The sequence below is a fragment of the Parasteatoda tepidariorum genome, chromosome 4 (genome assembly GCF_043381705.1).
Source record: "Parasteatoda tepidariorum isolate YZ-2023 chromosome 4, CAS_Ptep_4.0, whole genome shotgun sequence".
Taxonomy (NCBI): Eukaryota; Metazoa; Arthropoda; class Arachnida; order Araneae; family Theridiidae; genus Parasteatoda; species Parasteatoda tepidariorum.
The window spans coordinates 63,774,190-64,062,547 of record NC_092207.1 but is presented as its reverse complement, the minus strand read 5'-3'; the positions used below and the strand labels follow the sequence as shown (position 1 = coordinate 64,062,547).

Sequence of the window (288,358 nt, the reverse complement as noted above, 5' to 3'; positions counted from 1 at the left end):
CATCTGAAACGAAATTCACTAAGAAAGTATATTTATGTTCTAAAAAAAAAGAAATGAAGCAAGAACGAAAAAAAATTAAGCTTAAAAATGCAGTGTATCTTGGATTTTTTTTAACTTTAATTCTGTCAGAGTTTATTTATAATCTGACGTTTCAACACAGTAGAAAATACGTTGAGAGATAAAAGTAACAAACAACCTGTGTTATGGATAAAAAAAAATAAAAAAAAGAGGAAGAAACCGAAATATTCACATTACTCTGGAAATCATTTCAATTGAACCTACGCGACATAAATTCTGCTACCTTAAAAATAAACTGAAGGCGAAGTGGTACCTCCGAACTTCAATAAAGGAGGGGAAATGCCTGCTTCTACTAGAATTCAACTCAACTCTACCTTGATATTATTCCCGCCATTTTTATTACCCTAACTTTGTCTTGGTCTTTTCATTTAATACGGCCGTTATTTAGCAGAGTTTCCGAATTTTAGGAAAACTGAGTAGAAAAATCGTCTAAGTCAGTATAATCTGTTGTTTCTTTTCACAAGTACCTATGACTATATAGTATTTCTAATAATGAGTTTCTATGTTTCAGAATTCTTTATAATTTAAATTGTTGGAAAGGATTATAAAATTCAATAAACGAAAGCTAAATTGGTTCAGTAATTGTATTAAAATGGAAGAAAAGCTTAAAAAAATGAATTAAGTTAATATAGAGTGAAGAAATATTCATTTAAAAAATAAGATGCTTTTTTTTTAAGTTTAGCTCGAAAGTGAGTAATTTCGAACATTGGATGATCCGATGTGATAATTATTTCATAAGAATTTCTTATTCATGCCAATGATAAGTTTTATTTATTCGAAGTCAAATTCAGAGAACTTTTATTTTATTTTATAACCAGCATTGAACAGCCGTCTCAATTCTGCGTTTCCGTCTATCGATGTTCAACTGTGTAGCCTTGCAATTGTGAACCCGACCCTGAAGACAAAGGAATTCCTGGACATACGAACTTCGTTGAGGACTTTTCAGAGGAAACTAACTCGCATGGAAAGGGAAACAGCGAAAACTTCCTACGGCTAGTCCGACGTCAAGGGGATTCTAACCTATGATCCATCTACCACAGAAGGTATTTTACGTCAGCACTGTCGTCGATGCGAATCGAGAGCAGAATTCGTATCAACCAGCCACCGCTAGGATTCGAACTGAGTTAACATCGTTGGAGGGCAAACGCTCTATCTCCTGAGCCATCGCGACTCCGTTACAGAGGATTAGAAATTAGTCTAGAATTTTCAAAGATATCAGAAGGATCTAAACTACACTAAACTCAGTGGCTCTATAGCACATGGAGGGCGAAAGCCATAAAAGGTACTTATCTCTGTTTTCTTGACTTAAGGCACTAGGGTGCGGAAGCAAATATTCCGGTGGTACTCATTTTACTACTCACTGAAGGGAAGAAAGACTGAGTCAGTTGAAGATGGAACCCCGGACCTGTAGCACGTGAGAGCGAAGAACATCCCCTTAGCCATCAGACCTCATAAGAAAGATGTAATCACTTATTAAAATTGCATATGAGTTCTCATATAAAAGGCATATTATAAAATTAGGTTACACATCCATATACAAAGAGGGACTTGTGGAAACTGTAAAATGGTCGTGAATTTTAGTCATTTGTTAAATTCTGTTTCAAGGGGAGCACAAAAAAAGAAGAAAAAACAATCGACGTAAAAAAGCTTATACGAATAGCTACATTTTACAATTTTTAAATATTTATCGCAACATGCGTTTTACAATTTCGTCTCTTTGTTTCGCGTAAAAAAATTCCTTTTAACATCTCTGAATATACTCAAGCCCCCTCAAAATTCTTTCCCTGAAAACGAGATAATAAGCTGATCTGGTGTCCAGTCTGGCTAGTAATACAACTTTCTCTGATGATTGAGTATGGTTTCGATTATTACTTTGAAAAATGATTCAAATGCATCTGAATAGTACCAAGACGTATTTCTCAATAATTATGTACCAAAACACTTTTAGTGCTAAGCAATATAGTATCTTGTGCGATTTCACAATAATTATGCACCAAAACATTTTTAGTACTATGCGATATTTTATATTGCGTGATTTCACAATAATTGTTTACCGAGCCGTGGTGGCTCAGAGGATAGAGAATTCGCTTTCCAATGAGGTGAACTGGGTTCGAATCCCAGCGATGGCTGGTCGATACGAATTCCGTACCCAGATCGCACCGAAAACAGTGCTCAAGTTAAATATCCTTAGTGGAAGACGAATCATGAGTTAGAGTCCTCCTGCTGTCCTCTTCATGTAACGCAAATACGGGTTAATTCAATCAGAAAGTTCTCCGAGTAGGCAAATTTCTCCCAATACTTAATTTAGGAGTTTCCTTGTTTTCTGGATTGAGTTCAAAATTACAAGGCTACGGAGTAGGACATAAGTAGTTGTAAACCCTGTTCAACAACGGTTATAAAAAATTAAAAAAAAAACTAACTAAACCCAGCGGTTCGACAGCCCGTAGAGGGCCAAGGCCTACTGTGAACATCTCAGTTTTTCTTGACCATGGGCTCTGGGGTGGTCAGCCAAACGCGAAACCCCCAGTCTTTAGTTCCCAAGCATGCTTGGTACTCATTTATCGACCCACTGAAGGAATGAAAGGGTGAGTCAACTTTGCCCGGTCCGAGGATCGAACCCAAAACCTGTGGCACGGGAGAGCGAAGCGCTACCACTTAGCCACCGGGCGTCGGTTATATAAAATAAGAAATAATTATGTACCAAAATAATTTTAGTACTATGTGGTATAGTATCATGTACGATTTTTTTCCCCACAGTTTTCTCATTATTTCTGATACTATTCCATGCATCCAAACAAAAATTGTTTCCTTTGATAACTCCAAGAAAAGCTCAAAAAGTACATTTTAATACATTTATTACATTGTATCAAGCAAAACATTGCATTTTGCTGGTAAATCAGGAATCTCATTAAATGCGAGTTCATCATAAATTGGTTCTATGGTATGGTAAAATAGAAATAGATCAAAAAGTTTTGATGTATACTAAAGTATAAATATTAAAAAAAATATATATAAAAACGATATGGAAACCTAAATAAAATTTCCTCATAGTTTCTTTTTTCGCTCTTTTAAATTATCAGGTGAGATACTTAAATGGTCAGTCACGAGGTCTTCATACTTTGTAAGACTATCAAAACTATTGTTATAGAGTGGTCATTAGAGAACACAAAACACTATTTAATTAATCGTTTTTTTCCGAATATTTGTGCCGATTTTGCATTATTATTTTGTGATGATTTTCTCGTATATGAACAAGTTTAATAATATCTACTAATAGTATTTACATAAATCTTACATATCATAAATCATAAATAAAAGTACAGCTTTTTCGCATTCTTTTCTATGCAATGAAAATCTTCAACAAATAAGTAAAAATAGTATAAGCCACTTTTCTTCTGAATTCTCAACCATATTCAACTCCTGCAACGGTATATCAAAGGGGTAGGCTGTTGCAACAGAAACTCATGGCTATAATTCCAGAGTCCATTGAATTTGTCAAAAGATCACTCATTAGAAACATATTGGGGAATAAGATGGCCGAATATTTTCTCGCATCTGGCTGTCTAGTTACTTTGCAGTTGCCAAAATATAACAGGAAAAAGAATAATAATTTTCCCTTTCACTTTTTTAATTTATGATCCAGGGCATTACGAGAATTTTCTCCGTTTCTTTTTAATATTTTATCATTGTACTTTACTATTTTTTTTTCTTTTTGCATTGGAATAAGAAGGAGCTCATTTCATTTTAGGCAATGAAATTTCGATTGAGGTTTGAATTATGACTGGAAGAAAGTGTCTCTTAAGATGGAGAACGTTTTACGGCTGATGGTTTTATTTTTATGGATATAATTTAGACTTAACTCGTATTATGAATTGATATTGTTTAAGATTTGTCCATAAATCAGAAAGGAAATTCTATGAAGATAATTGCTTGGTTTATTAAATTAAAATTTATAGTGTTTCTTTATAGTCAAAGATATTTATCTTTCTTAACTGTACTAATATGAGTTTTCAATTAAGTCATTTATTCTGTGCGAATTATAAAACTTTGCTTTTTTTTACTGCTGATTCGTTAATAGGCAGCAGTTTCTTCTTATTGATCTTAATTATTTTTTTTCAAAGAAAGCTATAAAATCATTTGATTAAATTTTGATTCTATATTTTTCTTCACAATTATTTAGCACATAAAAATTTTTAAAATTATATAATCTGTTATTTTTGAAATTTGAAACTTCCTTATAAGTGTTCCAACAGAAATTCTTCAGCACTGCAACAGGTACTGCAGATTATGACAACATCAGCAGATTTTTTTTTTTTTTTTTGCTTTTGAAATGAAAATTATTATTTTTTCAGTATTATCATTTAAAAGCTCATCCTTTTTATTAATTATCATTTTTTAATAGTCTTATTCAAGGTGCGTAGAATTTTTAAAAAGTGCTTAAAGATGCTTATTTTCGATTTTCGCTTTTTAAAAGCCCTTAAGAGTGCTTTTTTCATTGGGTGTTTTTAAAAAGTGCTTAATTGTCCCTTTTTCAAAATGAGACCTTTCCTTTAGTATGTTGATGTTCTCTTCGAATTATGCAAAAAGACACAGTTCACATTGTTCTATTCAACGTTTTCACAATTAAATCAACTCCAATCTATTGCGGTGTATTGTCAGTCCGTAGCGTATAAAAAAAGGCCATTCGTTTAACATGATTCAAAATTTCATGATTTTTGACAATTGTCAAAAACAATGCCAAGAGATGTTTTTTTTTTTTTACTTGACGGTTAAAATGACGGTCTTTTTTTTTCTTAAAAAAAGAAGTATCACGTAGTATTGATTATTTTATTGTATTTGAGGTGGTATTGCTGATCACTTTTTCGTAGGCATCATATAGGTGGATCATCGTTTCCCCAACAACACAAGAAGGACAGATAGTGCAGAAAAACAAATTACATCTTTGCCAGAAGCGGGATTCGAACAGGGGATCTTCTTGATATGTATTCAACTCCTTAAACCCTATACTGGCCCGTAGGCGTATTTTACTATTCTAGTTTCGTCATTCTTGTTAACAGGCTCCCACGATGCACTGCGATGAGTTTCCGAGTAGAAGAAATATTTTCATCACAGATTCGAGAGTTCGCGTTTCGTCACAAATAACGTGATTACGAGACGAAACGATTCTCAAAACTATCGAAATACAGCTCAAGAGTTGCTGAATCGTCAAAAGTGAGACTTTATTTATATTAAGTGTATGCCTAACAGAGATCTGAGAGTAATCTTAATACACCTATTCTTTCTGTTCCTGGAGCTGAGCTATGTAGTTTAAAACGCTACCCCTCTATTTAAAACATCTCAATACTTATTTCTTTTCGAATTTATAAAGCTGAACTAAGCTGAATTTATAAAGCATAGCTTAGTAAATTCTGCTACCCGGTCTATTACAGGATTTATTGAATAGAAACATAAAACTCAAATGTATTATTTTATACAAAATCTTTGTTGAAAAGTGGGCAAGAAAAAGATATCACCCTGAATAACTTTTGTTCTAATGATCGGATTTTCACGTACTAAGAGTCAATCTTAATGGTTCCTGGGGTTGACCTCAAATAAGCTAATTATTTAGTGCTAACTATTAATTAAGATACGAAATTAGACTCCAAAACGTACTTTCTCTGAACGTATTCAGGTGGCTGGGTGGCGCAGTTGGTTTGTCGTCGGCCTTCTGAGCCCAAGTCTGCGGGTTCGATCACCGGCCCAGTCACCGGATTTTCGGGATGCAGAAAATCCTCAGCGGCCATGTTGTATGATCATGCGGCATGTTANGAATGTTCCTCGATGATTCGACCCTTATGACATGGTGCATTATCCTGTTGGTAAACACCATTCCCCCCAGGAAAAACTGCTACCATGAATGGGTGAACCTGGTCTGCAACTACGTTCAAGTGGCTTACAGACGTCAGGGATTGTTCTATGAGGATTATGGGTCCTAATGTGCCCCATGAAAACATTGTTCCTGGGCGAGAAACCATGAAAACCTGGGCGAGCCCATTGTTATAGATGGAGGGTGGTCATAATGTAATGGCTCTTTGGTATATATATATAGCACAATAAAAAAACAAAAAGAAAAGAGAGAAAAACCAAGAAAATTAATAAGTTATAGTGTTATATAAGTTATTGCTATGTTATAGTGATCATATTAAATGCAGCTTTAGAGCTTGATATTATCTACTATTAACTTACTATCGTTTTCATTTTGTTTCCGTTTTTAATTCGGTTTTCTAATTTCGTGTGTTTAGGGCGTTGCTCTTTGAGCCTATTTTTTGGATTTCAGCAGTAATAATAATTTGGCGTCTGTTAAAAATCAATGCAAAACAAGAACATCCTGTTTTGTTTTTTTTTCGTTTTTTATTGAAATAATTGTTAATTTTCAAAAATTATTATAATTGTATAATTAATTATCAAACTTATTAATTATAAACTTTAAATGATCCAGTATAATATAACTACCTTGCGCACATCCATTTTCGGGCCCATCCAAGGTAACTAACAAATTAAACGCGCTTCAGTATTGCAGTAAGAACGTGCCATAAGAGTTCACTTTATTTATGCTTTGTTTTCATATTTTGTATTCTGTCAATCTTATTACGAAAATATCTTAAATCATTCTTGAAAGATTCCGGTAAGTGTAAGTTCATTTTAATTCGCTCCTCACTATATAGATTTCCTTTCGTGTGCTGCTCTATAATTTCGTTGCATTTTATTTTCTGTTTTTTGATTTTTATTTCGTATTTTTGCTTTTATTTTGTATATATTTTTTACTTAATGTGTACTATTTTCGTTTCAATTTCTTTAGTGCTCCTCACACTATTGTACTGATATTAGAAATCACTCCTTTTTTGTGGATATAATCGTGTGAGCTGATGAAGAAATTATATCCTTTCTCTGTTTTTTTCCGGATTTTTTATAATTTTTTTAGATAATTAAAAAATATTTCGTTAAATGCTTTTGAAAAATATTTTTAATAATTTTCTTCTCTTGTCATTATTTTTTAAAATTATTTTCCATATTTTCTCAATATTTTAACTTCCATGGTTCCCATAGTTTGGTCAGGAGAGCGATCGAACTCCTTAATGTTATTTTCCTTTTTTGCGTTTTTAGTCATATTTTTAAAACTAATTGGCAATTCCAAAAAAATTGCACAACTGCTCTCATTTAGTGGAATCTGAGAAAAATTAAAATTAATTATTTTTTAAAAAATAGTTTGGTGACAATGAAGAAATATTTAAATGGGGCAATTAATATTTAAATGTGGTTAACTTACAAGGAACTTGACTTACGCGAGAGTAGCATAAAATTTCATTCATATTTTTTTCGCTACTAACTGATTGCTAATCCTTTTTTCAAAATTATTTTTTAATTATAAAATACGATGTTTCCTTTTCGTCTAATAATTGATTCGTAATTTAGAAAAGAAATTTGAATAAAATATTTTATTGAATAATATCATAATATTGAATAATTATACATCAATCAGATTGTGATTATACTTAATGTGACTATATTTTATTTTTTAGTTTGTGTTTTTAGTAATTGATACAATTTCAATAATATGCATATACGTATACGTATACATAGATTTGGAATAATATATTTATCAAATTATTCAATATATATTTTATAATTTTTAATACGAATACGTAGTTAACATTTTTAAGCATCTTAAATTTTCTCAACATTTTATATATCGTCTTAATTCTTAAAATAAAATTTTTCAGTTACCCGTCCGCGCGTGCTTCGCATTACTATTTTACCAACTACTTATATAAATTTTAACATTTTTAAATATCTTATTCTTTACGCTACCACGCATATTAGTTTTCATTAATACACTTATAAATTTTTTAATACTCTAACTTCGGATTTCCTTTAAAGAAAAATTCCTTTTTAAGTTATTGTCAAGTTTTTGCTAAAAGCTGAGAATAAAATCTTGTTAAGAAATTATAAACATTCAGCTGTTTAAAAATATGCGATGCAAAACAGCTGACTATTTACTAAGCATACTATTTTTTTCAAAAAAGGAAGATAAATTTTTGATTGTCTTTTTTTATTGTTTCTTGCGACTTTAACATAGATTATCTAAAATAGTGTTGATGTTTTATAAGTCACTATAAGGAGTATAAAGATACTGAACATAAAGAGCTGACGAACATAAAGAGCTGACGAAAAGCCAAAATTTGTAAGCATCTTAAAATATCTCTGTATCTTAAATGTCCACCTAAAATCTTAATTGTAAAGTTAAATTTTTAATTCCCTTTCTACGTGTGATTCACAGAACTATTCAACTAATTACTTCATTATATTTTTTTCTCTTTCTTTATGATACCACGTAAATTTTTTTCCTCGATAATATACCGAACTGCTGTTCTTAATTTTTATTAGTACTTAAAGTGTTTCTTTAAATTAACAATCGTTTTAAATAATTGTTAAGTTTTTTTAAGTCTCAGAACTGTAACCAGTTAGCTGATAAGAATTTGAGAACATTTTCTATGTTAAAATTACTCAGTGCAAAACGGACTGAGCGTAATAAATAAGTGCACCCTTTTCTCTAAGATAGAGCAAGCAAATTATTTATTTATTTACTTTTTTGTTTCTTATTTGTTCGATTTGTGAAAAGTAAATACATATTAGTGTTACTCAGAAAACCACAACCATTTTCTTTGTTTTCAAAATAAACAATTTCAAACAATAATTTTATTTTGACATTTAAACTTATATATTAGGTACACCGTTAACTTAAGAAAGTTGTTCTTTTAAAAAAAGATGTTGAAAAAATTTACTTTTGCTAAAATTATTTTTCAACTTTAGCCCAATTCCCAAGATAAAAACATAATTTAAATATAATTTGTTATTAGGAAAATGATTCATTTTGTTAAACAAGAAATACAAAGAATTGACATTTGTAAAGAGATTCCGCAACCGGGGCAATTTCAGAATCATCAACTGATTTGAAAAGTGTAATAAAAAATACGCAATTTTCGAACTTATTTTAATAATAAAAAAAGATACGCAGCCAGAAGGTTAACATACTTTTTACAGAAACTGTGAATACCAATTTTTCCTATATTTCATCATAAGAGGATAAGAATGATGAATAAGAGGATTTAATGAAAAAAGCTGGTTTTAAAATAAAATAATAGCTAAACGATCGACTTAAAAAAAATTACAGTAAGCAATTTGGAGCATTTCAGCAAATTTATGAAATCTCAAGGTAGAAAAAAATTATCGATCATAATTTTCTTTCTTTTCATGTTTTTTCATGATCCTAGTTCTATCTCCGTTTCATACAAACACAAATAAGCTGACCAAATTTTGGGACAATTATAAAGAAAAATCAAAATCCTTTTTTGTGGAAAGATACCAGTGAAAAAATTATTATAAAACTCATGCTAATTATAATTGACTTCCCAAGTCGAAGAGTCATTACTCAAGAATTAAGAAACTTAGAACTGAAATTCGGACTGTTTCAGGAAATGAAGGCATTAAAAGGGATATTTCAATAGCGAAGACTGCCCAGCAGACATCCTACAGGTGTTCTTCTGTTTGACCAAGTACCATAGTCAACTACGCTTATAGTGGGCCAAGGAACATAGTTACAGGATAAGTAGAAAACAGTTATCTGCTCAGATGAATAAAGACTTCATGTCGATAGTCGTGTCAAGGTACGCCATCTTCCAACTGAACATTTGCTTCCCGCGTGTACAGTAGGTCAAATAAAGGTTGGTTGTTGTTATTGTTGTTATTAATTTACGTCGCACTAGAGCTGCACAATNCTTCCCGCGTGTACAGTAGGTCAAATAAAGGTTGGTGGTGATGGTATAATGCTTTGAGGAACGTTCTCATGGGTGGCTCTAGGGTCCATAGTTGTGATAGGACAGACCCTGAAAACTGCAGACCATTTGAACATAATGGTGAATCAGTTTCACGCATACATGAGATCTGTTTTCCCAACAGGAAATGGAATTTTCCGGTAGGACAACATGAATTGTGTTAGAGTGGTTAGAAGAGCATAATGAATTAAAACTAATGTCCAGGCCATTTAACTCGTCGAATCTTAATCTGATAGAGCACATTTGAGATGCTATAGAAAGGCAGCTCCGAAATCAAACACCAACAGGTCAAAGTATCCCAACTTTGCGTAACCGTTACTTGGCCATTTTGTACAACCTGTCTCTAGCTGTATTCCAAGAACTTGTAGCATATAGTCTAAGGAGAGTTGCAGTCGTTTTGAATGCCAAAGTGGTCACAACGCGTTACTAAAAAGGTGTTTATAATGTTTGGATTCTTGAGCATATTTCAGTAATACATTTATAAAAAATAAATAAATAAATTTAATAAACAAATAAAACCAAAAAATTCAAAATAAATGAGGAATAAAGGGAGTGAACAGAGGGTTTCAAAAAATAAAGAAGACGTGCTAAACTTAATAAAATGTTGTATTGACAAAAATAAGTAAATAAGCAACAATTTCCACTGGCATCCTTCTCGTGCCAGTTATTCCAACTATATGGTGTAAAAGTAAAGGAACAAAAGAACGTAGGTGTATTGTCCTTGGTATCATCACGTGATAGCTTGAATGCTTCGTAGATCGGATCTGTATTCCACATAAATATTTAGAAATTTGATCACAGGTGGTATACGAGTTTTTAAACCATTTACTTTGAAAACTTTAAATTTGTAATAACTATTCAAAATTTTATTATTTATTGGTAGAATATGATAGAAATTTTACATTTCTTCAATGCAAAATAGTACTTCAACTGCAATTTATTGAATTCAAACTTATAAATCTTCACTTTGCTTATAAGCAAACTATTCATATTCCAAATCTTGACTATGAAAAGCAGTAATAAAATATGACGTCTTTTCAAGAACTTCACAGAAGTAGTCCAATTAAACAGAAATAAATGAACCATTCCTGCAGTAAAAGCACAAAAGGCTAAGTACTTTGACGATGGCATCATTTTCCCTTTTGTCTTTGAATGGAGAGACCCTGTTTTCCCCTCTTTTCCATATATTTTAGGGACTTTTCCCTTTTCATATCTGAATGCTTGGATTAAAATCCAATCCACGGTAAATCAGAGAAAACGGATTAATCTCAAATTTCTGCACCAAAGGCATCAGAAAAGAGAGAAAAATGTTTTTGATCCGAACAGTACCCTAATCCGAACGATTTACGAGCAGTACTTATTGAAATAGCCTCTTTCTAGATGAATTTCTACCCTCACCCCTTTTCAGGCGAAGTATAACATTATGCAAATTTTTCCATGCCTTGTTCGCCATTTTTAGTGGTTAATGCCCATAAGTGACATTCACAATGCATTTTGCGCTTTTATAGTTTTCTCTGTCCCTTGGGGGGTGGGTAAGGGAGGGCCCATTTTATTATTAATGTTATTGCAATTAGATGGAAATGCTTCTATATTAAAGAAGAGAAGAAAGTGATTTATTTTAGTTCATGGTGCTGAAGAATTAATAAAATAGAAAAGAGAGACAGCGGGGTTGACGGAATTTATGGAATATTGCATTGAATTGTTATTGGTGATTAAAATAAAGTAATGATGAGCAATGCAAAACAGGATCAAAGAAATGGGCATTACTTTCTGACACTGCTGCTCGGTAGTATCTGTTACCGATTGGGTGTTATAAGCATCTCTATATTTTTAATTTTTTGTGTACTATATTATTGAAGAGTTAAATAATTATCATCATAAGAAAAAGAGCTCTGGTTATTTAAAAAAAAGTGATTTAAACGCTTCAGATTCAATATCCTTTCTTTAGAAGATGCATTTTAAAAAAAATATTTATTACAAAATTTTGTTAGCTTCTTAATGAAGATACTATAATTTTTTAAAAACCAGTTTAAGCTATAAAATATGAAAGTTATTCTGCTATTTAAACTCATTTTATTTCCCATCTACTAATTTCACAATTTATTCATAAGACAAATAATAATTTAGAAAAATGGAGTTTTTATTTGAGATATATCACACAATTAAAATGTCAATCTATTGTACAGTGTTAGGGTCGACAGCACAACTTATAAAAAAGTGCTAGAATAATAAATAACACAGCCGAAGAATAATATAAATGGGTGATTGTTTGAAAACATGACAATTCGGAAAAAAAATTTTTTTTTCAAATTTAAAGTCTTCAAAATAATCTAATTTTTTTTTCGTATATTTATTTCAATACATTTATTAATATCTTACAGAAAGCAGTATAGTTTATTGACATTTGCTCAAGAAAAAATAATAAAATAGAAATTCCTTAAATTTTGAATGCCAGGAAAATGACATATTAGCTTAGAAGTTAAGAAAGCAGTCATTTTAAGCAAATAGTAAGTAACTCAACTTAAGAAACTCAAAAAGACAAAGTTGAAAAGTTCATTTCAACTTTTTATGTAAATAAATTCCAAAAATAATTATTGTGAACAATTTGAACAAATTAGTTAAGTATAATAAAAGTGAGAGAGTGACACACACAATGAGATAGTTTTTAATTTTTTTACATTGCCGAGAAACAGTTTAAAAAAAATTGTAAAATTTCATTAATCTTGAAGCTTTCAGAAGGAGGAAAATGCTTGGAAGACATTGGGTGAGAAATTTTGAAATGATGATATTCTTAGAAATTTTAACACACTCTTTTTTCCCGGTCCACAAGTGATTAAAAGTCTGTTTTCCAGTCTGAATAATAAAGTTCACTTTAATATCTTTATGAACGACTTCAAAAACTTCTCCTACAATGAAAATGATAATATTAGAAATTTTTCTGATTTCAGCATTTAAAATGGGTTTTACTATAGGTTAGTTTAAAATCAGTTCAATTACCCACTAACCATTCATCTTCGAATTGAACAGTCTCCCAACTATTAACTTTAATTGTCTCAGAATCAGCTTTAATAGGTTCATGCTCAGTTGAATATGATTCAGTATCAAAATAAAGATTTGGTACTGTGGTACGAAAATTTGAGTAGTTGAGAGCTTTCTTTATATGTGCCCACATCAGTAATTTCTTAGAGATTCTGATAGAGCTGAAAATGAAGAACTTGTTTGATATAATACCCCTGCGCGTACTATAAATTGTGTTCCTCTAGCTCCAAAGTGTACTGCTTGTGGTTCTGGTGCATAATTGATATTATATTATAGTTTTCACTGAAATCAATGCAAATTAAAATTGATTGCGTGGAAAGATTTTATTTTAATTTACTGGTGAATTGAAATTGATTCTTTATTCTGGAAATATGATATATATGTTCTATCAGTATACTTTTCTTTCTTTCACTCAGCTTTGCGATTGGCTTTACAACTCCTTTCTTTTTCTGTTGAGCATACCTTAAATTTCTTTTAGGTTTTTATTTTTCAATGAGCTCTGTATCATTTTTAATTATCCTTACCGTTTCTTCTCGGCATCTCATTTTTTCCACTTAGTTTTTTTTTTTTACTGCTTTTAGGCCCCATGTTTCAAAATAACCTAGTAAAATTAATTTCATAATAATTTACATCGGAAATGTTTTTATTATATTGTTTAAATTTAAAGTATTTCAAATCAGTTTATTTTACAACTTTATTACATTCTTTAATTTATACACCCAAGCAGAGTTTAAAGACTATGACAGAATTAAATTGTACAGTGCTGTTCTTAGCTTATCCTTTATATTTTAACTATGTGTTCTGAAAAAAAATTAACCTTGAGCTTTTGCGTTAGATGGACCATGAATTGTTTAAATTAATTCTTTTGTACACTGTTGAAAGAATCAAAAATTTTTGTTGTTGTTGATATGCGCAGAATAAAATTGTGTATAATAATCAATAATTATTATTATACACAAATAAGTAACTTTAATTACAGACAAGCATATTACAATCTTACATAAACTGGACATTAGGTTAATATTTGCTTTCCTTCTTTACATTATACCGTTTAAAAAATTTCTGGTAACTGCGTCAATGTCCTGGCATTCATAAGCCAGGAAAATGACAGCTAGGATGATGACAATTTTCCATTTTAAAGCATTTTACTTTACTTTAATTTAACATTTCGGCCTAAGACGTTTACTTTCCGCAGAAAACAACAGGGTTTCTTGAAATAACTAAGGTAAATCAATGTAGTTTATGTTATTAATGATTTTAAGAAGGCATGAAAATGACAACATAAAAACCTACTCACCTTATAAAATTTTTTGAAATGCATTTTGAACCAGAAAGTTGGTTCTTTATTCCTGCGATAAGACATGTTCTGATAGGATGATATTCTAATCAATCTCTCAACCTAAGATATTGATTGCTGGAGCTATCTATTTTGGTTATAACTTACTAAAAAAAATGTGACCAGGAAAACGACTGATTTTCATGTGACAAACAAATTATTGGNATAGGATGGTATTCTAATCAATCTCTTAACCTAAGATATTGATTGCTGGAGCTATCTATTTTGGTTATAACTTACTAAAAAAATGTGGCCAGGAAAACGACTGATTTTCATGTGACAAACAAATTATTGGCAGAAAAATTATTTTCAACAATGTTATTTTAAATAACACTCTCTGCATACATTCTAGAAATGCTTACAACGGTTGAGATGAAAAAAATTAAGATATTGAAAATTTTATGGGAAGTTTTGAAGCTAGTTATTATTGGAAATATTTTTTGTGATATACCAGGAAAATTACATTTTGAAATTCAATTAAATTTTTTAAGTATACAAAACAATCAATGCTAATGCAGGGTCATTTTAAAATGCTAACAGCAATGCTATTATTATTATTATTTAAAAGTTCTTTTAGCAGTATAATATTAGGTCTTGGAGCAAAAGACAGTCAATTGTCGTATTTCGTGAGAATCACCGAAATATATATATAATAAAAAAATACGTAAAAGGTTTACATCGCGAGTTTCGAAGAAAAATTATAAAGTGTTACTTTCATTTGACAGTATTTTATTTTATTTTCGATTTAAGAATATGAAACTATTTTTCTGTTTTTTAAAAATGCAGATTTTTTACGAAAATGCAGAGAAACGATTTTTTTTTATTCGATTGATTTTAAAGCAAAATAAAATCTAAACCTAATATGAAGCGATTTTATTATTATTTTTTTTAATTTCATTTATTTTCAGAGTTTTTCTTATTTGTATTAGTAAGAGAATCTCTATGAAATTAAGTTATTTTGTTCTTATTAAATGAAGATAGTTTTAATGACTTTAGATAGGATTATTTTAATTTCTATACAAAAATGAAAAACAATACACTTTCTTTAATACCAAAACATAAGCATTACCTTAAAAATCATTTACACATAATGAGTCTTCTAATTATTTATTGGAACCGAAAGAAAAAGCGAATTCTAAATTTTATGGGAACATTTCACCATTAAAACCCAAAGAATGGAGGTATTTTCTTAGATTAAGAAAAAAAATAAATAAAAACCGTTATGGTTTGAATGAGAGCCCTACATTGTGTTTTTTCCTTCAAGTTTCTACACAGATTATGCAGGTTTCAAAGAATAACTTCTTTTTCTTTGGCGTATTTGGCGGTGTTAATGATGTCTTTTGTCTCACAGAATAACACATTTTTGGGCGGAACCTTTTCTATTGTGAAAGCGAAAAACATAAACGAGCTTGTCCTTTTCATTCACATATTCATCAATATCTTCAATAGAATGATCATTAAAAATTTTGTTCTTATGTTTATAGAGTTTCTTCCAAGTTGAGTTTTGGAGAATAATGTTTATTGAAAACTCCATTTCAAAGGGAGGGGGGAGAAGTAAAAAATAAAAAAGAAAAAATCAAATAAAGCTGCTGTTTCCGTTGTTATGCGGGTTTTGACAATTTATTAGGAGGAGAAGAGCGAAATTTTAAACATAAATTGGAAATTACACTTAGAAAAAAAAATAGAAGCCATAAGTAAAACCGAGAAGTGATAATTCCGCTTACTTTCCTGTGAGGACTTTTAACTCTTTTGTTGCTTTATTTTTATCCCATCAACTTTCATTAAATTAAAAAGTTGAAGGGAAAAAATGTCCATCGTGCAATTAGCAGTTACGCGACGGGGGGAAACTTTTATCAGAGTCAAAATTTCAATATAAATTATAATTCAAACTATGGTTGTTTACGCACATTTGGGGAGAGGGAAAAAAAAGGAAAGAAAATGAAGATGTGCGGGAGGAAAGAAGTCATAATCCCCATCCATTTCGACCAATCATGTAATTTAGAGTTAGGAGTGAGAATCGAACGGGAAGGGGGGAGGGGTGGAATGTAGAACATAACTTATTTTGAAAAGGTAAAGAAAGAAAAGGGAATTGTTCATTCGGATTTCCGAACGATTTTGAACTTAAATGGAATAAGTTGCTTTTATATTTTACATATTACACTTTATGGTTTGTTTATAAAATAATTAAAAAATATTTTTAAATATTTTTCTTATTTATAATTTAACATAAATAAAACTCTTTTTTAAACAAAATTCGAGTTGATCTTATTAAGTTTGTGATGTTATTTTCTGGAGATATTTACCACGCTTTAATAATTACTGTTTTCATTGTATATTACAAATTTTAAATAATTTAAAAGCTGGTGATGCGTCGCACCATCTCTTGGAATTTCAAAAGACGTGAAATAAAATGCATCAGAATCATTCATTTTATTCATTCGTTTTACGAAAATAAAGAATGCTCTTTGTCAAGGATTGGAACGTTTTCGCTTCGTGGAAATTTTTTTAAGAAGAAATAAACCTCATTTCGTAACAGTTGTTGTAGTTGTAGTTCATTTATGTCGCACTGGAGCTGCTTATTGGGCTATTGGCGACGGTCTGGGAAACATTAAAGAGGATGATCCGAAGACATGTCATCACATTTTTGATCCATTGCAGAGGACATGGCTTCCCTGCTTTGGTAGCCTGACAACCTGCGTGCGAAGTCGAGCACTTTACGGTAGAACAGTTTAATGAGGACCAATACCGCACACCCTCTGTCCCTACGCAGACTGATCCAAGTTGTCACCCACCCGCACACTGACCGTAGCCAGTGATGCTTGAAATCGGTTGGGAACCGCGTCTTAACGATCAGTCCACTGCGGGACTTTTCCTATTTATAACATAATAAAACTCTTTTTTTTTAAAAATTCGTGTTGATCTTATTAAGTTTGTGATGTTATTTTCTGTAGATATTTACCACGCTATAATAATTACAGTTTTTATTGAAATATTAAAAATTTTAAATTATTTAAAAGCTGGGGAATCGTCGCACTATCTCTTGGAATTTCAAAAGACGTGAAATAAAATGTATCAGAATCATTGATTTATTCATTCGTTTTAAAAAACAAAGAATGTTCTGGGGTAAGGATTGGAACGTTTTCGCCTTCGTGGAAATTTTTTTAAAGAGAAATAAACCTCACTTCATAACATGGAAAGGAAAACGCATTTTTTTCTCTTTAAAAGGCCTGATACAATGAATATGGTATCTAAATTCCGTGAATGTCCAGTTTTAATGCCATGTCTATCATGATTTCAGCTTAATTCCATGGAATAATGCCCTGACTATCATTTTTCATAGGGAGAATTCATGAAAAGTTTTCTGATATTTTTCAGAGTTGTAGAACTGATAGCGAGTAATTATAGAACACGATTACAGATGTATTCGTGGTTTTATGCAATTACAGTTTACGACTATAATTATGAACATAATTATAGGTAATAGTTAACTACGATGAAGAATAATAATGCATATAAGTAATCTTAAGTATAATAAATTTTAGTCCTGATTTTTGTTGTAGTTTTAAATACACGAATTTCTAATCATAATTGTAATTTGATTAAATGAACCTTAAATTTCATTTACATCCGATTAATAAGCTAATAATTATTATTATCCGATTAATAATCCAATAATTAAACTTGGTTAAACGCTAAAGCAGCATAAACCCAAAATTTGTCCTCAAATAAATTTTAAAAAATTGTACTTAAATTAAAAGTGAGGAGAGTCTAGAGGAACATTATAAATTTAATAAAATTTAAACCTAGTCATTTTTAACCGGTTATCATTGCAAATTCCTATACAATTTTGATTTATAAATTCGCATTAAATTTTTGGATACTTTTAAAATTCGTTTGTTTTTCGGCCAAGAGCTTATAATGTAAAAACTTAATTCCTAATAATGTGTTATTGTTTTATTAGTATTTATTATTTTCACTTTACATATTAGCTGGATACAGTTTTACATAAAGTTTTTTCAACAAAAGTTAGTCAGTTTAGCTATGTGCCATGTAGATATGTGCTTTATGCTATGTAGACAAAAGTAAAAAACATGCGAATGAAACACAAATAAAAGTACATAAATGAGCATAATGTAGCTTCAGTTCTCTAAATATGAACCTTCCTCAGTGTCTAAATATCAAATGATGGTTAATCATTTGGTGTTTAGACACTTAGGAAGGTTCTTGTGTATAGAACTGAAACTATAGTGCGTCCATTTATGTATTTTCATTTCTGCTTTATTCATGTAAAATCAACTTATTCACTGTTTGATTATTGTAAAGCGTTAATAAGTGAAATACTATTTTAAATATTCTTTTTATAAGACGTTGTATTAAGGCAATATCGTAAGATTACTTTATGATCAAAAACTACAGCTTTTAGTTTTAAGACTCCCATTTAAAAATAATAGTCAAATAAAAAACGTAATTATATCAGAGAGCACTAAAAAAGGATGATAAATAAGTATTACAGGTAAATAATGTTTAACAAAGAAAAAAAATACTTTGCAAGTAAAAAAACACCTTTATAAAATTTTATTAATTTTATGCAACTCACAAATAAAGAAATCTGAAACTTTTTTTTAATTAAAAAAAGACATTCAATGTGATTTTCTGTTCAATAAGAATAAACTGACAGCTATAAGAAACGATTTTATACCATTATGTCTTTATATTATGTATAAAAGTACACACAAAGTATATAGAAAGAAATCAATCTAATCATTTAAAGAGATGGAATTTAAGTAACTATATTTTAAAGGAGGTCTGTTTTGCTTAATCTAATATCTTCCTCAGTTTTGGTCATTATTAAATTAGTTGCCACCATATTTGAGAACATCAGGTAAATTCCTGGTCAAGTCTAGAGAAACATTAAATTGAAGATGGTGGTTGGTGTAATATAACCTATTATTATCGTAATTGACTCAGATAATTTAAGAACGAGTGAAAATTTATAATTATTTTAATAAGTTTAAGTTTCAAACTCGGGAATAAATTTAATAAACTTCAGTTTCGAAACGGTCGATATATTTTCTAATTTAAATCACACACCAATGGCGAAATAAGTAAGCAGAAAAATTCAAAATTTTAATTTATGGAGTAATCTTCAAATTATAAAGTTAAAGATAATAAATATGAACAGACATGTACCACTTTTTCTGAGATTTCTAAGAGCTTTGGCGGCAGGTACTTCAGATAAACGACCAGTTTGATGGGACAGACGCCAATTACACCGCCAAAAACACAATGTGCTGTTTTACCGGAAACACGGTGAAATTTCAGGAAACCCGAGCTACGTTATGACCGTTAGCTTATATTAATTACTCTAATAAAACACCCCCACTCACCCTTCGAATACAGACAATCCGTTCGCAAAACCCCTCACTTTCTCCGTCCACCCCATAACTCGCCATGCTGCCAACTAAGGTTTTCTAATAATCTTCAAATCTCCTGCCACTAAGTTCCATTATTTTAATTACCTAGACCATTAGAGCCATATATATGGATGCATACATATATATCCTGTAGCGGATCTGCTGGACATTAATATTTGGTGATTGGCAAAGCGTATTGCGTGGAGGTATTTTTTTCACCACTTATTAATTCCTGTTCTTGCAATCTGCGAAGCTCAATTAAAACGCAAAAGGTTTTGGCGAGGAAAAATTTTTATGAAAACTTCAGTTTTGGCGACTAGATGCCTTTTAACTGCTGGAGAATATTTTTAATTGTATTACCTTTTTAGAGAGGCACCATCGAAGAAGTGTGTATGGAACGTTGTGTTTAATTAAAGGAGAACCATCAGGTGTGTTTTGCTGCAAAATGAAAGTTTGCAGCATAAAAATTTTTGCAAACCGTATCTCTTCTCTCCTGTAATTGCTTGTAGCTGGTCTTCAGCCGTGGAAGTGCTCTTAGTTTTTATTACGTTGCATAATAATTGAGACTGCGCATTTCTTGTTAAAGTCGCTTCATATTTACGCAGAACAAAATGTGAAACTTTGATTTTTATCTTTTTTAATGCACGAAGAGGGAAAAAATTAAATGCTTTCCAATTTTTTAATCTTTTTTGTAAACTAATTGCTTGATAGTGAGATAACTAAATCATTCATTTATGAGATGGAAAAAAAAACTAAGATAAAAATGAATATTTTGCATATTAAATTTTAATAAATAAAGTGAAACGACTTCTGATTTTTTAATGTCTTTTATTCATGAATTGATTTAATTTCTAATATGCATCAATCGTGAGAAAGCTTTATGTATTAAACCGTTTACTTGAAATACAACAAATTTTAGAGGAAAGTTACTTATCGTAAGTTTGGAGTTCTAGAATTGAAAAACATTTAGAACAACATTTTAGAGTTGCCATGTGACAAAGAGCATTTATTCAAGCAGAGAAAAGAGGTATTGTAATAATCGCGTGCGAAGAAAATGGTTATAAAATAATCTAGAGCGGAGGTTCCCCATCTAGGGTCCGTGGCATACAAGTGGGCCAAGGGCAGTGTGGTACTGGTGGTGGTTTTAGAAAATTGATGGTCCACGCAACAAATAAGTTTGGGAACCGTTGATCTCTAGAGGATCCCAAAAAGACATCACTACTCTCATCTTCCGCTAGGAAGAATAGGAACAAAATAACTTTTATTACCGATAAATTGTTTATGATTCAATATTGATCTATTTAGAAGAAAGAATTAAAGGCTTATTTTAAAAATTATAGTTCGGGTTAAATACGATAAACTAAAGTTTGTCCCTTTCTCGCAGGTGAGCTTAAGACTCAATTTTAAATTAACTGAAGAAATGAGTGAATCGAAAGGGGGACACGTAAATACTCACTACAGTTCAAAAATCACTAGGGGTTTTAGCAAGTATGAAGTACAAAAAAGTACATTTTCTGATCAAATCTATTCACTTGTTTGAAACTTTATCTAAAAAAATACGATACTATAACCTATGTATTTTTTTACACTAAACTATATGAGTCTAAAACCAAATTGACATGTCTAATAGCTTAAAAGTTTTAGGGATTATAAAGGTTTCAAGTATAAAAGTTACAAATTTTGAAATGACGTAAGGAGTTGTTTGCAATGTACTTTTTAAGCTAAATTTAATAAAATCGAAAATAAATTAATAGAACAAATAGTGTAATATTATAAAGGCTTTAAGCGCTGAAATCTACAAGAAAATGTAAAATTTTAATTCTTGATATCGCATAACTTCAAAACTGTTAGTCCTATCAACACGATTTTGATGTCAACAGATTTCAGAATGAAAAAAGGTTTTAGGAAACAATACGGGGAAATAACGAAAACGTAAATGGTTACTGTGCAGACAAGTGAGGTATTATATTCCGTATTCAACTACATAGAAACTAGCTTACATATCTTAAATAAAAATTAGATTTTTTGGAGCAAGTGATATGACGTAAGAATGAAGATTCAAAATGACATTTTATTGACTATGAGTAACTTAATTTTAAATATTATACGTTGGCAAAATCTACAAATCTATAACACTAATTTAAACTGTTTATGCCATTGCGTTCGCATTTTTATTTGCTGCCAAAAGAGAGGCATTCGATGGTTACTCATTAAAATTAAAGTTACAATTACTTAATTAAAGCTACAAATGTCTGTTGACAAATGCAGTACTTATAGATTTCTTCCAGTTCCAAAATACTACTCTCTTTCATTATAACTCTATAAATTATAACTTAACTTTTTCATTCCAATGAAAAAAAAACTTTCCCCATAGATATTAGATAACTACCATTCCATCAAAGAGCATCGGGCCAAAATAGTATTCAGACAAATTATAATTCTTTTTTTTAATTTAATGAAAACATACTTTCCCCGTGAATATTGGATAACTACCATTCCATCAAAGAGCACCAGACCGAAATAGTATTCAAACAAATTACAATTCTTTTTCTTTTAATCCAATGAAAAAATTTTCTCATAAAGATTAGATAACTACCATTCCATCAAAGAGCATCAGACCAAAATAGTATTCAGACAAATTATAATTCTTTTTTCATCCAATGAAAAAAAAATCTTTCCCATCAATATTAGATAACTACCATTCTATCAACGAGCACAAGACCGAAAGAGTATTCAAACAAATTATAACTCTTTCGTTTATCCAATGAAAAAAGTCCCCCCCCCCCAGAAATACTAGATAACTATCATTCCATCAAAGAGCATCAAACCAAAATAGTATTCAGACAAATTATAATTCTTTTTTTAATCCAATAAAAAAAAAACTTTTCCCATAAATATTAGATAACTAACATTCCATCAAAGAGCATCAAAGTATTCAGACAAACGAGAATTTTTTTTTATCCAATAAAAAAAAAAACTTTTCCCATAAATATTAGATAACTACCATTCCATCAAAGAGCATCAGACCAAAATAGATTTATCTCAGTTCATTTCTGAATAAAATCTTTCAATACACCTAACTGTAGAAATAAGTGGGAACTAAAATCCGGGAAATGAGTTCCGGGAAAACGGGAATGGAAAAGGTGTATACATTTCTGCCATCTGTAGCTGCCTTTTGATGAGGTTTCCCTACGAATACAACAGCTGACACAAAAAGTGATCGGTCAGTTCCCAAGCGAATTCTTAGTGTCCAAGCGTTGGGGTCATTTTTACGACTCTCGCCTTATTATTTCGGGAGTTGCTTTCGTTTTCGCTGTCTGTAGCAATAACTTGTCCAAACTTGCAAAGAAGGGGTTATGTACAAACAGTGGGTCGGACACATATTTCTGATGGAAAACGCAGTGATAGTTTGAATTGAATCATTTTTCGGAAACAATTATCAGGCTTTCACAGTTCATAACATTGTTTATTTATTTATTGAAACAATAATGGTGAGATTAATGGAAAATAATGAATCGCCACAAAAACAGTATTCATAATTTTAAAAAAAATTTGAGTCATTCGCAATCACTAATTAGTTTTTAATGAGAATTAAAAAATAATGAAATTATCCGAGTTGTTTTTATGAATTATTTATAAACTCAAACGCAAGAATAGAATTTAAGTTTGAAGTTTCTTGAAATAAAGTTCTGAAATTGAAGTAGTAGCTAAAATGAGAAAATATTCACTACCCTTGAAAATAAATTCGCCATTACTTTCTCAATATTTTGATTCCGGGAAACGGGACTATATTAAGCCCATACTATATTAAGCCCATTAAGTGGTGCTATATTACTATATTAAGCCCATTAAGTGGTGCACAGAGTTTCAAATATTTCCCTATCTCAGAACACGACACTGAAACAACTCTAAATATTCTTATTGTAAAAGTATTTAAAGAATATTGATAAATTGTGTAATTAAATTGTACTCTGTTGCTTCGGTTGGCAACAATAATTTGATCATAACAATGTTTAAATTATTAACAATCATATTTAAAAAATCATTGTTATATCATCTAATATTTAATTTTGCGACACTTATTTAATTTTAAATAAGAATTCTTTAGATGATACTACACTAAAATATGTTAAAGGCTGAGTAATAATTTCTAACACTATATTGGAAATTTTATCGATCACTTTAAATAAAGTTTTTAAAAAGTTAATTCGAAAGCGATATTTAGTTGTTGCTTTTCAATTATGTTAAAGTGAAAAAAAAAGGACATTTTAGAATAAGATGTATTGTTGACAGAAAATTCAACCATTTTTAGTAAATTAAAAATAGTAGTTGTTTGAAGTAATATCATCTTTTTAAGTGTTACAAAGTTCATAATTGTGTTAAAAATAAAGCCAACACGAAATCAATAAAAAAAAGTATAAAAAAAGGCTGACAAAAGTAAAAAAAAGTTTTTGTTTATTTCCGAAAATAAATCTATAAATACATAGTAAGAGAATTTTAAGAATAAAAAATTTCTTTTATCTGAAATAAAAATAATAATAAATAAATGAAAAAAGATAAATTTCTTTTTGAATCACACAATTTTTTTAATTATTTTGCTTCTAAATACTAAGTAGTAATGGATGTTTACCGCTCAAAAACTGAAAACTATTCCGAAAAGTAGTGAGTTTTAGAATCGTTTTCTGAATAAATTACTTATCCTTTTTTTTAAAGTTTAAAATAACATTTTTAAATACAAAAAGGTATATTCAGAATTAATTTTAATATGCTCTTAATTAATAAATCATTTATTTATTTGAGTTAAACGAAGTATATGTGTTGAACTTTAGGGATACAAATTATTCTGCAGATTGTAAATTATATTAGAATATCGAAAGATTTATAGTAAAAAAAAAATTATTATTAATATTACATGAATTCTTTGAAAGTATGAATGCTGAATTTTACTGTATTTTTAATATCAAAAGACTATACCCTTAAAAGAGAAAAATAAATTTAACCACAACACAAGAAAATTCATCATACCTAAGAACCCCTTATATCAGATCGAGATTCTTTTTTTATTAAATCAAAATTCTTAATATAATTTTGTCTCCGAATGTATATTGAAGACCGAAATCTTTTCGAACTTTCATTACTATGACAACCCCTTTGAAATAGAGGTCGCAAAGAAAATATCGAAGGACGAGTGGGTGAAATCCGTAGTACCACAAACACGAACTTCATTACTTGGGGCAATAAACAGAGAACTGAGAACCCGATATTAGGATCACTCTTTTTATAACACCCAAGAAATCGGTACCCGGTTCGTATTTCGGTTCGGACCTCAGTAATTGTTTTGCCCCTTTTACGACACAAAAGACTTAAGGCGAGAATAGATTTCTTTGTACTCTTTTTTTCCCGCTGCTTTACTTTCCGAATCGTTTGGCACTTTTCCATTGGTTCTTTTGCAACCACCCGAGATTGGCGCCAGCCAGAATCGGCCGTAAAATATATCTCCAATCCTATTTCTTTTTACTCGATCGTGCAGCCAATACTATTTTAATTTCTTAAGCAAATACAGACAGACTAAACGCAAAATAGTGTGCAGATTATATTATTTACTGAAAAACTGTTCTTCTCTTTTAGAATTTGATTAAATTTTTCTGAAGCACGTAAAAATAATTTTTTTGTTCTATCAGTGCTTCTTTTTCCCCTCTTTTGATTAGCCCAAACACAAGAAGCTATTTTTTGGAGCTGAAGTTAAGACGGAATCTCGAATTCTGCATTTCTTATGTAAACAGTTTTTCGAATACACTTGGTTGAACGTGACTAATCCAAAATGCACTGAATTTAAGATGGGAATTCTAGTGGCCACATTGGGTTAAAAAATATTTATTCCATTGCATATTAATAATGGTAACACTGTACAAAAATTATTAAATATAGAAAAAAATTTAAAAGTGGGTAACAGTTTGAAAATTAGCAAAAAAATTTTTTTTCATACCCTCTTCCTGTTATGAAAGATGCCTAATGTTTAAATGCTTTCGTTAAAACTTGATAATTCATCACTATTAGTGTTTTTCCCGAATACTTTGATTCTTTTTCTGCATTGTTAAAAATATTCTTTTGAGTGTTCCTAATTCTGATAATAAAAAATGTGATATTCCAATATTTTAAATTTTACAAAAAAAGCAAAAATGCTAATTACATGAAATAAGTTTAATTTCTTTTTGAAAAAAATATACCGTTATAGACGTTTGCATAAAGAAAAACGACGAAAAATCATATTACTTAGAATAGTAATACAGCGTACATTATTAAAACAATAATTATGAAAATCTATCATATATATCACTGAACAACATTTAAAGATATTCTTAAGTATTCTTACTACTTCAGAAACTAAATGTTCAGTCCATCTTAAAAATTTTAACATTTAAACTGACCAAATAAACTCACAATTTAGGGGTGCTAAAAATAAAATTTTAAAGCATGTTACAGAATTTTATTCTTTAAAATTCTAAAGGATTCCTTTTTCTTCCAAAAAAAATATCCTGGTATTGAATTTAATAACAAATTTTTATTTTACCAAAATATTTGACAGTTGTGTTTCATCAACTTTTATTGAAGCTTGACACCTCTTTCACATAGTTTCACTGATTAATGTCTCGCCGACTTAAGAGGCCATTAAAAATGTGATTTTTATTAAGTGAATTGTGAAGCGATAGTTTTATTTTCCGTGAAAGCCACCACTGTTACGCTATCAACAATCTAATTACAACCTTTTCTCAAAACTTCTGCCGTCTAGTTTCGCGCTACAATTTTTTCTTCCTTTTTTCTACTCCCATCCCAGTTATAAACACATCGCTGATGGCATTTCAAAAGAAGAAATAAGAACCACTTTCGAAAATGCCATTAAACATTCATACTGCGTCTTTTGAATTCGGCAACCGTTCGAAATAGAATAGTGTTAAAAACATAATGACAGAAAACGATTTTTACCTCATTTCTTAAAATGTTGTTAAATGCAATTAAGTGTGAACACAGTTTTAAATGAAGTGAGCTATTTTTCCTATTTGACATGATGAATTTCGAAACTCATCCTTCATTCCACCAATTTTGACTCAAAAATGCTTGGCCATCAGGCTTTGTAATTGATATTAATAGATAATGATAATGTTTTTGCAAATATTTTTACTTAATGATGAAATGAAATATGCATGTAATATGACAGTGCTTGGGGAAGTTTTTTTTTTTCGTTGTTTGTTTTTCGAAACAAGTTTAAAAGATATTAACAACACGCTGAATTAATTTAATATTTAACTCTGGAATTTTTTATACAAGTATCATATAATTATTTTTATTTTATTGAACTGTAAGCCAGAGAGACTGTAAATTTTTATCCAGTAAAATGTACATTAGAAACTCATATTATAGACACTTATGCTACGCATTCGTTATTTAACATGGTTTTATGAATATCAAAAATAAAGTGCGTAGTCCTATTTAAAGTAAAACATTATCGAAAAATAATTTAACCGATTTCTTTCTTTTAAGAGAAACTCTGAGTTTGCCGAGTTTTCGTTTCTTCAAATACGAGTGTGTTCCAGGTTAAGTTAGGTAATTAATGAAAATATAAACATAGAGATTATAATTGCATTTTATTTGGAATGTTCCACTTTGCCTATATTTTTGAATGTCAAGTTTGTTGACTTAAAATGAATATAGCTCAATACAAAAAAATGACACAGTTCTAATAAGAATATCTCGTGTTGCTATTTACACCTACTCCTAGTTTCAGAAACTTTTAGAAATTTAAAACTTTTTAAAAAAGTTAAAAACTGTCTGTAGCGAAAGCAACATTGTGTATTTCGTCCGTAAAACACAGTTTTTAATTTTTAGAAAATTTTCAAACTTATGAAAGTTATTGAAAATCGGAGTAAATGTAAATGGTATCAAAAGTTACTTTAAAAACATTATCAGAACTTCCAACTGAATTACATGCTTTTAAACTCTGCCAACATAGCATTCATAAGTAGTTAAATTATCCTTTAATAGATTCTAAACGCAGTTCATTAAACACATTTAGAAAATCACGTAATTTCTACATTTCTTAAAGAAAATACTTTTTGGAAGAAAGGGTAAGAAAATTTAATCAGGGAGATTAGACAAAGAACAGTTTTTACAGTTTATATACGATTGTAAAGAGCAGTTTTTACAGTTTATATACAGTTCATACGGGTATATTATTGTCGAAAATAAGTGGAACAAGTCTTATTCCCCCGTCCTTGAAAGGGTGAACCAATTCTTTTGTTTACATGTACTAAAAACATTTAAAATCATAAAGCAAACTTTTTACCAATTGTGTTTGAAGAACTAACTAGAAGAATTGAACTGATTGTAGCATTTCACAATTACAGAAACAAATTGGTTTAGCGAAAAAAAATACCTGAATAACTTTCGATTTAATAAACAAATTTTTAGATATCATGAAATCTGTACAGTTCAAAGGACAGACTTGCATTATGCTAATTAATTAGTGCAAGAGACATTTTAATCACACATAGAAAATAAATCTTTTTCTGAACAAATAAGCAACTGTTTCCAAGTAGTCGGATTTTTCATATCGGGAGAATATGTAATCAACATGTAATTAACGTGTAATCTGTACTATTCAGAATACACGTTAATTACATTTTGATACATATGATCTGAACTTATTATACGAAATAATAAGTTCAGAAGAATTTTTAATCATATATAGAAATGCACTTTTTCTGAACAAATAAACCATTGTTTCCACGTATTCAGATTTTTCACCCCTAATTCGGGGAAATATGGCTCCCATTGTAAATAAAAATCAATACGGTTAGTTTTTTTTCTTTATGCGTATTTTATATTTTGCTTATATTTAGAATCTATTTAAGTTAACTCTAAAATTTTTTGCACGCAATTATAAAACTAGTTAATAGAAAAATAATTGAACGAAAAAAAAACTTTATCTGCAACTTCTTAATATTTTCATTATTTTATTAATAATAATTGAACCTTTTTTTGAATTACAAGCTTTAAAACTTTTACGTAAATTTAAACATTACGTAAATTAAAAATTTTACAAAACATAATCCAAAATTCTGAACAAAATCTACCAAATAATTTCTGATCATTAAAAATTCAAATTTTAAAAAATTTTTTTCTTAAATATTATTTAGCCAAATCCTTGATTTTTCCCAATTTCCCAAATTCCCAAAAATTTTTGATTTTTCCTTTAAAAATGCAGTTTAAAATAACGTAAAACTTTATCTACTTTGCATTTCAAACTTTTATTTCGAAAAATACGAGTGTTTTTAATTTTTCACATATGAATCAAACGATTAACGATGGATACGTGTTAACAACGATTAACACAGGTCTAAGTTTTATTTTTCCTCTTTAAAATATGATTTTAATTTTTAAAAAAGCTCTAGATCTTCATGCAACAAAAGAATATGAGTTTTGTAGTAAAACATCTAATTGAAGAAGATAACTATCGCACTTTCTATACTTAGATAATTTATCTGATTTATGCTTCTTAAAAAACGAAGACTACTAAAAAATATATAAGAACTTTAAATAAAAGTAAAATACGGCCTAAAAAGTGACGAAATCTGAAGAAAATTTTACATACTTTCAACTAAACTTCATACTTTATTTTAAAATATGTAAATATTTCTCTTTCAAAATGTGAAAAACTAAAAACTAGGAAAATTTTGTTTTTTTTTCTGAAGTATATATTTAGGAAACAAAGCTTAGAAATTGCTGGAATGAGAAAACTGAACATTACAGGACTTTATTTTCTGGAAATTTTTGAAAGAAAACTCCCCCCGCACATAAATCACAGCATAAATACGTTTTCCTCTTTTCCCTCTGGCAGAAACAATACAATTATTAGGCACTTCGTTTTTGCCCAAACCATCCTTCTTTCTGCCAATCCATTCTACAATGCCTATGCACGAATATCATCTCCCTCGCCAAGTGTGAGAAAAAAAGAGCCTATTTCTCTCCATTAGGATTACAGAGCTTCCGCTAAGGCACAAATCAGTACGAACAAAACGGAAAGAATTCCAGAAAATGGGATTTCTTGCAGAAGAATAATTTTACGAACGACGCCATAATTGAAGACATTTAACTTCGAAACAGAATACCTAAAAAAATATACTTTTCTGCAAGTTTCGGAGAGAAACATAAAGATGACCATCCGAAACGTCACAGACACACCCCCTCAAGAACCAAACTCCCTCCCACCCCAACTAGAACAAAGCCTAAAAGTGTAAAAGCAAAGAATTGCTAATAAATGATGAAAACTCGCCGAACTCGCCAGTTTTTTACACTTTAAGGGGGGGGGGGAGAATTGCTTTGGCGCCTTGCGATCTGATGAATAGAAGAAATGCTGATGATTCGTTTTACATAATTATACCCGTAACCGAGTTAAAACAAATGCTTTCGCTCTCAATTATAAAGTTGAAGAAGTAAAGGGTTGAACTCAAGTTGAAGGTTTTTGAAAATTCACAAATATTTTCTCAACCCCAAAAGGGTTAAAAGAGTTCTCCAATATTATTCATTTCGACATTCCCCTATCTTATTCCATCTAATTGGGAAGGGAAAAAGAATTTCCCTATTTTTGTTCAGAAGAGTGTTGAATAAGTTATACGAAAAGGATCCAGTTAATTATGTACTTTTTTTTTGTTCCTCTCTCTTAAGAATTTCGAATTCAAAATGATGATTACTATTCCAAAAAGAATATTTCCATTCATATTAATAAATTCAATTCTAAGAAACATTTGCAAATTATTAATTTCATATTCAACCAACAATATGAATATTGAAATGGAGCTCGAATTGAAAGATTGATTTCAGAGAAATAGTTTACAAAAATATTTTGTTTATGTGCTCACAGAAGTTTCATATAATCCTTAAGATTTCATAGTTTATTACTATTGTATTCCAACATACCAGTTAAATTCTTTTAATAACTTTAAAATTCTTTTATAATTATCTATTTAATTTTTAAAAATAAAACTAACCAGTTCAATAAGCTTTAGTTTTCTCTAATTTATCCTTAAGAGGACCCTTCATAGAAAACAATCTTTCAATTACACATTCGAAGTATAAAAAATATGAGTTCAGATAAGCTATGAAATTTTTTCTATGAACTATGCAAAAAATTTTTTGTTCTTAAAATATCTAATTTCGAACAAATCATGGCAAGATTAATTTTTGTTAGGGAGAGAGAAAATAATCCCGTCATAAATTGTTCTCAATTTGATATTTTATAAGGAAAATTTCGCATTTGTGACTTCATAGTTTGCATTGTTAGGAATTTCCCGGAAAAAAATGGTTAAATAACTATTTATTTAATTGTTATTTTACCATATGCAAGCAAAACTGTCGAATAACTATAAATAAGAAGGTAATCAAACTGTTATCTGTGAGAAAGACCGTTTATTAACTCCTTAGGTCAACCTAATAAAGTCACTTAGTTTCTAGCAGCTGGGTAGATATTATAGTCGAGAAGGCTAATCGGTCCATCTCGTGTCCGACAGAACGGGACTTCGAGTGTCAGCGTTGACACCACGATGCTTCTTCCATTCCATTCCCTTCAACAAATTAAATATCTCCAGTGTCCTGCACTGTCCAATTCGTGACCCTGGACAATTAGAATATTATAATCTCATTCACGTTTAGATGACAGCACAATAAAGCTGCAAAACACAAAATCTAGTATTTCCCATCTCTAACAACAGATGGCACCTTCAGATAAATTAATGTAACCACATTCTATTGTTCATTTGATCTAACACAATTCAACCACAACCTATGCCTTAAATTTAATTTTTACAGTTTTCAAACAATGTTAGTTTCAAATGGTTAAAAAATCATATGGTTTCGTATTCATGGTTTTTTAACCATTCTATTTGCAAACGGTTTCAAAACCGTAATTGTAAAAAATATTTCTTGCCTTAAACTTAATTAGTTGAATGGACAGATTGCTGCCAGTTATTTCACCGTAATTTTAGAATGAAAATTCTAACTGTATATTCTTGGCTTATCTGAATTCATCTTTCCTTTCTGTACTTCGAATTCTAAATTACTAATGTAGAAATGAAATTGAAATTGCAATGATGAGTTTCTCCTGCGGTGTAGACTCTTCTTAAGAATCTTGTGAAATTTCTCTAGATTTTAGTGATAAAACTTATTAAATTTTAATTTTAAATTCACGGAATTTAATTAAAATGTATCGAAAGAGTTACATTCGCGAAATATTTCCAAAAAAAATATTTGTATCGTATAATATTTAGATCATAGGATATGTAATATAGATTTTTATCTTTAATATAAATAGATAAAAATAATATCACGCTAAAATTACCAAAATCAATTAAATAAAACAGTAAATAACATGCATCAAAAAGTGGCTTTATCTAAATAGGAGTTCATTTAAAATGAATGAGTTATTATAATGAGTCATGTTTAATCCAAAAGTCCAAAATTCAGGGATGAGAGCAGTCAGAAAGTAAAAAAGAGGAAATCCAAGAAAAGAAAAGAAGAAATAAAAAAAAAAGAAAAAGGAAAAAAAATTGTAATTTGCTAAATGATCCCCCAATTCGCCATTTAAAACTTCCATGATATAATAGTAGCAGATCATTTTTATAACCAGATTGATGGAAACAATAGTTGTGAAATTTCGAAATTCAACCTGCATGATTTGTTGCTGGATTGGCTGAAAATAATAAATAAGNCCATCCCCTCCGCAGAGGATCAAAATTGTGATGGCATGTCTTCGGATCATCCTCCGGGATGTTTCCCAGACCGTCGCCAATAGCCCATTGTGCAGCTCTAGTGCGACGTAAATTAACAACAACAACAACAACAACAACAGCATCAAAAAGTGGCTTTATCTAAATAGTTCATTTAAAATGAATGAGTCATTATAATGAGTCATGTTTAATCCAAAAGTCCAAAATTATAATGAGTCATTATAATTTTGAAATACTTAAACTTTTAGAAACCGACATATTTTAAATTTTTACATGCAGTAACACTTTTAAAATCTTGATAAAGGTTTAACAAAAGCTGTGTAACATTAAATTACTATGTTCGACTCTATTTCCGAATCATGAATTATATGAAAGCCCACTCTCAGAATTGAAATCAAATGTTCGAATCTGATTCCGAATTTTTACTTTTCAGAGAGACTGGCTCTTATTCTAATTCCAACTTATAATCCATTAAAACTATTAAGCGAATCCTTACGAAAGAATTAATATTAATGTTTGCATAATCCGTTTAAATTAAATTTAGTATTTTTGCTATGAATTCGTAAAAATTATTTGAGTTGAAAAACTAATAGTTTTCAGAAAATATAAATAATGTTTCAGAAAATAAGATACATCTTATAAACAAGACCTAAATTCTAACTAAACTAAGTCGAAATTGAGCCTATTTTTCTGCAGCCCTGATATTAAAATAATAATCCATTAAAACTATTAAACGAATCCTACGAAAGAATTGATATCATTGTTTACATAATCAATTTAAATTAATTTTAGCATTTTTATTATGATTTTAACTTTGTAAAATTAGCCGACCGGCCTGTGTAGGGGTTAGGGAACTGCCCTTGCAACAGAAAGGTTCTGGGTTCGAATCCCGGGAAAGGCATGGATGTTCCTTTCTTTTCTGTACTATCTGTCCTTACTGTGGGAGCAACGTTGGCCCACCTAATATGGTGCCCCTGAAAGAGTGGCCAACAAATCTGCGCTTCAGATGCCTGCATGACGTAAGTCATTCCCCAGGGGGGCATTGGAGAAAAAAAAATACTTCGCAAAATTTTCTGCTATGAAAAACTAATAGTTTACAGAAAATAAAAATAATGTTTCAGAAAATAAGATACATTTTTTAAACTGTAAGACCTAAATTCTAATGAAACAAAGTCGAAATTGAGCCCATTTTCCACAGCTCTGATTTTATTTATAACATTAGATTTTTAATTTTAGCAAGAATTTCGCTTTTAATTTCACGGTAAAAGAAATGCATTAAAAATAGCCACCACGAGCTACATCAAATTACCTGGAATCGAGAAAAAGATCTCTATTAAGTTCCAAAATTAATTTTGAATTTTTTTTTCTATATTTACTTACACGTGGAATTTCCTTTTTTGAAAAAAAAAATTCACTGTCAGTCTATCTTAAGGCGTTGACAGATTGATGTAAACAAATTTGCACTAAATAAAAATGTTTAAAATAAAAAGAACGGGAAATCTGAAAAAATATTTTTTTTCTGGAAAAATTCTCTAGTTTGTGGAAGACTACGGAAGCGATCAAAAATCAAAATAGGAGAGGGGCGTCGTTGCTAAAAATTAACGATGGCGCGCAACGATAAAACAATAGCTTTTAATTTCGCTAAGACAATAGGTATTATACTTTTTCTCTATGCCATGCTTTTGCGGTTCTGAGACAAGGGATGGTGCAGTACGCCACAGGCAGACTCCTTTGTTTGAGTTCAAGCACTTTATTATTTCATAAAGATTTTTTTCTCTCAATCTGAAGGGGTTGGAGGGGGTTAATTGAGAAAGAAAGTGTAAAGGGAATAATTAAAGCCCTATACGAGATAAATAGAAACGACAAATTTTTTGTAAAAGAATTTTTTTTTAATTAAAAGGATTTTTTTGTCACAGCAAAAATAAAAAGAATGGTATTTTTAAAAAAAAAACAAAACATTTCTTTGAAGAGAATATAAAGATGATGGCAAACGGTTGCATCTGACATATTCAATTCTTCTAATCTTTTCATCTGATTAATTCGAAGTAATCTTCAAAAATACTTCCTGATACGAACTAAATTGGAAAATTTAAAATCTATTTATTAAAACAAACAATTTATTAAAAATTGTAGAAGATAGCACTGCTTTTAGGTACTCAATGGAAATACCTGGTCAAATTGGAAGTACAATTTTTTTTCGAAAATTTAATATTAAATTGCGAGCACATAAAAGAAGAGCCAGTGGTTAAGGCACTGGCACTTAAAAAATTTTATTTTATAAAAATTAATTAAAGCGTAATATGTTAATCTAAAGTTTAAATGACGCAAAGAATCATTTTAACAAAAATTATAAACTGACAAGGAAAGAAATTTTAATGTATTTTGTTTTTTTAGTTATGAAATAATTATACATCAATATTGTTCACTTCATTTTGGTAGCAGGAACATAAAATATGTAAGTTTAAACAGAACAGAATTGTAGGCAATTCTCAAAATGAGCGATAAATAATACAGATGAAAAAGTCCCGCTTAATTTATTTGTAAAAAATAATTTCAAACTATTTCTCGCTTGAGTTCCCATTTAACAAAAATTTTTTTAGTCATATAAATATTAATTAAATTCAAGAATTGGAATTTGTTATTATTCTACCCTAAGCAATGCAATATTTTTTTTAAAAAAAGTTTTAACTTTTTAGTTTAAGGTTTTTCATTAAGATTAAAAGTTTCAAATTATAGTAACCTTTTATAGCTAACAATGTTTTTTTTTGTTTTGAGGAATGAATAGAATTTAGGAAAGTATTCAAGATAAAAATTGTAAATATTAATAGAAATTAATAACACGGCTTCATGCCTGATTTGTGTTAAGTTTGTGTATGAGATATAGAGGTAGTAAAAGAATTGAAATCTTTGAGAAAGAATCTTTGTGAAAGAATTTAGAATGCGTCTCTGGACAGAATTTATACTTGAAGGGCTTAGTTTACTTGAAATAGAATGGAAAGAACAGTTGCCAAACAAATGCCAAGTTTTTACAACCAATCAGGATCCAGATACGTCACTTGCAGGTGTCCCATTGTGAAAAATTTGAAAAAGGGGAACACAAAGGTAAAAGGTTCATTGGTGCCATTTTTTATTTTATTTTTTAAAATTTATCATAAGTTATTTATTAATTTATCGAAACTCTTATTTTTCATCAAAAAAGTTAAAACTTGTAGCATTATTTTTTAATTTCATTAAATAATATTAACTACGAATTTAAATATTCGAAACATTTTTCTTTATTATTATTATCATTAATAGTAAAATATTAAAAGATTTTTTTAAGATTACATGAAACATGCAATTTACATTTTTGAATGAAATATCAGGAAAAAAAAAGAAAATATTTGAATGATCACTGCTGAAGAAATCATGAAAATCAAATCATCATGCAATGTTTTGCGTCTTACGTAACAGCTATACACATATTTAAGCATTTCACTACAATTTATTGTGATACAAATAAAAATTCAATGTATTCAACATATTTCGAGTCTCTATCAAATATTTATAATCCGCCACTTTTATCCCTTTTCAATCTAAATAAATTCAATAAATATGGAATTCAATCCCCCCCCCCTTTCGAAACATCGCATTTGCTGTTTTCTCTCCCATCTGTACCGTTTTCTAAGTAGCCATCTTTAAACATTACATTTAGAAAGAAAACACTATATTAGCACGCTTTTCGTTTCCTTCGTGTTTCAGGCGGGGAGATATGACAATCACGTGATAAATATAAAGAAAAGTTTACCTTTTTTTAAAAAAAAATCTTGCACTCTTTCTTCCATATTGAACCCATTGTCTCTGTGAAATTTGCGTAAATTTTACCGAGTTTACATCAGATTTCCAAACATATTGATTTTTCTGCTTCAGTTATATAAAACAGTTACAACTACAGTTAAGATTTATGCTCAAAAAAATTAAATAGCTTCTGAAAATGTGATTTTTATTTTTTATTTTTAGGTTTCTTTTGTTTTATAGGTACGAGTTGTTATTGGCAATTTGTTTGAACTTCGAAATTGGGAAGTCTTTCAATTTATTCTATGAATTAAAATATCGTTTGGTTTTAAAACACATGAAATGAATCAGAAACGTTTTATTCTTCAGCGATCGTTTGGTCTTTTGTAATAGCGAAAACTTCTTTCAAAGTTTAAATTGCAGTTTATCAACTAAATGTGAATTTTTCTTATCTATTTATCTATAGAAGATTGAAATATAATTGGATTATTCTCTAAATAGTTCGAAGCATATTTTAAAAGAAAATTACTTCCCTTTAAGTTTGTTAATTTATTCGCCTCGTATCACACATTCCTTGTTTGCTTTTGTAATTAAAACTTTTTATCGTTTGTGCATTGTAAAGGTGAATGTCTTTTAAGCTGAAGCAATTTGATCATTTTTTTCTTCAATTTTTACTAATTTTGATAAATTTTTGATTTCAAATTGACCGAGAAATTTTTATTTAATTCAATGGATTTTTTTTATTCGAGAACTCAATTTTAAGCAAATCAACTGTTTAATGTGAACCATAAATCGATGCTGGCAATTTCATATGACGTCTGCGGACTTCGAAGCCAATGGCTGTGGATTCGAATCCCGCTCAGAGCATGGATGTTTCTCTTTGTGTGTTGTTCTCTATTGTATGATGTGTGAATGTGGCCCACTCTATAAATGGATATATGTGGCAGTGTGGCTTGGGTAATGTTGCTCGTCTCCGTAGGTTGCATCTTCCGAGGTAAAGAACAAAAGTTCAGTGGGTGCCGTTTAAAAAAAAATATATCACGTCTGCAGGTCACCATCGAAGGGGAATTAATTATCTGTGATGTCAACCTTCGTCTATCAAAAGGTACCTGAAAATAAAATCGAGTTAACAAGTCTGAATACTACTATACTACTGAATTGGTATTTAATATTTACAGTGGTAGTTACGCCACAATCGAATAAAGAATACTGATCTGTTTATAAAAATTCGTTTTGACGTAATTTTAATTTCTTTCCAGTGGAAAAAATCATTCGGCGAAATACAATTTTATTCGCCAAATTAACGATTTTATCGCATTTGGCGAGATGGCGGATGCTTAGCGTGGGCCCTGCTATCGACCACAAAAAAATTATTAAAAATTATGAAAGTTATGATAAGAATATCAACTTATCTATAATTTCAATACATATAAGTACGAAATCTTATTAAAAAGTATCTGCTATTAAATTTAATTTAATTTTACGTTTCATTTTTTTTGCATAATTTATTTCAAATTCTACAAAATTTAAACTAAAAATTAATATATTTGCAGAGGCTTTGAACCTAAAATAAGGTAAAACTCTTTTCCATTAACAAGATATAAAACATAACCGAAATTGACTCGCAATCGCCTTACATACAATATCATTAAAAGCTTTTCATAAGTCCAAAGCTTCTCATTTTTAGTTTTTTATAAACTGATTATTTTATTTTCGCATCAATTCTATAAATAATGCTTCAAGAAATGACAAAAAGTTTGTTATATTTCTCGTTATTTAAAAGGTTTTAAAAGTAAAAAACATCAATTTTTTTTCTTTAGGAAAGAAAACGAAACTTATCCTTTATTTCATTTAAATTTGTATACCACCAACGAAATATTCAGTGATTAACAGATATTTTTGTTTATATTCAAACATAAAAATTCTGTAGTTTTCCTCGTTTCGTTTTCATTATTTACAGCTAGCATTTTTTTCTTTCAAATTTCATTTTTCCAAGATCTGAAAAGGAAACGATGAGCTAACATAATAAAATACGAATCTTTTATCAAAAGAATTCTTGTAAAAACTAATTATTCCCAAATAAAATAAAAATATTTTCCCGATTTTTCTTTTCGAATGGAGACACAGTTAAAAATAAAATTATTTCATTTCTAAAGTCATATTTTCTCATCCTCCTCCCATTATTGCTTTTGTAAGTTCGAGAATTTGTTATTTTCATTAAGACTTCCGAAAAATTAAATAAAATCTTTTCATTTCATGTTTTGTACTTTCTCTGGAGTTATTCTTTTGATGACTGCATTGCACCAGTTAAAAAAGTTGTATTTTACGATCCTGTTGGATTCGAATGAAAGAAGGGTTATTTATAAAACTGGAATAATCAAAGTTTCTTAATTTCTGTGCTTAGTATTATTTTTTTCTCGCAATAATTCATTTTTAATATAAAGAAAATGTCGTTTTCAATAGATTAAATTGAAACGCAGGAAAATTAATTTTATTTATTGTGAATAATAATTCTAAAAAAAACCTAGACAACTTCATTTAAATACAAGATGAAAAGGAAAGGTAAACCATCATAAAAACTCAAAATTAATTCAAAACATTACTTTCGGCAATTAAAACTGTAAATTAGTGCTGAATTAAGTCTTTAGCAAACAGTATTTTGTTTCCTCTAATTTTTTTTTTACTAAAAATGCAGTAACATAACTCTGCTAGAAGCTTTGCCGGCATTAATAAGATAGAATAAATTAAACATCTCTTTACTAACCCAAGAAAAAAAATAAAAAACAGGAAAGCAAAAATATGTCATATATTAACGGGTAAATCTTTACAACTGTGAATTCACGTTAATTTTTTTTTTCTGCTTCGTCATAACAGTCCAGAGTAATATATAAGAAGAACTAAGACTAAACCTTGAAAGTTGTTTTGTCCTAATGACTGTATTGTGTAAATTTGAAAAGGGAATTTTTACTTTATTTTTTTTTATCTCGTTTTCAACTTCATTTATTTTATTATTTTTTTGATGCGCTTTCGTTTCCCAGCTGCCATTGCTAGTACTTTTGTTGCGTCTTTTGCTGGCGAGCTTTACATTATGCAAATGTAAAGAAGTAATTGTATTTACATAAGGCTGTGATGAATAATTCCCTGCTTAAAATCTCAGTTTCTTCATACCTCAGCCCTTATCTAGATTTTATTTCGTTAATTTTATACTTTTTTTTCCTCAACTGTTTTGCTTTAGCAACATTTCCAGAAGATAGTTTCAACTCTTTAAATGTTTTAAACGTTTTTTTTTTCTTCTCTGGTATTTTTACTGAATTTCGTTCGTAAAGTTGAAGTTGAATCTTTCAGCAATTGAAATGTTAAACTGAGTGAGTAGAACAATTTGCCCGGGCAGTTCTCTTTTAATGGGGTTCTTCTCTAATAGCACTTATGAATGTTTTTCTCTGCATTTTTTCATAACTTGTTTTCGCTTTCACGAATATTGAGATTAAAAGTGAAATGTTTTGGAAACTTTATGCGAGGAATAACAACAAAAAAGCAGGAGAAAGTTTAAATCTTAATGAATTTTTAATGTTGTGTAATTTAATAATGACTGCATACTTGCATAGTTTTAAATGCAAACATTTTTCTTGTGTTTGTAGACTTACCGTTTCATGGAAAACGAGATTATTTTTAAGTTTAATTGATTGACTTATCGAATTAATAAGTTAATGTCAAACAACATTCTCAAATTTAAGTTTTGTTTTTAATTTTTTTTTTTAATCTGCAGCTGTTATTCGGGGCTCTGAAGCTACTCATCTATTTAAGAAATCCACCGATATAAGAGTATATTACTTAGAGATCAATTAATTATTATGAATTTTATGTCTACAGCCGCACTTTATGTTCGCCTGCTTGAAAGTTTTCTAAAACATGTATGTTAAAGAAATATTTATATCGATAATTTGATACTATTTTATAGTATCAAATTAGCGAGCTGATATTGCAGAAGATAACTCCACTTAGCAAGCTATGTTCACAGAAGTTGCGATACACTTGTAGGGTGAGATTGAAAGGCTCCGTCCAACTCTAATGTCAAGCATGTACCACACATACGTAATCGCTTTCACATCAGGTGAGAATTCTTTGCATTTCATGCGAATAATGTCTTCAGATTGAAAGCATTCATTTACTATGTTTGCTCGGTAAAGACATGCTTTGTCATCCATAAACGCAAATTCTTCGCCCTTGACACCCCTAAACAAGCGTACATATTGTTCCATAATGATGTCCCGATAAATTTGGTCTTCCATAATTCTTATTTCAACACGCATATCTGTTCTGGATCACAGTACAATTCCATTTCAAGCATGCAATTCTACACCACAGTATTGGTGTCGTTAAATGCCCTGATGGTTAGCGTGTACCTGGCGTTCTCCATATGAACGTCCGACATGAATCAGACTGCGAGCTAAACCTGGACTCGTCAGATAACATCACGTAAGACCACTGCGATCATCTCTATACAGCATGTTTTCCATTCCAAGCTAATCGCTGGTGAAAATGAGTTGACGTGAGTGGAACAGACAGGACTGTGCCCATATAGATCAATATTTCCAAAACGTCTGCGCACTTGCTTTGAATCTGTAGTACACGTAGCTGCAGACAGCTGATGGGATAGATAGGATGCTGTACTCCGTTAGCATCCTTTGGAAGTTGCTGTCCAATTCCGGTCATCATTTGGTCTTGTAAGTCGGGTACAATCTATACAGTAACGTCTACAGTTCCTGGGATATATCCATATGAGTACGCCCACATTCCCGATAGCTGATGTTACTACCATGTAAATAAATCATCCACAAGCATCTTCTGTGTCATCACTATTCGGTTATGGCACCGAGGGTTTTACAAAATACTTGTGAACAATTTTATTTCTTTGCCACCATTTTTAATACCCCCTGTAACACTCCTGCCTTTGTACCTTACTATGATTTCATCTGGTGGCTTTTTTTAGATCTGGTTTGCATATTATTCTTGAAGAAAAAATGCTACAGGTGAATTAGAGGTGTGATAATTGTACAGGTGAAAGTTTTATTTTAGAGTTCAATTTCTATAAGATTCTGAATTATACTTACTTTTCGGATAAGAGTATAGTTTTGTTTCTTCATCTTTAATTATTTTTCTTTTTTACTCTCAGCTACCGCGGTTTTTCTAGTTTTTTTCTTTGCCTTTATTTCCATATTTCGTCGTAACTTTACATTTTATGTATAAGATTTTTTTCCCCATTCACGCCAAATTTCCCTATTCAAATTTGTTTCCTCGTAATTTTTCCCTTGTTGTTTATTTTGAATAAAAATTTTGGTTCAAACCTTATCTCATTCAATTTGCTCTAAATCTTATTTTATTTCAATATTTATGTAGTTAATATATGTCTGCTTCTTTATACGTTTACACTCAGAAGAATCTGTTTAATACTGCGTCATAATGTCACGCAAGCGTTCTATAACCTTTAAAAGTTGAATTGTGTTTTCATTCAAATTCAATCATGATAGCACGTAATCAGGCTAAAAGGTAATCAGTTTTCATGATTACAATAAGTTTCCATTTAGAACCTTTTTATATAACGATATCTTAGTTTAAAATTTTTCAAAATTTCAAACAATATATTGTAATGTGTGAAACTGCAACAATATATATACGCTTTTAAATCAATAAATTTTCTATGATTATCTGATGGATTAAATGGTGATGGTTTAAACAATATAAGACTAAAAATGGTTGAAATGGTGAAATTTTAAGCAAATAGTTATCGACTTTTAAACAATGAATGCTAAAAATTTAAACAGATTAACACTAAATATGATTGAAATGAGGAAATTTTAAAATAAGCAATAGCAAAGTTTTATACAAACTTATTTCAAAAATGATTGCTTTGTTAGAATTCTAAACAAATTGATGCCCATAAAATGGTTAAATGTACTATAAACTAGGTTTAAAATAATTAAAATAGTATAACTTTAAACTCTGAATGCTTACATTTAAAATATACAAATTCTAAAAATGATTGAAATGGTGAAGATTGAAACAATATAACATTAAAAATGGTAGAAATGACAAAATTTTAAAACAACGAATGATAAAATTTTAAACAAACGAATTGTAAAACTGATCGTTAGGGAGAAGTTTTAAATAAACTAATGCAACAAATGATTAAAAAAGACATTTTAAACACCAAAATGTTGAAAACTTCATACTTACTCTAAAAGTGATTGAAGTTGTGAAGATTTAAATAATATAATACTAAAAATACCTAAAAAGGTGAAATTTTAACAAAGTATGATAGATTTTTTAACAATGAGTGCTAGAAATTTAAACAGACTAGAACGAACGATTCTACTGAAAACGATTGAAATGATACAATTTTAAAACAATCAATTTTTGAAACTTTAAACAAACTTATACTAAAAATAATTATGGTTAATTTTACAAGCTAATTATAAATATAATTAAAATGATATATGATTAAAATGAAGTATTATTAAACAAACTAATCATAAAAATAATCGTTTGAGAGAAGTTTTAAACAAACTAATGCTACAAATTACTAAAATAAAAACATTTTAAGCAACAAATGTTGAAAATTTCATACTTACGCTAAAAATGATTGAAGTCCTGAAAGTTTAAATAATATAATACTAAAAATAATTAAAAATATGAAATTTTAACAATGAATGGAAGAATTTTTAACAATGAGTTCTAGAAATTTAAACAGACTAATACTGAAAACGAATAAGAGGATAAAATTTTAAAACAATCAATTGTAAAATTTTTAACAAATTAATTTACTGTAAATCATTATTATTGTGAAACTTTCAACAAATTTACTAAAAACGATAATGGTTAATCTTACAACAAGCTAATTATAAATATGATTAAAATGATGAAGATTTCAAAACTAATCGTTGAAAATTTAAAAATACTAGTACTAAAAATGATTGAAATGGTGAAATTTTAAATTAAGAAAAATAACGATAACAATATAGTAAATAACTCAGGGCATCCATTAACTGAAATCAACAAATATTTGGGAAATTTTTTCTCACAAGTTAAAGTGCCCCGAAGCAATGAAGTTTCTCCAAAAAAGTTTTTCTTATCAATTAACATTTTAATAGCCTCATTATTTGAAAATTATTTTCATTTCTCGAAGTATTTTTGGAGTTATTAGAGTAGCTTCATTCGTAAATTTCAAGTTATTTTCTTTTTTCATTTTAATATAATGTTTTATATTTCATAGCCATGGAGAAAGGAAATTAACATTGCATTGATTAATTCTAAAAAATTGAATGTGATTTTTTAAGATCATTTATTTTTCTTCTTCAAAATAAGGTATATTTCAATTGAGAAAAAAACTACAGGACGAAAATGGGGGAAAGAAAAGTTTCCTCAACCAATCAAGTATAAAGAATGTTAAGAATCTTGTTTGATACAAAATATTTGATGTAACTGAAAATAAATTAATATACTAATGCAATTTGCATCAAAAAAAGTTAAAATTATAAAAAAATAATAATATTTTAGTGTATGGTATTGTTTCGGTGATAAATTATCCTTTGTTAAAAGTGAATTTCAAACATTTTGGTAAATTTTTTTTCTAAAATATTTCAAAAATCTATATGTTTAACTTTAAAAAGTATTCATACTTTTAATTTCGAAAGTACGACATCATTAAAAATGCTATTAAGAATAAAATCTAAATACTTCTTTATAAAATTCATTGATGATAAATTGAAAATTCATTGATGATAAATTGAAAATTCATTGATGATAAATTTTGCAATGGCAATATTCTGGAATCGTTATATTTAGAATGAGAATCTTATTTTTGATAATTTTTTGAGTTAGTGATGATGGATTTTATTAACCCTTTCTGGCTCACTGTCTCTAGTTCGGTAATACTTCCCAAACTGTTTACAAACCATTAAAATTAAATGTACTAAATTTTAAGAATTACTAATTATAAATACTTTTTACTAATTATAAATGAAACTAAATTTGTGAAATTTTTTTCCATTCCAAATACTGGCTGTTCGATACGAATTCCGCACCCAGTTCCGACGAAGTTGTATATCCTCAGTAGTAGATGAATTATGCGTTAGAGCAGTGGTTCTAAACCTTTTATTTGTGGCGGCACACTTTTTACGATTTCGAAATTTGAAGGCACACAATGAAAAAAATTAGTTTACAAAATTTCTACAAAATTGATGGATTAATTATTTCTTCCGACTAGTAACAGTTATTTTTTTTTTGCTAGCTATTAATTGTTAGCTTGTTTTCTATAGTTATTAACTGTTAATTTTTTTACATTAATTGTTATTTTTTTGTGATTTCTTGTTAACTAGTTTTTTTGCTAATCATTAATTGTTAACTTATTTTTTTTTTGTTAGTTATCCATTGTTAATTTGTTTTTATAACTGTTAATTGCATAGCTTACTTTAATGATTAGTTTTTATTTCTGTTTGAAAGTTAATATTTAGCTTGCTTTCCTTTGTTAATTATTAATTTTAATACTCATTAAATTTCCTACTTATTTCAAATTTTTTTTAAAATAGTGTGACAAAGACAATTTAAACACTTCCTTCTTATTTTAACTTATTTTAAGATTGTCAGAGACAAGACAATCGCCGACAAAGATGTTAGCGTGGTTAAAGCGTGGAAAAAATATACACTTTTCTTCAATTTAAACTTTACTCGTTTTATTGTATCATTTCTAATATTTGGCGGCACACGAAAGTGCCGCGTCACAGTGGTTGAGAATCACTGCGTTAGAGTGTCCTTGCCGTTAGCTTAACTTGGGAGGTAGTCGGACGTTTCCTCTCCATGTTACGCAAATGCGGTTTAGTTCCATCAAAAAGTCGTCCATGAAGGCAAATTTCTCCTAATACTTGATCCAGAAGTTCCCCTGTCTTCTGGATTGGGTTCGAAATTACAATGGCATTGAACATTGTAGTCATGAACCTAAAATTTGGTCATCTGTTTAACTTCGGTTACAAAAGAAACTTCCCGAACTTATTAAAGATTAAATACAGCTCCATTAATAACGTATGAAGGACGTCTAAAATAAGCAAAATTTAATTATTACCAATAAAAAAAATTGACGAACATCTTAATATATTCAATTACTATGCTATAGATATAGTCACTTCATTAGGAAGTCATATTAATAAATACTTTTCTAAAAAAATTAAGTAAAAAAATTGCAATTAGAAAAATCTATTCTGTCTTTACATTTCCAGTTTCCGTATGCATGATCTCGCATTCTGACATTCGAACTTCAAGAAGGGAGTTTATGCAATATATTTGCGGAAACAAAAACCTGAGGAGAAATCTAATAAGACGGTCTCAAAGTAATAATTACCAATGTTATTCTCAGTTTTTCTAATAACCTTAGCAAGCGTATTCATTAAAAAATTCAACGTCAAAGCTGCAGAAGTAAAAGAGAGAAAGAAAAAAAAAAGGTATAAGATTCGGAGACAGAGGGCGACGCAACCTTATTACCTTAATGTTTCCATAGATTTCTCATTTGCGGTCGTGCTTAATTAAGAAACATTTTTTTCATTATTTAATTTTTATTTTTGTGTTTATTATTATTGCGACTTCTTTTACTAGGAGATTGCAGGAAAGAAAAGGTTTTTAAATAGTGAAAGTTTTGACGGGTTGTGGTGTTGCCAAAAAACTCATGCATAATTCATGTCATTTGTCTCAGATATTAGCTATCGTCTGCTGCCTTTCCCATTCCAAGTGCGAAGAGAGGGGAGAGCGGGAGGGAAAAAGAGCAAGTTTCGGTTTCAAAACCTGGCAACAGATACGGCTTTAATTACTCTTCTGTAATCCAAGCATGTTTGACCGTCCAAAAAAAGAGGAAAAAAATTGGAACAAGAGTAAAAAGTTTGATGGGAGAACTGAAATATTTTTCAGGTATACTGCTTTAAGCAATAAAGTAACATATTCATCAGGAAAAATGAACGTCGAGCCTTAATGACACTTGGTTTTAGCTATGGATAGGCTATTAAAAAGGACTCTTTTTTTTTAAGATAAAAAACTGGAAGATGCCAAAGCAGGAAAACTGGCATACATTTAAAATGCTTTTAATAAACTTCTGCATTTCTTTTATAAAATTACTCTAATAAGTGTCGGGAAATCTATTTATAGAAAAGTTTGATTTAAAATGTATGGTATAGATATACTTAAAATTAAGATAAATTAATTTTGCTTAAAATAAAGTACATTAATTAATATTCAAATCAAAAATTTCGATAGATATCCTGTTAGACACATAAACTGTAATATCAAATTTCATTATAAAAAAAAATCATAATCCAAAATTATGTTTAAAAAAAAAGCAGAAACATTATTTCTATATATAGACTGTAATTTTTCCAGAATTTTGTTCTCAGTTTTTCTATTTCAATTTAAGACATTTGGAAATCTATGTCAATATTACATTTAACACAATTTCACGCAAAATTGTTAATTATATATGATCTATGCTAATTGCAAGCATTTTGTCCCATAATCAGCGTAAAATATTTAAGTTTGTGTTTACTTCGATTCCAGTTTGAAACGAAAATCCATAATTTACGAATTAGTTAAATTTATCCTTGTTTTAGTTATGTTTCGTCATTGTAAAATCGAAACTTTTATTAATTTAGGAGTTATTTTTTTGTTTTTCTTTCCTTTAATACTGATTATTATAACATAAATTATAGCATAACTATCCGAGATGATAATGAAATAACTAGTTTGCATTTTGTAATTTCTCTTCAAAATAAATGTTTTTAAATTTTAATTCTTTTCAGCATGAAAAATATTTATTACGTCCTTTTCTAACAAAAACAAAATTTTTCTGAGTCTACTCTGCTCCTAAATTGTATAATAATTTATTTCCAGACTTTAAAATCATCTTAAAATTTCAAATAAAAATTCTTAATATCGAGAAGATTGATGAATTTAGTTTACTTTAAAGGAGAAATTAGTGGTTTTTCACCACAATTCCGCTAAGGAAGTGTTTTTTTATATTTATAGAAGGAAATATTTTTAAATAATATACACCGAAGAGCCATTACATTATGACCACCCTGCTAATAACATGTAGGACCACCTTTAGCCCTCAAAATTGCTAGCACCTGCGGTGGCATTGATTCCACAAGGTGCTGATAGGTAGTCTGAGGTATCTGGTACCAAGCGCTCACCAACTGGTTCTGCAATTCCCTCACATTGCGAGGGGGTAGCGTGGCAGCACGAATTTGGTTTTCCAAGTAGGACCACAAATGTTCTATTGGATTAAGGTCAGGTGAATTTGGGAGCCAAGACATGACTTGAAAGTCACTGGAATGCTCCTCGACGATTCGACCCTTATGACATGGTGCATTATCCTGTTGGTAAACACCGTCCTCCGCAGGAAAAACTGTTGCCATGAATTGGTGAACCTGGTCTGCAACTGTGTTCAAGTAGCTTTCAGACGTCAGGGATTGTTCGATGAGGATTATGGGTCCTAATGTAATGTGCCCCATGAAAACATTGATCCTGGGCGAGAAACCATGAAAACCTGGGCGAGCCCACTGTTATAGATGGAGGGTGGTCATAATGTAATGGCTCTTCGGTGTATTTTTCCTACTATTAATTGAAATTGCCATGAATACCATTTCACTTTCTGCTTTTTTGTGTGTATTTTGTATTTATGCTTTTGTGCTTTACGTGTAATTCTAAGACAAATTTTCTTTTTAAATTTTATTCGCTGGAATTTTATTATTTATTTACTTTTATAATATATTTTTTTATGATTACTGCTCAAGATGATTTTATTTTATAACCGTCGTTGATCATCCAACCCAACTTCCGGGTTAAATTACTGCAAATGTTCAACCCCGTAGGCTTGTAATTTTGACCCCAATCCAGAAGACAAGGGAACTCCTGGATCAAGTAATGGGAGAAATTTGCCTCCGTGGAGGACTTTTTTGATGAAACTAACTCGCATTTTCGTTGCATGTTTTGGAAAACCAGCGTAACGGCAAGGGGACTCTAACCCATGATCCGTCAGCCATTGAGGATATTTTACGTCAGCACTGAAGTCAGTGTGAGCAGGGTGTGGAATTCTGATCAACCAGCCATCACAGGGATTCGATCCCGGTTTAGCTCATTGTAAGACGAACGCTCTATCCATTACGGCTAAGATAATTTTATTGTATATCTTTCCTTCGGAGAGGGTTACATCTTGAAAAAAATGAAGAAAAATCCTGCATTGGAAGAAAACGCGCACGATTTAAAAAAATATTAGTTGAATGATTTAAAATGGAAAAAAAATGAATGATAAAAAAATGGTAGTTCTTAAAAATTGTTATTTTTTTGAAAACTATTTTTTGATTTCTTTTAAATCTGAGTCTTGGCAAAAACAGTTAGTGTAAATAAAATTATAACAAATTACAAGTTATAATTTTGATAATTAAGTAAAAATAACAAACTCAAATTTTTAATAAGGATTAACTATTAATCTAAATTATAAATTTTTTTCAATCTCAATTATTTTATTTTTTCATGATTCGACGTTACAACAGTGTGTGCATTGTTAAGAGAGTTTTACTCTTAAGTTGTATACATAAATAAAGACGATACAGAACGTTTCGTATTAGCAGGCAAATGGAATGAAATAAAGTTTCTCAATGATGCCCATTCGAAACAAAGTTCGGCAAGCTCTCAAACTCAATAACTTCTTTAATTTTTAAGTAATTTTATAACTATTTTTCCCAGAATATTTTAATGATGTAATTTTTTTCAAACTTAGAAGTTTTTTTTATTGTGTTAATAAGTTTTATAAATTGAAGGAGAAAATTTAGGTGCGAATGACTTAAAAGTTTACTTCTTCTTAATTTACTAAACTTTGATATTACTGGGACTTTTGAAAAGGATGTATATATCCATTGCTGTTTTATAATCAGAAATAGTTTCCCCTGGAAGTAGACTAAGCAATTGCTTAGGATCGAGTTGGCATTTCATACAGCGAGCCAAAACTTAATAAATTATATTTATTCGAAACTAAATAATATACTCGTAACAGTTAACTAACGTAGTAAGTAGTTTAATTCTGGTTGTAGAAAAGACAGATGCACTATCTTCTTATAAACTTGAGTAGCAACTTAAAAAAAATTATGACGTGCAAAAATTTAATTTTCAGAGACATTTACACTAAAAAACTTATTTATTGAATTTTTTTTTCGAGTTTTCATTATTTTTAAACTGAAGAATATTTCATCTTATATAAAGAAGAATCGAAGATCATAATATAACTTTCATCATAATATAACTGCTGCTGTCAATGTGAATACCAGTAATGGCTGGTCGATACGAATTCCGCATGCAGCTCACGCCGACCACAGTGCTGACGTAAAATATCCTCGATGGTAGACGGATCGTGGGTTAGAGTCATCTTGTCGTGAGGCTAATCGTGAGAGGTTTTCGTGGTTTTCTTCTCCGTGTAACGCAAATGCGGGTTCCTCCACGAAAGCAAATTTCTCCCAATACTTGATTCAGGAGTTTCCTTGTCTTCTGTATTGGGTTCAAAATTACAAGGCTACGGAGTTGAACATTTGGAACCGTAAACTCAAAATTGGGTCAGCTGTTCAACGACGGTTATGAAAGAAACAGTTCTGCTAAACAGTCGTGGCTGGTATATAGTCTGAAATTTGCCACAGCCTCTTTTCAGCGTCAAAGGCTATTCAATTTACAGTAACTAAGCCGTGCCCATTCTTCTACCATTATTTTTGCTTTTTGTGTCGTTTTTTGCTTAATTTTTAAAATATTACGTAACTGTTCTAAGGAACAAATAAGGAAAACCTTCAAACATTCTATACAATGGCTAGTTAAAGTACACCATAATATTCATACTTCAGGCTTCTCCTAAAAACGCCAGTCATGTGATGAAAAGAATGACGGCATTTCTTACAATGGCAGAAATAAATAATTTTTAGGATACATCGAAGAAGCCTAAAAAAATCTTTAGCATAAACATCAAAATAACACAAAGAATATTTATTTAAAAATTTTAATATTTATTAAAAATTTCTTCTTTAAGAAAGAATAGGATCAGTAGAGCTGAAAATGTATAGTTATTAAAACAGAAAATGGTTGTTTTTTTCTTGATCTCCTGCCAACATTTTTTTAAAAAAACTTTTTCATGAGCGAACATCGATGGATGAAGTTCGCAGCAAAGAAAGGAACTGTTCATGTACTTGCTACTTCATATAAATTTTTTAAAAATATTCAAAATTTTGTGATTTATATTTAAAACGTCATACAAACAGCTAGCAACTACGTATCTTATTCTTATAGCATGGAAGCAAGCAAATCAAAATCCCCATAGCATCTATCTTTACACTCCCCTACCCTATGCAAGACGGATGGGGATTTAAGCGATTTGCAAATATCCAGGGAAGGACTGACAGTTCCCGGATGATTAATGAGAATCCGGGAGGTCCCTGTTGCTCCTTCTCTCACTTTTCTACTTTCTTTCACTCCTCATCGCTCTGTAGTCGTCTTTTGAGTAGTGAACAGAGCTGTTCGCTCTACTGAAAGATTTTAAGGTCTTAATAAACAGCAGGAAGTATTGTCTGTCGCTCAAACGGAGTATTCTTTCAGAAATTGTAATTGAGCGAAAATCTTAATGTTGCCATTAATCGGGCGTAATAGATTAAAAATTTTAAATGAAAATTAATGCATTAACTATAGATAAAGTTACATTGTGTATATTTCGTAACCTTTTCATATAGTGTATTATTACGCCTTTCAAAACGTAAGAGTTTTAAGAGGATTCTTGTTGTTTTAAATTTTAAACCTTTTCAAAAATTTCTATCACTCAATGTGGTTTGTCTTATCTCAACATATATCTGCAACTCATTACTAACAAAAACGTGTGAGAAAAAGCTACAGCAATCCTTCTTCTGATAAATTGCCAGATACAATACCAACAAGAACAATATTAGGAAAGTTTACCCTGAGTAAAACTTTGAAGCTTGTTGAAACATAAAACTGTTCTAATTTGAAGCAACCTAAATAATTAAAGTTGTACCTAATTAGCATGTCTCTTGAATTTGATGAAATTACACTATGGTTCAACTTAAACGTAAACATAGCTCAATTTAATATTTTTGTAAGGTTTATGAAAATTTGTGATATTCATTTATTTATTTTATCAAAAGTAATTCTTCAGAATACTAGTTGGTAGCATGAAAGAGACAGTTGGATAAAACTTTTATAAGTTCTTGGGATTTAAGAGTATAGAATGCAATATTTATTGATCACATGCTATCCAAGGAAATAAGTGGCTACTATTGCTCCGATCTTTGGTAAAAAAAACCTCCACCGCTATTCTGCCGACTTTTAAAAACGGCGCTGTTTTCCAGGAATTAATCCGAACACTTAATGTTAAAACATTAGTGATTGGTATGCCGGGTAGTGACACTTAACTTTAAAAATGCATCAAGGCAGGGTAAACCAACCAAAGGTAGTAATCTTAGGTACCAGGTAGTAATCTTAAAACATCAGTTTAGGGTGTACCATTCAAATGTAATCCAGTTAATAGCACTCACATCCCCGGATCAGTCCGATTGTTTAATATAATAAACGGTGATAATTAATAATAAATGGAGATAATTAATAACAATCATTTTCCCTACACAATTATTTTCCTTAATCTTTCATAAGAAAAAACTTCCAAGTACTTAAATTTCCTATAAGAAGATAAGAAATAAGAAGGAAAACGTGATCCTACAGCATTCATGGCCACCTGAATTATCGAAACTAAAAAGTGGTATAAACGGAACCTACTCTGTGATTGGTTGAAATTTGTTTCTGTGCAATAGCAAAATGAATTTTATTGAACTGACAATGTAAAAGACAAGGAAAATTTTAAATATTCTAGTTTTTGTAACAGAACAATATGAACCAGAATGCGAAATGAAACTTTTAACAGGTTCTTGAGCCTGCACAGCTCGTGTATTGCACATTGCTTTTAATACACTATTAAAGCAATTCACTGTTTTGCTGCGAGAACAAAATAAGCCCACGCAAGTTGCGAACAAGCAAGTTGCGAACGATTTTTTAAATGAAATTTAAAATAGAAATTTTAAATGAAATTTTAAAAAGAACAGTTTTTTCCCACTATTTACCACACAGAACCCCAGCTTCTGATTTGAGGGTACTAACTTGTCTAGGAGGTAAAAGCGATAAGTGCGATTTCATGGATTTTAATCGATCGCTCTGTTCAAGAAATAATTTTGAAATTGTTTTTTAACCAGTCAATCTGAACCAGAAAGAAAGATAAACCTTCTCCATGCTCTTGAATTTTACAATTCAGTGATCCTTACGGATAATTTTATTCAATACCGTCTTGGTCAAATAGTACGAGCCATAGAGTTTTCATAGGTTCTAAAGATTTAAATTAATTAAAGCAGTTTAAGAGAATTCATTTAATATGAGCAAGGGAACAGACTTTTATAGGTTCTTAAATTTAAATTACTGTTATTTGATAACTCTCCAAGTGATTTTTTGGAAATTCGGGATTTTAACCAAAAACATTACTCTGAAAACGCATAAAAACAGAATAACACTAATTTCGCACCTTTTACTTCAATTAGATTAAAATACAATATATGATGACTCTAAAAATATTCAAAAGCTTATTACAGTTCTTTTACATCGTTTTCGGTAAAAAAATGCAATTACACACTTAAAGTAAAATCGGAATGGACTTCTTCTTGGACTGGATTAAATTCCGTATGAAAAATGAAAATGTTTTCAAAACAAATGGTTTTAAATCTTTTAATGTAAAAAGTTCAGAGAGTAGATGAATTAACTTAAATTCCCAGAACATTTTTTATTTTTTAATGGCGGGCTAATATGGAACTATTGTCCATTGGCCACAGTGCCAGAACTGTTAACTCTCTTTTCGTTACCCAGTGAGCCCCTGTGGCGAAGCCACGGCGGTGGAGCAGCGTCGCCCACGTCACACTACCACAACCCGTTTATAGGGCGGGTCACATTCACACAAAAAGGAGAAAGGACATAGAACACAGATAGAGAGAAAGAAACATCCATGCCTTGCCCGGGATTCGAACCCTGAACCTTTCTGATGCAAGGACAGTTCCCTGCCCCCTANTATATATATATATATATATATATATATATATATATATATATATATATATATATATATATATAGACCAGCCTTTCAATTCCAAGATTATCGTATTCTTGCGGAGGGAAAAATATCAGTGAAGGGAACACTGGACGAGTATTTCCAGGAAATCGCTCTTAAATCATACAAAAAAAAATCAATTTAGGGAAAAACGCGCAAGCATATATCGTGCAATGGACGTTAATATTAAAAATTTTTAATTTAGAGAACACTGAGCAATGTGATTAATATGCATTTTTCATCGCACTCACCAAAATCGTGAGTATTCTGAATAATAACCGAATTAGTCAGGCTAATAAACTGTCAGAAATATGTGGGCCATTGCTCATTATATACTTGCTGCGTATTCCCCAACCTTCTGATTCTTAAGATAAAGGGTTATTGCCAAACATACACTTTCTCGGTATTCCCTCTGTTAATGTACTTAAAGGTAAAGAGCCATCTCCCGGTATTCCCTACACTGACGTTTCCCTAATCCAGTGTTTCCCAAAGTGTGGTACGCGTACCCCCAGGGGTACGAGAACAGTTTAGCGGGGGTACGCATTCGTATGCGAAATATCTTGCAACAAATGAAATTTTCAAAAAAACTTGTTTGAAAACAAATCTAACCGTGAAAATTTACGATTTCGTATTTTTCTATTGGCCATTTTTTTTACAGTTAACAGTTAATAATTAGTGGTGTCAATAGCCAGTTGTGATTTTTAACTTTTGTGCAATTTTTTTTTTATAATAAAAAATACATTCATTTTTTTATTAGTGGTACACAGCTCTGCGAAAAGTTTAGAAAGGGTACACAAAAGTCATAAGTTTGGGAAACACTGCTAATCGATCTTAGAAATGAAATTTGAAGGAAATTCTCTAACGCCAGAAGGATTTGGAATGAAAAGTTAGAATAAAAACGGTGCTGATTTCTGAATAATGAGTTAAGATCTGCAGAATAGAACTACTGCAGAGTATGTTTTTTTTCAATGTTAAAATAAAACAACTCCGATACTAATAATAGCGGCAAAAACGAAAGTTAGGTTCGAGATCGAATAAAAATAATAGATTTAAAAGCAAAATGTCTAGCGTATTAAACCAGTTTCGCACTTTTAATTTCCGTACCTGGTGTCATCGTTTTCATGGAATATTTCTAGAAATTTAATTCTTGGTTATTTTTAAATAAAGTGTAATTTCAAGAACTTTCATAAAAATGCCAATATAAATGTAATACGGTATTGAGAAATATGAACAAAATAAAATTTTACTGGAACATAATAAAATGTACAATTCACGTTTTGCTAAAATTAGTAAAATTTAAATAACACTTTACATATTACTTCGATATGTTTAGAAATTAAAAAAGATTCGTTCTAGAAGAAACATTAAGCAAATCTGAATAGTAATAAGCATTTTCGTTTAAGCCATTAAATAATTTAAATTGTTGAATCAACGATGGAGCGTTTGTAAGTGTCGAACTTTAGCAAACTTAAAAAAAAAAGTTGATCCGATTACATGACTGAGATAGATCTCTTATTCCTGAGTTTTTCTGCAAGTACAAAAAAACAGATTGCTTTTTTTTCTAAATAGATTTGCTACTTAACTAAAAAAAATTGTAATGATTTTTTTATTGCGTGTATTTTTTCACCTACCAATTCACACTAGCAAATGAAGTTTTTTTTATGACAAAAATTACTCCAAAGATGTGTTACGATTTTTAAGCCTCAATATAAAAAAAAAGAGTATAAAAAAATTCTTTTTCTGAATTGCATGTAATGTAAGAACATCAATGGATTAATAGCAATTATCCTATTAAAATAAAATTTTCAGTTAGGACGTAAGGCGATTAAGTCAATGAAATAAAAAATTCAACTGTAATCATAGAGATCGCAAATAAATAAAAAAAAACTGTCTCATAAATTTCTTACTCACTTTTTATTCTACGAAAAAAAAATCGGAAGATTAAACAGAAAAAAAAAATTGCAAATCACTCTGAAGAAATTCTCAAACTTTTCCTGTCAGATTAATGCGTTTAGAACAAATAAACTATCCGTAGAAATCGCAAACGATATTTCAAAAATTCCTCCCTTGAGAATTTAATTTCTCGTAGCCATTTCTGGCTCAAGGAAGGGGATCATCAGTAATAAACGATCGAAATATACATATATAGACAAAAATTCTCTCAACTCATTTGCAGGGGGGTGCCCGGGTGATTTCTCTCAACCAGCTTTGCAACAACTACTTCTACTTCCACCTAATGGCCGCCGGTGGTGTAGGTGGTGGGCAAAAAGATATGAATAATGAATGAAAAAAAAATTCCGAGTGGTAAAAATCAAGATGGAAAATTATTTCGGCTTTGAAAGTTCTCTGTCGTTGAATTAGAGGGCATAAGAATAATTATAAATATACAGATAGACGTGCTTTACATTTTTTTCGCTTATTTTCTGGAAGAAAATGTACTGCACATGCGCCATTTCTAAAGCGAGATATATCAAATACTTTTCATTTGTTATGTTCGCATTAGGGATAAGAGGGACTCATTAAGCATTTTTTCCCCAAGAAAATGAAAAAAGAGACGTGAGGGAAGATTGGGAACGAAAAAAAAAAGAGATGCATAGGGGTGGAAAATTTCTTTAATTAAAAGAAGTTGGGTGACTTTCGGCTTAATATTGTTGGCGCTTGGCCCGTGACGATATCGTTTGGTTGTTGAAGATTATACATATTTTGCAGCTTTTACTCACCCCCTCCCTCCCTCAACGGCTGATGTATCACAGGTAATGACTCCATCAAAAGCGCTTGATGAAATGAAAATGAATCATTTGTTCTAAAAAGAAAAAGAAAAACAGGATTACTAATGAATGGATATGAAATAGAACTACGCACAAATGCATTTCAATTTCACTGATTGATCTGTCTAACAGCAAACGAGTAGTAGTTCGATAAAAAAAAGCCTGCTTGAGTGTGGATTAATTAAACTGAAGATTCTCAGGGAAGATTTCGCATTTGCTGCTGGAAACCTCTTCATAATTAAACACAAGAAAAGTTCCCCTAAAATATTTTCGTTTCTTATTGTATTAATTAATTAAAATTTGTTCTTGTTAATCAGTCACATTGTGTTACCATCCAGTTTTCGCGTCAACTGAGAATTCTATGTAGTTTCGTTTAACTGGGTCCATCAATGCAAATAATAAAAGGAAAAGTTGTTTCTTTTTTAAACATTTGTTATGATACATTTTTATTCATATTGTTATATATATTGTTATTTTATTGAAATTTTTTACTGGCCAATGAATTTATATAAAATTTTAACTTTTATTAAACGAATTTTTTATGTCCTGACGTAAAAATTAATGGTGTTTGCTAAGAAATATCACCTTTGAATTTAAATTAAACAATCAACTAAATATTATAGTTTATAAATTATCTCAACAAAACATAATGATAAGGTTGTTTCTTAAGTAAGGGTCGTTTTGTTGTGTGACGCGTGCGTCGCAACGAGTGCTTGCGTCGTGTCCCGGTATGCATTGGGAACAATAGTGTGGGTAAACTGTGTGGTCAGTTATGTGTCTTTAAAATGTTTAAATGTAACAAATCACCCGGCACGCACGAGATGTGTTTCAATGCGTTTTCAATCGGCAAAAAACTTATCGGCTGAATACATTTACTGGCAGTTTTGTGAAGTAGCAAAATTCACTGTCATAGAGTAGCAAAATTCTCTGCCATGCTGACAGGGAATTTCGTTACTCTATGACAATGACTCTCATCTCAGCTTTATTGGACTCTATGGTTTGGGAAATTTTGGACCACCCCCTCTCCAGCAGCCCAAACCTTGAGTGATTTTCATCTTTTCCGATATTTCAAACATCATTTTGATAGCAATCACTACAACGAAGACGTGAAAACGGCCGTGCCCTCTTGGTTAACGGAGCAGGCAGCTAGTTTGTATAAAGAGGGTATTCTAAATCTAGTTATAAGGTATGATAAGTGCTTAAACAAACTTGGCAACTATGCTGAGAAAGAAATAAAAAAGAAATGTATGTAGAATCAGAAAAAAAATTTGCTTCTTGAAAATTTTCTTTTGTTTAGTTTTTTTTTTCAAACGGCCCTAACTTAAAAAACAACCCTCGTATATAAACTAATTGTGGGAAATTAAAACTTTAAAAGAATGCGAAGAAAGTTTAAATACCTATCTCTTCCCAAACTAAATGAATTAAATTCAAGAATATAACAGCTGTTTAGATGAATTTGTACCCATGTTTATATGGAAGTCGAATAGAAATAATTTTAATTTCATAAGAATTTCATGATCCTTCAACATAATGTGAATATTACCGAATTCTTATTATAAAATATTAAGTTACGGAATTTAAAATCTAATTGCGTATGCTATATCTTGCAAAAAAATTGAGTCATTATAGAGTCATTCATCATTTCTTCGTTATATTATATTCATGATAAAGGAAAAAATGTCGAAATAATTTGTTAAAAATTAGAAGAACAAAAATAGTTTGAACTTGAAAAAAAAATCATTGTACATTATAGTGTTAAAATATTCCAGAGTAAAACATCAAGCAAATTGTTGTCTTCACTATACTTCAATTAATTAGCAATGCTTTTCCTAATAAAGTGATAAATTAATAATTGCTTTAATAACTTTTAATGACTTTTAATAACTTTTAACGTAGACAGTATTAAATATGTATTAGTTTTAGAATACAAAACAAACGAAATAGATAATTTTAATGTGCACTTGATATTTAAAATCATTTTATTCTGTAGTGGGTAATACAAACTCTCCAGAAAGTCCCAACGCCCAATAAGGGTGGTAGTATTCACATTGGAAACCTAAGACCTTCACGATATGGACGTGATGCACTCAGTCTTTATTCATTCACTGGAAATATGAGTACAGACTACAGAGATTTTTCTTTTTCACGTTACCAGAGCAGTCCTAAGACTTCGCGAGGCCTTGTACAAAACATCTTGCTATATGTTAGAATACTTAATTTCTTCAATTCTTTATAATTTCCCCCTCATTTATTGAAATCGATTATATTATCGAACTCACGACCACTTGGGCTCATGTTTAAGGAGTCGTGAGTTCGATTCCCACCGACCGAAGACTCATCGTGTAGAAAATGGTGACTGGTGTACGTTAAATCTGTCTGGTCATCCATGTTCCTATAACAACTCATACCTCAGGGGATACTGAATAGGAGATAGATCGTTCTCTGGTTCAGGTCAAAAATACGATCTGTGAATGGATGTATGAATGAGTCCACCTTATAAACGGGCAGTGACGTGTGTGTGTGACTGAAGTCTTATTCTTGGTCATAGATTACGCCACTAAAAAACAAGAAACGCACTCTCTGTCGTAAATTCGCTTGGTTTCACCACTCAGCCTTGCTTGTATTGCCTACTGGTATTAGAAACAACAACACAACATATTATTCCACTCATTCAGTTACTCATGTTCTGAAGATTCTTTGCATGCGCATTTAGTGTCATGGGCATAGTCAGTTAGTTGAGAACATATGTACGTAGGAGATGGTGCGTAAAAAAAAAATCAAAAACACACCAGATTTGACATTATCGTCAGCTGAGCCTGACTCATTTAGATGTTGAAAATTTGGATCTACCATGATTTTTCCAACTTTCTAAATTTTATGCCTTATCTGTCATATAACACATGTAATAGGTTGAAATCTAAAATTCTACTAAAAAAAAAAAAAAAACTAATCAGAAGTACTTCTGCAAATATTTTAGAAACACTTTTGTATCTTACACAATTTCCGCAGTTGGAATACTTTATAAATATGCACTGATTTATTTTGATTGATAGTAATTCATTCGATTGAATGCCTTCGTATTCATTTAAAGTTAATGTTAAAAAATGAAAAGTTTAACCATAGTTTTAAAAGCGATACATAACTTACTTAGTTTGCCAGTAATGATGTATTTTAATGAAGAAATTCAAATTTTTAGGAATAAAAATGGAAGACACTTTAAACCCAATTAGGTGTTAACGTTCAAATTGAACCATGATACCATTTGCGCAATAATATGGTTCAATTTGACTTCTTATTGAGGTTGTAGTAAATTCAAACAGTAAATCTCAATACATTCTTAGAAATAAAGCCTTCACTTTTGACGATTCAGCAATGCTTGAGCTGTATTTCATTAATTTTGATAATCATTTCGTCACAAAATCACGTGATTTGTGACCAAACACGAACTCTCAAATAGATGACGAAAATGTTTCCTCAACTAAGAATCTCATCGCAGTGCATTGTGGGAGATTATTAATTAGAATGACGAAGCCATAATGGAAGGGGGATGATAAGATGATTGAAAATAAAATGGCGCATCAAATGATTCGAACTCTATGGTGGTTAAAGAGTTAGTCTCCTACCAGGAAGATCCTGGGTTTGAACCAAGCTTCGGTCATATGTGTAATTTATCTATCTGTTCCTCTTGTGTTATTTGGCGACATTGATTTACCTATATGGTCCCCACGATAAAGTGATTTTCAGAGAAGTGATTATTATTAAAAGCTACAAGTTTTTTTTTTTTTTTTTTTGAAAGAAAAATGACGAAATATTTTTTTAATTTTGACGAAATTCATTTCCTTGCAATAAGTGACGATAGTTATTTCGTCATTTTGAAGAAAGTTTTGCTTGGAGCATATACCAGGAAACGGTTTCGTCATAACGAAGAAAGTTTCGTGAAATTTGAACATCCATTTTTCACAGTGTTTGTTCAAAATTTCTAACGATGTAAATGGTAATGTTTGTTACTTTTTAAAAAATTTATTAAAATAACTTCTTTAAATTATTAAAAACTTTTTGGATAGTTACGAATTAAAAAAAAATAATTATCAAATTAATAAACAATTTTATTAATAAATTAATTAATTATAGTCTTTATTAAGTGTAGAAATTTTAAATTTTTTAACGTGCTGTTTTTAAAATCATTTTAACGAAGTTAAATTCGTTGAGAGAAATTGTTCCGAATAAGTCAACATAGAGGAACCTTATTATGCCACTTAATTAAACCACTCTCCTTCCCATAATGTAAAAATTAATCTAAAGAGGATGAAGATAAAAATAATTCTTTCCTCTTTCTCCAACTGAATCAATTAAAATGCATGGAGCAAATGGTAGTTTCGAATTTCTCGTGCTTTTACAATTCCCTTGCATACAGAAGCAGAGACAAAGGATACTAAAATGGGGAAAGAACACACAAAACGAAAAGAAATTCGATATCGAATCTACCCCAACCACTCACTTAATTCGATGAAACCGAGATCTCAACAAATAACGTGAACATTAAAACAGTTTTTTTTTTCTTCTTCTCTTCCCTTCCCTTCAATCACAATTCGCTTAGCTGCTTATTGTAACCTAATACCGTCTCCCACGATGACAATTTCAGCAAAGCAAATGACACATTTACATATCCACAGTGGAAGACAATTCTCGCTGGAAGAGGCTCATTTAAATAAACGCTCTCTTTTTCTTTTACACTCGTAATTCTCCGCGTAATAAAATTTTCGCCAAGTTCCAGATATTACCACAAGTAGAAGAGCTGGATCGAATTTTCATCAAAACATACAAAACACAAAACATTTTATTTAATTACAGATACTTAAGGCTCGGTAACACGTGTCATTAGAACCAAGCATCGGACCCAGAGTTTCTGGGCTTGGGTTCCGTGTTCTTTTCAGTTTATTTCTAATATCTTACACAAATATCGAACAAGACTTTTGCCTTTATTAAAAGCAACATTTCTTATTAACGAAATGTACACAATATCGGGGAGAGAAGTTTGTGGAAGTTATTTTCATTTTACTTTGCCTAATTATTGCCGCTCTGCCTTTTGCTTCTCATCCCGTCAGTTAATATGCAAATATTCGGAAGGCGGACAAGAGCAAACACAACTTTGTTCGAATTTCCCTTAGGAAGATGAAAACATAGTCCCGCTATTTTTACGATCTTTCTCTCTTGTTGCCAGATCCGGATGACGAGATCGTCTGCTGGATCATCTTTTGTTTGGACAATGTTGGAATGCCTCTGTTGCCTCTGATGAAGATAGTTTCAAAGTCTATCCAGAGAGTCAGGTAGAATTTCTGAATAAAAGGGCATTCATAATTAGTTACGGTCGTATAACTTGTCCCTTTAACTGTAACAGTGACTTTACCGGCAAGAAAGTAATGTTTTGTTGAATTAAGCGAACAGCTTCTAAGTAGTTAATCAAACTAATTTCTATTCTGAATATTTTTAAAAGTTTTCTTGGCTTCAATGATGTGCATTGATTTTTATGGAGGTGTTATACTTTCTATATGTTCAAACAAAACTTTTTCCATCTTCCTAAATCCTAATTTCGAGACATTTACTAATAAATTATATTTATCAAAAGCGTAATATCGATATCTTACTTTTACTTTTATAAGCATAGATATATTTGATATATTATTGGTCAGCATTAACCAAGAGCACAGTTATTCATACATGGCATATGATAAGAACTTCTGATTAAATTTCAATTGGGAATGTAGGTCTTAAGATGTAAGACTAAGAAGTGGTATAGAAAGAAACAGTTAAAAAAAAAATTTTTTTTTTTTTTGCTTTTGTCAACCTTTGAGTTTTGAGGGTTTACTTTAGTCTAAAAACATTGTTAATTTTNGTTTTTTTACACATCGCTCTTAAATTTTCATCAAAAAATTGCTATTCAGAAACTTTTGTTTAAATATTAGCAACAGAAATTTTTGTGCAATGCTAGCTAATTATAGTTCTATCTTTAGAACAAACATCAAACAATACCTGGAAAAAATTTCAGAGCAATAGAGCAAAAATTGATGCGCAAGGAACTTTTCGAAGATAGAAAATCGTCCAAAAATCTTATTCTGAGAAAAATCAATATTTTTCAATGCAAATGATTCACAACATTCAAATTGAAACTCTTATAACTCGTTAATAAAAGCTGCAATTTGAATTCTGTTTGCTGTATATTATTCAGAAAGGAGTGAATTTTTTTAATATCACAAAAAACAAAAACTCAAAATATTAAGGATTTTTCGTATTTTGAACGTCCATTGTCCCCTTAAGATATAAGACTAAGAAGTGGTATAGAAAGAAACAGTTTAAAAAAATTTTTTTTTTTTTTTGCTTTTGTCAACCTTTGAGTTTTGAGGGTTTACTTTAGTCTAAAAACATTGTTAATTTTTTTTACAACACAAACAAAAGACATATGGGTATTTTTCGGTTCATAAATTAGTGCATACCCTATTTAATGGTATTTAAATAGTTTTCAATAATTTAAAATTTTTACCAACAACACTGGAGGTTTTTCATACTTCATATGAGTAAATTGTTGACTTCAAAGCTTTCTATTGCTGGAGAATCCAGCTACGTGATAAAAACAAGGTTAATGTCAAAACATTCCTCTAAGTAACAATTGTTTTTGCATACTTTTTGACGGAACATTGTAAAGTTTTGATAAACATTACCTATAAAGAAAAACTCGATAGAAAGGAAATTTTTGCTTTCTATCGAGTGGGCTGAGAACAAGAAAAAAAAATCAATTCTCCCAAGATAATGAAACAATGATACTTCAATGTTCCTGAGATGGTTGATTAAAATGTTAGATTATAGTAAAATATATAGCATTAAAAAGTCATAAAAACAAAAATAAAGCTTTTCACATGTTTTTTCAAATCTACAAATTTGCTTTGCATGTGTCGTCTTGTCTTTGCTAGTAAGGCTTTTCAATTAGGTTACAAATTAAAACGACGCAGAGTTAAAATTAATCTTACTTTTTCCCTTTATAAGTGCTACTCTGAATCGAAAATTTTCTGTTCTCTGTTTAAAACACTTTTGAACATTTTAATCATTTCATTGCAAATTTCCGTTTTTAAAAAAATAGTAAAAAATGTTTTAAGTTTTTAAGTGTTCAACTGTAACTAACAATCAATCATGGGATATATTTAATATGATAGATCATGATGAATCACATGATTCTTAAGAGGCTATTGGTGGCTTCATTGATTTTTCTCACCATATAAACTGGTTATTTTCTTCAAAAAGTCCAGTACGAAAACAAGTTTACACCCTTGCTTGATCCAAAATTTCTCTTGATTTCTAGGGTTGGGTTCAATATTACAAATTAAACGATTTCAGTATGCCGAGAGAGAGTTAAAAATCAGATTTGAAAAGATGTTCAAGGCCCATAATAAGTTTAAATTTTAATGCCATTGTCATATGAGCCTAGTTTAAAGTTGAGAAGATATGTCGATGCATTATAATACCACGTAAATAACAAGTGTTAATTATATGTACTAAATAAATAATATACTCAACACTAAATTTCGATCTAAGAACTACGATTTAAAAACTTTCGATCAAACTTTTCGATCTAAAAAAATTTGATTATAACAAAATATGTCATGTCGTTAAATTACATGAAAACGTTTTTATTTGTTATTATATTTGAACGCAATGAACATGACAGTTGAGTGCTTGAATTTTTAGAACATTTTGGGTGAAAATAGCTCAATATTTTAGATTATTTTAACGACAAATATATCCTACACAATACGCCAATGATTTAAAACTATTGCTGGGCATCAATTATTAATTTGATCAGTGTCTGAAGTACTTAAAATGAAAATAATTTACACTCAGTTCCCCAAATGTAAATCAGAATTGGAGGATGGAAAATCCGATTAAACTTTATTGATGTGCACGAAAGTCGATTACTTAGTTATAATCCCAAAGCGAAGGCCATTCTTAGAATCCAGAATTTCATATGCAATTAAATTTTAATCAATGAGTTCAGTTTCATTTACTTTCAGTTTACTGTAAAATTACCATAACTTACGTCGGATTGAGATGATTAACGAAACAATGTTTTGTGAAAAGGAATATAAAATTCAGAGGGATCGCCTAAATATCCGGACCATTAGCTGTTTAATACAAGTATTGCTTTTGTGATATTAAATTGATCTCTGTCAAATATTTATATTATCCTGGTTTTGAGAAATTATTAATTGTTCAATTATATTGGTTGCATTAAAATGTTGGATAATTTAATTTTTGAAAATAAACACTTATACTATCTTTTTGTGGTGTATATGTCACGGCGAAAGACCGAAATCGGTGGTTGCTGACTTTCACCGGTGAATGTCGACAAACACCAAATACGTCGGTGAAAGATCGAATATTTCATTACATTCTTGTACATTCGGACCCTCACCGGTGTATGTCGACAATCACAGATGTCACGGCGAAAGACCGAAATCGGTGGTTGTTGACTTTCACCGGTGAATGTCGACAAACACCAAATACGTCGGTGAAAGATCGAATATTTCATTACATTCTTGTACATTCGGACCCTCACCGGTGTATGTCGACAATGACAGATAAGCTTTGGTGAATGTCCGAAATATTTATTACATTCGATTTGATATGAATTTATTCGTGGATATAATTACATTTATTCGATATTTTAACCCTACACTGATGCTTTTTTAAGATTAAGCGCCACTGCCCGGTATACATTTGCCCGGTATACCCTACATTGATGTTTTTTTTAAGGTCAAGAGCCATTGCCCGGTATATATTTGCCCGATACTCCAAACACTGATGTTTCTTCTAATCTATCGTCGGTAAGTATTAAAATATAGAATAAATATAAATATATCAAATAAATATTATAATATTAACGAATAAATTAATATAAAATTGGATATAACAAATATTTCGCACATTCACCAAAGTGACGTCGTGATTGTTGACATTCACCGGTCAATGTCGACATTCTCCAGATTTCGGTGTTTCACCGTAACATATATATGTTACTATTAATTACCAGAATTGGTGGTTGTTGACTTCCACTGGGGAATGTTGACAATTGCAGTCGCTTTGGTAAATGTCCGAAATATATACTAGGTCTAGTTAAGTACCACTGCCCGGTATACCATACACTGATGTTTCTTATACTCTTCCCTCATCAGATGTTAAAATATCGAATAAATATAATAATATCAATGGTTAAATCAATATCCAATCGGATATAATAAATATTTCGGACATTCACCAAAGCGACTATATGATTGTTGACATTCGCCGGTGAAAGTCGACATTCGCTTGATTTCGGTCATTCACGGTAACGTATACTTGTATATTGTCATTTTTTAAAATTCCATTTATGAAATTGTTACAAATATTTGAAAATTTACTGTGTCATTTATTATTCGCCGTTATAATTTGACGACCGTTACTTTTTGGAATTAGATAAGTTATGTTGGAAATAAATTAAAATAAAGAAACTTGAAAGGAATCAGGAGATAATGGGCTTGCTTCTCATTGAGGTGACCCAGGTTCGAGTCCAGGCGATATCTATTCGATTCGAATACTGCCCTGCCTCTCACCGACCACAATATTGAAGTGAAATATCCCCAGTGGAAAGAATCATGGCTTACAATTCCATTGGGCCAGACAGGTTTTTATATTTTTCCTATATTTTTAACGCAAATGCAGGTTATTTTCTTCGACGTTGATTTGACCCAAGAGTTCATTCGTTTTTTGGGTTGGGTTCATAACTACAAGGACACAGAATTAAACACTGAAAGGCACAAATCTGACATGCGCAGTCTGTTTAAACTTTGGGGCCGGAGAACTTTGGGACCCAAGAAACTGCTTCCACGATTTGACTAATATTTTATCATAAAAATTAATTTTCCGATTTCATTGGGATAAAATAGTATTTACCTAAACCAATTTCTGCTGACACCTTTTTCCCCCCTCGAAAAATGAGTTTTAAAATTGTTTCAGTTTTGTTGCATAACAATTTTTCAGAATTTAGTCGGGGTTTAATGATTTCATTTATCCGTTTACCAAACAAGAGTATCATATGAATTGCAGTTTCCAATCACATATCATTCCGTTAAATTTGAAAATTATAAATTTCACTTGAGTTTATATCATAATTCAGATGAATTAAATTAAGTTTTCTTATTTATTTATTGCAACACAAGGAATTTTAATGTTTGATTGCCAAAAGAATTTCTTAAGATTAGAACTTAAAGTTAATCTTCAATATTGCTTTGCAATTTTAAATACAGTAAATGTCCGTTAAGACAACTAATCACAATAACAGATGAAACTGTTGTTGTAGCGAGATTATCGTTTTAACGAATATACATAATTTAATAGTGAGATTTTCCAAATTTAAGTCAACTTCCGTAAGCTCCCGGAAGGAAGATTTCAAGTAATTGCGCATACGCACTCTAGTGCACATGCGTCAGTTCTGGTGAAATGCATGGGCTCATTTATAAATATAATATAATATAATATAATATAATATAATATAATATAATATTTAGAAGTAATAAACAGGTAACAACTTTTATATGTTCAATCTGATGAAAGTTCAAGAAATCTGCATCTCCTTAGCTTATTGAGGATTATGCTGTGTTTAGGTGTTCAATGATGGATATTTGACCAAAGAATTACTTTAATAAAGAGCCTGTCATTTATTATGATTGCATAAAAGTTGTGATTCTAATTACCGAATATCAACTTTCTCATAGGAGATGAGATAGTATTTCTCCATTTATTTTCCGACATAAAGGAGTATAAGTGTTCAAAAGAATTCACTAAAAAGGTTACGTAAAAATAAAATGTTTGATTTCTAATACATCTTAGTGACTGTTATTACAACTATTTTAGTTTATTTTTAATGTTAATTTGGTTACAGACGCTCAACACAGTTTTAATTTTCTTCACTATTTCCTTAATGCGATTAGAAAATAAAGGGAAATCTTAGGGAACTAAACAAATTAAGCACTTTTTTTCACGTTGTAAGGAAATAATATATCTGCTCTTAACTAACACTTGAACATAGAACATTGGTAGTTCGAAATCCAAAATTGGGGTCGACTGTTGAACGACAGTAATAAAATAAAATTATTCTGATAATAATCAGTGATTTTACAAACCGTCGGGCACTGCATTAATGTTTTCTTTATAGCTTACCTTTCTATGATATTATTAATGTTTCGGTTCTAGCTTTGAAAAGTTTTAAAAATAATATTTAGTAACTAGGTTCCATAGAACAAATTTCAATTAATAAATCAAACAAAAGCTAATTGATCCAAAATATTGACTTGTTACTTAATATATATAAAAAATGAGTTCATGTAGTTCTTCACTGGTTAACATGAAGTAAGAAAAATCCATTTTCTGTTAAAAAGGAAGCCTTATGTAATGTAATTCCCATTAAGTTTTATTCTACTTCTTTGCTCCACTAATAGATGGCAGCAGTAAAAAACTTTCTAAACTACCATTAGTATTCACCTTCGTGCATGTAAGAAGGAGAAAGTCCCACTAAAAGCAATACGGATATTTTTTCCTCCACACTTGTCCCGATTCTTCACAATTTTATAAAATAAAAAAGCAACATATAAAGTTAAAAAAGAAGAAAAGATGTTAAAAAGGGGACATTTTGCTCCTGCAATCTATAATTTTTTTTCAAAATAAATTAAACATTTTAATTCTGAATCCTGAAATTTTTTATGAAATTTAATAAACAATATTCATTTCTTCTGTAAACTATTAAAATCCTAAATTTTTTTTACCACCAAAATTAATGTTAAGGAACATTAATTCTTATTATTATTAATTAATATTCTGAAAAATAATTTTTGCAATATGATATTTTTACAATATTTTACGTGTTTTGTCTTAATCGAGTCGGCTTAAAATATATACATAGGTAATAATGTCTCACTTGCTTGTCTAGAAGAAATTCAATTCTTCCCCTAAAATTATCTCCATTTTTCTTAAAAAAGGGAAGAATTTAATGAGGGGACTTTTCAGGTATCATTTATAAGAACGTAACGAAGCTTTTAATAAAAAGAATTCCTAGGTACTAATATTTTGGAAGAAAAGTTCTACTTTTTACTAGACTATTAAAGTTGTAAGTTTCACGATTAAATTCCACTTGTTTTTGAATACTTTTTTCTAAATATTTTAAGCATACTGTGAAAATATAGAAATATAAATTCAGTTATTTGTTGCTTGAGCATGTAATGTAGAAAAACAACTTTTATACTTTAAATGGGAAAAAGTTTTTCACCCGATTCCTCTAATGTAAATAGAACTCACGATTTTCGTAATAAACCAGTTAAAATGAAATTATTTTTCAATTTAAATTTCAAATATTTATTGGGCTTCATAAAAAATAGTCTGCTTTTTAAAAAGTATCTCAATTCTCAATTTTAAAAAGAAAAAAGTATTAATTAAAGAAATAATTGGAAGAAGAAAAAAAAGAAAAATATAAGAACACAATTCCTTGAGCCGAATATTTTATTATACAAATGGTTCGTGTTTTCAATTGTTTTCAAATTTTTATGCTTAAACACTTTTTTAATAATAATATCACGTCCTAATAAGAAATTTTTTGATTGGAGACAGTTATTGAAATATCAGGTTTCCTCATACCTGATTTCGATCAGCAATTTTAAACGATTTATTGTTGATGGTACAATCGATTGGGTGCGATTTTAAGTATATTTTTATTATCATTTTTTTTTTTGTTTTTGTTTTCTATGGTCTACCGTCGAAAATATTGCAAAAAATAATATTTTATGGTTAATCACGTTTTGATTCGATCTTTTGCTCTAAATCTTTCTATCCTTTTGGTGGATTTAATTATTATTATTATTTAATCATTTTTCTCTTACGAACATTTTTGATTTCTTTTCCATGAATTTTTCTCAATAATCTTAATTTATTTCTATAAATTTTTGATCTTAGAGTGATATTGATCTGAAAACCGAATCCTCTTGTTTACAATAATTGTTATCAAACACATGTTTATAATTGCACATGGGGCTAATGTATTCTCGTATAGTTGCCCTTCAAAATGCTCATTGATCTGCCAACTTCTAATATCTTAACATGGATATTGATCATGATATTACTTTTTTTGTAGTTAGTTTTAACTTTGCAATCCGTGAGAAGAGTTTAAATTGTGAGTCCTTGATGAACTATAACTAAACATTCTTTGAATGAATGCGGAGCAATGAGTTCTCCCTTCATCGATTTGCTCTAATTTTCTTTCAAATGAAATGAATGCTAAAATGAATGAAAGAGAATTGAGTACTCAAATCAAATTGAGTACTCAAGGAGAATTGATTACAAGGAATACGTGAAAGTAGTCAAAAGGAAGCAAGTGATAAATTTCTGATTGGCACAGCGAAGAAGTAATTTCAAAATCCTTAATTTATTTAATCTGTCTATACTCAACCGGGATTATTCAGACAATAGAGCCTCCAATTGAGAGTTCGAATCTTAGCCACATATCTGAATACTGTTTCTGGCTCGAACCGATTACATCGCTGTTTAAAATATCGCCCTTGTTGCACGGATAGCCCTTGTCGTCGGAGTAACCAGGGTAAGTTTTTACTCTTCATCTAACACAAAAGAGGGTGAATTTCAAAAAGAAAGTCCTCCACATGTTCTAGGTATTCCTGATATTTGGTCCAGGAGTCTCCTTGTCTTCAATGTCTCGTTCAGAATTAGAAGGTTATTGGAATTGAATATTGACTAAGCTAACCAATCACATTGCTAGCAGTGGCTACATTTTATTTTATTTTATAACAATCACCACACAGACCCGATTGCTGGGTTTACGACTTCTAATGTTCAACTACACAGTCTTGTAATTTTGAGCCCAATCCAGAAGACAAGGGATCTCCTGGATCAAGTATTGGGAAAAATTTGCCCTCATGGAGGACTTTTAGATGGAACTAACCCACGTTTGCGTTACATGTAGAGGACGACCACGAGAACCTCCCACGGTTAGCCTGACGGTAATGGGTACTCTAACCCATGATCTGTCTTCCACTGAGAATATTTCACGTCCGTTCTGCGGTCGGTGCGAGCTGGATACGGAATTCGTATCGACCAGCCATCACTGGTATTCGAACCCGATTCACCTCATTGGAATGCTAACTATCTATCCATGGAGCCATCGCGGCTGTAACAGCTGCTATAAAATAAAATTTATCTATTTCATAGCATTTTTAGACTTAAGGGTTGCATTCTATTTTGCTCGAAGATTGAAAGGTGTAAAAACACCGCCGACTGTGTGATGAATAATACTGGTAAACAAAAATTCTTTTCGTCTCCCCCCCCCCCTGAAATATAATAAACCTATCTGGTTGAAATTAGTCCTATAAATATCCCGGTTAACTAATATTTCACTTAATTTCTATCACATTTTTAAGGCTATATATTTTTAAGAAAGAACCAGAAAAGCCACTAAGTTTCAAACTCTCTATAAACCACTAAATAATATTTGATTTTTGCGGTTTTTCTCTCTCAATGCGGTTTTTTTTTTTTTTTTTTTTTTAAATGGTATATACACAGGTGTGAGATATAAATGGTGATACATTTGTTCCAGTTACGTAATGCAACCTACCATTTTCTATTTATGTTTCCAAAACAGTGGCGTAGTTTTGGGGGACAAAACCCCCTCCGAAATTATAAATTATTTTATTAATGAGCTATTGTTCGGAAAGTAAGATGTAGTTTTAAAAATATTTTCACTATTGATTTCGTGTAGTTTACAGTTATACTTTTGGAGAAAATAGAATTTTTATATATTTTTTTCTTACTTCAATATGTTATGAATGTTAGTATATTTTTATTTTAACGTTTTAAATGAAAGGAATGCTTAGATTAATTTCAGTAAATATTTCTCTAAAAATATTTCATTTTAGATTTTTGCTTCTTTAATCACTTTTAACTATAGATATAATGTTATGATTTAATCATTAATGCTGTGAAACTTTCAAAATATTTTAAGTTCTGGGTGAGTTAAAAAATTAGCAACACATTTTACAAAGTATTGTTTAAATAAATTTCGTAATTGTGGTAAATTAACTTAGTTTTCGTTCGTGTTCGTTTTCTTTTCAACGGTTACTTTTCAATCCACTTTTGCCACAATTTCTGCTGACTAGGATTGCTGCTAGAAATAAAGTAAGAAAATAATACACATTACAAGTCATAAAATTAAACAAAATGTGGGCCTCTAACTTACAGATTGAATTCTTTTTATAAATTTGGTAGGTGATTCTTCTGAAATGAAAGAAATTATGTAAAACATCCAAGAAGAGCTTTAACACTGCTGACAGACAACTTTATTAAAATGTTTTTTAAAAGTAAAAATTTTCTAATTGAATTCTTTTTTGTGCGCTGATAAAAATTTATTGTGTTAAAACAAGAAAAATTCTGAAATGTTTTTTTTTAAACGTAAATTAGCAGTTTTATTCTATAAGAAGAAAATAATTCCAATCACTGTACTGCATGGTACTAGCATTTCTGTTTTTTTTTTTTTTTAAATAAGTTCGGTTAATAAAACCAAAATATTTGGTATTTAAACTCTTCGTTTGGTATTTTTTCCGTTCATACGGTAGCGATTTACCGAAAATTCTGATTTTTAGAATTATAGTTCTTATCACCACACATCTAGTAAAAAAAATTTTAAGTAAATTTAACTGATTAAATGGTTTTTATACCAAGCTCCAAGGTATCAGGAAAAATTACCAAATTTTACAGCAGTTTTAAAATTTTATCACATATTATAAAACCATCTTTTATTGCTAATTTTGCACAAAATCATTACCAAGATGCTTTGGTAAAAATTATGAACTTTTCGGTGTTCCTAATGAGCTAGAAATGAGGTAAATTTTATCATATTCTCGTAGTTTTGACCATGCATTTTTCTCTATGTATATTGAAACAAGAAACACATTTCTTATTATGCGTTTTTAAATTTTGAAAATTTTTTTTCCTTCTTTTCAAAAACTTTTTTTCTGCATCGAAAAATGAAATTCAAAATATTGGTATTATTCCTAATTTTGAAAGTTTCACTTTTAATGTAAGTTCGAAAAGTTACGAGACGCCAAATAACTTAATATTTGTTCAGAATATTGTGCGATATTTTTTTAGTTAATAAACGTTTTATAATAAAATAAAGGTCGATATAGTTATTCTAAAACTACAAGTATATTAGTAGCGCTTTCAAAGATTATTTTGTTTTGCGAAGTAGATATGTCGCCGAATAGATCTGAAATTCGGTAAACATAAAATTTTTTCGGTAATTTCCAACATTCAAATTGCCGCTTTTATGAATTTTTAAAATTCAAGGTACGTACAAGGTAAAATTCAAGGCGCTTACGTAATGATTACCTATTGATTACCGTAATGATTACGTAATGATTACCGTAATGATTACGAAATGATTACGTAATGATTACCGTAATGATTTACGTAATGATTATGAATGGTAGATGTAGAGATTCAGTGGAGAATTTCAAGAACAAGAATTCAATTCCGATTATTTTTTCTTTACAATTTTTTCATCGCTAAATATCTGCGTATTTCCACTGAAAGGGCGGAATAACGGTATTTAACAAAAACATTTATTTAACATTCTCCCTCGATGCACAATGAACGTCGACTTTCTTATGAACGTTGGTGATAAATAATCAAATTAAATGAGCCGTAAATTTAAAATTTAATTTCTCAGGAACTATTCAACCCCTCTATTCGAGAATATCCAAAATTCGATCACTTAAATTATGTATTTTATTATTTTGTCACGCAAACTTACACTTTTAAAATGATGCAAAAAATTATATTCTCTACAATTTATAATTTTTCCGGTTATTTTTAAGTAAAATAATAAAAAAATTAAAAATATTTACTAAAAGTCATATTTTGCACGGACTTATCTTTTGATAAATTTTTTAACTTTGTTCAAAAATTTTTCAACTCACGTAAAAAGTTCTCGAGACATGGCGAAATACGCAAAAGTTCAAAATATTGAAAAATATTAAGGTAACATACAGTGGTGGCCAAGAGTGTGGACATTTTTTGAAAGTTTCATGCTTTTTAACTTTGCGTGCTTATAGAATATATTAATTTTCACTTAAATACAAACGTTTAGATATCAAATTGAAGGTAAAATGTAGAATTTAATAATAAATACAGTATTACAATATCTGTATTACAAAAAAAGTTATGCAACTAATAGTAAGATCTATCTTAGATTTGCATTTTTTTAAAGTGATACTTACACAATCCACACTTAGTAGGATAACCCTTATTTTTTAAGACAGCTTCACAGCGTCTTTTTGAACGAGTGTTCATCTTTCGTAATCACATGGTGCCAAAAATCAATTATAGCTTCAATAAGTTGTCTTTTATTGGATGGACGTTTTTTTCGTACAAGAATTTTCAAACGTCGCCACAAATTTTCAATTGGATTGAGATCAGGGCTGTTTCCTGGTCATGGTAATATATCTATGCCTTTATTTTGAAACCATGCTTTGCATATTTTTGCTGTGTGGCATGGAGCTGAATCCTGCTGAAAAATAAATGGTGCGTTGTTGGGGAAGAGATCCCTGGTGGAAGTTTTTCTTCATAAGTTAAAATATTAATGAACGATAAGTTAATTCAATACAGAGCCATGTCGCACATCGAATTATACATATAATTCGTCGCACATATAATTTTTCCTTGTCTACTTTTTTTATTCAACTTAGATTTATTATTTGCTTAGGTATTTTATTGTAGCCGTGATACTTATTTTGTGTACCAGGCAACTTTAATACATAATTAGTTTGTTTATGTTCCACATGGCTTCGTACCTGTCTTTGTGTATATAGATAGTGAAAGAATTGAAATCTTTCAGGAAGAATCTTTTCGAAAAAATTTAGAATGTGTCACTTGAGAGAATTGATACTTGACGGGCTTGGCTTATTCGAAATAGAATGCCAGGTTTCAACAGATGCCACGTTTTAACAACAGTTCACTTGACATCCCATTAAGATTTCCGATATTTATTAAAATTCCTTATTTATTAAAATTACTTATTTATTAATTTACTTTTACTTCCTATTTTTAAAAGAAATATAAGATCATTCACAAATAAATTTCTATAAACATTTCTGATTCTTTTAACAAAAAATGTAAAATGTTACTATACTTTGGGAGATATTAAGAAATGGGGGGAAAAAAAATACTAGCTTTATATTGTCGGTGTGAAAACAATTTTTTTCTGTCGTGCCTAGTTTTATTCGAAAATTGCGCTTCTTTTGTGTTATTTGAGTAACAGAATCTTATTTGTTTTAATGACCATAAAATTTTATTACGCCGACGGTCCCCATAATTACAAGGTATCCAAAACAAACAGACTGATAACAAAAGAGCTTTTGTCAAACATTCGAAGTTAAACAAAGAAAAAAATGTTGTCGAACTTTGTCACAAAACAATTAAAATAATAGATTGACTAAAACAAACAATATTTTAGAAGAAGTCAGCAAACTGAAAGGAATACCGATTGAAAACAACAGAAAATAGAAACAAGCTCGAATCAGCGGAATTCTAACGGAAAAATAAATTGCCGTTGAAAACAAAAGATCAACGCATCATTTATGAGTTAAGACGGCGCGGTGTGAAAGTGCAGACGATAACTATGGAATTAGAAGAAGAACAGACGAGAAAAAAATAAAAGCAAAATGATAAATAAATAAAAGACGAAACGAAGTGAAGAGAAGAAACGACGATTCGCGTTTGTTCGGCGCCGACATTAACAATGATCATTACTGCTGTTAATGACTTAATTTTTGTACCCCATGCTGTAAAGGGAAGAATAAGGGGTTGCAGTTTTAAAAGATGGGTCCCGCTGCTGCTTAAAGAAAATTATTAATGCCTTTCTATTCTGCTTCAGAGAGCGCGTGAACGTATTTGCAAATTATAAATCGAAAGGGAAAAGTGAGAGTAATAATGAAGAGTATGAAAAGAACCCATTTTTTTTCGAATAACGAATGTTATTCTACGTTTGAGCTGAATGTGAATAGTCTTATGCCACATTGGTATTCAAGAAAACACAGATACAGAGGGCATTTATGGAAAAAGAACTAAGAAAGAACCATTTATTTATTTTAATTCAATAGAACCAAGAAATTATGTTAATACATTTCATAGAAATGTGTTGAGACCATAACTTAAACGTCATTTTTTTTTCATCCTCCTTTCTTTAAAGAACAAACCTAAATGTTTATTGACGTTTAATATTGTTCCTTATATGCTTGATAGCTCCTTTGCTGTTGCAAAATACAATAGAAACTGCTTTCATTTTCATGTTTTTACGTCATTTATTTCTTTGATTCATTCTTCTTTTTTACTTTTAAGAGCAATCGAAACGTAAAGTTTGTATCTTTAATGTTATTTCTTAAAAGCTAAGACATCAGTACACACTTTTTAGTAGATTGTCAAAGAAAATTTTTGTTTAAGCTGTTAGTTTTTTTTAAAAAAGTAAATCGTATGGAATATATTGCAAGTAATTATTATAAAAATTCTAAACTGTTATCTAAATTTTTAAAAAAAAATTGAATTTGTTTGGATGATATAAAAAAAATCTTTTTAGTAGATTGGCAAAGAAATTTATGTTTGATCATTATTTTTTTTTTTTTAAGAAAAGAAATTGTATGTAATATATTGCAAGTAATTATTATAAAAACTCTGAACTATCATCGAAATTTTAAAAAAAAAATTAATTTCGCTTAAATTATATAAAATTAGTTAAAAATAATATAAAAGTAGAATAAAATAAATACAGTAGGGAACCGATTATCCGGATAACTGATTTTTCCGGTTTTCTGAATCGCTACAAAAAGCCGTTTTTTTATAGTTAAACCCAACTAAAAAAAAAAAAATTAAAAATAATCTTAAAAAGAAGAAAAAACGATGAAGTAATACAATAATGATTATTTCCAAAATGATGGTAAGGTAAACATCTTTCAAAAAAGAACGAAAAATCCTAAAATCTTATGAGGAAAAAAAATTTTTTTTTTTGAAAATAGCGGGAAAACTAATCGAATTTCGCTCCGGTTTTTTGGTTTTCCGGTTTTCTGATTTCCGGATAACGGGTTCTGTACTGTAAAATAATAAACCAATTTAAAATGGAACAAAAATAAAATTTATTTTTGAAAACTGTATTTTACACTCAGTTTTAAAAGGAAAGAAAAATAATTTGGTTTTTTCATTTTTCGTAGAGGACTTTTTGATGAAACTAACCCGCATTTGCGTTACGTGGAGAGGAAAACCACAAAAACCTTCCACGGTTTGCCTGACGGCAAAGGGACTCTTAACCATGATCCATCTATCACTGAGGATATTTTTACGTTAGCACCGTGGTCGGTGAGAGCCGGGTGTGGAATTCTCATCTATCTGCCTTCGCTGGGATTCGAACCCGGTTCTCCTCATTGTAAGGTGAATGCTCTATCCCCTAAGCCGCCACGGCTCTATCAACTGATATATAGCTACTGAAGATAGTGCCCTTTTTTTCAGTACTACGTTTGATCCTAATATTCGTACTTAGAACAATATTACTATGAAATTCTGCTTCAATCTCAATAGGGAATTAAATTAACTCCCCATGTTTAAATTCCCATTGAACCATATTATTAAGGAATTATAATGGGGAAAAAATGTATTATCTTGCAAGTCAAAAAAGACTAATGTGGAAGATAATATGGCTACACTTGTTACCGTTTGAAGCATATGCGAATAGTTTAAAATTTTCTAACAAGGTAAATCAAAGAAATAATTGTTTAACGTATTATGAATTGTACGTTAATATGAGTTAATAATTTTACTGACAAATAATATATTAAGTATTTAGTTGAAAATTCAGCTATTTTTCGAAAGCAATTCGGATAAAGAATTTCGCTAATGCAAAATAATTCCAACAATACGCAGCTTTTATCATTCTAATTTCATTGGGAGATAAACAGAAATAGCCTCATATAGAAATAGAAATGGCGTGTTCCGAGGAAACAAAGCAAACAAATCTTTGAAAGTCTGTATTTCATCTGGACATATTATCATCATTCTTGTCCAACCCATGAGTATCTCAGGCGTGCGCGTCTTGAGGTTTAGCTATCTCTTCTCTTTTCAAAATTAACAATATAAAGGCAGAGAAGGGGAATAATACCATTCTTACACTTCCCTTCATGTTGTCCTTCTCAGATTAACTTAGAGTTTTCCGCCTTTTGGTGAGTATTATTAGAGAGGGGATATTACTGCTGATTTGCATATTATATGTCTCACTAACATATCTAACCCACTGGTATTATTATTGCTTTAATTAAACGCTATTTCTGAATGTCGGTCTAGAATCGATGTTGTGAACAATATTTCCCGATGAGATAATAAAAAATCCCTTAATGGTCTGCCTTGGAGAACATATGAGAAGAAAAAAGAAGATGAAAATTTATGTGGATCATTTGGCTGGAAAGGGGAGACAAAAGTTATTAAATGCATTAATGGGGAAGCTAGCCGACAGGGTTCAGGGAAGCTTACAAACCGTAAAATTATTATTTCCCTCTCTGTGTGACAGAGAATATTCTTTTGTATCCTTTTGGATTTTCATTTGGAAGATCCAAAGATTGAATTATAAATCAGCGTTATGCTCTTATATGAATGTTTTTCCTCTGTAATGAGTGTAAGATGTTAATAATAATGCTACACTGTTGGAAATTTCTTGGAAAAATGGTTAAATAACAATTTATTTAATTGTCATTTTAATATATTCACACAAAACGGTCAAATAACCGTAAATAAGATGGTATTCAAACTGTTAACTGTGAGAAAAACCGTTTATTAACGGCTTTCACCCAATACGGTTAAAGAATTTGTATCCCATTATCTAGGCCCTTCTAGTGAAACCACTTAGTTTCCTGTAACTGAATACATATTATAACCGAGAGGGCTAATCTGTTCACCTCATGACCGTCAGAACGGGGGCTCGAATCCAGTCTTGACACTACCTCTTTTCCTTTCAACACAAAAAGAGTTTTCCAGTGTCTACTCACCAATTTGTGAACCTGGGCTATTTGAATATGTTACTCTAATTCACGGATAGATGGTAGCACACTAGAGTTGCTAAACTGTCTCCAATTAAATTTCCTTACGGTTTTGAAATTCTTGTGAATTTCTTCACGGTTCTTTGCTAGTTGCAAACGATCTCAAAAGCGCAAAGATAAAAAAAATATTTTTTACAGTAAACTTTACGGTTAATTGGATAGACAGACTGCTGCCGGTTATTTTACCGTAATTTTAGAATGGAAATTCTAACAGTGTAGGAATCATAGTTTTTATCTAATGATAATTAAACAACAAAATCATAGATATACAATTTATTTAAATGGTTTTATATACCACCTATTTCATCTATTAATGGGAAATTTTTAAAATTTTTAAGGGTACTGAACTCTAATATCGTTCAAACTTATTGTACCTTATTCTTGCTGAAGAATCTTTCATTTTCAACTTGTTGACATGGCGCTATGATTTAACTTTCTCAAAAGCATGATACAGTTTAATACCTTATTATGGTTATAGCAAATTTTCACCGTATTATGGTATGTTTCAACTTGGCTCAAGGGATAGAGCACTTGCCTTCCTATGAGGTGAACTGGGTACGAATCCCAGTGATGACTGGTTGGTTCGAATTCCTCACGCTGCTCCCCCCCCCCAGCCACAGTCCTGACTTAAAATATTATCAGTGGCAGACGAATCATTGGTTAGCGTCCCCTTCAGGCTAACGGTGGGAGTTTTTCGTGGTTTTCCTCTCCATATAACGCAAACACGGGTCAGTTCCCGGTAAAAATCCTCCACGAAGGCAACTTTCTTCCAATACTTGATCCATGTCTTCTCTTGTCTTCTGGATTGGGTTCAAATTTACAAAGCTACGGAGTTGAGTATTGGTAGTCGTAAACCCGAAATTGGGTCGCCTGTTCAACTACTGTTACGTAAGGTAGTGATATTGCTGGTCATACTTAAACCGATTTTTTTTTGTTCTAGCAGTAAAATAATTGAACAAAATAAGGAAGGGATTGTTGGATGCACTAAACAAATAAATAGAAATTTAATAAATAAATACAAATAAATAAATTTTATGAAATAATTTGAGCTACTATTTACTTAGTTCCATCGAATTTCTTTCTGATTAAAGAGTGTGTAGTTATAACTGAAAAAGAACAAATGAATAAAATAACTATAAAAATTAATTTATGTCTTTTTATTGTGTGTGTTACCTATGTAAATATTTTTCATTTAATAAACATATATTCAAGTTGCCCATAAAATAGTAAAATATTGTAAAATAATAATAATAATTCGAAGTTAAACATTTATTTATAAAAATTTCCATTCTCTTAATAAACTTATATTGTTTAAAAAATTTAGCATTTAAATTTATTAAATATAAAAGTATAATCGAAAATTGTTAAAGGGTTCATTAATAATTCTAGTTGACCAATACCATTGTATTAATTACTTGTGTTGAGCTTGCGAGAAAATCTTAGTATATAAGTTTGGTGTGTCTAAAGCTTTTTTTTCTTAATGAAAAAAAAAGCTATTTTTACACCTTAATTAATTTTTGTAAACAACACTAAACTTTTTTTTAAAAAATGACTTCATTCTTTGATGTTTCTTGATACTGTATCATGTTTCATCATTTCGTTGTGTTTTATTCGATGCTAAAACGAATTGGTAAAATGTAGAAATATGCAGCTATAACCGGTTATCTTTTCCTGTGTAAGAAATGATGTAGTTTTAATACGTTTCTAGATGTTTAAATAGTTGGTTTAATAGCTATTTATAATCCAAATAAAAAAAACAGGAATAAAAAAATTATGATTCTGTTTTTCATATTCCGTATCTATCGTTATTGCACAATTGTAATTTAAAAATAGCATTAAGAAAATAAATTAATTTAAACGTTATATCGACTAAATGTTTAGGTAGGTTAGTTTTAAAGTAGATATTGTAATTGCGTAAGTGTTGTGCGTAAGTACTGTGCGTAAGTGTTCTCGCAATTGAAACTCTTAAATTCTATCCAAATTCTTTTTTTTAAGATGCATATTAATACTTGAATCGCTGCTCACAATTGAATTGACAAAATAAGTGGTTTATAGTGGTGGAAGTATATCCCATCGAAAATAAATACATGAAAACGATGAAAACGATAAATGAAAACGATGACAACGATACATGAAAACGATATATGAAAACTATAAAAACGATATAGATATTTTTTTCAAAACTTTTTCCACTCCATGAATTTTTATGTAAGCATTTAATAAAAAAAAGTCAACAATTAGCGTAAGCAGTACTCATAATAACAGAACTCTGAAATTTACATCGAATATTTCTCATTTAAAAGTGATAAACATAAACTTAATAGATAGATTGCATTAAGTAACTGCTTATCTTTCAAATCTTGGAGATTACAAATTAGTAAACAGAAGTTTTTTAACTGGACTTAGTGTATTTTTCCTCTAATACTCAATAAATTTAACTTTTTTTTACTACTCAGTGTGGGGTCTTACTTTTGTTTTGCTATGATTAATATTTATTAATAAAATTAATGCTATATTAAAATGAATGTAATATAAAAATCTATATAATTTTTTATTCTTACACAAAGGAAAAAAATATGGTCAAACCCACCAGAGTATGATAAAACTTATCGTGTTTCTGGCTCTATGGGGACACTGAAAAGTTCGGAGCTTTGGTGAAATTTACAATAAAATATGGTTTTATTACCATGCTGTAGGGTATAAAATTTCGAAAAAAATTTGGGGAATTTATCATGATACCTTAATGCATAGCATAAAAACCACTTGCTCAGTTGAATTTTGAAACTACAATAATGAAAAGCAGAACTTTTGATGAACCTTTACCATCTAAACGGAAAAATTATCAAATAAAAGGTTTAAATAGTGTATACTTTGACTTTATTACCAGAATTATTATTTTTTTTACTAGGAATGCCATTACCATACAAGCACTATAATTTTAACAAAATTGTTTTTCCGTGTATTGTGAACTTTTATAGGTAATGACTTGGCCCAAAATAATTTATAGCATCTTCAAATTACGAAATTCTAATTAATTTCAAAAATAAGAAATTGTTTTAATAAAATTTTACACTTTGTTTAAGAAAGCTGCTCATGGCAAATTAAATTATTACTCTTTGGTGCATAGGCAAAACATGATACTTAAAATATAAATAATAATAAAAATCTCTGTACTACTACAGAGTCTTTTAAGTTTAAGATTCTTATCATTTTATTTTGAAAATCGATGCAAAAAATTTATTAAAAATTCCTACTTTATAACTTTTAAATTGTTTTTTAATCAAGTTGATTTATTAGAAGTGACTACCAAAACGTTGTAAGAAAGAATAAGTAAATGAAAACAATTTAAGCAGATTTTAATTTTAAAATCAAGATCGTTGAGAAAACAATAATTTTTTTTTACTTGGTACCAACATCTCCTTTTAACTCCTCATCTCAAAAAAAAAAAGAAAAAGAAAAAAAAAGAAAAGGAAAAAAAAAGACTGCATATCTACGTAACGATGCACTCTAATCTACATAAAACTTTTCCTGTAAGAGAAAACATGAATATAAATTCTTTAAAGTATTAGACATACACAAAAAAACTAATAAAAACATTCTACCCATCAGACGATTCTAATAATGTTCCGAATATGTCGCCCCTAAGACTTGCCGCACTCCATTCATACCATCTTCAATCCTCCTCACTTTCACCCTTTTCTACCTTTACCTAATAATTCCGAGAGGCAAAGAAGCGCGTCAACCCCCCACCCCCCAAGTATTACATAATGACTTTCACGCTCTCTCGGACGTCCGAGCATGCCCTCTCTTTCCTCTTTTGCGCCCCGGTGCCTGCACCGCCCCTTGCCCCCTAAAACGTAATTTACGTCGAGGCTACATATATCTATGCTAATATGTCCGTCGTAGAAACTCGGGTTAATAAAGGCTTGAATAATGACGAATATATCATCTTCAGTGTGTATATACCTTTAAATTCGGACTGGCGCGCTTTTATGTTTATACTCCAATGCCTCTCCCACTACACGTGGGTTGTCTTTTCGGTACTGGGTTTGATTATACGGACTACACAGGACATTGGGCCCTGGTGTTATGACTATTATTATTATTATCATCATGAGACGATGGGTGTAGGATATTCTTTTGGGTTAAAGAGAAGACATGAAATTGCATTTGAGCCGAAGACACACTGGCAGTCTTTCTTTCCTCGTTACATTTTAGTGTACTTCATTTTACGTTAAACGCAGTTAACGCCCACAAGTTTTCGGAAGTTGGAAAAGTTGTATCTTTGATTCTTGAGGCATGTGAGAAAAATGATATGGAAATGAGATAAAAGTTTGTAATGAGAATTCCTCCCTCCCCCCTCTATTTTGGGGTTCACCATCCTAATACCTTTCTCATTTTTAAAGGAGTGTTTCTATTTATTGATTTTTATTCGAATATCCCTTTTCTCGCTCTGCAACGAAAAAAATAATACTCTCTATGTAAGAACTCTTATTTTTTTATAATGTTCGTTGTAAAGCATCTCCGTAACTAAACTGGAAACATCTCGTTTTTTTGCAATGATTTTATTATATTTTATTTTTAGTATACTTATAATTAATAAAGCTGTTCGAGAAGAGTTGTACATTACTCTCTCTCTCTCTCTCTCTCTCTNAAGATATCAGCCTGAATACTTTTTGTGGTCGGAAGTTTGAGTCCCTTAATTTCAATTTCTTTGTTTTTCGCAATATCTTGCGAATTTTCAATGCGAGAAATTTTTGCACACAATTATAAATTTAACTTGTTTAACACTAGATTGCCTAAACTACAACTGGCTTCAGTGGTACATGTTACTGCCCTCTACCGGCAACTGCTTAAATTAAAACTAGAATACTTTCGGAATAATTTCATACGTTCTTATTTGCCATATTCGTCTCCGTTTTTTTACTATAACGCTTCGAAACGCTGGAGGGAATTATGAATAACCCTGTATATAAAAAACAGAATTATATAAATTTAACTTTTAAGGAAATTTAATGATGCAAGGTAAAACATTATTATTTTAATATATTTAATATTGCTTAACAGCCTCCTGGAGACAGCTGTTGGTTGAGCAGACGATTTTCGTTGTTCTCAGTTGACGGGGTTTTTTGGACCTGGTGTAAGTTTTCTTACACCAGGGGGATGAGTAACAACAACATATGTTTAATCATTATTTTATTCAATAGAACTCATTGTTGCCCATATCAGGACATTGATTTGACACGTGATTAATTCAATATGTTATTTATAAAATCCGTATTTAAGATTGATATAGAGAGTTAGTTAAAGAGAAAATTCTTTGTTACCATTTAGATTTATTACCCTGATCAGAATATTGCTTAAACAAACCATCTCTACTACATTACCAAATAGCTTTAAAAAATATGTTAATACTACAAAAAATTCTAGTACAAAAATTTTGATTCCGTTATAAAATTACAAATTTCACCTTAATATGTACTACGTACGAAAACATTAAAAATTACTTACGATTTCAATTCGTGAAACGTTATTTGCTAGCAAATCTCATTACAAACTGCAAATTTGAAATTAGAGGAAAAAATGAAGTAATTAAAATAACTTGGCCAGCACTGCAGCGAATTTCGAAAGTAACGTAAAAATATTATATGAAATTTCTCAACCCACCTAACAAGTAAGAAAAAATGCAATTTCTGTTCATAATAAACTTCCCTTTATTAAGTTATATAATATTTTGAGCTGTTTTATAATTGTTAGGATGTGTGAGAAAATAAATAAAATAAAGTTAATTGCGCTGATCAATGATTTAGATTTATTGAAGTATTTGAAATATTTATGCAATGTTATACATATATTATTAAAATATAAGGCGTCTTGATAAAAATTTATGCCTACTCTGAAATTATAAATCTGAGAATAGCAATTAAAATAAAATCAATTATATATAAATTGATAATAAATTCTTAAATGACTATGTAATAACTTTTATATATTTTTTAAATCCTCCACTCCTCTAAAATATCAAAATCATTTGATAATCTTGAAAAATATATTAGTACACATTGCACAGAATGTTAAACAATCGCGCGACATTTAAAATTACTAAAAGTAATTAAGAATATTTGACTTTTGATAATTTTTGGAATATAGCTAATACCTGGCTTTCACATGTAATTTGTGTCTCGTAAATTACGCTTCAATTTAATTCTCTTTCTTTATAAAGTTGATATTAAAGAATATTAACTAAATTGTGATTTGTTATTCATTTCAATGTTTAATGAGCCATACACTTTGCTATTTTTGTTATCAATGTATCGCATTTTAATCATATATTTATTTTTTATTTTATGGATTTGTCACTAAGAAATAGCTATATATTTTTATGGCTTTTCATTTGTTAAAGAATGACAAAATTTTTCTCTCTCTTTCTCTCGGGGGTGGTGATGTGATCAGTTTATATATTATCCATTTTTACGAAATAGTTGACGAGAATTTAAGTAACAATTTATTTATTTCATTGATTCACTAAAAATTAAGTGTATAAAACACTTCAGAAAAAAAACCGAAAAAGAAAGCCAAAAGACTTTGTATTGTTTAATTGGAATATATTGCCATTTCGTTATATACTCAGCATTATCTTACTCGTTCGGCATTTTCTATGTTTATACTATTTTTATATTGTTTTCAATAGTATTATTTTGATTCAGATGGGAAAAAATAATACTACCGAAAAAAAAAACACTGAATGGAATTTTGATAATAATAGAAATTCAAAAGGCACAATGTTAGGAAAATATTACCATTATTATCATCTTTACTTATTTATATCTAAACCCAATCAATTCTAACTAAACGAACTTAACAAATTTTGATAAAAAAGTGTATCTTGTTTAAAAAACAAACAGTAAAATCAATTGTTTGGTAATAAAGATGCAATTATGTTTATTAAATACTTTCATCTCTTTTAAAAATGATAAACGGCAGCATGCGATTGCTTTAAATGAAAATAAGAACAAAAAAAAATTACAGAAATCATTCAAAAAATCAATATAATAACTTTCATCGTTTGAATTTTAAAAACTAGCTCTAAATTTTTAAAGCAACTCCTTTTTTATTTATATATGGTATTTTTTGAGAAAAAACTTGATAAGGATAATATTTTTATTAACTTGGACGTTTATTTATTCACAATATTTTCCCCTTCCGTTTGCTATGTTTAGCAGTTAAAGTTAAAAAATATTTTTATCTTCTATATTCATAAATAATTATAAAAATCTTTTGCGGTTACTCTCTTTTTATAACCCTTAGATACAATCGTTGTTATTTTTTTCTTTTTATTGTTAGATGGAAACAACGCAAATAAAGCAAACCTTTAATAGTTTCTCGAACAGAAAATTTTATTTAATCTTGGATATTTTAAATTAAAAAAAAGGTTGAATTATTTAAATCTAAAAATTTAAGTTTGCTATGAAATTTAGTAAAGTAATATTTGAATTTATTTTTACAAAATATTTCGTAATTTTTTTTTTCAAACTGTTAGAATAATTTGCATGATATTGAAATATCGTCTGCATTGAATTAAACTTTATTCGAGATTCGTTACCGGATAACATAATTATAAATGCTGGTTCTTCGTGTTTATTGGCAACATTCAGAAGATTCTGAATTGGAATAACTTTATTTTTGTTTCAAATTGGATATTATAAAATAGGTATAACTTTAAATGAAATCAGAATGCATTTAAATTAATGCAAATTCGATAAGTATTATGTGCAGGCTATATAATATTTAAAAATAAAACTTTATTGCTTAGAGACTAGTGAAACTTAAGTAGAATATTTAAAATTATATTTAGAGAAACGAATAATTTTAAATTTTATTAATATTAATCGATCGTTTTTACAGATTTCATGAAATAATTAGATTCTCGGAAATAGCAGTTGAAGTTATTTAGAAAATCTATGGAAACCTTCCAAAACATGAGTAAGGTAATCTTTTACACTCTATTTTTATTTAATTTACACTCTATTTTAATTTTAGACTCTATTTTAATTTTACTCTATCTAATTATAATTAAGAATTTTATTTCAGAAAGCATGCAGAAATATGAAACTTTTCAACACGTATTTATTTATCAAGTCGTGCTGCTTTATTGGATTTGATTTAAAAATAAATTAAAAGTAACTTCCAAAATCTACTGAGAAGTTTTAAAGAATATTATAAAGTACGAATATGCTGAATTATTCTAGATTTTCAGAATAGATATTGAAAATGATCCTTCCCCTCAAATTATAAAACACTATTTTATAAAATTAACAAGTAAATATCAGAAAAATTGCCGAAAACTTTATTTTTATTGTGACCTTAATTTCTGTAATATCTCCAACACTACTGATGGAAAATGCCCGATTTTGAATGCTATTTCATAAATACCCTAAAAAACTTAAAAGAATTTGAGAATGAATAAAAATTGTTCACAGAAAATTTACACCAATTAAAATATAATTTGAAAGTTGCTTACTTTTATGCAAGAACACTTAGAGGAAAAAGAACACTGTAGTGACGTGAATGGTTAGTTCAGTTTATTTAAATTCATTTTCAATTCAGAACCTATTTTCATGCACTTTTTAAAAATAAATTTTGCTTTACTTACTTACTAGCAATTGTTATAAAATTAAGCTAAAATGGCGCTATCTTAAATTTAGACTTATAAAGCGTGATTTTTTGCCTATGGTATTCTTGTACACGATAAAGAAATAGAATCTAATATATCTTCTTCATAATGTTTAGAATGTTTTGATAATGCCAGAATCTTAATAACATTACAATGAAGAATTTATTTAGAGATATTAATAAAATTAATGTTTTATATAAAATGGTATACTATATATATTTTTTCATTTGAAAGTATTTAGTCATATTCTTTGAGATTATTACCAGTGTTATAAAATGTTGAGAAAATTATAATGATACATTTTTAGAGCAATTTTTAAAAACGCAAAATATTTTATTTTATGGTTGCTGTATTACAAAACTGTATTGAGAGAAAAAGCTAAATTAAGGGAATTTCAATATATTATATTAAATAAAATTTATCTGAATTCCTTTTTCACATTTGTTTGTCAATTATATATGTGCATTGTATGTAATATGAAGTGGACTGTAATGTTTTGATTAAACATTTATTAAACAAATCTTAATCAAACAAATTAGCAACGGGTGTCGCAACTGCAGTAAACAATGAAAAGTAGCTCATGAGAAAGCTGGCAAGTAAACTTGTTCGAAGTTATTGAGTAAAAAAGATGCTTGATTCTCGGACAGCGATGCAAAGAGGGGTAGGGGGAGCGATATGGGTAAAACGCGTAGGCGTATATTTTTCATATCTAACATATGTAGTTTATTTCATGTTAACTTTGAATGTGTGGTTTAGCTTGATCTGAAATAAATTATGTAAGCACACAATATAGTTTTCTTTAACTGATTTTAATAACTATCGCGAAATGTTTTATTAAAGCTAACGTATAGTTGTACACGTTTATTTATGCATTTTCAATCTTTTTAAGGTTATGAATAAATAGAAGTGAGGTTAGCTGTAAATAAGTTCATTAAATTTCTTTATATGTGTGATTTAAAATTGTCGAAGCTGTAATGATATGTTATGTTACTCTTTTAGAAATCTTTGAGCATGTGAAACCATATTGCCGTTAAAATCTTGATCTGAATCTTGATCTGATTCAACGTGATCGAAAGCTTCGTCTGGACTGAAATAAGCTAAGTCTGCATTTCAACCACATATTAAGATTGCGACAAATTCGAGCCATATTCTGGCTTAAGTTAGTTATATTACGGTGCAACGTTGAACGGATTTTTCTAAGAGTGTTCTAGACAAAAATGTGAGGGTACAAAGTTTCTCAGAAATTGTATTTTCATCAATTTTGTTTCAGACTCAACTATTTTTTTTAAAATTATTATCTCAGAAATTATGTTACCTGAAAATAAAATTTAAAATATATAATATCGGGGCAACAATTCGAAAATTAATTAAAAAAAATATCGATTATTTCATCAAAAATGTATTTCCTAAAATTTAAAAAAATATGTTTATTATCCCTGTTTATAGCGGGCAAGAAAAGAAAACTTGGTGCAAAACAAATGTTTTCAAAAGTTTTTGTCTCCAAATCCACCCCATGAAACAATCGTCCGAGAAGGGAATCCAATAGTATTCTCCTATTCCTTACAAACATTCGAGATGACAACAAACACCCACTTCCCATCATTCTTCGGCATCCTTCCTCTATTTTCTATGATCTCGGAGGGGGAAAAAAATCCCTAAAAGGGAGAAGAGAGAGAAAAGAGGGTAGTAAAAAATCAGAATAAGATGGCAGAAAAGAGAGAACAAAAAACACCGACGGCTAACTGGAATTATAAGCTTGGTTCGCGTGTCGATGACGTCATCATCCAACAAGTCCGCCCCTCGCGACCTGCCATTGGCGGCAACTCCACTTCGGAGGTTGATCCTTCTCACTCTCACCCCAAACATCCCCGCTCCTCAGTCTAAACCACGCGAACAACGCATCCTTGCGGGCGTAGTTTTGTTTTGGGTGTGCAGAACAACGCTGACCACGCGGTTGTTGTTGTGAAGTCTCTTCTCTGGAACGTCTTCCCAAACCGCCACGTGCGCTTGCGGTGATTTTTAGGTGGTCAGTTAAAAAGGTATGGATGTGGGTCAGGGGATGTCATCCCCGACCACTGGCATGACATCGTCTCCAAGATCATTGCAGACACCACCAAACTTAGACAATATGACACTTGGAGGTGGAGACGGTAACCCTTCTTCTAACGGGGGGATGGTGAGCCCCAAGCAACACGTCACCGGACTTTCTCAAATGGGGTCACCAGGATCATCCTTAGGTCGTAGCTCTTCCGTAAGTCCACCAGGTCCGGCATTGTCCCTAGTGACCACCAAGCCCTACCAGGCTTCATCCTCCCAACCCAACGGTGGATTGCCACCTAGTTTACCTCGATCATGCGGACAAAATCTCATGCCACACCACCAGGTGAGCCATCCACAGATGGGGCACCCACCTTTGGGGTACCACCGGTCACTTCACCCCTCTTCATCCCCACCGGGTATCGCGGCCGACATGACAACGAACGATTGTCGTCTCATAGACTACCGGGGCGCAAAGGTGGCAGCCTTTTTAGTGCATGGTGACTATTTGTTATGCTTGCCCCAGGCTTTCGAACTTTTCTTGAAGCATCTGGTGGGTGGACTACATACTGTTTACACAAAACTCAAGCGACTCGACATAACTCCTATTGTTTGCAATGTAGAGCAGGTTCGGATCCTAAGGGGTCTAGGAGCCATTCAACCTGGCGTTAATCGATGCAAATTGTTGTCTTGCAAAGATTTCGATGCTCTTTACAAAGACTGCACAACTGCCAGGTAAGATATCTTTTATCTACACATTTAACATAAATGAAAACTGCAAAACGATATTATTAGCTTTATGTTATATACCTTAATTGCTAGCGATTAATTTAAAGGGTCATTTTTCTTTTACTACAATGGAAAGTGTTTCATTTTGTATCAAATAGAAATGGTAAAGAACTACTAAAGGTGTGACGATGAAGAAAGATATAAAGACATTTAATCTTTTTTTTTATTTTTTATTCTTGAAAGCTCTTTGCATCAGATAGATTTTTTGAAGATAAAAAGCAATGAAATTTAACTTAGAAAGAAAGTTAATACATTTGTAAAATGACAAATTATTTTTTTTTTGAATAATTACTAAGAGTATAGTGATTATTGAGCCATAATTTATAGCTAACATAAGTCGTTTACTTGATTACTAATTACAACTTTTGCTCTTATAAACTTTTAAAACTGCCTTAAAACCTTTTTTTATGCTTGTTTGTAGAAACTTAAATATTATACAACAAATGTAAATAAAGAATGTTCGAAATCAAAAGGAAAAAAAAAATGTATCCGACTTAGTTATACTGAGTCGTTAAATTTAAAACAAATATATCCTACATTTTACTTAACTAGTACTCGTTAAATTTTATCAAAAATGATGGAAGAATTATGATATTGATCTATTATTGAATGAAGGAAGGTATTTTAATTAATCGAGTATATTAATAATTTAAGGGTATATATTTAATTATGAAACTGAATCATATAAGATATTTTTAAAGTAAAGTGAATGCTAAAAATTAAATAATTTACTATCTTTAAAAGTGAATTGATTTATACTATTTATTGTTTATAAGTCGTTGAAAGAAATGTCTATCGTCGAAAATAATTTAAGGTTACAACACAATATGGGGCGGACATAGTTTGTCACGATTCGCAGCAAGTATTACTTCATGTGGTACCGCAAATATAATTTTCAATTTTTTGCTTCATAATAAAGTTCACATTTAGAAAATCAGGAAATACTGTTAGTTTATAGTAAGTTTAGATTTAGTAAGTTAGATAAAAGTAATTTGATAATTTAAAAAAAATTTGCTTTTTCCTTCACTTGTTCCTTCGGGAGCTTTCTTTGAATATTGGTAATGTCAACATAAAAGAACATTTTTCTCTAAACCTACTGTAACAATAAATCTGAATTTTCAAATATGTATTCTTTATATTATATATATTAATTAAATGTGAGCTTTAGTTTAAAAGTTACGTGAGATTTAGTCAAAAAAAAATTTATCAGTAAGAATTTTATGTTTTCACAACGTTTTTTGGAAGACTTTATTAGATGCAAAATAAGTATTTTTAAAAAATATTTTAATTAAATTTTTAAATAAGTTTTTTCTAAATTGAGGAAAAGTGCATACTTATAATTAGATACATTTCAAAGCTCACCTTTTAGTCAAGTTTTTGAAAAATTTTACAAAAAATTGAAATTTTTTACAGTATATGAATGGGGCTTTATGTGTTAAGAATCATGGAAAGATGAATCAAATAGGCTTAGATTTTAGAAAGAAGCACATCTATGGAAAAAAAGTTATTATAAAGTTATTTATTAAAGTTGTCGAAATCAGAGTATAGTGAAGATCAAAAATCGCTTTCAATAAAATGCGAGTTAATTATTTTAAAATTAGACAAAAAAAATTTTTATACATCCATTTAAAGAAGATATACGTTTTTGTTACTTTTATCAAAACGATAATAAACACTTTAATCTGTGTAAAAGTTAAAACACTTTTTATGTGTTACGTTAATACTACTTTTTGTTCCTCAGTTTCTTACAAGTGCATGCTTAATTTTCACTAGAAAATTATATAATTATAGTTAAGTTTCAAGGCACTTTAATTAAATAGCTTGTTTTTAAATTTGTTAGAAAAAATAGTTATCAAAAATAATTATTATTAATAAAAGGAATTTCTTAATTTTACAGACAGTCTTATGCAATTAATTTGCTAAAAAAATGTTACAAGCCATATTATTGTTTAATATCCATAGTTTTACTGAATGAAATTTGAAAAAAAAAGAACTGATTGTTGTTTTAAAATTTGTTGACTTTTTTTTTTTATATAGATATATAAAATAACGCAAGATTAAGAAATAGAAACTGCGGTTAACTGAAAAAAAAAAGGAAGTCGATGACGGTTCGATTTGGTCCCTTAAACGCTATGTAAATTATGATTAGAAGAAAAAATTACTTATAAAACAGATTACACAAATTAGATTAATTCATAGTTGAGTCTACTCATAGATGATAAATTTTTATTAAGACGAAAGTAATTGGAAGTTATTTATGATGAGAAACACCATCTGCCAATAAACAGAACAAGAAACATCTTGAACAAATAAATCATTTGAACATTTTGATGGGTCAAAAGTAAGGTTTTCCAGAGTTATAATTTGAAATGTTTCATTTTTATTAATATTCTATCATGTTATTTTTTTTTTCAAAATTGAATAGTTATACATTGCAAAAAACATATGTTTTATGGAAAGTTAATAAAAATACGAAAACAAAGTTTCTACATATTGGAAAAATATTATCTAACTTTTTACTAATACTTTTTAATGCTTTTTTGGAACTAATTAAAAATAAAAAAAAACTTTACCTTCGAGAACTGTGATGAAATTGCTCCTTTGAAAAAACACTTAACTGTACTTCACTGCAAAAAAAAAAATATTTTTTTACCACAAAACTGATTTGACGTAGATTACTTTATATAAGCATTATATCCCAAGTTAAAATTATTATTAAATAAACGCTTAGTGAGAAAATTTTGGAATAAGGTCTCTGTTCTCAATGAACTTTGTAATTACATACATATTTATAAATGATTCATAAAAATGACAAATTTCGGAATTATAAATTGTTTTCTAGCAGTATTTTGTAATCTATTTGAAAAAAGAAATTTTTTTTACGTATTTCTTATTTACTCTTTTCTTGCGTCTGATACAATAGGTGAACCAGAATAGCTTCAACATGCTAAGCGCCGTAAAGAAAGGGTTAAGAATGGATTTTAATACTTTGATATTATGGAAAAATGACTCAAATTTTTTGTTTAAAATGTCAACAAAAAAAAAGGCTTACTTTAAGGTAAAAATTCCTCCTATGTTTCAAAGCAGAATTAATTTGATACGGAATTTTAGGCTAATACAGAAAGGAATTAATTGATAAGAGTTATTTAATAAAGAATTTGATAAGAACGAAAGAAATTTGCCGAGAAATATGACGATTAAAAGTATTAAGATTAAAGATTGACGATTAAAAGTAGAGTATTTTAAAAGTAAAGCTTGAGAAAGATGGCGAGTAAAAAAATTACAAGCGTAAATCAGAAAAAGTAACTCTCTTTTATTTCTCAGACAAAAACCTAACATATTTAAGCATTTATCAGAATGAATAATTTGAAAATCAAATACATTCAACATTTGATTGCATAAATTGGTTAATCTCAAACAGCTGAAATTTTTTTCTAATACTATTAAAAAAATAGAAGTCGACAAGCCACTAATAATGACCAGATAAAGAGAAATATTGTCAAGTTCAATCAAACAGTTTGAGAATGCTCGATTTGTTAAAATTGGAACTGTAAGAAGACAGATGTGCTATAATTTTTTCCTTAAAATTGGATTCCATATACGTTTAAGAAATTTCAAAGTTCCGAAATTCATGGGAGGAAAAAGTAATCATGAAGTATAGTAAAATCAAGTTGTAACATTTTGTGATTGTTGGCATAAAAAAAGTCAGAAGAAAAGTTTAAAAAGAAAAAAAGTAGGAATTTCGTATGATATTTCCTTAGGAAGTTTTGGTACTTTCATATTAAAACTAATAAAGAAATTACAAATAAGAGTACAGAGCTTCAAAAGTAACGAAGTGCAAGTAAAAGTACGTACGCCATTACTTTTGGTTTGTACAGGTAATAAAAGCGAAAGAACTACGAAGTAACGCGTTAAAGTAGTTGAAACTCACAGTTTCGAAAACAAATTGCTTAAAAAAAATTTTAAAAAAATTAATTTTTTTTATGTGAAAATATTTGTATACAAACTATTATCCTGATAAGATTATCTCAGTTTTTTTTTTCCTTAATAACTCTCCCTATTAGCTAATTTTTAAATTTGCTTTTAGCTGATAATTTTGCTTCTTAGCTTTAGTTTTTAATCTAATTCGCTTTCAATCAAGTCATAAATAAATTTCCTTAATGCGACATTAATTTTAAAAGTATTAGACCTTTTTTTTATTTACCATAAAATATTAACACATAAAAGTTGTCAGAAAATTTTTGTTAAATGAGCATTGGCGTTTTTGTTTCTTTGGTTAATATAAGGATATTTGAAAGTTCGTTCAGAAAATGAACTATTTTTTTAATGCATTTTGTAAAATAAACAATATTTTACTTTAAAAGTTAAAGTAAAAGACAAAAGTTCTATTCTAAAGTTTAAAAATTAAATTTATTTTAAGAGATTTTTAGGATTTTGGTATTTGAATGAAAATAATATCAATTCAGTTACGATTTCAAAATATTCTCCCTTCCTTATTTTTTTACAATATTCTTTATTTTAGCTAAAACGCTATACCACTTTCATATTATCTTTTGCTTGTAAGTAAGCAAGAAAAGCTGATATTAAATTTATTACAGTATTTTAATGAATCACGTTCGGAATGTTTCGAATTCAAAACAGATTAATTCTAAAAAACATAGGACTTGATGTAACAATATTGATAATACAAAATTATAAATTAAGATACAAAATTTGTTTGAGCTCAAAAATGCTTTAAAATTCTTTTACAAAGCTCCAAAGCTCCTTCGTTTGCTCACTTTTTTGGGATTAAATAATGATGGTATAATTTTGCATTAAGCAAATTGACTTAGAAGGTGAATTAATTTATCCTTAGTTATCTTAATTTTTATTAAACAAAATGAATAAGTTTTGGTTATTAATTTCGATTAAACAGAATGAAACTAAAATTGGTTATGTGTAGAAGCGAAAAAGGATATAATTAAAATAAAACATTAGTTAAAAAAACAGTTGAGAACTATTTAATTTGTTAATAAGTTAACATTAGAAAGCGAAATGTTCATAGTACTTTGGACTATTTAATTTTAATAAAAACCCATTTTAATGTAATATAAGTTGAAAACTTTTAAAGAGTTGTTTCCATATGAAAATAGACTTGAGATGAACTAAGACATCACTTTTACTACGTTAAACACATTGAAATAACTAGTATTATCAAAGTAGCCTCTTATTTAGTCTACATTTTATGTCTGTGAATTTTATTTGAATAAATTTGGGCATCTGCTTTTATTTTTCTAAACTTCTGTTTCATTTTAAAATGAAGATTTATGTTATCCGCTTCGACGCTGTTTTATATCTGCTGGTCTGAAATCAGCTAACGTGACTGTTTTGTTTTTCTGATTGCTACTTGTTATCTCTAAATCAAAACTTTTTTTTTCTCTAATGAATTTCAAGGACGACGAGCTATCTCAGATTCATACTTTTGAGCTATACATTAATTAGAATTGACAGTGATAGAGGAAAAGTAGATTAGTGTTATAATTATAGGTTTCATTTTAATTCTTAGTGCATCGGTTTCCACTAGATATGCATTTCATTTTAATGAATATAGTAATACTTTCTGATGATATCTTTCTTATTTCAAGGTGTTCTAGAATTTTTGCTTTCATTTCAGCAAATATACTTGAATATTATTTCTTTGTCCCTAAATTAATTGATTGATATTAATCACATTTACTGAATAATTAATCCGTTAGAAGTAAGATTATTTATGATAAAATTTGCTGCAGTAAAACATTTTAATAAAATATTTTTTGCTTCATTTTTTATTAACTATTCCTTCAATTATATTAACTTAACTGGATATGTCGATTAAAATTGTTTTGAATTTTTAAATATTTATTAAATCTATCTTAAACTCCTATTTTTATATTAATATTATTATATGTTTAGTAATAATATTTTCAAAATGCAATTAACGATAAGTTTTAAGTTTTCTATAGCTTTTCATTAATTTTTATTTAACTTTAAAATCTTGCTTTCATTTGTAAGGAATAGTTTATTTTGGTAAATTAAATACATAAAATAAAACGAATTTGATAAAATATTATTTAGTGAACTAAAGTTATGTTATATATTTCATGATAGTTACTGTAAGTGTTAATTTTACTTTAGAAGTTTAGTATTATTATTATTATTAAAGCTTAAGTGATAATATTAAACGTTAAGTATTGTTTTGAACTTTCTTAATAAAGCATAAAAATTCCGCTTAAATTCTTATTTCCAAACATTATAGTTCAATAACAACATATAACATAAGTTCTCTTGTTGTAAGGACTTCAGTCACACTCATTCAATAACTAATTGTAATTTTTTTAAAAATAAAATGGAATCAGTGATAATTTGGTATTATTAGTTCTTATGAGAACTTATTAACTAAATTCTTTGTAAAATTAAAAATACTTTACAATTTAGGACTATGAAAACCATTGTATTTTGTTGAGTACTTAGAGGTGAAAGAAGCGGTCTTTGAGAAAACAAACTTACAAAGTCATCGGAGATTTAAAAATAAATAAATAAAAAAACTTTAAAAACACGTCAGCCTGAAAAATTCAGTCGTGTGAATGTGTTTCTTGAAATGTAATGCTTGTAATATAAATAGGTCTATAGTGTTGAATTATATCTTCTTTTTTTTAAAAAATTTTATCAATAGTTTTATTATATAAAACAATAATATGTGTTAAGATGCATGTATTCAAGTATTATTTTGAACAAGAAATCAAAAATAATTTAGTTAACTCCGATTCAACTGGCTTGATTCTTTCTATTAAAACGTTTTAAGATAAAGTCTAATTTAGCCAGTATTATCAAAATGCTAGATTAAGAATAATTTTGTCTTTTGCAAAATTGTGTTATACAAATTATCAAAAATTATTAGTTTTTCTTTGTTTAGTTATCTTGCTAAAATAAAAATAGAATATTATTGCTCCTATATATTTTCCCCTCCAGTCATGCTGGCTGCACATAATAATTTGTTTTATTTGTAGAGTAACATTCTACGAGATACTAAGTAACTTTTTATTTTATTTTAAAAACTGTAAAACTTGAACTCTTCTTCAAATCTTTATAGTTTATGAATTCAAAAAGCTTGAACTTTTTATCAAATGAAACTTACGATGCTACATTTTAAACATTTTATATCAGGTGATACATATTAAATAGTGATACACCTTAAATCATTTTCAATTCTTTTTAAATTTTTTAAAACCTTATTCAAGTAATTAAAAAAAAACATTTCTTAAAGAGCCCGATTTTAAGCATCCAGAGAGCGTTTATGAAGCAATATTTTTTATTTCAAATAAAACTTACTATGATACATTTTAAATCAGGCAACATCTTCCAAACTATAACTCCATAAAGCAATTCCGGCAGTAAAAAGTTAATCCGGAATGGAATCAGAATAGCGTAAGAATTACGTTTCCCAAAAGCTCCCATCCAAATTCGATTGTTCCAATTGCTGCAGATATCGAAAAGGGACAAAAGAACATAAAAAGTGAAAAAGAAAACACCCCTTTCATCTCATTCTCATCTAAATCAAATCCAACCCTTTCCCTGAGTCAAGGGATGAGGGAAGATAAGGTCTCCCTCCCTCTTCTTACGCACAGAATTGTTAAGAACTCTGGAATTGGTAAAATTGAAAGAACAGTGCAAATGAAAGAAAGGATTGACATTGGGCATTGCAGTGAAAATAGATAAAAGGATAAAACCAATGACTCATTGCGGTGAGTTTTGCCCCCTTTTTTTTATAACCCTGAGATATTATTATTATTTTTTTAAACGCAAAATGTTTGGGGAAGGGTTGCTTGAATTCGGGGTGAGCTGAAAATGAGGAGTAATCAGATAGCCAGAGTCGACAAATGGGTACGGTTGCACTGATGTCTCTTTTTTTTTTTTCGCTAGGGATAAATGGAAAATAAAACCCGTGAAATATTTTTTTGATAGAATGCGTTACTATTTTTTTGTATGATTAGTTGTTAAAATAATAAGTAAATTTTTGTAAATGACTGACTTGTCAGAAGATTAAGTAGAATCAAGTTTGAATATTATGTTACAAAACATCCTGTAGATAAAACCTAACTAAATTCGATGGTTATTGTTATGGTTAAAATGTTTTCAAAAAGATTAAAAGGTCTTTTCATTTGATTAAATGTTAGTTGTTTAGAGAATACGTGGTTTAAAAGTTATCACTATCATAAACATGCACTCGAAATTCAACCGGATCAAATTCCTCGGCGTTAATTTTAATAATAATAAAAATAAAAAAAACTTACATTATCTCAGAAGATTTTTGTAAAATCTTTTGCTTAATTGCATGGTACTCAGAGATTAAGTAAAGAATTATTAGAAGTTTAGTGAATATGTAAAAGTAGAGTGAAACACCATTATAAAAATACTCACAAACTATATCGAACTAAATTTAATGGTTACAACTGTTAAATCTTTCAACTAATATGTTATTGCAAAACATTTTTATGACCAGAAATAATTTCTTTCGTTTTTTATTGGATTGGATTCAATTTGTTTAGATATAGCTAAGGTCAGGATTAAATATTATTGGAGAAATATGTTAGATCAAAATTAGATTAAATTAAATTCTCCCGACCGAATTTTTTATTTTAATTCACATTTAAAACTTTTATTAAATTAAATTTTAAATAAAAGTGGAGAAACAACTTTCTATTGTATTAAAAAAGGAATTAATTAATAAGAGTTATTTAATAAGGGATTTGATAAGGATTTTTTTTTAAAAGTAAGAACTAAAAATATGACGATTAAAACTAAGTATTTATGTAAAGCTTGTGAAAAGTGACGAATAAAAAATAATTATAATCGTAAATCAGAAAAAGTAACTATCTTTTATTGCTCAGAGAGAAACCTAACGTATATAAGCATTCATAAAAAATAAAAAAAAGAATTTGAAAATTAATTACATTCAGCATCTTAATTCATAAATTGTTTGAACTCAAACAGCTTAATTTATTTTTACAATATAATTACAATAAGCAACTTATTATAATTTCAATTTAGAAGAGCAATTTTTTTTCGTAATACTCTTCACATTTTAATAATTCTAATTTTACAACTATCTATATAAAAACAATAAATTTAGTTTTTATAATTGCTCTTTTAAAACATTCAAAAAAATATTTAATATTAAGAAGTATTTTGTTTCTATTTTACATCATGATCAAAAACTTTTAGATTTATCGATAGTATACAAAATTTAGCTTTTGTTATCGATATTATTCTAAATTTAGAGAGCTATTTCAAAATAAGTAAATTTTATTTAACTTATTTATAATTATTATTATGTTTTTTTCTTTCAAATGAAAAATTAGCTCTGAATAAAGATAAATTGGTCTTAACGCTTTCGAATAACCTTATTTAAGTGAACAAGTGTGTATTTTAATTTACCAACGTTGATACAATAAATTATTACAATAGTTAAGTTTTTGAAATTGCGTGCATTTCATCAGTTATTAATCGGCGTTTTTAACTATACATTAAAAACTAATTCAATAAAAGATTTAAAAAACTGAGTAACTTTCAATACATATTAAAAACCTTTCAAGAAAATTATAAACGTTATGACATTTAACGTTTTTGATAATTTAATGCTAAGTATTTCCTTTTTCAATTTTGCAAAGATAAATTATGGAAATGTATATCAACAATATAAATGTAGATTGAAAGAAAAAGAAAAAGCTTTACGTGATTTTTTTTTTTTTTTCCAATGGGTGATTGAAAAATCTCAGTTGTTTGAATATTAAACATTGATTACTCTAAAATATACTGAATCAAATAATAAAAACTAATTAATATTAATACCTAATATTATTTAAACATTCACAATATACATGCGATTTTTCTGTTCTACTGCAGTGGGATTTAACTATCAGTTGAGTTTCAACCTTGAAATTACAGTTCTTCTTATATACGAGGTCCCATATTATCCCCCACTTTTTCACGCTAGGATTGAATGAAAAGATGTCGTAGGTGTGCGTCGGGGGAAAAGGGTTGAAAATATGATAGAGGGGGAATAAAGGAAGAACATACTAGACACAATAGAGCGAAGAAAAGGGTTTTAGACGGAGAGGGGTTTTCCACCTAATCGCCATGAAACAGACCAATCCCCCTTTTCGGAAACACAATTCCGATGGCTACTCCCGTGGCCTACCTTTGGGATGCGGTGGAGGACAAGTGGCTCAACGTTGGCAGATTAGTGAAAATATTTTAAACTTTCGTTTCAAGTGTTATATAATCATGTAACACTTGACTATGGTAGAAAAACTACATAATTTTTGTAGTTTATTATAACTATTTTATTATAAATGTAGTTAAATACAAAAAAAATTTTTTTTTTTTTAAATGTAGTGATTGCAAACTACTTTGAAATTTAGCAAGTGCTTCACTACTTTAAGGCGACTATCTTTGCTGAAGAACTTAACTTATATCCGAGTTCAAAATAGTTTTGAATAAGAAATTGGTTTACTTTAAATATAAGGGAATAAATTAAGAAATATTTGTTCATGTTTATATGAGCCGGCTTGTTATTTCAAAACACATATTTCTTTTTTTTGGCTTTGTTCATTTGGCTTTCAACTTTTTATGTCTTTTCCAACAGCGAATATTTAATTTAAGGATGCGAAATTATCATATACCAGTAAAATTTTTATTGTTTAATGCTCAATTATTCCTCGAAGAAATTAAGCACACCGAATATAAATAATATCAATGTTTTACGAGTGTGAGTTCATCCTTTAAATAACATCAATGTTTCAAGAGTGTGCATTCGCATATGAAAGTGTGACCAAAGTTATTAATTATATAATTTTCGTAATGGCAAGTTTAAAAAAGTTATACGTGGTTTCAAATACATGATTTCAGTTTAAGCTCACGGAGTCATTTTCATAGTATCTTTTGACGAACCCGCAAAGATTTCTACCCTTCATATTCGAAAAAATTAGTAAAGTTAGAATCATGTTTCTCTTCCAAATTAATGTCAAAAGTAGTTGCCAAGAATCACTACAAACTACTGCTTTTTTTTTTTCATTTTCTTTTATCGCACTCTCACTGCATTGCTTTTTTAAAAAAAGTAGCAGACTGCACTACGAACTGCGAAAAAAAGTGGTGACTGCAGTAGTTTCTCTACTTGTAGTTCGTTACTTCCGACCACTGCTCTTGACTCTTAAATAGCAAATTATAAAATAATTTTTGTTTCTTCTGTCGAAGTAAATTCTTAATTATCTGTTCTATTTCTACTTTAGACTATTTTAATTCTTTCCTTTAAATAATAGGATGTATCAGTGGTCGGGAGTAGTGCGCTGCAAGTAGCGAAACTACTGTAGTCGCTACTTTTTTTTTGAAGTTTGTAGTCTACTTTTTTAAAAAAAGTAGTGCAGTTTGAAGTGTGTTACTAAAAATAGTAGTTTGTAGCGATTTCTAGCTACTACTTTTAATGTTTAATAAAGGAATAAAGTTCAAACGCAAAATATTTTTTGAATTTGGTTGGTGCAAATCCCTCGCTGGTCCGTCAACGCACGCAATGAGATTACTTCTGTGGCAAAGCATTAATAAAATCTACGTCTGATGATCCAGAGCAGCNCTAAGAAATTAAGTACATCGAAAATACTTTCCCTTCTTTTTAAATAACATCAATGTTTCACGAGTGTGAGTTCATCCTTTAAGTAACATCAATGTTTTAAGAGCGTGCATTCGCATATGAAAGTGTGACCAAAGTAATTAATTATCGATTTTTCGTAATGGCAATTTTAAAAGAAGTTATACGTGATTTCAAATACAAGATTTCTGTTTAAGCTCGGCTACTGCCACAAGATCATTTTCATTATATCGGACTCGCGGCGATTTCTACCTTTCATATTCGAAGAATTAGTAAAGTGAGAACCATGTTTCTTTTCAAAGTTAATGTCAAAAGTTGTTGCCAAGAATCGCTACAAAATACTTTTTTTTCCCCCTTCAATTTTTTTATTACTCACCGCATTACTCACTTTTTTAAAAAGTAGCACACTACACTACAAACTACGAAAAGAAAGGTCGTGACTACTGTAGTTTCGCTACTTGTAGTTCGCTTCTTCCGACCTCTGCTCTTGACTCTTAAATAGCAAATTATAAAATAATTTTTTTNAAAACTAAAAAAAATTTTTTTTTTTTTTTTTTTTGTGGAAGTAAATTCTCAATTATCTGTTCTATTTCTACTTTAGACAATTTTAATTCTTTGCTTTAAATAATCGGATATATCAGTAGTCGGGAGTAGTGCGCTGCAAGTAGCGAGACTACTGTAGTTGCTACTTTTTTTCGAAGTTAGTAGTGTAGTGCCCTACTTTTTAAAAAAAGTAGTGCAGTTTGAAGTGTGTTTCTAAAAATAGTAGTTTGTAGCGATTTCCAGCCACTACTTTTAATGTTTAGTAAAGGAATAAAGTTCGAACTCAAAATATTTTTTGAATTTGATTGGTGCAAATCTTTCGCTGGTCCGTCAGCACGCAATGAGATTACTTCTGTGGCAAAGCGTTAATAAAATCTACGTCTGATGATCCAGAGCAGCACGTTTCTTACTTAATTTTTTTTGTATTTTGGTTAGCAGCAGTTATTTTTTTCATATTATTAAGTTATTTTATTCATTTCTTTCAATATCCTTACAAAACTTATAAACAAAGGAATCACTGAAAATCGAACCATTAAGATTGAGTCCTAGAACGTAAAGATCCGTTCATTAGATATAAAGTTTATTTTGCGCACTGTACTTTATTTCTTGGAGAATATAAAAAAGCATAGATCACTTAAATCTCAAATATTTGATAATTTCCTATTATTTCTTAAATATGATATTCATTGTCAAAAAGAGAGATAAATTTTGAAAGTTAAAAGAACAAATTCGTGAAAAGTGATTTAGAATAACAAACTATATCATGTAAACATGAGTTAACATTTTTTTTAACTTCTCTTACTTAACTAAGCCAACTTTTATTCAAAACCATTTTGAACATTATTGTAAATTATGTTTACCAGCAAAGTGTGTCTTCTAAAAGTAGCGAAGTAGTCACTACATTTCGAAAGTAGTTTGTGGTTGTAGTTAACTGCAATTGTAATAAAGTAGTGTTGTAGTTAACTACAGAGAAAATGTAGTTTTTCCAACCACTGGTATCCCTCGACCTGTAACCACTGGTATCCCTCGTTTCATTATGTTATTTATCAATATACATTTTACATAATTGTGACTATTGATTTGCATCCCCATTTTTCTATTAACTAAGCGAAATTAAACTTAAAGGAAGAAACATCTTTATGGGGCTGATGAATGTATTAGCAACATGCTGAATTAATTTGATATTTAATTCCGGAATTTTTCATACAAGTATCATACATTTGTTTTTATTTTATTGGATAGTAAGTCAGAGTCTGTAAATTTTTATTCAGTAAAATGTTCGTTAGAAACCCATATTATAAATACTTATGCTACGCATTCGTAGTTTAACCTGATTTTATGAATATCAAAAATAAAGTGCGTAATCCTATTTAAAGTAAAACATCATTAAAAAATAACTTAACTAATTTCTTTCCTTTAAGAGAAATTCTGAGTTTGCCGAGCTTTTGTTTCTTCAAATGCGAGTGTGTTCTAGGTTACGTTTGGTAATAAATGAAAATATAAACATATTCTTATTGCATTTTATTTGGAATGTTCCACTATTCTAACAATTATGAATATCAAGTTTGCAGACTTTAAATGAATATAACTCAATTCCTAAAAGAGTGAAAAACCAAATAGTTCTAATAAAAATATCTCTTGGTTCTATTTTCACTTACTCTAAATTTCAGAACTTTTCAGATATTTAAAACTTTTTAAACAGTTAAAAATTGCCTTTCACGAACGCAACATAATAATGTTACGTCCGTAAAACACAGTTTTTAATTTATAGAAAATTTTCAAACTTAATGAAAGACATGGTAAATCGAAGTAAATGTAAAGGGCATCAAAAATTACTTTTAAAAAATTATTAGAACTTCCAACTGAGTTACATGCTTTTAAACCCGGCCAACATAACATTCCTAAGTGGTTAAATTACCCTTTAATAACTTTTAAACACAGTTCATTAAAAGCATATAGAAAATCAAGTATTTTCTACATTTTTTAATGAAAATACTTTTTGGAAGAAAGGGCAAGAAAATTTAATCAGGGAGTTTAGCAAAGAACAGTTTTTTCGGTTTATATACGGTTGTAAAGGATAATTTTTACGTTTTTTGTACGGTTTATATGGGATACATATTATTGTCTAAAATAAGAGGCGCAATTTTTATTCCTCCGCCTTTGAAAGTTAAAACCAATTCCTTTTTTTCTATGTAGTGAAGATATTTAAAATCATGCTGCAAACTTTTTACTAATTGCGTATTTCAAAAATACAGAGACAAATTGGTTAAGCGGAAAAAAATATCTGAATAACTTTCGATTTAATAAACAGATTTTAATATATTAACATATAATCTGTATAGTTAAAAGGACAGTACTTTATTCTAATTAATTAGTGCAGGAGATGTTTTAATCACACGTAGAAATGCACTTTTTTTGAACAAATAGCAATTGTTTCTGAACAAACAAGCAATGAGGGATACGTCCATGCTAAGTTTTCTGAGACAATGTGCATTAATTACCAACACAGTAATTATTAGAACGTTTATCCATTCAATTACATTGATTTTTAAAAATAACTTATTTGCACGCATTATTTAAGAAACGTGATTTATGATTTTAACAATGAATAATTTTGAAGAAAAAACTTATGCTTTAATACGTTTTAAGTGCTCAAGATTTAAATTATAAAGAGCGGATGACTTATATCACTGTTCAGCATCTGAAATTCGAAAAGAAGTAGATATGGCATTCTTTCATTGGAATGTTCCAGTGACTCATTTCGAGAACAAAGAATAAATGGGGTGGGTGGGTGAAATTACCGTCTCTGAAAGAGTTTTATGTTTTTGTCTATGTCGGGAGCCGTGTAAAACCGAGTTAGAAGTTTCCTACTTCAGTACTTTATTCGGAGTGAGGGGTGTACCATCCCTTAATCTTAATGCAATTTTAAAACCATTCTTCCTTTGGTCTATAGGAGCTTCTGTATTCGTGTGAAATTCATAATAAAGGAGGTAGCTTTAGGGAATAGGTGTTTATTAGGCTTGAAACATTTCAAATCCGTGATTATTGAGTGTTAATAAATAAGCAATAAAAAGTAAGTCAAATTAAAAAGTAATATCAATAATTTGTTAATGAATTTAAAATTATTAACTATTTTCCATAATATAATTAAACGCGTCGGGGGAAAAAAACCATATAAAAATTTATTGTACATATAAAGAACTTTAAGCTATGCTTTTTGCAAGGGTTGCATTTTTACACTGTTTCTCAATATTTTTTTATAAGCACTTTAGAAATTACGGAACTAGCTCTAGATGACAGTTCAACGATTATCATCATTATCGATATGACAACTCGGAGTGGGACTTGGCCTTCTTTAGGTCACTTGTTCATATCCTTCACCATATAACACAATATAAAGGAATATTTTATTTCTTACTTGCTAATCATGGTGTTTTTTCCAAAAATATTGCTCTTTTGGAAAACTTTAAAAAAGAGTTTTATCGTAACATTGTCCCACGCATTTCATGTGTTAAAAATAACATATACTTTCAACCAATAATTTAGTTTTTTTTTAATTCACACGTTTATTTTTCATTTACATATTTTTTTTTTAAATTACCTTACTGGCCAAAAAAGTGATTTGTATTTGGCTGTTTACTCAATTTGATATATTTTTGCATTTTAGATTGGGTTTAACTTATAATCCTTTTATTATAACCTTTATTAGTTAAAAGTTATAAGCCTAACTTTTAATATTACATACTTCGCAGTAAAAAAAAAATTCTTCAAAAATAGGCTACTATCTTACATAATATTATTAAAAAACAGAAATATTTTTGATACTTGAAACGATTAATTAGCTTTCAATAACAATTTTTTAAGTTTTTAGGAGAAAATATTTCATTTTCTTCGACAGCCTAAACTCCCTTATTTAAAATATAACTTCACCTCTGATAAATACACTTCATTTGTATATCCTTTTTTTTATGCGTCGACTAGAGCTATAAATATGCATAGGGAAAAAGAGAAAAAGTTCCCCTACTCTTTTAACATTCGAATTATAATTTTCAGATGAGAGTACCAACTAATGCATACAAATCAAACATTTCACATTAATCGTGGAAAAATTTGTTTTCTGGCTATCTTTCCCCTCTTTAACCGAAAAGAAAAGAAAAAAAAGGAATAATGAAATTCCTTTTTTTCATTCTTTTTCAACTGAAATCAATCAAATGGATAATCAAACCTACAAAACCGAAAATAAAGTGGACTTAAAGAAAAAAACGAGAAAGACTCATCGCTCTTTCGAAAAAGAACTTTAAAAAAAAGCAACAATCTGAAGAACAAATGTAAATTCATTTGCGTATTTAGTGAACGATGCTTTTAAATGATAAGAAAAACTGGCGGAGGGTGGCGTGGGTGTGCATCTAAGCTGGAAAGGGGGGATGCTAAAATTCAGGCTTTTAGAATCGGAATAATAAAAAAAACACACAAATAGAGTTGGAAAAGATTAAAAAATGAAAAAAAATGGCGCAAGGTTGAACGTGTAAAGCGATATGGCGGTCATGACGAATGGGGGTGTGTGTAAATGTGTGTGTGTATTTTTTTTTGTCTTAAGTGTGCACATAGAAGAAGAAAAGTAAAGCGCTTGGCTGAGCGGTAAGAAAACAAAAGACGAACCTTAAGTAGAAAATTTCATTATTTTATAGAACTGTCAGAGGAGACTAAGCTTGAGCAAATACAGAAGATGTGCTTCGAATACAAACGAACGTAATTAATATTGATTAACGTATTTCTTGCACACTACGGTACCGCATTTTCAAGCTTCGCTAGAGTTTCGGGGGTGGACGAGGGGGATGAAAGAAGGTGTGGGGGAGATCAAGAAAATGAGTTAAGAAAAACAGAAATAATCAGATGACAAAAGCAGGGGTGAAGTGAGAAGTGCGATTCCAAAGTACTCGGAGAAATGGTGTAAAAGAAAGCTCTTAAATTTCAAGTTTTTCTTTAGATTTGTTGGCGAATGAAATAATAAATAAAAGGTGACAAAAAAAGAATAAATCCAAAATTTTTAAAATCATATTTTTTGTGGAAAAAATATTTAATCAAATTTTTTCTGCCAAGTAAAATCAAAATAACTGGATAATTTAGATTTTGACTTATATTAGAAGTAATTTAATGACGTAATGCAATTAATAATGTGCTGTTGATAAATCAAAAAAGTATGGTAAATGGTGTTGGATATGGAGGAAATGCATAAACAAACGATTTAACAAACGTAGAAGATTTCGTTCTTCCCCTCCTTTGTAATTCTAATTACGTTCGTTCCTTTGCACCATATATATATATATATANATATATATATGGTTATATTCGGTGTCCATTATAAGCCACATAAATGTGAATTAGCCGTTAATCAACAGTGGGAAATTAAAATAAGTAAATTATGTCCCCAAATTTTTCGAAAATCAAGTATAATTCTTTTAGAGTATTTTGAAACCAATATTTTTTTTAACGCACTTAGATTTTTTTAAAGGTAATATATTACTATTAAGAATTAGGATCCCTTTTTCCAGTGATCTAAATGAAACGAAAAATTATTTAAAATCAATTACCCAGAAAATTTCTGTATGTGGTATTCGGGTCCTGTTTCTTAAATATATATGGCTTTGTACACATTATTGAAAACTTAAACAAAATTTCAAACTCGTCTAGCATTTTTCTAATTTTTCTAATATGTTTTTTTCTACTAAGTGCAAAAATATTAATAGAACTATTGTTGTTTAATGCAAGTGTACGCCAACATTCATTATAAGCATGAAAAATATTATGTTGATTTATAAAAGCAATGATTAATGCAATGATACCACTATTTTGAAAGAATCGAGTTGTTTAATGGAATTTTGAAAACTCAATTTCTTTTCAGTTTTAATGAACAAGTATAAGAGGATAAGTTTAAAATTAAAATAAAAATTAAAGGTAGAACTATTATTTTTACGAATCACATTTAAATATAAAATCAGGACCAATTTAAGTTAGCTTTAACTCTTTTTATACCACTTTTCCATTGAAAGATAATTCGAAAACAACCCGGAATTTCATTCCCAGCGACCAATTAAACTGTAATAGAAAAGCATTACGATTTTCTTTCTTTTTTCCCCGCCAGCTTTACACCTGCTTTTTCTTTTAATTGTGGCTGATAGAATTAAAAATGGAATAAACAGATTACTGAAGTAAAAGAAAAATGTCTTGTTAAACATAATTGTAATCTGAGTTTGCGTAACTTTTTATAGTAATAGTTGAAGAAGTATTCCGAATTATTGAATAGATCTAGCAATCATTTGTTTTTTTTAATGAAGAATTAAATGTGTTTGAGAAAAATGTCAAAACTTGTTCTCATTTAATTCTAATTATTTTAAGATTTCATAGGAAAAGATTTTTACTGTAAAAAATGCAATTGTTTGCTTTTACTTTCAGCAAAAATGTAAGACAATTATTTATTATAGTTAGATTCAACTTATTTTGTTCCTTTTTTCTTCCTTTATTTTTTTTCTTACATTAAATTATATAGAAACATTACATTTTTCAATACATTTTCATTTTACTTACTTTTGTTTTCGTACAGTAATACAGAAATCCCCTAAATGAGCAACAATGATGAAATACTGATCATTTTTTTAAATAAATTATTATTAAAAATGAAAATATTGGGAATGTGATATTCTTTGAAAGTATTTTTAATTAAAAAAAAATTGCGAAATTATCTTTTTTCTCCGACTTGCATTCTTTTTTTTTTTTGTTTTTTTTCAAAAAAACTTTTTTGGTATAAATTTTTTTTTGGGAGTGCAGTTTTTTTTGTTCCTGAATGAATTTTAATTTTTTTTCAAAACCTGCTCTTAACTCCAATCGAATAGCTCTTTTAAATTTTCTAATAATCAATGCGAGCTTTACAACTTACCCAATCATGGCCAAGCACCTAGCCCCCTTTTTAGGGCTCTATCTTTCAACGGCTATTGTAAGAAAGCCGCGTAATTTTAACCCTAATCAAAGGACGTGTGCAGTGCCAGAGCTGGAAGAAAATGTAGACTATGGCGAAATTATGGGCTATGCATAAGGAAATTTTTTAACGACAACCTTTATGGTTTATAAATACTGGTTTCAACCTTTATGGTGTTTGGTAACTCATTTCAATTCCAGGGAATGCACCAAGTTGTAGAAGGATTTAATATCGAAATTTGACTATGAACATGGAAAATTTCTAAAGATAACCTTTCGAGCTTACCAATACTTCAATTTTTGGTAACTCATTACAATTTCAATTGCGTTCCTTTATTTCGTTTCCGCTGCCAGGAACTGGACTTCTGACCTCCTTTCACTTAGTACCCAAGACACAGCATTGATGGAACTTCGAGCATTTACTCCAAAAATCGCGATTAAAATTACCGAAGAGCAGGAAATAGTTTGTTTCCTGTAGCAGATGGGAAACATTTTTACGGTTAAATTATCTGTTTATGAAACAAAACTTTTCCTACAAACCAAACAGTGACTTGCAAACCTCACTCGTCAAGGATCGTGACGTCATTAATTAGTCTGGGATGCTGATTAGCCAAAAACAGCGGGAATATTTGAGTACAACTGTTTAATCGTTTGAGGAGGTCGCGGCGATGACAAATGGATTTATGAGAGGGTGTTCGAAGAGGGCATTCCGGAAGCTCTTTTCCCGATTTGGAATTCAAAAGTAAATATGGATTTTACTTCTCTTTTGTATTTAGAGAAGAACGATTTGTATTTTGAAGTACAGCTTCATAACGGAAATAAACTCCCGAATCTGAATTAAGATAAAGATTGCAATTAGTTGTATACAATTCATTGCAAGGTGTTTATTATTTTCATTTTGTGTTATTTTAATTTTGGCCTTGAAATTCGTGGTGTCATTCATTTTTCTTTGACAGTACTGTGGAAAACTTTAAAAATCTTTTTCTAAAATAGTTTAACTCATAAATATTAGTATATTTTAGAAGAATTAATATATAGCTCCGTATAGGATTCTTTTCTCTATTTTAGAGTTTAAAACTTAGTTAAAAATCTTGTAAGAATTTATTTTTTAATATTGTAACGCATATAAATTGTTCTAAAGAATCAAATTATATTTTTTTCATAACTTTTAAAAGATAAATTTTGAAAAAAATATTACATCACGTATTTCTCCAATTTTAAGTCTATAGAATTCAAAAGTAAAGATGGATTTTACTACCATAAACGAATCTGAAAGAAGAAAAATTAAGATAAAGATTACAATTAGTTGTATACAATTCACCGTAAGGTGTTTATCATTTTCATTTTCTGTTATTTTCATTTTGGCCTTGATGTAATTTTCTTTCTACATGTTTTTTTCATTTTGGCCTAGAATTTCATGGTGTCATTCATTTTTCATTTGAGAGTACTGTTGGAAGCTTGAAAAGTCTCTTTTTTTTCAATAAATAGTCTCACACATAAATATATTTATATATTTTAAAGGAATTAATATGGCTCCAATTTATCAACAAGCCAACGGATTACTATAGTATATAAAAAAATTTTTTTCTCTACATTAGAATCAAATTTTAGTTAAAAATCTTATGAGCACCTTTTTTTAATATTGAAACGTATAAAAATTTTTCCTAAAAATCAAATTAGTATTTTTTAAAAGTTAGATTTTGATAAAAATACTACATCACATATGACTCCTATTTTAAGTCCATATGATATTAAAGACGTAATTAATTTACAAGCTCATATCACTAATTTCTATACAAAAAATTTATTTAGCAAATTAACATTTGTTAATTTCTTATAACTCTTTGTCGACTAAATGTTTTTATTAATTTCTAAATATAAACTGTTAAGAAAACTTTCAAAAAAAAATTATAAAAAAAAGTTTCTTTTTTCATGAAAGGTCTTTTTTTTATGAAAAAAAAGTTATTAGTATAATAAATGATATTTTTGTTATTTGAAAATAATGAAGTGAATGCAGGTGTGACTTTTCTTTGTAGTAAACGCATTATGCTTTATAGAAAACAGTTTGAAAGTGGTTGTGAATACAAATAAAATAATTGTAGTTTACAACAAATACAAAATTATCACATGCTAAGACAAGGGGAGGCAACGGAAGATGGATGGATTCTTTTTCTTCATTGTTCCCTTCTTTTTAGCAGGGAAAAAAGTACTTATGTGCTTCCATAGTCTTTTGACTGAAAAAATTTCGTGACGGGTCGACTTGAAAAAAGAGCTGCAATAGAAAAGAAAATAAGTTTATTGGTTTTCTTCAGAAATATTGGATCAAGCCAGGACAAGTTTGTTAATTAAGGCATTCGGATTGTGTTTAAAAATGATGATATTAGATTGCCAAATAATACCACGCCCGTTAATGCTATATAAAACTGAGATTTACTAATAATTAAACGAATAATAGAAATTAAAAGCGATTGCAAGTCGTGTCGGAAAGTGTAGTTCATATTTTTATAGGGCTCCTGTTACAGTAATTGTAGCAGCTTAAAATAATATCACCTTTCATATTTTGCTATTAAGCAATTGCTTTGAGTTGCTTATGGTATACTTATACACTTAACCATAAATAATCAATATTTTTAATGGTTGGTATGATTTAGGAAGTAGGTGGTACAAATTATGCAACCAGTTTCAAAATTTAAAACTTGCAAAAACAATTATGCAAAAATATTATTATTAAAAAAATAAAATAAAATTACTATTAGCTAAATAACTGTATTCAATTTTAAAACTTTTCAAATGTAGTTATCAGTAATTTCTCTCTGATAAAAATTTAATTGTGAAAAGTGTTAAAATTTAAGCAACTTTACACTATTGTTGACAATTTCAGAATCTAGCCTTTTAAATATGTCGCCACCATTTTATAATACATTTGACTAATTAGAAAACACTACAGTATTTCTATTCAGACTAGTATTGTTTTGCTTATTTTAATCAGTTTGCATTTTTAATGCTGATCTAAAAACATGCGAAAAATCACTCAACCAGCCTGATTTTACTTCTGCTTATTGTAAAAGAGGCTTGTCCACTGTCCGCTTTTTATTTCAGTCTAGTAAGTCACTACTTCATACGAAATTATATTTTCATTTCTTATTTGTGGACATTTCGACTTATTTTATATGCATAAAGTTATAACTTTAGATTTTAAAATTTATTAAAATCAACAGATGTATTAAGTGGGTAATTCATCCTGCCTTGAAAATAACAAAAGAGTTTTGTTAAGATTTTTTTCAAAGCAGTAAAGTTAAAATAAATGCTTGTTATAAAAGGTTGTTATTATTTTTTATGTTTTATCTCTATTTATGCGAAATTTTTATTATTTTTCTCAAATAATTTTGAAGAAAATGAACAATTTATCTAAGATTTTATTTTTCATAATTTACCTCGCTGATAATTTGGTAGTATTGACTAAAAGTAATTATTTGAAACATACAATAATTTTAAAAACTTTGAAGACTGTTTTCATTTTTATTAAAGCGATAAAGTATATCAGAATTAAAAAAAAAAGATAAAAAAAATTAGAAAAGAAAAGAAAGTGTATGTCTAGTAAGCCAGCGCATGAGCTTCTACGCATGTGCACTGTGCGTTGTGATCTAGATTTTTTGGCATGGAAATCGTTTGTTTTCTCTTCAAGTCTGATCTTTATAGATAAATATAATAATATGCATTTTTGAATAGAATGTATGATGGAATGTTTTGTGAATGGCTGCTTCAAGTTCTTTCCACCGCCTCATTTAATTGAACATGAAATACGCAATAAGAAAAATCATATTTAATGGAATCTATATTATACACCTAATCAAAATTGCTTTCTGGAATATTTGAACAATGTTGCTTTTATGACAACTACTGAGATATGTTTAAATTAACACTGTATTAGAACTATTGGAAAGTTCTAAAATGTAACATATTAAAAATTGTAAACGTAATAAATTAAATATACAAAGTTTTGCGCGATGAAACGTAATTACTGGTCACAATCATAATTAATCATAAATTACTAGCCATTAAATTTAGTGATCTTGAACTATAATATTATTACCACGAACCATAATATTGTTAAAAGTGATGCAATCTTAATAAGGTGTTAACAGGAATTATGTTTGGTTCATGTTGAATTATATAATCGTATAATCAAATCAAGTTTTGTTCGATAGTATCGAACAACTTGACGCAACGTTAAGCAGTCGATTTGCACGATAATGTGTGGTGTGATTGCGATTGAGCACATATAAAAATTCCTGTTTGTTAAAAGCTTGCTTATAACAGTTTAATTACGCTAATGAACTTCTGAAATTACGAGGCATTTTGTAATGCTAATGACTTAAATTTAAATGATATCAATACTAATAGCTTAACCCATATTTTGAATCACTGTAGTAACTAATAGTAATTAATTATCAAATTTAAGACTTACCATTCGCAGAGTTAACTCTGTACTCCCGAAAATCTGCTAATTACTCATGATTAATTAAGCGATTTAATGGCATATGATATTTCATTATTACACTCTAATAAAAATCAAGGTTCAACGATGGTATCATGAAAATAAAATTGTTATTATGAACTCTAATGCAATGCATACTAGCTGCTATCTTATTAAAGGATTAGATTGAGCCATGTTTTTGTTCAAACTTCAACCTAAAATCGAGTTATTAAGTTTTAGGATTCTTCACCCTATGAAGGCTGTAGCAAATTCGATACAGCTCAACATGCACCAGAATGTCTGACAATGTGTAGATAGTCACTTTATTATTATCGTTGATGAGGATGGGAAGAACTTAAACTAGCATTTGTTTGCATGTAGTATTTTTAATTTTTGATTTTTATTTTGTTTCTCTGTTTATGTGAAAACTTTTTATGATTTTGTTTGTGTTATTTGCCTGCTGCTTCACTGATCTGCTGCTTTCCGTTTTCTTTCTTTTTTCTACTGTAGGCGATGTTTTAGTGCTGGCCGAGACATCCCGCATCATGAGCTGGCAGCCACATCATCAATATACGGTCCCATTGACAAGTAGGTCTTACATACATTAGATTATAATACGTAGTTTCTTGCTTGTAGTTATTTTATTAGACGTAGTGAGGCTTATGTTTCGCTTTCACTGAGCTATAGTATTCGTTAATAATTGACTATAGTATACATATTGTTATTTTACTTTTTAAAAAAACTTTATTTGTAGAAAATGCTTTTAAGTTATGGCTTATTTCCATTCTACTTAAAAATTAAAAAAGAATAATGAAGAACACTTTGATGCTATTAAAATTAATATACATGTTTAAAAAATTTTATGTTGTATTAAGTACCCCCGTTCTCCTGCACCACACAGAGAAAATTCTGGTAAAATTACTGTACTGTATGACAATCGGATTTCCGATTTAAAAAAAATAATAACTCTAATACTGATCATGAAAAACAAAATAGACTGCATTTAAACCATTCATTTGGTAGTTTTTCCATTCCTATGGTAACAATTTACCGGAAAGTCTGCTTTTCAAACTTATTACCACATATTTAGTAAAAAAACTGAAAAATAAAGGTAATTAAATAAATGGTTTTTATGCTCTGCTTTAGGATATCATGAAAAATTTCTAAATTTTACCACATTTACCTCATTTTATAAAACTATATTTAATTGATAATTTTACTGAAATCATTACCACAGCGCTTCGGTAAAAATTACCAAGCTTCTTGACATTGCCAACAAGATACATTTTACTATTTTTGTTCATTTTGAGCATAATATTTTTCAGTGCACACTCCAACGATTACTACGCAATCAATTTTATTTTGATTCGTGCACTGATTTTACATCAGAATAACAAAGCATTAAATTAAAATATCACATTTTTTTTATTATATTGACATATATTTCGTTAAACAGGTTAAGCGTCCAATTTATTGGAATCAAAATTTATACCTGATCAAATTCCTCGGTTACCATTGCATCTTCTTCCCAGAATTTCTATTTTAAATCGGTATTTAAGCTTTGTTTACTATAAAAAATTGTTAAACGTTTTTCGCTATACAAAGATTAGTGCAAAAAGTCAATTCCTAATAATATTTTATTATTTTTTGTTCATTATTTTATTTACATATCTTGACTTAGCACAATTTTACGCAAAACTTATAATGAAAGTAAATATAATTTATTTACCGTTTAATAATTTTGAAACTATTAATAAGTTAGATACTGATTAAAATGTGTTTTTATATTAACTGCGTATAATAAGGCAACATCATACGGCTGCTTTATAAAAAAGAAACATCGCTTTTAGCCTTAATTAGAATAACAATAAAAATCATAAATGAATACGAGTAATATCAGAAAATACTAAGCATAAAAACAATACTTCTATATATAAATATTTTATATTTTTAATGAATAAATGCCTTTGAACTAGGGATATTTTAGAGGTAAATAATACCTTTATGAATTTTATTAATTTTATTCAAATGACAAACCAAATAAATCTGAATCTTATTGTGAGAAAGCTGAATCATATCATGTAGTTTATTTACTCAGTGGAAAAACAAGAACCGGTAATCAGTTTTGCCTTATTTTTATGTATATAGGAATGTATTTATAAAAAATATAAGCATTTAGTGGAAAATACAAGAACTTTTTTATGACAGTTTAAGACAAATGTTTTTATCAAATAGAATAAAAACAAATACTAAAACTAAACATAAAATTTCAGTAAACAGTAAATAATAGGATCGAGTAATAGTAGAATGATAAAAAAATGGATCGGACTGAATCCTTTTGCATAGTAAATTCAACTTCAGAAGGATTATCTGTTTCATAATTATTCACGGTGAGCGATAATTCATACAATAATATAAACACATTTGTCAATTTTCCTTAAAAATTTCAATCCACTTGAAATATATCGGTATTTTTTTAAACTAAACAACTTCTGAAAATGTACTGAACAGTTCATTCCAGCTGGAATAACCTCTAGGTTTTAACTCTATTTATTAATTTTAATAAGAATTAAATGCATAAAACAGCAAAAATATGCAAAAAAATTTCGTTTTTAAATTCTTAGCTTCTTTTTTCTCTTTTTAATGAAAATTAAGAGTTAACTATCATTTAATTTGAATTTTCTTTTTCACTCTTTTTTTGACGCTACTATATTTTGCTTAAAAGAAGGAGAAAAAAAAATCTATAAACATCTTATATTGAGCTAACGAATTAATAAATTTTTTTAATTAAACTTATTTAATATAATTTCTTAAAAGAAAATAATAATTTCATATTTTGTATGAAAAAAACTACTTAATATATAGTTATAAGTCTGACAAAAAAATTATTTTATTTCTTATTCTGAAAAGATATTTGTGGTATAGATTAGTATATCATCTGTATTTTCAAAAAGAATTATGTCTAAGTACTCTCTAAAACTTTTTTTTTATTATTTCAAGTCTTTAAAAACAAAACATTCTTCTCGTTTAATTAATTTTTTTTGTTTGATATGTGATAATCTTGACTTGGATTAGAAATATAAAAAATAAATAAATTTTAAGCTATTTCTTCTTAACAAACGAAATAAAACGAAAGACAGGTAAATAGAATAAACAATTAAAAAAATTTTTAGATGTGAAAAAAAAAATGCATTCATTTTCGGCAAAAGGGATTCATCTCAAAAGGAAAAGAAAATAAACAACCCTTGAAAAACTATTTCCGCCCAATAAGCGCTTTAGCTGACAGACTGTCAGTATTAGCGCAAAAATTTAATCCCTTAATATTTTTCTTAAGTTCTTTTAACTCTGATTATTGGCATACGAACATTGAGATGTTTTTAATAATTCTTTTTTTTATTTTTTTATTCTAGTATCTTAATTCCCTGCCACACCCCTTGATATAATTGCGCTTTACTTTTGGTATTTAAGCACTCTTGCCCCTCCCCATGGCACGAAAAAAATTGATTGCGCATCTACACATGCCTGCACATAACGTTTTGATAATAGCAACCCTCTTCAATTCTTTGGTCTTTGTTTTCAATGATAATTCTTTCTTATAGCGTTTCAATCATACCAACATAAAGCGGTAGAGAAGTTGAAATTAATTAATATTTTTTTCTCGTTATTCGTTCGTTTAATATCTTTACGTCTCTATTCTATTCAAAAACATCTACAACTTTTTTATTTTTTTTAACCTCATCCCCATGTTTATATGAACACGCGTCCATCGGTGGATCTTTTGTGTGATGAGACCAGGGAAAACTGGATAGGGTACTTACCGACTGCTGCGTAAAAATACCCTCCTTTTAACGCACGTTGGATAAATATATCAAATCAGGTTGAATGTGTGACGATGATAAAAAAGACGGGGATGATAGAGGGGGGGGGGAACTAAAATAAAAAAATAAAATAAATAAATGATTCCAGACGTTTTAATTAATTCCAATAGACAAGTTCGATTCTTGGTCTTTAGTAAAGGAAGTTGCTGGCTCCAAAAAAAAAAGGGAATAATAACAAAAGAAATGAAAGAAAAAACAAATTTTTAGTGTGGGGGGGGATGCTGCTTACAATAATCTGCTACCGCAGGATGTCAAAAACAAAGAAATGTAATTAATTGGCATATCTCTGCCGGTGATTTTTTTTAATCTTTTTTTTTATGTCTTTAGTTTTCACTTTTTCAGAAGTAAATTCACGGTGTTTTTCTCTTTTTTCATTCTTTGATGCACATGACATTTTTTTTCTTTCGAAGCTCTGATATTTCTTTCATCAGATTTTTTTTCTTCCCCCTTTCTCTTAAGCTTGTTGAGGAATCCTGTAAATTTCAGATACTTTTGTGTGTAAAATGCTTTTCCTAAAATGTTTGCGAAGGTATTAAAAAAGAGAAACAATTCGGTTTAGTAAAAATAAGAAATTATACCATCCTGAAATAGCATCAAAGAAATAAATGACAATTTATTAAGCTTTCTAAAAAATTAAAAAAAGGGTTCGGACGTTAACAAATGCTTTTCGCATTTTTTTTTCCGCTAACGAAAAACATCCTTTTCTATTCATTTGCTAAATTATAGATACAAAAAAAAGAAGTGATCCCAAGTAAAAAATTTAAATTAAAAAATATATAGAGTCGGAATTTTAAAAATAATTTCTTTATGATGCCACATTAGCCTTAAAAACTTTATTACGTACTACAAAAACAACATTTGATAAAACATTTCGAAGTTTGATTCAGAATTTTAAATTTAAAAAATGACGTATATATTTATTTTTTTGTAATTTTCAAAGTTAAATAATTTATCGTTATATTAAAAATATGTTTAATGGATTCTTATAGTATGTTTTGAATTTAATGTGATGATATTAAAGAAAAGGATACAATTTGTACTTTGGATACAATGTACTTTTTGTAAAATGTACAATGTTTATAGAGCGGCAAAAATTCTATAGTTAACTGAGAGTACTTATAATTCTCGTAATAAAACCAAAATATACTGCATTTAAACCATTTATTTGGTAATAGTTTCGCTCATATGACAACGACTTACCAGAAATTCTTCCTATCAAAATTATAGTTCTTATTATCACATATTTAGTAAAAATATAAAACTGAAAACTAAATTTATCAGATTAAATGGTTTTTATGCCATGCTCTATAAGGTATAATGATAAAATGTCCAAATTTTACCACGCATTTAAAACAATATTTTATTGTTAATTTTTACAAAATCATTACCTAAGCAAATCGGTAAAAATTACCGTGCTTTTTGGTATTCCTAAGAGCCAGAAAAACGGTAAACTTTACTATATTTTGGTAGTTTATCCCATATTTTTTTGTCAATGCATTTCGACGGGATTTAATATCAAACATGTGCTCCTCGCTTTTGCACTTCCAATTCTTGCATGCACACTTTTTAGTATAAATTGTTCAAATGTGGGAAACTTTTCTCTATTTTGTTTAATTTATGGAAATATATCTTTGAAAAAAAATAGGGATATTAATAAATACTCCATTATATAATTGACATACAACATTGACTTTTCTCTACCTCAGAGGTACGAAGGGAACAATACTCAAAAACAAGTATACCATAGTGAATTTCACACAGCGCAAAAAGAAATTAATACGATTTTAATACAAAACGCTAATTTTCGTAGAAATAGCTAATTCAAAATTTAAAAAAAAAAGCATGAAAGGTATTTGTATACAAAAATTCAAAACTAGATTGTTATCTGGGTACATTCTATACCAAAAGAGATATTCAGATTGTTGTTTGTCTGTCGTTTAATGGAGCTGAAGAAAATATTCCAGCATTATTCTTTCCCTGAACTTGGATGTCTTTGAAGATTGTTTATTGTAAACTACATTTAATTTCAAACAGTTTAAAAGGAAATAGGGAAACAATTATATAACAGAGAAATAACAATTAGTTAACAAGAATGTAGCAGGGAAAAGTTTAATTAAGTGACAGAGAATAGTGAGATGAGTTCAACTTCAAATCATATAATCGGTGCCAAAAACCATAATAAGAAGCAGAGTTTTAATGTGTTAATCAATAATGCGCTAATTAATAAAGTGTAATGCTCAATAATGAGTTAAATCGAATCATGATTCCGTTTAAGTAGATTCGTAAATTATAGTCAAATTTTAGATGGTTTAGTTCATCCAATAATACGGTTGAACTTTGCACCGCATGAAGGTTGTAGAAAATTTCAAAGAGATTATAGTTCAACAAGTTCTGATGGTATTGCAAGTCCATTTTTTTAGAAATTAAAGCAAATTATTGAAATTAACTATTAATGCTTTTATTTTAGAGGCTTTATCTGGAATCAAACTAAATATACGAAGGTTTTAATTAAGTAAAATTAAATTGAAAAATGAATTACTAAAAAATACATCTGGTTTAAACCGCAAGTTCGCGTTATCAAATGTTTTTTGGTTAACAATAAATACACTTTTAAAAATTTTGGAGCAAGTTATCGGTCAAAATTGTGGCAATCGTAATAGGGTGCTAAATTCAAACACGTTATCAAACTTCGTGAACTTGCTTACATAATACTGCAGTTTAATATGAGGTCATCATTTATTGAGGAAGCAGTAAATTTGCACCGCATTGTGGTTCAAGATACTAATATTATGGTTCAACGTTGAACTTAGTTTTCTGATACTTAGAGACATAAAAACTTTTATTCCAGAATTTAATAATATATTTAAATGAAAATGAAAAAAAAAACTACATTTTTTTATAAAATCTATTTTTTACTTTGCTCTGCTTTACTTACTACAGAACACAATTAAAAATAATGATTATATGTATAAAAAAAATCTATGAATATTTCATTAGAAAGAGTTTTCCCAACCAGATAAGTAAATTACTGATCATGATGCGAGATCCTAATAAAATTGTACTTACATACATTGCATTTGGAGCATGGAAGTATGCGCCACCCTTAAGTCGAAAAACAGGTGTTACCTGCATTGAAATGGTCCCAGAACCAATCAGAAGCTAGAATCGGCTGCCTCAGAACCTCTCGATAATGACATGTAATTTCTATAATCGCCATAAATGCGATAATTTTAAGAACATGGTCATTTCGTTGTTGTATTATATTCCGATCTACCTGCCTATCGCAATCTTGTGATAAGAAAACCTTTTTTTATTTTAAATGCCGTTTAATTCGTCTAGTGGGAATTAAGGTGGGTCTCTCTTTCCAATGAATTTCGCTCGTGAATTCTTTGGGGACTGTATATAATAATTCAAAGATAAGATGGATCTTAATAATACATGTAAGTCTAGTGAATATCAATGATGCATTGAATATACCTCAATGCTTCATCATTTACTGTGGAAATGTTGAATAAATTGATGATACTGATAACTCTCATGCTGCTGTTATTTTACTTCATTCCCGCGGTTGAACTGCAGATCCAATTCCCAGTTTACGTCTACCAATGTTCAACGCCGTAGCCATGCAATTATGAATGGGATCCAGAAGACAAGGGAATTTGTCGGAGGAAATTTGCCTTCGAGGAAGACTTTTTAGATGGTACTCGTATCGTGTTTTCATTACATAGAGATTAAAACCACGAAAAATGTCTCATGGTTAGCCTGATGGCAAGGGGACTTTAATCCATCTACCACTGAGAATATTTTACACCAGTACTGTGGTCAGCGCGAGCAGGGTGTGGAATTTGTAACGACCACCCATCTCTGGGATATGAAGCCGGGTTACCTCATTTAGAGCCGAACGCTTTATCCCCTGAGCTCATAGTGATGTTATTGTGTTGACAATTCTGTCAACAACTTATATAATTGTTTGCTTACCTTACTTTAGTTAGTAACAGTTTTGGCTTTGGCTCACAAACTCGTTCCGAATTATATTTTTAAGATTTGTTCAAATAAACTTAATTAAAATTAAACTTAGTTTAATTAAAAAAATAGGTAAAAATAAATAAAATTTTAGTACAGTGATTAATGTAAAATTTGATTGGCTTTTGAATGAGATGGTGTAATCTCGGCAATGGCTGATAAAATAGTATACTGGTTAATTCCATGGAAACATGCATGACATCACAAATTTTTCTGTTAAGCAACCTTCCCCCCCCCCATACACCTCTCAAATTGAAAATAACTTAAAACCTTTTTGTTAGGGGAGAAGCATTTTTAATCAATAAAATGAAAAATTTTCGCTACAAACATGACAAAAATAGATACGTACTGTTTTAACAATATGATCAATTACTCTGCAATGGTATGTAACTTAAATTAAGAAATTTCAGTTTTATAAAACAAGATTTCATTCAACGACAAGAAATAATAAAATTACTAACTTTAAAGAAAGTACCTTTCTTTAAAAAAATAATATTAATTACTCGTGTGACAGTTACAACGAATTGTAACAGTTTAAGTTAACTATTCATAAAAAATATAATTTTATAAAATATTATAATGCTCTTTATTGTTAATTTCAAACTTTTTTCTTCTGTTTTAATGCAAAGAAAAAATAATTTTGCTAAAATTTAAAAAATGATAAAAAACATTACATCTGTCTGCTTTTCACAGAATTGACCTACTGCTTTTACGTAGCACAACCACTAGAATGAATTAAGACACTCTCAGTGTTGGAAGGATTGTGTCTTAGAATTTCCTTACGATTGACTTACATTGAATAGGTTTTGTAGTTCGCCGTGTTTCTCAAATAAAGATTGGTTAGGAGTTTGATATTGATATGGAGGATTGCCTAGGAGTTTCCTAATCTTCTGACTCAAAATTTCAGTAGTACATTGGTGCTGATTAATATTCCATGAACTGGTTACTTAAAGATAATTGTTTTAAATGACATCGGAAAATATTTGAGGTAGAATATATTTTCCAGTTGGATTTTGACCAAAGATTTATGGTATCTTTTTGCTTTATTAGAACTGATTGCGAGATTTTTTACAACTGACAGATTTATTACAACTGATTGAGAGACAGCACTCAAATAGGAAAAATGTATAAATTTGCATTTTAAGTTTGTTTAAGTCTTGTATTTCTAACCCTTAATATAATTATTATCATTTCGAGGTTATACTGTCAAAAGTCATCAAATGAGTAATTGGCAAAAATGAAATAATTTGTCTAAATCTGTAATCTTTCTTGGGGAGAGCCCATGTTAACATACTTTTGGCAGTATACTCAAGCTATGTTTTTTTTCTCTCAAAACTAAAAAAAGTTAAAGACTTAAGCGACTTAAGGCATATCATCTCGTTTTTGTTAATTATTGATTTGGTCCTTTTTTGGTGTAGAGCCATGATTTATAAATATTTAAACTCTTATTTATTTCTGTTAGCCTTTGAAATAATGTTAATAAAAAAATTTCTTTCCGCTCTATTTCTCAGATTGTAACTTAAGTCTAATATATTTTGATTTTAATTTTTTTTCTTAAATCATATGGGAAATCAAACTATGAAAACAGATGCTAGACATAAAAGAAAAATGTACAAAAGTGTTTTTTATTTTAAATTAAACCTGATAATTAACGAAAACCTAATTCCGAATTTTGTTGCTAATATATTAAGATATGAAATATGCATTCAACCCCTAGATTTAATTTCTCTACCCACGGTTTGAACCGCACAAGTAGTCCCATTAGTTGCAGAACTCAATCAAACATCCGTCAAATCGTCTGTATTGCCATGTCATCTGTTGATATTCTTTCGCTTATAAATAACGACCTATTATCTATAAAAACATAACGATATAGTGTTGCTCAAGGAAAAGAAAAAATTAAACGAACATGTAAGCAATAAAAGAAGAAAAAATAATAATTCCAGCTACTGACTTGAATTTCCTCAGCTTCGATAATAGAGTATTTTTCTCACAATGTCATTTTCGAAACCTAATTCTTGATTGATTTCCTCTTGCCCATTCAGATTTCGATTTCTAAATTATACCTTTCGCATCGGAGGTAAACCATTTAAATTCCGCCGCATCGAAGGTGAGGCAATGGAAAAAATTTCGCTATTTATTTACCTTTATTTTTATCGGGCTAGTTATTTGTTTTATTTTTGCGTTTTTTTCCTTCTTTTCGTCTAATAAATCGCACCGCGAGATTTCTGACTCGTAATTTTGGCCAGTTTCAGGTGGATTCTGCCTGAATATCAATTGGCAAAGGCGCGGCGCACGGGTGCAGTTTTTGGTATGCATCGATATGTGAGTAATTCGCTATTAGAAGAACGCATTAAAGTAAATCTTTCGTCTTTTACACGATCGTAATAGCGATAGGCAGTGTCGGTGATTAATCGGATTGTATCTCGGTAACATCTTGTTTTAAATTGTCAAGCGCATAAGTCGCATCATTTGCACCAAAATGCCCGTACACATGGTATGGTTTCCTAGCTTGTAATTATTTTAGAAATAATTTCATGCAAATAGAGAACGATTAAGTATTTTGTATCATGGAGCAAAGGTCGCCGTAAATAAAATCTGTAAAATCTGTCTTTGAAAATGTTCATTGTCGGTTTGTAATTTCTAGTATTATTGAAAAATTGTACAGGATTTTTTAATTAGCATAACACTTTTATTGCATTGAGCTCAGATAATTGTAGTCTAATGAGACAGTATATCATTCATCACACAATTGGCCTGATATTTTCAGCGAGTTTGCAATAAGCCTAAGCAAGTTCAGTCCGATTGAGTAATTCTTTAGTCAAATTAGCCTAAATGTATTTATTCTGATTCTATTCAGTATTAATTGTGGACCATCAAATAGTAAGGCTCTTTACCACATTTTTCAAATTTTATCACATATTATGAAACCATATTTCATTTTTGATTTTATTAAAATCATTGCCAAAGCGCTTCAATAAAAACTACCAAGCTTTCTAGTTCTCCTATTGAGCAAGAAACATGCTAAATTTTACCATCTTCTGGTAGCTTTGACCATACTTTTTTTTCTCAACGTAGTAAGTACTTACGCATAGCTAAAATCATCAATATTTGTATGGTATAGCAATTTAGTGTTAGAAATGTTAAGAAATTTCTAACAATAACGAACTTAATTATGGATTAAGAGAAAAAGTAATTTAAGTATCTAAAGATGCATATCGTATCTATCAAGCATAGCGATAGGGAAAGATTTATGACTTCAGTAATTAGTTTAATTTTGTCTGTAGCATCATTTATCTAAGATATTCATTTTTGAATACGAGCTTACTACATTTATAAAATTTATGGCTCTTTGTTGCTGTAAGGAGCTCTGATTGTATCACATATTCATCATCATGAATCAATCCTAGCTTACAGTTGTCAATTCAAAGACAATTCTCCATCTCGAATAATGATTTTTGATTTAATGACTTTTATTGAAATGGTTGATATCATATGCAAATATTGGAAAAGGCAAATAAATTACTCAACAAAAGAAATAATCCGATTTCGTATCACTATTTTTAATCTTTATATACGATGCATGACAATGTAGGTTTATATTATCAATTGATGTGATTGACAAAGATTAACTTTGAAACTTAAGAGTAAATCCTTACTGTTCAATTTGAAACAGGTAAATATGCATCTTTGAAAAATCAAGAAACTTTAAAGAAGCGAATTACTTAATTTTATTATTAATATTACTAATTTAATTACTTCTTTAATTATTACTTATTTAATATTAAGTCTTTTTCGATGCAACAATAAATATTTTATAGACTTTTATATATTGATTTTACAATTGAAAATATCATCCCGTTGCCTTTACAAGTTTTATGAAAATAGCATTCAATACTTGTCTTTTTCCTTTTGGAAACATCAGGTTTCATTTTAAACTTTTACGTATAATGTGTTTGATTTCTTGTTAATTAATTATCTCATAATAAATGCTTGGTATATGATGCAATCTTTCTACTATTATACTCTTCTTTTTATAAATGTTTCTGCAAGTTTTAGGGAAGTCAATATTTGTAAAATTGATTGATATTTGTAATGATTACAGCATTACTTTTTAATTTCTGATTGTGTACTTTTTATAATGTTGGGAAATATTCTTTAAACAATAATTGGTGCAATATAATGATATTTTATGTAAATACATTTATATGTTACTGATTTTCTTTTTTTTCCTCCCTCGTTTTTTAATATTAAATAACATTCTGAGTATGTAACAATCAAAAACTTGCCCAACTTGTTTCAACTTGTTTCTGAGGTGTACTCATCAGAAGATTCTTTTGCACGTTTTTCGCTCTAATTTGTAAGATATAAAATACATTAATGATTAGAATTAAGTAAAAAAGAAGTAAAAAATAGATAGCAAGCTGATTTGAAAACTCAAAGTTTAAATAATTTTTAAACACGTCGTTTTAAAAAAGTCGTATAAATAAGATTCAATTTCTCAGGAACTATTCAATCGATTTGCCTCAAATTTTTTATTTTGCCATTTAATGCATACATACTATGGATTACGTAATTACTTATCATGGATTACGTGATACATACTTACACAATCTAAAATGATACAAGAAATATTGTATACCTTACAATTCAAAAGTTTTTCAACTATTACTTAAAAACATAATAAAAAATAATGCATATTTACTGAAATTTATTTTTTACGTGTATTATTTTTGGATGAACGAATTTTACAATTGTGTGCATAAATTTTACAATTCGCTTAAAAATTTCTCGATATATGGCGAAATACGCAAAAAGTAAAATTGACGTTAAGGGGTCCAATCTTCGGACCGCTCTCCTGACCTGAAAAATATGGGGGCCATATTATATACCTCCTCCTATGTTGGGGGTCAGAAATCTGAATCCATCGAAAAACGGGCACGTTTATTCAGAGAAAGTATGTTTTCGTGTCTGTTTGTAACTTAAAACATCGTCTACACTTATTAATTAGCATATTTGAGATCACCCCCTTGAGCGATTGAGATTGTGTCCTAGAACGTGAAGATACAATCATTAGATCAAAAGTTATTCAGGGTGGTCCATTTTTTATTTCGCGCACTGTAGATATCTAACAATAGCTCTGTAAAAAAGTTCACCAGAAGGATGATATACTAGATCTAGAACTCAAACCAAAGAGGAACTAAATGAAAAAAAAAAAAATCTAACTAGGCTGCGAAACTCTACCCGTTTTTCACCCACAGCCTTTTCTTGAGAAATTTCAGAACTAAATTACAGAGATGATAAGAGAGAAGAAAAAAAAAAAATCTTTTGCTCAACTGTCCATGTCAACTTCCTTGATAAAACTTCTTTTTATATATATATATATATCTCGCGACATCTGTCCATGAATCGGCATTCATCGGAGATGCCACGATCTCTTCCCTTGAAGTGTCATTGCAGAACAAATCGCCAGAGTCCTCTCTTGGGTGACTGACGAGTGAACAGGAAAAAGTGTCCTGACGAACTGAGATGGGGGTTGGAAGACCCCCAATGGGACCCAGAAGGACAGACAGAGGGTCATCCGTCTTCATCGGTCATCCCTAAAACGTCAAACCTTCTTCTGCATCTTCCAGATCGGTTCGGAAATACAATTTTTTTTTGTTCTCTCCCTTCCTCTCGTCTTCCCCAGTTCGTATTCCAAGTTGTTCTATTGTCAGAACATTATGCTGCTTTTGCGACTTTTTCAAAATTGTGGGTAACTGAGTATGAATGAGAATTCGTTTGCGTTTGTTATGTATTCATAAATTCATTTTTGGACTTTTTTGCTCTTTGATTTCCCTTTTTTTGTGTTGTTACAGTAGCATCCGAAGCATGTCATATATGCTTTGAGATAGGCGCCAGCTGGCCTCTTATTTGTAAAGGGTCAAGGAAATGAAGATCAATGTATGTGTTTTTCTCACACATTTATATGCATTTCGGATGATATGAAAGAGTACATCAACAATATGCATAATGTGCAATTTATAAATAGGCCCAACATATTGTTGCATAGGAAAAGAATATACAAAAAAAGATTATTTATTTACAAATAAAATTTTTATCAAAATTAAAAAATATGTATAAATTTTGCAAATAAATAATATCAGAATCAATCCTGTTTTAAAATTTTGAATATTACATAGTATGTAAAAACTGAAATAAACTAAACTAATTTTAATAAGTTTTTGAAATAATCTACAGTGTTTTAATTTAAAATCAGAAAGGAAGGAAAATTTTTCGATTGCTTCCGAATTAAACTAATTACTCTTAAATGCAAATTAAGCTATTTAACATAATTATGAAACTTAACAATTAAATAAGAGAGAGAGAGAGAGAGAGAGAGAGACCTAGAAATTTGAAATATACTCTAATCGAATATTAGAACTTTCAGCATTAGATTTCAATTTTTATGATTTGAATTATGCACTTAAAATACAACCGTTAAAGAGAAAAAAAATTATGGATAGAAATCGAAGACAAAAAATTTCTTATCATTTTAACAAACTAGTAATGTTAAGTTCATATGTTTAAAATATTTAATAGTTTGTTTAATAACTCACAATAAAGTGTGTAAAAAAACTGTGTAAATTTGTAGAAATCAAAGGTGTTTTAAATGATTACTTCCAATTGCGTAACAATTGTGCAGAATATTACTATGCTTAACTGTAATTTTGGTAACCTACTATATATTAGCTGGGAGAAACTATTCCAAAATATTTTAAACTACTCTACCCAACAACAAACCTATCTGTTATCTTTCTGTGACTTTTTTGAATTAACTGTTTAAAACATGTTCGCTTTCTGCGATTTTTAAACCAGTCAGTTTTTTTGTAATGGTTAAAATCCGCGAACGTTATTTTTGATGAATAGTTTTTATCTTGATTCTCTCTGTCACAACATAGCAATGGATGTGTATGATGGAAAGTGAGTTTTGAAATAACTTTGGATAGACGCAAAACATTTATTTATTTTGAACCACTAAAATAATGAGATTTGATGAATTTTTGCATCTTTCATTACCATATTAAGGTTAAATTCACATTTTTTTTACTTAAAATTTACTGTTAAAATGAATATGAAAAAAATTGTTTCAATACAAAGTAAAATATTGTTGGTTTAAATTCAAACTTACATGCAAAAATCATGCTGAGCGCAATATTTTGTTTCATTCTTCTCAATAGTGTTTCTTAAATTTCGCTTACAACCATAAAAGATACAAACTCGAAAACATTCACTAAATTTCAGAATTTATAGCGTACTTACTTATTTACTAAAAAACGTTATGCACTATATAGAAAAGTGTATTTATTTTCAAAATTTATTCACTGCAATTTCTTTCGTTAAAATGAAGCTCAGAAAATTTTAGTCGGTTTGGATCGAAATTTATTTTACCTTATATACAAGACAAATATGCAATTACTTATATACATAGATATGTGAAATTCTTTAATATTTCTCTTATATACCTTGAGTACCTCATATACAATGATAATATCAATTGAGAAAAACATGTATTAAGCATAATATTTAGTCATTACCCTAAAAATAAATCAAATTTGTATTCAAAAGCTCACAAAAATTTATTAGGGTTGACTTTTGTTTTTAGAAACTAAAGTAAGTTGTTAATGCAATAAAATGTAAAACATTTTCCTTAAGAAAAATAGCCTAAAAGCGTAAAAAAAGTTGTAACTTTATTGTTTATTGAAGCATAATTTGCATATGATGAAACTAAAAAAATATGTAATTTTGTTCTTTGCTTGAGTCTAAACCATTTGAAATAAAAAAAGAGAGAGAAAAAAAAGACTTCTTTTTCATATACCTGAAGAATGATGCCATTAGTATATTCTCAAAATTAGTCGATACATTCTCAAAAACGACCAATTTAACTTTTAACCATAATATTGCTGCTCTAAATCCTAATAATTTGCGAATTTTCTAAAATTTTATTTAGGTGTTACCTTTAAACATGTTACAAGTTATGTGCTGAGCATGTTTTCCTTCAAGTGTGAGATGTGAAGCTGAGCTTCTTTTATAATTGGTTCAAATTGCTATCATGTTGAAGTCAATGAGAATTCACGCGACATTGTGGTTGTTTGAAAACTAATTAATAAGCATTGTTTTAAACTAATTAATAAGCTATTGTTCAATTGGTTATCACATTAATGTTTAAGCTTATTCGCCCGATATCGTGTTTCAATATGATCCAAAATTTATAATAATGTATGCAAAGCTATAATTAAGGAAGAAAAATATTGTAACCATTTTGTTTAAAAATATTTCAAAAATTTTAAAAATAAAGAGTTACTTAAGGAATTAAATAATTTTGAAATGATTATTATTACAGGGTTTCATTGCCCTATTTTTCAACAAAAAGTAAAAAAAAAATTCAGTATTAAAAATATTTTTAATCGCATTTCAAAATAATAATAATAATAATAATAAATAAATAAAATCATAATCGGAATATGTGCAGTAATAAAAACTATTTCCTCCTATTGGCTAAAAAGTACTTCATTTATATATGTATATACAATTAACAAATGCAAAAACATTTTCAAAGACTTTAATCATGATAAAATAACTAGTTTATGATAAATATTGCATGAAAAATTTTGAAAAAAATCATGCTTTTTTTTGTTGTAATTTATGACGACAAACAACACATTACAGAAAAAAAAAATCCTATTTATTTTTAAAGAGAGAATGCACTTTTTACAAACCCCCACTGAAAAAAGCACGTTTAAGAGCTTTTACGAAACGTAAATCGAAAATAAGCACCTTTAAGCACTTTTTAAAAATGCTACGTACCCTCCATTATTATCGCATCTGAGAGTACACTGCAGTAACTAAGAAAAGTAAATGTGTCAGAAAGAATTTCGGTTACAATTAGAGTTAATATTTTCATAAAAATTCTACTTTTCGAACAACTGCAATTAAATCGTATCAATGGCAGAAACAGAAAGAATCGGTCGATTGTGGATGGAATTCCACCGGGCTTCTTCGCAATCTCTCTCGGCATCCGGACATTTGTTTTCACGTCGTAAGAAAAGGTAGCTGAGGGCGAATCAGTTTTCTACACTCGCTGATCATGATTCGTTTTTGATTGTAAAAACGTGACTGACAACCCTCGATTTTTACTTTTTTTTCTTATTCTGCTTCTAGTTGATTTTATAGTTGTAGGTCACAGTTCAGGTGGAGTCGTGGGCACGCAATCACGTGATTTTTTGGAAATAGCCAATGGGGCGCTTCATTTCGGAAAGGTGGATACACTTATTACCATTAACAATGAAAATTAACCGTGGAAACGAGTGGCTTCGCACATAACAGTCACATGTATTAACGGCTTGCATGTCATTGCAGCTTTTCATAATTTATGAGCTGTTTTATGTGAGGATGATTTGTTAATAGCATTTTGCAAGAAAGTTTTATAAATTGACTGTATTGTTTTACTCCGTTATTCTTTCAGGCTTTCACTTTCTTTAGTAATTTTTTTTCTTCTTCTAAAAATGAGTTTTCTAGTAGAGAAATTTTCTTTTATAGTTTCATAATTTCAGGTGCTATTTTTCACTACATTCTTCCTAAAAGCAAGGGTATGAAAAGTCTTTATAACTAACTGCAGATTTTTATTATTCATTTTAAATACATTAAGTAATGACAATAAAAATAAAACTAAGAAGTTTAAAAAAAAATTAGATGAAATTACTTTTTGTGGAATTTGTAATAATTTTTACTGTTTCAAAGGGTTAATTCTTATGTTTTAATTTTTTAAAATATGTTGTCGGGTTCGTGTTAAAATTTTTAACATTGAATCTTGCTTCCAGCATATATTAACTACCTATGTTTGTTTTTATTTTCCATTCCTGCTTTGTAGTTTTAAACTTTCATTAACAATTGGTGTTTGTTTTATTTTACTGTAAAGATCTACTTCTTGCAAGAAGAGTATCCTTATTCCCTTACTTTCGGTAATTAGATTTCTTTCATAAAACATATTTTAAAAACTAATACAATAAACAAATTTGTCGAGTAACTAAGTATTTGAGTATCACGAACCTTAAAGTATATTTTCTCCTTTATAAATAGTAAAGATCAGGATATAATAATTGGAGTAAAAGGTTGAAGCACTTATTCGAAATTTAATTTTTGTGTTTATGGCTAGGGTTGAAGTAAGTACTAAACTTTTGGAACTAAGATAACGCACGATCATACTAATTTAAGAGAAAATATATCAAAATGTTTTAAAATTTTGACAAACATTTATAAATATAATTTTTTAAAAACAGCATTAGATAATTTTTACTTTGTTCCTTTAATTAAGGGGAAGCTGGGTGGCCGAGTGGTTACGGTTCACGCGCCTGTGTCACATGTCCGGGATTCTGTTCTCAGACCCAGCAAGAGTGACTTAGCCTTTCATAAATAAAACATGCAATGCAAATAAATAACTTATAACTGTAATATTTGAATGAGATGGTAAATTTCTCCGTGAATAATAAGAAAATTAGAGTAGGCTCCCAACTATCCGGTATAATGTGGCAGATTGGTAGGCCGGATAGGAACCTCTTCCATTTCCTTCACATTGTCCCATATAACTAAATATATGTTACTCATTTTAAAATTAATAATTGATGCAAAAATACTCAAAGTTAATAAAAAAAATGCATAAATGTATGGTTGAAAAAGTCAAAATACATAGGCGACCACTTTAACATTCCTCATTCTTGCTTTGTCCAACTAACGTGACGAGTTCCCATATTCCTAATTTTTTTATCAAGCCAGAGAGTGAAATTCCCGGATAGTCTTGAGCTGGATAATGGGAAGCCAATACTGGAAATAAAAAAAAATCAACTTATTTCTATCAGTTTTATAAAACTTTAAACTTTTTTAATAAGTTACTATAAAGTGATGGCCTGAAGTTACTGTAGTTAATACGTACATCATTGGTATTTAAAAATGGGCTAAATAATATGGTTTAGTGTAAGTGTCTAAAACGCGAAATTATATATTTAGAAGCATTTCATATAATATAAATTATTACGCATTCTATTCAATTATTATTACGCAATCAATATCACATAATATTTAGCATTATAATTTAAATTTTTTTTCTTAAGTTATTTTTTGCAATCAATCAACTATAAAGAAGACAAGATATTAAATAACGTAACTAATTCACTCTTTAACCTTCAGTACAAAAAATAAAACTATTACTCTACTAGTGGATGAAATTTGACTATTTTAATCAGATTATCAGGAGATAAAAATACACGCTGCGTGTTAATGATAAATTATGAAATGTAGGATTGTTATATTTCCTTGGATTTCAGACTTTCTTAATATTATTTTATGACAACTTTCCGTAATATTCTTTTTTTTTCTTCCCAAAAAATTTAGCCCTCTGAGGGTACAAATTTTATAATCAAATTTCCCTGCTTAATTAGACTAATTTTTAGAAATAATTGTTTGAGTAATTTTTTTTTGTGTTAATGCTTATTTTATAGGTTAAATTTATTCGTAATTTAAATGTGCTGATTATAAGAGGAGAGAGAGATAAAATGTAAGTAATTACTGAAGAAGTAATTACTGAATTGCAATCCATGCCTGATAATTTAACAAGTTCATAACAGCTTTATTACAATTTGATGATTGTGAGGTAGATTTCAATCAACTCTAGTTATTACTTTGTTGTACTTTGTTAAATAGTACTTTGCTGTTACAAACTTTGTTAAATACTTTGTTGTTAGAATTAGAAACCATCAGTACAATATGCGATAAGACTATTAGAATATTTGATTATGAATTAATATAAAATATGAGATTTTAATACTATATTAGTATATTTGAAAACGAATTTTTAACTATAAAATAGTAGTAAAACTTCATTATAAACAATGAGTATGGGAGTTTTCTGAGAATTATCTGTAGCATACATTTTATCAAAAGTTTTATCAAGAAAATGTTTAATTTGAAGTGTCATAAACTGGTCAACGCATTTTTAAATGGTTTCAAACCCATTTCTTCTGTTGAATAACGGCTTCTTTTTTTGTTTAAATTTGAAACTTTTCATTTTTGTATAAAAAAAGCTCTATCGATTGTTTAATGTGATTTAAAATAGTAAAAATCTAAGTCAAATTTTATCTAAATTCATTACTTTTAAAAACACTGCAATATTTTTTTCATGCTTGAATCTATGAGGAATTTTCTACGTCATTTATTTTTTTGGTGAAATTGAAAATTTTTTTTCTTGAACATTTAGTCGATAACTAGAAAATTACTTTTGTTTAATTTATAAGAAGTTTAAATTGGGTAACGTGCTATTTTATTTGAATAAATGTTATTCAATGATTACATCTTGAAAAGTTACTATTTTAACGATGCAAAACAAATTTATGATTTGTAGACTAATTAACAACAATTAATCCCATTTCATTCAATTATTTATGTATAAAAAATTAAAAATTTTGAAAATTCAGCGTTTTATTCACTAAAACTGATTTTTTAGCATTTTTGTAATTAATTTTACTGATTCCTAATAATTTAATTAAAAGGTCGAACATTTTTTTCCATCTGAGATTTTCCCCCCTTTCCTTAAGTAACACTAATCCCATAAGTTTGCAAATAATACGTTAGACTGAGCCAATTTCGTAGAAATTTTCACACGCAATATATTTACAGTTTTGTAAAATATTAGTTTTACTTTAATTTTTTATTGCTAATTTAAAGTTATTACTAAAAAAAAATATTGATTTAAATTTTGTAGAAAGATTCTTAAATTGAAAGGAGAAAAAAAAAGTATTAAAAAAACATGCAAAACTCTTGTAATAAATGCCATCAAAGACCTCCGAAAGGCAGCATTAAAATACAGTCATTATTGAAAATGAAAACATCACAACAGATAATAACAAGATTTATGACTGAGAGTCACAATAAACGCTCAGATTCACAACGAATTTAAAAACGCCACCACAAAAATCTATATAATTCTTCTCTTCGAAACTAATAATAACAGCTAACACATGAGATTACCTGCCAGCTGATATCATATAGATCGCACAATGAGAACTGCATTATTTATAAGGCTGTCGTCTTCACAATGAAACTTAATATCTTATAGCCTGGGGCGCAACTACGGTGACTATGCTCTGGACTTTTATCAGCGCTTGTAGCTTCCATATGAACTATAAAAAAGCCTATCGACTTTTTTTGTGTACAGCAATTTTTGTTTTTCTGAGGCAATAGAAGGCTTATATACGTTTTCTTTAACGTTTTTCTTGAGAACTTTATATTCTAAGGTACAGAAGAAATCATTTTTAAATTAATTATTGTGGAATTATTTTAGGATGATAATCCTTTTTTTACACATTATAGTTACTTAAAATTCATAACAAATTCGTATGGATGAAGCTTATTTAGTTGATTTCAACGTGTAATTCAATATTTTTATAACCTTTGCAAAGCAATTTTATTTTATCTTAATCGTGATCATTTGATATGTGGTTTTTATCTTCACCTACATTAACTTTTAATTTTGAACTCGACACTGGATGCAAAACACTAGTTTGTCTAATATCAGGGGGAGCTCGGCTTTATTTTTAAGTCATATACTGAGAATATATAAGTATGAGTAAGTGGTATGAGTATATTAGTAATATAAATATATGAGATATAAGTATGATCAAAACTAACAGAATATGGTAATACTTACCGTGAACCTGGTTCTATGTGACCACACAAAAGCTTGGTAATTTCTACCGAAGCGTTTTGGTAAAATTAATTATGGAATATGATTTTGTACTATGTGATGAAATTTGGTAATTTTATCATTAAAAAAATTGATCGTTTAAATTTATTTTTCAGTTTTGTATTTTTTACTAATTGTGTGGTAATAAGAGCTATAATTTTGAAAACCAAAATTTCCACCAAAACCGTTACCTTAAGAACAGAAAAAATATTAAATGAATGGTTTGAATACCGTATGTTTTGGATTTATTTACTAAAAATAAATTACTTTTTTCTTTTATTTTATTATCAGGAATATAACTACCATACTGTGTGGTAATTTTACCAGAATTTGTTTCTTCGTGTATGACTCGCATTTTCTTTTCACGAAATTTGTTAAAATCACTCACGATTTGTGCACGAATGTGCAGGAAGCTGATCGTTACGTTCTAAATCATTTAACATATATCTTTAACTGTAATTTTTAACAGTATAATGTTATTTGCACAAACGTAATAATTGTGAAACGGTTAATAAGATTAGACAACCTTTCTAAGTAACTTTATCTTAAAATGCAACTCATAATTACATTATAATAGTAATGAAAAACAATAATTATCTCAGTTTTAAACTGTTGAATTAAAAGCGTAATAATAGCTGTACAAGAAAATTAGGGATACAAAAATATTTGTGGAAAAACAATACCTTTATGACTTTTATTAATTTTATACTGACCACATGATTTAATTTTATGCTGACTACGGACAACAACGGAAAACTGCGACATCATCATTAAATTTTTATATATAGTAATATTAGTAGAACTTTATCAAAGCATCAGCATTATGAATTATAAAATAAATCATGGATTCATACACAACATTAAGTTTTATGGATGCTTAAAAGTTGATAGAAATTGAAAAAATCCTGACTAAAAATGCTAAGTGTATGATTCTAATGCATTATTTATCCAGTGTTAGTTTACTTTGATTATTTTAAATTGATTACTCATTTTCCTCTCTTAACATAAATATAGACTTCTAATAGTCTAAACAATCGATTAAGTTCGAATCGTTTCTTTGTGCTTCCGTCCTTTGAACAACATAATTCTTTCAGCATTCTAAATACGTTGTTTTACAAGATGACAGAGATTTCAATTCTTGAAAAACTAAGAGGATGCTGATTTGTTTTCTGCTACGTACAAAAGTAGCCGACTTTTACCAGATGATAGCGATGTTGTTGATGTTTTTACTTTTAAAAATATTACAAACAAAAAACTATTTGATATTTGATTGCGTCGTAGATGTGTATTGTATAAAGGGAAATGACCTAATCTCTGCTGACTCGTGTGTTCAAAACATTTGTAAAAGAATTTTGAATTAAATGAAATTTAGGTCTATAGTTTGAGAATGAGAATATTATATAATTACAATAATAACAGCTTAACCATTTTAAAATGAATTTTAACCAAATATTTTTTAAATTAATTTTAAAGCTATTTTAAAATTATTATTATTTTTTTTTAATTCTAAAGCACTTCTTACGAATTTGTTCTTTTAACCTTCAAACTCTATGCTTTTCTCGATAGTGATTTAAGAAATGCTAGGAAATTATCAAACATTTCTGATTTTAGTGATCAATGCTTTTAATGTCCTCCAAAAAAAAAAGTACAGCGCGAAAAACAAAACAGAAAAATGGACCATCCTTCACGTTCTAGGACTCAATCTTAATGGTTTAAAGGAGTGACTTTGTTAATTAATTAATACTGACGGCATTTTAAGTTACGACATCAGATACAAAAACGTACTTTATAGTTCCTGTGAAATCAAATTTTATAAAAGTCAGATATTTAAAATTCAATTTCTCAGGAACAATTCGACCGATTTCGCGCTGATTTTTCAGAGCATTAGACATAGATCGTATTAATGTTCTGCCACAGAGGTATTCTCGCTGCGTACGTTGACGGGACCACGAAGGATTTGCAACAATCAGATTCGATTTTTTTTTTTTTTTTTTTTTTTGCGCTTGAATTTTGATTTTTTTTAATTTAACTAACGTTTAAAGCAGTTGCCAAAAGTCGCTACAAACAACTATTTTTATGTATCGCACTACTCACTACACTACTTTTTTTTAATAAAAAGTAGTGCAATACATTACAAACTACGAAAAAAAGTAGCGACTACAGTTGTTTCGCTTCTTGCAGCACGCTGCATCCGACCACTGCTCAAAATAAACGTAGCCTACGCTATTTGTAAGAGGAAAAACGCTATTTCTGAGCATGCGCGGTATCGCTAAGGAGCGGAAAATAAGGTTAGTGTTAACGTTTACGGAACGTAAATGTAACGCAAAAGCTCTCTATTATTAATGATGCGCTTACCTTCTTCTTATTTCTTCCGAAAAGTAGGGCCAGTTACTTAATGATTTAGTATTTGGCTTTTTCTTCTTATTTGTATTAATTTTACGTTTGAAATCGATAAAATTTTTATATATTTTTATTAAATATAGTTACATTTTTATTTAATAAAAATGTCGTAAACCAGGGATCGGAATTAGACCTTTCAAAATGCCTTTATATAAGAAATAAATAACATTGAATAACTTGTTAGGGCCACTAAGTTTGGTATGTTACCTTGTATACATCTTTACTTTATATTATTAATTCTATTTTACTTTATTCGCTACATTTATAGCAAAAGTTAAAAAGCTTATAATGTAGTTTATCTACATATTATATAGTTTATACCTTAGAGAAAAAAAATTGTGAAGGTAAATCAAAAAGTAATTAAATTTTCCCAAATAAAGAAAAAGTTAATATACTTTCGTTATATGCAAGCAATATTTTTTTATATGCATATAAGAATAGATTATAGTTATTATCAACGAAGAAAAATCATTCTATTTGATTTTAGTGTTTATTCTATTCTTTGATGATAATTTAGTATTCATTCGATTCTTTTCATTCATTCTATTTAACATTAAATAGTTTTAAAATAAAAAAAAGATTAAAAATTGTAAGTAGGAATTCAATCATTTAAATTTTCTCATAAAAAACTTATATATATTTTCGTTATATGTAAGAAAGAAAAGTTCTACGTGCATTTAAAAAATAGACTGCATCAAATATCTTTTAAGGAAGACCGTTTCCTTTAAGCATGCAATGCGATAAAATATAATAAATTTAATCTTCATAAATAGAGAAGACATATTTATCTAAAAATATCTTTTTGTGAAAGTTCCTACTTGATTCAAAAATTGAAAGAACTGATTTATTATAAACGAATTCTGTTGCTATGGTCGTTCTCATCAACAACCGATAAGAATGCGACCTCCTCCACCTTTAAGAGAAATAATAAATTTAATCCGATGTGAGTCATTTTTGATTTCACAATTATCAGTGGCATATTGTCCCTTAGATTTCAGCTGGTCATAATAATAACAGTTGATAAGACCTAAAAACCCCTTCCAAAAGACAGGATGGTCTGTCGTTTATTCATCATCGTGCAAGGGGACTGCTGTTCGCATATCATCTCTCTCTTATCCTTTGACCTCAATTTATCCTAATTTACGGGCGAGAGAGGTCGGAAAGGTTGGATAAGATTGTTTTTCCCCAGAGAGAAAAAACCAAGAAGAAATAAATAAGTCCCGAGATATAAATAGGAATTTAAACGGGCATATGTTTTGAAGCGGCTATTTATCGCTCTTCAAGATAACTTGTTTATGTTGGACACATGATACGAAGCCCAAAGTCAAGACCATCTCCTTTTTTTACATCTTGATAAGAGAGAAGTCAAAACAATTCCTTAAATATATTTTATGCCCTTAATTACTTAATCATTTCCTGGTTTATTTTAATTCCTACTGTAAAGGTGCACCATTGTTTATCAGTTAGTTTTTAGTTACTTGTTTTCGCGTCTGCAGCGATGGTATTTTGCAATCTAAATTTCGACCACTTTCCGACTAGTTAGAGTTTCATGTGTAGTTTCATGCTCAGTGAAAATTCAAGTTTCATTTTTTCCTGCACAATAAAAGTAGTATTTGTAGTAATTGTATCGCTTAACAGCATTTATTGTCAGTTGAAATTCTTTTAGACTAGCAAAACACTCTTGTAACAGCCCCATCTTTTACCACCCGTTACAAACAAAAAATTGAATTTATCATTGATGAAAATTCCGAACAATTTAATTTTAGGTTGAGTGTTAAATTATTAACTGGAGATTATTGACAAAACAGTTGCTTCCTGGACTCTGAAAGAAATTTATCGCTAAATAGAAGCGTCAATTAATTTTTTTCTAAACTGTGCCAACAAAATCTTAGTAAAAAAGTTTTTAAAAAAGTTAGCCAGTGAAAAAGATAATAAACTTAAATTAAAATTTTAAAAACAAAGTTTTGAAATAGAATAAAAAAAAAGTTGAAAATTTTATTTTTGTTTAACCAAAAACGTAAAACATTATGTTTAATCAAAAACGTTTTTTCGTTTTAAAATTAGATTATTTCTTATATTAATTTTTTTTCTTCCAAAAATTCTATGTTGATAGTGTAAGACGTCTCTAAGCTACTTGATAAGACATGCCTCAAGAAGATTGGGAACAATCATAATAGATTAGGAAAGGAAAATTTTCAAATTAGAAATTTCTGCATTTTTTCTCTGTTTCTTTAAAACATTTTCAATAAAAATATCGGAAAATTTAAGTGTTGAAAGGATGAGTATTAGAAAGGGATAATTTTGATGCGGGTTTGGTTGTCTAAATTGGTCTCATATTGTATGAGTTTATGTCATATATTAGATATTTTTTAAAAGAAAAAAGTCAACATAATTATTTTTTAAAATATTATTTTGTCAGAATATCTTTTTTAAATTGAAGCTAAACTTTTTTTATCCGAAATAAATAATTTTTGCACTTTATAAACTTTCAAAATTTTGAGAAATCATATCTGAGATTTTAGCTCATGCATTATCACAAACGTTTTAGCTTCTTTGTTAGAAGTATTTAAACATTTAAACTTGAAACTGGGACTAAAAATCATCATGCACTCGATTATTATAAATAATTTTTTTTCTCAAATGACTTAAAATTTGTAATTTATGAAGTAAAGTTGATCGTAATAGTTTTATAAATTTTTTAAGTCAGTCTAGTTTTATTACATTCTAAATGTAAAAAAGATCTGCGTTTGTCTACCAAACTGTTATAGGTTTAGTTTTTAAAACTCATAACTATGATACGCCAATGGCTAATGTAAAATATAAACGAAGCAGCAGAAAATAAAAAAAAATCTAAAGCAACAATTGTAACTTATTAGTAATCAATAAAGCACCTTTTGCGCGTTTTTCATTTATATACGACGTCTAAATTCATTCTTAATCTAGATCCCAGCTCTTTCTTAATCTATGTAATGTTAAAATACTTCGATTCTACGACGAAAAAAAATAAATGATTGGTTATACATCGTTTAATTTACTGACTTATTTTTAATACAAAAGTATTTGGCCTGAATTCGCTTAACTCTAAAGGAGGTCCTAAAATACATATTTGTACATTCAAAATGTCAATTCAAGATACGATTTTTTTCATAATTTTGTAATATAATTTATTTTTTCAATTTTACTTACTGTTACTTCTATATCCATTGTATTTATTGCCCAAATTAACAATGCTATAACGTTATCAAAATTATTATTTTTACGTTGGATACTTTTTTAAAATTCACTTAATTTTCAGTTATGCGTCTTTTCGTTTATGCGTCGATTTTCATCAGTCCCTTAAAAGAGGTATAAACTGTGCTTTACTGTAGTTCAAATTTATTTCCCATCGTAGAAAACGTAATCCAACTAATGAAAGTATTTTTATGCCGCGCAATATTTATTGAAGATTGAAGAAGACGTCCAAATGCAACTATAAATCAAAGGAATCTGCCAATCAGCGCAAAGACCGTGAAATGATAAAAGAGCATCAAAACAATCTTACAATAGTTCTTTTCACACTCTTTTTTTATCAATCCAATTCCTGTCCTTTTTAAGAATAAGAGATCCAACGCCTCTATTCTGTGGAAAGAAAAAAAAGTAATAAAGTGGCCACCCCAACTCTTTACGACGGTTTGGAGATGTATTTCTATGTGGCGCCGATTTTAAGAGAGTGCCTTCACTTCTTTTTTTTTATTATTATTATTTTTTTACATTCACTGGTTGGCGTTTATTTGCTTATCATCTTGTTATCTATCACAGATGCTAATCAAAATCACCCGGAACCGGCATTAGCTTCTGCTCCTAAGCAAATGCATGGTTTCTTAACATTTTTTATTAAATTACATCTTTACTTTAAATAGTTTTGACTAATTATTTTTTATTTTTCTAAAAAAATATTTTTTTCTCTAATTATGAAATAAAAATCTTATTGCACACGATTTTTATTTATTTTTCTTGGGATGGGGAAGCATTGACATGTTAAGAAATAACTACAGAATTAGTAAAAATTATCCATAATACAGAGTGAAGAATAATAACTGAAACATTAATAGCATTTTTATAGCAAACGCGTTTAAATTGCTAATTATGGAATAATTAAATGTTAATTAGTTAATGAATTAATTTCTAACATCAGTTTTAAATAAATTTCTTCATTTTTAAAATTTTTTTTTACAAAAATGATATGTTTTAAAGAAAATATCTGAATTAAAAAACATAAATATATTTTGTATTATATTGCAGTTTTTGTATTCCTGACTATTTCTTAGTTTTAGTGAGCATTATTTAGTTTTAGTAACTATTATTTAGCATTATGTAGTAATGCTTAGTGTAGACAGTTTAGTATTGTTAATTGTTACAACTAACCTTTGGTTGGAAAAACTTCTCCAATTTTATTTTAACATATCTCACAAATTTAATCATCAGTGCATAAATGTAATGTTCATTACATAAAATGTTCTTTAACTTGCTATAGTTGATATAGATATAGTGCAAAGATTGATTTTTAACAAGAATATAATTTTTTTTTATTAATGGTAATAATATGGAGTGATAATCGTGATTTGCTACTCATAAATTTAACAACAATTTGTTGCAAAAAAAAGTTAATTCATAAAAAAATTGATAAAAAACAGGTATATTTTGCCTTTTAAGCTACCGACAAAAAACTTACTATGTGATTCATTTATCTAATATTCTTTGAAATATTTGATTAATAATCCTTTTTATAACTTATTCTAAACAACAGAGTTGACACTTGAAATCGATTCGGAATATGAATTGGTATAGCTTATACCAAGAGCAAAATATAGTTTTAATTTATTGTTTACAGTTGCAAATCTTTTAGGTAATATGAGGTAAAGGTTTAAGAAATTTGTAAAACTGTCTATTTGTTTAAAAACTTATTCAATTATTTTCTTAAATTTAACAAATCTAATGTTTTCATTTCGCAGATTAATTTTTTTTCATATTCATTTATATCAATTCGTAATATCACAAATTGCAATTCAATCTATATTTTTAAAGTTAATTAAATTTTGAATTTTTGAGTTAGGTAATATCTTACCCCTTCAGTTTATTGAGATTTAATATTTGATATTTACACTTGCTTTCTTTGTTCTTCTTATCCTATCTCAAGTTGTTTGAATTATCCTAATTACATGCCCAAAAGCTAAAATGTTAGTACTAATAATTACATTTATGCCAGTGGAGGCGTCTTTTTTGTGCCGCAAATTAAATAAAGTTTACGTCTTTCATTTCTACTTCTTAAAAGTTTATTCCAATCATTATTTCCGTTCATAAAAAGCACCACTTTTTACGACATTTCTTCCACAACGACAATTGTAGCACCAAAGACTATTATATTACATCTTTGCTCGTTAAATTGCAGCAGGCATTTCGCACCATCTAACGACGCGCAAAGTATATAATACGAAAAAAACACTTCAAGATGTAATTCATTTGCTTTCAGCGGCATCTAGTCTCATGCATAACCACTTATAGCTCTTAAATCAGGGCCTTGTTTTTTAGCGACAATAACACTCGTGTCCCTGTCTTTACCTAAACAATCCCCCTCCGGAAAAATGAGTAGGTGGAATGTTGGATTGTTATGCCAGAAAAAATATGAGGCAGACGGAATGTGTCACGTAATTCTGTCATCAGGGGGTGCAGTGTGAACTGTGTACTTGGAATCACCACCTTAAAGTTTCCCTCAAAGTACTGAGAAAAAGGAATGGGTGACAACTATCATTTTATTTCAAATTCATGAGAGTTTTTGGAAGGTGAAAGATTTGTGGTGGTGGCTATAATAAGGTAAAAAATGTTTCTTTCTCAGAACAAATTTTTCAGAATGAAGGTATGAATTTGGAAACCAAATAAAGTAAACTTGGTGAGGAATAAAATCATAAAGTACCTAATGTGATTTAAGTTGAGTTNTTTTTTTTTTTTTTTTTTTTTTGTTCGCGGTTATCAATGCTTAATGTTCTACTCTTTTAATTAGAACCCAATTCAGAAAAAAGGGAATTTCTGGGTCAAGCATATAGTATCAAACTCACCTAAGTGGATAATTTTTGATAGAAGTAACCAGTACTTGACGAGAAAAACCTTGAAAACCTTCCAAGACTCTACACTTTCGTCCTGATGGTAGTACTTATAGATGAATTCAAATTCTTCACATATTTCTTAAATTTTTATTTTACTTTAATAATGAACAGAGCTGTGAAAAGTAGACACTCATGCACGTGCCATGGGCAGAAAGCACCGTTGTTTTGCAGTAAACTTGCATAATCTGAAATAAAGTAAGGAATACTATTTTATGCTTAAAGAAAACAAATCATTTCATTTCATTATTATATTTTTATTTTTCAATTCATTTCATTGCCGCGTTGCTATAACGTTTTGGTTTAAAAAATTAAGCTAATTCTTTTGAAGTTTTAAGGTGAAAAAATAATCATCTAACTAGGAATGTACAACTTGGTGTTTTTGCAATTTAAACTTTTTTATTGAAATTTAATTTAGCAATGAAAATCTTATAACTAAAACTATTTAGTCATGGGTAAATGAAATTTAAATACAGGGTTTTGAGTTGCAATTTTAATAACTTATAAATAATCAAAAACACAATGCCTAGCTTAAAATTGCAACATTTCACGCGGAAAAATTTCTATGAGAATATCAGATATTTGGGGAAAATTGGACTATTAAGTTTAGTAAAACAGCTTTTCTTTTCCTCACACCATATTCACAACTTATTATTTTAATTTTTAACCTGAATATTTTGTACATTTTTTGTAAGTTAAATTATATGTAACCTTTATACTGTGTATAAACTTTAATAATATATTTTGAGAGAGTTTCGCATAAGTTTGTTTATTGCCTTGTATTAATATTTTGTAAATTTTGTAATTCATAATTTTAATTGCGTTTTATATTTTTCAAAAACTGTTTTTATTTTATAAAGGTCTTTTTTAAACATTTATTTTTAATGCAAAAAACATAGATGCCTTTGTCATTCATGAGGAGAAATAGTCTCAGAATTGAGAGGCTAAAGAGGAGATTTTATAATAGTAATAATCACAAAAAAAAACGAATTTTGCTTTTGTGTTTTTGGTGATTTTAACTAGATTTTTCTCAAAAATTTAATATTTATAATTTTGTTAACTTTTCTGCACTTATCCATAGATTTTAAAAATATTTAATGCATTTTATGTATGTATTGTTGGCGTTTGAGTAAAAAAGTTTGCAAAATGTTCCAAAAACTACATGTTTTTATTAAAAAAACCCTCTTAGAATGCAAACTATACTGACCAAAATATAAAATTATTCGAAAATATATAATAAAATTTTTAATAATAAAAAATAAATAAAGTAATTTTAAATCTAAACAAATTTGAAGAAATAGTTACATCAATTCTTTTTTTATTCAACTATTAAGTGTGGTCCTTCAAATATGTTTTTCGTTTAGTTTTCTTTTCAATTGTAAAAATAATAAAGATTCGTTCAGATAATATTTGTTTGTGTGATTTATTGCTTCAATTTTTCAATCATTAGGCGAAGAAAAAATTAAAAGGGCCTAAACATTGTCTATAAAATAGGTCAGTATAGTTTATTGCATTTCATTTATTATTTTTAAGTGCCCTGAATCACTAATTAGTAAATTCTTTTTTTCTAAAATAAAGTGCCTCCTCCACTTGAAATATTTTATCTTATATGTCTTTACTCTTTTCTTAAGTATGTTAACCATGAAGAAGGCAGTACAATGAAAAAAAAATCGGTTACTGACAAAAGAAAGAAAAGAAAAATATTAAGGAATTCTATTCTGATTTCTTTAAGATAAAGCCACTCAATTCCCACGGGTTCTTCCCAACATTTGAGGAGACACCCGATATGAACCACCCCTTATGACACCCCTCGCAGATGTCTCTGATCAAAAATCGCTTGGAGACCCCCGCTTTTGATATAAAAACTTAGAAGAAGAAAGAATTGAAACCGAAACCTTACCCTGAATCTCATCTGTCATTTTCAGCTACTATCCACGACAAAGCATGACGTCATGCGTCTATCTCCGATGACAACCGATCCCGCCCGAAACGAGACGATTGTTAAAGGAAAGATAAATATGAGATTGCAGCTTAAGAAGAACAAATATAGATTTAAGTGTCTTTGTTATCTTTTTAACGCTTCTTATATTGATAACGATATACTTACTTGGCAGTAGATTTGTACGAAAGAGACGGCGATTCTTTTTTAGAATATTTTACTATAAATTTATTTTAAGTATCAAGTTTTAGCTTGATTGATTCGTTGAGCAAATTCATAATTTTACATTTTGTTAAAATAGTTACATACAAGTAAGAGTACTGATTAGGAAAATGATACTTAATTTAATGTGATAAAACAAAGCGTGCATTAATTATTTTGTAATTTTAATTCATTTATTCATTTTATTTTTTGATGGTATCTTTTCGAGCTAACATATTTTCAACAAAGTAATTAGCATGCTTGTAAAATGATTTGGAATTTATCTGAAACTTATGTAATATTCCCAGTTTATGTGTGTTAAAGAATATATTTAGTTACACATATCATTATAAAATAATTTAAATAATTTGAATGAAAATAAAATATCACTATGTACATTTTATTCACAATAAATATGTTCAGAGATTTTAGTAAGAAACTGCTATCTACAAAACATATATTTTATTTATTTAATATCTTTTTATTGCAATGTATCCTTAAGTAAAAAATTATAAAATGAATTTTAATTATTTAAACTTTATATTCTGACTTTTTTTTATTAAAAAAAACATATAATAATATTTTTACATTTAATAATGAATAACAATTATTAATTATATTTATAACTATTAATAATTATTCTTCATATAATTTTTTAATTTTTGTTTATTATTTATAAAATTTTATAATAATTTCGTGATTATTTCATAACAGCAGTTTCTGATTGATATAAAATTTGATTGTTTAAACCTGTATCATTTATGAGCTAAAACAGTGTAAAAATTTTATTTTTTTAATTATTTTTAATCGAGTTTTATAGTATCAATTTAAATTAATAGAGAAATATTATTTTTTAAAATTGGATCATATTTATCTGTCGAATAGTTTGAAAGAAACTGTTGACATTATCAGTGTAAGTTTTTTCAAAGGAACATAACATTTGCTTTTGGTGTAAAAATATTCAGATATAAGAATGTATACTTCTATCGCCAACTGCTTCGTATTTTTGTGTTGATAATTCTGAAACAAGAAGAGGCTGTTATTACCTTCTTTTTTTTTCAAACGAAAGTCAAATTTACTTCAATTCTAAAAAATATATATGCACAAATAATTTTCAGGAATAAAAAAATATATTTTCTGTCACCAACAGCTTCGTATTTATGCATCAGTTATTCTGTTAGAGTCATTTTTTTTTATCAAACGAAAATTAAATTTACTTCAATTTTAAATAATGTAAATGCATAAATAATTTTTAGGAATAACGAAAATCAAATTTACTTCAATTCTAAATTATATATATGCATAAATAATTTTCAGCAATTAAAAAAATATTTCCTATCACCAACTGCATTTTATGTATTGGCTATTCTGTGAGAAAGGTCTTTGTTAGCGTTATTATTTTTAAACGAAAATCAAATTTACTTCAATCTTAAATAATATAAATGCTTAAATAATTTTCAAGAATGAAAAAAAAATTCTATCGCTAACTGCTTCACATTTATATATTGGTTATTCTGAAGTAAATGGTGGCTGCTATTGGCATCATTTTTGTTTAAACGAACATAAAATTTCCTTCAATCCTAAAAATATACCTGCGTAAATAATATTCAGTTGGAAAATTATATTTCTTTCACTAGTGACTTCGTATTTGCATACTAACTTGAATATTCTGGAGCGAAAGTTGTTTTTGCAAAAAGGTAAGGAGCAAAAAAAATTTTTTGGTGTCAGTTTTAAATTTATTTTACGTCAATAAAGCATAGGCACGAATCATGTGATATGAATGTTGGATAACTGCAAAAATATCATTTCAAAATTTCAAATATCATCTAAATAGTTTCACAACCGATCTGACAGTTGTAAAATGTGATATGTATCTTCAGATATTTCTTTCTGAATCCCCATGCTTATCCAAAATGCAGCATCTATTTCAAGCTTTTTTTTCTTTCTTTTTTTTTGTATTTTGTAAGCGATAAGGATGTCTAGGCTAACTGGAAAGTCTGTCAATTCCTCCTTAATCCTACTCCGAGATGAGTTTCAGTTTTATAAGGCATGGTTCTTCATCGTGAGTGACATTGAATGTTGTGGAATTATGTTCATCATCCCTCTCATCAGGGAGTCGAACCTTTTGGAATTACAGAAAAAATATTCTAAAACTTATGTTTTCTTTCTTTTTTTTAAAATCGGAATTTACAATACTTAGCTTCATGAATGTCTTTATTCTTCACTGTTAAAATTTTCATTCTAAAATTATGGTAAAATAACTGTCAGCTGCCTGTTCATCCGATTAAACGTAAAGTTTACGGTAAAGAACATTTTTTTCGTTTATGGTTTTGAAACCATTTACAACATAAAACCATGAATACAAAACTATACGGCTTTTTAACCATTTACAACTAACATTTTTCAAAAACGCAAAAAATAAATTATTTATTTAACTAAGCATAGGAGTTTGGCTTATCGTAAGGTAATGGTCATTGGAGAGCTCCGAACACTGGAAATTCTTCATGTGGGAAGGGAATGGATGAGATATTGTGGTGTCAACACTAGGACTCGAACTCCAGTTCTGCCGGTCATGAGATTGACAGATAAGCCCTCTCGGCTATGATATGTACGTAGTTGCAAAGAACTAAGTAGCTTCATTAGGTGGTTCAAGTTAGTGCGGTAAAATTCTGGTTGTTTAACCGTATTGGGAGAAAGCAGTTAATGAACAGTTTTTCTCAAACTTAACAGATTGATTACCATTTTATTTATGGTTATTTGACTGTTTTGATTAAATATGGTAAAATAACAATTCAATAAATTGTTATTTAACCATTTTTTCCAAGAAATTTCTAACAGTGTTTTAAGTTAACATGTTATAACTAATTTTGTGTGATACGCAACATGGCTTGTTAGAACTATATTGCGCATCACACTAAATCAGTCACAACATGTTAACCTAAAAGAATATAATTTTTACAAGCTATATTTAAAACTTATCATTGGAAAGAAATTGAACCTTAACACATTCTTATAACTTAATAACGATTATATCATTTCTCATTACATTATTCAAAACAAATGTGGTTATTATTTTATACTATCGCAGTTTTTCTTAAAACTTAATATATTCAAATAATATTTGTAAATTTGTGTGTTACCGTGAATGTCCGAAATGAAGAGAATGTCGACTTTCACCGGTGAATGTCAGCAATCATATAGTCGCTTTGGTGAATGTCCGAGATATTTGTCATATCCGATTTGATATTAATTTATTCATTGATATTATAATATTTATTCGATATTTTAATATCTGCCGAGGATAGTTTAGGAGAAACATCAGTGTTCGGCGTACCGGGCAAATGTATATCTGACAGTGGCACTGAATTTTAAAAAAACATTGATGTAGGGCATACCAGGCAGTGGCACTGAACTTTAAAAAAACCTCAGTGTAGGGTATACCGGCTGAACTGGGCAGTGGCGCTTAAATAGACCTAGTATATACTTCGGACATTTACCAAAGCGACTGAGTGATTGGCAACATTCACCGGTGCAGTCAACAACTACTAATTTCGGTCATTCACAGTTACAAGTATGAAAAATTTTACTTGGAAATTTAGTGCTGTAAGGGCATTACAGTTGTTAAAGAAATTTTTATGTGCAAAAATGTGGTAAATGCTTCTTTTTTTCCGAATTTACGGTAATTAAGTCATAGTTTGCCCTCCTTTTAATAAAAATATTTCCGATTCAGTTGTTAAAAATTTTTGGTAAAATATATTTGGCGTTAAAAAATATCAGATGTTTCCGACAAAAAAAAAATGAGAAAGATTAAAAAACGAATATTTATTTAAATTTCAGTTCATAAATAGTTTATAATAGGTAAATACATAAATATGGTAAGACTTAAATATGTTAAGATAGTTAGAGGACTATTGACGATGTTTCAAATTTTGAACACATTTAATGAGATTATGCAAAATGTAAGTATTTTATTGGGGCTTACACTACATTTAATGGGATTTTATAGAAGTTATTTAAATATACAAATTTTAGATGTTTTTGATATTTTATAAAAACTTAGATCAATTTCGTTTTTTCTTGATCTAAAAACTTTATCTTTGCAGAATAACGCGTTGAAAAAATATTTAGTATAAAAAATAAGAAATTTTTAAAAAAAAATTATATTTTATTTAAATTTAAATGACTAAAATTTATAAAAATTTCCATCTAGACATTTAAATTATTAACTTATTTAGAAGAAACAATTTTGTATAGAGAAAATAAGGATAGGAAGCCTTCAATTTTTAGTTCAACTTTTTTTTTGCTTTTAAAATTAATTGACAGTGACTCATCATTTGAGGGTATTTACATTTTCTTTTTTTTAAGTACTTCAACTTTCTTCTTCAGACCACTTAAAGAGACGATCACGCAGTCCCTCTTAATTTTTTTCCCCTTATTCTTTTGTTTTTATTTGCAATACTAGTTTTGTTCCGTCATCTTCGACATGTTTCGTATGGTCTAATGCAATTATCACCCTCACAACGCAATTAAGCCATTCAGAATTCATTAACGTCCAGTCTTTTCAAGTTGGACTCGCGAAAAATTTTCCACGCTATTGACCTATTATCCAAACACTTAATGGGAGAAAGAATATTCTTCCTTCCCTCCCTTGTAAAAGTTACATTTCATTATATATCTAGAGTTATGATGAAGGGAAAGCAAAAGTGGGAGAATTAGAAGAGAAAAAATGAATTAACATCGCCAAACCTAACACACTTGGCTTCGCGCGAGTTTCAATTACAATAAGAAAAGTCTCGACTACTTATTCGCTTAAGTATTTGGAGATCTCATTATTATTATTATAATTATTCATTGGAGGAGACGGTACTTTAAAGGAAGTAGATCTCGTACTGGAAGAAATTTTTATACGGTGGTGTGTGGGTGTTAAGTCAAAGAATTTAAAAAGAATATTTCTTAGGACTCTTCTACTTTTTCAGGCATCTTAAAAAGTTAACTTTCCCATTCATGTATATTCAGTCCTAACACTCCTATCTAATCCTATGCATGTAAAATTTGAGTATATCTTATTTACAAACACGTTTAAATATCTTATTTACAAACACGTTTAAATATCTTATTTATAAGCACGTTTAAATATATTATTTAAAACACATTTAAATTTCTTCTTTACAAACACGTTTAAATATCTTATTTACAAACACGTTTAGATATCTAATTTACAAACACTTTTAAATATCTTATTTACAAACACTTTTAAATATCTTATTTACAAACACGTTTACAAACACCTAAAATGTTAACACGTTTAGGTGAACTTGAATAGCAATAGAAAAGGGTTGTTGATTGTGGAAAATAAAACATTGATGAATTTTCAAATTCATTTTATTAAATAAATTACGAGATTCTTCATATGTGGTAAGGAAGAGAGGTAAAAAAAAATTGTATTTATTCAGATATCATAAATTTTTTTTTTAAATGTGCAGCTTTCAGAAAATAAAAAACCCAGTAATAAACGTTAAAAAAGCAATCTTTAATTGATTTTGGTGATCAAGCATCGATGACGATCTTGCTTTTGGCGCTTGATCCCCGAAAGCACTTTAACATGTCTTTAAACTGTAGCAAATAAAATGTCCTCATTCAGAGCAAAAGGAAATAAATGTCATGCACCAGTTGTAATAATCCCTGTTTTGAAATAGGTGAATGCAGGGTATCAAGTATTTAGGCTCTGAAATCGGCAGAGATTCGAAACAGAGTCATAGCAAAGAGAGACATTAGCTTACAGTAATTTGAAATCTAATGTAATCAGTAGAAAAGCCAAATTACTCCTTTACAAAACTTTGATAAGGCCCATCCACCGAAACTTGGACGATAACAAAAATAAATAAGTAAAAAGATGATTTCCAGATTTCATAGAAAATAGCACTGTAAAAAGAAGTTTCGCAAAATTGAACAAAAATGTGTCAAGATAACTTCGAAACAAAAAATAGTCGAATTTGAAATCACCATGTATGCCAAATTGAAGCAGCACTCTCGCATTTTTTTTTTATTTTTTAAACAAAATGCATGTAGAGAGAAGAATGTCTGAGAGAGATGACTGTCTGCTGGCAAGACTCAAACCGAGGACCTCCTGGTTCATTGAAGGATCCTCTAACTACATTGGTTGTATAGCCAAGCTCAAGGCTAGTTAGTTAAGAAGCTTTATGTAGTTGCTCATCATGTCATAGATTACATCTGCTTAAAAGATGTAGCGAAATATGCAGAAAGTGAAATTAAAAATACTGATCATCTGACTAAGCTATTCGAAGCATATTTTCTAAATTGCAAACTTTTGTACCATGAAAATTGGAAAATAGTAGGTCATGATTTTTCATTGCGAGGGCCATTATATAAAACTTCCTAAGTTTTCACTGACTGGGATGTACAATCATGGTGGTTAAAGCTCTCAAACGCGAACTTGGAGGTTCTTGGTTCGAATCCTGCCGGCAGCCAACAAACATACACTCCTCATCACTTTTAAGACAATGCAATCTGCTCAAAAACGAGCATATGCTTTTTCAATTTTTAATGTATGGAGTTTTCAAATTCAACTATATTTGTTTTGGAGCTATTTCAACACATTTGTTCACTTTTTGAGAAATTTCTTTTCTACAGTGTAAAGAAATAAAGAGTGATTATTGGCAAGGAACAAATACGAAAAGAAAACCAAATCTATTTAAAGAGCAGGACATCATTAATTTATTGCTATATAAAGGTAAAACATCTAAAAAAAATGAGCCACGACGGAAATCTTCTTGACCAAATCATCTGGTATTTGAAAAAGATGTAAACCAATAAAACCTCTTAACGTAAGATGAATTGAAAGTTTGTAAAAAAACTATTAAAATAACAAAAGGGAAACTCTCAGCCAAGAATAGGACGGTATGAAATGGAATTCTGAGAAAGGCCTGGGCTCTCCCAGAGTTGTCGGGTCTGTAAAGAAGAAGATCAAGCTTCATGTGAAGCTAATCTTTCACCATTTTGAACAAATCAGGTTTTTAAATTCGAATAACTTGCATCAAAATAAAATGTAAAAATATTTTCTAAAATTTTCATCTTTTTTTTTATTTTTTACTTGTGAATTTTTCTGATTATAAGTTCTTTCATCAGCGTTATTTAACTTTCAAAAACCATACTTTTTATCCATACTTTCCCAAACTTTTTACTGTAAAATTAATTTTTACCAAAATATGTTACGGAACAAAAAATTTGAAGTGCCGTCATTTTTACTGTAATAATTACCAAAAAAATCCCAGAATTACTCTAATTAAATAAATGTTACTGTAAAAATTTCGGTATAATATTTACTGTAAAAAGGGATTTTATGGTAAAATGGATTATACGGATGATGCGCTCAAAGAACCGGTACATTATACCGTAATTTGATGCGGAATTTTTTATAGTGTACATCGTTTGATATAAGATCCAATTTGAAGGAAAAGAGAATTCAGAATAGTCAAACTATCTATTCATAACAATTTACAGTATTAATTTACACTTTTTCTAAACGAATTCATAAAAATATTAAAATGTCTTAAATATTATTTCTACTAACAAACTAAATCTTTGTATATCCCAATTTTTTTAAGATGTTAAAATCAATGTATACATTATCGATTGTTTGTTTAGAGCAAAAGACACCGAGTCGACAAAAACGAATAAGAACAGAATTTTTTCTTCTCACAAGATATATAATTTAAAAAAATATTGTTTTTTTCGCTTTAATCTTAGATAGTCAGTAACCTTACACGACCCATTTTTAAAATCCCAGAAATATTTTTTTTCCACTCAGTGTAACATAGATGAATTCGTATCTCATCTCCAATACACTTGACTTCTCTTGAGTTTCAATTACAAGAGAATTTCACTCACTTTCTTAAAGCATTTGTTGATCTCATTACTATTATTATAATTCATTTCTTTTCTCGAAAAAAAAAGAGAGGGTACTTTTCTGGGAGTGTGCTTCAAATTTGTATCCCTTTGATGGAGCAGGGAGAAAAGAAGGAAGCTTTGTAGAAATCGTTTACAGCAACTCCATCTTAAAAAGTCATCTTCGGTATCTCTCCATCCGGCTTTTACACCTGCATCTAATCCGATATCTGTAATTAAATTTGTGTACCTCTTCTTTTGCACTACATTCTAACCCCACTCAAATTTCTTTAACACTTCTCCCTTCGCAAAACGGAAGAAATAATGCGAGAAATAATTTTTTATTGCGATTATTATATACCTATTCTGCGCCACGGAGCGGCCCTTAAAAATTAATATGATTGAAACAGGAGTTAATGAAATAGAAAGCAACTTTACCACCTTTCGCATCTTTTTGCCTGGCATTTCATGTTCTTTCTTAATGCTTAATGCGGAAGAAAGTAGTGCCGCCGCGCGAAAGAATACATTCTATTTCTTTTCCCCTTTTCCCACCCACTAATACCGGGGGGTGAGGTTTACAAGAGAATAAATAAATAAATGATAAAAAGGAACTTTCTCCCCTATTTATTTGTGTGCTTTTTTTTTCCCTCCATCTTATTTTAAGAGAATGGCACCCCACTTTGTCCCCCCATTGTTTCATAAAGTGAATGAGGGGGATGAAGAGGGGTTTGAAATGAAATTAAAAGTTCGAAGGGGAAAAAAAAGAGAGGAAGAAACCAGATCAACTATGCGTAGATGATTTCAGTTCGTAAATAGAAATAAAAAATAACATGCATTTACGGCGAAAAGAAAATTTTTGATTGTGTTTATGCGTGTTTTATTACTGATTTTTTTCCCCCTTTTACGTTGTCTGTCGATAACAAAAGAGCTAGATTATTATTCGTAGACGGTCTCTGGTTTCATTCCATTTCTATTTTCTTACAGTCATCTTTTAAATAAAACAAATGAGAGTTGAAAAATATCAATAAAATAAATTTAGAAGCAGTAACAGAACGGATAACTTAATGGCACGTCATTTAGTGAGGCAGTGGCGTAAAGCGGAGTAGAGTTTAGTTGCAATCGGCCTGCTGAGAATGCCACTTTTACTTAAGTTTTGAAAATAAGTTTATGGGTGAATTGTCAAATGAAATAAAACACTTTTCGTATATTATCTCCATCAGGTAGTAATTTAAAAACGCTTCCCGCGTATTTCCGAATACATCAATTTTTGTTTAGTTTCAAACAGTAAGTGATATACTGTAATCAAATATGATTTTAGATGCATGATGATTCCTTATGAAAATGCGATTACTCGCAATATTTACATTATTGGAATTTCCACATGTCATGAAAATTAAATTACAAATTTTCAGAGTGGAATCGATTTGTTTTAAATAAAGTGAAATTGTATTCGAATATTTGGTACTTAAATAATTTTATTTTTAAGAGAGTAATATTCTCTAATGCTTATAGAAATGAAACTTTTATTAAGAACTCAAAACAAATATTTAAAACAATGCAATCATATCGATTTTAAAATTCATTGTTTGGCCTTTGTTCCTGTTGTCGTAAGCCATTAAGGCAAGGAGTGCGATTTTTCTTGTTTTCCTGTGACGCCATTTATGGCCGAAAATTCGACTTCTTCCTCATCTGTAAGTCACAGCCGTTTATAGGGCGGACCCATTAATACATCCATTCATTCAACCACAAATCGTAATTTTGACCTGAAGCAGAAAATGATCAAACTTCAATTCAGTACCCCAAGAGGTTTAGTTTGTTATGGGAGCATGGAGGACTTTGCGACCTGAAAGATTTAACGTGTACCAGTCACCATTTACTGCATGGGGAGTCTTCGGGCGGCTGGATTCAAACTACTGTTCTCACGAACGTTAGTCCAGTGCCCTGCCAACCCGGCCCTGGCCTTTGTTATATTATTTTTATTGTCTTATACTTATTGGAGACCCTGCAACACAAACAGAACTCATAGAAAAATCAAATTTTACGAATGAAACAGAACCCATGAAATAACAAATTTTACAAATGAAACAAAACCGGTGATACATCAAACTTTTTCTTACTATGGAACACAAATTTTAGCAAATAACGAATTTTAAAATGTCTTGAAAAAAGCAACAAAAAGTTATGAATATAGGCTTAAAATATAAATTCATGCAATGGTTTAAAACAAGAGAAAAAAATACATTTCAAATTTTTTTATGTTTTAAAAAACTATGAAAAAGTGGAAAAAATTGGTTTTACAAGGTGTTTAATAATAAACAATATTGTTATGTATTAGTAAATACAATGAATGCTAGCTGAAGTATATGAAGAATTTCCTCTATAAGATTAGATGTATGTTATAAATACCAAATATTAATCATGTATCATGGATATTAAAAATAATTTAGTAACCTAAAACCTTTCATTCATCTGGAAATAAGCTTCATGTTCTAATAAATGGCAGTTGTAGTGTAGTGAAAATTGTTATGTCCCAATTTTTACTATCTACCTTGTTTTTAACTATCAGAAATAAAACTCTCACTTTTGACAATTCAACTCCTTAAGCTGTATTTCGTTAATTTTGAGAATCATTTCGTTATAAAATCACGTGATTTTGTGAATAAAAAGGCGAACTCTCATATATATGACGAAAATGCTCAACTTGGTTTCTCATCGCAGTGCATTGTGGGAGATGTTAACTAAATTATCGAAACTAGAATGAAGACAGGAGAATCCGAGCTAGAAGGATGAAACATTTCTTTACTTTTTACGAAATTTGTTTCCTCAAAGAAGAGACGATAGTTATTTCATCATTTGGATGAAATGTTTGCTTCGAGATTATAAAAGGAACGGTTTCGTTTGTGTATCCCTTATTTACAGTGTACATTATTCTTCTCTGCCCATTTTTGGAAAATTTTTTGTTATTGGAAAAGTTTTATAAAAACCTCCCATATAATATTGTAAAAGTAGAAGGCTTTTAGTTTATAAATATTGTAGTTTTTTCTTCTAAACCAATCAAATAACTTTCCTTATGTAAATGTGTGCAACTTTTTAAATAATCATGTATTGAAAACCTTCAGCATTGCTGAATGAAAGTTTTGCAGTTACTACATTTATGTTTAAGGCTAATGTTTTACTCGTAAAGTTTTAAGCAAGTGTTTAAAACTCAACGCATGCAAAAAAAATGTATTCAAAAACTAAAGTCGTGTTATAATAGATTTGCTTGCTCGTGTTTTAATTTTAGAAAAATAATTAGCAAAATTATTATTACGAACAATATGTAAGGTCTAAAAAATATTTAAACATGAGCCTTAAGCAATTTTTTGAGGGTAAAAAACATGAAATAAACTTTTTTTTTTGTTGTTTGGGCTTCTAACCAATGATTTCAAAATCAACTTCATTAATTTTAATTCAGGTATTTTCACCCTTGCATGAATATTGCTGGAGAAATAAACCGATAAAACCAATAACAAGTTCTATAAGTGTCAAAAAAGCGTCTTAACAAAAGACAAACCTTGAGAATGAATAGAAAATAATTTTTGTGCTTATGCCTTAAAGGTTTAATACCGTGATTGGAATTTGAACTAAAACAATGAAGATATCAAGAATGCTATGTGAAAATTGATGGAATAGAAATTCTTTTACATCAGGGTTGATAATGACTTGAAAAAAAAGTGGAGTGAAAAAGAGAACTATTTTTTTTAAATCAATTTTTTTCCCTCTATTTCAACGAATGTTCTCTACAAGGTATCCATTGTCTATTATTCTTTCTCTAGGTACAAACATATTTCGCTTCTTTTGTTTGGCAACGATGATGACATTTGACAACTCATTTTAGGGAACAATTAGAGTTGGAGTGAGTGGAAAAGAAGGATCTCGTTTGTGTAAATTTTATCTACGAAAAAGTATTTATAAAAAGAGGAAAAACTCAATTTTTGTGATAGAATCAGAAATAAAAAAGAAAAAAAAGGAGATAGGGCGTTTTACTCAAATTAGCCTTAAGGGTTGGCGACATTATAAAGCTTTTTTTTTTGTTGTAAGTTTTGAAGTATTCTTAAGATCAGAATTCTTTTTCACAATTGTTTCAGGAATAAAAAAACGTAGTACATCGATTATGTTATATGTTTCAAAATAATTTTAGTGTTTTTTACTAAATTACAGAGGATTTTTAATATTTTTAAAAGTAAACTTGCCTTATTTTATTTAAAAATAATTAAGTTAATCCATAAAAACTATAAAATATTTTCTTTATGAAGCAATATTACAAAATGTACTGCTTAATCTAATTAAGATTCAATATTAAAAAGAATAGTATAATAATAATCGATTCGACATTACGCTTCGATTACTTATAAAAATTCAAATTAAAATAACAACGTTTTTTTCTAATAGTTAAGAATGCAAAAATAATTACTTGAATTTGTTTTTGTGTTTTTTTTAAGGAAGCAAATTTAAAGTCTACTTAAAAGATTTTGGGTTATGGATTTGATCAAATGTTAAACAAATTACACAAACTTTTTCCTTAAAAACTATATAATATTTTTTTGAGACAGTATTGTTTAACCTAAGTAAGATTTACTATTAAAATGCAATATTAATAGATTCGGCATTACTTTTTTATTACTAATAAAAATTCTAAAGTAAAAAAAAACAACAACTTTGTTTACTAAAAGTTAAGAATACGAAAAATTATGTTTTGCGTGTGTGTGCAAAAATATGTGTTTATGTTTCTTAAAGGAAATAAATTTTAAGTCTACTTAATAGATTTTGGGCTATGAATTTTGTAAATGTCAAACAAATTACACAAACTTTTCATAATTCGTATTATTTTTTTTGTAAAAAAAAGCTCAAAAAAATTTTAAAAAAACTTTTAACTTTTGAAATTGTTTTCTTTTCAGAACAAAGTTTATCAGATTTTATTTCTTCCGAAAATTTTTTTTAAGATTTTATAAGCCCAAATTTTGTAAAAACACGATTTTTTTAAAAAAAACAATTTTGATATATTGCGAATAAAAATGAAATGAATAAAATTCCTATAGTACCTCAATTTCCATAAAGTATTAAAGAGACAAATATATCATTTTTATTTTAATGAATTGTATATCGAAAATAAATGTATTTTTTCTTGTAAATGTCTCTAGCAAGCGTTGAGGATACAAAAGAGTTCAAGAACAAAGCTTATACACTGATTAAAAGAATCAGTCCATGTCACTACAACAATATCAAAATAAAAGTGTGTCATTACAAGCAGCACGTATTTACACGCATAAAAGTGTATTCAATGATGCTAGGTTATGCGTGTCTGAGTCACGTGTCGACCTTCCTTTGTGAAAGGTAAAAAAAAATCCTCTAATTAAAGAGCTATTGTATTTTTTTATTTCACTTAAGCCTAAGCATCAGCACTTTGTTTTAAAACGTATATTCACTTAAATTTTCTACTCATATTTTCGGAGTTTAATGCATGATAATTATTTTTTTCAATAACAATTATTTTTTTAATAGTAATTTGAAATTCACAAAAGATCGCGCTATGAACTATTTGATATGTTTTTCTCATAGTTTATACAGATGCAGTTAAATATAACGGTATAGTTAACGTTGCATTTAACTACATGTGGTTATCAGTTGCCTATGTGGTTATCAGTTATGGTTATCAGTGTATGTGTTGATCAGATATTTATAATGTCATCAATCTACTACAAGTTCGATTATTAAAGAAGAAAAAGAAGCACTATGAATGAAACACACTTTTTTACTTTGTTATATGCAATTACTTGTTACAGTATCATGAATCTTAAATTTCGTTTTAACTTTAATGATGTTATTTACAAAGAAGTTATTTTTCTAAAAAAAAAACTCTATAGTATTCTCAATTATTCTATATCTATCTTTCGTTAATTTATAACTATTTACGCAGATTTCATACTTTATATGGTAAATTAAACCATTTATTATATTAAAAGCTTGGTAAATAAAAACTATCTATACTTTATTAGCAAACAATATTACATAATGCAGTGATTCCAACTTTATTTTCATAGTTTGTACTATAAACTGTATCATTTATTTTACTTACTCGATAAATAAAATATATTTTGATGTTATAAAGAATTATTCGTTCGAATAAGAGTCCAAATTTCATTTTAATTTCATAATAATGAACCTTTTTAGTCAATAATGTATCATATGTGTCAAAAAACAAAAAAAAATAATATTGATTGTTTTTTGAATTTCCCTACCATAACTTTAAGAAATCAACCAGAATTCTTTTTTGAAATGATAGTACTTTAACAGACATATAACACCACGCACGTAAAAAAAATTAACATTCTCACAGTAACGGCAAAAAGAGAGGTTTGCTATTTATTTAACAGATGTTATTGTGAAAATTCTCAGATAGATATTTTTACAAGACTAGAAGTCAAACAATGGTCAACAATTTAGAATTAAATTTCATCTCCCTTAGAAACATAATTATTCAGTGGCATACAAGTCTTAATGATCAAGCTGAAAAACGATATGGAATTGTTCTTGAAAAGATTTACTTTTCCCATGCAATCTCGTCTGGTAGTCTTTATTCACTATGTCATCAATTTTAAAAAGATAAATCTGATAGTGGATTATACAACACGCATTTAAGCGTTGCCTTTCAGAAAATCTATTGTGTTTAGGAAAATGATATATAATTTATTGCGGCACGTAAAATAACAGACCTAAACCCGTAAATTAACATTGTAGTAATACTTGAATTAAATCTTATATCAGGCAACGCGTTAGTTGAGTATCTTCTAGATACTTGAAAAAGTCTACATTTCCTTTTCCCATTGTTAATGATAGATAACTTTTATTTCAGAATAATTTTCTTCTTTTTATCTAGTTCTTGAATATCTTAAGCATTTGAATACATTTGGATGTATTTCTGAATCGCTTTGAAATAAGAACATACATTACTTAATTAAAAAACTTTATTTATTTTAAAAACTATGCAGATGGAACTAAACGTCGACTTGCTTCAAGCGTCTTGAGAATGAGTGACTATTTTTGAGCGCTTGAAACATGTCGACTTTTATTAACAGCTGCAGATTTTTGAAGGCAATGAAGTTTTTTAAATCAACTAATGTTCTGAAGAAAGAAGCTCAAATAAAAGAACATAAAAGTACATATAGAAATTAAATTTTATGTGGTTTATTTACGTTATTTTTTGCTTTAGGAAGTGTTATGATGTAAAAGAAACGAACCTCATAAACTTTTGATCTAATGATTCAACTTTCACGCACTAAAAAAAGTTTTAATGATTCAAGATGCACACCTTAAATACGCTTATTAATTGAGGTAAATACTTTCTTAAAGTCAGGAAACTAGAACGAATTTTTTTTATATTTTTTATGAATAAGCTTTAATTTTTTTTGACTGACGCGGATTTCTTAAGAGTATTAGCACTGCGAAAAATTTGAAAATATAATCCAAAAATTTTAACAGAAGTTCTGGCTTCTAAATTTTCAATTTTGCATATTAAGTGTTTTATCTTAAACAGGTTCATAATAAACAATTTATACAAATTAAAATGTCTTTTACACACTGTTGCAAATCTCATTTATCTTAAGATACATTTCGGCAATTAAATAATTATTTATTATTTCTTAATTATATTATTTTGTAAAATTAATTAGCAATAAAATAATATGATTGTAATAAAATTTTGTAAATGTGTTACAATTTGGAAAGAGCTAAAAAATTACCAACTGAATGATTTAAATACTGTATATTTTGGTTTTATTAAACATACTTATTGATCTTTTTTTTTNTTAACAAGAGTTATAAGGTTTCTTTAGCAAATATGTCATTACCATACATTACGGTAATTATACTAGAATTTTATCTCCATGTACCTTTTATAAGTCCAAAGGAGGGAATATTCATATTGAGAAACAGTTTAATTTTGTAACTTAAAATATTATCTGTAGTTATTAACAAGCAAATATAAGGAATACGTCTTGTTCTTCTTACTACGTCAAAATCTGGGAATAATTTGTATTGTAATGAGTTGTAGAAAGGCTTACTATGATTTTTCACGAAATAAATTAGTTATAATAACTATATTTTTTGATATAATATTTAAGCCCTACTTAATGTTTATGGTTCAGTTTTATTTGATTTTTTATTTCAAAATAGTTAATTTTCCATATTTTAAGACCATTAAGCGTACATTTATAGTCTGCTAAAATCATATTTTTAAGCTAATTTTGTTATTTATTATATTTCAATAAATAACTTTATTTAGAGCGTGTCGAAATACATAAAAAAATTCGACTTCAGTTCTAGTTTACTTGTATTTTTCGTTACATTTTTATAATTGAAATTAAATTCCAATCTTCAAGTCTTCGTCCATCGACTCTCACTATTTAAGAATAGTTTATACAGTTTTTTTCTCCTTTTCATCGGAAAAGAAACTCGAAACATTTTTTCACAGAAAAAAAATATAAGATGTTTCAAAAGAAACTTTCCACTTACTTGAAAACTTACTATTCTCCATAGAAATAGAAGCTCTGAATAAATCGTATTTGAAACAAAAACATTGATTTCCAAACCTTGTCTTTCATAAGAAAATTCATTGTAAGGTTCCTCTTATATTTATTTTTTCTCTCCACTCCCAAAAACCAACTCAATAATTTTTTATTACCATTTTTTCCCCTAGTTTTTGTTCGCGTGAATTACAGATCCTTATTGCGAGAAAGAAAAAAAAATTCTCCCTCGGATACAAATTTGAAACGAATAAAAAAAAAATAATTAAAATAAGGAAAAAGAGTATCTTCGAACACTTTAGAATTGCTGCTATTGATATACTTGCAGTTGAGTCAAATATAGAGGAAGAATTTTTAGTTATCATTTGGAGTGAATGACTGTTTTTGTTCAATTAGAAAGTGTGAGTTATAAACCTGAATCAATTGGAAGAAAAATAATGAGGGTGCGGGTATATCCTGAAGAAGAAAAAAAAATGATTTCACGGCAGCTATATCTTTTTATTTATCTTAATTTGAAAGGTATATTTCTTTTGAATATCGGTCCCCGGATTTTCGCATGTGATGAAGACAATAACGCTTTGGGAAGTTCCTTTTTTTTTTCTAAGATTAATGGAATCTAAATTAATAAGAAATAAACGGAATTTTTTTCCCTTTAAATATATTTTATTTTAAACAAACGCTGTTTGAATATAGAAAATTCAAAGACACGGTGGTGTCTTAAAATTATAGAATTTGTTTGCTTTCAATAATTTTTAAATCTTCTAACTAGAATGTTACTGTTATTTGAATTACTGTAACCTTTTATTATATAACTATAATTATTTTAATTTTTCATTATATTATTGAAGATTTTATAATTAATTGGATGTACGAAACTTTTAATACTTACCATAAATTTTGATATCATATGCTATTTTGCTGATACTTTATTAGCCTGTCATTAAAATTTATAAATATTCTACAGAAATTTTACTGTTAAAATATTTAATCATCATTTTTTTATAAGATAAAAATGAATTACGTAAATTTCGGCTTATATTTCTTTCTTTACTAAGTCAGTTTTAAAATATAGAAATTTCAAATTAAGAATTACTCTGTTTTCAAAAACTGTTTCTATTTTATACTGTTATACTTTAATTAATGATTTTTGCAGTTGGAATATTCTATATAAATCCTTTATGATCTAGGATTTGGAAAAAGTGGTTTATTATTTATAATTTTTAAGTTCTGTCTTCAATTTTAAACACGATTCTTTAAATTTAAACACTTTTTTTTTAACTTGGAATAAAAATAACTAATTATAATAGTGAGTGAGTCGTTTAAAATAATTTAAAGCAAAATCCAAGAAATATGCAAAAACATCTAAGTTTATTCCCATAAAAATCTGTTTTAAATAAATATTGTTAACTTACTTTTAATAATAACGAAATTAAATGATAGCAACTTAATTTTCCATTATTAAAACCATGACTTAGTCAAGCTTAATTCTTAATTTACCTATTATAAATCCAAATGCAATAAGAAAACATAGTTGAAATTAATGAAAGCCAAATTAAATAAATGTAAATATTTTAATTGTCTCTATGCAAAACCTAAACTTTGTCCAACAAAATTTTAATTGCCGTTTACAAACCTAAATTAAATAAATAAATATAAGCACGTTAATGGAATTCAAGAAATATAAACTGTTAAAATAAAATATAAATCGTTAGTGGAATCGAAGTTGAATAAAATTATCGTAATTTAATGTTATCGAAATCTAAAATTAATAAAATAAAATTTTAATCTGTCGTCAAAAACCTAAATTAAATAAATAAAAAAAAATATCTGAACTCTTCGAAAAAAAATCAAAACTAAATAAATAAAAGCATCTTAATTTGCTGGTTAATGCATAACATCCCATCTAAAAATATAGATAGTTCATATTCTTCAAAATAGTTTTTGATAATTTTATCACAGAAAGAAATTTATTTCAAAATGATGCCATCTTCTAAACTTCTGATACTAATTATACATGTGACCTTTTAGATTTTAAAACAAAACTTTACATGTATAATCACATGTATAATCACTTGCAAACTTCACGTAATTTGAATTTTAATTTTGTTCAAACTTTAAAATGAAATTTTGTTTAATAATTTAGTTCAATCTTTGAAATTAAGTAATTAATTTAATTAAAATTAAATTAATTTTGAAAAATCTCTAAAAATTTTTTTTTTTTTACCAATTTGCTTTTTATAAAGAATTTTTATTCTTTTACCGTGGAGGGGAGAGGATGTGAATAGGTATTCAATACCACGCAATAACAAAAAAAAAAAAAAAAAAAAAAAAAAAAAAAAAAAATCTTATTAAACATTGAATGCATTTTTTAGAGTGCGAGCAATTACCGTTCCCCCAACTCCTATAAACGTCCTTTATTCACGCAATGCAGATATGCAATTCACAACTTCATGAGTTAAGATGCAAATAACAGGGCTGCAACAGAAACAGAGTATAGAAGAGGCGCAGCTACAAATCGGAATAAGGGTGCTGAAAAAGAGGGTCGAATTAAATTGCTCTTTCCCTTTGTCCTTCCTCTGAATACAACTTGTTCTCGAGGTATTGCATTCTAAGGACTCTTTATTTTCTAAAATTTTTGTTAAGGTTATTATTGTATTATGGTATTGTTCTAAACTTTCATTACTTTAGTCAGAGCCATTTCCGGCTTGGAATCCGTATGACAACTGGAAAATTGTTTCCTGTTATCAACTTTCAGTATTTTATGATATTAAAAAAAGTTATTCCGTCTTTTTCAGTTTTCAAAACTTGGATGTTAAAATACGTGAATAGTATTTGTTCATCATGACCAAGCGTGGCTGTAGACATTTAATATAAAATTTTGCGAAATGTAGGGTAGTAAAATGTAACGAAATTGATAGAGAAAGGGGTAATTTAGAATAGGATTTAATGCATCTATACTTAGAATTCAAGTAGAAGAATAATGGGAATGTTTGTAAGTAAATATATTATCCCCTTCGAATTTAATCTTAGTTAATCGTTTGTTTAGCAGTTGAGGAAAATAATTACCATTGCTTTAGGCTGTACAAAACCTGCATTGCGGGTGCATCTTTTGCAATTCCATTCCATTAAGTTCACTGTTTTTGTATCAATCACAGCATGCGTGAGGTGGGTTTATTAATTAACTATGCATGTACCAAACTGGGACAACTAACAGTAGTATAACGTAAAACCTTCTTTCGAATCTATCTACGATAAGTTTAGTTTGACTGTGCCCTTGATTTGTATAAAAACTGTTGCTTTGCTAAGAAATGATAAGATGTAACAACAGAGCAACAAATCATCAGGAAATTTCACATGAAACATGAGAATATAGCTCTACTGAAACTTAACTTTCTTACAAAATGTGTATGGCAGTAAAGGTATTTCACGTTTGCGTGTTTTTGAGAGGCTGAAGTGTTTCCAAGATGGTTTAGAAGACGTTATAAGTCATTGCGCTCAAGTCACCCTTCTTCAAAAACGTATGAAAATATTGAAAAAGTCGGTAATTTTATTCTCTCTGATCAAAATTTCATGGCACGTGCAATAGCTGGAACTGTAGAAATTTACAAGATATGCGTAGAAATATGTGTTCCCGTAAAGACTACGTATACCAGCACATTTTACATTGTATGTCAAGACGTTTATAGCCAAGTACAACATCCCAGTGTTTGACCACCCGCCTTATTCGCCCAACCTTGCACCATGTTACTTTTATTTGATTACCAAGGTCAAATCAGTATTAAAAAGAGCATTAAATAAAATTAAATCAACAATAAATTTCAGCCCGTTGAATCTGTGGGGAAAAAACGAAGTGTGTCATGACAGATCTCACAGAATACTTCCAAGAATGTTCCGAACACTGGAAAATTCGAACACTGGAGCATTGTAGAGCTTAAAAGGGCCGTATATTGAAGTTAATAATAATAAAAAAATATATGAGTTCAAAATATATGTTTTTCAGAAAGAGTTTCGTTATTTAATAGCCACACTTCATCAGAAGTGGATACTAGTAATAGCCAGTAGTAACTAATAATTACGAGCAGAGTTAAGGTAAAAGGAAACCACCACAAATTGCGTATAACTTACTAGCCAATTTCCCAACAGAGAATTTTACGGTAAATGCAAAGTTGCGTATCTTCAAAACGCAGTAGACCAATTTTAAGTGGTAAAAAGTGTGCGTAATTTAGACGTTTATCCTCAAATGATTAATGTTCATGGTGAACAATATTTAGAAAAACGACTGTGAAAAAATCACGCAAAAATATTTGTGAAAGCCATGTATCAATTTTCAATGTGCCACGAACGAGGAAAAGCAAATGCTACAATCTCTCGTAAATCTAATGTTACCATAGATAATATGAATACAATAATTGAAGTGCTCGTAAAATCTAAGCAGCAATTTTATTGCTGCAATCAAAAGCCTTACTACATCGCATATTTCTGTTCTAGATGCATCATTCTCAGCTCAAATTTATATACACTTAAAATGCTTTCATATGAACTGATTAATAAGTGGCAATAATAAAAATTTATAGCAAGCTCCTTCCTTATTTGTCCGGAATCATGAAGCTGCTAACGCCACTTTTCGTTAGCGTATTGAAATTTAATAATTTTTAGTGATTAAAAATGTTTGAATTTTATTTTTTTAGATAAACTTTCTAAGGGAAATACTGTATGCAATTTTTTCACTTTCTTAATATTGAATGAAATATTTCTAAATTCGATATTCTGATTCTTTAAATTCGACCTGTTTTGAAAAAAAAATGAGGCCATAACTAATTAACTGTGATAGACTATTAAATGAAACAAGCAATAAATAGAACCAAAAAGAGTTATTCGCTATAAATAATAAAGCGAATTACCGTTTCTGGAGTATTTCTTAAGAATATATTCTCGAAAGAGCGCTGATAGAAGAGAAACTACTCGTTACAGCGATAGAATAGAAAACATTCTTTTCATTTTCTGGAGAGAAAGGCTTTTATTTCCAGGTTAAGACTGTCTGTCTGTCGGGCAGCCGCTTGGGATACAGGGTTAATGCTCTTTATTTGGCCGGCCAGGTTTATTAAGGTTAAAAGTGCGTTGTTTTACGATGATTTTACGCCCCTCGATGCCCGGGCAAGCGGGAACGTAAAACTTGCTTTATTACGAAACAGAAGGAGCTAAAGGCACTCTCGACAACGCCATTCGATTCCAAAGACTCCAAACCCCCCAGAAATGTTCCTTCTTCTAAGGGGTGGTAGCTACAGTGATTCATTCCGTTCGCCTTTCATGAGATCTGTTACAATTACGAGGGTTGCCTGCCTCTGAAAAAGATCCTTTTTTGTGTTTTGCTTTTCTTTAATTTACTCCCGGCTCTACTGGGTAGTAAAAGAGTCGTGAAGTCTTGGGCTGTTTTGGAGAAAAAACAATCAAATCGAACACATCCGGGCCAATTAAATGCCAAACGATCCAGAATCGTTAAAAACGGAAATGGAGTTGGGTTGTACGTCAACTTGCTGCTGAGATTTCGGGAGACTTTTATCTTTGGTGCCCAGCTATTCCGGAGAAAAGATTGGAATGAAATGAGGACTACAAAAAAGTAATGCAACCCTTTAAGGAAATATATTTTGTTTTAGGAAATAAAACCCAAACATTCTATTCGGCGGAGGCATTATTACTATTATATAGCTAATTGAACTCCCACCATGTGAAGTGGAGCAGGCCAGCTGTCGTAGGTTTACATTTTCTTCCGATTCAATCAGTGTTATGGAAAGAGTTTTGTTACTTTACGTTTAATCTGTTCCCGTAAAATACAAGACTTTGCTTTTAGCTTAACTTATAAAATACTATATTTTGAATCTTATTTTTTGTGATTTTATAGTATTCTTCTATAAAAAACAAAATGTATAGCAAAATATTTGTCTTAATACAGAAACATTCATATTCTCTTTGAAATAAAACACTAATTTTACGATTAAAATGCTTTTTGCTTCACGGAGACAAATATAGGTTTAAATTACGATAAAAAGTATCGACACTTGGGTGTAAAAAGGTCATGATAAATCGTGATATCTCTTTAAATTAAATAAGATTTCTTTTAAATATTTGTATTTTACATTTTTTAATTGTTATGTTGTAAATACAGTAAAAGTATTTGTAAAGCTACATATAGCAACTGAAGTGTTTCACGAAGAATCATATTTATAAGCTTCTTGTATGAACTTATAAGCAAAATATTTTCAGCATATTTACCCTCCCTCGTTGCCGGTATCGAAATCTAAATGACAAAATGTTCAAAGAAGAAAAGAAAAGTAAGACAATCTCCAGTCCGATTAACACAAGACCTTTTCAGGTCAGAGTTTTCTTTTGTAATGGAAACATGACTGTTTGTTCGTGATGAACAAGTTGATAGGTTTTCGTGAATGCAATAGAAATTTAACTTTTTTTTTTCATCTGCTTGTATAACCCAAGATTTAAGTAAGGTCAACATTTCTTTTGATAGAGGCTATTCATTATTTGTATTGGAGAGTTCTATCAAATTTCGTCGCTGCTTGTCCATGTTTTAAATAATGACAAGATATATTTAAAGAGAAAAAAACAGTATACATTTATTTTTGTTTTGATTTATTAATTATATGAATAGATGCATTTTATTTAAAGTTTCTTTCGTTTGAAAAATAATGTTTAAAAGTAATATATAATAAATATTGCTAAAGGTATTAACTAAACAGTAGATAAGCAAATGTTATACTTAGCGTAATTAAGCATTTATTTTATTTACCACAAATTTAAAACTTGTATATCTTTATATTTATTTTAAACAATAATTTATACAAATATAAAAAAAAAATATTATTTATATTTTTCCACTTAGGAAGATGCTAAAGTACTATAAATAGATGATTTCAATCAAGACTTTAAAAAACGCTAAATTGTCTATATTCTGTTATACGAACGATCAGTTTATAAAGTTAATCTTAGTTTCATGATACCCAGCAGTGACGTATTTTGAAGTTTTATGGCGTCTATGAGACGCCTATGTAACTTTCGAAAATAAATAAATAAAATAAATAAAATATTTTATATATGGCCATGTTGATTCAAGACTCGCTCTCTTTTTGGAGATTTTTCTCTTCCTTTTGGCGGTATTCCTTTTGGCATTCTAATACAAGCTTCTATTTATTTTAACGCTGTTTTAGGAAGCTCTGTCGCCAAGGAAAATAGAAAAACCATATTTTAAGTGTCTTACACTTGAAGCAATGCAATGATTTTAAACTATATATATAATTTGGCCGTGAAGAATTATCTGGGCATTAGAACAAACAAAATATTTCAAAAGTTATTGAACTTTTTTAAAAGTCGTCAATTTGGTGAAATTTTTCCATGTAGTTGAAAATCATCAAAATATCGTATTTTCAGTTTTTGCTGATTTTTGTGAGCCCAGGTAATGCATCATTGGAGTAAACTTTTAAACATTCAAAAATTAGACCACAAAAACTTTTCATTTTCACAAAACTGTGGCTTTCCTCCATACTGGAGTTTAGTGACATTTTCAAAATAATCTTAGACAGCGCTGGCAGTAGATAAACTAAACTTGACCTAAGAATCATGAGTGACAGTTGCAAACTCACAGCAGTTATAAATGTAGCATATTATTCGCAAAAAGGTATCATTTCATATTACTACGGAGCAACAGCCTTTAACATTTGTTGTCTAAATTAAAAAAAAAAAAAGGGCAAAACTCAAGTTTTTCAGTTTTATTGGAAAAACGTCACCGGGACACTCTGGGAAACCATTGGGATATTCTGTAATAGCTGGTATATCCAGTGTAATTTATAAACGTATTATTAATATTTTGTTCAACATAAAATGCTTGATTAAGTTCAGTTTATGTATATAAGTTACTGTAAATAGGATTTTTAAACCTAATTCATCATAAAGCTAAGCTTAAAAAAATAATAAATACCTAATGATCATTTAAAATCGATAGTTAAATGTCTTCAATGATTCAATGTAAAAAAAAAACATTAAAATTCGCTTATTTTTAGTAAAACTGGTAACATTAATACATCGTTTTTTCAAAAAATTTAAAATATTTAGATATTTACAAAAAAAGAGAACTTTTAAATATTATATGGATGGTCTATTTTTATATTCAGAATGGAAATGGGTTTTTCGTTTAGATTCCGATTTTTCAAAATCAAACCTTCCAGATGAATGGTTGTATAGAAAGACCCTTTTCCAATCTATTTTATATGAAACCTTTTTGTCATACTCTTTCTTCCTTTTTTTAAATGCATAAAAGCATGAAAGTGTAATCTCATACCTACTTTAAAATTTACGGGAAAAATATCTGCCAAAAAATTGCCGAATTTCCTCCCCCCCATTTCCTTTTAAATAAACACCTCGCACGGAAATCATGTATTCACCCCATTCTCATATGTGAATTTGTAACAGGTTTGGCCCTTGTGACGGAAGAGAAAAGAAACATCAGTTTTATTGCAAAAATATAGTGTATGCAATGGATTTGTAATAGTTGATTTGTTGGAATATTTATTCTGTTTTGAAGTTTCATTTAAATATGGATGTCAAAGATGAACACATAATAATATGATCGTAAACATTAGCTCAAAAAACTAACGACTCCTGCTTTTTTTAAATACAAATTTACCTCTTCATATCTATTATAAACATACGCATATTATTATTTGAACTCAAATCTTGAGTAAGTATCAAAAATATTATGAATCAATTGGTTTTATAAAATACTTTACACAGCCAAAAAGATAAACAGATTTAGTTTTCTGACATTTTACACCTCCGAAGGGTACATTAATATAAATTATATATAACCATGAATGAGCGAAATCAAGAGTATGTAAACTTTCACAGATGAATGTCCGAAATATTTGTTATATCTGATTTGATTATAATTTATTCGTTGATATTATAAACTATATTCGATATTTTAATCTATATTTTATCTGCTGAGGATAGATTATGTTCGGAGCACCGGTTAAATGCATACTGGGCAGTGGCACTTGACCTTAAGAAAACATTGATGTAAGGCATTCCGGGCAAATGTATACAGGCAGACAGTGGCACTCAACTAAACCTAGTATACGAGTATATTTCGGACATTTTCCAAAGCGACTATGTGATTGCCAACATCCACCAGTGGAAGAAGGATGGTTTGATGATATTGGCAGAATTACTATTTGTTTGTACAATTTCTGGCGTACGGTTCAACCAAATAGCTTTTTCATATTCATTTCGTTCTGTTTTTTTTTAATACCACCAATACATATCTAGCAACCCAGACTAAGAATTACCCCTATAGATAACATTAACACTCCGCTAGATATCTGATAAAGAAAACTTGTAGCGAACATTTATCTATTTTATACAGAATTCCAACATTTCTTAGGATAGCGTAAATGCTATCCAAAATCATTTTAAGTTAAAAAAATTTTAACTGAATGTTTTATTTAAGAGTATCGTCACACTGGTTATATAATGATGCACAAAATGCAAAATAAAAATTTAAAAAAATTACAAATATGCCTGACACTATTTGCAAAAAACTTAACTGCGTTGATAGTTTATTTAATTTTAATCATATTAAAAATTTTCTTCATTATACATAACACAGTTACAAGTGTAATAAATTATTAAAAATGAAGACAAGGAAAAGTAGACCTCAGTCCGTATGAACTAGCATACAGATTTAATGGAAAATGCATTTTTAGGTTTAAATAAAAAATGTAATACAGTAAAATAAAATGAAAATATAGGCTCGAAAATTTATTCTTAAAGTAATAGGTTGTAAAAATGAAGAAATTGAAAATTTATATTTAGAAGAAAGCCCGAGTATATGTGATAATGCTGGCTTGATTTTAACAATAATTGTACTGAAAATGTTATTCATTTATACTTTTTATCAATTTTATTTATTTAAATTGGCTTAAAATCACTATTAATGTATTAATTACTGTTTTTATTATTTTTCTAATTTATGAGAGAAATCATTTGCTCATTTTCTTTCTTTTCCTATTTAAGTAGCTCAAGGCCTGGCCGACCCCCCAAAAGAGTGTCTATGGTGAGCATGACATCTGGGGTGACTACTACAGGAATGGTGAAGAAATCTAGGCTAGATAGCGATTACCACTCCTATGAAAATGGTCATATAACAGGTAAGGAGATCCTATTTATTTTTTATAGCATTTTATTTCTCTGGTTTTATGAGTTTGCAATCAAATAGTAATAGATATAAATGTATAAGACCGAAAATTATTCAAAAACATTTTCATCATTGCATTTTCAAACGTTTTACGAAAACTCTGAAATTTTTTCTCTTATTTTTATGCAAAAGTATCATTTCAGCCTTTTTTTTTCTCCTTTTCTTTACTTGCTCAGAAATGTGTTTCTATCTTCTCTATTTTCTTTTTATTTATAAGCTTTAGAGTATTTTTCTTTTGTGTATTTAATAATAATGCTAAAATCACTGTTCTATTCTTCTTACTTGATCGGAAATGTTTTTCTAACCTCTTTATTTTGCTGTTCTTACAAACTTTTAAATAACGCGTTTTCTATACGCATAAAATGATGCTAAAGTCTCTGTTCTATTCTTTGTTTTTATCTATTTTATCACATCTATTCCTTTTCTTCTTTAAAACCTTTTAATGTGTGCTTTTATGCATATAAAATGTTTCTAAAGTATCATTTCTATTCTTCTTACTTGCTCAGAAATAAATTTCTAACCTCTTAATTCTTTTAATACATTTTTTTACAATTAAATACTTTAACACATTTAAATAATGTGTTTTTTATGCATATTAAATAAAACTGAAGTCTTTGTTCTTTTCAAATGATTCTGCTTAAATGATTTAAAAAGTAATATGATTGCCTTTTGATTTCATTCAAATGCAAGATTTTATTTAAAATTTGCAATGTGTGATTCTGATCATTGTTATCTCTTTAAACTTTGAAATTCTTTTATTCTTTACTTCATTTTTTTAAGCCATTTAAATTATCATTTGTGATACTCTGAACACAAGATCTCTTTTTAACTCGTTAAAGGATTTATATTTTAAAAATTAAAATATGTAACGTAGAATCCTTGGAATGACGATAATTATTATTAAGGACTTTAATTTGGTGTTTAAATGTCAGTTCAAAACTTCTTGTATAAGATTAATTTTTATATGCATATTAATTTCGCATATTTATAGCTGACACATACAAAAGAATTAATAAAAAAACAGCATGTTTTTGTAGTTATGCATGAAATAAAATCTATCTTTGTGGCTTTTTTGAGAAATCAATCCATAAATCATACAGACAACAGTAAAACGCACTAGAATGATCAACAAAATATAGGACATTAATGAAAAAAAATTTCATTTTTAAGATCTACTGTTGCCTTAGTTATAAGACTTCACAAATTTATCTTTTGATTAGTTCATAATAGATAGATTAGATTTCAAGATACGCTTTAATGAACTGCTTTCATGAACTAGCATGTCATTTCAAAGTTTATGAGAATGTCAAGTTCGAAATTTTCAAATTATATTCTTTAATAGATACTTAATGTTTTTAGTATCTCGGAACTCAACTCGTAACATTCATGTTTGTCAGATGTATGCTTTCAGAATACCCTATTTGTCTATTCAAGACTAAAACAACAAAAATGGCCACCAAACTCCTTTGAACGCATAATCAGACTTATTTGAATATTTTTATATTGAAGAATACCCATGTGTGGGTTCGCGTCAAAGGAGATACTTCCGATCTCATTTAATAAACAATTAAGTCAATCTTCCCGTCATCCATCGCGAATTTTTAAAATAAAACAGCAACCATTTGACACTTGACCACTTTAAAAGCATTAATTATACATAGGGTGGCAGTCTCCCCTATGAGATGAGATGGTGTACTTTGTCGCCTGTTCTATAGATGTGCCCGAAATAAAACTTCAGTATCGCATCAACTACCTCTCTTTGATGAGGAGGGCGATCTGTTGTTCGTTTAGAAAGAGTTTTAAGAGAGGATGGGGAGCGAACTGCGTCTCACGGTTAAGCTGTCCTCGTATTGCATTAATCAATCATGCGGACCAGATAATCATGATGGATTAGAGGACCAGTCAACGGTTGTGTTGTGTTTCTGCAAGCATCTTTCCTATCCTCGTCCCTAAGAAGGAACGAATGATGAAGATTGGGATGGTGTTTTGGAAATCTGCCGCCACAATTGGCTATTTATCGCTATTTACAAACATAACTTCATATTTTTCTTGAAAGAATGCATTACAATGCTATTCTTATTTCCATAGATAGCTTTCATAATCACAACATGAACTTTAGAAGTGCTACGGCCCATGATCTCCTTTATAGAAAACTCTCTTAAGCACATTACAATCTTAACGCATTTTTAATTTAAACAAAAATGGAGAATTATTTAGCTGGTTCAGTTTTATCAACTTTAATAAAATATTTTTTTAACGTGAAAGGGAAGATTGTTTTTAAATCCAGATCACCATCATTTGATATTGTAGCAACAATTTGATATGAATAACGAATTTTCTATTTTACCGAACTAGTTTAACAAAGAACACCTTCGAAATAAAATTTATAAATACAACAAATGTTTAAAGGAAATACATAACAATTTTGAAATTGTAAAAGAAATATGTAACTTTTTTAAAAAAAATTAGAGAAGTAAATCTTAACAAAAGAATCAAATGAATTTTGTTTCTTTTGTTAAGATTTCAAAAAATTGTTTTGGGTATGGGAAATTCATATATAAATCGATATCTTATATATATATGTATATCTTATATATATATTTATATCTTATATATATTTATATCTTATATATATTTATGTCTTATATATATATTTATATCTTATATATATATATATATATTTATCTAAATATCCTTTTACGTTACATGATAACAGGGCAAAAATTTCGTTCTCAAATTTATGCAATATTTATTTTTCAAACTCTTAAAAAAGGGATTAACTAAAAATGATATTATTATTTAATTGTTCTTTTTTCTTCTCATTCACTATATTAAAAATTAAGTTGTGATTTGGATTAAAAACCACTGTTATTAGTGTAAAAAATTTAGTTAATAATGAAAATTAATTAGGAATAAAGTGAAGAAAAAGATTAATATTAAATACAGAAGTGCCCTTTATCTAAAATCATAGTTTAATTAAAAATAAAGAGAAGAAAAACTAATTTTAAATAAATATATGTCTTTGATCAAAAATCAAGGTTACAAGTAAAGAAAAATTGAAGGCAAAAAATAATTCTAAGCAAACTATTAATATGCACACCTTTAATACCAGAGCTATTTTTTTGATGAACTGGGGGTATTTTCTTGGTAGAGTTATTTTATCGTTAAACTTGTTGATTCCATTAATTGTTTTATTTGTTATGATGTTTCAGTTAGTAAGTTATAAGGCATGTATTGGGAAACATTGCTTGGTTTCTTTTTTAACTTTAAGTAATTTAAACAAGAACTTACTTACAAAAGATTAGACAGCTACGCAATACTTCATTTTTTGAAATGTTATACATCTTAGCATATGTTATACATATCAATTTCAGCTTTTTAAAATGCATATTTGATGTATTCTACTGAAGAACTTGGGGCAAAATAGTGATAAGCCACGTTTTTTTTTCTTCCAAAGGTGGAATTTTGACATCATACTGTTCAGTAGTATTGTTTTTAGGTCAATATTTTACAAGTCAACGGAATTCTCACTAACTAACAACACAATACACAGAAACATCTCTGTGACTATATGAAAATCTTTTTTTTTTTTGTTGTTGCCAAAGCTGCTGTCTTAGACTATTTGGAAAATATGGCTTATCATTGTTCATCCCGTATACTTCAATTATTAGGTATTCTTTAGAATACTTATTATTTTAAATAATAATTGTTTAGTTAATTACTATTCACTATTTTTTCCCTTCATATAACCATATTAAAAAAAATTAAAAAAATAATATCTATAATAATTATTTGAATGGAAACTTCTTTGAAAACAACATACATGAATAGGTACGAAAAATAAACATAGCCTGTAATATAAATAATAAACTATTTGGCGAATACTGGCTCATCTTCTTGGCGGTTTTATCCGTCTCCTCCGAAGCAACCATAAGGTGAAAGTTGTCGACGCTTGAGCATCGTGTAGTAGGAGTCCAGCAACGATGGAGACAGAGCATCTCTAGTTGATCACCCCTCCTCTTTTGCTCTCAGTGAGGGGGAGGATATAGGTTTGACGTAACAGGCATCCCCTCTCCCCCCAACCAGCGTTTAAAGGCTAGTAGAGATTTACCCGCAACTCGATCTTCCGGATTTTAAAAGAGAGAAAGGAGCTACAGTAGAGGAGTGTGGGGGATGCTCTGATATGCCTCTTTTAATAAAAGCAAAAGTTTGAGGACAGATCCCAGATTTTGAAAGCTGCCAAGCTGATAATCTTTCCCCGATAATTCGGCAGATTTCCCAAAAGGGAGCACAAGGATTTAAAAGCCTATAGTTAAAATTTTGAGGCTAGAGCATTTTAAACGTTTATTAAAGAACGTCGCTTAGCTTCGCTTGTCGTCTTGTCTACTTTGCTTTACTTAAATTAAGGTAAGAAAATTTCGTCCGACACTGAAAAGATACTCGCAGTGGATTAAGTTTGCGTAATCGTGGGCGGCGGCGGTTGATTAAAATAAATGAGATTTTGAATGGAAAAGAAAGCAAATCGTTGTTTTAGGTGATTATGTCGAGTTATTATTACATTTTTATGTGGGGGGGGAATTTTATTGTGTTCTCAATATACAATTACGAAGCTTTTAATTCATTTATACTTCGTACTCGGAAAATAAAAATATTTCATTACATAAATAAATAACTTATTTTTTTAAAAAAAAATATGTTTATTTATTTTGGAGAGCTAATCTATTATAGTTTTATAAATATGTAGAGTTTCTGTTTTGTTTGTAAGGATCGCTAATCTAAACTAAATTATTTTTTGATATTGAATATTTCATGTAAATCTAGATCAGCGGTTCTCAAATGGTGTTACAAGAGACCCTAGGGTTCCGTGGAAGAGTGAAAAGGGTTCCGCGAGTTAGTATTTTTTGTAACCATTAATGAATTTTGAAACCTCTGATTATAGTGAAATAAAAGCTATAATTTATAATTTATGTAATCTTTCGGTTGCCTTTCTGAAATTATTTCATGTGAAATCCCAATGAAATGGAATTGACATTTTTTTAAAAAGGGAATAACAATATATTGAACAAATCATTAAAAGAACAAGCATTTATAAAATAGCTTTAGTTTTTCCTACCTCGGTTTTCAAATCAAAATAAAATAATTTTTAAAGAAAATAATTCTCTAATAAAAAAATATGTTTCCCTATTAACCATGTTCAATGCAGTTTTTATTTAAGTAAACTATAATTCGGCATTATCCATTTATTTATATACACCAAAAATAGCTAGACTAGATATTGAACAAGGACTGCAAATTTATCAGTCGGAAATAAAACTTAATTTAAGATTATTAATGATGAAACGATGAAAAAGCTTCGTTTCTCTAATTAAATATTTAAAAAATAATTTTTTTACAGATTGTAACGTTCACAATTACCTTAATAAACTTTATTTATAAAATTGAGGTTCCACCTAAAGAAGATTGATTGTCTAGGGTTCCGTTGCTGGAAAAAAAATGGGAACTGCTGATTTAGATTCTCTTTATGCGCCCATTGACTTCCTCCACGAATTCCCCCACTCCATTTTGTACAATTAACATCTACAATCTGCCAATCGATTAAATAGTAGGATAATTATATAGTTACAAAATAGTGTACATATTTTATACAATTTATATACATTTAACTAAATTTAAAAAAAAAAAGTCTAAATGAAAATCCTCATGATATACTTGATCTTTAAAAATCTCATTTTTTCTAGTTACTATATTGTGATTTTAAAATAATTAAGAATAAATATTGTTTTCTACTTTTAACTTTGTAACTCCTAACACCACTCAATCTACATTTTTCATATACATTTTCCTATATAGGACTACGCTTATCATAGGCTATGGGTACATATAACTACCAAGGATAAATGATCATAGGTTGCGAAAAAATATTATTTCGAACTAGACGAAAGAGAAAGCCATGGACTATCCAATTTTTGACCATGCCCACATAAATTTAAATTAATTATATAATAGTATTGCGGCACCATAGGATAGTTTAATAAAGTTCACTCTCAGTAGTCAAATTGATCGAATAGTTTTAATTTTCAAGTTTCTATACTTTTAACAAAGCCAATTCTAGAGATTCTGTGGTGCAAAACAGGATTCTACTAAGATATGCGGTAAGATTTTTTATTATTTTATATGATAAACCATAAAACTACTATAGCGAATGTGCCATAAAAATAATATTTTATATGGTAGATAATCCGGTGGTGTAGTCGGTAAAGGCGTCCCTAACTTTGCTTGTGAGAGCTGGGGATTGTGAGTTCGATCCTGGCCGTCGACTAAACAACCTGAGTATGTACGCAGCAAGGTTACGACCACTGACGTATCTGAGGCTTCTTTCGCTGGTCGTGATGTAGAAGTTTGGAGAAATGGGCACTGTCCACATCGTCTGACCGAGGATAAACTTATGTGGTATACATATACCATGGCCGTTGAAATATAGAGCACTGAAAAACGGGGCTAGGTGTTTGGACATGGTTGAGTAATATAGGTTGGTAATGCTCGTAAGTAACATTGCACATGCATTGTGATTCTTGATATTTCAGTTAGATATTTTTAGCTAGTAAGTACGCATATAAATTCAACAATTTTATTTTATTTTATTTATTTATCGGGTGGCGGCCATTTTGTTTCCTGAAGGAAGAAAAAAAAGAATTTTTTGCTCCTGGCTTACAGAAAAGTACGAAACAGTTTATGGTTTAAAGCTTATTCGTGGTTTTAAAACTTATAATAACCTTAAGAAAAACTTTTTTATGCATGTTAATAACTTCTCTCCGCATAACCCAATAGAGATTATGTACATGCAAGAAAATTGAAGTTATAAACGACTTAAAACAATTTTGAATCATAAATATTTCTATTAGTTTTAAATTGTTTTTCACCAGAAAATGTAATATTTTTACCACGAAAAATTAACAAATTCTTTCTTTCTTTCTTGAACATGTATTTCGTTTTCTTCATAATTAAAAAAAAAAGGCAGGAGTTTATCAAAATATTGAACAATTGATGGAATGTAAACAAAAATTGACAAGTTAAAATTCTAGTAACCCTACTGAAAAACGTGATTAAATGTGATTTATGCGATTCCTTTCAAAAATCATTCCTTCCCTCATAACTTTCTCTACGAGGGTTCATTCAAACCAAATAACATCAACTCAGAAACAATTTAAAGAAAAACAGATCCAAATCCCTAAACCGTGTTTTTGGTTCGACCTGAAATATTTCATATCCCGAGTTCTCATGACAAGCGAAACCGCGTAGGTTTGACACCACCTCTTGGCGTTCGTTGACAGTCTCCGTCGGTGGTCCTATCTCACTTGGCTATCAACGTCTTCAGTTTGGCGAACCCTTGACTTCACTTCCCAGCAGGGGTGCATACAAGGTTTGCCACAGACAGAGATACAAATCTTCGCCAAGAATATTAATTTAATTAATTAAGAAAAGACGGTTGGAGTTCGTCTACATGTCAGTTATGTGGGTGGCTTCACTCGCGTAAGAGAATTATGTTTCATTTGGAATGATGAAAGAGTGAAATTAAGCGATAAATTCGCGACTGAATAGTAATGATATATACCACTCCACTGTCAGATCATATATTTCATTCCTCTTTCAAATGTAATTTATTGCCTAAGCAGTTATTCATTTTTTTCTATCATACTTCGAACATTGAGAAAATAATTTTATATTTATGAGAAGGTCTTTGAGAAAATATTTGCAAATTATTCCATATTATGGCATAAATCGTTTCAGTCAGAATTTTTTGTGATAAGAAAAAAAATAATAACTAAATCATTTACTTTTAACGAGTTTTAATGCTATATAATGCATAAGAGTATCTAAATAATTGTTAGTTTTAATGCAATTTGGCATAGTTCTAATATTAATAAAGATTGGTACTATCAGAACTGACATTTACATTTAATGAGTTTCAAAGCAAAACCATAAAATTTCTGCGAATCAAGTTTTGTTTCATTTTTTTTTAAATGTGTACCGTGACCCATGGTGACTCAGTGAATAGTGCGCTTATCTCCGAATCAGGGGACTCGGGTTCAAATCCCAGTGATGGCGGGCTGACACCTGGTTTTCCTTCCCATGTAACGCAAATGCGGGAATTCCCTTGTCTTTCCCTACAGACTTAAACATTGGTTGTCGTGAATTCAAAATTGGGTCGGCTGTTCAACTGTGGTTATATGTATAATAATAATAATAAGTACCGTGAGCAATAATTGAATCAAAAAAATATTTTGAAAAACAACAGTTCCTTAAAAATATTTACACATTTCGTTCTTAAATAATATGTAATATAGCTCCCTCCCCCATCAATTTTGAAACCAGTTTCCCTCGTTTTGGCATAGATTCTAACAGGCTATTACAGTGTTTTCTCACCATATTTCAATTAAATGACAAATGGGGTTATTTTTTGTTCTACAATACATTTTTGCAAACTTTTGCTTCCAAACAGCTCAAGGATTTTTTAGTGCGTTAAGATCCGGAAAATTTTTCCGACCTCTCTGTAGCAGTCACTGTCTTTGTGACTAAGTTTTTCTTTTCTTTTATTCATTAATATCTTTCTTTCTTTTTAATTATGGCAAGAAGACAAATCTCGTTGGAAACTGCTATATTTAGAGGAAAATGTCTTTTTGTATTCATCCTTTCTAATATCGTCGTCTTGAAAACACCACAGGAAATTTTTTCCTAAAGTTGAATGACCCAAAAAGTTATCCTTTGTTAACATTCGCAGAATTTTCGAAGAGAAATTACCATTGTAGAATATGTCTGGCCCCGCAGTGGACTGATTGTAAAGATACGGTTTCCAGTAGAACACCGAAGTTAAACATCACTGGCTGCAGCCAGTAAGCGGTTGGATATCTTTGATCAGCCTGCGTAGGGACCGAGAGCGCGAGGTATTGGTGCTCGTTAAACTGTTCTACCGTAAACTGCTCGACTTCGTACGCAGGTTGTCGGGCTACCAAAGCAGGGCAGCCATGTCCTCTGCAGAGGATCAAAATTGCGATGACATATCTTCGGATCATCCACATTGATGTTTCCCAGACCTTAGCCAATTGCCCATTGAGCAGCTCTAGTGCGACGTAAATAAAGTACCTACCTGATATTACATACGGCACTGCATATTCAACAAATATTATAATTCAAGATTATATCTCCGAATTATCTTCAGATGTATCTATTCAAAAAAGAAAATAACATTTTTTGATAAAAAATAAATAAATAGTAACAGTGATGATATTATTATTATTATTAATAATAATAATAATAACTATTAATAATAATAATTATTAATAATAATAATTAAATGTATACAAAATTTACTTCTAAAATATGCGAAGATATAATTTAAGTAAATATAATAAAAATAAACATTAAGTAAGAAATAAAAAATAATTATATATTAAAAATGATTTATCAAAATAAATATTCTAAAAAGTCTGAAAAGATGATTTTCGATGGTAAAAGAAATTTATTACGAGAGTCAAAATTTCTAATCAACCAGAAAACGCTCTTTTTTTTAAAAAAATAATTATGATTTTCAACAATTTAATTTCGTTCCTTTGTATCTTTTGCGTCGAAATGTGTTCAAAATTTCAATAATTCCCGTTAGACGTGATATCGCAATAAATATTGTTTTTAGCTATTAGAAAATGGTTGAAACCTGCATTGTCGTCTAACATAGTTTCAGACGAGTTTTTAGATCTAATTGATTATGATCGGATTTTTATTGATGATGATTCTTATTTGAAAAAAAAAGGCGATAATTTCTGCTTGTAACGGTCAGTAAGCCATTGAAACATGCACTGGCATCAGTTATAGAGTTGCAAATGAGTTTTGAGTGCTCCAGCTAGTCGGAAAGAATTCGAATTTTTGATTGCAAGAATCAAGCTTTTTAGGCACAAAAACGATTTAATAAAAACGTAGTAATAGTGAACTAGTACATTCTTTTCTGTAAAAAGGTGTTTATAGCAAATATCATATTGTTGTTTATCATATTTGTTGTTTATCACTGAAGCTTTAATGTACTCAAGAATTTTTGAATGATATTTTGTAAGTATAAACTACGATATAAACTTTTTATTTGAAATTTCATTTTAGGCTTAGTTATGAGTTCCATTTTTGGAGAAAAAAAAATCTCGTTTTGAGATTGGAATAACAATGATTTGGAGCGAATATCTGCCCAATTTGGTAAACTTGCAGCTTAGAAATGCATTAATAAGATAACCAATAATTCAAAAATAAAAGAAGAAGTGTAACTCATACACCTGACGTCGAGATATCGAAAAGGGTGGATCCCTTAGTAATGTCAATCTTCAGTCTAATCAAAAGAGCATTCTGCGGAAATATCAAAATGACAGCGTTGGCATGCCCATTCTACGCTCAACCTATAATGGTATTTTTTTTCCTCTTCTGTCTTATGGGAAGATATAGTATTAACAAGTTCATTTCAATTTCCAACTTTCAATTACGTTTTAAAAGAAATGTAATGGACGCGTGGGAGATGATAATTTGTTTTTATAAACATCAAATTTTGTATTGTAGAATGTTCTTTGAGAAGATGGTTTAGTTTTACTAATTTGATTTGAGTAATAAAATGAGAGACATTATAGACAAGTATTTTGATACTATGTAATAAGAAATATCCATCAAAATAGGTTATATATATGTTATCGTGAATGATTGAAATCAAGAGAATGTCAACTTTCACCGTTAAATGTCAACATTCTCATAGTCGCTTTGGTGAATGTTCGAAATATTTGTTATATCCGATTTGATATTAATTTATTCGTTGATATTATTATATTTATTCGATATTTTAATATTTTCTGAGGAAAGATTAGGAGAAACATCAATGTTCACAGTACCGGTTAAATGCTTACTAACAGTGGCACTGAACCTTAAAAAAACCATTGATGTAGAGCATACCAGGCAGTGGCACTTAACTAGACCCAGTATATATTTTGGACATCTACCAAAGCGATTAAGTGATTGTCATCATTCACCAAACCACCAATTTCGGTCATTCACAGTAACATAAATACGAAAGGGAAAAAAATGTTTCTTGATTCAAACGACATATAATTGCACATGAATTCCTACAAAAGATAATTTTTAGTATATGTCGATTTCAATAATGTTCAAAAAAAAAGAAGAAAAAACTTTAAAATTACGAATAATTTATTCTTAATTTTCGTTTTTATAAAAATGTGTCTTCTCTTCATCTAGATCAAGAGTTTCCAATTACTTTCGCTTTGGGACCCTAAAATCTAACCCTAAACCCTTTTACTCTCCCATCTGAAATCCTACTTTATTAAACCACGCGATTAGAATATATAAGAGCACATGATATGGAGATTTCGCAAATATATGTTACCTTACGTACGCTCCCGTATGCAAGGTTTTAAGTAATTGCGCATGCGCCCTTCTAGTGCGCATGCGTCCGTTCTAGTGAAATGCACTGCTCCCGTGAAAAAATATCAAACTTACATAAGTAAAAATAAGAGATTTTGCAAAAATCCGTGAGTTAGAAACGCTAACGTAGTGGAATATCATTTTAACTTTGACCACAAAATCAAAACATTTACAATGGATGTAGACTATTTCTTTAAAGCTGTAGCAAACAATTCAAGATGCTTTGCTCTATGTAAAACTGCGGATCCGAGGCCAGAAAAATTTGGTAGATTATAGATTTTGATGAATTCACCGATAAAGAATGCAGCTTTTTATTATTATTTAAATAATATTATTGAACTTCTATTGATTATTTAACTTTTTTTTAACTAAATTGTATAGTTAAAATAAATACAATTTATAATTTTGAAATAGCGAAAATATATCTAGTTTCTTATGGAACTAGAGCAATTAAACAACCATAATGTTCAACCAAAACCAATAAAAGTAATTTTTTATTGAATGAACCAAGTTATTTGTTGGTTTTCAGTTATTCAATTGGTTATATTCAATTGGTTTATTGGTTACTCAATTTGAAATCCAAAAAGAAATTTCACCAACCAACCCACACCAAAAAAAAATTTCATTGAATTTTTTAAAATTCTACATACACGCAATAGAGTTTTATTAAAAAAAATCGCAAAAAAGTGATATTTTATATAACGACGGAGAGTTCGAAAAGTATCTATCCTATAAATTGTTGAAATCAATCGTATTTCACTCTCCGAATTAAATATAAAATCAATGAACATGCAATGGTATTACAAACATAAACATAATAAGAAAACCTTTTTCTTTTAGGCAATTATAATATGAGATGATGATAGAGTTTTTAATAAATTCAATATACATGCTCTATATGCTGCAGTTTATCTGTATTATGTGCTTTCAGTTTTCATCTTTTTAACATTTGTCCACCTTTATATGTGCTAATTATATCCATTCGCAGGTGATCGGCTGGACAAGCACATGTTACCAAACGGTTATGGTCATCCAGGCACAACAAGTCATTTGTCTCCTTTACCCTTCATGGCTCTCAATTCCTCTCACCACAATAGTGTCATCACGGGAGGTGTTTCTATGGCAACCACAGCCACCCACTCTTCGCACGCCTCATCCAGAGGGGATGTCACGAGGGAACGGCAGATGGGAAGTGATGTCATAGCCTCCACAAGGTAAAAAAGTTATTTTTTCTTCTCTCATCATTTTTATTTTTCTTATAAATCATAAATATCATCAGTAAAACTTTCCAAGTGATGAATATATTCTTGTTAAAATTAGTCAAAAATCAAATAGCTTGCTTTGGCAAAAACAATTTGAATTGTTTCTTTTCCTGTTGAAAGTATACTCTTGAGAAGCAAAGCTATTCCTTGCTGTTTACCACTTGCCTTTTTGTCCAGTAATCATTTTAGTTTTTGAATATAGAAATAAAAATCTTTCCTCGAAATATCCACGAAGTAGTTTTTTTTCCTTGAAAAGTTTAAATTATTTACTAAAAATTTACTTTGCCTGTTTAAGGTAATAAAAACACATTTCGTGAATTCACAATCGTAGTTTGATATTTTAGCTAACCAAAGTAGTAATACTATAATGATTTTAGTTTTCATGACTGTGCATGAAATTGCTCGTTAAACGATTCATTATTTATCTGTTACTCTAAAAACATGTTTAATGTGTTTTGCCAGATAGTTTCATGACAAAAGTGCCAAACTAAATTTTCGTTTTTAAGTACGTATTTTAAATAAATGCTTAGTACTTATTTTGTACATATTTTAAGAATTAAGCTGTTAACAAGACACTGTTTTAACAAACATTTATAACAAAGTATTTAAAAAAGCATTATTTTCGCATTGCGAGCATTCAATTAACTTTTATCAATATAACGTTTGCTAAGTAATGTCTGATTAAAATGATGTTTGCTATTTAATCTCGCATTTTAAGGACTATACTATCAATAATCTATTTTTTCAGGTATTAATCAAAACCATAAAATTAGTCAGGCACCACTTTAAGTCCAAATTTTATATAATATTGAACAACGAAGGAAATAAGAAATTTATTAATAGCAGCAAAAATATCATAGCATCTAAGTAATTACTAATTAATTATGAGCAACTTTATTAAAATTGTTGATCAGCTAGACGAATTTTATTGTTCTTCTATAAATACTGAGAATTATATGATTTATTTGTCGTGTTAAAATACTACAAAATAGGTTATCTCCCCTTTTAGTACTGTAAATTTTAGATTTCTTCTCCAAGTATAGTGCAATGTATTTACGTAAAAAATCTTAAAACAATTTAAAAATTGTAGAAAAAGGCTTACATGCATTGTGTTATGTGTATTAGGCACAATAAGTATATATATATCAAGGATCGCACTAGTATGACATGTTGACAAATTACAAACATCCAAAACATTGTTTACCTTTTATTATATTTTTTATGTTTCTAATTGCTTTTGTTTAGAAAGCATTGTAAGTTCGGAATTTCCGTTTAAATGCCTTTTAAACGTGTGTATATCCAACTGTGATACTTACTTCTTTTAATTAATGCAGTGTATCACAAATTAAAAAACCCCTTTGCTAGACCTATCGATTGGAATAATTATGGAGCCAAGCAAAAAAGAAACTCATCACCTTTTTCCTAAGTCTATCTTTTTCATTCTTGGCAATGAATTCTGTGAAAGGTTTTGCTTTTATGGAATGCGCACAATTCTCACAATTTACCTCACCGAGCGTCTCCTGTTCAGCGAAGATACTGCTACCATGCTTTTTCACGTGTTTGCTATGCTCTCCTATTTCACACCGATTTTGGGTGCTATAGTCGCCGATACCTGGCTAGGAAGATTCAGAACCATTTTTTATGTTTCGTTTATTTATGTGCTTGGAGTTATTATGATTTCTGTCGGATCTTTTCCAAACAGTCTGCAGATTATGAAGGTTGTCAGTCTTCTTGGATTGGTAATCATCGGCATTGGAACTGGAGGAATAAAGCCGTGCGTATCGGCATTTGGAGGAGATCAGTTCCATAGCGATCAGGTTAAAGAGCGGGAACATTTCTTTTCGATATTTTACTTTTCAATAAACTTAGGAAGCCTCCTTTCTACTCTATTAACTCCTATTCTTCGAGCGGACGTGAGCTGTTTCAATGAAAACACTTGCTACCCTCTAGCTTTTGGAGTACCGGCTATACTAATGATCATTGCAGTGGTCTTCTTCGTTTTAGGTAAATCTCGTTATATTATAAAAGAGCCAGAAGGAAATGTGTTGCCGTCAGTTCTTGGATGCATATTTCGTGGAATATTAAATAAATGGGAAAGCACAGACAAGGAGAAGAAAGCACACTGGTTAGACTACGCCGAAGATAAATATGAAAAATCATTGATCTCTGATATTAAGATCTTGTTGCATATTTTAGTATTGTTCATTCCACTACCCATTTTTTGGGCCCTTTTTGACCAAACAGGTTCTCGATGGACGTTACAAGCAACAAAAATGAATGGGGAACTGTATGGAATTAATATTAAACCCGATCAGTTGCAAGCTTCGAATCCTGTGTTTATTATAATTTTTATTCCCCTTTTCCAGTATGCTGTATATCCTTTACTTGGGAAATGCAATATTCTCACGAAGCCACTGCAACGCATAACCTTAGGGGGATTTCTTGCAGCCCTTGCTTTTGTCATGGCTGGATTTCTTGAAATTGGTGTGGAAGGTACACTTCCCGTGTTACCAGAGCCTGGATATAGTCAACTAATCGTCGTTAACTTAAATCCATGTTCTGTCAATATCACTGGACCTCAGAATTATCTCCTTAAAGCAAACGAAATGACAACTTTTAGCAATCTGAAATTGAAACATAAAGACCATTGGACTTTTTCAACAGTAGCTGATCAGACAGCCGGGTGCGCCAATTTAAGTGAAACTGTAGAAATCGTAAACTCCAACCCTATCCAGTCTACATTTTTAGCCGTTGAAAGTAACAAAATTCATGTTCAAACAGGTTCAGATCAAAAAGCTAAATCACGTCAAGGGTTTGCACAGGTAAGAGTATTTTTTTCGATTCAGAATTTATCTAAAAATGCGACATTTGAATTTAAAGGGCACAGAGCATATCTCTTTTCACATGACAATGAAACTGGAAATAATGACATTGGTCGGACAGGTTATATCCCTATGGAGCCTGGGAAATATGAAATTTATTTAACTCGTAATGAAAGCTCTCAAACAGAAATCTCAATTGGTGAAGCTAAATTTCATTCCGGTGGCACATATATAGTTGGAATAGTGAAAAATACTACATATTCGAATTTCCTCATTACCACAACGGTAAACCCTAATTCTCTTCACATTCTTCTACAAATACCACAGTACTTCGTCCTTACTGCAGCAGAAATTATGTTTTCCATTACAGGATTAGAATTTTCATATTCACAGGCTCCGCTTTCTATGAAATCAGTCATACAAGCAGCGTGGTTAATGACCGTTTCACTAGGTAATGTAGTCGTTGCTGTAGTAGCTGAAGCAGAAATATTTAAAAAAAAGTATTGGGAATTTTTTATGTTTTCTATTCTTATGGCAGTGGATATGCTTGCTTTCGCTATTTTGGCCTACTTCTACAAATATATTAAAGTTAAAACTCAGAGTCAGGCAAAACCGTTGAAGAAACATAAAATAAATGACGTTGCTGAAGCAGCAGAATCTGTAAAAGAGCCTTTCAAAGAAGGATCTGTAAAAGAAGAACCCGTGGAAGAAGAATCTACAAAAGAAGAACCTGTAGAAGAAGGATCTGTAAAAGAAGAGCAGTTAAAAAAGGAATCCCTGGAAGAAGAACTTAAAAAACTAGAAGCTGTGATAGAAAAATCTCTAAACGAAGAATCCGTAAAAAAACCTAAAAAAGAAGAAAAATGAACACTTGAAGGCTGGAAAAAATTAAAATTAAAATATACCTTTTTTTGGCTGTCATTAAGTTTGAGTTTTAAATATATTAGTGTAAGTTGTTATCTTGTAAATATATTTGAGTCACACGTGCTTTCCTTAACTTAAATGTTTTGATGTATAAAATTAAATGTCTTGATGATAAAGAATTTGTGTCACATAATTTACCGCCAAAAATACATAGATGAAATTGGTACAAGTGTTTTTGAAAAATTTAATTCTCACAACTGATAACACATCTGAACAAAATATTTCTAACATACCTATCGAAATAAAAAGAGCTGTTTTTAAAATAAACACCATGATTCATTCTCATACTGTTGCTTTTCTTCATTTTAACGACTTTTGTTGCTATAAGTACTCAAAATTCAACTTCACAGGAATAAAACTGACAACAAAACAGCAGCTTATAAAACTTTCTAAATAAAACTGTTCGTATTGTTTACAGGTCACCCATAGACCTCATGTTTTGTTTCTAAGATAAAATCAGTTCCATTCTAACGATTAAAACACAGTTTACGCTAATCACTGAAGTTACGACGAAAGGGAGCGAAGACGGGGGGAGAGAAAAATTAAAAGAGGTCGATTTATCGGACTTCCATTAATCTTGCAGGAAACACATGCTATCGATTCTTTTGTGTCATTTGCTGGGGATAAATGGCTATTTCAATAACTTTGGGCTATAGCTGTAGTGTTTCATTCTTGGGTGAAAACACGTGTTCTCAGCGTGATCGCCATTCAGAAGATTTGCCCTGATTTTGTGTGTTTAATGCAAAACATGGAAAGAGATTCATTTTCTAGAAATAAAATGCATGTTTTGGGTAAATAGCAATTAGTTTCATCTAAAATGTGACAATAAAATCAGTTTAGCACACGTGACTCTCTGAATGAATTTCACTTTAAAAAAAAGAAGAAAAAAAAAGCATCTCTAAATATTCTTATTTTGTGTGGGTATTTTTGGAAATGAGTAAATTAAGTTCAGTCAGTTTCATAAATTAAATTATTGATTAAGACTTAAATACTTGTTTAATGAGTGTAAGAAGCATTATCTATCCCTTATAGACGCTTCTACATTTCTATTAATGAAAGCTTATTATCAAACAAGAACGATAATAAAATCATTTAATGTGTGTGCAGCAATAGTCTATGTTTTTTATGCATCTTTTTAGCACATTTATAAATATTAGTGGTAAATAGTTTTGTTTTCCACAGATCTAAAAGGAAAAATAAGCAAGTGGGAAATCAATTGCTACAATAAGATACAAAGCTCCAGTTGAAATTTTATGGAGCTAATTGGTAAATAACTAAAATTATCATTAACGATAAAATGACAAAAAAAGGAGGAAATAAGTTACGAATAAAAAAAAGTGATAGCCTAAAGGCAAACACAGGTTACCCATATGCAAAATTGTTGTTGTCTAATTTTTTTTTACCCTCTTTATTTGCGATATTCACCTGAATTAGTATTGAAAATAATCCAGTTTGAACTGTAGGTTAGATTTTCTGATTCTTAATTAAAACTATAATATCAAAAATGTCGTTCAAATGATGAAATTTGCTTTTATTCACAACTCAAGAAGTATTTATGAGATTTCTCTGATCCCATATCTCAAAAATAAGCTTACCAACTTAATGCATAACAAAATTAAAAGTGAAAAAAAAATTCTAAATATCATCTTTCAAACAGCAGAGGAAGCCATTGCAAACGCATGCAATGACGACGCATGCGCAATGTTTGCTATTACTCTTGAACACAATTGAAAAGTGTGATGATGTGCAAATTAGTTGCGCAAGCCATCAAACCCAAAACAACACCTTATTTGCAAATGGGTTAAAAAAAAAAAAGGAAAACTGCTTCTAGTGGTCAATAAAAATTATTTGATGCATCTAAGAATTGAGTGTTCTAAATAGTTGAAAAGTGATCACAATTTCAATGGCAAGGTTTCTACCTCTCAGATGCGAAAGACAAGTTAATAAAAATTCGATAATAAAATAAATATTAAGTGAACAAACTATTATTATCCAATCATAGTACATTTAATTTAGTTCTAATGCACCTAAATGTGATGGACCAGAAACTTTCTTGAATTAGATGTTTTGAACATAATTATTTAAAAATAATAACTTTAAAAAAAAAAAAACGCCATGATGTACTGTTATAATTTATGTAATACATATGTTCGCCATTTTAATACGAAAAAGAAATTATAAAGCAGAAACTAAGAACATTTTGAAAGGAAATTTGAATTTGATTTTGATGCAATTAATGTGATAAATTTAATTAGTTTGTAGTGTAAGTTGATGAGTTAAACTTTTTTTAATTTTAAAGTGATAGAAATATCAAGAACACTATTATATGCTGTTAATATTTATGTAATATGTTTGATGTTTTAATGTGCAAAAAATGTAAGGAAGTATAATATTATCGGGCCTCCTTGATTTGGCGATAATTATCGTTCAATTTGCTAAAATTCAGTTCCGGTTGCCATGATATTCAATGCCTTTGCTTTCAGTGACGTCAATTTCGGGTTTCCGCAATTTTTGCTTACTGCTATGTGATTGGTTCTTGGTTTATTTTCATTTATAATGATTATTTATTGCAAACTATCACAGCAAATTTTGAATGGCAGGTCTAATTTGAGTTGGATTTAAAATTTTCCATTAAATATGAATAAATCAAGTTCAAAAGAAAAAAAGCGCAATACTTTATTCTCAAAAATTATGTCAAACAGTTTTGAATTGCTTTTAATTTAATAAATCTTTAGCACTGCGTAACTTTTTTTTTTAAAGAGAACATCATTTTGATGAAGTATAGTTTCGAACACATTCTTTTTAATCTCAAATTTTCCGAACGCATAACTCAGAAAATTGGTGATAATTTCGATGGTCTAGTGAGAAATCTTAATCATATTTCCAGACACACCTCTTTTTTTGTCCCCACTTTGAACCACTTCTTGAAGTACGAGATATTTACCCAAGAAATTATTTCAAGACCAGTGAAAATGAAATAGCGTCATTTTCTTATTTATCTACCAACACATACCTGTCTTTAAAATGAATTGCAGAAACACAAAAAGAACTGCACGCTTTGGAAGTGATTTTTATAATTTTTTGGAAGCAAAAAGCACTTGAGTAGAGACCTCCTGTTTATAAGATGATCTTTTAATCAGGCCTCGAGATATTTGACTTGGTGGAAAATAAGGAGAAAAGGTCGCCAAAGTTATACACGGTAAAAAGCCGTGTGAAGCCAAATCTTTATGAAATTAAGTACCGAGTACCCATTTCGCCTTATAGAATTAGAATTTCTATTTTTTTAAAAAGAAAATCCATTAAATGTTCTTGCTCTCTCAGATAAATGAATCAATAATATATGCCCCCAGGTTATGATTAGAATAAGTTTATTGTTTGGTTTGTTTCATTGAACTTATATAGAAAGTAATAGGACCACTTTTAGCTTTGAAGTAGAATAATGTAATGAAGTTAAGTTTATTTAGATATCTGGAAGTAAACTACAGAAATGGTCTAAGTTGGCGTACTCTTTAATCAATTTGTTTAATAAAAAGGTGAAATAATTGATTTTGTTGTGTTATTGAATTATATAGAAAATATTGCTTAAATAAACTGCTTTCTGATGGAATGACATAAATTAGTTAATTTGATTTCAGAAGTTTGAAAATAAATCGAAATTATTATTGGAAAACTCTAAAAAAATTAGTCGTTAAAATTTATTTTGATTAAGTTGTCGAAATATGAATTAATATAAAAGTTTGAATATAATTTTTCAAAAATAGATATTAATCGTAAAGTTTGTGTGCGTAACTAATTAAGCAGATTTTTCGTACCTAATAATGAGTGTGGGTTATTGATTTATCAAAGTTAATTAACTTTTCAATAAATTTATTGCGAAATCGAAACTTTTAAAAATTATTTCGATTGTGGTCAATATTTTTGTTTATCGAAATTAATTTTCGTAAAACGAAGTGATAACAATATAAGCATGATTTTATCTGTTAAGCATTTCTAATTGCCCAATGCCATAGTTTGTTTAAATTGTTCAATACCGTAATGCAACATCTCATTAAAATATTAAAATTTTATGATGCAAATCAAAGAGCATTAAACACAAATGTGACTTTTACATTTTGAATTTTCATTGAAGTCCTATACATGATATTTTACAATTACCATAATCACTACTTTTCTCACAAATTGGCACTTGGTACATAAATTCAGATTAGTTTTCTTTCAAATTCCGTTGGCTTAACGTTATTTAGGTTTGTGGCGTAACTACCGAGGTACCTTTTGATAGATGAAGATTGACATAGTCGCTAATTAAATCCCCTTATTGGTGACATCCGAAAGTGATATGAACTCACCAACATCGATGGAATAAGAGATGGTAATAGGTGACATTGAATAGGTGATTTGCTCATAAAATAGAGCTCAAAAATCAGATGATGAAAAACAATCTCCCGGACAATTAATAAATTAAATAAATAAAGAAAACAATGAGTAATGTGGCATAACTACCACTATAAATATTAAATACCAAATCAGTAGTATATAAGATATGGTAACTTGATTCAATTTTGAGGTACCTTTCGACAGATGAAGGTTGACATTCTCGAATACATAACATTCTTCCTCAACATTCATGCTTAGAAAGCTAGAATAAATTACTTTACGATTTGATTAAAGCTGTTAGAAAAATTCTCTAATATTTTTAAAGAATATCCTGGTCTGATGTTTTTTTTATTAATCAAAAAACATATAAGTGAAAAACATCAAATGATCATTGGCATAAAAAACACAAATAACAATTAAATTAAATCATTTGAGACATTTTTATTGTATACATTTCTCTATTTGCACATGAAAGTAAACTATGAATTAATTTTAATCGTTTATTGTCAAATCTCAAATAATTTAATTTTGTAACAAACAATTGGGATTTATTTCGTTTCTTTGCTTTACGCAAATTTTATAAATTTGTATTTAAACTAAAGAAAAGTATTATTCATCATTATTTAAAATGCTTTTTTTGGAGATAAACATTTATTTATTGAATCATGTTTTTAGATTCTTTCAATTTTTTTAAAAAGTTTGTTTAATTGTAATGATTACAGTAAAATTAAATGTTTTTTTTTATCATTTGTTTGCATTAATATGTATTTGAATATTATTTAACTGCATAAACAATCGGAATGCTGTTTTAATTTTAAGTTCCTTTTCAAATTATATGTATTTAGCTAATATTAAATGTTTGTTGCAAATGCTTTTTTTTTTTTTTTTAATTTTTGTTTATATACAGGAAGCTATTTTTAAAGTTNTGAAAGTAAACTATGAATTAATTTTAATCGTTTATTGTCAAATCTCAAATAATTTAATTTTGTAACAAACAATTGGGATTTATTTCATTTCTTTGCTTTACGCAAATTTTATAAATTTGTATTTAAACTAAAGAAAAGTATTATTCATCATTATTTAAAATGCTTTTTTTGGAGATAAACATTTATTTATTGAATCATGTTTTTAGATTATTTCAATTTTTTTAAAAAGTTTGTTTAATTGTAATGATTACAGTAAAATTAAATGTTTTTTTATGATTTGTTTGCATTGATATGTATTTGAATATTATTTAACTGCATAAACAATCGGATTGCTGTTTTAATTTTAAGTTCCTCTTTAAATTATATGTATTTAACTAACTAATATTAAATGTTTGTCGCAAATGTTTCTTTTTAAAATTTTTGTTTATATACAGGAAGCTATTTTTTAAGTTCTTATTTGCGTACTTACTTTTAAATTTAATTAATTGTATTTATATAAATGTTAAAAACTGATGAAAAAGTGAAATAATAAATATATGTGCAACATAAATTTTAAGTTATGAAGGCTTAAATACATGTGCAACCGAAAAATCAACATTCTTTTTTTAAAAAGTGAGAAATTGTGACTTAATTTCTAAAATAATCAGGTGCAGTTATCATAATAAATGCCCCTATTGTTATTAATTTAAATTTTTCACTTATAATTTTTACATTGACATTGAATTCGTTACATTTGTAAATTAAACGAATGTTTTTAAGAATATTTTGATATTCAATACTAATTTTTCTCTATTTTCCATAAGTGTAGATTTTAAAAAAAATATATATTTTTTACACGCTTTTTTCTTATCTATTTATTAGTTCTGGTCTTTTTAACTTTAATTCTTTCCTGAAACTAAAATCTTTGAAATATTCACTGATTCAACGGGAACTAAAAGTTTTTTCAGAGAACAGTTTATAAAACTTGCTTCTTGAAAGTCTTTCAGCAATTTTTATAATTTTTTAAAAACTCATTTAAACTTTTTCTTGGAAAAATATCTTTCTTTTTTTTTCACCATTACTATAACAAATACAAATCAGCTCAATCATTTATCACACATAATGAATATTTTTAATGCTCTTTGAAAAATACGCATAAAAACTTCTTTCAAACCGAGTGATTTAAAGTCGATAGACAATGGCCTTCACAGCTTCTGATAATAATCCAAAAAGATTTTTTACGCACTCTTCCTAACGCTTCTTCTCAAAATTTTTCGCTAAGGTATCCGTTGTCTTCAGCAGGAATATTAATTAGTCCACCCTAACAAAGGAAAATCTTGAAGGGGAGTGGGAGAGGGGCTTATCCATTTTAATTACTAACCCTGGGCAAAAATAATCTTGGTGTTTTGTTCGGCCGACATTTGCCGTTGACGGGCCGTTGATGGCAACGTTCAAGTGAGCAATTTCCCAACCCTTTGATTTTTTTTTTCGGAACCTGATCTCAGTTAGAGGCGAGTAGAGTTGTTTTTTGCTTCTGTAACTCCATAACCTTTTGTATCAGTTTTACTAATTTTTTCTCGCCAAAATACCAACCTATGGCAAGAACAAAAGGAAAGTGTTTAAAGTAGCTTTTGTGTTGCATCTTTGGCAGGTGTTTATAAGAAGAGGGGGGCGATAGAGTGTCTATAACTTTTTGACGTGTTAAGAGTTTTTTTTTCTTTTTCTTTTCTTTCTTTTCCAGATTTTAAATGATGATTAAGAGTGGACTTTTGTTTTAGATAATAAAGGTATTCATACGTTTTTTTTTTCTTCGTTCACGAGATCTTCTTAAGTATGTCCAAGTTCTGATATGACATCGGAGGAAAGACAAATTATGTTTTTTAGAAGAAGAAAAAATTGCGTGTCAAATTAATCTCTCTTTTTAAATATTGCTATTTACTGTATACTGTAGGTCAGACTTGCATCAACAAATGCTTAAAAGTGTTTGTACAAGATAACCTTTTTAAAGCTTTTTCAACTTCATGCTAATTTTTGTGCTTTTGTTTAGCTTCCGATATTGTTTCTTTAAATTATTTATTCATAAAGCTTAGTTTTTTTTTAGTTCGTCGCAAGTAAGCAATCATTGTTTCATAATTTATATAACAAATCAAGTTTAATCTAGATTAAAGACACTGCTTAAAATTAACTTCATACTTCAAGATCTTTGGATAGCAGATTTTTGATAAGAAATATTGCTTAAAAGCACGACTTAATGAAGTTTTAACAGATTAAAATATAAAAGTTATGAATTCAAAATATAATAATTAAATCATTATGAGTTATGTTAATTAATGAGCATTTGTAAGTAAAAAATAAAAACTTTTTCTGAAAATGTCTTCATATTTAAGCAGGCTCCTTTTTAATTATATCTTTTGTGTATGCATAGTTATTTAATTAAAAAAAACACGCCTGAAGCGTGAGTAAGAAATTACTGACATGCTTTAAAAATAGGATTTACTGTCATATTTTTTTAAAACTATCTTAAAGACTGTTTGATGGAAAGAAATGCTACATAATATTTAATCAGTTTCATCGAATATATTTTTTTAATCCTACTTACTTAAAAACTTTTATTGTTGTACTCAAACAGTGCACTCCTCGAAAACAACAACATTGAACCACATTATCTGTACCGTGATATAATTAACCTGTACCTGCAATCTGTACCGTGATAATACTGTTCATATTTGCTGTTAAGTTATGTAAGATGTTTAACTGAACCATGTTTCCACTCAAGTTGAGCCGTAGTATCATGTAAAAGTTTCAGAAGTGCGATAATTTGGTTCTAGTTAGCACGATGTTAAAAGTTACAGAAAATTTAATGTGTGTTATGGTTAAACACGCTTTGATGTTTTACAGTGTAATTCAAAGAGAACATTGGAACTTTTAGAGATTGTAGATTACTTTATGACAGAACTAAAAATTAACTGTGGCCATATTTTCTTCAAATTATGTCTGTTACTTAGTTGTATATATATGTGGAAATATTCTCAAATTATTTCAACGATAATTATATTAAATAAACTTCATGTCCTTTCGAAGTACTGTAAACATTTGACGGAATAATTCCTTTCAAAGCACTGTAAACATTTGACAGAATAATTTTAAGACGGGGAAAACGAGACGAATTAACAGACTGGAGTCAAAAAGTGAAACAACAAGTTTAAACAAGTGAAGGAGTTTAGATCAACACATCTGGAATTCTGCCTCCCAGACTAAAAAAAAGAGAGAGAGCGAGAAAACTTTGAAAATGTTGAATCAGAAAATACGGACTTAATCTCGCATGAAAAGACGAGGAAGAGGATTAAAGATTTTTCCGCGAGTTATTGCACTTTTGAAAAGAGATTCCGAAAGCTTCCACCGTCGATGACAGTTGAAGTTAATCAACTTTTCCAAACGGCGAAAAGCGCTAACTGCATTAAACCGCCGTTGAAAGTCACCAGCAATTCGAGATGGGGCTGAGGGGGGGATGCAAACCTAACCTTCAAAACAGAAGATTGAAAGAGGGGGTAAGCAAGAGAATCCCTCTTTTCCACTAACTCATTCACGCTAATTGCAAATCCTAAACCACTCTTCCAGAAATCGGTGCAGAGTGTGTGTTCATATTGAAAATTTCATAACGCCACCCGTTGAACCGTGCTCCATTGGAAGTAAAGATAAACCAAAACCATCTCTGGTGCAAAACAAGATAGAAACTTTCTGCGGAGACCCCACACCACCCCTATTTCTTCCTTCCGTGATTAATACTCAACCTCTTTTGCTTGCAGATCCCCTTCATGGACTCAAGCAAGCGAAGAAAGCAGATGACTCAAGAAGAGGGAACCAGGTGCATAAGAATCTCTTTTCGTTTTGGCAAGCAACTTGGCGAGTTGGAGTGACAACTCCAAGTTCAGAGATCGTTAGAAGGAATTAATAATGAGAGCAACCTTCTTCCCCTGATGAAGAGTGGTGGAAGGGTGGAATATAGAAAAGTGAAATGTTTCACACCCTTTTGAGTACTGAAGAAGAGAGAGAGAACTTCTTTGCCATGCTCATTCCCGTAAATTGGTTTCCTTACACACACATTGCAAAAGTATCTTTACAACGCTACGATGAACCATCACATGAGAGAGGAGCTAAAAGTTTTGGGAATGAGATAGAAAAGTTCTTGTTTGCTCCGCAGACCTGACGGATAACATTTTTACAAACTGAAAATTAGTAGAACAGCTAAATAACTTAGGCACGACTTCATTTTTGGTCCACTTAACTTACGAAACCGAAAATAGATGGGGGGTTGAATAACATTTTCCGGAAGTTGCTTTACACCTGCCTCATTCTTTTTAAAAATATCTATTTTAAGAGGCGTCTATAAGTTTCTTTTCATTCAATAGATTGCAAATGTACGTAAAGAATATATACTATACATGATGAAACACACAATTTAACTGTTTATACATATTCTTAATGGTCAGCATTGTTTTCTCTTAGGAGCTGTTTTGATTTTGATACACTGTTAAACCTAATACAATGTATGATACATCTTATACACCTGATTCACCTGTAAGCAGGTCAAGCCATTAATTTAGCTCAAATTTGCTGTAACCATTATACGGCGCCAATGTGATCAAATATTATCATGTAAACTTGATTGCATGATACTATGGTTCAACTTGATCAGAAACGAGGTTCAATTTAATACCTTATGGCAACAGATATCGATATGTACAGTTACATATGCATGTATAAGCATCTGAGACTTTTGAACAAAATATAGGCATGCATATTCAAAATTTACTGCGCATACTTTACATATCTGACATACATTCGATGGAAGTATACTTGAGCAGTGTGCAATTTAGATATTTTGCCGTGCAGTCGTGGCTTTAGTCTAAAATTTCCTGCAACTTCCGGGATTTATGGCTAAACATTGTCCAATTGCGTTATATATTGGTCATTGACTTTACAGTTTCGCCAGATTTGAGGGTACTTGCAACTCGAGAAGAAGGGTACGTGATTAGGCCCAACAAGAATTTATTGCGTATACTTTACATATCTGATATGCATTCAATCAAAGTATACCTGTGTTGAGCGCAGTTCAGATGTTTTTCTGTGCAGTCGTGGCTTTAGTCTGAAGCTTCTTACAGCTTCCTTCTGGGATTTATGGCTAAGCATAATCCAACAGCTTTATATATTAGCCATTGACTTAACTGATTCGCTAGATTTGAGGGAATCCATAATTGGGTACTTTCAACTCGAGTACGAGATTAGGCCCAACCATGTAATTTAAATTACGGGATTGCACCTAATGACATGGTTGCGTTTGGCTGATTAACGTTACAGCAATTAGACTTGGTTTATTATCATACTCAATCAGCTTTCGGATCAGACTTAATGAGATACCTGTAAGTGACGTCACTCGTGTGTTTTGATCCTGATTGGCTTCTGAAATACAGGAATGTTATGATTAACCAAATATTCGATTGTCCCACAAATGAGTCTTTTAAATAAATGAGGAGTAGCGGGTTTGTTGTCTTGTTGTTCAATGTTAGAAGTTTTAAAATATCAACTCAGAAGAGTGACTTCTTTCTTCCTTATTCTTGTACTAATTTAGTCTGGTTTAATATGTCTAGCATATTTTTATACAATTGTTTAGAAATCTTTAATTTAAAAAAAAATGATAAGTAATTAATTCTAATTGCGTATTATTTATCATATAAATATGGTCTTCCATGTAAATGACCGAATGATCGGAGTTTTTCAATAATTTATGCCACGAAAAATATATTAAAAACATTGGAGCTGTATTTTATACTCTCTAATACTTCAAAACTAAAATATAATTAGAAAGGAATTTTATCTGAAGGCTATGCTTTATTTAACTTTTTACGAATCGTTGATTTATTAAATACGAGTCACCAAAAAAAAAGAAAGAATTTTTGATTAATATTTCATTTCTCTTTGCGCTTTTCAATTTCTATTGTTTGAATAAAGCATTAACTTATTTCACAATCAATTACCATTGACGTGGTATGAAAGTCGTGTTTTATTTGAACACATGATAAGAAATTACAAAAAGAAATAAATAAAATACATGTGGTGAAAGGAATGAAGGGAAAATTCAGAACAATGCGTTCACATCCCAGAGTTACATTTATTATTGCGAAACAATACATTAACGCATTCGGCAAAAGCCTCCAAACAACTCAACAGGGGCTTTAATTCGTCGTCAGCCGCTTGAATACAACAGCTCTTTTAAATAAAAGGGAGGCGAAAAAATGAAGAATAATCGAAAAGAATTAAATGTGGTCTTTGTTTGGCGAGATTTGCGTTGAAGGAAATGTAATATGTTGCCTTTAACCACTCACACTTAAATTCGAAAAACATTTTTTTCAGTTTCAATGGAATTAATCAAGTTTTTTTTGTACCTCTTTTCATCTATTTTGCGGCAAATAGTGAAAACAAAGGATAAGTTGACACAGTGAATGAGATTTGTGGCTTTTTGATAGCTTTTCTTGACTTGTTGGATTGTTTCTGTCTATTGTAGATGTTTGACCCTAAATGCTTGTTTATTGTCCTTCTTTTGATATTAACTTTCTCTGGGTATGATTGATGGATCAACTTTTTCTGCATTTTTGGGGATTTAGAACTTTTATCAACCATCTCATTCTTATCTTAAAAGGCGCTCTTTTGCTGAAGAATTTGAGAGTAAGTGGTTCCTTAAAAGGATCTATTACGTAACAGTTTTAATTCAAGTGCATATTTTTATTAAAAGTATTGAATTTTTTTTATTGTTAAAATAGACTTGCTATATTTAGCTTAGAAATTGGAGTTCAGTTCCTGCACACTTCTTTCAAGGTTTTTTTTTTATTGAAATTAGTGATTTCTCCGACTTCAAGACGTAAAAATAATAATCAGAATAAAACTGTTTGTATGAAATTATAAAATTTTATACTTGTAGATAATACTGCTTTGGTCGTACAACTTTCTGTTATATTTTCTCTTTCGCAAAAACTATGATACTTAGAAACTTGAAATTTCTGTGAATTGTAGAAAACTGCACAAAGAGTGCAATGGAATAAAAAAATGAAGATATTTGACTGTTAACTAAATAGAAAAAATTAAGAATCATTAATCGTTGAACTTACAGTAAAAAACACCAAGGATCTGCAGGATGCAGGAAATCCAATTACAAAGTTGAAATTTAGCATGCTTATAGGGTCATAGATTTTTTTTTAAGAACTTAGCACATAATTTTTTTCTTCAAAATTCCAATTTGATAGAATGTTATTGGAAATTTAAGGGTTTCTTTGCAAATTTTTTCATTCTTTTTTATGTTATTATGCTTTACTTTCCATTTCATTTCACTGTACAAAACTTATAAGATATAGAAACCAGAAATTACGTAAGTAAAATATTTTTTTCAAAAAAAATATATAGATTTAAAAAAATTGACAGTTGGTTAGAAAATTATTAGCGGTTAAACATGAAGTGGAAAAAAATACTATGTTGGGTCAAATTCTACTGTGATGCAACTATGGAGTTAAATTTTAATGTGCTTAAAGAGCCAATTTATTTGTGAGTTTAGTTCTGAATATTTAAATGTGAATGTCTCAGATTTGTAAATTTTTATTTGTGAAATTCCAATTTGTTTGAAAGTTATTACAAATTTAAGTGCTTTTTCGTGATTCTTTCTAGTTTTTTTTTCCGTTAAATATTTTATTTAATATCCATCGTTGAACAGTGGACCCAATTACGGGTTTACAATTACTAATGTTCAACTCCGTAGCCTTGTAATTTTAAACCCAATCCAGAAGACAAGGGAACTCCTGAATGAAGTATTGGAAGAATTTTTTTTTCGTGGAGGACTTTTTGATGGAACTAACCGCATTTGCGTTACATGGAGAGGAAAACCATGAGAACCTCCCACCTGATGACAAGGGGACTCTAATCTATGATACATCTACCACTGAGGATATTTCACGTCAGAATTGCGATCGGCGCAAGTCGGATGCGGAATTCGTATCAACCAGCCATCACTCGGATTCAAACCGTATTTACTTTCTCAGTGGGCATTTTCGATTCTTTTTTTTATACACGTCGTTGGACAGCAGACCCAATTCTGATTTTACGACTACCTATGAACAATTGCGTACTCTTGTAATCCAGTAGGCAAGTCAAATAGTTTTCTCAATCCAGTAGACAAAGCAACTCTCGGGTCAAGTATTAGGAGAAATTGCCTTCGTGGAAGACTTTTTGATGGAACTAACTAGTATGAAAAAGAACATGAAAAGGAAAACCACAAAAAAAAACACTGTTAGTCCGACGGAAAACAGACTCTAACCCATGATCCGTCTACCACTGAGTATATTTTACGTCAGCAGTGTGGTTGGTTTGAGTTTTGTGTATGGCTGGAATTCAAATCACCTTATTAGGAGGCGAGTGCTCTATTCCCTGGACTACAACGGCTCTCATTTTAGATATTTGACAAAAGTTGAAATTTCTAAGTGCTAAAGAAAGAAGTCTACTAAGCAGCCTACTCCTGATTATATTATTACTTATCATGAGCTCACGAGCAGGATCCTAATGCCTGTCCATCACATCAATGCTTTGCAATCTTTTAGAGTATTCGATGGCGTGAAATTAGTTTTACCCTCCTAATTTTTTAGAGCATGATACAACAATGTAAAATGTAAGATTTTTTTAACGTAATTGCAAAATTAAATTGCAAAATTACTTTAGCCCAGCCATAAATAAGTGATCCCTAAAAGTTATTCCCCCCAAAACTATTATTTTCGTTTCTTTTAATAAAATTCAACTGAAATGAAAATGGTTATTCCATTCATAAGTATTTAAAACTTTAAAATATCTTAACCATAACACTTTCATTGCTTGGAAGACGGGTTTTTTTCTTCGAAAGAAAGAGCATAATCCTGTAAGAAAATTTTGCAGCATTTTACAGTACTTTTGTGCTGATTACTAAATTTTTTTTCATCAACGTCTTATTTTTTGTTCAGCAATGCTTAAGGTGGTGTTGAGGGCATGTAATTAACGCCAGCTGGTGTCTTTTTCCATCTTTACACACAAACCCCCCTCTCTCTTCTGCTTTCATCATCAGCATCAAAAGGGGGAGATGAAAAAAAAAAAAGAAGTAGAGATCTTAATTGATTGATCATTATCGACCCTAGTATGTTCGTAAGCTTCGGCATATTGCATTATATAATTCAAAATATTAAAACGATGTAAAATGTTTCCAAAATAATATACTTCATTTTGGGATTTAACAACATAGTACAGAACTTTTATGTTTCATTTGTTTATGTTCTATATAAACTTAATCAGCATAACATTCTAAATGCAAGTTTGTACCTGAGTTTAAAATGGGTTTTTATTTTTGTCGGGTTTACTGGAATTTAAAAAATAATTCTTTTTCTTCTAATTTCTGATTACTAGCCATGACGTTGTTTGTTGCTAAAAACATCAAATGATTCTTCTTTGGAGAAAGAATTTTTTTTAATCAATTCAATTAAATAATTCATAAAGTAATACTCTTAATAAACAAACATATCCGTAATCTAATCATATCCATAATACTCTTAATATTATTTTTAAAAAAAATTGCGATGCAGTGAAATTAAAAAATAAAAATAAATAAAGGTTTATTCTTTCTTTTTGACGAAACCGTTTCCTGCTATATGATCCCTGCGAACATATCGTGAAAGAGCCGAAATAACCATCGTCAGTTCTTCGATGAAACAAATTTCGTCAAAAGTAATCTTAACGCTTTTCTTTGTTGATTATTTTTTTTCCTCTTGATTTTTGTCAGAAATTCTTCAAATTTTGTTCATAAAAATTCATTTTATGTAACACATAAGTACACAAATTTCTTCACACCATTCATTAATTTTTTTATTTATTTACTGTTGCTCTATCCATAGTGGAATTTTGAAATTAAAAATATGGACTATAAAATTATCAAGGAAAATGTTTTCGGTTTAAGAAATTGATAATTGTTGTAAAGTTCCAGTTGTAGAAGTTAATGAATTAATTTAAAAATGTTCATACTTTTTATTCCAAGAATCAGATTTGATAAACAATAAAAAAGTTTTATTTCTGAAAACACGTAGAGCTCCAAGGTAAAGATTAATCTTAATTTTTATTATAAATACCCATTATCAAATAATAAATTTGGAAAATGGCACGGGGGGTGTGGCTGCAGAGTTAAGCTCCATTGGACACCTCCGAAAATGAAAAATGCAAGTGTCATGTATACGTTAAAATAGTTTTTGCAAGGAACGTTAAGGCATTCATGTATTGGCTATTAATTGATTAAATTTAATGCCAGAGCTCTTTTTCTTATCCTTGCTCTTTAACCAGGCTAAGAAAAAGCCAGGGCTCTTTTTCTTAGGTGGAAAAGAAATCGTGAGAAATAATACAATTTTTTTTTAATGAAATCCAAACATCAGTCACCATATAACGGTTTTGGAATTCTATGCTAATGTGTCAGACAGATTTAGAGGGAATCTCTAAAAATAAATTTTATTCTGCATCAATTCAAGGTTGTGGTATAAAAATATCACTGATTATATTAATGATTTTTGTTCAATGAAAAAGGATTAAATAAGTTAATAATTTGGTTTTTCAATGTTAGGAAATATGTTAGCCATATTTCAGAATGACAAATATGTTTGCTTATTAAAGTGTAAGTCTTCTTTTTTAAATGTCATTTAAAAATGATTTGAAACAAACTAAAAAAATTGCTTTAATGCAACTCTTTATTGGCAGGTTTTTCTTCATAATTTTTCACCCCAATTCAATTCACCCACAAGCCATCTGCCATTTTTACCGCCTTTATTTTCTCAAAATGACGTGAATTAGCGATAACGTTACACCGCAAGGTGTGACAATATCGATGAAAGCTCGAAAACCCCGAAAAAAAACCAGTACAGAGCCTTTTTTCTTTATCTTAACAAACTATAGAGGCAAAGTTTACAAGTATATAAATATATTGATACTTTCTCCACACACCTTTATTTCAAAAATTTTTATCTCTCCAACTATATGCCCACCACACTGAATAGGGGGGTGATAAAAAATAAAGGAGAAATCTTCTGTTTCCTCTCTTTTCCGACTCTCCTTTAAACCCATCTCCTTCCATTCTACTGGGGAGTTAATTTAAACCGACAGAATGATGGATTACTTCAAGTCCCCCCCCCCTTTACCGCGACATATACTACCCTCCCCGTAAAGTTTATATAGATATATATGTACATCTACATACACACACATTCGTATACAGAGCTCCATATATGTTTTCGTCTTTCTCTTAATTTTTTAGCTCTTCACACATTGGTTCGTTCCGCCGTTCTTTCGTTTCGGTGTTGAGTATCATCCATCATTTAGGTGTCAAGGATTTTCTATCCGAGGATGAAGAAGAGGAGGAGGAAGATGCTTGTATTCGGGATGCGCGCGCACACTTTTTCTACTTTACTGTGTATGTGTCCCTTCCTCTATCTTGTCTGGATGATCGAGACACTGTGATCGCTTCCACGGGCGTTAAGGAACCAGTGTAGAATGTTCGACAGATCGTATGAATATCGAACCATCGAAAAAATTTGTCGATAAAAAAACATAAATAAATAACTTTGAAAAAAAAAAAGTTGTGTGACAGTTCTGATGGTTTTAGTGAAATGTATTGATCTAGTTCGGTCTGAAAAAGAGGAATATGGTATCATTTCATTAAAGAAATTGATTTTGAATGCAAAATGAATTGAGTGATGTGCATATGATTGTTTATACGCTCCCTGATATAGATATGAAAACAATATTGCATACTTCTAAATAAATATAACTTATTATTAAATTTCTATAATATTATGTATTTATTTTTCAATATATTTAACTTGCATTATAATGCGAATATATATTCACTAAAATCTTTAGTTTAATTATTTTGTGTTTAATAGAGCATCCTAATTGTACAGTGTAAGTCAATAATAGTGTCACCTAATCTTAATATTTTATGAAAATAATGCATGAAAATAAAAACATTTTTAATTTCACGCATTAAAATTTTAACGTTTATGTTTATTAATTTTCATAAAATAATTATTGCAGTATATAGAATGAGATTCACGATAAAACTGGAAGCATTTTGAATGAATAATAATAGTTCATTTAAAGGTTTTATGAAGCTCATTTTCATATGAAGATATGATGTATTTAAATTAGTTCTTATGCATATTCTTCTCTTTTAATCGTTCTGTTCTACAATTAACTTTCTGTGGAAATCTCTCTGTTGAGGAGATAAGAAAGCTAACATTCTAAACAGTCTCTTCAGAATAGAACATTCTCGAGTCTTCAACTTTAAATTCTTCAAACATTCTCGAATAAACGGAATATCCTATCACACATTTCTCCATTCAAAAGAAGAGCAAAATCGCAATGTTCTATTCTTTTACTTTTAATGAAGACGAGACGCACAGAATTTTAAGCCTTTATGACATCTTAATCCTCTATCTAAAACTAAAGCCTTTTACCTTTGCTAATCACCTGGGGACAGAATGATCCATATTTCCTGTTATATTCTGTGCTTTTCCCCTTTAAAATGGGGGGAGGGTAAGGTTGATGTTAATTTAAACACCAATGCCCCTTGTCCCTCCGGTTTTGTTCGAGAACTCTTTTACTCTTAACTCATTAGGCAGAAAACGAAATTAAAGTTTAATTACTAAATTTCGAATTGACGCAACATTTCAAGATGTGATAATGGAGTTCTTAATTCTGAGTTGGAGATGATTAGAACAAATTTACTTTTGTCAAAAACTAAATTAAAAGAAGTTTTGTTGCTAAAATTAAAATAATTTAGCGGTGTTTTGCCCAATTAAAGTTTATAAAGTTTTTAGATAGTTGAATATTGAGTGTCACGGAGTGCAAAATATTTCATTTTCATGGAATTTAACTATTAGTGAGCTAAGTTTATACAGAAAATACAAAAATATATGGGCTTTAGGATTCAGAATTTTTTGCATAAAGAATAAACAGCCAAATACTTACAGCTCTTGGTACTCAACTTGGTATAAACTCGTAACCTGGAAGATTATGAATCTTATAAGAACAGAATTGAGCAAGCACTTTTTTGGTGGAAGATATTATAAAACTCAACAATGTTTGATACTATTTTATTTTGACTTTACGCAAATGTTTTTGAATTGAAAACACGATCAGTACTTTTAACTCAAGTAGAGAGTTTTTATCTTTCATTTTCTTTACATTCAGTTGATATTATTTAATCTTACAGTAAAGTTCGTACTGTATTTCACTTTAAATATTGGTTAAAGTGCTTGATTTAACTTTAAAATACCCCACAGTGGACTAATCGTCAAGACGCGATTCCCAGCTGAACACCGAAGTCAAGTATCATTGGCTGCGGTCAGTAAGCGGGTGACTACTTTCATCAGCCTGCGTAGGGACCGAGGGCGCGCGGCATCGCTCCCCTTTAAAATATTTAACTGTAAAGTGCTCGACTTCGTGCATGGGACGTCTTGCTATTAAAGCGAAAATGCCGTCCCTTCTGCAGAGGATCAAAATTTTGATGGCATGTCTTCAGATCAACCTCAGAGATGTTTCCCAGACCGTCACCGTGGTGGCTCAGGGGATAGAGCATTCATGTTCCAATGAGGTGAACTGGGTTCGAATTGCGATGACTGGTTGATACGATTTCCGCACCCGCTCCCAACAATCACTCTGCTGACGTAAAAATATCCTCAGTGGTAGATGGATCATGGGACTTCCCTTGCCGACAAGCTAACAGTGGAAAGTTCTCGTGGTCTTCCTCTCCGTGCAACGCAAATGCGAGTTAGTTCAATCAAAAATTTCTCCACGAAGGCATATTTCTCCCAATACTTGATCCAGGAGTTCCCTTGTCTTCTGGATAGGGTTCAAAATTACAAGGCTATGTAGGTGAACATTAGTAGTCGTAAACCCGTAATTGGGTCGGCTGTTCAACGATGGTTATTAAATAAAATAGCTTATTATGCACCTCTTGTATGATCTAAATGAAGTACCCAATTACCTTAAAGCTGTTTTTCGAAGGTTTTTTGGGAACATGAAGCAACGCTCTTTTTTTCTTGGAAATATTTTTAAAATTATTGTAAATTTGCAACAGTTAGTCATGACTAGTAGGTCAAATTAAGCGTTCATCCGTTTTTACATCCGTTATGTTAGTTCTGAAAATAGCGCAAAACGTTCATAGCAAAAAATGCCCTAATTTTGTGAAAATGAGAAGCGTTTTTCACTTAATTTTTATATTTTACTCTGACGCTGCATTATTTAGGATTATAAAACTTACAAAATTTAGAACTGTTCATGGATCTTGATCGTTTTCGTGGAGAAGCTAAGCTAAATTTACAATTATTAAAAGTTTCATAACTTTTTTTCAATATTTTATATATGAAACCTTTTTAAAAAAAATACCAATTCTAAAACCCAGATAATTCTTTAAGACAAGATGGTATATATCATAGGTTCCCAATTTTTTTCGGCTTTGGAACCTCAAATAATCAAGCATCTTCTGGCGGATCTCGACTTAATAAATAAAGTGAATATAATCATTAAGAGATTGCTTTTTTTTACTTCTAGAGTTTTTTATATTTAAAAAGAGGAATGCATTTTTTTATCGTTTTATCATTAAATTAGGTTTTATTGAATTCGCAATCTTAGAGCTACATCTACTCTAGCTAAAAATTTGTTTTCGTATTGCTACAGAAAAAAAAAGACATTTTATAAACGTTTAAAATAGTTTATATTGAAACATATTTCTTTATTAATAGATTCAGTTATTATAAATTTTTTATTCGATTTGAAAAGGACAATGTGAAATACTATTGCAATTTTTTTATAAATGCATGTTCTTTTTCATAATTTTTCGATTATTTACCTCTTTTTGGCATTTTATTTTAAATATATGATTTCATAAAGGTATTTGAAATAATAAGTAATTGATTGGATCTAAATATAATTATAGATTTCAAAAAGATTTACGAAAAAAATCGTGTAAAAAGTACTTAACTCTCGGAACCCCTTCAACTTTTAAGCGGAACTCTAGAGTTCCGCAGGTTACCATTTGGGAACCACTGCCGTATATAGTTTAAAATCATAGCTTTGCTTCAAATATGAAGTACTTAAACTGCTACTTTTTTTCGTCGACGAAAGAGCTTTGAAGAGTTTTAAAATGTAGTACCCTGTTTTTTTTATTTTATTAAAAGGAAGAAGAAAAAAAAGATTGTTCGTACGTACGCAAAAAAATAAATAATTTAAGAAGAGAGTTGAGTCGTGAGAACTGCAGAGAAAGATTTGCGTGCATATACTGTAACTCCCCATTTCCGTTTAGCATTGCAGAATATTAAACTGAAAAAGTATCCGTTAATGATGAATAGCTCGCGAAGGCTATGATACAATTTGTCACTATACTTGACATTTGTACCTTTTTATGATGCACAATTCTTTTTATTCCATAAAAGGGAAGAAATCTAGCCCCGCCTTGCCTTTGATGTCATTGGTCACACAAGAAGCGACGCGTATTCCTGTCACGGGAATTTGATAAATGATCGGACGGGAATTTACTTCATTTCAATTTTAGGATCGCGAATTCCAAACCCATCTCACTTTTAACGGCCCAAACAATGGACGCTAAAATATTTTCAGTTTTTTTTATTCTTTTACAGTTCCGGAAAATTTTCTTTCCTTTTTTTTTTTTTCTTTAAATTTTTTTTTCTTCGCTTTTTTGAAAGTTGTGATCAAATATTCTTTAACTAGAATTGGAACTGCTTCTGCAATAACAAGAAGTGCAGAAGCGTGTATTGAAGTCAAGTTTTTATCTCCCTTTAAAATGTTGTTTGAGTTGTGCCTGTAAAAAGTATCTTCACATATGATAAATGTGATTTAAGTGCTTATTTAAGTTTACCAGTAATTAATTACAAATGTTTACTAGGTAAGAGTAAAAATAACATTATTATTTTTTTTTCACCTTCAGAGAAAATCAAGGTAACTCAATTAATTATAAAGAAGCAATAATACTTAGGTTTTTAATCTACATTTTTTATGAAAGTTTTCATGATATTCAGCATATATATTTTTCGAAAAAAGTTCAAAATTTCTATTTTTTCAACCAATTTTATTTTATGACCGTCATTGAACAGCCGACTGAATCTTCAGTGTACGACTACAAATGTTCAACTCCGTACCCTTGTAATTTTGAACCCAATCCAGAGGACAAGGGAACTCCTGTATCAAGTATTGCGAGAAATTTGATTTCCTTGAGGACTTTTTGATGGAACTAAACCGTATTTGCGTTACATGGAAAGAAAAACCACGAAAATCACCCACGGTTAACTGATGACAAGGGGACTTTAACCCATAATTCGTCTACCACTGAGGATATTTCCGTCAGCATGGTGGTCATATGCGAGACGGGTAAGAAATTCGAATCAATTAGCTATCACCGAGATTCGAAAGTGGTTCACCTCATTGGGAGGCAGGCGCTCTATCCCCTGAGCCACCACAGCTCTTTTTCAACCAATTTTATTTTATTTTATAATCGTCGTTGAGCAGCCGACCCAATTTTTGGGTTTACGACTACAAATGTTCAACTCCGTATCCTTGTAATTTTGAACCCAAACCAGAAGACAAGGAAACTGCTGTATCGAGTTATTGAGAGAAATTTACCTTTGTGGAGGACTTTTTGATGGAACTAACCCGCATTTGCGTTACATGGAGAGGAAGACAGCGAGAGCTTCCCACGGTTAGTCTGACGGCAAGGGGACTCTAACCCATGATCCATCTACCTCTGAGAACATTTGGATATTTCACGTCAGCACTGTGGTCAATGCCAGCCGGATGCGGAATTCGTATCGACCAACCATCGCTGTGATTCGAACCCCGTTCACCTCATTGGGAGGCGAACGCTCTATCCTCTGAGCAATCGCAGCTCAGGCATTGGGCAAAATTAACAGCCTCCACTGGACACTGAGTAACTAATGGTGATTAAAAACAGTATGCCAGTCACCGCCCGATCACCACTTTTTTCGTTGAAAATGCACAGAATTTGCCTTTTATTATTACTTAAATAAACATGCAATTATTTTAAATATTTTAAATATGTTCTAAATATGATTCCCTTCCACTCCTCTTCCTTATATTTTTTTTTTAATTTAGAAATGAACATTGTTCAAATGAATGTTTCATAATTCAATGTTTCAAAAGAAATGTANAGGTCAGCTATTGGGCGAAATTAACAGCCTCCACTAGTCACTGAGTAACTAATGGTGATTAAAAACTACATGCAAGTCACATCACCACTTTTTTCGTTGAAAATGCACAGAATTTGCCTTTTATTATTACTTAAATAAACATGAAATTATTTTAAATATTTTATAATGTTCTAAAAATGATTCCCTTCCACTCCTGTTCCTTATATTTTCTTTCCGTTTTGAAACGAACATTGTAATGTTTTAATATTTTGAAGAATGTCTCAAAAGAAATGTATCCTATTATTAAGATGAACAATGTTTTCAACCATTTGAAATTTTTAAGTTTTTAAAAAGTGGTCCCTCTAAAAAATTCTAATGCCTTATACAATTTTCATTGGCTTATAAAAATAAAATTAAGGGGTTTTAAAGTTCATAAAAGTCCTATAATGCATGCTAAAATACTTTCAGTTCAGTTGCTAAATTACATTTTTTTGACAACTTCCAGACCAGCCATTTTTTTTAATCGTTAGCTACATTAAATCGAAACCAGTTAGAACTTAAGCCAAATTTATATCTAATTTCTAGATTAAAGCTTTAAAAGCACCATCTAACACAATTAACAGCTTGAACAGTTAAAAAGTCAGAAAAATCGAACAAAAATAACAGTGTCTTTGGCAATTTCCCACTCGATTTAAACTAAAGATTAAGAGACGAGAAATCCCCTTATTTATTCTAATTTCCGTACCCACATTAAAGAGATTTCCTTACTTGTTCATCTGTCTTTAATATTAAGACGACTTAAAGGTATTTATTACGTTAAATTTACATTTGAAAGATTATTTTCATAATGACTTTAATCACATTTTCTTTCGTTTTTTTTTCGTTACGTCTTAATTCCATACTTTTTTTTTTTGACAAATGAAGATAAAACCCGAAGCGCATGCACATGAATATTCGTACGACATTTCTCTTTTTAATTCACTTCATTCATTTATTCCCTCCTCCCCCCCCAACCCCTTATAAGTAATTAAACAGTGAGAAGTGTTAAAAAGAGCGCAACATATTATCCAGTAAGCACGGAAAAAAAATTAAGATTATGCAAAAGGGAGAAAAAGAGATGAAAAATAAAATATCGAATTAAGAATGCAGAAAGAAACAGTCAAAAAAAGCGTTTGCATGGGGGAGAAGTACTTTTAAATAATGAATCAGCGCCAGAAAAAAAAAAGTTAGAGATAAGATTTAAATTCTTCATATCGTATCTAAAAGATAATCACGGCCTCTGGTGCCTATTCTAGACTTTCCAGGGCCTTTAATTTGGCCAAAAGGGAATTTAAAGACGTTTTGCTCATACATGTATACATAGGGTGTGTGGGGGCGAGGGGGAATAATTATTATTCAAAATCTGAGCGCCTTTTGCCTTTTGGTCCGTACTTCGAGACCCATGTTCGCTAATGAATATGCATTTCGGAAAGGGTTACGGGAAATAAGCACTTTTAATTTAAACGAATGTTTCTTTATAATACCCTAGAAATGAGAGTGAATTCAGAAGAAATAGGATATGAAAAAAGTTTCCTCGAAAATTAACCTCGTAAAAATAGATAGAAAAACCCGGAGCATATTTCTTTTCAAAAGAAAGAGGAAGAGAAAAACTGTTGGAAACATTTTAAAAATAGGGAGATTTTTACTTTTGGTTTCGTTTAAAACATATTTCCATTATTCATGTTTAGTACTTGAAAATATTGTTTGTAAAAACTGTGTTATCAACTGCTTACTGTTCATTTTAGCTCTGAATGTTTATTTAATTTAAAATTATATAAATGATAAATACAATCGTTGTTATATATTTAAAAAAAATCATAAATGAATAAAAACAAGTTGCTTCGAAACTTTTTTTTTCATTAGTGTTCATAAATATTTTTACACTCAAATAAATAAACATTAATTTTCTGAAATGTACACTAAATATGCAAGCTTATTTTATTATATGAGTTTGAATTTTATTATATGAGTTGAATGTCTTTGAGTCATTGTAATCAGGATGACCAAATGACTCAAGAATTCATTTTTTCTCTTTTAACTGGATTCAAATTTGAGAGATTATGGAGTTAAACATTAAGCGCATTTCATCGGTTAAGTTGACCGGCTGTTTAACGTCAAAAATAATGTAAACTATGAAACAGTAGAAAATTTTAAAGTGCAAAAGCATGGTCATAACTGAAGAAAATTTTATGCATATTGAGGTTGAAGTTTATCACCTAGAAAATATTTTAAAAAAAACTGTCATAAATTCGATTGCCATTTCGGATCTTCTTAAAAATCATCTTTCAAAATTTTCCTTTTCTAAAAATCGTCTGCTTTTAAGAACTCTAAAAATGATCTCACCAGGTATTATTCCAAAAAAATTTCGATACTTTTGCTTAAGAAACTACCATTTAACTCCTTATTAAACTATTCTGAGATAAAATTTAATCTGAAATTTTAATATTTAATAAATGTAATTAAGTTTCTTTTAATTAACAATAGTTTTTGTCTAAAAACTTTCTTACACTTTACTTTCCTATTTTCTAAAAATCGTCTGCATTTTAAGAATTCCAAACGATCTGAACTGGGATTAAGTATTCAACAGCAAATTTACTTTAGAAAATATCATTTATCTCTGGAGGTTGGCATCCGAAGCGAGACAATTCGAAAACAAAGCGCACAAAAACAAATTAACCTGAGATGAAAAACGAACGACTGATAATTAACAGATAGGGGATTCGAGGCGATATCTTTTCCTCTTTTCTGATCGGGCGAACGGGTAAAAGTTACTCGAAAATCTGCCACTAATTTGTTTTTAAAAAAGAGACCCCACCCGGGGTAAGGATTGACGTCTGAATTAACGAAGCTTATTGTTTCCAAAGCTTTTGAAAAAGACAAACGGTGGAAATTGCATATCAAACGGCAGAAGTTTTAAAACAAAAGCTTTACCCACTTTCGCTTTTCATCTTATCTTTTACCTGCTTATCAATCGGGGACGCTTCTTAAATAAAAGAGAGGATGGATTGAGGACTTGCGGTGCAAGTCCCGGTCTCTATTAGGACTTGATTTATTCCTACTTTCGATATTGTTCGTCTGATCGTCTGATCTCAATAATGTTTATCAAAGTGCTTAGAAAATTGTGAAGTAATTGATTATTTTGATTAATTTATTATTTGAACTCATTTAATATTAAAATAATACTACCCAAAAGCAAAGAATTTTGATTATTTTATTTTATAAACTTTTTCAACATTAAACTAAAATAGAATAAGCGAGGAGTTTTGATCATTCTGAGCTTTGAACTCATTTAATTTTATTGACTAAAGGCAAAAAGCTATTTTTATTTTTATTTAATATTTTTTTATTGGAACTCATTCAATATTATTGTTGTTTGAAATCACAAAAAACGAAGAGGTTGTATTATTGTGTCTAAGTGCTCTTTTTAACTATCCTTAATACTGCTTTTCGTGTTATTCGAATAAATTATTGCAATTTTTGGTATTGAATATCGAAATTTTTATAAACTGATATAACAATTAAAAACTGATTTGATATTCTAATTTAGTTCTTAGGTTTGAGTCACACAGGAAAACTTATTTTAACTTAACTGTAATCAAAAGTGAGGCTAAAATAAAAGTCATCCAAAAAATCATGTATTGTGAGAAAAAGCTTTTACTTTTTAAACTAGGTGTAAGTTAGCCTAGTCTTTCCAAAATCAGTTATAGAGCTGCTAGTGAATCATATAAAAAAAAAATTTCTAATTTCAACTATTAGAAATTAACAAATCACATACTCATTATTTGTCATAACAAGATTTGTTTTCTCTTTAAATACAAATATTTTGAACCAAATTACCAAGTTAACAAATCACCATTTTGTACGGTTTATACATTTGTTTAAATTATTAAATTTAATCCGAGAAAAGAGAAAAAAATAACAAAATTACTAAATAAAAAATTTCCTTTACTGAGCTTTTCTATAAAATAATATCCTGAAAATGCCTAATGATTAGGAGGTTACGGAGATACAATATTGTGACTTTAATGACAGTGGTAAATTGAATTAAAAGCTATTCTGTATTATTATCTTTAAACTTTATTTTAAAAATTATTAACTGCATTGTTTAAAAATATTATTGACTATTATTAAACATATTGGGTAGGATCTTACCAATTTTTTTTCTACTTTTCTCCTGTAAATATATTTTTAGTCTGGTCTATCTTTCTTTTTCAATTTTTTATTAATTTTTTTGCCTGATTAAATCTGAGGAATCGTCAATTCATAAAATAATAATTAATTGTTCTTTTAATTAATTTCATGATAGGAGTGACTTTGTAAGGACTTAATCCTAATCATTCCTATTCCTAATTATTCATTTAATTTTATCCAACCGTATTTGATGCCTCATTTACCAACGAAGACATCAACACAGCAAATGCAATCAATAAAGACTAACTTTGAGATATTTTTGTTTTATTGACGTAAAAAATGAACATAATTTTTTATTATTATATTTCAGTTTGGGGAAGAAATAAATAAAATAAGGGATATCCGCAATGATATGAACTAAATTTCAATATGAGTTCATTTACTGCCTTTGTATAAGTACATTGTAAAAAATTCCTGATAAAATTACAGCAAAAATACCAGCAGTGCCAGTACTTTTTAGCGTAAAATTTAATTCCATACCCTTTTACAGTTATATTTATTTAATTACAGTGAGTCAGTAAATATTAAAAATTAAGGTACATAAAATTTATTTTGTACCATAGAATTTTACCGTAATTTTATCAGAAACTTTTTACAGTGTACATATTTTCTAATTTATTCTATTTCCAATTAAAAGAATTTTTTTTATGGGTACGGAAATATTAAAGTCTCTAAAATGCTTTCTGTCATTAATTAATAAGAAGTAATTATGAAAATGAACCGCATAAAAAAAAACATATTTTGCTGAGAGAAGTATTTTTTGACGGAATAAATTATTTTCATTCCAGTAGCCTTCCGCGAATTTCAATATTCCACTCTTCTTCTGAATAAACAGTCGGCATAGTGGAAAAGTGAAAAGAGGCGCGAAAAATTACTCGTTTAAAATTACATTTGCCGAGATTTCATTAATCACCCGTCCTTTGGGGCAGGAAAAGGAGTGTTCAACCGAAATGGAGAGAGAGAGTCGTTTCATTAAAAGGGTATGCAAATTAAGTAGGACTAAGAACAGAGAGAGAACATCGAACAAATGAGATAATGACAGAAACATTTCGTTCTTTTTCGGATTTCCTGACTTTTCAACTCACTATTTATCTCCTTTCCCGATCTTCTCGCTTTCTTTTGTCTCCTGGAATCAGGAATCGGTAAGAAGGGTTTTCCGCAAACGAGATTCTTTTTCTTGGAAAAGTGCGCCAATTTATTCGCCATAATTAACAAACATTCCGACTGTATGGCTTGAAAATAAGTGTTTTATTGCGTGTATAATGAGGTATTCTGACTGTGTTAGGAATCATTTTTCAAATTAAATGTTTTCCAGAAATTTGAAGACTAATAATTAGAGTTAATATATAACTTTACGTTAGCATAGTTTATGTTGCACACTATGTGTAAAGTAAAACTGCCAAGGTGTGGACAATGGATTTCAGCATATTATAAAGCGAATAAAAATGAAATAAAATGTCTAAAAGCTTTTACGTTTCTATGGTTTTGTTAACAATTTGTAACAGACGTTAATACACAATGTATTATAGCAGTAACTAATTCTTCTGCAGTAATAAAATTAAATTTATGCTTGAAACATCTTACAGTATTATTATAATTTTTACTAATTTGTTTTGCGATTATCTTTCCTTTATTATTCTATAGAAGTGGTATTATTATGTTCTAGCTACCTTGATTTGGTGAATAAAGTCAAGTCCTATTTCAGGTTAAGAGATGATCGGGTTGATGCATCGGATGGTAAAGATAGACTCTACTATGATGTGTCTAGGCAGAAAGATAGCTACGTCAATGGTAAGTCTAAAAAAAACTGATAAAAATTTTAATCAGTTTTTATTTATGGATGCCAACAAGCAATTTTTTCGACTGATTTTTCTGAAATTTCCGCAAATTTTTTCCTAATTTCCATGGTATCGTCAAATTTATAATTTTCGCAGACATTTCGTAATTTCATCATATATTTTTTCAATCATTTTCTTTTAATTTTTATTGATTTTAACTGATTTTCTGTAATTATCGTTGACTTTTCTTAATTTCTATGGGTTTTGAACTTTTAAAAGTTACAGAAGAATTCAGTATTCCGATTGCTTTTTATTTATCCTCTCAATTTACAAGAACCACGTGAAAAATTTCGTTGAATGATTTCATAAAATAGAGGAATGATGCAAACAAAATACTTTTAACAGCATTCAAATCCATCAATCACGAACTCATTATCAACATTTGTTGTATAGCTGTTGGATACAGTTAGCAAGTATAGTTCTATATTTTTAAAAATATTAAAGCCTAGTGTGTTTTGAAATTATTTCACTCTTGAAGCATCGACTCAAGGATCAAAGAATACTACTGTAGTAAACTACACAAATATACATAGATTCGCAAAACAGAAAAGCTGGTTGGCATCCTTGTTATTAATACCTTCCTTTAGTTAGATTTAATTTACTAGACATAGTAATCCAACTCTGAAAATTAATGAAAAGATAGTTTATTAATTGAAAATTGAATTGCAGGTACCGGCAATAGTGGCCATAGCCCCGTTTTAAATCTCTCCCAAAATAGCAGTCGAGGTGGCGGGGGAGGTGGAGGAGGGGGTGTTGGACTCCACAGTGCAGAGGGTAGTGGAAGTGAAGGACCATACAATGACGGAGCAGACGACGATTACAGCGATGACGACGATGATGACCGAGATCAAGGTTAGACGAAGAAAAGGATAATTCTGTCATAATATTACTTTTCAGTCATAATATATTTTATGAATTCTGTCATAATATAAAATTTTTTTCGTTTTAAAACTGTATTTAAAAGTGTTGCGGTTTTTTTTTTAAAAAGAAACATGACAACGCAAAAGGCAGAAATCTGAAATAGTTTAATTTTTTTTACGAACAAAAATATTCATTATGTTAATAGACTTTGTAATGATATTTTGAATTGAAACTTGTATTTCATTTCTAACACCTACATACGAGTTTTTATTTTTGGTTTAAGTTGTTTTGCATTTTATTAAAGATACCGGTGTTAAAATTTCCAAACATCAGAAATTAGATTTTTAAATGTCTAGGAAAATGTAACAGAATCCAATTTTCTGAGTTGGTGACCGAACATTGATTCTAAGAAAGCAAGTGTGTTCCTCTTTATTGAAAATTGCCAGAAATTTAATATTTTTAAAGACAACTATATATTTTCCTTAAATCTTGACATGAGTTGCTTTCACAATTACTCATAGATGTATGAGATAATAAGAACCTTTTAAAGTTTTCTTTTCTTTATAAGTAATGCTAAAGTTCATTTTTCAAGGATAAAAAAGAAGACTATTTCATTTAAAAGTGTGAATAATTTTTTCGTTGGAAAGAAATGTGTTAGTCATAACAGCAATTCTATAAATATATAACTAATATATTTTGTTTCACTGATGCCTTCAGATTTTAGTGATCATCCTGACGTGAGTAGTACAGCAAATGGTGAGAGATTGGCCCCTAGTCAAATGTTTCCTTTCAGTCATCTGGCTGTGGACGGAGGATCTCCAACTGGTCAAGTGGTTTCATCCATTGAGACACTCCTCAGAAACATACAAGGTCTCTTGAAAGTGGCCGCAGATAATGCTCGCCAACAAGAGAGGCAAATCAATATAGAGAAAGGTAAGTTTCCTTGAATGGAATTTCTAGATTAAATCGTCCTTTTTTCAGTTTATCTGTCCAAAACTTGCATTCGAGACGGAATTGAAATTCCCCCCCCCCCCCCCCNATGGAATTTTGTCGAGATTTAAAGTAACTGCTTTATGGATATTCCTTAAGATTAAATATTTTTTTTTGGTTTATTACAACTCCATAAACAGAAAAAAAGTAGTTAAAAAGTAATTCAAAAATATTTTTTGCATGTTTATAAATCAGTGCGCAAAGAATAACAATCAGTTCCAAAAACATGTCAAACTTTGCTAAAGATAAAAATAGCCCAATTGAATTCAAACTTTTTCACTGTTCTCCTGACCGAAATTTAAGAGCCATCCTCACTAAAATATTCGATTGCGGTTTTTTTCTCACTATTCTTTACAGCCAAAAATCAAAATCCGACTGAAAAAGGTATGTTGATCTAAAAAAAGTGCGCCTGAGTGCTTCGTTATTAGCTAAATAATTGGTATATTTCAAAGATACTCCTCAAACACCGAAGATTGAATCTTTGTATATACGGATATATATATATATATATATATATCAGACAACAATATTGCAATATAATAGTTTTACAACCGATTTATTTGTGTAGTCAAAGTTATAGTTTATATTTTTGAAGTAATTTTTAATTGCATGGAGTGTCATTTTTAAAAACTACAGAAAGATGAGTCATATTGATCCTTTTTAGTGAAAAAACAATAGTAATAAAAATNTATATATATATATATAAACTTTTAATTCCATTACTATCGAGGAATCGATATCAACTAAGAATTAGCAAATAATAAGTGAATGTTATTACAAACAAATTATAAAATTTACAACAGGTAGATAAATTACAAATCCAATCCTTCACTTAGGGGAATATGGATGAGAAAAAATTTTTTTTTGGTTCACTACAGCGTTCCCAACAGGCAATCTATGTTACAAAAAACAGAATAAGACATAAGTAATATTTACTTTTTTCTTTAAACAAGTTTGCTTCACATATAATGAGTCTTCTTATGCAACTGTCATTTATTTGATGGGTTCTACACATATTTGAATACTCAATTCTATAAAAAAAAAAAAACACCTTTTTTGTTCTGTACTTGCCAACCACTTTGAAATAAAATCGAAAGAAAGAAAGAAAGAAGTTTATTAACTTACTGTGATAAAGAGGGAAAAAAGAAGGCGTCCAAAATAGAAATACATTTCAAAGGCATATTTCCAACATGAAAAAAAAAAGTTCTTTCATTTTCAACTATAGTCTCCTTATTCTTAAATCCACCTCAATTTGGAAGCAAGATTTGATCTCTCTTGGGCTAATCTGGATGAGGGGGCTTGTATTGAAAGAAGGGGGGGGAGTGTAACAGATAACAAGGGGCAGCGGGGCCTCATTAAAAGCAAAGTACACAAAATGAAAACTCGTGTGAAAAGCTCTTCATCAGACTTGGCGTGCGATCGCTGCCATCAACCGCCTCGTAAACTCCTTCACGACCGCCTTTTACGACCCCTCGTAAAAGACGCGCCTTTTCTATAGTGGATAAAAGCCATTCTCCACATTTGGCGAGACAGCCCTACCACAACATACCCATTCTTAAAAGTGGAAATTCTGCATGTAATTCAATTATAGGGAAAATATACTAAATTTAGAATCAATTTCGAATGCACTAATGTGTATGGTCTCGTCGAATAGTTAAACTATTTATTCGTGCATATTGGTATTTTGAGAAGCTTTTATAACTATACACTGTAAAAAATTCCGAGTCACGGAGCACCAAAAATTGGTTTTCACTAGCTGGCTGCATAAAATGGAGATCAATTTTACCATATTTTGGTATTTTCACTAGTTCCAAATATCAGAAGAAGGTTGCACCAAAAATAGGTCTTTTGAAGAAGCAAAACACCTTTTCTCATTCTTCTTTTATAAAAGCAGAGGAAAATTGCACCATTATTAGGTATTTTTAAAGCGCTGAAATGCAGATCAAGGTAGCTATTTACCGTAACTAAACTATTTACCGTAAGTAGGTTATTTTATGACATACATCTAACCATTTTATACCGCCAACCAAATTTAAAAAGGAAACATAAAAGAAATGAACTTTAATTAATGCTGGGATAATGAGAAACTTTACACCAAATACTGGTTAAAGATTTACAGAGTTTTTTACAGTGTAGGTTTTTAAATTTCCTTCGTAAACCAAAGTAATGTCTTTATTTTTAAACAAGCAAATTTCTTAAATGGAACTAAAAATTCAAATTTTCAAAAATTCATCAAATCGAAAGCAGACGTGTTAGAAATAATTGGAAAAGTAATCAGGGTATAAATTTTTGGGGGAACATAACATAACAATGCACGCCTATAAATTATGAAACTATACTATTTTATTAACATCTGCACCACTTGGCTTTATCGAAGAATTCCTTCATTAGGGGCATAGGAGCAGGGTTGAATGCTGGTTAGGTGTCACCATTACGGTATTCCCAACAAATACTCTTGTTATGTGAAGTAGTCTTGTTTTCTGAGTATAGTTCACAATTAGAAATATGCTGTGGTTCTTATTTTTTGCTTAAAAAGTTACTTCGTAGATACTACTGTTATTAAATCTGATAAAAAAAAATAATAATAATGACCAATCAAAATTATCACTTAAAATCTGAAATCAGCTGTGAAATGTACTAGATCTGTAAAATGCCATATAATGACCAATAAACTATGCTAAGCAAAAACAATTCCAAAATATGATTTTGGAATTTTTCGGGATTTAATCGTTAAAAAACTTGAACAAACCAAAGAATACTTAAAAATTACATTTGCAACAACGTTTAATTTGGTTCCTGACTACTCTTAAAATTCGTTATTTACAGAAAATACTCTAATTCTAGTACTTTTTGCACTTACATTCCTTTTTGATTAATTCAACATAGTTAAAATAACAGTACTAACCTACAGTATATTCAACCTATTTTGGTCATTTATCGTGCAATATTTTAATATTATCATTTTAAAGTTTTTAAGACAAATCATTATGAAATATAAAATAAAAATTAATTAAAGAACAAAATGAATTGTACTGGTTGAAAGGTATGTTAGGTTGGCGATATGTAAAATGAATGAAAAAAAAATGTGGCAACCCTAATAGAAGTTTCGCGGAAATGTTACCTTATTAAAATATTTCCTCTCTTTCCTCATTTTCCGTTCCTTTTTCTTTTCGAAATGTAACAAAATAGTATCTATTTGCTTGCTTTCTCCCCCTTTATCCGTTCCTTAACCCCTTTTCCCATATCCATCTACTGCACTTCAAATTTCCGGAGTTGGAGATGCAAAGTGGCTGAAAGATTTCTGAAATTATGTTAATGACTATCTTTTCACACTTCCGCACTTTTACATTCCTAATATCCACTACAAAGATAGAGAGAAAGTTAGAAGATTGTGCAAAAAGAGAAAAAGAAGGAAAAAAAAATCTCAGTCGTAAAAGGGGTCATTTTTTTGTATGGAACAATAATTCTAAACAAAAAGAAGAAACTTGATAAGAAAAACTTACATGCGTTTTAAGAAATATAGTAAATACTTAATAATATTAAGAAATATAATTAATAATTAAGAAATAATAATTAAGAAATATAGTAATACTTTACGGATATAGTGCACAAATATTAAAACTATAGAATATGTAATCAAAGTTATACAGAGAGACTTCCAGGAAAGACCACCTCTATGTAGCGATCACCTCTATTTACCACCACTTTTGGGAGGCATGGAAATTTTTCCATAGAATTTGCGTTAAAGAAACCCATTAAGAGAGACCATTAAAACCTCTACCAGTGACCGGACAAACATTTGCCCGGAATTCGGAAAGGGTCAAATAAGGAAACACTAAAAAATGTTAAAACAAAAAATTTAACAAAACAAATGAATAGATTAAATTGTTACAATTTACAACTCACATTTTACAATGGGATACTCTTACGAAGATAAATCGATCTAACAAATAAAACAAATCGTTTTTCGTTATACTTTAAAAAAAATCTGAAAACTTACTGAAAACATGAAAATGATTGAATTTTGAGATCAAAATCTCAAGAGTCTGGAGTGCTGAACTCAATCGTCATTACGCGCTTAAAAAATACAAACTAAGTCTGACAAAAAAGATGCAAATTAATAAAAACAAACAAAAGATTACCAGACTCTTAATGATTGGGAAACTTACAATTTCTTGAGAATAATAAACCATCTGTTACTAATTTCTGCGTGACTAATAGAGGGCTCTGTATTCATTCACAATAATTCTGATTATGTATCACTTGTGAGACAGGCAATGGAATGGACAGTAAGGCTTATCGGGAAGCCTAGCAGATGTGAATTCGGGAAGTTACGTGATGTCGATAGAATTTGATTCATAATATATTATTGTTATTATTTCTTGTACAGAAATGACGATTACGTTAAAATTTAAATATATTCATATAAGTTTATTAAATAAAAGAGCACAAACTATGCAACAGAAACGAATATACGACCGTTTTAGCTCATAATGGAAAATCTTATTCTGTGTTTCTGCACTTAAGAAAGTTCTTCATAGAACCAAAACGATAGCGTGTGTGCTTATGTGACAGTTTTTGTGCTTTGTTAAAATATTTTAGCTTTAGCTACATACATATATACAACACAAAAATAAAACATTCTGCTTTGAACCTGAACTAACACTATAATGACGCGATTATTTGCCTAATTAAGAAATATCGTTCTGAAATGTTATTAACTTAATATCATTACTTATTAATAATGATATTTAATATATTAATAATGTATATTAATAATGATATTTTTCATTTACATAATAATTCCAATTGTTTAAAACTGCTTGAATATTATTTCCCCCAATGCACTGATAGTAAATTTTTACTTTTCTTGGAGAAAAAGAAAATTGTCCGTTGTTTTTACAAGAGCTCTTTAATTTTTTCGTTAAACAAAACCGAAAATCGTACAGCATAAAAAATGAAAGAAAGAAATCATATGATAAAACTTATTTAAATCTTATTTCGTTCCTTCCCCCCAATTCATTGTGATCTTTTTGTTCTCCCTTCCCACTTCATTCCTCCCCCTTTATTCCCACTTTTCCCGCCATACTTCGCACTCACCAGGAAAAGAGTACCTCGAAAACGCGCTTTTAAACGCATCTAATCGCTATCTTTTACAACCCCTCTTAAAATCTGGGGGAAATGGGGATAAAAAAAAAGGGAAAAAGGAGTTGGTAATTTAATCATGCACCACAAGCGAACTTCTCTTTCCAAAACCTTCTTAATTAAGCACCGAGGAAAACTATTGTGCGAAGAAGGGGTTTTATCAGCCTGTGTCCAGGCATGCGTGTATGCATCCAGACATTCTAAGCACCAAATGCACAACAACTGTAAGAGGGTAGGAATTAGGGAATCCTTTTATATTGGATTAGCAACCGCATTTCCCTCTTTTACCTTTTGATCCAGTTTCTTTGAGTGTGAATAAAGAAAAAGTAATGGGGAAGATTTTTGTAAGAGTGTAATGGGGAAAAGGTGCGTTGCGTTAATAATTTCATTTGGAAAATTTCCCTACAGTTGTGTTTTTTTTCCCTTCTTAACTTTGTTCTCTAGTCTATGGGTTTGTCAGTTTGGTAACTCTATTACGATTACTTCTGGTGCTAAGGTAATAATAAGAATGATGAATCGCTATCCTCTTTTCTTGAATGAGGGAAAACTTCTTTGCTAATATTCCCAACTGAATTGTAAATGAAGGAAACTTGATAAACTCTGATGCATTACTCAATATCTAATTTCGGTGTTTAAAAAAAAATATATAGGTATTAAAGTATTGACAAGTCAATGATTTGCGTAATTTTAAGGAAAAGAAATTATTTATTGCTTTCTGATTTTGAACTTATTTAAATCCTGTTTTGTTTCTGAATAAGTGAATTAATTACACTGGCCTAAATTAAAAATTATCGATAAATAAAAAAAATGAAATTATTTCATACACAAGCATATCATAAAGACCAATTAAATTTAAAGTTAGTCACTGGACAAAAGTTTTGTAAACAGAAAATAAATATTTTTGTGTGTTTTTCCTTGTAATTTGTTTTTGAGTTTTTCCTTGTAACAAATATGCATTAATCAATGATATCTTCAAATCATAACATGAAATAAGTTTTTTATTGCTGTTATTATTTTCTTCAAACATTTCACGTTTTGCTGGTTTCGCTAAAAACCATTTCATCCAAAGACGATTTAAATTTTGAAAGTGTAATGTTAGAAAAAATGTATTTTTATAAAGAAAGGAAACGATGCAAAAGAAAAAAATAATAATTTAAAAATCAAGAATAAAAAAAATTTCTGTAATTTTTAAACTCGAAAAATGTTATTTTTAGCTATAAGTTAGTTAGTTTTCATTAATAACAACCTATTTTAAAAGTTAATTAATGCATTTTGAAACTGTAATTATTTACATTTGTAAAGAAATGTGCTTCAGATTGGATGATAAATCGTTGATGTTTTTATTTAGCTTAAACGTAAAAGTGTCAACAATTAATAAATATTTCTTTCTGTTCAAAATATTCAATATAATTTAATTTCCCAAACTGCATTCTCTGGAGAAGTATTATTCCATCATTTTAATACAATTGTTTCTCGTGATTTCCCAAAAAGGAGACTTAAACGATACTTTTTCCTACTAAATACGGGCAGTTTAAACATGATCGTCAATATCTTAAAGAGAAGGTTCTTATGAGAAGGGCTTGAAAAGGAATGAAATACACTGCTAAACACGTCAAACTTTAAAAAAAGTTAGTAATGAAATATTAAATTTAAAATTTTTATTTGTGTTAAATGAAACTCTCAAGAAATATTTTGGTTTGAAGAAGTTGAAGAATCTACCATTAGTTGAAAATGTTGATTGATGTATTAAAAACCATAAGTTGAAGCTGTTCATTGGCGTAAATTCAATTTCCATATTTTATTCCAGAGTTATACATGCTAGCAATGATATATTAAACCTCATAAACTGCTTAAATGAAGAATCATTCAAAAAATTATTGATTTTTCTAAAATTATGGAGCTCCAAATTAAAGATTAATCTCGATTTTTTTTGTAAATATGCACTATCAAATTATAAATTTGGAAAATGGCCCGGATGGTGTGGCTGTAGGGTTAAATCTTATAAGACACCTTCGTCCACCAAGAATACAAAAATGCAAGTGTCATGGTTACATTAGCAGAGTTTTCGCCAAGGTACGTTAAGGAATCCATACATTGGCTATAAATCGATTAAATTTAATGCAGAGTCTCTTTTTCTTAGATTGAATCATTCATTTCAACATGACAGAAGCATTTCTTTTATTCAATCGTCTTTTTACTGATGACAATTTACTATCGATCTTTGGCGATTTCGGTGACTTTGGTCCACATCGAAATGTTGATGAATAACTTTGCCACCTTAGTGGTTCCTTTATCCGTGTTCTCAGTAAAGGTGCCTGCGCACTCTGCATGAAATCAGGTTTCCCTTCGATGTTTAAACCAAAAATAACTATCATTGCTGCTCTCTGTTCCTTATCTCCAAGTTAACTCTCACTTCACTCTTGAAGAAGAAGATGAAGAAGAAAAGCGCAAGAGGGCGTAAATGATCTCAAACAAAAGAGGGCCGGAGGCTAGGCCTTTCTAGTCTTCTTTTGTAAATCATTAACAAGCGGTTCTGTGCGGGGCAGATAACGCCTGCAAAATAATCGCACCCTGCTTGCCTTATTGGTAATCAAGAAGAACCCTTTTCCGCCCTACCCTCATCCCACCATTTTCGTGTTTATGGGGTTTTGTAACTGAAGTTTCAAGTGAAAGAAGGGGTTGTGGAATAGGATCGTAAAACAGGCATGCCTTTTCGTCTTTACTCAGGTGTGCTGTTGTTCCAGATCGGGTGTTTTTGATGCTCAAGAGCAATCCTCTGGGATGAGGATGAGGAGAGAGATACCGTCGTATTATTGCGGACGCTTAAAGAGGTTGGTATTTATTGCGAAAAGTTGATAACTGCGCGTCGGGCATTTTATGACTATTAATCTGCAACTCGGTGTATTTTTGCTTTTAAAATGCTGATAAAATATTGTCTATTAAATGTTAAAATATTGTCTATTAAATTCAAGAGACTCTTGTCATTCGCGTGATTAATGAATGGATTGCTAATTTAAATTCGCACACTTTTGTTGAAGTAATGTTTTATGATTGATAGTACAGAAATTTTCGGGAATTGTCAGTGAGTGTTGTAATATTACTATAAGTTAAGGGGAAAACATATATTTCACTATTAAATTCAAAAAATCAGTTTAAATCTCTTCCTTTTTTCCATCGAAGTCGGTTGAACTCATCGTAGTCGGATGAGTTACTGTGAGTGTCATCTTAGAGTTCAAGTAAAGATTCGACAAATTTACGCAGAAATGTACACCTTGAATTCGTTGCGGCGTAAAATTTCAAGAGAATCTACACTTTCAAGTAACGTTACTCAAATTTACGTACTTATGTTCTGAGCAAATTCTCTAATGAACTAAAGTTGTTTTATAGTAACTGTGTTACCGTAAATGATCGAAATCAAGAGAATATCGGCTTTCACAGGTGAATGCCAGCAATCACATAGTCGCATTGGTGAATGTCCGAAATATTTGTTATGTCAGATTTAATATTAATTTATTTGTTGATATTATTATAGTTATTTTTTTAAACTTATTTCTCATTCTATATATTATTCTTTTATTTATATCGTATTATACATTATATTCTTTTATTTTAATATCTCCTGAGTATAGATTAGGAGAAACATCAGTGTTCGGAGTTCTGGTTAAATGCATACCGGGCAGTGGCACTTGACCTTAAGAAAACATTGATCTAGGGTATACCGAGCAAATGTATACCGGTCAGTGGCACTTAACTGAACCTAGAATATATTTCGGACATGTGAAAGCGGCTATGTGATTGTTAACATTCACCGATGGAGTCAACAACCACGAATTTCGGTCATTTACAGTCACAATTGTAATACGCACAACTTAACGTTTGTGAGCATATGGGATGCTGCGAATGAGAGTTTGGGGAAGGGATATATAGGCTATAACAACGGCATTTAAACATGATTAAAATTGTGGGTCACTCCTATCATTTTTACTAACAAATAGACCTGTGAAAATATCTACATTTATGAGCAACGCATAGACTAAAAGCGCCTATGTATGTAAAAAAACAAGCAACTTAGGAGAAGAAACTATCAATTACATATAAAACAAAACATTTAGCTTAAAAAATATTAAATTTTGTATAAACGACAGGTAAACACGTTTCGAAAAAAAGTGGAGAAAAAAAATATCTTAACATATCCTAAGAATTATAAGAAGTATGTGAGAATAACTGTCAAGTGAATAGTTCGATTTTTACAAATAGTTTATTTTTCGTCTTCTTTCCCCTTTTACTATGTATGTTAAAAACAAACAACTTAAAAAAATTAAATCATCAATTGCAAATAAGACAAAACTTAAAAAAATGCAATTTTACATAAATGAGAGGTAAACACGTTTCATAAAAGAGAAAAAAATATGTTAATCTCAGGATATGTTAAACTATCCTATGTAATGTCAGAAGTATGTAAGAAAAGCATTAAAGTGAACAGTTCGAGTTTTACAAATAGTTTATTTTTTGTCTTCTTTCCCCTGTTACTGTTATTTACATTTTAATTTTCGAACCAAAACTTTTCATTCAGATTTTTTAACATTATAATTATACAGTTGCAATATTCATGAGAAAGAAAGACACTAAAAAATATTTTACTATTTGCAAAAGCATTAGTTAACTTTCACAAAATAATTTTACAATGAGTTTAAACTTGGAATAAAAGAAATTTATATCAAAACCTACTTTACCTTCACTTTTTCTTATTCCTACATTACGTTCCTATTTTCATCAACCATTTAGAAGGGGAAAAAATCATAATTCTCATTTCTTTTTCATTTCAGAAAATAAAATCCGAAAGAAATCAGAAATTAAGAGACACGTTATATTACGAAACAACACTATAGCCACCGACTCTTTGTTCTTATTATTGCTGAATTCATAAAAAAAAGGGAAACTCATCTTGAATTTAGGAGTGGCTATGAACATTAACGCTGCACTATTGCATTACAGAAGTGTAAAAATTCATGAGCAAACAGACCTTATGGGCACCATGGGAAAAGAAACTAGAAATAAACAAGGAAATGCTTTTACTTAACTGTGAATGGGAGGAAAGAGGCAAAACTTGGAGGAATAAATATCCAATCAGCTCTAAGTCCGCAAAAGTAATGTGTCCGTTTCTAACATTAAGTTTCCTAAATTTCACTCGCATCTTTAAAAGAAAGTTTTTCTTTTTTGATGAGATTCTTTTCTTCGAATTATATTTGAAGGGTTACTAAAACTTCGCATATAATTAGAAAATACAGTTTTTACAAGTTTATCGCTAGATCAGAATCAAAACGTAAAGCAAAACATATTCTTTATTTTTTATTTTCTTATTTGTCTATTTTAACAAAAAGATAAAACGTAGCGCACTGGGGTTTATTACCCATTGGGGAAACGGGTGTTATCCTAGATTTTTCCTGCCCGCACAATTTTTGAATCGATCAGTTTCATTGAGTAGATTATCACAATCACAATAAAGAGCTGTAAGAGTCCAAAAAATTAGGCTAACATAAGCATTAATAGAAAAGCAGAACAGCACCATCGAATGATAGATAAAGTATCGTCTGCCTTTTTAGCAGATAATTTTTTTTTTGAAGTTGACTGTTTTCCAGGCTGAGTTTTTTTCTTTTTCTTTTCACCAGTGAGTATTTTAAATATTTTACATTACAAGAATTTAAAATATTTTTTACGTTCTTTTTATCATTAACTTATTCATAATTTTTGTCTTGGCCGGCAATTTGAATATAAATATGAATCCTGTACAAGGAAAAGAATTTGGGTGAAACTGAAAACCAATCCAGCCCATAGGATGACAAGAGAACAATATTGTGGCGTTCATAAAAGTTTACCCAGAATGAGAAACATTCTATTAAAATGAGGATTTTGACAATGAAAACACATTTGACCATTGAATTGTGATCGCAATGATGTGACCACAGCTTTTTCTCTTTAGTAATTAATCGTCATTATATGATTGTGTTTAAATTTTTGCAAAATTTGCTTTCGGTGGAGTTTTTAAACAACACCTTTTTATTTGAAAATTACCTGAAACTTGAAAGAATAAACCACTTTGTTAAAACTTAAAGCATGTTGTTAAAACAGGAAATTTGAGAAACGTCACTTTTAACGTGATCTTTCCTTTACGTGAACAACGAAAATTGTTCTCTAACACCATAAATAGAATTTATAATCTATAAATTAATTTTGTTAATTTTAATTTTTAACCTTTAAATTTTATATTTCTTATATACACATTTCGAAATGTCAGTATTCAGACACCCATTATATCTTCAAGTCCTCAAATTTAGCATAAAGTTGTTTAAAAAAAATTAAAAAAAAGAAAGAAAGGAAAACGGATTTTAGTACTAAAGTAAGTTAAAATTGAGGTTGTATTGAGGAGTTAAAACAATACTTGGTCAAGGAGCTATGTTCTTCAGCTTAAGCAGAAAGAAAATTATCTGTTTTAAAATTTATATAGAATTTATTTGAAATCACAATAATTTTTGAAACCACAAACAGCGTTTAACTGCTTTGCTTTATGCTTTTGCCGAAGCGATATATATATATATATATATATATAAATAAATTTAATGATGTTTATGTTCATGCCATGTGTAATACAATTACCTTTTCTACTTAATTGGACAAAAGAAAAATTATTGTTTATTATTATTATGAAAGTGATATCTGCCATTTTTATATTTTATCAAATAATTAGAACATAATGGTTGGTTTCAAATAAAACGCTCCATTTTATGCATAGCTTTATATTTTTTAAAACAATTTATGCATAGCTTTATATTTGTGCAAAAATAAATTGAAAATTAATTACTTCAAGAATACAAATCGAACAAATTAAAACTCTCATAAAAATACAAATTAACAAATAATTTAAAAAAATATATAAATATATATTTGCGAACTTATTTTTCACTTTTTTTTAAATGAGTTTATTTTTGTGCGAACTCATAAAACCATCAATGCCATCCTTTTATTCTCAAATCCGATTTCATTCCGAATAAATTTATTTGACACATTCTTTTAACCTTAAAGATATATATCAGCAGCCATTTAATACAAATCGAGATAAAATTCGAGTGTGAAAAGCTTTAAGAATAAAATAAAACACGGAGGGGAAAAACTGTAAAAAGAGGAAAAAAATAGAATGAAATAAAACTGGAAAAAAGAATCTTAGCAATTGAAATAGAATGGAAAACGACAGAATAAAAAAAAGAGAGAGAGAAATACATAAAAAAAAATCGAAATAAGAGAAATGGAATGACAACCCACTTGTTGCCACTCGGGGCGTATAAAAGCTGGCTTTCGTTTTGTGTAAACATTTATCTCTTTCGTTCTCTCTGAAGCTCCGCCGCGGGAAAGAAGAAAAAGAAAGGAAAACCGATTGACTGGCAAATCAGGAGTAGCGCTTGGCCCTACGTCATTAATCACGTGGCCGTTTCGAGGGGGTTGAAATGGGGAAATGTGAAGAGAGAAGGAAGAGGAAAAGAATACGAAGTGGAAATAGAAAGGTAGAAACAGAAATCAAATTGAGAGTGTCGCTTTTGTGGTTTGTTCTGTTTGAAAGAGCACTTTTCAAATCATTTAAAGTGAAGGTAACGAAACCGCTTACTTGAAATGGGATACTAATAGCTTTAACGGAAGTACCTGTTTGCTCTCTTCAACAGGTGGGTTTATTTCTATTTACTTTTCTTTTCAAATAAAATGTACCATTTGTAGAATAACGGGAAACAGAATTCATAACTGAGTTTATTTAGATTTCTTTTCTTTCCTTTCCTTTCCTTTTTTTTTAAAGCAAATCTAAAGATTTTTTTGTTTCAATGCAACTGATAAATGATTTTTCTAAATAAACTTGTTAAATTTTAATAAAATTCAATTGTGGATTTGTATGAAACGTTAATGAAAGCATATAGAGATAACTATTTTGAAATTAGCTCGTGCTATAAATATTATCAATTTGTTTTGCTTAAGTTTTAATCCGTATTTTTGGTTTCTTCAATTTAAAAATATTAACACACACCCTTTTCGGCCCCTGTTTTTGAAGAATTTTTATATGTCAGCCTCTCAAGGGTGTTGCCTTATGACAGTGTTTCCCAAACTAATGACTTTTGTGTACCCTTTCTAAATTTTTCGTAACGCTGTGTACCACTAATAAAAAAATGAGTATATTTTTTACCATAAAAAAAATTGCACAAAAGTTAAAAATCACAACTGGCTGTTGACACCACTATTTATTAACTGCTAACTTCGCAAAAAAAAAAAGCAAATAGAAAAATACGTAATCGTAAATTTTCACAGCTAGCTTTGAAAGCTAAGATATTTCGCATAAGGACGCGTACCCTCGCTAAACTGTTCCCGTACCCCTGGGCTGTTCCCGTACCCCTGGGGGTACGCGTACCACACTTTGGGAAACACTGCCTTATGACATTAAATAATGTTCCAGATTTAGCTGATTGTCGTTTTTTCTGCAAAACTCTTCCATGACATCTTAGGATTTAAATATTCTATACTGACAATTTATTCTTGCTTGACAATTACCAACCATATAATGAAGAGAGCACGACTTAATTTCGTTATCTCTAAATAACTCTGAAGCCTCTCGTATTAATCAATCAGAAGTTAAAAGCCAGGGCTATGTGCCTCACACTCCATCGACGTCATTATAAAAGGTTTTCTTTATATCAGGGCTTTCCAAACTTTCCCAAGTTGCTACTTCCATCCTGAAAATTTAACTGACCATTTTAAAATCGATTTCCTCAATTTCAATTTTAAATAATTCATGTAAAAATGGCGCGTATATCTATGTGTGTTTCCGTGAATGACCGAAATCAAGAGAATGTCGACTTTCACCGGTGAATGTAAATTATCACTTAGTCGCTTTGGTGAATGTCCGAAATATTGGATTTGGATATATCCGATTTGATATTAATTTATTTGTTGATATTATATTATATTTATTCGATATTTTCATATACGCTGAGGATAGATTAGGAGAAACATCAGTATTCGGAGTACCAGTTAAATGCATAACAACTTGAACATCACTGTATTGTATATCAGGGAAATGTCTACCGGGCAGTGACACTATACCTTTAAAAAACATTGATGTAGGAAATTCCGGGCAAGCGTGTACCAGGCAGTGGTTCTTAACTAGACCTAGTATATATTTTGGACATTTACCAAAGCGACTATGTTGTTGTGGCTTATCCTCCAAATGCCTGACGAAGTCAGACAAGGTCCATCAGACCGTTGACCCTAAGAAAATCGAGAACCAGAAGGGGGGGGGGTGAGTATATGTCCTCTCTGGAAAGTCCCAAACAGTCCAGGATGTGTTCGGGAGAAACCTGCTCAGTTAAAGCGACTATGTGCAGGGGTCTGTCCAGACATTTTGTGAAAGGTCCGTTTTTGTAAAATTATGAAAAAATTACTCGTAATTTGTGAATATAAAATAAACGTTAAGTCACATTCTCTCAACCAGGGTCTGGCTTCTGTGAATTTGTGCAAATAGGGTCCTGTTATTGCAAAAAACTTTCTCAAGGAGTTTCTAAATTGTAAAGACATACAAGATTATGCTCAACACTATAAAATTATAATAGGAAAAATTTAATTTAAAAAAATAAACAGCAATTGCTGCTACTAAATTAGAGATGCAACATACAAATATTTGGTATTTAGCCTATACTGCTGAACGCAGAATATTCATTTCGGACGAATAAAGGAAGAATCGTCTGCCGAAAACAAAACTTAGTTCGTTTACATTTGTCTTTCTTCCGCCCCCCTTTCCTGGGAAGCTTTATTTGATTAACAAAACATTAATGAAGATAAACAAATTTGTGAAGGGTCCTATTAAAAGAAAAATTATTTTGTGAAGGGTCCGTTTTATGAAAAGATATTTTGTGAAGGGTCCGTTAACGGACCCAAATTTCTTCTAAACAGACCCCTGATGTGACTGTCAACACTCACCAGTGGAAGTCAACTAACACCAATTTCGGTCATTCACAGTAACATATATATGAATAAACACTGAAGAAAAAAAACCCACTATGATTAAAGCACAAATGAAGTGCACTTTTTCGTGCTTTATTCACCCTTTTTTTTTTCTTTTCTGGTTTAGCCATTTTTTATTGTTTGCAGCGATATTTACATGCTATGCAGTAAAAAAGATTCACAGATAAAATGATGCATACATATTTGAATGGGGAAGTTATCTATTAAATTTTTAGTAACCGTGATTAGCAATATATTGCCCAATTTGGTGATTAAAGTACAGTGAAACCTCTCGGGAGCGACCACGCTCCATTCCACAGTAAAATGGTCGTTGGTGGAGGGTGGTCGTTCTTAGAGGTTACCTCCATTGACTCCAAAATTGTTATTGAAGGTACATGTTTTTTCTCAAACGATTTTAACTTCAGTCAGTGTCATTTTCTTGGTGCGGAAATGTCACTTCTGTAGGCGTCATGAAAAGGCAGATCGATTAATAAAATTTAGCGTATATAAAAATGATCCTAACTGATATAATTATGAGTAAAAACAAATTTACAAATTATGAATGATCAAGATATTTTAAATAAATAAACAATTATGTTTTTTGTTCAAGTTGGCATTTAATTTTATGTCATTAAAAGTAGTTAGCTTTAAAAGATGAGAAGAGATTTGTTTGTTTAAGATGCTTGTTTTTTCTAAAATGTAGAAATAAAAAATTATTCAAAGAAACATAAGTTCATGGCATAAATTACTGTTTTTGTCAACGATTTACGAGAGTGATGGTTGTTTAAATTCAAAATAGTTTTCCGCAGAATCCATGTGTTCTGAGAGTTAGGATTTTTTTTTTTATTAAATTCTATCAGTAATCCATTATTTATTTAATATTTCGATATTATTTTGGTGAAACGCTAGTAAAAAATGCAAAATTTGAGAATATGCATACATTTGTTCTAATAGCAATGCAGAGATTAAATTACGAAAAAGGTAAGCGTTTAAAAAATGTGCAATATTATTTCCCATTGAGCCTTTTCATTCCAAATAGAAAAGCTAAACTAAGCATAAACAAATTTGCAAAATTGCTGAAAATTGTTAATAACAGTTTTTATTTGTTTCTATTTCAACAAAAACCTAATTTTAACTTCTTTTATTCATGCAACCTAATTTTAACTTCTTTTATTCATGCATACGAAAAAACCAGTTCAGAACTAGATTAGATACCGCTTGAGGCTTTTCGAAATTTAACTGACAGCCTAAAAGCAACGTGAATAAAGTACAAATGTCAGTACATAAAATTGTGCTAATACATATAGTTTGCGCATGTACATAGAGTTCACACACATGAATAAAATTTGTGCTTTATTCACTCTGGTTTTTGCTTTAGTCTGCATCGCACAAAGTATACCCTATCCTTTGTTGGATAAGACCAAATCTTAAAACTATTATTTACAAAACAACAACAAAAAATTCAATCTTCACCTTAAATATTTTCAAAATATTTAATTTTTGTGTAGTTAAAATGCTAAAAACTGCTAATGAACTCTTTTCACCAAAAGAAAGTCAATAATTTAGAGTTCCATAGGCGAAAAAAATTGCAAATCGCTGGTCTAAATCTTTCTTTGATTATATTATAAAAATAGAAGAATCGTTGATTTCTGTTGAGTAACTTTCACCTATTTCCTTGCAGAATACCAAATATAGATGTATATTTTGTTTCTTGTTTTAAGTTCTCTCTCTATGTTTAGTTTAAGAAATTTCAATTATAAGATTATATAAATGTTTTTAGGTTATATAGTTTATATATGTTTTGAACCAAATTTTATCTACAAAATAAGAAAGTTATCATTTGGTTTGTTATTTGACCGGTAAATTCAAGCAATTCCAATTGAGTTGAACGTAGAGCTGTGTCAATATTCTTAAACTCGCATTTTGAGCTCAGTCGATTTTCTTAAACACGCATTTTGACCTTAATCGATTTTCTTAAACATGCATTTTGAGCATAATCGATTTTCTTAAACAAGCATTTTGAGCTTAGTCGATTTTACTAAACACACATTTTGAGCTTGTCGATTTTCTTAAACACGCATTTTGAGCTTAATCGATTTTCTTAAACAAGCATTTAGAGCTTAATCTATTTTCCTAAACAAGCATTTTGAGCTTAATCGATTTTACTAAACACATTTTGAGCTGTATCAATTTTCTTAAACACGCATTTTGAGCTGCATTTTTCTTGAACATGCATTTTGGGCTGCAGAATTTTTCTTAAACAAGCATTTTGATTTGCATCAATTTTTTTAAGCACGCATTTTGAGCTTTGTTGATTTTCTTAAAAACGCGTTTTGAGCTGCATCATTTTTCATAAGAACGCATTCTGCTTCTGCATCAATTTTTTAAAACACTTCTCTTGAGCTGCTTCCATTTTCTTAAACGTGCATTTTGAGTTTTATCCAGAATAAAAAAGCTCGCCAACGAAATACTGAAACTAAATACTAAGGGTGCTAAATGACTATAAGCTCCAATTTACTTGAAATGATCATAACTAATTTATATACTGACCGTGATTCAGCGATTATTTTAAATCGGAAGAGGCAGAACGGAACTAAATGTGATGAATGAGTTATGTGGAGTGACAGCTCTTTGTTTCCATCCATTGATGGCCTTATTCATGGATTCGGTCACGCGAGCCACGCTTTGATGGGTGCTCTCACTATTGGAAGACACACAATAATGGGCACAAGTTAAATTCGAACTACTCTTTATCTCTCTCTTCATATGTAGTATTATTCCACCAAATGTTAAGAAAGATAAAATGACAATAAATAAGGATAGTTTAATAATAGCATATTACTTTCTTTATTGTGTTGTAACTACTGTATTACGATGTTATTGAATGAGATTGTGAATAAAATCATAATTTATTTTTAGCTGAACTGAAAATGGAAGTTCTTCGAGAAAGGGAATTGAGAGAAACCCTTGAGAAACAACTCTTAGATGAACAGAGAACAAGAAGTAAGTTATATTTTAATGAATACGAAACCTTTATTCGTTTACATATTCGGCTTTTTTTAATTTTACAATACCTAATATTCAGCAACAAAAAAATATTGAAACTACTTTTGAAAATATGTTTGATTTCAAAAAATTATTATTATTATTTTTACGATAACAGTTTTTTTAATTATCTATTATATTATTTAAAAGAAGAAAACAATATAAACAATAAAAAAAACAATATAAAAAAGGTGAAAATATTTTTCTTCGTAAATTTGAATTTTTAGTATGTAATCAGTATTGTAATTTTGTTTGTTTAGTACTGTTAAAAATATAGTTACACAACACAATACGGTCTATGCATTGAATTTTAATGTCAACATAAATAAAACTCACCCGGTTTGTGTAAAATACAGCTGAATCCAAATTACTTTTTTAATTTACGAAAATTTAATTTTTTTTTAACAAGTAAACAAAATTATACATTAACAAATAACTTTACACTAATATGGACGATTCACATAACAAAGATGTAATACAAATAATAGATTCAAAGGACTTGATCTTAGAATTGGATCTGTACTTCTCTTTGAAGTACTTGCGTCTTTCTATCTCCGTTCCAAGCCGTCTTTTTACACTTTTTTTGTCATGCTCCCAGGAGATGTCTAAAGGATTAGTCTTGCTTCTCACAACAAGTATTAGCTTTTAGCTTTCAGGGACTGGCACCACATATATATATTTCCAAATTTGACAGACCCAGTATGAAATATTTTTAATTGAACTTTCTTAAAAGTAAAAATCTTCGATTCATCTCCCCCCCCCCATCTTAATAGACTACATATTTGAATCTGTCTTACTATTCAGCTAATTTTAATGACTTTTAGTTGCATCTTTTTGCTACGTAAGCTAAATTTTATTTGCTAATAGATGAGCTTTGGCGAAAGATGTGCTTAGTGTCATTTTAATGAATTAAAAAATTTCAGCTCTAGTAAATGTAACAGCAGGAAGCATTTTTCAAAACATATTTTTTACCATTAAAGGCTATCTTAATAACGAATGAAATTTGTTTTATACATACAATCAATGGTGACAGATTTTCAAACCCAAAATTTTAAGCAATTTCGAAATGCCACTGGACACCTTCTTTTTACACTAAGTTAATTTCCTTGTAAATACAAGTTATAATTTGCTTAATAATACTTGTTTTAAATTACTTGTTAATGCAAACTATAATTTACTTATTGATTCATACAAGTATGATTTAATTGTTAACATTATAAACAGTTTGCATAATAACTCAAGTTATTACTTACTCTTTAATGCAAGTTATAATTCATTTACTAACCTAAGCTATAATTAATTGTTAATATAAGTTATAATTTACTTTTACTTGTTAACACAAATTATAATTTACTTGTTAATACAAGTACTGATTTACTTGTTAACACAAAATTTGCGTGTTAGATTTAAGTTTACACTTATAATTTAATTATAATAACTAAGTTTACATTTTTAGTCCACCTGCTTATTAAAACTACTAAACTTCCAGAAATAAATTTATTAGCGTTTTATAATTATCAATATAATATGCATTGCTTAAATTATGCGCTTATCATATACTGTTGGTGAACGTGGCTGTCTTAGTTACAATTTTTCTACATTGTTAAAAATCTATCAATTGTTAACAATTATAAATTTTAAAAAATCGAACTTTTTTGTAAAAAAATTATGTTTTTTTTTAATTATTTAAAACAATTTCTATCTTAACTTTCAACATTATACTATGCGATTGTAAAATTTTTCGTTTAAAAGTTTTCTTTGTCAATTATGCATCACGCACTTTGTCTGATAAAAATATGAGCCAATTGAAATTTCGAAGAAAACAAAATTAATTAATCATTGGTACTTCATAAAAATATCTTATATAACGAATTGATTTTATTATCCCCCAACAATGAGACTTCATCTAAGAAAAGAAATGAATAATTTCAAGATATAGTATATATTTAAAAAAAAATCTCTCTCACGGGGAAAGAAATAAATTAAAAATGGAATATTTCCTAATGATCCAAAGAATCATAAATTTCTAAAGTTAATTTAACCGAAGATATATATTTCCATTTAAAATGGGATGATTTATTTATACTTATTTCCTTTTGTTTCTCGCATTGGAAAAAATAATGTGGAAGCGGAAAAAATACCTTTATTATTAATGGTCCTTCGATTAATTCGTTTTCGTTTCGACAATTTCGCAATGGCTAAACAATCTTTTCTCTTTCCCTCATTGCTTATATATCATATGCCGATTCTAAAAACCATTCTTTTTTATGTATCCTTGCGCGGAGTTCTTCATTAGTTTCCGTTCCGTTTTACCCCTGCTGCTATGTATTGTCATCGTTTTTCGCGGAATAAATGAAACCCTTTTCAGAACTTATGGATTGGAGATAAATAAATGAAAAGCAACTGACGTATATGGGACCACCTCCTGTGCTGCTGCTTCCATCTAAACAGTATTGTGAGATTTATATTTCCAAAGGATGCAATGCGTTTTGATTTTTTTATTTCTTTCAACTTTTAAAAAAAATATATATATCGTCATTATTTGTTGCCCGAGATCTATTCTTTTTGTTTTCTTTTCCCATTTCTTTTCGGAGTTATTAGCTATTCACCTGTAACATCGTTTGTAATCGAAAAGATTCAGTTCAAAAAGAAATAAACGAGGAAAAAAAATATTTATATCGTTATCTTTTATTACGATTTTTCTCATTTTGATTGCTTTTAAAAGCGATTTTTATCATCAGTCACGACATATGTCGGCGACATCTGCTTTTTAAAAAAATGAAATGTATTTTAAAAAATGTTATTATTGGTTGAGGAAATGAAATATAATGAAAAAGAATATTCGTTTTTTGATTAGTTGTTTAAGAAGTTTTGTTATCTAACTAAGCATCAAGCCTCGAAATATAACTATTTAAACTTCGCGATACAAAAGTATGTTTATTTACAAAATAAGTTCTTGTATTGTGAAGAACTGTATTTTTATAAATTACTATGTCATATCAACAGTAAAGTACCTATTATTTATTATTTTATGTGTATTTTCATTTTTATAAAATATAATAAACATGGAAAAAAAACCTTCTTTAAACGTTGCAAGATTAGTTTACTTCAAAGTTTATAGGTTATGTTGATACTATTTAATGCATACGAACAAATTTACAATATATAGATTAATTGATATTATTGTTTTCTCAAGGGCGAGACAGTTTATTTTAGTTAGACATCTTACGGTTGAAGTTTGTTCCTTTATAATTCCTTTTTAAATGAAGAGTGTCACAATTCTTATATTTGCTGATACGTCAAATAGTTTTTAATTATGCATAATTATATAATTTTATGTAAATAAATGTGCTATATTTATACATAATTATAATTTTTTAATTCCATATAAATCTTAAATAACGCGATAGCTTTAATAATTTAGTAAAAACATTTATTTCAGTTAATGTTTTATTTCCCAAAATCAATGGGAAGAAATTTAATTTCAATTTTTCGTAAAGTTACAATTTATTAGTTATTAAAAAATTATGCTTACATATAAGCGTATGATTATTGTTCTATTTTTAACGATATAGAAAAGGGTGATTTGATTTAATAATTAGATGTGATTTAAATAGGATAGAATAAATAATTTATTCTTACGATAGATACACTTATTAGGAAATTGCGAATAATTAAATGACTACTATTAAATTTTACTACCTGCTTCTAAATTCTGTGTCTGCTGTTGCTTACTATACTACAAATTAACTAAAACATAACCGCCATCTATCGGTATAAAACATAATTACTAACTGATTGATACACCACGTAAAAAATGATTTAGTACCAATTTTTTCAGCATTAGTTACAAACTGATACTGATACATCTGAGGATAAGTTAATAAAGCCTGATATTTTTTATCTCAAATACATTAACCTGAATTAAGGTCTTAGGTAAGAGAGGGAATAAAAAATTATAAAACAAAAGTACAATTTTTTAGTAGAATCTTTTATACTTATAAAATGAAGATTTGATATGAGTGGAATCGATATTGGATTGTTTTCCAAATAAATAACGATAAAATTGGTTACCAGATTTAATGTTTAAAAATGATACCGTTTCCGAAAATTAAATAAAATTATAAAGTTCATATTCTCTCCGTCCCCCTCCCCCAATTTTAAAATGTTATTTTAAATTTTTAAAATGTTTCTAAACTTTATATTTTAGAAATAAACTAATACAAAATGTACTCTTAAATTCCATAATGCATTAAATTTCCATTCCACGTAGACAAGTCTGTGCTATGATGTGTATTTTTATGTCAGTTAATCCCATCTGCTGCAATGTTTCTTTTTTCTGTATTTCTTTAGTTTCTTTTTAAGTTGTCACGAAGTGTGGTGGAGATTTTTGTTAATAATCAATAATTGATAAAAGCAATTTATTTCCCGAGTTTGAATACGAATTAGAAACAATTGATTCGAATTGAATTATCATCTTAAGAGAAAATGTTAAAATGAATGCTTCCTTTCATTTCGTATTCACCTGTCAATGATTTATCTTTTTCTGAAATTATCAATTAAAAAAAAAAAGAATAAAGGAAACTTCATCAGTTAAAGTTTCACCTGCCTTTTCACTGAATAGGTGTGACATCTATTTCAATCAAATGCTGTTTTATCTTACTTTATTTCCTTTACCATTTCAAACCTGATTCCTCTTCTCTGGCGTAATGCCCATGAACTCTACTATTTTATTTATTATTTTTTATAATAATTTTCCTTTTTTTCACTCTGTCAGATCAGGCACATCAATCACTTGACCACCGGCGACTTCTCTACCAAATTCGGAACCAAGTCAGATATTTGCCGATCGCTTAAAGCTCCATCTGTCTTTCAGACTTTGGCAGATGAAAAAATAAAAAGAATATTTCGATGAAGGGGGGAGGGGGAGGAAATAGCACTCCAGGGAATGAGTTCTTTGGTATTCTCGTTCTTTCTCTGCTTTTGATCATCATCCCACAATCGGTTTTTTCCCCCCCATCTAGTTCCCTTATCTTTTCAGCTACTTTTCTTCTCTGGAATGTTCTAGAATAAAGTCATCTTTACTTCACTCTCAATCATATGCCTGCATCTTTATCTATTTCTGCTTTGTGTATGCAGATGTATGGTATTTTTGCGGTACACAATATGAAATTAAAACTGAAAAAAAAAATGCTGATAGTCGTGACAGCTTATTATTGTCAATTGATTGCGTTTATTTCATCTATAATTCATTACATTATATGGGAAAAAAGCAAAAAAAAACATGTATATGTCACTTTGAAAGACCAAAATTGGTGATCGTTGACTTTCATTCGTGAATATCAACAATCACATAGTCGCTTTGGTAAATTCCCAAATTACATACTAGATCTGATTGATTTATTCATCGATATTTAAATATTTATTCAATATTTTAAAGTCCAATTAGGATAGATTAAGAAAAATATCAAGTGTTGGGAATACTGGGCAAGGGTGGTGATAATAATCAGTATTCTCTACCCTCACTTTTTTTTTAGATTACAAATCTTTGTTCGGTATACACTTGTCCGGTATTCTCTACTCTGATGACTTTTTAAAATTAAGTACTATTTCCCGGTATTCCCTAAATTGATGTTTTTCTTAAGGTTAAGAATCTCTAACCGGTATTGCCAACGCCAATATTTTTCTAATCTATCCTAATTGGATATTAAACTATCGAATAAAGGTAAGTGGATAAATTAATATCAAATCGGATATAACAAATATTTTGGATATATACCTAAGGGATAATTTGATTGTTGATATTCACCGGTGAAAGTCGACATTCTTCAGAATTCGATCTTTCCGATGACTAATCATTCAAAGTTATGAATATGTTACCGTGAATGACCGAAATCGAAAGAATGTCGACTTTCACAGTTGAATGTCACCAATCGCTTTGGTGAATGTCCGAAATATTTGTTATATCCGATTCGATATTAATTTATTTGTTGAAATAATTATATATATTCGATATTTTAATATCTGACGAGGATATATTAGGAGAAACATCAGTGTTCGAAGTACCGGATAAATACATACTGGTCAGTGGCACTTGACCTTAAAACATTGATGTAGGACATACTGGGAAGTAGCACATAAATCGACCTAGTATATTTTTCGGACATTTACCAAAGCTACTACATGTGATTCTCAACATTCACCGGTGGAAGCCAACAACCACCAATTTCGGTCATTCAAAGTAACAAGTATATAAGGTAAGGTTGGAAAACAAGTTCTAATGCAGAGGAAATCCAAATCAGAGGCGATCAGATATTATAAAAGCATTTTAATAATAATAACACACAACGGCATACATTAACAAACAAACCGTTCTACTTATACCTGTTGCCACATATCCTGTACTACTGTGACATTTTTCGGCAATGCGATATAATCATACTTATGTGAAACATACAGGTAGATAATTAGTAACTAAAATCAATAAAATTTCAAAACTAATTAAATGGAATAATATACATAATTTGAGCCGTGGTGGCTCAGGGGATAAAGCGTTCGCCTTCCAATGAGGTGAACCGAGTTCGAATCCCACCGATGGCTGGTCGATTCGAATTCTGCGCCCGGCTCGCACCGACCATAGTGCTGACGTGAAATATCCTCATTGGCAGAATGATCATTTGTTAGTGTCCCCTTGCCGTTATGCTAATCGTGGGAGCTTTTTGTGGTTTTCTTCTCTTTGTAACGCAAATGCGGTCTAGTTCCATCAAAAAGTCCTTCACGAAGATAAAATTTCTCCCAATACTTCATCCAGGAGTTCCCTTGTCTTTTGGATTGGATTCAAAATTACAAGGCTGCAATTGAACCTAAATACTAGTTGTAAACTCAAAATTGGGTCGGCGGTTCAACGACGGTTACAAAATAAAATATATATAATATGAATTTGTTGATTATGGTCTTAGAAATTTTATTCAAAATATGGGATGCAGTATTTTGTTATTTTTCGAAGAATTGCATAGTTTATATTTTACTTGTGTGTTCAACGTCTTGAGCCCTAAACTTAGGCTCTACTCTCGACATTGATTTAAAATATTCATACCATCTGAATATGTATTTATCTCAATATACTCTATCAAAGAAAAATAAGATACAAAAAAACAAACAAAAAAATGTATTATCTCATTGAAAATATATGCATTTTTCCAAATTAGAAAAGAAATCTGTGAACGCATACATTCATTTACTTTTCAAAAATACCCATCGAGATTTATTTGTACCTAAATGTTAATATACACGATTTGGCTTTTTACGCCTGATGTTAATTCTGAGGGTTTAAATAGTACCTTACAAATTATTTCGATTTAGGTAGTTAAAGAAAATACAATGTATTATAAATTTTTTATGTAGTACATTTTATCAATAACAAAAAAAAGGAAAAATAATTTAAAAATGTGTATTCATTTTCACTAAATTTTTGTATTTATAAATTTGGCATTAAACGAAACAAAGTAGTATTTCTCAACTTCTACATTTTGAAGAAAAAACTGTAGATATGTTTCCTTTAAATTACTATTTCAGAAAATAAATGTCATCATAAAATTATACAATAATCACATTTTTTTATCTTTTAATTGCGATGAAAATCGAAGAAAACATTCAAATAAAATTTTGCATGCACTTTCTATTATATAATTCCGAAGATTTTAAATGTTCGATTATTTTTCAGAAATGTTACATTCGACGACCAAGTTCTCTGACATACTGTATGTTTTTATACGCATGAGGTATTTTTTTTATCCATATCAATAAAGGGAAAAAATGCTTTATAAAAACAGACATCAGCTTTATTTTTATTTGAATAATAATAATAAAAAAAAAAAACGTACGACGAAGAATTTGTTCTTGAAATAGAAATTGAAAAGTTACCACCATTGACTTATTTTAAATGTTATATTTCTTCGTGTATTGCTTGAAATGAAAAGCAAAAGTAACCTGAATTGAAAAAGAAATCAACTTGTCAAGAAAGTCGATAAAACCGAATCCTTCATCCAACTTCAGTTCAGATGATAGAAATCAATTTATATATCTACAGATTGAGCGATAAGGAATTGATACCATCTCCAAAACCTAAACACTACCCCCGTTTTCCCTTACAGGAGAGAGAGTTTTTCCGACTCAACTTCTATTTCTACTATTTTTTTTATATTTCTTTTCTTGATTTTTGTATATATTTCATTATATGTTTTCTACTTGGAAGGGAACTTTCGGCGAATAGCAAGCGGAAAAATTCTGAACGACAGAAAGATTAATCGCTTTTTCACACATCTTTGAGAAGTAGGGAGAAAAGTTGAGAAAAAGAAGAAATTACAGGCAAAAGAAAACTAACAGTTTGAGTAGTATTTTTTGGGGGTGAGAAATTCTTTTTTTTTTTTTATATTCTAAGTTTTTCATCTAGAAGGAAGAAGTGAGAGAATTGCTTTGCGAAGAACCATCTCTGTTTTTCGCCATTTCGATCTACCTACTTATTTCGTTCCGAAAATACTATAGCAATTTTACGCATTTGTTCTTTTCACAATCTTATTTTACGTGTAAAAAGAAAAAAAAGTTTTTTTTCCGGAGTCTTTACTTTAAAAAAATGAAAGATGAGTTTAAGAGTTTTATAAATTTATGTAATCCAATTCTATGACATTTATGATAATTGTGTACAAATCTGCAAGCAGAATCTCTTCAAAAGTACGCTGAGTAGAATGATAAAAACACAAATTTTATGAATAGCAGTTTTTTGGAATACGAAGTCCATTTTCGATATTAGTTTTTAACTATTTCCAAATACGAAATGTTCTTAAAAAATACGATACATGGTTATTCATAATTCCCTCCGGGGTTTCGAAGCGTTATAGTAAAAAAAGGGAAGACGAATATGAAAAAAAGAAACATATGAAATTATTCCGAAACTATTCAAGTTTTACTTACATACATTACAGGTGTTCTATGTGTGAACCCTTGGTCACACGGCATACATCAATGCGATAGTCCAGTTCTTGCCCGGAGGGAATTATGAATAACCCTGTATTTAAAATTATCTCTATTTGTCTACTATTTTAAAAACGAATATTGAAAGTATCTTTTGCATTTGAAAGACATACTAAGGTTTTATTTGAAACTATGGCTTTCATTTGTGTTTGGGCATACTAAAGGGAGTTTTGCAATCACTATTTTAAAAAAAAATCGGAAAATAATATTTTTAACTAAATATTTCTTTCATGATAAGATAGATGAGAGAGGCAGTATCATATTTAACCAATTTTATGAGAGTATTCCTGACTTGTTAGATGGAATTTACAGCTCTCTAGCCCCTCCCAATCAAGGTTTACTAGGACCAAGGCGTATTACTTTTTGAGGGTACTCCAATATACTAGATCACGATTGAGGCGTACTCCAATACATGTACGCCTGGACTAGGACATTAAGGGCACTGGACGTTCAAAATGAGAAAAATCCTTCAAAAATCCATAATTTGTTTTTTTGGGATATTAAAACACTTGACTAATCGGCAACAAAACGTGTTTAAATTAGAGTTTTTCTTACCTTTCTAGCTACAGTTCTACCTGCTGCTAAGTTCTACATTGGTGAAGTTTTAGATTAGCTAAGTTTTGTAACCGCGAAGTTATGGATCGGCGAAGTTTGCGCTGCAAAAGATTTGTCTAGCAAAGATTTGGCAGTGAAGTTTTGACCCCGAACACGTTTCGACATGCTTTTCATAGTGGCTTTTATCCGTCCAAACAGCCAACTTAAAGTCCTGCAAGTTAAACTATATAAAGATACAAATTAAAGGGAAAAAAAATCTAAAATAAATAAATAAATAAAAATTAAAAAAATTTACATTTTTTAGATTAGTTAAAAACATTAAAGGCTTAAAAGCAAGTAATTGATAATATTTAAAGACCGATTGAAAAAAAATTAAGTTAATTAATTTAGTGAATTAAGCGGAAATGATTTCTTCTACAAACCAAACATTCAGTATTTTAAATCAACATAATTATTAGAGCTACCAACTACGATCCCAATATTCTAATGGAAACTAATTCCTAAAAATGAAAAAAATCTTGAGATTATTTAGTCAAAAGAACATAGTTACGGTACAACGACTCTTAAATTATTTTTATAAAAGAATCTTTTTAATTGTTCAACAATTCCGTACAATAATTAAGGATAATTATATAGAAAATATTTCTGAAAGGTTTTGGAATAATTAGTAAAAAAATGACTGAAAACCTTTTCATAGTGTTAAAACATTAAATTTGAACTTATATTTCTAAGAGGATAAAAGATATTCTTAGAAATTATTTCTAATTTAAAAAGCTATTGTTTCTAAAACTTTTTTAAATTTATGTATGACGTACTCTGAAGTTCATAATGCTAGTTTTATTACGAATAATTAGTTTGAAGGAAGGGATCATCGTGTAATGGAATTTTGATCAAAATTTACTTTTTTTTTTATAGATCTTGAAATTTTTTGAAAAAGTTTAAATATTTTTTTTAACTTTATGAAGTGCAAAGATCGTTGCATTCTTTTACTGTCAATTTCTGCTTCTTATTGAATTCTACACCAAACACAAAGAATTGGAAAATGGACTAATTGTAGTTCGTACAAAACTAATATAAGATAAATCTGTAACAAAATTTAATTCTTTTTTTTTTATTTGTATTGTTTTATAGCTTCTCTTTATTGTTTATTGATTTTAAGCTTCGTACTTGAGAACTTTATCTCGAAGCTCTTAATTTTGAGTTTGATAATCATATCTTTTTCAAACTACTCACACTGGCTCTTTTTCCACAAAAGAACGACACTGAAAAAAAAAAAGATTCTTGTAAGAAATATTTTTTTAGTAAAAAAAAGTATTTCGAATGATTTTATGAGTCTATTCACTGAGAAAGATTGCTATTTTTGTTCGTAATTATAAAAGAAAATGAAAAGAAGTTCGAAAGCTTCCCAGCAAAGCACAGAAGGTACGGTACAGAAAGAAAAAAAAAATGCAAGACAGAGCAAGAAGGATCACAAAAATAAACAGAAAACGATAACATAAAAAAAATTGCCGGCTGCCTAATAAGAAATGAAGTGAAGGGAGAAGTTGGAGGCGTGGTTATGCTAGTGATCGGATACTGATGGGTAGGAAGTAAAAAATAATAACAATAAAAACACATACCAAGAATGAGAGGGGGTAAAAAAAAACACAAAGCGATCTGTGGGACGAAACAAAAAAGCAATAATAAAGAAAAAAATATAAGTACGTGAAAAAGAGGGTTAGACAGACTACGGACTCATTTATCACTGTCAGAAGGAAAGGAGAAACTTCAGTGGATCTGTTCTTTGCCGCTCCTCCCTGCTCCGCATCTTCTCCAGGATCACAACGGATCCCATAAAATGCCAGTGACATCTGCTGTGGGGAATACGCACCTAGAAACTGTAACATCCCCCTTCGATGCTTCGTCATCGTTTGCACAAATATAGAAGAATTTTATTTCTTTTGATTGCTGCTATTTTTTTTCCTACCCTTTCTAGGCTAGCGACAACTGAATCTGTGGCAAGTTGTTTTTTCCTCATTGTCCAGTTTATTTGCGCGGTCAATTTGGTGGCTCAATTAATGGGATTATTTTGTCTTCTGGGTTGAAATTTAGGAATTGCATTTAACAATTATAAGAAAAATCTACATTAGGATTTTATTGATGTTAGAGTTTTGCTTAAAAGGGGAAGTCTTTGTTGTCGATTATTGTTGTGCACTTTATTTTGTAACATTTATTTTTCATCTTCTTACTGTGCATAAAAATCTAATGACGCTGTCTCAATTTTCCATAGTTGTCAATATATTCTTATTGGCTGGAATAATCCCATGGTAGAATCCAGTTTTCCCACATTAATTTTCATATTGGTTTGGTTGTCATCAGCATTAAATTGATATAAATCATAAAGTTATTGTTTCCTTATTCACCTTATTCTCGATCGTGTTTCATGTTCTCCACGGTAGGGGGCAGTATTTTTAGAGGTTCTTTCAACTTCCGGTAGATTCAGGTAGAAGAATTTCTGCTGATGTAAACTAAATTGCGTAAATCCACATCTGAATGATCAGGTAATTGTATATCAATATAGGATAATTTCCCAAAGTACTTTTTTTCATATCTTCATCTGATATTTTAAAATATGAAGAACACATTTTTTCGCAAAAATATGGCACAAAAATTCACCATCCATCCTAAAAAAACAAACAAGCCATCCCGGAAGTCTTGAGTCCCTCTTCTGACGTCATAGCATTGTCGTGACTATGCTATGCATTCCGGGGTTTGTTTGTATATACTGGGGATACTCAGTTATTCTGAATTTAATTTTGGTGCCATATTTTTGCGAAAAAATATGTTCTTCATTTTTTAAAATATCAAATGAAGATATGAAAAAAAGTATTTTGGGAAATCATCCTACATTGATATGCAATTACCTGATCATTGAGATGTGGATTTACGCAATTTAGTTTACATCAGCAGAAATTCTTCCACCGGAATTTGAAACAACCTCTACAAATACTGCCCCCTACCGTGGAGAACACGAAACACGATCGAGAATAAGGTGAGTAAATATTTTTGTTTCCCTAATTTAAAGGTTAAAAGTACTTTTACTGTTATTATTATGTTTTTGATTTTGTTTAATTTCAAAATTAAGAGTTTAGGAGGATTGTTTTTTTTTTAATTATTATTATTGCCATAATCATGCTGTTGGTCATAAAACTGTGGTGCTTTAACTTTCATGACCTTCTGATTTACAAAAGGTTGTTGTGAGAATGTTTTAAAATTGAATATGAAGTTAAGATATATTTAAGAATCCATTTACAAGCACTTAATATGTGAATAAAATTATTTTTATTCCACGTAGTGTAAGTTATTTGCACATGTTCTTTATTGACATGAGACAACGAAAGCAAAAAAAAAAATAAATAAATAAATAAATAGAAGAAACTGAACAAGATAAGATAAAAAAAAGGTTTAGTTTTCCCCACAAACAACTTTAAGTAAGTCCTCATGAAGATGAAACGAATTCAAAAAGGAGGAAAACAGGAAAAAGACAACATGAAAAAGAAGAATAAGTTGTGAAAAAGTTTTCGAAGAAAGATTCGAAAAGAATTCTAAAAACATTTCTTCTCTTGCTTTTTTATGTATTTTTTCCCTTCTTTTTTCTAGTAGAAAGTCGTTTCTAGTTAAAGCATTACGTGGAATGATTATCAAAGCAATTCCCTTATGTAGACATTTCAAACAGATTTGTTGAAAACTGGTTGAATAATGGATTAAAATCAGAGTTAAAAAGTTTTTAGTTGAACGTAAATTTTTTTTATTTAAGAATAAGTTTTAATGAGTTATTGTATAAATCAACTGTTTCTACTAAATAAGGTTTTTCTCAATTTTTGAAAATTCAGTTTTATATTGTGTAAATTGTTTACATAGTCTTAAATTTTTATATTTTATTAATTAGTTTTATTTGTAACTACGGGCTCTTTTAAGTCTGATTTAAATGTAAAAAAAATATTGTTTTATATTTATTATTTGAACTTATAATCAATATATTAAATCTATTATTTTTTCGAATACCGTATAAATATAATTTTTGAATATCTAGTGTGTGAAAAGTAAGGAAGAAACTATTATATAAGTAAAAATATTTACATAGTTTACTTTTTATAAAGTTTATATATTTATTAAATAAAATCGTAAATATTGTAGATAACATTTTATTTCTTTCGTTTTTTTTGTTCGTTTTGTTCGACAAACTCAGTGGTAAATACATTTTTAATTAAATAAAACCATAACTAATGCGTATTAGTCATACCTCTATTAGTCAAGTTTGATGATGTCATCAACGAAATTTATTAGTAAGGACAGATAGTGCCTTTACGACAATTTGGCGTGGAAGCGTCTGACATTTCAGAACTTTTAAAATAGCAAATAGAAAAGCAATAAGGATGTATAAAGCATATTTAACTGAAGGTAGCACAAGAAACTTCAACTTAAGAGAACATGGATCCCCCCTCTCCAAAAGTAATGAATAAATTTGGCGACGGAAAATTGAAGCAGATTGTGCAGAAAAATAGGGAAAAGCAAACTATTAACAGCTCTACAAACTTTCTGCGAAAGGTTTCAATTTATACTCACAGGAACGAAGATTTATTGCAGAGCAATTCTAAGAGAACTTAGATTTCTTTTGCTTGAAATTCTATAAAGTACTAAACATTAAATAAAGTGACAAAGCTATTTGGCCTGTATTTTTTTTTTTGAAATATAAAGGTTAAAACTAAAATTGTGTGGTACAGAAAGCGTAAAATTACGGAAAATAAACGGATAGCTTTCTTCTAATCCGCCAAGATGCCACGGCGAGTTTCATTACACATTTCGTCCAATTTAACTGTGAGAAATAAATACTAAAATCTCACGTAACCCTTCTTCGTTTTTGACGAAACCATTTTCTTGTATTTGCTCCGAGAGAACATTTTGTCAAAGGGGCGAAAAAACTATCACCACCTTTTCGAGGAAATGGATTTTATGACAAGTAAATAACTCTCGTCGTTATTTTTCGAAAAAAAAAATACGGGTGGAATTGTTGATCACTTTTTTGAGGGCACCATACACGTGAATCAACGTCACCCCTGCAACACAAGGATGGATAGAACAGAGGAATAAATTGCACCATTCCCGAAGCGGGATCTTGAAGTGGGTATGAGGTTAACTCCTTAACCACCATACAGCACAGTCGGCTGACATCGTGATTTTACTTTCGATTGTCTAGCATTCATTTTAGCTATCTCTCACAATGCACTGCTATGGAGCCACGATGGCTCAGAGGAAAGAGCGTTCGCTTTCCAATGCGGCGAACCGGGTTTGATTCCCAGTCGATAAAAATCCCGCACCGACCACAGTGCTGACGTGAAATATCCTCAGTAGTAGACAGATCATGGGTTTGAGTCCCCTTGCCATTAGGCTAACAGTGGGATGTTCTCGTAGTCTTCCTCTCCATATAACTCAAATTCGGGTTAGCTCCATCAAAAAGTCCTCCACGACGGCAAATTTCTTCTCCACGACGGCAAATTTCTTCCAATACTCGATCCAGGAGTTCCCTTGTCTTCTGGATTGGGTTCAAAATTACAAGGCTATGGGGTTGAACATTAGTAGTCGTAAACCCATAAAATTGTATCGGCTTTTCAAAGAGTGTTATAAAATAGAAATAAAAAGCCACTTCGACGAAGTTCCAATTTAAGGAAACATTTTCGTCATACAATCGCTCTTCATCCCAAATCACTTTATTTCATGACGAAATGATTCTCAAAGTTAACAAAATGCAACTCAAGGATTGCAGAATCGTCAAAAGTGAGAGTTTAATTTTTGAGAGTACTTGTAACTATCCTCACTGTATTACGGGAGGGTAGTGAGTTAGTTTATTATACAGATTCTCCGGATTTGAGTCATGCGGATAACTTAAGTAGATTTTCTTACCGTAAATTGTAACCGTTAAATATTGTATTTTAAATTTTTAAAAAAAAATCAAAAAATGGCACCTTGAGTACTTTTTTTGAGTTAATTTTTAGGTATTTTTTAATGTAGATTCTTCCTCTCCCCCTTTGAATAAAGAATGAATGTATTAATACTGCATTAGATAAATTTTTCTTCTAAGAAATTGTAATTTTTTTAATGCAGCCAGCCTTCATGTATAAAAGTTCTTTTACTCGATTCAAATAAAAGAAATAATTTTTTTATCATTCCTGCAGATATAGATGAACATATTCCATCTCTGGAATAATCGGGATTCTTATGATCCGTTTCGAATTGTCTTCAGTTAAAAGTCAATGGCACAAGACCAACGTCCGCAATTCCGTAAAGGTCCGACAGAACGACTTCGAAATGTCCTTTTTCCGCCGTAATTCATCCAGTTTCCGATATCGTAATCCGTTCCGGTTTCCTCTCCAGGGCGAGTGACAAAGTCCCGGAGAAGTATAAAAATAATCATAACCATTTCAGGAGAAGAAATACGGTGACCCTTCCGAATGGATGTTACGATTTTTATGTACCGCTGCTCCCCCGATATATAAAAGGAAGTCATATATATTTGTAAGGGAATTGGAAATAAAAAGGCGCTGTGGGGATTTTTGTGGCCCTGGATATTAGGCTGTGCTGTTTCCGAAAAAGTATTCCAACTCAGCTGTGGTCTACTGATTATGACGTCATTCAGAGAGCGTTTATGGATGGAAGAAAACTGGAGAAAAGTGACTTAAGTACAATTGTACGAAGAAAGCTCACGGATTATTGTAGAATATTTAAAGGATAGGTTTAGATCAGTGGCCGGAAAAACTTCATTATTTTTGTAGTTTAATACAACTATAATTACTTTGTGACAAATGTAGTTAACTACAAATACTCATTTTAAATGTAGTAACTACAAACTACTTTTGAATTGTGACTACTTCACTACTTTAAGGAGACAAACGAAATGGAGAACTTAATTTACACTTATGTTCAAAATGATTTTGAATAAGATATTGACTTACGTTAAATGTAAGGAAATAATTAAGAAATATTTATTCATGTTTGCATGAGTTTGTTATTCCAAAACACTTTTATGAAAAGAAAGAATGAAAAGAAGGACATTAGTCACTTGCCATATTAAATTTAACTGTTTGTGTTATTAACAAAATTTGATTTTTCATATTACTTCAATGAATTCTGCATAAATTTAATATAAGATAATAAGCGAAAAATATATTGGAAAATAACATATTTATCTTCCAATTTGTTAATGTGAAACTGTTGATAATGCTTTTATTATAATTTCGTGATACTTTTTCTTCTACATTTCAAATCAATAATAAAAGTAATAATTGGTTTTGATTGCATAAAAGCTGATAGTTTGATATAAATGAGGTAATTTCAACGATTAAAAAGTTATATGAGATATTGATTAAACAAAAATGTAAAGAAAAAGCTAAAATAGAGTAATATAGAGTAATATTAATATTTTATTATTAATACAGAGTGATACTACATATATTAACTGATTTTTCTAACTTATTTCAAAATACTTAATGAATACTTTAATCAAAATTTACGTAAATTTTTAGTTGAATCTAAAACATATTACTAATCCATTACACTTTTATTTTGAAAATGAATTAAACATAAAATTTATCAGTTACTTTTCAAAAAAAGAAAAAATAACAGATTTAGCAGAAACAATTTTCATGTGAATTATAAATAAACTATGAATTAACAATTTTATTTTATTTACATATTTTTTATTGATGATTAAATTAGAAGTGCCCAATTAAATATGCTATTTAATGGTTTGAAATGTATGATAATCAGTATAAATTTCATAATTTCAATATAATAAATTTGAGTTATTGATAAAGAATATATCAAAACCATTTTCCAATATATTTTGATACAGATATATAAGTAACTGCAGTGAAAATATAAAAAAAAATAATTGTAATAATTATATGGCATTATAATAATACTTATATGGTAGGAAAAATAGAAAAGAAAAATAATTATAACAGCTTGTTAATCTTATAACGCATTGCAGTAATACATTTATGTGCTCTAAAAGCAGAGTTACATTAGAATATGACTTTTTCCCTGTGCTCGGGAAAATGTTGAATTGAATAAATTCTGATAACTGAATTACTTCACTTTCTTTCAAAAATCTCCTGCAACTCCAGTGAAAAGGAAAGCTTCAATGGAGTTCAACACTGCTTTATTCGCTTTTCGAGACCCATGCACTCTCTAAAAGTTATTTTATTTATTTTCCACGAAAAAGATTTATAGAAATATTTCCGAATGCTCTTATAGATATTTTTATTTCCAAATATTCGAACCATTTTATGCAGCTGTCGGGGGTGGGCTGAGTTTTTTTTTTATGTCTTTCGGATGTCGAACAAAAAAGTTGTTATCCTACTTTTATCGAGATTACATATGCATTAAAGAACGGAAAGTTCTAGATAAAACACATAATCTTGTGCCATATTTGTTTGAGAATAGTGTTATGTACATCGTATTATTAGTCGTATCGTATTATTTATTACGAAACTTTAATAATGATCGAGAATGAATTGTTTAAATTTGCAAATTAAAATTTGTGTATCAAATAAATAATCGAGTCTTGTTATGACATAAATGAAATTATTATAAAACTGTTATCTAGTTAAAGTTTGAAATCTGCTTTTTCGCAGAGTGGATATAGACCAGTAAAAAGTTAGGGGATTTTATCAATTCGGATAACTAAATTGCTTTTTTAATTGCTTGTGTTCAATTCAAATTGCTATTAGTATTTAATAATACATTTTGCTTATAAAAATAGGCATAACTAAATAATTACGAATTAAAATTTTATACTAATAACTATATCTATTTTATATTGAACCAAATAATCAAAATTAATAATTAACTAAAAAATTAATAATGAAAATTATAATTAAAAATTATAAAATCAGGAAAATTTGATAAAAATCACTCTAGAAAATTCAAGGATTTTTCCTAGTTGTTAATGGCCACTCTGTTTTAACTTAAACAAATTTTACTCGATTTTAATTCAAAAAAACTGAACAAAATTATAATAATAGCATTGTAATATATTTAGGTTTTCCCACTAAAGTTGAAAAACGTTCCATTGTAATTTAATTTAAATTTTTAATGGGTTTTTGATTAAAATATTTTTAACTTTTAAATAATATTAAAGATGATTTTGAAAAACTAAATTGTATCGACATTTTATAGCAATATATAATGATAAATCTGTCTGATTAAGCCTTCATTTTTTTACCTATTTGTATGCAGAACCATGGGTTAACTCTTTCCAGTTCACTCAAACAACTAACACGTGATTAACTCTTTTTCTTCTGTATTATTTTTGACAAAAAATTAATAAAAAAAATTTATCTGTTTTGATGGTGCCAAAAAAGGATTTTTTTAGTAGAAAATCTATTGAATTCTTTCAAACATAAATTTCAATGTAATGTAACTTTTAATTTCTTTAAAAAATAAAAAAACAAAGAAATTTACTAAACTAAAAATTGAACAAAAATACCTCACTTCACTAACCAATTGTAATTAAATAATTAACTTGCATGAGTTAATAATGAGTCAGAAATCTGATACGAAAGGCGATAGTGAACAGAGTGATGTCTTGCTATTTAAAAACAACTATCAAAACTTTATCTTTATACTCATAAGAAAATTAAGGAAATTCAATTTTCCAAAATTGTTCTGATAGAAGCAGCTTAGGCAGAGAGTGTTAAATACTTTTAGTTATTTTCAAAGATTTATCCTAGATATAATTTATAGCAACACTTTTTTTCTGTTAGTTATAAAATTTTTGAGTGTTTCTTTTTCATTTCTAGTATTATATCAAAAACGTCTAAAGAAAGAGAAAAGATCTCGAAGGAGATTCCAAGAACAATTGGAGTCAGAAGTTAAGAAGAGGGCGCAATACGAAGAAGCTCTAAGAACAACATCTGCAGATACTATACGCCTTCTAAACGGTATGAAATGATAAATAATTTTATGCAATAAAATCTTAAGAGTGTTTTGTTAATGGTATGAAATAATAATTTTTTTTTAAGTTACGCATTTCTAAAGTCTCAGAAGTGTTATATTAGCGGCATGAAATGGTTAATTGTTTCATGTAACACATTTTTGAAATCTCAGGAGTTTTTGATAATGGTATGAAATGGTAAATTATTTTATGTAACGCATTTTTTAAATTTCGAGAGTGTTATTTTAACGTTATGAAATGTTAAATTGTTTTATTCAATGCATTTTTAAATCCGAAGAGTGTTATGTGAACGGAATTATTTTATGCAACGCATTTTTTGAATTTTAGAAGTGTTAATGGAGTCCTTTTTCTGAATTAAGTATCTTTCAAAAATGCTTCCTGTGATGAAACTAAATATAAAATGGTTTTAGTCATAATTCTTTGGACGACCATTTTAATGAAAAGTTAAGAAGTGTTTTTTTGAAGACAGGATTATAAAAATCAGAGCCTATAAAAAATTTTATTGGTTCTTCTTAACACGTGGAACCCAAAAGAAAAGATTAATCTCAATTTTTAATATACATTATAAATTTGGAAAATGGCCAAGAGGGTGTGGCTGCTGCACCAACCCCCACAGGGCACCCTCAAAAATCCGAGTGTCCTGTATACATTAAAATAGTTTTCGCCAAGGAAAGCTAAGGCATTCATATATTGGCTATTAATTGATTTAATTTACTACCAAGATTCTTTTTCTTAGTCTTACTCATTCAAATGTATTGGCGACAAAAGAAAGTGTGAGAAATAATAATGAATATTAATGAATTCAAACATTAGCAACCATATAACAGTTTAAGAAATTCTGGGTTGATTTGTTAGGCACATGTAGAGGGGAATCTCTAAAAATAGATTTTATTCCGCACTCAATTCAAGGATGTGGTATTAAAAGATTACCGAGTGTATTAATGATTTTAATTTACTGAGAAAAATATTAAATAACGTAACAATTTAGTTTTTAAATATTAGGAAATATGTAATGCATCATATTTCAGCATGACAAAAAATGATGTTATTTTTAAGTATTTATTAACGCCTTGCCTGCCCTAAAAATTACGTTCATGTTCAATGTTGGCAATATTAGAGATAAGGGCCGGGATAGCCTGGTTGGTTGGACACTGGGCCCATGTCCTAAAGGGCGTGGGTTTGATCCCGTTGGCCGAAGACTCCCAGTGATAAATGGTGACTGGTGCAAGTTAAATCTGTAGAGTCACAAAGTTCTCCATGTTCCCATAGCAAACCATACCTCGTGGAAAAAGTAATTTTGCATGGCAAAGTGTGAAATTTGGGAGAAATTGATCCAGGAGTTTCCTTGTCTTCTGGATTAGTTCAAAATTACAAGGCTATGGAGTTGAAGATTAATAGTCGTAAACCCAAAATTGGGTAGGCTGTTCAACGACGGTTATAAAATATTAGAGATAAAAAAGATAATAGATTTCCTCAATTATCTTGAACATCGCTTACTTTAAAAATTATGTAAGTTTACATTATTTACAATATAACTATGAAAGGTAGGCCTGTATGCCTTAGTGCTATTTTCAATTAAATGTACTAGCTGAACCTTGCTTGAATATAAAAATTATGTGTGTTCACAATGCCGACTTTACAAATATGAATGTAAAAAAATCGATTATTAGTTCTTAATTATTCGTTATTATTAGTTATTTTAAATATTCTTTCTTTAAATTTAAATTAATCTTTCCCCAAAAAGTGCAGTGCATTCACAATGCCAATATGATGTACAGGCTATCAATATTTGGTGATATTTTTTAAATATTCTTTCTTTGTATTTAATTTCAAAATTGCTTGTTCTAACAATAATGCATATTCACTATATCAGCAATGCAATATTGATATACAAAATATAGCTTATTTAATCTTTGATGTTATTGTTTGGAAAATTCTTTAATATAAGATATTTAATTTGTACCTCGCTTGAATTAAGAACTATTTTTTATTTGTTCAAACACAATTTTCTTAAAACAAATTCATGAGCAAATAATGACAAAAAGCTCCATAATTTAATTTGTTCTTCATTTTATTTTTTCGCTCGAAATCATATTTCAAACATTTAATTAAGAACTTTCGGAGTATATTAATGGTGATAAAATATCTCTAAATTTGAAATACGACAGTAAAGAGATTAATACATCTCTCTTTTACGAAAAAAAAATCTCTTTATTTATATGCGTGCTGTTTTAAAAAAAAGGGAAAAAAACACACAACCTAAATAAACATAATGAGTCTGAGTTTTTTTATTTTCTACAAGCCCGAAAAATAACCCATCATTTAAACTGAAAGTACCGTTTCCTCAACTTTAATGAGGTATTAGTGGTGCTGCATGAAATCTACGCCGAATTATATAATCATCTGTCAGAGGACAAACACAGCGTTCGCAATTAAACGCATCGTTAAAAAATATTTTACAATGCTTTTTGCATTCTTTTTTTTTAAATTTATTTATTTGGTTCTTCTGTTTCCCTTTTTGCTTTTAAATCTCCCCTTTCTTTCCAAACTGATTATGTTAAGAATTTAAACAGAAAAGGGAAGTAAAACTTTTTGCGAATACGCAATGTGAAGACAGTATTTGCTGTTCACACATATACACACCCTCTCGGCAAGATTACGGGAATTAATTTATCTTGTTAAATGTAACGCTTTCCCATTCAACCCGAAAACTTTCTTTTCCAAATTCAAAAACAGTTAAAATAAAACTTAACTGGAAAAAATAACTTTTACACGTGATGAAAGGTAGAAAAAAAACAAAGAGAAAAAGGTTTTTAACGCTTTGCAAGTAAAAATATTCGTTTTCTAATTAACTTTTTTCCTTTCTTATTTATTGTGTCGAAAAGAAATGAAAAACTTAGCTTTTTTATGTTTTTGGAGGAGTTTTTTTATGCCATTGCGTTCTTGTTGAAGTTCTGTTTAGCCGAAAAAGAATAAAAACTAACATTCGAACATCTGCTCGTTTTTCCAAAAAAGATCATTTTTACGAGTTCAAATTACCTCGGAATATCTTTATTAGACTATTTTGAGTTAGAACAAGGCATGCTACTCGAATTTGTAGAAAAAAAAAGCATATCTCAAATACTTGGTGCGTGCAAGAAATAAATAAGAACCTGTGTTTTTCTTTAAGATTAGAACAACAAAGGAAATAAATATTACAAGGAAATTATAAAAGGTTTGAAAAAATGGAATCGCTACGAAAACGAATACTACAGATGCAAAAATGAAAAAGAGCAAAAAAGCAAAAAATGGCATATTGAATTTCGAATTTTTCCTTGCTTCTCGTGCAAGTTAACTGAAAGCGATTAGTAATTTTTTTAATGTCGGGTATTAAAAAATCACTGCGTAATTTTATATTTGAGAAATTTTTTTTAAACTCACTAAAAAGAATTTTTTAGATGGGTAGAGAGGAGGAATTAATTCTTTTTGTAAATAAATGAAGTAATGAATACCGAAAGTTTAATTTAAAGTATAAGATTTTTTTTTTTAATAACACCATGTCCTTTGTTTATACTTTGCAGAAAGAATAATATTTCAGCGATGATTTATTATTCAATTATTTTCTATAAAAAATGTTTAAAAAAATAAAATTGATTTATGAAAAAATTATAAAATTATTTAAATTTTTTGTTAAATTATTATGTAAAAAAGATAATTTAAAAAATGTTTTTATTTATAAAAAAATATCAAGTTATTTTCGAATGATACTTTTTTCTTGTTACAGTAATAAATAAAAATTGTATAAAAAAAATCTATTGCTAAACGAAATAAATTTCAAGCGAAAACAGAAGTTTTTGATGAGTCTTAATATAGTCTGTTCAACAAAAATTATTCTGGAGTAATTTGAAGTTTGCTGATGATTGATGATGGATAGTTTTTTATTTTTTCATATGTTTAATTAATATTTCAAAGAGTCACAAATATTTATAGATTAGATCAAACTTCTTTTTTTTTAGGTAAATGTTTCTGATTTCAGAAAGGATTTTCAGAGGAAAATTAAATGATTCGAAGATAAGATTCGAAAGTTTTCAGAAATATTCTTTTGAATCTTTTATTTTCATAATATAATCAATTTTTGAGAAAGACATTTATATGAATTTTCAGTTGGAAATATTTATTTAAGCTTAATCAAATTATGGCATCGAGATATTATACGTTTAATTTAATTCTGATGCGCATGAAACATCAAATGTTACGACAAACGTTCCAAAGAGTGCAAAATAAATAAAGTATATAAATAAATATATAAAAATTAAAAAACTAAATAAAATAACTTCTGCCTAATATTAATTAATTTATTAAAAATGGTAGAAAAACTTCAATAACACATTTTTATACTATTTTAAAATATTTAATTTTAAGTTAAAAAAAATCAAATTCGATTAATTACTGAGTAAAAGAGTTTCAAAAAAGCTTAATTATAAATTTTAATTTTTGTAAAACTGTTTGACCCATTTTGTTCAAATTTTGCATTTAAATTTTAAATTTGTACAGTTCGCCAAAAGAAAAGAAAAGAAGAAAAAAAACGTACAACCCTGAATATTTTTTTGATGTAATGATCGGATCTTCACGTTCTAGGACACAAACTAAATGGTTCCAGGGGGTGACCTTGAATATGTTAATTAATTAGTGCAGACGATATTGTAAATTACGAAATCAGACGCAAAAATATACTTTCATTGAATAAACATTCCTCTTTTTCAGCGGATTCGGATTTCTGACCATCAAAATATAGGGCTAGCCGCAAACTGAGAAATATGGTCCCGATAGTTTGGCTAGGAGAGCGATCCAAAATTTGGATCCCTTAATGCTAAATTTACTTTTTGCATATTTCGCAATATATCGAGGATTTTTTAAGCGAATTAAAAAATTTTTGAACACAATTATAAAATTCGTTTTTCAAAAGATAATTCCATCCAAAAAATAAATTTTAGTAAATATTTATTATTTTTTACCATTTTGTTGAACAATAGTAAAAAAATTTGGAACCGTAAGATAAAACTTTTTACGCCATTTTGAAGTGTGTAATTTTACATAGTAAAGTTCAAAAATTTGGGTGAAATCGGTTGAATAGTTCCTGAGAAATATAAGTCGAAAGTCGAATATTTAAAGTTCTATTTCTCAGGAACTTTTCACCCGATTTCGCCTAAATTTCGTATTTTGTCATGTAAAATTATATATTTTAAAATAACGTAAAATATATATATTTTACAATTACAAAAGTTTTTCCACTATTATTCAGTAATAAAAAAAATACATATTTACTAAAACTTATTTTTTGCATGAAATTATCTTTGGAAAAACGAATTTTATAATTATGCGCATAAATCTTTCAATTCGCCTAAAAAAATCTCGAGATATGATGAAATATGCGAAAAGTAAAATTAACATTAAGGGGTTCAAACTTTGGATAGCTCTGCTGATCAAACTATAGGGACCATATTACCCAGCTTGTAGCTACCCCCTATATTTTGGTGATCAGAAATCCGAATCTGTAGAAAAAAAGTTATGTTTATTCATTTATATATATTTATTGATTTAAATCAGAGAAAAACAAACTCAATCCTATGTCCTGAGTCAATAAAATTAGTTACTATTCAAACTATACTTGCAGTTGAAGAAATATCAAGTATAAACTGACAAATAAACATTTTTTTAAAGTAAAAAAAATTCTTCAAAATAAATATAAAATAATTTTTAACAATTTGTTTAGTAATAACTCTTTTGTATCAATATAATCGAAATTTACTATTGTATAAAACTGAATTTATTTATTATGACTTATGAATAATTTGAAAGCGTGTTTGTTATTTTTATACTTCTGAAAAATAAACTGAAGTGTGTTTAAGTGTAAATTTCCTAAATATCCCGATTTGTTTTTGTTCACTATTATCTTAAGCTAAATATTTTAATTAGAAATCTGGTAAAAAAAAATATTGAAACAAATAAAAATGCCAGCGCATTTACTTTTTAAAATTGCATCACAGATTTAAGCACTTCTCTTTCTTTCGTATTTACTTTTTTTTCCTATTAAAAATACCATCGCTTAATCGTGTGTTACTTGGCATATATTAAAAGACAGCACCATACAGAAAAGTGCATTTGCTTCGAAATAAATAAATAAATAAAACATTGAAATGGTAGAAAAAGTTAGGCATAAAAAAAAAACCCTTGCTTCATTTTTTAAACTATATAATTTATCTAATTTTAATTTATTTTTCTCTTCATTCAATGTTAGTTTTTTTTTATTCTTTTGTTATTTATTTTCAAAGTAACGTACCCCTATTTAAAAAAGCGAAAAAATTGAGTGAAAAAAATTAAAACTCGGACCCGTAAAACTTAATTACAAATTAATATTTTTCTAATCCTCCGTTTCCAAGATTTTTTTTCCCTCCTCGAGTTTTATACGTTTTTTTTCCCTGGAATGTTTTTTTATGCCCCCAACGTTTCGCGTAGCTTTACGTATATTATGATTTGAGCAGAGTATCGCTTCAAACAAGGATAAATTAACCTGTAAAAGTTACAGATTGCGCAAGGCGCCCTTTATTTATGTTAGGCTATCCATTTATAAAAGGTAAAGTATTAGAAGGGAAGTTTTATCGGGAGTTTATACTTTCCTTAATTACTCCTTTTCAGATAGTCTCGTTTCAACCTCACTGATTACTTTATTATCTATCCCTTTAAATAACAACGTTAGTGTTGCAGGTCGCCGAAAAAAATATAGACTTCAAAAGTTGATAACTAATTTTGCTTGAAAAATGTTTTGCAGCGAAAAGTCAGGGTCTATGACTTGGGCTTTGTGTGCACTTTTAATCTTTATGGGTATTTTTTTTCCTGGCAAATTTCAAAGTTTTTTGGACATCGTTTTTTTTTTTTAGTGTTACTTTCTTTTAAATTTCATCAATTTCACTTCAGCAATAAATTATTACAACTTTCAGTTTTTTGTTTAATACCGCTTAGGAAAAAAAAACATTTTAAAGAGATAAATGAAGCTAAAAAATAGGTTTTTGATTATTAATTTGCTAAAGATGTCTTTTAATGTTTTTTTTTTTAAATTTAGCCTGCATTTTTTTTTAAAATTTTGATCTAAAATTATTAATCTTTCTGCACTTTTTAATAAAATTTTAAAATCTGAATATGTGTAGCACAAGTTTTCTTGTTAACCGGAGTTTTTTCACGAATTCTATAAAAAATAGAAACTGTATTTTTTTTTAAATTTAAAATTAATATCATGTCTTGTGCGTAGAAAAGAAAAACAATAAATTTATATCAAATAAAAACGCGAAATTATTTTTCATAATCTACTAGTATTATAAATTTAATATTTATAACATTTTTAAAAGAATTACACGAAATATTGCTATCATATAATTTTTTTAAGATAAATTACCATTGGAACTAATTAAATAAAATATTTATTCATTAGTAGCAGAATACCTTTTCATCGTAAAGGCTAAAATGAAAAGTCGTATCAATAAATCCCTAATCATAAATGCGCGGTCATGCTTGAAAACCAAAAACATGTACCGTAACAATTACTCAATTTTATATTCGTATTCATTTTTTGGCAATTTTCGCAAGGATTTCCAGGCAATTTCTCGTTATACTAAGCAAAAACGTGTTTAGAAATTTATCTCATCAAGATAAAGATTCACATGGGTCAAAGTCCTCCTATAAATTTTATTTTTTTAAAAATCTTAAAATAACATCCTACATTGTCCAAGATTACCGAAAAAGTCTTATAAATCCGATTTTACCCTATACAGCGATGTAGGATATGCAAACAAAACTCGATTGATAAGCATCTAAAATCTCCATTAACTACTGTGTACTTACATTTTATGATTAGAGCTGGTCACATATTTGATTAAACATTAAAATTATTTCAAGCAAAATCGACAATTCATGGTTTTTATGACGAGTTGTTTAAGTGCAAAAAGTGCTAATAGGGTGGTTTATGCATGATCCTGAACATCCCTGACGGTGATCCGATGACATAACATCGCAATTTTGATCCTCTGCAGAGAGAGGGCTCTCTCGCTTCGGTAGTCCGACGATTTACGGTTGAACAGTTTAACGAGTACCGATACCGCGCATTCTCGATCTCTCTCCAGTCTCATCAAAGTGGTCACCTACCCGCACACTGACAGCTGCCAGTGATGTTTGACTTTGGTGTTCGATACTGGAACTGCGTTTAACGATCAATCCACTGCGGGATTTAAAAGATAGATTTTATTATATTATTCAATTTTAGTCCAGTAAATGAAACAAAATATATTCTATTTTGGTAATAGTAATCTATTATTAGAATCTTTGTAATACTTGAGGTAAGTTATTGATTACGGTAGTTTTTTTAATAATTAAAGTTTATTAAAAAAATTCTAATTTGACAAAGAATCCACGATTCGATATTCATCTTTGAATTCTTACAATGCCAAGGATAAGAGAAACACAATACACAGAAGCGACCACGCCCGTGAACTTATTACAGCTCTCGCGATCAGCAATCAAAAGTACGGTGATCTTAATGCAGCTCTTCCGGTTTCTCACGAAACAGCAATGAATCAACTAATGGTATCTGTTTATCGAATTTTGTTACAGATAAAATTCTGGTGGGGGAGTACTGTAGTGTGTCTACCACTACAAAAATTCAATTCCAATTCAATAGTATATAAGACACGTTAACTGGATTCTATGTTGGGGTACCTTTTCATGGATGATTATTCAGGGTGCGTAGCGTTTTTAAAAAGTGCTTAAAGGTGATTATTTTCGATTTTCGTTTTTTAAAAGCCCCTAAAGGTGCTTTTTTTCATAAGGTATTTTTAAAAAGTGCTTAACTTTCCCTTTTCCAAAATTAGACTTTTACCATGTTAATTTTCTCCACGAATTATACAAAAAGACATTGTTCTATTTAAAAATTTTACAATTAATGCAACCTCAATCTATTTCAGCGTACCATCGGTCCGTAACGTATGAAAACACCATTCGTTTTACATGATTCAAAATTTCATGATTTTTGACAACTGTTAAAAACTGCGAAAAAAAAATTTTTTTTTTGACGTGACGGTTAGAACCGTCAATAGTCAAAATCTTGCCAACCCTTCCTAATTATAATTTTTTCTAAAGTGCTTTAAAATATTTTTGAGTGCTTGAAAAGTATTTAAAAGGTGCTTTTTTTTGTTGAAAAATTTGTCTACGCACCCTGTTATTGACATAGATATGTGACTCTCCCCACAGATCCATAAATGCTCTTATAATGTTGTTTGATCTTATTTTATTTCTATAGAAAATATCTCTTATATTTTTAATACCTGATTTTGGTGTTTAAATCCACAAAATATGTTGACATTTATCACCCCCAAAACACTGTCTTGAAATATTTAAGTAAACAGATGGTGAAAGAAATTAAGAAGGGATAAAATTGCCAACACTTTCCTTTTGATCAGAGAACTAAAAACGGGGGGAAATGTAGGGAAAAAAATATATATCTTTACTCTTTCGGCAGTCCTTGCCTGTAATTGAATTTGTGAAATATAATGCTTCGACATATGTCAACTTGGGCTCTGCATCTTGCAGAGCGCCACTCGCACGACAGTCAATTCCTATTCTAGAAATAGCTCTTTTTTTTCCTATTTCATCCCCACTTTGCTATTTGACTTTCTTTTCAATTTTTACTCCGTCGCAAAACTAATCAAGATGCGTGGAAAAAAGATGCTTTTTTCTTTCGATGCGTATTAGAACCTACTAAAAGCTTCTAAATTTATTCGAAAATTCGAATGAATTAGCCTGCTGAATGTACGATTAAATGGGATTTTGGAGAAATCATTTTAATTGATTTTAAGCTATAAATGAAGTTAAGCATTCTTTTTTGGATGTTGATTTCTAAGCTGATGTCTTTAAGACATTTGTGATTTTTTTTTCTTTTTATGAAATTGGAAAACTTGAAAAATGTTATTTACCAAAATGTTCCTTTTGCGTTGAAAATATGCTTTTGTATATTCTTGTTTAATTTTGATTGCTTGACATTTAATATAAAGTTGTTTTTTTTTGTTAAGTAGAAAAAAATATTTTTTTAGTATCTTTAAGACATTTAATTATATACTTTGTCGATTAGCCTCATTCTGTATAGATATGAATTTTGATAATATAATTGTAATAAATATGACAACAATTATCCAATTCTCCCTTCATAAAATTTGTCATTTTATTAATTTGAAATTATTCCATTGATTTTTTTTTCTTAATTTCAGATACTCTCACTCAAGAACTAGAGCGAGAAAGAAATTCATTAGCAGAAAGTGAAAATAATGCTCATGGTAAATAATATTCAATATTGTTTTTTTTTTTTTTCTTGTACAATAACTGAGAGTTTTTGCATTTATTTTTGAGTATGTAATTCACAAATGTCCATATTTTCAAAGGATTGGCTTGATACAAATTTCTTTATCTGAATCACTTTTTTAAATGGAAATAAGTATTTAAAAAATTAGGTTTTGTTAGGTTCAAAAGCATCCGAAGCTTTTCAATTTTTTTTGAAAAAAAAATTGAATTTACAATGCATAGTTTTTTATTTCCAAATTCCGGTTTTCATAAAATATTAAATTTTATCATTAATTTAGACTGGACGATTATCTCACGTATTTCTTTAAGAAAATAGAAATAAATATATATGTGCCCATACTACATTACTAAAAAATAATTACCTAATCACTTCTGGTTATGTCAGTAACTAATCTGCATACGGTAATTTTAAAAAAAGAAATGTTTAGAAACATATGAATTTCAAAAACCTTTGATAAAAATCATTCAAACCAAAGTCACCATGTTAGTTAAAAAGGAAAAAAAATAACTCAAATAAAAAAGAAAGTATAAATTCAAGTTTTCCCACAAAGGAAAACAAAAAAGTGAAATTTGAATTCCTTATTCGAATTAAAGTTTTCATTTTTAACTATATATCTATTGTCCCGCTGAAAAAATGGACTTTAAAAACAGATAAGTAGTTTAAATAAAGTATAGTCTCTATATCTGGAACTTCGATGTCTCAAAAACCTTGTTACGTTCAAATAATATTTTTCCCGTTGGCATTAAATATCCACCTAATATTAATTTGAATTCTTATATCGAAGACTTTTTTCTCAAAACCTTGTTATACCGAATTTTTTTCGAAATAGAGAATAAATTTTTTTGAAAAAAATCAAAATTTAAGTTTTTTGTAAACCAATTCTTTTCTATTTAATGCAAAATTATTTTTGTCTTACTTTTAAAAATAAAATGTTCATTACTGTATTTAGACTTAATCAACTATTATTACATATATATTTGTTAGTAATTATTCTTATATTTCTTACTCTACTTTTTAGAGCAATATTTTAAAATATATTTTTCTACTTTTTAGATCAAATTTAGTTCTTGAACTTGTTATCACGAAAACTCGCTATCTCGAAATTTTTTTAGATTTCTTTCAATTTTGAGATATCAAGAGTATACTGTATTTGATAAAACTTTTAAATTTTTTTAAAAAATTTGCTAGTTTGGTATTGGATTTTTCAACCTGGGTGAACAAATCAATGAATAATTTTCCAATTTTGAATGTTTTTTATAAGTACAGATAATGCAAATGTTGGAGGAGCTTTTAAAATATTATAAAATCAGATCACAAACGGTTTTTATTTTTTTGAAATTACGGCTTATTAATATTGACATTTTGTGCCTTATTTCGTAATTAGGGTAGAGGAAACTGTCAAAGCTTACGAGGTCACAAAGGTGTTTGAGATCAGAATGTTCAATTTTTTAGGAAAAAAATGTGCATTGTTACTAAATTTATTTGGCACTAAAATTTTGTCGATACCTCATAAACTTTCAGAATTATTATTTCTTTCTCTGAAGCATATATATTAACTGAATCCAACCAATCCACAAACTTTTATATTCATTTTTCTCAAAATCTGTTGAGCTTCTGAGCAAGACGTTTGCAGTTCTATTGCACCCTTGAAATTTGGTACATATTTAAATAAGTTTATTTGAGAGCACTGAGGTAACTTAAGTAATGTTTAAATTATAGATGTATTTGCTAATTTTGAGATTATATAATTATATGATTAAATTATAATAGGTTTCTTTGAGAATATTGTGATTACTTAATTTTATATGCTTAAATTATAGGTTTATTGAGCAAGGTAATTTAAGAAATCGAGTTGTTAAAACTATTTTTAGATTACCGAAAAAAAATTGTTTTTTTAAAGAAATAATTAAATTTTTGAAGTTTAGGAAGTAACAGAAATATTTAATTCCTCAAAATATTCATGAGTTTTATTTAATGACAAGAGTATATATCTGCTTTGCTGTTGCTAGTAGTTTTAAATATTTTTAACCCTTTTTTTAAGAAAAGTATCTATATTTTGAAACGTTTTCAACCTCTACAAAATAATTAATTTTGAGAAATTTTAAAAATTGTGAACATGTTTATGCACCTCATAATTTATTCATATTTTTAAAAAAAAATCGGTATTTAAATACTATTTTTAAACGAACTGTGTCTTGTAAAAAATAATCAAATATTTTGTTTTACATAAACTTCAACTTATCCTAGACCCCTTACTGTCCTATTTAGCTGTTATAATGTCACGAGTTCATAAAAAAAAAGAAAAAGAAATCATAAAGCTCAAGCATATAATGCAAAATAACGCTAAAAAGCATTATTTTATATTTTAACAAAAGAACAATTGAAAAACAGCCTTAAGGATACTAGCAATCAAACATTGTGGTACTTAGAAGCATTACTTAATGCAAATTTGTTTAATTGATTTAATTTTTATTTTAAGTTTCCTTTTTAAGGATATGTAATTGGGAAATAATGATAGGATATGAAATAGATTTTTATGTAATAGATTTAAGATACTTTTTAATAAATATAATAAGAATATTTAAGTGAAATAATTCGAATTAATCGATGCATTTTTCTCAAATGCAATTTATAATTTGACTATNTAAACTTAATCTTAATTACCTTTTTGTTTACCATGTTTTCTCTCTCTCTATATATATATATATATATATATGATCGAAATCAAGAGAATGTCGACTTTCACCGGTGAATGTTAACAATCACATAGTCACTTTGGTGAATGTCGGAAATATTTGTTATATCCGATTTGATACTAATTTATTTGTTGATATTATTATATTTATTCGTTATTTAAATATCTCCTGAGGAGAGATTAGGAGAAACATCAGTGTAGGGTACATCGGGCAAATGTATATAGGGCAGAGGCACTTAACTAGACCTAGTATATATTTCAGACTTTCACCAAATGGACTATGTATTTTGACCACACTTTTTTTTTTATCAGTGCTTTTTCAGGAAACACATATTTCAAACCTTAGTTTTTAAAATGTCATGTTTTGTGTCAGGTGATAACATTATTTTTTTCTTATTTTATAATTTCCTTCTTTCAAATTGCTCAACAAGTCTATTTAATTTAAGGCATTGAATTATATCAATTAAAAGAAGACGCGAAAAAAACGCTTTAAAAAAAAAGTAGGAAAAAAGTGTGAAATCTGATGTTCTCGCTTGCAAGGCGGATAAAAAACGGTACACAGACCGTAAAATAAAAATGCCAGTAAAAAGAAGGGAGTAGAACAAAAACAATCCTCTGAATCTAATGCATATTTAATGATTGTAATTCTATCTTCTCTGCTAATACGTCCCCAGGTAAATAGTTTAAATAAGGATTTAGTTATACAATTTTTTTTCCTTTTATTTCCTTGGTATCATATACGCTCAAGCTAATGAAAAGGGTACATTAATTAGAATTGGAAATCTATTTTTTATTCTATTATACATATGCTTGCATGGACAAAATAAATCTGTTTAATTTTTTCTGGAATTGCAGCTAATATTGTATTCCCAAACAAAGAAAAATTGCATTTTTATGCTAGTGAAATGCAATACGCAGTGTCAATATTGTGAAAAAAATACGTGTAATCATACTTTGAGTTGAATAATATTTGTTTTATGAATTCATGTCTTTACAAATATTTTTAAAAATAGATTTCAAAAGCGAAAGCCTATCAACACGAAGAAGAAAAACTGAATTATGATTTAATTTTCTTGTTTGAAATCGTACTTAAGATTTATGGAATTTCGTAGGAGGAAAATATTTACTCACTACATTTATTTCTGAAAAGGAAGATGTTTTGTGATTTGAAAAATTAAAAAAAAAAGAGAGTAATTTCTTTAAATGATTAAAAGTAATTGGAGAAGATTAGTTTTACTCTCTACGTAAGAGTTTTACTTCTATTTCATATAACTATTTATTACAAACAATTTCTATACTGTATTTACGTATTTTTAAAAGAGTTTTCTTATAAAACAAACGTTTCTAAAATGGCTAACACAATACATTCAAGAGCGTAGGCAAAATTTTTTCGAAGCTCTGTCGCCAAGGAAAATAAAAGAGCCAGAATTTAGGTGCCTTAAACCTAAAGCAAAACAATGATTTTAAACTATATATATCATCTTTTCATAACGAATTATCTAGGTCTTAGAACGGACAAATAACTGAAATATTTTAAAAGTCATTAAACTTTTTTTAAAAATCACCAATTTATCGACATTTTTTCACCTAGAAGAGAATTATTATAATCACTGCCTTATTCTCAGTTTTCACAAATCTTTATAAGCCCGGGTAATGCAGGTTAAATATTAAAAAATTAGACCACAAACGCTCTTTATTTTCACAAAACTCTGTCTTTTCTCCATATTGGCGTTTTTTGCCATTTTCAGAATAAGAATAGACAGTGCTGGTCAGCCAAATTGTTGCAATTATAAAGGCTCAATTAAGCCAATCGGAAACCTGCATTTTAACATTGCATTTTGCGATATGTAAAAGTACAGGCTTTTGATTGGCCAAATTTGTCCATCGTAATTGCGAAAATTTAGCTGAATTCTGTACTAGAAGGTTGTAGATTTACGAAATATAGATTTTTTTGTGTTCGTACGATAGATTAATGAAGAAGAATAGACAGTAACAGATAAGAATAGACAGTGCTGGGCAGCCAAATTTTTGCAATTATGAAGGCTCAATTAAGCCAATAGGAAACTCGTATTTTAACATTGCATTTTGCGATATGTAAAAGTACAGGCTTTTGATTGGCCAAATTTGTCCATCGTAATGGCGAAAATTTAGCTGAATTCTGCACTAGAAGGTTGTGGATTTATGAAATATAGATTTTTTTGTGTTCGTACGATAGATTGATGAAGAAGAATAGACAGTAACAGATAAGAATAGACAGTGCTGGGCAGCCAAATTTTTGCAATTATGAAGGCTCAATTAAGCCAATCGGAAACCTGTATTTTAACATATTGCATTTTGCGATATGTAAAAGTACAGGCTTTTGATTGGCTAAATTTGTCCATTGTAATTGCGAAAATTTAGCTGAATTCTGCACTAGAAGGTTGTGGATTTACGAAATATAGATTTTTTTGTGTTCGTACGATAGATTTATGAAGAAGAATAGACAGTAACAGATAAGAATAGACAGTGCTGGGCAGCCAAATTTTTGCAATTATGAAGGCTCAATTAAGCCAGTCGGAAACCTGTATTTTAACATAATGCATTTTGCGATATGTAAAAGTACAGACTTTTGATTGGCCAATTTTGTCCTTCGTAATTGCGAAAATTTAGCTGAATTCTGCACTAGAAGGTTGTGGATTTACGAAATATAGATTTTTTTGTGTTCGTACGATAGATTAATGAAAAAGCTAACATAAAACTGACGGATTTTACACTGTACTGATATTTTATTAAAGAAAAACAATTATAGAAGAAAATCTAAAATAAACTTTCTACTCGATTCGGGGGCCCCCTCTGATGTGGGGCCCAGATCAACTGCCCCGTATGCCCCTGCCTTAGTCAGGCTCTGGAGGCGAGCACTCTATTCCACATACTTCTCCCCTATGCAGAGAAAATATACGCCCCTATTGTTGTCTGGTGGGGAAAATTGTTGGTTTCAAATGACATAGCAAAAAAAAAAAAAAAAAAAAAAAAAAAAAAAAAAAAAAAAAAAAAAAAAAAAAAANTTTTTGTGTTCGTACGATAGATTAATGAAGAAGAATAGACAGTAACAGATAAGAATCGACAGTGCTGGGCAGCCAAATTTTTGCAATTATGAAGGCTCAATTAAGCCAATCGGAAACCTGTATTTTAACATGTTGCATTTTGCGATGTGTAAAAGTACGGGCTTTTGATTGGCCAAATTTGTCCATCCTAATTGCGAAAATTTAGCTGAATTCTGCACTAGAAGGTTGTGGATTTACGAAATATAGATTTTTTTTGTGTTCGTACGATAGATTAATGAAGAAGAATAGACAGTAACAGATAAGAATCGACAGTGCTGGGCAGCCAAATTTTTGCAATTATGAAGGCTCAATTAAGCCAATCGGAAACCTGTATTTTAACATATTGCATTTTGCGATGTGTAAAAGTACGGGCTTTTGATTGGCCAAATTTGTCCATCCTAATTGCGAAAATTTAGCTGAATTCTGCACTAGAAGGTTGTGGATTTACGAAATATAGATTTTTTTTGTGTTCGTACGATAGATTAATGAAGAAGAATAGACAGTAACAGATAAGAATCGACAGTGCTGGGCAGCCAAATTTTTGCAATTATGAAGGCTCAATTAAGCCAATCGGAAACCTGTATTTTAACATATTGCATTTTGCGATGTGTAAAAGTACGGGCTTTTGATTGGCCAAATTTGTCCATCCTAATTGCGAAAATTTAACTGAATTCTGCACTAGAAGGTTGTGGATTTACGAAATATAGATTTTTTTTGTGTTCGTAAGATAGATTAATGAAGAAGCTAACATAAAACTGACGGATTTTACACTGTACTGATATTTTATTTAAAATTAAAAAAAAAAAAATTATAGAAGAAAATCTAAAATAAGCTTTCTACTCGATTTGGGGGCCCCTCTGATGTGGAACCCAGATCAACTGCCCCGTATGCCCCTGCCTTAGTCAGGCTCTGGAGGCGAGCATTCTATACCACATACTCCTCCCCTATCTAGAGAAAATATACGTCCCTATTGTTGTCTGATGGGGAAAATTGTTGGTTTCAAATGACATAGCAAAAAAAGAAACCTACTAAACAGAATTAAAAAAAAAAAATACCGTTAAATAAGGGAAAAATAATTTACAGGTAAACAATGTCTTTTATTAATTTAATTTTAAAACTATTCGAATCATGAAGTTAAAATTGCAAGTTCGAATTCTTGATTGCCATATTGTGAGGTTCTGATGACTTGAACCCGGTTAATACTAATATATATATTGACCCTCTCCCCCACCCCCCTTATATGAGAGACTTCCGTGATCACTGGTTGCTTTTAGAAGAAAGTAAGTTCCAAGATGAAAAAAAAAATTGTTAAAGAATTCAGTTCATTAAATTTAATTAAAGATTTTAAATTATTTTTATTCATTACAAAAAAAACGATAAAATTTTAATTTTTAACTCTTTTTACAGATTGTAGGATATTTTCTAAGTGTATTTCGTCAAAATTTGATTGTGAAACAAAATTAAAAAGACTGAAATACCAAAATATTTATACTTTATAACTGTGAAACCGTCACAAGGGATATTTAAATCACAGTTCTTTCGTTCGATCTAATTTTTTATATTGTAATTATTATTCCGTCCAATAAGGATAAAACCATTTTTATGCAACTATTTTTAAAATATTATTTATTAAATGATAAAATTTTACCAAGTGTTGTCCAATACATTGATGTCTCCAAATGTTGTGTCTCCACACGGCCTTTGATGTCTAAGTAAGGAAATTAATAAACTACAAACTTTTAAAACCTTTTTTACTAATTAAAATCTTTTTATCACTAATTTTTAATCACAAAGAAAAATCGACACGGAACCGAGGAATGACTAAGATTTAAATTAAAAAAGAAAACCAAGATTTTAAACTAAAGAAATAATTTAACAATTAATGCTAGAGCAAAAGTATAAATTTTAAATTTTTTATACTTAATAACTGAACCAAACTTTGCCTAAAGGTAGCAAAAAAGTTTATGAAATTTTTTATCATGAGCCTGAGCTCATCTCAGTTATCATGACCATGAAACAACAATTAGCCCCCTAGTATTATACATATTACTTTGAATTTGGTAAAATTAATTATAATTTTTCTGGCATGTGATTTATAACGGATTGCTTGAAAAATAACTTAAATTTCACGAACTAGAAATAAATTAAAAACGGAAATAATGGAAAAATCAGTTACGAAGCGGTTTTCGAAGAATGGGTTGAGCACACAACAAGCCGAAAGGATTCGAAAAAGATTTATTAGAAAAGTTTCCAAGATGGATGATATTCTATTATTGGGTTGAAACATCTCGGTTTCTACACTCATTCATTTTCGGACGCAGTCGTTTGCAGAGTCGAGACCCAAAGACAAAGGAATGATCTGCAAGAGCCAAAATCCGTATAAGTTGTGGGTGGAGGAGGGAGGTGAGAGCCATAACAATCTTTTGGACGTCATTTTCCTAAAAGAGAGAGAAGAAAAGTTTTGGTGGAAACACAAACCCGAAAGAGAATACTACGCAGAGAGAGAAATTTTCGATCTCTTTTAATTAAGACGCCGTGAAATATGTCTGGCATAGGATGCGGTGACGAGCACTAATTTTCTTCTGCCCAACTCTGCCCCCCCCATCCCCATTGTTGATAACTCAATATCCTATTGAATGAATTACCGGCGCTTCCCCTTCTAATGGCGACCGAGCGGAAATATTAAATACCGTGCACCGAGTAACTATCCCCCCACCCCCACACCAAAATCCCTCCCAAAGTAATCTTCAGGGTTTGGTTCTGGGGCCTCAGCTAAGTTAATGGATTTTGTCTTCTTTGATGAATTTCTGCTGAAGGATCTACTAATTGCTCATGATCTGAATGGACCGCTAGGCATTAATGGCCCCAGACCAGATGTTTCAACTCCCAAGTATGTATTCAACAAAAATCTTTTTTAACCCAGAACCAATCAGAATTGGAAGCCGAGTTCAGTTCTGGAAGGGGGGGATGTCGATGGCGAGGATGTATTTCTCTTTTGCTAGAATGAGACGTCATACGTTTTGGAGAAACAGTTTACCCTTTCCCTCTACCCTGAAAACTTCTGCCCTCCCCCCTTTTAATAATAACAAAGTTGCAATGATGATTTCCTGAGAGCCGTCCACCTCACCCACTCACACTAAACCACACCGATTCCTTTTCCAAACGATTCACTCACTCACTTTCTCATTCTCCCCCCCCCTATCTATTATTTCTGATGTCTCCCCCACACCCCCAAAACACAATGGCAGTTTAAAAGGAATGAATAAGGAGAAATCTTTTCAGTGAAAGCCGTGAAGGAGGAAGGGGAGGAGAAAAGCACAATTTTAAGAGTGATCTTTCGTTTTCTACACCCTCTCTTCCAAAGAATGCAGACGATTAAGACTTCAACCAGAAAATTTGAAGTAATTGTAATTGTAATGACCAGTTCTTAATAAGATCAGGAATTAACTTAAAGCGATTTTCTTGTTTAGAACAACTCCCATTTCGTCTAATACCAGATTCATGACATTGGCAAACTGCTATGTTAATAGTGTGTTCTAATTTTTTTTTAAAAAAGGGTTTTGTTTAAAGGTTTTGGATTTTTAATTTAGGAATGATTTGATATTAAATTAAGTGTAAATGAGACGAAAAAAAAAACATTATAAAATCTTATTGCAAATTGAAGAAAGCAGATGTTTTTACTTGAATTAAGTGCGTAAGAAAATTTTTGGTTTTATAATAAGCATTCGTTTCTCTATGCAAAGTCAGATAATCGCAAGGGGTTGCTGAGTTTATGGCCTAGGCACACTTTTTAAAAGAACCCTAAATAACAAAGCAACTGTATAAAACAATATAATAATAATCTAATATTTAAGCAACTGTATAAATCAAATATATTATATGTATAACATTTAAGCAACTTTTTAAAACAAATTATTGTACCTAATTTATCAACAACAAAAAAATTATAATAGCTTCAATATTTGAAATGACATCAATTATTTAAACTACTAATATCGACTTTCTTGTAAGGATGGCTCAAACTCTGTATTTTTTTGTTTTGTTTTGTTAAATATAACCGTCGTTAAACAGCTGACCAAATTTTTGGGTTTACCACAACTAATATTCAACTCCGTAGCCATGTTATTTTGAACCCAATCCAAAAGACAAGGGAACTTCTGGGTCAAATATTGGGAGAAATTCGCCTTCGTGGAGGACTTTTTGATGGAACTAGCCCGCATTTTCGTTGCATGGAGAGGAAAACCAATAAAACCTCCACGGTTAGCTTGACGGCAAGGTAACTATAACCCATGATCCGTCTATCCCTGAGGATACTTTACATCAGTGAGGGACCATAACGGAAGTTACGACATTCGAAACTCTTTACAAATGCATAGACAGGGTTCGGAATTAGAGGTCATTAGTCGTGCATATAAATATTTACTCACTGTCGTCATTTTTGACGCCTAACTCTTAAAATTATTTTTAATTTCAACTTTGTTTCCCCTATTCAACTCTTGATCCAGCTATATGACGGACGGCACGTCAAGGTATCGGCGGGGATTTAGACCGGAAGTTACGATGTTCGAATTTGAAATTTTTTGAAAATTTCGTTTCGGGACAATTCCATCTTGATTTCACGCCGTTTGATGATAATTTGTTGTTTCGTCTTTTTCACGTGGTTCTTCGAATTCCGATGTTTTTAATACGACTTTATCAAAGTTGAGCTATCACTTTTTGACGCGTCCAATTCGTGACTATTCCATCGTAATTTTACTCCTTTGGATCATAGTTTTTTTGGCTGTTATTAATCATTCTTTGGCCTTTTTCACGTAGTTTTTATAATTCTGATCTTTTTAACAGAATATTATTACGACGTTCGAATTTGAGTTACCCCTTTTTGACGCATCCAATTCGTGACTGCTCCATCGTAACTTAACGAGAAAAGCAATCTCGTGTTAAAATATAACAATGACAATTATGAATTAATCAGTTTTAGTTTTCTTTCCTTCACATTTATGCACATGGAATTTTTGTGTATAGTTAACGATTCTAAAGATGTGTTGACATTTATGATTGCCCTTTTGTTGTTAGTAGACACTCAATAGGAATTTGAAGGTGTAATTCAAACTGATCAAATAGTGATTGTCGTTGCTTTGTTTTCATTCTGCCATCGAAAATTATCAAAATTAAATAATAATAAAGAATGAGCCTGCATATCTTACGTCTTTTTTATATCTTAGCTAAAAGCACTAGAGAAACTGCAAAAATGAAAATATCCCTAAGAATATACATTAAATCCTGTATTTCTAATCATTTCGATCTTTCCTTTAATTAAAAAAAATTGTATTATTACCAATGATCTTTATATATGAAATTAATTATCTATGTATAATTAATTATTTAAACTGCGAGAAATTATCTAATTGTAAGTTTATTATTAATTTAATAAAGATAAACACTCAAAAAAGTAAAATAGCTTGCCAAAATTATTTTAATGGATCTACTTGCACGCTAATTTCTTGTAATGCAATAGTGAAATTAAATGCTATACAAATTATGAAATAATCATTAAAATTAACATTAATAGCATCTTTAATTAATTATCGTTTAGAAAGCGCTTCACCAAATTTCTTGAATTTTGATGAAAATTATTTAATATTTCATAAAGGGCTCAATTATCATATTTTCAAAATTGCATTTTTTCATACTTAAAACATCAAAATCGTTTAACATTTCTCATAATATATTCAAAATTTATCTTCCTAATCAAAACAGAGTTCGTACGACACGTTTATCAACATTCATTAAGCCATACATTTCGGTAAAGTGATTTTTTTTTTTATCTTTTTCTTAAAAAAACATTCCTAATTATTCCGCTCACCACCTGTATTTCCTGGTAATTATTTCACACCCACCCCCCTTTAAAACTCTTGTAAAGTCCCACCCCTAATGGCATTTAAATTAAACGAAGAGAAAAAAAAACATTGCTTCATCGGGGGAGGGGGGGGAGAAATGATTTCGGCTGCACCAAACATATTAATGAAAAGGTTTTTAAGACATTTAAGGCAAAAGAATAAATAAAAAAAAACTCAGATAAAAAAAACAAACAAATGCATTTATACTGAACGTTTTACTGGGAGAAACAACAAGTAGAAAAAAAAAATGTTTTAATGTCTTAATTCCAGAAATTTTTAACGAAACGCGAGTCTAGAGTATTCTGCAAAAACATTAATTTCCCACCAGGAAAAAATCTTTTTTAATATTTTAAATAAGGAAATACACCTAATCGGGAGAGTTTTTCTCTAAGCGCCCTGGCTAAATGAAAAAGAGCGGTTAATAGCCAAAATCTGCAGTTTACCTGATAAAAGCGCCCCGGCGTAAAAAAATCAGTGGGAAAAAATTAAAAAACGGATGCAGACGATATGCTGTAAAAGAAAAAGAAAATAATGAAGGGGGGAGAAACAAAGTCACTAATTGCATGTAGATTTGAATTGCAAATTTCTTAGAATTTGGGTGAAGGGGGGGGGGATAGAAGGCGTGTGATGTTAGAGGGGGAAATTGAGATGTAAGTTTTACCTACGGAAGTTTGATCGAAAGTTTCGCCAAACAAATGTAAAGTAATCTTCCACAACACATTTTAACATAAAAGCTGTATTTTACTTACATAATTTATTAGATTTTTTCCCTGACCGTTCGTATATTTCCACTGTGTAAGCGCTTTTTGAATGGATGGGATGAGCGAACGTCAGCGACTCAGTATTTTTTGGATGTAAAAACGCAACATCTTCATCTCTACTTTTAAGAATGTCTGTGAGTTTTCTTTAAATAGTTTAGCATAGGAGCCGTGATGGCTGAGGGGATTCGCCTTCCAATGAGGTAAACCGAGTTCGAATCCCAGCGATGACTTGTCGATACGAATTCCGCATCCGTCTCGCACCAAGCACAGTGCTGATGTTAAATATCCACAGTGGTAGACGGGTCGTAGGTTAGAGTCCCTTGTCGTCAGGCTAATCATGGAAGTTTTCGTGGTTTTCCTCCCCACATAACGCAGATGCGAATGAGTTCCATCAAAAAGTCCTCCATGAAAGCAAATTTCTCTCAATACTAGATTCAAGGTCTACTTGTCTTCTGGATTGGGTTCCTTATCTTCTGGATTGGGTTCAAAATTACAAGGCTACAAAGTAGAACATTAGTAGTCGTAAACACCAAAATCGGGTCAGCGATTTCAACGATTGCTATAAAATAAAATAAAATAGTTTATCATAATATTTTTGATACGTTAACGTAACGAAAATTTACGATTACACAATAAAAGGTTAACCTTATTTTTTAAGAGGATAAACTTCAACAAATATAGTTATTGTTAAGTCATTTTTAGTACTTAAGAATTCACCAAAATATTTTCTCTATTACCATAACTGAATTCACCATTGGTATTATGAATAGGGTAGAGATTTGTGATTGTAAATAATCTATAAAATTAATGAAAAATTCACTTTTTTAAAAAAATTTAAACTTAATAGTTTTTAGCAATATTATTTTAAATCTAATTTGTGACTATGCTATTTTTTACTTGTTTTTATAGTTAAGATCGCAACGCATTCCTCTTTTCAACCGATTGATCATTATCATTATTATCACAAATATCAAAAAGATATATATATATATGGGGGGGAATAGAATGACGAAATATATCAAAACAAATTTTCAAGAAATTTGTTTTGTCGAAGATGTGGCGATAGTTATTTCGTCACTTTGCCGAATATTTTGCTCGGAATATTAACCAGTAAATGGTTTTCGTAACAGTAATAACAGTTTTATTTTGTTAAACAATTATTCACCGAAAAGCTTCAACATGAATGCATATAGAGTGTCCCCTGAAGAAATCCTTCATCGCATTAATGTTACTTTTTTTCCTGTTTCAATTTATTTTTCTATTTGAATTTAAATGTACTGCTCTCTTTAATTTTTTTAAAACAATATGCAAGACTAATATTTAAATGCAATTTTTATTCTTAAAAATTACTTCTAATGTTTATTTATTTATTTATTTCAGATTGCCAAATGACAGCATAGATGAGAGAGAAAGAGAGAAAAAAAACCCTCTGGAAACCGTGCCGGTTGCGATATTTCCGAATGACATAATGTGTAATATAATAAATTGAAAAAAAAATGTTTTATTGTATATTTGTTAAAAAAAAATTCTGGAAGACTGAGATCTGGAATCCCATTTTGTGTATCCTGCAGCCGCTATTGTTTTAAACTTTGCTATAAGCAGCGTGGGAACCAAAACAGTGTTCATATTTTAATAATTTTCACCTAACCCTGTGATTTTCATTGACATATCCTATCTACCGAGATACGAAGATTGATGTGAATACGAACGATAAACTGCCACATTTCAAAATATCCATGGAAACATAATCATCAAAATATATTTCAAAAAGAAATATTAACAATTGTTTTAAAGGTATTCTAAAAGCTTAGTTTAAAGCCGATATGAAATATCGAATTTGAAAAATAGATTTATTTCTGAGTATGCCATAATACCTATGCTCTGAATGATTATCGAATGTGGCCATATATTTATCATCATCTACTATTTAAATGAATTGGTATATGATCTTATAAAAAAGAAGATGTGTATATAATATCTCTTGAACACTGATAACAACATTCAAGTAAACCTTCATAAAACAATAAACTGATGTGTTATCAGTTTATAAGTTTTCAGCACTTTTACTTGCTTCAGAACATTTCAATATGACTGAAAGACAATTTTATTGTTAACATTTAAATCTGGCTTTAAAAAAAAAACCTTTTTATAAATGTGCACTTGTTGTAGTTAGTTTAACAATGGCAGATTTATGTTCTTTTTGATACATAAAAAAATTATCATTTTACTATTAAAGATCTCTTATGTATTCTGTAGAGTGTTGGCTATATTGAAATTTTAACATCCTTAAGTGCGCGTCTGTTCTTATTCTCTTGCGACTACTGATATTGTGAATATACATTTACATAAATGTGCAATTACAATAATGTAAAACAACATAGTACTTAATTTATTTCCTTTTTCTAAGCATTATGTTGTGTAAAAAGTATGTGAATTTATTTGAGTTTAAATGTTAAATAATTAAACAGAATTTTACCCCTTGCCTATTACATTTATAAGTTCTAAATGGATGTTTTTATAAGGAAAACTGTGAGACATTAATATTTTATCAATTATAAAATATTAAATGGTGTATAAACTATTTAAAATATAAAAATCTAACAAAGAAACAACAATAATAAGAATGTAATGTTGAATTTGATAAAATAAATAACTATTTTATAAAATAAATGTACAATCTAATAACTGATAAAATCAAGATAACTAACAAATGTAGACGAAGTCATTGAAAAATAAGATTTTTAATGCTAACTTAACATTTAAAATAACTAAATACTAAAAAAATGATTTAATCGAGGATATTTAAATAATGTACAATATATATCAAAGCAAATTATATATAGCACAAATATAATTTATGTAATATGAAAAAAAAACTATATGATGTAAACCACTTTACATACTTAAAGAACAATTATAAAACCTTTTATGTTTTTATATAAATTTTAAAATATTCCTAATATAAACATTAAACTTCATACCTATTCATTTTATGCTTATAGCAATAATATTATGAGGATTATAAAAGTTAAAACATTATAATTAAGGAATTCGAAACATGTTTAGATTTCTTTGGCAATATACTAACTTATTTTGGAGACTTTTGACCGTAGAATTTTGAAAATAATTTTGTAAAGTATTTCTTGTGAATGTACGCATGAATCATCTAAAGCAAAACTGTTGAGTACACAGACACATGCAGACATTTTAATTTTTCTTAGTTATTTCATACTGTGTGAATGCATCAGTATATTGTTAAGCAATATCTTATAAGATATCAAGAATCTGAGATTCTATACTTGTTTTGTATATACGTTATTTTGTGTATTAACGTATTGTTTTATGAATGTCAAATCGTATAAGAATGCCAATAAAATTTTAAAACACTGTCTCTAATAATCTTGTTATTTATCTTCTTTTTTAATTTGTCTCAAACTTTAAAAAAAAACAACTCATTGATAGTAATTCATTTAAATAAAAGTGTAAATAAGTAATTAATTTAAACTCCATATATATATNATGTCATTTGCAGAAATCTCTACAATGCGGTCAAATCGTTAATGCGTTCTCTACATGAAAGTTTTATTTTCACTTGACATTAAAATCATAGAATGAAAAGGATACTGAAAAATTAGTATATATATATATATATATATATATATATACATTCGCCATCCCGCCAAATGAGATAAAATCATAAATCTGGCTAATAAAATTGTGTTTTGGCGAAAGTATTTAAATATGATTTTTTCCACTGAAAAAGAAATTATATTTAACTCCATCCTCAAAATAAAGCCAAAAAGAATTTTTCTAAACAAATCAGTATTTTTTATTCAATTACAGTAATTTTGGTAGATGTGCAGCATAACCAATTAAAATTGGGTTCAAATATTATAAGTCTGAAACAAACTACCATAAAATAGTTTTCTATGGGGAAAAAATTAATCATAAAAAATTGTTAAGATTTCCATTTGACGAAGCGAAGAAGATATATATGAAAATATTGTACTAATACATTTACACAATTATTACAAAATCTTTAATGCTTATTAATTTAATTTTGTTAACGAAATAGTATTTTTAACACATCAGATAATATTTTTTAATAAATTTATCAAATTTTAAGTCGCTTTAATATTTAGAGAATTAATAAGTTCTATAATAATCATTCCTACGCTATATTTTTTATAAATTTTGCATGAATGTAGTTTTTATGTGCTTCGTATTTTACGAAAGGTTACAATCGATTCTTGTCAGAAATAGCATAATCTTATTGCCCGCTTTGGACTCCAAAAAAAATTACGTTATGAAAATATTTCTAATTATGTTAACAAGAAGAAAAATATTTATAATGTTAATCGAACGACGATTGCCTAATATTATTTATCACAAACTTAGTGAATCATATTTGTATGCTTATCAGTCACTGTTAAACGAAACTATTTAAAAAGAGCATTGAAAATTGAAACTAAAGAAATAAAGAAGTTTTATAACTCAATTATTTAAAAAGTCATATTTCAGTTTAAAAATTTCAAAATTAAATTTATTTAGCTAAGTTATTAAATTAATTAATAAAACACATTCGAATAAATTGACTGTATAATTTGCAATAGTTTAATCGCTCACGAATATTCATGAAACATTTGTTTCGTCATAAAATGTCTGAGGGCGTGTGAGACATCAATTTGTAGAATTTTCCTTATATTTTTGTTCGCAAAATTTAAATATTTTTTATACAAATATATGTTTTTAATTTATTTCAAACATTATGTTACTCTTTATGCAAAATTTAATTTTAAATAAAAAACCTTTTTACTCTAATCGTACATGTGAAATAGTGATATATAATTTAAATTAGCAATTATACTTTAATGCCATTAACTTCCTGGGATTTGATGTAAATTTTAATTAAGAATAAGTCGAAATCACGCTCTAGAGTCGAACATTACAACTAATGATTCTATAGCTCTGATTACAATGCTAAATAGGTGTAAAACGGAGAAAATTAAACGGGGAATTGTATGATTTTGTTTTATGATGTCACCGTGAAGGAAGAGAATGTCGACTTTTACCGATGACCATTTTTGATGCAAGAAATCCTACAGCTTTTAATTTTGCAAATTTATGAAAAAGAACATAATTTTTTTAATTTATGTTTTAGATTATACCAACTCCTTTTAAACGTTGCTCAATTACATAAATAATGAATTAATTAAAAAGAAACATATTTATTATCCCGTATAGTATTTTGAATATCAGAAGCAGTCGAATTTTAAACAACAGCTATAACTTTTTTGTTTAATTATATAGATTATTTTATGATCTATAAAAGTCGTTTTCGTAAAAATTATTGCTTTAGTTAAATATATTTATATGTAGTTTACCTAAAATAAATAATAAATATAAATATATTTATAAAAAAACTTTAAAACTTAGTTAGAAAAGACGATATAATAAATAAAATTTTTTGATACATAATTGGATTTTTAAAAAAATGCGTTGAACCTATGCCAATATTTTATTCTTTACTGCGGTACCTTTGCGGCATTTTATAGTCTTATGATCGCGTAAAAACGTAAATTTAAGTCCAATCTAAAATCATGCAAATTTGCAAGAAAGAAAAATTCGAAATAAAATTTAACACAAAATAATAATAACAAAAATAATCATAATAACAAAAAACATGATAAATGCGCTTAGGAGTACGTAAACAATTAGAAATTAAGCACTAATGCATATAACCTGATTTAAAGTATGAAATAATATTAAAAAATATTTTATAATTTAAACAAAACATGCATGTTTACTAATCAGACAATTATGCGTGAAAGTTATAGTTAGAGCCAGGATTTTTATGATTTAAAAATAAACTTAAAATTGCCCTTGAAATAACTAAAATTGCCCTTAAGAAGATTTTAAAAAACAATGATAAAATCTCCTTGTAATTTAACATGAATTTCAATTTTACTAGAATTTCCAATTTATACATCATTAATACATAAAAGTTATCATTATATTAAGAGTGCTTTTCGAAGCCTTTTCCCCCCAAAAAAATATATAAATAAATTGCCGTACATTGCCTTACGCTTAAGCAAAGCTGTAATTTTAAACTAAAAATACAACCTTGCCGTAATGAATTGGCTAGGCAGAGAGCAAATAACTTGATTATTTTTGAGGTTATTGAATTTTACTTTTTTAGAAAAAAAAAAAAACGTCTATTTGTCGCAATTTTTCTCCCTTAGTTAAAATTATCGAAATCAATGAATAAATAAACATAAAGAATAATTTTCGCAAATTTTCTTGGTCCCTGATAATGCGCGTTTGAGTAACTTTTTAAACGTTAAAAAGTTAGATCACAAACGATTTTCATTTTCACAAAACTTTGGCTTTCCTTCATCTAGACGTTTTGAGCTATTTTCATAATTAGCATAGAGGACGTTGAATAAAGATATTATAGCCGAATAACTGTTGCAAAGTCACAGCAGTTATGAAAATAGTATGTTATTTGCACAAAAGTTTGATTTTATGCAATGATTGTGTCTTCGGAAAACAGCCTTAAAACATGCATATTAAGAGAATGTGGGATGCAAGTTTCATTAAAATTTGAAACAATGTTAAATGTTAATCAACTTCAAGTCAACTGAAGTAATTTTTTTTCCTAAGAGACTTTATTTAATGTTTAGTTCAGCTAAAATAGGTAAAGATTGCATGGCTGAGCTAGTACTTCTAAAAACTTCAAATTCAAAAATAAAGTGCTCCAAAAGTGCCCTAAATTAAAAAAAAAGGTCCCTAAATCACAAAATAAAAAAATTACTTTTATAAATTTTAATAAAATGCCCTAAAGGAATATTCTAGTCCAAAAGTTTATAAAAAATGAAAAAAGTCATCAACATTCGGTTATTGGTTATTATTAAATTAGAAACATGATAAATATAACAGTTTACAACTCAAAGCTTTATTGTCCCTAAACCTAAATTAACTATGATTTCTGTCTTAATTAAGTAAAGTAATCGCTATCAATTATGTCTTTATATTACAATATATTAATTACATAATTTTTTATAATATATAATAAAAAAGTCATCAACATTCGGTTATTGGTTATTATTAAATTAGAAACATAATGACTATAACAGTTTACAACTATTCAAATCTTTATTGTCACTAAACCTAAATTAACTATTACTACTTTCTTAATTGAGTAAAGTAATTGCGATCAACTATGTCTTTATATTATAATATATTAATTACATAATTTTTTTTAATATATAAGCAATTTAATTATATTTAATATTACAAACGTTAAAAATTTTTGATATAGTATTTTTTTACAAAATAAATTTTTTTGTATCCAACATAAAAACACTGATTATTGCTTCATTGTAAGAATTGTAGAAAAAACTCTGTAGAAAATATATTAATTGCATAATTTTTTATAATATATAATAAAAAGTCATCAACATTCGGTTATTGGTTATTATTAAATTAGAAACATAATAACTATAACAGTTTACAGTTATTCAAAGCTTTATTGTAACTAAACCTAAATTAACTATTACTACTTTCTTAATTGATTAAAGTAATTGCGATCAACTATGTCTTTGTATTATAATATATTAATTACATATTTTTTTATAATATATAAACAATATTAATCATATTTAATATTACAAACGTTAAAAATTTTTGATATAGTATTTTTTTTCCAAATAAATTTTTTTGTATCCAACATAAAAACTGATTATTGTTTCACTGTAAGAATTGTAGAAAAAACTTTTTCTCATCAACAGCGAAAGAATAAATAATCCAATAAAAAGGAATGAAGCGATAAAACCTGAAAAAAAGTAACAATGAGAGAAGAGAATAATAAAACTTAATAATGGAAATGCTTAAAGTTTTTGTAACCTGTATGGGCTAAGGGAATACATTAGAAAACGAAATAGATTTGAAGACAACAATCATTGACGACTTTAGGGCAAATATAGAAAAAATCTACAAGATCAAGTTTTTACAATCCATAAGCCAACGCTGTCAAAAGGAAGTGAAAACCAATTTTTTAAACTTTTGTAAAACCATATTTTTCACTCATATCAG

At 29.4% G+C, this 288,358-nt stretch overlaps 2 protein-coding genes and 1 pseudogene across 7 annotated transcripts in view; 2 read left to right on the top strand and 1 right to left on the bottom strand.

Annotated features, from left to right (window-relative positions):
- Nucleotides 1–36,329, bottom strand: part of LOC107452544 (proton channel OtopLc) — a 114,536-nt gene extending 78,207 nt beyond the window's left edge. Inside the window, exon 1 of the mRNA XM_071179946.1 lies at nt 36,306–36,329. The gene's annotated coding sequence lies outside the window, so the exon portion shown is untranslated. The remainder of the gene's footprint in view (nt 1–36,305) is intronic.
- A 52,658-nt stretch (nt 36,330–88,987) lies between these two features.
- Nucleotides 88,988–283,655, top strand: LOC107452541 (dachshund homolog 1-like). 6 transcript variants are annotated; one of them, XM_043042701.2, is made up of 11 exons: nt 88,988–89,938; nt 114,154–114,231; nt 172,539–172,672; nt 185,168–185,393; nt 217,624–217,748; nt 218,465–218,647; nt 219,374–219,589; nt 237,743–237,826; nt 257,293–257,433; nt 267,737–267,802; nt 281,645–283,655. In XM_043042701.2, the coding sequence occupies exons 1-11, from the start codon at nt 89,208–89,210 to the stop codon at nt 281,662–281,664; spliced, it is 2,004 nt and encodes a 667-aa protein (XP_042898635.1). In that variant the 5' UTR covers nt 88,988–89,207; the 3' UTR covers nt 281,665–283,655.
- Nucleotides 185,603–190,496, top strand: LOC107452540 (solute carrier family 15 member 1 pseudogene; annotated as a pseudogene).
- Nucleotides 283,656–288,358: the final 4,703 nt, after the last annotated feature.

Coding starts and splice junctions, on each gene's coding strand:
- LOC107452541 (XM_043042701.2), top strand. CDS start 89,208: ATGGATGTGGGTCAGGGGATGTCATCCCCGACCACTGGCATGACATCG. Junction 218,648..219,373: donor CGATGATGACCGAGATCAAG/GTTAGACGAAGA, acceptor TGATGCCTTCAG/ATTTTAGTGATCATCCTGAC. Junction 237,827..257,292: donor AGATGAACAGAGAACAAGAA/GTAAGTTATATT, acceptor TTTCATTTCTAG/TATTATATCAAAAACGTCTA.